At 41.5% G+C, this 231,300-nt stretch overlaps 2 protein-coding genes across 2 annotated transcripts; both read left to right on the top strand.

Moving 5' to 3' along the window:
* Nucleotides 1-213: 213 nt before the first annotated feature.
* On the top strand, nt 214-121,692 carry LAMB4 (laminin subunit beta 4). The gene is given in 36 exon segments (XM_088834345.1): nt 214-267; nt 10,006-10,069; nt 16,996-17,153; nt 19,878-20,013; nt 24,879-24,952; nt 26,535-26,723; nt 27,561-27,624; nt 27,802-27,881; nt 28,124-28,273; nt 29,038-29,158; nt 30,683-30,853; nt 36,793-36,972; nt 40,872-40,981; nt 43,537-43,614; nt 44,512-44,664; nt 57,652-57,837; nt 59,508-59,617; nt 60,404-60,524; nt 68,171-68,348; nt 70,692-70,835; nt 75,132-75,363; nt 76,290-76,447; nt 77,870-78,094; nt 78,957-79,177; nt 84,551-84,647; nt 90,435-90,810; nt 92,694-92,854; nt 95,752-95,957; nt 96,760-96,921; nt 99,577-99,721; nt 104,090-104,215; nt 104,218-104,296; nt 106,918-107,056; nt 109,901-110,077; nt 111,327-111,480; nt 120,862-121,692. Coding segments are annotated over 35 exon segments (5,235 nt in total). The 5' UTR covers nt 214-267; nt 10,006-10,035; the 3' UTR covers nt 121,002-121,692.
* Nucleotides 121,693-149,304: 27,612 nt separating this feature from the next.
* Nucleotides 149,305-227,929, top strand: LAMB1 (laminin subunit beta 1). The gene is made up of 34 exons (XM_055420783.2): nt 149,305-149,460; nt 149,592-149,694; nt 150,718-150,893; nt 153,776-153,911; nt 157,273-157,346; nt 166,004-166,192; nt 166,283-166,346; nt 171,121-171,323; nt 173,946-174,066; nt 175,861-176,049; nt 176,317-176,496; nt 176,633-176,745; nt 178,107-178,186; nt 187,751-187,886; nt 189,166-189,324; nt 190,589-190,716; nt 190,927-191,050; nt 191,483-191,687; nt 192,322-192,465; nt 192,661-192,892; nt 195,535-195,698; nt 196,916-197,140; nt 198,642-198,856; nt 199,562-199,658; nt 209,909-210,278; nt 213,102-213,286; nt 214,168-214,409; nt 216,922-217,125; nt 217,681-217,825; nt 221,433-221,640; nt 222,092-222,233; nt 225,053-225,229; nt 227,261-227,420; nt 227,625-227,929. Exons 2-34 carry the CDS (start codon nt 149,658-149,660, stop codon nt 227,759-227,761), a joined length of 5,361 nt encoding a protein of 1,786 aa, XP_055276758.2. The 5' UTR covers nt 149,305-149,460; nt 149,592-149,657; the 3' UTR covers nt 227,762-227,929.
* Nucleotides 227,930-231,300: the final 3,371 nt, after the last annotated feature.

Raw genomic sequence — 231,300 nt, 5'->3', positions numbered from 1 at the left:
GCACCTAAATCAGGGTGAAGAACATTTGCCCTGAAGTCAAGCTCTTTCCCTCTGTATTCAGGGTGTGTGAGAGAGAGAGAGAGAATCTAAGGCAAGTAACTCCACAGCCACCTTTTTTGGCAGGTTTCGGTATGCCTCTTGTCTGTTTTTCCTCCCTCTGGTGCCTCAGGGAAAGCATTTTCTACTTAAATTGACTCTCACTTTCAGGTATGCCTTTACACGCCCTGTTTGCTGCCTGCGCCTCTCAGCGCGAATTCTGAAATGCAGGTACGTCTCACTTTGGGTCTCACTGGCAAGTTGGCATTTTTTTGATTAAGTGAAGGCAGCTGCAAATTTAAAAGTTGTTGGGTAGGTGGGGGGCCAGCATAGAGAATAATCATTCCTTTTTCAGAACAATAACATTTATATATAGGGCTTCCCTGGTGGCTCAGCTTCCCAGGTGACTCTGCCTGCAGTGCATGAGACGCAGATTCTATCCTTGGGTCGGGAAAATCCGTTAGAGGAGGAAATGGCAACCCACTCCAGATTTCCTGGAGAATCCCATGGACAGAGGAGCCTGGCGGGCTATAGTCCATGGGGTTGCAAACAGTCAGACAGGGGTGAGCGACTAAGTAACAATAACAACAACAACAAATTATGCATAAGACCTGTATACATAATACAGTATCCAGTGGGATGGTCGATACATTGTTCAGAAAAGGGTGCAGCCAATGACCTGAGCTTTTCTGTTGCTTAAAGAAAGCTTCCAATGACACAGTGTTGAGCTGCACAATTTAAAGTTGTGTATTAGAGGAACACTTATTTTATCATGGTGATCTACCTTGTGACAGTTTAGAGAAAGCTCAAATTCTATCGAGCTGTCCATATCTTCAAAATATAAAATATTTTTGTTAATATCCTGCTGCTGCTGCTGAGTCGCTTCAGTTGTGTCCGACTCTGTGTGACCCATAGACAGCAGCCCACCAGGCTCCGCCATCCCTGGGATTCTCCAGGCAAGAACATGGAGTATATCCTAGGTGTATATAAATGATAACTTTTAAGGAAAACACGGTGTCTGCCATCATTGAAAGAAAAGTTCCCTTTAGAGCATTGCATTCCTCCTGCTTATGCCATTTAGGTGACACAGTTGAAATAGTTCATGATTCCTGATGAAATGTGAAAAATAAAACGTGTTAAATAAGTTAAGCATAAGATTTCTATGAGAATTGTGATTTTAAATGTATGCAATAACTCAGGTGAGTCAAAAAAGAAGTTTAGTAGTAGTATCAGTTGCTCGGTCATGTCCGATTCTGAGACCCCGTGGACTGTAGCCCGTCAGGCTCCTCTGTCCATGGGATTCTCCAGGCAAGAATCCTGGAGTGGGCATCCTTCTTCAGGGCATCTACCTGACCCTGGGATTGAATCCAGGTCTCCTGTATTGCATGTAGATTCTTTACTGTCTGAGCCACAAAGGAAGTATATAATGTTATAAATTTATTAAAATTATCCCCTGTGTTAGATATTACTGTACCATTTTCAAAAGAAAGGAACAGTAGTAGAAACAAGAGTGGCAGGCAGGACTATCTATGGAGAGGCTATTTACCGAATACAGTTTGCGCCCACACTGTGGTTGAGGGGCTGGGCACTTTGGCATGACATGCCCCTCGTGTTTTCATTTATTTTCATCCAAACTGGACACAAAAATGAGGAAACTCTTAGACAAGATGTAGGCCTGAGCACAATCTTCAAGTTGAAGGGAAATGAGGTAAAGTTAGTATACAATCAGTAATGAAAACCAGTTAGCAAGGCCAGAAAATTAGTTATTGTCAGTTTCATTTATTTTACTGTTTATCACAGCACTTCCTCATTTTAAGACCGGCATAATCTAGCAACTTTCGTGAAATAATTACCAAAATGCATCCAGTTCCTTTGTAACTATATTGACATGCTTTTCATCCCCAAAAGAAATAATATGACATTAATTCCTGCTGATTCAGTTCAGTCAGTTCAGTCGCTTAGTCATGTCTGACTCTTTGTGTCCCCATGGACTGCAGCATGCCAGGCTTCCCTATCCATCGCCATCTCCTGGAGCTTGCTCAATCTCATGTCCATCGAGTCAGTGATGCCATCCAACCGTCTCTGTTGTCCCCTTCTATGTGATTAATACATTGATCACTAAGCTTACCAATGAGTTTATCAAGAGAAAAAATTTCATGCAGCCCCACTGAGACTTTGCAAATGTCAATGTGGTAAACCAACCAGAAAAGCAGGACCAACTAAATGTGTAGCTTGATAAAGGAAGGAATGGATGAGATGACCACAATACCTGGAATTGGGCTTTATGTACACCGAGGGGTTTATCATGACTGGGTAAGTGACTGCAAATAACAGAGCTTCTAAAAAGCTAGTGGACTTACTATACCTGATTAGCCTCTCAGTTTTATCTGACTCTTTGGACTGTAGCCCATCCGGCTTCTCTGTCCTAGACTCTTCTGTTCGTGGGATTTCCCGCCATTTCCTACTCCAGGGGATCTTCCAGACCCAGGGGTTGAACCTGTGTTTCCTGTGTCTCCTGCATTGCAGGCGTATTCTTCACCCGCTGAACCATCAGGGAAACACAACTTACTATAACACTCTTCTAGTTTGAAGCCAATCACCTAAAATGGGAAACAGAACACTGGGAGTAAGACTAGGGCTGAATCACTTAGGGAAGGAAAGGTGGGGTGGTGGGCCCTCAGCTACAGGTACTGAAGCCACCTGCAAGGGTTCAGAACTCAGTATTCTTGATAGTTGAGGCTGATAGTTCTTTGCTAGGGGGACTGGGGCTGCCCTGTGCGCTCTCAGATATTCATTTAGCAGCATGTCTGGCCTCTACCCACTAGATGTCAGTAGCATCCCCCTCCCCTGCTGTGACCAGGGGAAACGTCTGCAGACACTTGAAAATGTGCTCTGCGGGGGAGTCTGGAACGGAAACCAATCCTATGAGAACCCCTGTGCAGGTGAGAAGAGGCAAGCTTCTATAGGCTTAAGCATTGCAGTGTTATTGCAGAAATCGGCCATCATCCATGTTCACTGAGAAGGAAGGAGACTCAATTCCAGGAGGTAGAATTGAGTGAGGGGGAAATAGGAGTTAATCAAATTGATAACAGGAAGTCCAGGGTCTACTTGCTGTGTAACACAGAGAAGTAAGAAAATCTGGGATAATTTCTGTCCCTTCATCATATTTTATTGGTTCATATCAGGGAGAATATTTTTAGTCACCTGAATTAACCAGAACTAACTCACCTTTGCCTCACAGATTTCAGAGAGCTGAAGGATTTTAAACCCCCATGTTGGCAGTCCTTTGGGGCCACTCCCATTATCTCAGTAGAGGAAAGGGAGCTGGGAACCCCAGCCCATTTTCCATCCATCATTCTACTGGGCCCTGGAGAAACCCACAGGGTGAATGCTTTGGGCCCCAGGCCAGTTCTTCTGACCTGAAAGCTGTAAATCTTTCACAGGATGTGGTTCAGGGTTGTTTCGCAAAGCGTAGTTCTAAGATCAGTTCTAAATGGAGACAAGGACTGTCTTCCAGCTGTGATATAAAAATACATAGCACTGTGTAGTCATCTCTAGCCCTCTATACCCTCCAAGTGCTTCCTATTACATTATTTAAATCCTCAGATTAAAAGACAGCCCCAGTTTCTTCGTGGGGCTCTGGAAAACAATATTTACATATATAAATGAGAAAATCAGGAACTTGAAGCCACAGAAAGAGACTGTGGGGGAAGAGGCAGGAAAAAGTTTAGCACCAGGGAACACCCAGGATTGACAATTTACACCAACATTTTGAAACCAAGACTAAGGGGCACCTCTAGGGCACAGCCAAGGCCTTCCAGTGAAGGCAGAGAAGCTGAAGTTAGTGGAATAGCCAGTAAATAAAAATCAAGCTAGAAATACCATATGTCACTTAGTGCTGAGGTCAGAGACTGACGTATTTTAAACCCCAAAATGCAAGCTGCCATGAATTCAAGTCAGCAAATATTTTTGCTATTTTTCTAGGTTCTTCCAGGGTCTAAAAGATGAATATTTGCCTTTAAGGGTTTACAATCTAATAGGAAGGTTTAGACAAGATCATATTAAAAAAAAACCAGAATGTTTTCACTCCTAGGTATCTACCCAAGAGAAATGAAAGCATGCATCCATACAAAATTGTAGATAAATGTTAATTGCAGCATTATTCATGATAGCCAAAGAATAAGAAAAACCCAACTGTCTACCCAATGATGAATAAATAGAATATGGCATATCCATATAATGGAATATTACTTAGCATAAAAAAATAGTGCATTATTGATTCATGCTATGACATGGATGAATCTTAGAAATATCATGCTAATTGAAAGAAGTCAGTCACAAAGGACCACAAATTGTCCACAAATGGTTTTATTTATTTGAAGTATGCAGACTAGGCCAATGTACGGAAAGAGTAGTAGTTCCCAGGGGCTGCAGGAAGAGGCAGATTGTTGGGGGGAAGGGGGTGGGGGTGGTGACTGCCCAAGGGTGTTGAACTTCTTGTTTGGGTCCTGCAATGTTATTTTTTAATTAATTTTTATTGGAGTATACTTGATTTACAATGTGTTAGTTTCAGCTGTATAGCAAAGTCAATCAGTTATACATATATCCACTCTTTTTTTTTTAGATTCTTTTCCCACCTAGGTCATTACAGAGTATTGAGTAGAGTTCCCTGTGCTGTACAGTACTCTAATTCGTTATGTATTTTATATATAGCAGTGAGCATAAGAGTCGGACACGACTGAGCGACTGAACTGAACTGAGTGAGCATATGTCAATCCTCCACCCCCCTTTTCCCCCTCAGTAACCCTAAGTTTGTTTTCTACACCTGTGACTTTTCTGTTTTGTAAGGAAGTTCATTTGTACCATTTTTTTAAGATTCTACCTACAAGCAATATCATATTTGTCTTTGACTTACTTCAATCAATATGACAGTCTCTAGGCCTATCCACGTCACTGCAAATGGCACCATTGTGCTCATTTTTATGATTGAGTAACATTTTCTCATACACATATATATATATATATATATAAGCACATCTGTATCCATTCGTCCGTCAATGGGCATTTAGATGGCTTCCATGTATTGCCTATTGTAAATAGTGCTGCAATGAACATTGGGGTGCATGTGTCTTTTCTAATTATGGTTTTCTCCAGATATATGCCCAGGCGTAAGATTGCTGGATCATATTGTAATTCAATTTTTAGTTTTTAAAGAAACCTCTATACAGTTCTCCATAATGGCTGCACCAATTGGCATTTCCACAGTGTAGAAGGGTTCCCTTTTCTCCATACCCTCTCCAACATTTATCCTTTGTAGACTTTTTAATTATGGCCATTCTGACGGGTGTGAGGTGATACCTCACTGTAGTTTTGATTTGCATTTCTCTAATAATCAGGTTGAACATATTTTCATGTGATTTTTGGCTATCTGTATGTCATCTATGGAGAAATGTCTGTTTAGATTTTTTGCCCATCTTTTGATTGGGTCATTTTGGTTTTTTGGATATACAGCTGCATGTGCTGTTTGTATATTGTGGAGGTTAATCCCTTGTTGGTGGCTTCCTTTGCAAATGTTTTCTCCCATTCCATGGGTTGTCTTTTTGTTTTGTTTATGGTTTCCTTCACTGTGCAGAAGTTTCTTAATTTGATTAGGTCATATTTGTTTATTTTTGTTTTTATTTTCATTACTCTAGGATGTGGATCAAAAAAGATCTTGCTGTAATTTATGTCAAAAAATGTTCTGCCTGTTTTCTTTTAAGAGTTTTACAGGTTCTGGCCTTACGTTTAGGTCTTTAAAACATTTTGAATTTATTTTTGTGTATGGTATTAGAGAATGTTCTAATTTCATTCTTTTACACGTAAGTGTCCAATTTTCCCAGCACCACTTAATGAAGATATTGTCTTTTCTCCATTGTATATTCTTGCTTCCTATGTCACAGATAAATTGACTGTAGGGGTCTGGGCTTATTTCTGGGCTTTATATCCTATTCCATTGATCTATATTTCTGTTTTTGTACCAATACAATACTATTTTGATGTCTGTAGCTTTGCAGTATAGTCTGAAGTCAGTCAGTCTGATTTCTCTAGCTCTGTTTTCGTTTCTCAGGAATGCTTTGGCTATTTGGGGTCTTTGTGTTTCCATACAGATTTAAAATGTTTTGTGAAAAATGCCATTGGTAATTTGATAGGGAGTATATTGAATCTGTAGATTTCCTTTGGCAGTATAGTCATTTTGACAATATTGATTCTTCCAAATCAAGAACATAATATATCTTCCATCTATTTGTGTCATCAGATATTCTGATTTAATTTGTATGGAATACTATATGGGCAGCAGGGTTTTTAAAGTTCCCCAGGCTTAACAGTTCTCTGAGAATGTAATTCAAGAGGCAAGCATGTATATGGGACAAACTAATGAGTTTTAGATGTTTTGGTTTTAGATGTTTAGATAGAGCTTATTTCCAGATAAGTATGCCACAGTGAGTGTGGGTACACTCCTCAGTGAGTGATTTCCATATGGCATTCAAGATGGCATTCATCACTGGCTACATATATAGAATCCTCTGGGGAGCATCATAAACACATTGATGCCTGTATCCCACCCCCAGCCATTCTGATCGAATTGGTCTGAGGTGAACCTGAGCCTTGACTGTTTTTAAAAAATCTCCCCAGGTACAAACAGTGAAATATCATTCAGCTTTAAGGAGGAAGGAGATTCTGACACCTGCTAGAACATGGATGCACCTTGAAGACATTATACTAAGTGAAATAAGAGTCACAAAGACAGCTATCACATGATTGTACTTACTTGAAATGCCTAGAGTAGCCAATTTCATAGAGTCAGAAAGTAGAATGGGGCTGGGGGATAAGGGAATGGCAGGTTGATAATGGGTACAGAGTTTCAGTTTTATAAGCTGAGAAGAGTTTTAGAAATGGGGTGTGTAACAATGTGAGTGTACTTAGGACTACTGAACTGTATACTTAAAAATAGTTAAAATGGTAAGTTTTATGTGTGTTTTATCATGAAATAAATATTTTTTAGAGAACTCATTAAAAAATAATCTCTCCAGGTGTTTCTAAGGTACAGCCAGGGCTATGACCTGCTACTCTAAGTGGAGGCATTCAACAGGCAGGAGATGATCAGACGTGTGTGTGTGTGTGTGCGCACGCACGTGCTCAGTCATGTCCCTGTGTGACCCCATGGACTGTGGCCCACCAGGCTCCTCTGTCCAAGAGACTTTCCAGGCAAGAATACTGGAGTGGGTTGCCATTTCCTTCTCCAGGGGAATCTTCCTGACCCAAGGACCAAACCCACATCTGTTGCATCTCCTCCATCGGCAGACAGATTCTTTACCACTACTACCAATAATCAGATAAGTTCTGTGATTCTGTCATTCACTCCCTCACTGAGAAACTGATGAAAATCCATAAGCAATTATTGATAAGAGAAGGGTATCTATTCTGATCCAGTCTGGATCTGCTTCTACTCCTCCTCCTCTTCTTTGCAGCAAGTCACTCTTGAACCAACTGATTTAAGCTGGGAAGTTCACTTCTTCCTATCATGGCTTTATTAATACTTAATAATAACTCTTCGACTGAGAAAATTCCCAGAGGTTCATTTACATCACAGAGGAAGCTCTGTTCCCTTCAGATGCTCTGCAAAAGGTATTTCATGTGTTCTTTTCCTCCTGCCATCAGCAATGCAGTTCTGCCTCCTTTCTCTCTAAATCTGAGTCCTTAGAGTTCTGCAGTCTGCATCCCTCCCATCTTTGCAGAGGGAAATTTTAGTCCATGGTGTGTAGTTGGAAGCAGTCTTTCAGCTTGGAATCTGCTCTGTGAATGGATTCCCACAGGGGAGAAACAGGTATGCCATTATATGTCCTATGCAGCACTTTAATTACCTTCATCCACTCAGCCTAGAATATTTCAAGCCCTGAATAGTAGGCACGAAAATTATTGTCTCACTGAATTTGATTTATTTGATTATAGAGAATAATATTTTCAAACTTTATTTATATTGCCCATTCCTATTGAAAGGATAATCACTCTTAATGTTTGTGCATATCTAGAATGAAAGAGTCAGGTAGGCTGGAGTCCTGAGTCCAGGAGGACATCAGATTTGGGAATTTCATGTTTTCAAAAGTATAGCTGGGTAACTGACCAGCCCTAAATGAGAAAAAAAAAAACAATAAGAAAGTACCACCTACAAAAAAAAAAACCAGATTCAGGTGGCCCGCAGCAATAAACCTTCCTAAGGCTCCATTCTGGATTCTCCTATAGAACTTTGCAAGGTCTTGTGTAAGATCATTAGTCCAAAATTGCAAACTTTTAAAGCAGATAGAGCTTATTTTCAAATAAGGATACAGCAGGGAGTTCACTTCTCAGTGAGTGATTATAGCATTCAAGATGCAAAATGAACCCCAAGCCGTGTAAAGAGCTTGGATGACAGAATGGGAAATTTGCCTACAGTAAGTCATTTCAAAACACCCTAAAAAAAACTTCATAAAGAGTTTGGCATTGAAGTTCAGGTGAGTGGCATTCAAAGCAAAGAAATCTGCATGAGAAAAGGGTTCAGGAAGTAGGAAATGCTGTATTGATGCTACAGGGTAGGGAGTGAAAGATTAGAGGGATTGAAATGTGGGACTAGCAGGAGAAACCAAAAACTCACCAGGAAAAGCCTTGAAGAAGAGAATGTCAAAAGAAAAAAAAAAAAATCTCATAGCACAGGGAAGCTATATTCAATATCATGTAATAAGCCATAATGGAAAAAATTCTCACCTGTAAGTACATGAAAAATATTTTATATTCACTGCTCTTCTAGCGAAAACATTAATAATGATGGGGTATAATTTTTTGGTTTTTAAATTGACAAGGTTTAAAAATCTATATTCAGGCCAGTGGTTGTTCCCATAGTCTGTTGGTGAGAGTATAAGTTGGGACAAACTTTCCATGTGGCTGTTGAAAGTAGCATCAACATTTCATTTACACACAAGCATAGGTACACTCTTTGATCCAGTGCTTCCACTTCATATCCTGAGGAATAGTTAAGGATATGAACAAAGACTTAGCAAAAATATTTGTAACAGGAAAATATAAGAAAGGAAGTACATGTCAACCTGTAGAGCATTTGTTAAACTCTGGTTCCTGCATTCAGGAGTATACCATCCAGTCATTTAAAATACTGGTACAGGGGAGCATTTCACTTCCTCTCTTCCCAACTCACAGAGGCGCATGGGTTCTTCCATCTGTGTCAGGGTCCCTTACAACAGTGACTTGTGGGGGCCCTCTGTCCAGAGGGGCATAGCTGAATCTACAAAGGGGGACACAGCTTGGGTTTGTGGAAGCCCCTCAGTGGTCCTGATATCCTTCCGTAAGTGGAAAATCCCTGATGTAAAAATGCTTTTCTTGGTACAGAAAGATGCCTGAGATGTATAGATTGAAGCAAGCATGCAGTATTGTATCACTTTTGGGAAATATTTATATGCAAGCAAAAAAGTATGGAAAAACCCAGAGCAAGATATTAATTACTTTTCTCTAGATGGTAGTTCAATGGGTAACAATTCAATTTTGCCTTCTGATTTTTCTATTTTTTCAACAGTAAGTACACATGTTCATTGTATAATTAAAGTTTTTTCTAAATAAAATGGACAAAATAGATTAATGATTACATTCTGTGACTTCAAAAACTAGAAAACAAATATTTGCAAAAAAGTGTATACACTTATTATTTAAGGAGTTGGGCACTGTGGGTATTTATGTGTCTCAAAGAACCATCAGATACACTTGAAACTAATGCAACATTGTAAATTAACTATTCACTTATGTTTTTAAAAGGAGAGAAAAAGAAGACTAAAGGATAAGTACCCAAAGAAAGACCATCAAACAAATTTTCAAGTCACTTAAAATTGATGACAATTTTTGATTCTATCAATTACTGACTTTCCTTTTTTTTTTCCCTAAACCTAGCAGAATTGAATATAATTTTTTCCTGACAAAAGAATGCAATTTCAACTGACCTTTCTTTTGCAACTTGGTGAGTAATGTCAAAATCCATTTTCTGTTTGAATTGTTCTAAAATATTTACTGGAAATAGGTTTTAAACATATCCACCCCTTTTTTATGTACTAACAGATATTCTCATGACTCTTCTGTTGTATAATTGTGTCAAGCAACCAGAAAGTTTCATTCAAACATGGCTGGTATCCACACATAGCTATTTCTGTCAGTCTTTAATGGAGTATTCACGTCAGCAGATAAAGACACTAAAAGAGCAAAATACTTTCAGATTCTTAATTTACAAATACAATGCATTTTAATTTTTAAAAATAGCTCTGCTTTGAATGTAGCACTTAACCCAGTGATGAAATCTCATAAAAAATTTATAGGCAAAATTCTCTCTTCTGAGTAAGTAGCAACTCTGAGTTAAAAGGCCAAATTCTCCATGACTGAGCAGTCTTTAATAAGCTGAGAATCATTTACATTAGTCATAGAGAAGAGGTTTCCAACAATTACTCTTTTTGATCCTGAACTTTTTGTGTCTGTAACAGCCCTGCTTTGGATGAGTACCATCTAAATTGCTTAGAATCTTCAAAGATTCATGCTGAATTTCTTCATAGCAGCAGACTCAAAGAATCTCTTTTAATTTTACAATTCCCAAGTGAGTGAATGACAGTCGCTCAATCTTGTCTGACTCTTTGCAACCCCATGGACTGTAACCTGCCAGTCTCCTCTGTCCATGGAATTCTCCTGGCAAGAACACTGGAGTGGGTTGCCATTTCCTTCTCCATACAATTCCCAAACGCTGAGACAAATTTTCAGTTGGCTTGACTGGTCATGAAGGAAAGAACAGCTGTAGATGGTAAATGTTCATTTGTTCTCTGTAGAAAGTTTTCTGCCTCAGAGATGAGCCACCAACCAGTGGAAGAGGAGGTTAACTGGTCTGCACCCCCTCAGGATTAAGAAGGTTACGTCTGGCCTCACAGAGGCCGAGAAGAGTTGGTTTCAGCTACATCTGTTTTATTGTTGTTCTGTTTTCTTTGTTGTTTGAGGTGGGTGGGGTTTTATTGGCCACTCCGTGGGCATGCAGGATTGTTAGTCTCCTGACCAGAGATTGAACCCACACCTTGGTCAGGAGACTAAGCACAGAGTCCCAACCACTGGACCACCAGGGAAGTCCCCATCTACATCTGCTTTGGTTGTTCTCTTAGGGATTAAACCAGTATTCAAAACCAGAAGCAACCAGTCACAGCATCTTCTCCCAGACCCTCCATAGGGTAACTTACACCTTGCCAAAGTTCTAAACCTCCCCACAGCATCTCAGAGAGGCTTCCTCTCCCCCAACCTCCACTCAGCCTTCCTCCAGGGGATCTTCCCAACCCAGGGACTGAACTCTTGTCTTGTGCATCTCCTGCGTTGGCCGGTGGATTCTTTACCACTGAGCCACCTGGGAAGCCCATAGTTCAACCACAGGCATTTATATAAATACCTAAGCCTATTTAAACCACCTGTCATGCATTCTGGCAAAAGAAGATAAAGAGAAAGAATCAGAAAATTGGTCCCAGGTTTGGGGAACTGTTTACAAAGTGAACATCTCCAGTCTGCATCCTTTGCAAGTTTTCTCACTCATAGTAATGTATGTGAGTACATGAACGAATGTGTATGTTTATAGCTTCTGAACTCTGAAATGAATTCTAAAGTAGATGAAAACATTGCATGTGTTTAAGAAAATTGTAACAATGTACAGAGTTACCAAGTTCATATAGTAATGGTTATATCTATAAAATGACCCTTGACTTTACAGAAAATTTACTGTATATTTACTTTAAATCACCAGCTTTCCTAAATTCATTTTTAATAAGATCCTGTCCTCAAGTTGTATGTAATTTTTGAGCAATACATTGCTTTTCTGAAGACTGAAACATTATTTTTCTCTGAATCATTTCCAACCTAATGCTCATGTAATAACTTGGCAGTTGAAAGCTTTAATCCAGGAAGGATATTTCTGAGTCTATCTATGTTCAGGCATGAAACTTTAACTACTTAATGTTTCTAGCCTCTTTCTGCCAAGTATTTTAGATCAAAAGTTCATATTTGACTGTAGAATATTACACGAATAATAGTTCCATTTCCCAAAGTCTTGGAATACTTTTTATTTCTGAAAAGTACATACCTGATTAAAACAAGTTTGGCCAAGTCAGGTTATAAAAACATGTTTAATCTCTCAGGTAACAACTCCAGTGAAATAATTCAGGATGAAACTTGTCTAAAAGAATAAATCCCTGGGAGGGAAATCTGAGCTAGTCCATGTGTAGCACTAGTGGAGATTTTATACCTGACCTTTCTGAAAAAGTCTCTGTCTGTTGAGTCTGAACTTCAGATTAGGTGTTTATCCTTGATGCCAATTCTAGGAAATAAAAGGAACTTTGGGTTTGGATTGTTGGGTGAATAAAAAGAGAAAATCCATGTTAACCAAGCTAGAATCATTCATTATACAATAAAATTTTTAAAGTATATGAGGGGAACTTACCATATCTCAAAGAGAAAGAAATGTCATGCTTTGTTGTAGTTTACAAGGAGATGGAAAATTCCCAAAAGTGACGTTTGGTAACCTATGGGGAAAGAGACATTATGGATCATATTCTTAGCTGTAGAACCATGATCTACATATGTTTAATGCCTGATAATAATCACAAAATCATCAGATGAACAGAATAGATGTGGGAAATGTGTACACAGGAGAAAGAGTGTTTTTCAATAGCCTGTAATTTTGGAGGGCAAGTTGAAGGAAAGTAATCCATTAAATGCAAAACAAGTCCATGAAGAAAAATTCTTATTTTTACCATCAAAAAAGCTGAGGAGAAAGCAAACTTATTCCACAATATAATGATTATTTTTCCCTTTAGGCTCATCCCTCCCACCTCTGTCTGCTTAAAACAGGATCTGGCATAAATTCTCTTGTCTCAAAGGAATAATATATAGGAACAGCTGGAACCCATTCTGTGTGTATCATTTTAGAGTGTGGGATTTACATGATTCACCATCCAGAGGCTGATGCGGATGATTTTTGAGAAGAGAGAGAATTGTTTGGTTTTTAAAAATTTTTTTGCATTGAGATAATTGCAGATTCTCATGCAGTTGTAAGAAATAATACAGAGAGATCCCATTTTACCCAGTTTCTACAAATGATAGCACTTTGAGTAACTATAGTACAATATACAACCAAGAAACTGACACTGAAATAGTCCATTAACCTTGTTTAGAGTCCCCCAGGTTTACATGTTCGCTTTCATGTATGTGTGATTGTGCCTGTATATTTATTTCTATGCAATTTTATCAAAAGTCTAGATTCATGAGCCCGTCACCACAGTTAAGATAGAGAACAGTTCTATCACTTCAGGGATTCCCCCAGTCAGTTCAGCCACTCAGTCGTGTCCGACTCTTTGTGACCCCATGGACTGCAGCATGCCAGCTTCCCTGTCCATCACCAACTCCCGGAGCTCTCTCAAACTCAAATATTCCCTAGTAATACCCTTTTACATCCACATGCCGCTGCCTTCCTCCCTGCCTCTGTCACCCCTGACCACCATGAATCTGTTACCCATCTCTATAATTTCGTCATGAAAGAAATGGAAATATGCAGTACATACCTTTTGAGAGGGGCGTTGTTTACTCACTGTAATTCCTTGGAGATTCATCCACAGTGTTGTATGAATCAATGATTCCTTCCTTTTTTACTGCCCAGCACCATCCCGTGGTATGGACAGACTGCACTTAGTGAGTGAGAGTCTCTCAGTCGTGTCCAACTCTTTGTGACCCCATAGACTGTAACCCACCAGGCTCCTCCGTCATGAGATTCTCCAGGCAAGAATACTGGAGTGGGTTTCCATTTCCTTCTCCAGCAGATCTTCCCAACTCAGGAATCGAACATGGGTCACCTGCATTGCAGGCAGATTCTTCACCATCTGAGCCATCAGGGAAGCCTTAACCATTTACCCATTGAAAGACATCTGGGTTCTTTCCAGTTTGGGGCTATTATAAAGATGCTGTACAGTTTTTTGTATGAATAGACGTTTTAATTTTTCTGGGATGATTACCTAAGAGTGTAAGTGCTGGATTGTATGATAAGCACATGCTTAGGTTTATAAGAAACTACCATACTTTTCCCCAGAGTGACTGTTCCATTTTATATTCCTACCAGCAGTGCATAAGTAATCCAGTTTTCCCACATCCTCTCTAGCAGCTGGAGTTACCAGTTTTTGTTTGTTTGTTTTTTTTAGCTATTCCGATGGATATGCAGTACTATTGTGATTTTGATTTGCATCTCCCTAGTGACTGATGATGCTGAACATCTTCTCAGGTGCTTATTTGCCATTATGTATTTCCTTCAGTGAAATGTCTATTCATGATGCTTGCCATTTTCCAATTGGATTGGTTTTTTTAATGTTGAGTTTTGAGAGCTCTTTATAGATTCTCTGGAGAAGGAAATGGCAACCCACTCCAGTATTCTTGCCTGGAAAATCCCATGGGCAGAGGAGCCTGACGAACTTGGCGGGCTACAGTCCATGGCGTTGCAAAGAGTTGGACATGACTGAGCAACTAACACTATATATTCTAGGTCAAGAGGTTTGTCAGATATGTGATTGGTAATTGTATTCTCCTTGCTTTTTTACCTCTTCATAAAGTTTTTAATTTTGATGAGGTTCCAGTTTACCAGTTTTCCTTTTATGAATCATGCTCTTATTGTCAATTCTAAAAATGCTTTGCCTAGCCCTAAATTGCCCAATCTTCTATGTGTTTGTAGGAGTTTTGTATTTTACTTTTTAAGTCCATGATCCATTTTTGTTAATATTTGTATACAGTGTGAGGTTTTGGTTATAGTTCATTTTTTTGCCTCTGGATGTCCAACTGCTTCAGCACTGCTTATTGAAAGACTGTCCTTCATCCACCTTTGAACCTCAAAAATCAGTTGATCGTATTTGTGTATGTCTATTTCCAAGGTCTCTATTCTATTAATCTATGGGTCTGTCTCTCCACCAATATTACATTTTCTTGCTTACTGTGGATACACAGTAAACCTTATAATATCAAGTAGAAATATTTTAAAAATTGTATTAGCTCTTCTGGGTCCTTTGTCTTTCAATCCAGAGGCTGTTTTATTTCTGCAAAATTATCATGTCTGCAGTTTGAGTTGCAAGCAAGAGAAAACTAGTTCCTAGATTTTGGCCTTAAGAAGCAAAAAAAGAATTCTAACCATTTAATTGAATTTTAAAAAAATACTGTCCTGTTCAAATATGCTTTTAAAAAAAGTATGAAAGTGAAAGTTTCTCAGTCATGTCTGACTCTTTGCGACCCCATGGACTCTACAGTTCATGGAATTCTCCAGGCCAGAATACTGGAGTGGGTAGCCTTTCCCCTCTCCAGGGGATCTTCCCAACCCAGGGATCGAACCCAGGTCCTCCACATTGCAGGAAGATTCTTTACCAGCTGAGCCACAAGGGAAGCCCAGAAAAGAAAATAAAAAAAGTGTAACTATTTCTATAAATGGGCTTCCCTGGTGGCTCAGAGGTTAATACGTCTGCCTCCAATGCAGGAGACCCGGGTTCGATCCCTGGGTCGGGAAGATCCCCTGGAGAAGGAAATGGTAACCCACTCCAGTATTCTTGCCTGGAGAATCCCATGGATGGAGAAGCCTGGTAGGCTACAGTCCACGGGGTCGCAAAGAGTCGGACACGACTGAGCGACAGAACAGAACAGAACAGATTTCTATAAATAGCTATCAATAAAATAGAGGACTCACATTATAGCTTTAGCACAATGTATTTAGCTTTAGTGTGTGTTCAGTTTAGACCTTATTCCCAGTAAGATTTTTGCTTTCTTTTATTCAGTCCAACAGTAAACAAAATCTACTAATATGTTATGGGTTATAAGTGTGTAACTTTAATGTTAAGGAATAAAGCAGACAAGCTGTGCAGGCAAGAAATAGTGTGGATTACCCACCCTGTGTTCACATATAGTGATTTAAGTTATATTAATTCAGAATTTAACATTTTAAGACAAACAGAACTTTAAAAATCATTTTTAAACCAACATTTAAGGATATTATCTCAGAGGTTTCTCATGAAAAGTAGAGAATTGTGACAATTAAGATAGAGCTGCCCTTTAATGCTCTGTGACTGAACCCTTCATGACAGATCTGTTGGATGGCAGGTACCAAGGGCTACGTGTACTATGCAGTCTGGAATTCCATCTGTGCCACCTTTTATCCCAAAGAAACATGATCTGTTCCATGGTGTGTCTGAATTCAGCACTCAACTGAATTTACATATTTTAAGAGAAAGTTATTTCCCAAGGATATCTTAATTTCTCCGGTTGATTTTCCTCCAGGTTGGAACGACAGATATAAGAGGCAGGATTAGGACTCTCCTTCCTCATGTCTGTGTGTTTGTCTTTGTTATTTGCCCTAAAATGACACATAGAGAATTTCCAGTGAATGGAGGTTGTTTAAGGTCAGGTTTCCTAGAAGCAGAGCCTGAGACAAGGATTTATGTGCAAGTAATTTATTGAGGAAGCTCTCCAAAGAGGGAGAGGGTGAGAACAGTGGAGCCAGAATGGGGTCCCAGCAGGAGTCCAGCTTCAACCTCCTCCTAGAAGAGACTTTGAGCATAAACTGCATCACAGAGTGGATCCCAGCCTGAGGCAATGGCTGAGAAACTTACATCCATAAGTCACTGGTTTCAGCTGGTCCAGGCGGGGACATGAGCACAGATGCCATAACCTCCTAGGCTAAGAGATTTCCATCAGGCTGCAAGTGCCAACAGTAGCCACCACTAGGGTCTTCATGATCACAGAACTAGTATTAAAAATAGGTGGACTGTTAACTCTCCCACGTAACCAGTCACTTCTTTAAGCCTTCTACCACCCTTAGACTGCCTAATGTGTCATTTCTATCATGTTTTCAAGGTTTGCTCAGTTACGTGGAAGCTCAAGATGAATGCAGCAGAGGTGCCTGTCACCCTCCCACCAGCGATCTCCTGGTGGGTCGCAGCGGGCAACTCGCAGCTTCTTCTACCTGTAGACTGGACAGAGCCCAGAAATACTGCATCCTCAGTTACCTCGAGGTGGGTTGGATCTTTGTTTACTTGCTGGGACATGATTTCGTCACTAACATAGATTTTTCCAAGTACCTCTAGGGCCGTCCAGACAACAGGAGAAAAAAGGAGACAGTCCACCTTCCCAAACATCAGAGACACAAGTGATTCAATTCAACATCTGGGAAACCTTCACTAATTGGGGAATAGGGAAGATGGGCTTCATCTATTTCTTATTACTTTTCGAATTAAACAAAAAAAGTTTTTGTTCAGTCTTTGAAGGAACTACTATACAACATATGTTCTAATTGACTCCAGTGGAGTGGACTTATTAAATAATTGATAAGTTGGATGAAGATGGAAGATCCCTCAGGGTTCAGGGCTATTATGCTGAACATGGGCTCTTACTGCCCTACTTTAGATGGAGATGGACAGAATGTAGACTTGGAGTTGATTGTCTGCCAACGTCTCACTTGGAAACTGTCTTGTTTAGAGACTATCATCAGGTCCCAATGTGAACATCTTTTTGTACCTTTTATTCTTGAAGACCAGTTTTATAAAAGGACCAGTTGCTTTTTTTCTTCCCTGGGTTCTGAAACAAGCATCCAAAGTCATCTGAGTATCACACCTGCTCAAAAGCCTGAGGCAATTATGTCAACCCCGTAACTGAGAGGATGTGCAGGAAGGAAGTTGGATGTAAGCCTAATGTTAGTGACCCAGGTTTTTCCATGTATTGTTTGTGTAAGGCAACTCCTGGGCCTCTGGGAAGGCTTTGTGTTCGCATTGGTTTTAGTAAAAGAGGATGATTATAAATAAGTGGAGACAATACTTGAATACTTAGCCCTGGTCTAAGTTTAGGAAATACTTGTATAAGAAAGCAAATTCTCTACGTGTGCAAGAAAGTGACACTGTAGAAGTTTTGCTCAATTTTAGGTCAGGTAGGATGGAAGGCCCTTTAAGTAGCTTTCCTAAGGCCAGGTCCCCTGGACAAAGCAGTGGTTCCCAACTCTAATATTAGAAACTTTGCAACACTGGCATCACCTATCTTTTCTCTCCACCATTGGCATCTGCTTACATTGTCATGAGCCTAATTATTTGAACTTGATGTTAAAATAATTAGAACTTGATATTCCTATATGGCAAAGCTACACCAAATAGAAGTAAAACAAACTCCAGAACTTCTTCAGTCTAGGGAATCAGAAATCTTAAAAATCTTAGAACTGGGGGGAAAAAAGTCCCAAAATATCTTCCAGCTAACAAAGCATTACAGGTGAAACTATAAGTATTAGTTATATAAAATTCATGTGGCATGGAGGATCATTTTTTTTTCATCCATCGACTAGCAAAGAGCTCTCAAGCAAAGATTCTCTTCCAAATGTTTAAGTCAGCATTGACTCTGAGTGGCACCCAAGTTGGGCCTCTCATATCTATTTGCCACAACGAAGCATCCTCTGTAGCCAGTTCCATCAAAGACTGTACTTCTAAAATGTTTACAGAAAAAAATAAATTGCCTGAAGTTAAACATTTTCCCCAATATTTTCCATAGTATTGGAAATATTTTCAAGTCTTGGCAAATTTTGGTGGAATCATTGGGCTCCTGTTGCTCTATTAGGACAGATCTGGGGCAAATCTCCCCATATGCAGAACTGATCTAACTTGTGCTGCTGCTGCTGCTAAGTCACTTCAGTCGTGTCCGACTCTGTGTAACCCCATAGATGGAAGCCCCCTGTCCCTGGGATTCTCCTACTGGTCCTTAATTTCTAAAGGGCATTTTGGTTTTCTTCAAGTATAAGGGCTTATGATTGCCAGTGATTATAGAAAGATTATAACACTCTTTTGAAAGTCTGGTTTACTGTGACAATCTGTAGCTGAAATAGTCATTAAAATCATCATGCATTTGTTTAACAAAAGAGGTGGGACTGGTCAGATTACCTAGGCCCTTACCAGCATATTTGCTGTTTTGGGCAATTTCCAATATGGAGGAAATCACTCCTGCTTCCTGGAAGCTTTGCAAAAATGCTCCTCCAGAGTCCCACAGATATTAGCCAGAACAACTGTGCAGGCCATTGACAGGCCTTTGGAAATCTTGGGAGAGTTCCTCAGGAGTTGTAAGTAAGTACAGCTACAAGTGGATGCAAACTCAAAGGCCAGTCTTGACTGTTAAAACCTTTTAAAATCCATCCCAAGCAAAATTAGTTCCAATTCCCAAAAACCTAGTCTGCAAGACAAGAGGGTGAGTCTCTCTGTAATGAGTTTAATGAAATTCTTACAAAATCCACATGTGCGTAGTAAAGGTTTTGGCTCTGGAAGCTTTTATGCCAAAAATTACATCTGAGAGAGAAAGGATGATGGTTGCAGATTAACTAATGGCCAATTGTTTCATTAATTTCTTACTAATTTTTTTTCACTAAAGGAAGTCATTCCAACTCAAGAGTATATCCTAGTTATTTTTCTATAGTTTAAAACAAACTCTAAACCCTCTGCTCTTTGTATGAGAAAAAAATTATTAGTTCTACAAATTTTCAATTTTGTCCCAAATGTTTACATTTATAAAATTTCTAAGTCATCTTAATTTTGTTTGTTTTGGTAGTCAAGCATCTATTGATGGAAAAATTTATGTCTTGTAATTTCCTCTGCTTTTTATTTTTAGCTAGATTGAATGACAAATATAGCACATCCAGCTTGTTTTTAAATTCAGGTCAACAATAAGTAATGACGATTATTTATTTTTAATTTTAATGATGTGTTTTCCAGGGGGAACAAAAATGCTTCATCTGTGATTCCAGATTTCCATATGATCCACACACCCAACCCAACAGCCACACCATCGAGAACGTAATCACAAGTTTTGAACCAGAGAGAGAAAAGAAGTGGTGGCAATCTGAAAATGGTATGACCAAGTTTCTGTCCAGTCTTTTATTTCTTCACATTTTTGTAAAGTATCTTTCTCTCTGTATGATTTGGCACTATCACACAAGGAGTTATATTGAAATGGAATAATATCCACTGAGAATGTAAAACCCTGTATAAAAGCAAAATTCAATTTTCATTTTAAGAAAGAATATTTCCTCTTGAGAAATAGAAGTATTTTTTAAGCACATAACTGAGAATGTTTTACTTTTTTCGTGTGGGGAACAGTTCTGCATGCTCTTGTTCTTTGGGAAAATAAAAAGGGGGATAGGAGTAGTTTATGAGGTATTGGTAGATTAAGCCTGATAAAAAACACACTGACATAAACAGAAATAATAATGCCAGGGGAAGTCTGAGAGTTAATATCATGTGCTTTTTCCTTCTTCAACACATGAAGGCAGAAAGAGAAAGGATATTTCTTTCTGCATTCAAAAATTTTAATGTAAAAATTTAATTGAAAGGGTAGTTGTCTACTGACTGCAGTTCTTTCCTTCCTGGTTTTTGCCCTTCCCTGTTCATGACATTGTGATCCTAGGCCTCACACTGGCCCTGTTTCCTAGGTGCCACTGTAAATTTGGACCTGATCAGGGATTTCCTATTTACCACCCCAGCTTTATGTGTTTAATGTAGCTCGTTCACTCATGATGGACCCTCTTCAACACTGGTCTGGAGCTCTTATCCCCCCAGAGATGGATTCCATTTGCCACATCCCTGCATCTCTCACCTTGGACTACAATTCCTCGATTCTGTTCGGACTCTAAACATATTTCCCTAAAGGGATCCCAGGCCGTAAGAGGGGAGTGTGGGAAAAATCATAATAAGTAAGATCATTCAGGGTGAGCATAGTATAAGGCTATTTTTCTATGTCATCCATTGGACACAGACATGATTGGTGTCTATTAAATGCTAGTTCAATTGGATCCTAATGATTGGCCTCTCGTTGGACTCTCCTTAGTCAATGTTGGTGGTTTTTACCATACTGACGAATGGGACCGTTTTTGCTTCACAGCTGCTTTGATCCACATGCCCAGCATTCATTCCATGTCTCCTTAAGAGGGAATGCCCTTCTGTCCAAGCTGACTGCACAGAAGATGTTCTCAACTGAGTGCTTGGTTGAGAACAAGAGGGAACAGGTGATCTCCTTTCCAGAAAGAGCTAGGAACCTTTGACACAGAGCCTGGAATGTAGCTGCCCTCTCAGCAACAAACCCTTCCCCAAGCCATTCACCCTAGAACATTAAGCTATATCCCAATTCACCACAGTGAAATCATTGTTCTCTGGAGCTAGACTTTCCAATATTGTGGCTCCACACATGGCAACTGAGCACATAAAACATGGCTAATCCACCTAACAGAAGCAGAAGATATTAAGAAGAGGTGGCAAGAATACACAGAAGAACTATACAAAAAAGATTTTCATGACCCAGATAACCACGATGGTGTGATCACTCACCTAGAGTCGCACATCCTGGAATGTGAAGTCAACTGGGTCTTAGGAAGCATCACTACGAACAAAGCTAGTGGAGGTAATGGAATTCCAGTTGAGCTATTTCAAATCCTAAAAGATGATGCTGTGAAAGTGCTGCACTCAATATGCCAGCAAATTTGGAAAACTCAGCAGCGGCCACAGGACTGGAAAACGTCAGTTTTCATTCCAATCCCAAAGGAAGGCAATGCCAAAGAATGTTCAAACTACTGCACAATTGCACTCATCTTACACGCTAGCAATGTAATGGTCGAAAGTCTCCAAGCCAGGCTTCCACAGTACATGAACTTAGAACTTCCAGATGTTCAAGCTGGATTTAGAAAAGACAGAGGAACCAGAGATCAAATTGCCAACATCTGCTGGATCATCAAAAAAACAAGAGCGTTCCAGAAAAACATCTACTTCTGTTTTATTGACCACGCCAAAGCCTTTGACTGTGTGGATCACAACAAACTGTGAAAAATTCTTCAAGAGATGAGAATACCAGACCACCTGACCTACCTCCTAAGAAATCTATATGCAGGTCAAGGAGCAACAGTTAGAATTGGACATGGAACAACAGACTGGTTCCAAATAGGGAAAGGAGTATGTCAAGGCTGTATATTGTCACCTTGCTTATATGAAGAGTGAAACTGAAAGTCACTCAGTCATGTCTGACTCTTTGCAACCCCATGGACTATACAGTCCATGGAATTCTCCAGGCCAGAATACTGGAATGGGTAGCCTTTCCCTTCTCCAGCAGATCTTCCCAACCCACGAATTGAACCGAGCTCTCCTGCATTGCAGGTGGATTCTTTACAAACTGAGCTATGAGGAAAGTCCATATGCAGATTACATCATGCGAAATGCCAGGCTGCATGAAGCACAAACTGGAATCAAGATTGCCAGTAGCAATAACAATAACCTCATATATTCAGATGACACCACCCTTATGGAAGAAAGTGAAGAAGAACTAAAGAGCCTCTTGATGAAAGTGAAAGAAGAGAGTGAAAAGTTGGCTTAAAACTCAACATTCAGAACACTAAGATCATGGCATCTGGTCCCATCACTTCATGGCAAATAGATGGGGAAACAATGGAAACAGTGAGAAACTATTTTGCAGGGCTCCAAAATCACTGAAGATGGTGACTGCAGCCATGAAATTAAAAGATGCTTGCTTCTTGGAAGGAAAGCTATGCTTTTTTCAGTAGTCATGTATGGATGTGAGAGTTGGACTATAAAGAAAGCTAAACATCGAAGAACTGATGCTTTTGAACTGTTATGTTGGAGAAGACTCTTGAGAGTCCCCTGACTGCAAGGAGATCCAATCAGTCCATCCTAAAGGAAATCATCCCTGAATATTCATTGGAAGGACTGATGCTAAAGCTGAAGCTCCAGTACTTTGGCCACCTGATGCAAAGAACTGACTCATTGGAAAAGATCCTGATGCTGGGAAAGATTGAAAGCAGGAGGAGAAGGGGACAACAAAGGATGAGATGGTTGGATGGCATCACTGACTCAATGGACATGAGTTTGAGCAAGTTCCGGGAGTTGGTGATGAACAGGGAAGCCTGGCGTGCTGCAGTCCATGGGGTCGCAAAGAGTCGGACACAACTGAGCAACTGAACTGAACGGAATCCTAACCAAGATGTGCTATGTATGTAAAAACATCCTGGGTTTCTAAGACTTAGTTTGGGGGAAGAAGTATGTATAAAAAAGCATCACTAATTTTTAAAATATTGATTACATGTTGAAATGAGAATATTTTTGATATACTGGATTAGGCATAGTATACATTTATATATAATATATTTAGGCAATGTATTATATATAATATTTATATCATACATGTGATTTAAATATATAAATAAATTACAGATAATGTATTGTCTATCTAGGGTTTCCTAGGTGGTACAGTGTTAAAGAATCCATCTGCCAATGCAGGAGATGCAAGAGATGTGGATTTGATCTTTGAGTTGAGAAGATCCTCTGGAGTAGGAAATGGCAACCCACCCCAGCATTTTTGCCTGGAGAATCCCATGGACAGAGGAACCTAGCAGGCTATAGTCCATGGGGTTGCAAAGAGTTCGACATGACTGAGCACAGCCCACAATCTATTATCTACAATATATATTTATTATCTGTAGTGTATATTATTTATAATATGTCATGTTATTTATAATATATGGATAAATATATTTTATAGATATATAGCCTATATATATATAATAAATTAATTTCTCCTGTTTCTTTTTACTTTTTAAAATGTGCCTGCTAGGAAATTTTAAATGACCCATGGGACTCATACATCCGTTGGACAGTTCCACTCTAGAGAGCAGCTTCCATCATGTCTGGATTGGAGCTGATGCTTCACATCCGTGCTATACCTGGATGGCCCCGAGCTGTCTCAGTGCAAAGTCCTGGCCAGGGTGTTTGGGCTATAGTCCCTCTATTGTCTTTGGATACCTAAATGTATTTCCTGTAGGGGACTCTAGACAATGACAAGGGAGTAAGGAAATCATCATCATCAGTATATAAGATGATTTAGAGCAAGCATAGTCGGAGAAGGCAATGGCACCCCACTCCAGTACTCTCGCCTGGAAAATCCCATGGACGGAGCCTGGTAGGCTGTAGTCTCTGGGGTCGCAAAGAGTCGGACACGACTGAGCGACTTCACTTTCACTTTTCACTTCCATGCATTGGAGAAGGAAATGGCAACCCACTCCAGTGTTCTTGCCTGGAGAATCCCAGGGACAGCGGAGCCTGGTGGGCTGCCATCTATGGGGTCACACAGAGTTGGACACAACTGAAGCAACTTAGCAGCAGCAGCAGCAGGGCAAGCATAGTATGAGGCTTTTTCAGTGTCATCCACTGGACAGGAACATGATTGGTCACCACAGAGGAGCCCACAGACCCTCAGTCCCAGGAGAAAAATCCAAGATGTGTTTTCTGCTGAGTGACAATACAACTAGGTCAGGTGCTTCCTTGTAGCTGTTGGAATGAGAGGGTGTGGGTGTTTGCCATGTGCAGGCTACTAGCTTATATGAAGTGAAGATCTGAGGTGAACACAATGAGCCCTCTCTTTCTACCTATAGGGACCATCCAGGAACTCCCTTGGTGGTTTGTCATACTGCCACACTGTGGCTGTGTGCGTTGTCACTAAAATATAAATGTGGGCACCATTGGGGAAAACTGACATTACCCTCACATAGACTTTATCCTGAGTGAATTGCATGGAAAGCCACTCCAACAGACCTGGCAAGAGTGTTAATCACCAGCCATAAAATTCCAAAGAGTTTCATTACAGACAGTAAGGAATTAGCAAGGTAAACAGTTGTCTCTCAAAATCAATAATTTTCTTCTTTCTGGATTTTCCTTTAGGTCTTGATCATGTCAGCATCAGACTGGACCTAGAGGCCTTATTTCAGCTCAGTCACCTTATTCTGACCTTCAAGGTACAGATGTGCAGAGTGCTGCCCCTTATCTACTTACCGGATGCTTCGCATACCTTAGATTTCACTTGCTTGCTCCCCTGCAGAGAACAAAAAGCTGTTCAAATCCAGACTGGAGCTTTGTTATCTTCGCTTTTTGCTCTTGAATGAAAAACAAAAGAACACCAGTGCTCATTAAATAATAACTTACATGGTTAACAAAAAAGAAAAGAGAGAGTCTTGGAAGATACAGGAAAAAGAAAACCTCCAAGCTCTGGGGTGCTAGAGATGATAAGAACTAGAAAGATAATTTCGAGGATAAAAGGAGAGGCACTGGAAATTATTTAAGGAAATAAAATTTTAAAAAATGTGCTCAAAAGAGGAAGAAAATTTAAAGGTTCTTTCCTGAGTTAGACGCCAGAGAAAATCTTTGCTGTCATCATTCTTTAATCATTCATCAGAACTCTAATTTTGTCAGGCCTGGTGCTAGGTTTTAGTCATCTTTTAGTCATAAAAGATCAACATAAAATTTAAAGTTTTAAAAATTTAAGAAGTAGTCTTTGATTTCAAAGAACTCACAGTCTAGTCATAGGTATAAACAGATATATAATTTTGAAATTACAATGCAGAGTGATAAGTACAGAAATAGATGTACGATTAGAATGCTGGGGGGTTATTTGACACTGTGAAGAAAGCTGATCGCCGAAGAATTGATGCTTTTGAACTGTGGTGTTGGAGAAGACTCTTGAGAGTCCCTTGGACTGCAAGGAGATCCAACCAGTCCATTCTAAAGGAGATCAATCCTGGGTGTTCATTGGAAGGACTGATGCTAAAGCTGAAACTGCAATGCTTTGGCCACCTCATGCAACGAGTTGACTCACTGGAAAAGACTCTGATGCTGGGAAAGGTTGGGGGCGGGAGGAGAAGGGGACGACAGAGAATGAGATGGCTGGATGGCATCACCAACTCTGTGGACGTGAGTTTGAGTGAACTCTGGGGGTTGGTGATGAATAGGGAGGCCTGGCATGCTGTGATTCATGGGGTTGCAGAGAGTCAGACACGACTGAGCGACTGAACTGAACTGAACTGAAGTCAACTCTGGAGAAACAGGGTAAACTTCATGGTAGATTTTGAAGGATATATAAGAGTTTGCCAGAGGTAAAGTATTCCAAATGAAGAAAACCACATGCAGACTGCTATAAAAATGTCAACTGCATTGGCTTTTAAAAAAAAGTACATGCCATTTTTCTTCAATTAATTTATACGGAAACAATTTTAAGATGGAGTTTGATTCTGGGACAAAGCATGTGCTCATAAATAGTTGCCCACTTGATAGAAAGAGATTTTGGTGTGTTCATGATAGAATAGATTTTTTTTTTCTTTTCCTTTTCTTGGCCTTGCTACATGGCATGTGAGATCTTAGTGGCCTGACCAGGGATCAAACCTGTGCCCTCTGCAGTGGAACCGCCAGAGAATTCCTTAGAATAGATTTGAAAAGATACAAATAAAGGTATTAAAAATGGAATTCAAAAATATTGTCAATCTGGAATGGGTTACAAATTCTACTTTTGGGAAGCATGACAAGTTTAACTGATTTTTCTTCTAGACTTTTCGGCCTGCTGCAATGTTAGTTGAACGCTCCACAGACTATGGACACACCTGGAGAGTGTTCAAATATTTTTCCAAAGATTGTGCTACTTCCTTCCCTAACATCACATCTGGCCAGGCCCAGGGAGTGGGAGACCTTGTTTTTGACTCCAAATATTCGGATATTGAACCCTCCACTGGTGGTGAGGTAGAATTTCCTTTCTTCAATTTCTTTCCTTGATATCTTTTTGTTGTTGTTTTTGTTATCATGGTTAATCAATATGAAAACAATTTAGGTAGTGTCTACTGAAACAGAACATGAGCTGCTGCTTGTTTAGGAATGGCAGTGTCTAAATTGAAATGAGTCCTGAATTCAGCTCATAGTCACATAAATTACAAACACCTTACAAGAAATGATCGTGTACAAGAGTGCCCCTGCTGAAGGTAAACAAGGGCTAAAATGCAAATTGGACACTCTGGCCAGGATGCCAGACATAGGAATATCTTTTTCTAGTCCTTTTAAAAGAACCATAAAGGCTAATGGCAGTCCTCCATGCTCTGCAAGCCCCCAGCCTGGGTGGAATCTACCCAGAACTTCCTCAGAGCAGAGCTGGTGATGGGCAGAAAGTCAGAGCATAGGAGTAGGCTTGAGAGGTAGAACCTTATCAGGTAGGGTAGTAGGAATGGTGACAGAAAGCAGAATCCCCCAGTGCCAGATTCACAATGATGAGGACTTGCTGAATCATGAACCCGTCACTCCACCCCAACCAAGCGTAGGAGCCCTTTCCACCAGTGGTATCAGCACTTCCATCTACATGGACCACTTGTGCATAAAAAGCTAGAATGACAGTTTAACAACCTTCCTTCATTTTCATTCTTGGTACTTTCATTCAAATGAGAACCCACATGATAATCTGCATTCTACACCAGGTGGAAAACAGTGGCTCAGCCTTCTTGTAAGGTCAGGATATCTTCTTTAAGAGTATATTGAACACTTACATTTTGGGGGTAAAACACTCTAAATTTACCTACCTTTGTTTTACAGGTTGTTTTAAAGGTGTTGAATCCCAGCTTTTAAATAGAAAACCCTTACAGCCCTTACATCCAGGGTATGAATTGCTTTATATTTTTCACACTGACTTCTTTTGTAAAACTTCATGTAAGGGAGATTCCTTGTCACTGGATGTCTATAGGATGGTAAGGGAGTATCAGTCAAGGAGAGTACTTTGAACCCATCCAACCTAATGCACTTTGATTTATTAATTTCATTATTTTCCTTTCTCTAGACCTTATGACATTAACAAACCTGAGGATAAACTTTACCAGGCTCCATACTCTTGGGATACTTTGCTTTCAGTTCAGTTCAGTTCAGTTGCTTAGTCGTGTCCGACTCTTTGCGACCCCATGAATCACAGCACGCCAGGCCTCCCTGTCTATCACCAACTCCCGGAGTTCACTCAAACTCATGTCCATCGAGTCGGTGATGCCATCCAGCCATCTCATTCTCTGCTGTCCCCGTCTCCTCCTACCCCCAATCCCTCCTAGCATCAGAGTCTTTTCCAGTGAGTCAACTCATCGCATGAGGTGGCCAAAGTATTGGAGTTTCAGCTTGGAAGAAGGCAAAATGATTCCCTTGATAAATACTACTATGCTCTGTATGAGATGGTGGTTCGAGGAAGCTGTTTATGCAATGGCCATGCTAGCGAATGTGGTTCAACACAGAAGACGCGCGGTGATGTTTTCAGCCCTCCCGGCATGGTGAGTTACAAATTCACCCGAGAGCAAGATTGATACTCCTATCTTCCCTTCACTGTCTTAGTGCTGAATGTATGTCAAACTCTGTATGTGGGGATCAACAAGCCTAGAGCCCTCTTTGTGCCAGGCATGTATCATTCAATCTGGCCCATCAGGCCATCTGGGGGCCTTTGGTTCTCTGGACAGAAGTTCTTGTGAATTCTGCCACATGTGGGCATCATTGAGCTAAAGGGCAGAATTTGTAATTTATGATTTCCAGATGGTCCTTCTTATTCTCTCTTGTTTATTGGTTTTTTAGGGAATGGAGATTTTATGGGGAGGAACCATGTCACATACATTGTCTCATAAAAATGTATTGAGGGTCTATTCATGTGAGAGCCTGGACTGTGCCAAAGTGTGTGAGTGACATCTGATGCTGTCGAAAGCCATCACCTCAAGTGACAGGCTATGAATGACTCGGTCCTAAGCAGTGCAGATCTTCTCCACTCCTGGGACTAATCTTAAAGGAATAATACAGTAGAAGAATTTAATTTTGTGCAGTCTTGGGAGTGTGTCTAACTAAAAATGGTTTTGAACTATTGGTCATAACAGGCAAGGCCGGAGGCTATAGATCTTTCCACTTAGACACCTCATATGTTTCACCAGAAATGGACCTTTTCCTGGGAATGTGGGCACTGAGGGCATTTTGTGAAAAATCAAGAGAATCCCACAACTTTTTCCAGTTTTAGTTTTCTAATTCACACCGTTCATGTTCCTCACGCATGCAGGTTCATGGTCGATGCATCTGTCAGCACAATGCAGATGGCCCGAACTGTGAGAGGTGCAAGGACTTCTTCCAGGATGTTCCTTGGAGGCCAGCTACGAGCCTCGTGGACAGTGCTTGCCGAGGTGGGTGGACCTCAGTTCTTAACATCGACTGAGTTTCCTTATATGAAACTCTGCTTTCCCTTTTCCCTTTTCCAGTCTCTGCTCTCCCTTCTTTTGGAGAACATTTAGCTGGTTTCTGTTGGGCTTCTGGCACCACAGGGGGTCAATTTGTGACATCCAGCTCCAACTGTGTGATATTCCTCATGTCTCCTGCACAGAAGAACACCAGCTTCTCCAACCCTCACACCAAAACTTAACATTAATTTGAAGAACTAGATTATATGTTGTGTGGCCCTTTCCATAGGAGGGGCACAGCCATGGGAGGGTAATATCAGTGGGGATGGTGTCACTCCAACAATCTGGTGACCACTAGAATTTGTACAGAGAGCCCCACTGTTTTCCTGAATAATATACACTCAGTGAATGTGACCTTAAACCCATATGTCAGCTAAGATATGAGAAATGAGGCCCAGGATGGAGTTTGACAGGTTATTGTTTTTTTTAATAAAATATTTAGACTTAAAAAGATAGGAGGGAGTTTTGCCATGTGTTTTCTGCCTCTGAATTTTGATGCATTTCTAAAGCTGTTATTCAGTTTCTTTTCCCAAATGTGGGAAAAACAGGATTTGACAAAGAGGTTATTAGGTGAGCGCTTATGAAAAATCCCCATCCATGGGTGTCACAGCGGACACGACCCAGCAAAATGTGGCCCAGGCTTATGCTGTTTACAGGGGAAAACCCAACCAGGCAAGTAGCACAGCTATTACCACAAAGATACACAGATCCCTTTAAACAGATTACCCTTCCTTCTGATGGTCTGGGTGAGCGCCTGTTGGGAGGAAAATGACATTTAGCCCCGCTTCCAGCAGGTCTGCCCTAGAGAAGGAGTGGCTAGCTGGACCCAGCTCTAGCATCTAATCTGGAGAATCCAGTACTACCATACTACCAAACATGTGATGTAAAACCTTCAGATTTACCAGTCTGAGTCAGTAAACATGTTCTTTGTGTGTGCTGTGTGCTCAGTCTAATATCTAATTCTTTGCCACCCCATGGACTGTAGCCCACCACATTCCTCTGTATTTGGGATTCTCCAGGCCAGAATACCGGAGGGGTTGCCATTTCTTCCTCTAGGGGATCTTCCCGACCCAGACAAACCCACATCTCCTGCATTGGCAGGCAGATTCTTTACCTCTGTGCCGCCTGGAAAGCCCTAAATATATTCTTTATTGAAAAACAGCAACAAAAAAATATTGCATCCTATGTCTTTTAGGTCACCCAAACGATTTGTATTTCTCTTCCTGATTAAAAAGAAAAAAACCTAAATAGTGAACATTTTGAGAACACATTTTATAGAGAGTATATGAGCAGAATTGGAGTGCTAAAAAGATCCTTGAAAGCAACTATTTTAAGCTTCTATGTACTTGATGTAAGGAGTCTGAAGAAAGTGGAGGAGAGGAAAATGGGTGATGGAGCAGGGAGCCACCATCCCTGGGATGTTCACCGTGGGGACCTTGGCGATCTCTCATAACTTTTCTGGGTTTTCAGCTTGTCACTGTAACGGCCACTCTAACCGCTGTCACTTCGACATGACTGCATACCTGGCGAGCGGGGGCTGCAGTGGGGGCGTGTGTGATGACGGCCAGCACTGTGACCGCTGCAGACCTCTCTTCTACAGGGACCCCCTTAAGGCCATCTCGGATCCTTATGTGTGCATTCGTGAGTCCCCAGCCTCTGACCCATCCTCGCCCCTCATCTGAGCAGGTGCTGATGGAACTGGTCCCCACTGGGCTCAGCAGCATCTCCACACTGCCCTCTTAGTGGTGGGAATTGCAAAATCACTTCGGTTCTGAGCTTTTCCCTCTCTGAACAAGTTGGGCCAGATAATCTAGGTCCCTCCCTGTGGTCTCACAGCCATGGCTGTGGTGGTTTAGTCGCTAAGTCGTGTCCTACTCTTGCAACCCATGGACTGTAGTCTGCCAGGCTCCTCCATCCATAGGATTTTCCAGGCAAGAATACTGGAGTGGGTTGCCATTTCCTTCCTGAGGGGATTTTCCTAACCCAGGGATTGAACCCGGGTCACCTACACTGCAGAGAGTTTCTTTACCCACCGAGCTCCCAGGGCTGATACTGATGAATTAGGAAACTGTTCTGGATTCAACCAGAAGGGGGCAATAGTTTCAGAAGCTGCCACAAGCACCTGCAGTGTCAACTCAGGGAAGTAATTAAGTACGCAGATTGGCTATAGCATTTGGCTGTAGATGATTCAGTTTTGCTAAGCTAATTTACCTTGTTTCACTTTTCCTTTAAAAAAAAAAATGTATCTTTATGGCTACACCAGGTCTTGGTTATGGTACGTGGGAGCTTCAATCTTTGTTGTGGTGGCACGTAAGATCTTAGTTGTGGCATGTGGGATCTAGTTCCCTGGCCAGGGATTGAACCCTGTCCCCATGAGTCTCAGCCACCAGACCACCAGGAAAGTCTCTCATTTTTCTTTTTTTAATGTTTAAAAGTTTTTCACTTTATTAGTCTCAACTTTTTAAAAGATAATATTTTAGGCATAGACAAAATAATAGAAAATAACATTTATATATATAATATAAATTATATACCCACCACTAGCTTTGTCAGAACATAGTGTCTTGCCCTCTCACCTTCAGGACATCACTGCAGCATGACAGCACGATGAATGGGGTAGTCTAGCCACTTCTCCTCTGTCTACCCTCCTTCCTATGGATAAGCTCTCATATGTTTAGCAATTATCATTACCTTGCTTCTTGTTATACTTTCACACATTTTGATTCAACAAATGATACATGTTGACATGTTTTCAAACTTGAGATAAATTATATTATGCTGTGTGCTTGCTCAGTCATGTCTGACTCTTTGCAACGCTATGGACTGCAGCCTGCCCTGCTCCTCTGTATGTGGGATTCTCTAGGCAAGATTACTGGTGTGGGTTGCCATTTCTTCCTCTTGGGGATCTTGTTGACCCAGAGATCGCACCCATGGCTCCTGCATTGGCAGGCAGATTCTTTACCACTGCGCTACCTGGGAAGTCTGAGGGACTTGCTATGAAACTCCAGTTTCAGACTTTACATAATCATAATACATAAATTGAAGTCTTATGCCAAAGTAAATCAGCAGCCACCCAAATACATACAGTGTCCTAGATTTTAAAGTTTAAATCATCATGATGTGGATGAAAATTTCATAAATGAAATTTTTTTGCTCAGATTACTCAGTAGGTAGCTGATTGTATAAAAGTTTACCTTAAAAAAAAAAGAAATTTACCTTACATGCCCTATTTAATATAAAGAATTGGGTCCTCAGAAAACACATTTCTTTAAATTGATGTGCTAAGTGCCCTACATTTTTTACCAGAATCCATAGTCCACTTATCTCTCCCTCCCTGTCCTTCTGCCCTATCTTTCTCTCTCTCTCTCTCACACACACACAGCTTTTATTAACGTTTATAAAGCTCTGTATTTGTAAATGAAGATGAAATTTCTTAGATGGAATCAGGAAAATACAGTGTTTAGGAACAGATAATCTGGGAATCTGAAAGGAGGTTGGAAATAACTAAACCAAATATTTCAAATAAAGTACATCAACCAGAGTCTTGCTCTTTAAGAGCACTTAGTATTAACTTAATGGTGTTTTTGGAGGAAAAGAAGGAAAGAAAATTAGTACCCTTGATTTGAAATTTAAAAACCATTCTTTGTGAATAAGGAATTTCTCGAGGAAAGGCAAATGAGGAGCTTGTAAAAAAAAAAAAACAATTTTGAGACTTCTTAGCTTCTCTAAGCACATGTTTATGTACTTGTAAGTGTGTGTACACATATGAGTGTATTTGACCAGCATTCTCATATAAATTTTCTCTAAGCTGTCCTAGTTTGACCCTAAATATTTACATGATCAGATTCCAGGCCTAAGAGTTGACCAGTTTTAAACCTTCTATGATTTAAGACACAGTTGAATGTGATACAGAGGAAACAAATATTTATTCGTCTCCACCAATAATATGTTTGCTGGAATTTAATTGTGTGACCCGAAAATACTTTATTGGACTTCTACTCTAAAGGCCATAATACAGGATTATTTCAAACTTATAGGCCATTCCCATTTCCCTTTCCCAAAGGATATTTCTGTGTATAATTAAATTATACTCTGGAACTCATTGCTGACCTTTTGGAGTGTCTCCCAAATAAAGATGAGTTTTTTTGTCTTTTGGCTACTTCTAAAATGAACCTAGTTTGTTCCTTCCTTCCTAGAAACAACTGGCTTTAATTAGAAGAAAATTGTGGGTTTTTTCCCCAAACTAAACAGAAACCAGTGCTGGTTTTCCATAGTAAGATTTTATCACCAGTCACAATCCAGTAATAAACAACTGAAAATCAAACAAAAGATTCTGTCAGACAACTGTTTGCTTCAGTGATTCCAAACTGACTGAATTTTTTCCCCTAAATACACTAACCTAAATGGTGGTTAGGTAAACATTGCTTTAGACTTGAGGGTTTTGTTTTATTACTCCAAAGTAAACATGTATAAATCTTAACATAGTTGCTTCTTAGAATCCAGATATTTTTTAAAAATCTTTATTGCTTTCCTTAAAAGTGGAATCTCTTGAAAACACAGGTCCACGAAGATACAAGATGACCTTGTTGGTCACCTAATGTCTATTAATGAATGCATTTGTCCTCTATACTGAAGTCACAACCAGACCTCCAATGATAAGAAGGCTGCTGCTATATTGGGCAGTCCCAACTGTTCTTTCTTATACTCGGTGAAGCGCTACATTTTCTAGCTTTTACCCACTGGAATTACTAATATTATCAGCATCCTTTTTCATATGACATTCCTTCTTTTAATTGTTTGAATTTTCTACTGAAAAAAAAAAAGGTGGAGGAGGTTACTACTTTTGTTACATATGACTGTTTCTCATTTTCCAGAATCTCTTCATGGAAGCTTTTGTCCACCAACAGATTTCCGAAATTAAAACAAAGATTTGAACATTTCTCATTCTCTCTTTTTCTTTCTTGAAGGTGCTCCTTTCCAAGAAGACTCAAAAAGAATGATAGTTCTTACCTTTGTAACATATTTTTTTGTAATGGGAAAGACAGATTTACTTTCTTAACAACCATATTTCAGAGACTTGGTAGACGTTTTATGTGATTTTTTTTCCTCTTTATCATGTCACTTGATGCCTTTATAGTGTATGAAATCAAATATATGATACATATTTCATTACACCATCCCACGCTTACTTATCTCCTGACCTTATTTTCACCTTTAGAGTCTTTTAAAAGTCTTTTTAAAAATTGAAGTGAAATTCATATAACATAAAATTAACCATTTAAAAGTGAACACAATTCACTGGCACAATGTTTTGCAACCACAGCCACTACTTAGCTCACAACATTTTCATCACCCCTAAAATAATCAATCTGATGTTTAAACTGAGATATAATTGATATATGACATTTTATCAGCTTCAGGTATACAGTGTGACTCATGTTTGTGTATCCTGCAAAATTATCACTGCAATAAGTCTAGCTGTCACCATTACCACACATAGTTACAATTTGAGGACTTTTAAAATCTACTCTCTTAGCAACTTTCAAATGTAGGATACACTATTAACCATGTTTACCATGCTGTACGTTACGGTAATGATTTATTTATTCTATAACTGGAAATTTGTGCCTCTTGACTACCTTCACCCATCTCTCTCATCCCCACCTCTGGAAACCACCAATTTATTATGACTGTGAGTTTGCTTTGGGTATTTTTTTGAGATTCTATATGTAAGTGAGATCATGTGGTACTGTCTTTATCTACCTTATTTCACTAAGCATAATGCCCTCAAAACCCACCCATTTTTCCACAAAAGGCAAGAATTCATTCTTTTGTGACTGTATAATATTCCATTGTGTAAATATACACAATGTGGTATATTTCTTTATTGACTGATTGCTTAAGTTGCTTCTGTGTCTTGCCTATTATAAAGAATGCTGCAATGAACATAGAGTTCATGTATCTTTTTAAATTAGTGTTTTCATTTTCTTCAGATAAGTACCTAGCAATGGAATTTCTGGGTATTTCATATTTTTCATTTGGGGGGAACCTCGATATTGCTTTCCATAGTGGCTGCACCAATTTACATTCCCATCAACAGTACAAAAAAGTTCCCTTTGCTTCACATCCTTGAAAACACTTGTTATTTCTTGTCCTTGCCAGTAGATTGCCTCTTCATTTTGTGGGTGGTTTCCTTTGCTGTGCAGAAGCTTTTTAGTTTGATATGGTACCACCTGTTTATTTTTCCTTTTGTTTGCCTTTGATTTTGATTTCCAGTGCAAGCAATCATTGCCAGGAACGATATCAAAAAGTTTGCTGCCTGTGTTTTCTTCCAGGAGTTTTCTGGTTTAAGATCTTACATTCTTCAGTCCACCTTGAATTAATTTTTGTGAATGGTGTAAGAGAGAGATCCAGTTTTTTCTTTTGTACATGGCTGTTCTGTCTTCCCAACATCTTTTATTGAAGAGACTGGCATTTCCCCGGCATATAGTCTTGTCATAAATTAGTTGACCATATATGTGTGCGTCTGTCACTGGGCCCTCTGTTCTGTTCCACTGGGTTATGTGTTTATTTTTATGCTGATACCATGCTCTTTTGATTACTATTCTTTTGTAATATAATTTGGAAGCATGGTGGCTCCAGCTTTCTTCTTTTCTTAAGATTGCTTTGGCTCTTCAGGGTTATTTGTGGTCCATATAAATTTTATAGTTTGTTGCTTTTTTTCATCAATCTATTCTTAACATCTGGCTTTCATAATAAACTTTCTCTAGTACTCTTCCTTTTGGAGAAGGCAATGGCACCCCACTCCAGTATTCTTGCCTGGGAAATCCCATGGACAGAGAAGCCTGGTAGGCTACAGTCCATGGGGTCGCTAAGAGTCGGACTGAGCAACTTCACTTTCACTTTTCACTTTCATGCATTGGAGAAGGAAATGGCAATCCACTCCAGTGTTCTTGCTTGGACAATCCTAGGGATGGGGAAGCCTGGTGGGCTGCCGTCTATGGGGTTGCACAGAGTTGGACACAACTGACGCTACTTAGCAGCAGCAGCAGTCCTCTTCCTTTAGAATTACTTAAAATTCTTTTAAAAATATATTTGTGTATTATTCAATATTTTTCTAGTCCTGAGATATGGGAGATATATCCGAGCAGCCTTTGCTCACTGGTTTAATTATTCAAACATATTTATTGTAGTTAAACAGCTAAAACAGTTATAGTGAAGGTAAAGCTGCTGCTGCTACAAGTCGCTTCAGTCGTGTCCGACTCTGTGCGACCCCATAGACGGCAGCCCACCAAGCTCCCCCGTCCCTGGGATTCTCCAGGCAAGAACACTGGAGTGGGTTGCCATTTCCTTCTCCAATGCATGAAAGTGAAAAGTGAAAGTGAAGTAGCTCAGTTGTGTCCGACTTTTAGCGACCCCATGGACTGCAGCCTACCAGGCTCCTCCGTCCTTGGGATTTTCCAGGCAAGAGTACTCTAGTGGGTTGCCATTGCCTTCTCCTGAAGGTAAAGCAGTATGTTTCTATTTCAGGGTTCTCACAATTTGCAGTTAATTAAGATAATGCACATCTGTGTCCCCAGCTTGTGACTGTGATCCTGATGGGACCATTTCGGGTGGGCTTTGTGTAAGCCACTCTGATCCTGACTTGGGGTCTGTGACCAACCGATGCCTGTGTAAGGAGAACGTAGAAGGAGCAAAATGTGACAGATGCAAGCCAAATCACTATGGACTGAGCGCCACGGACCCCCTCAGCTGTCAGTGTAAGTCAACAGTGGCTGGATCATCACCTTGAATGCATTTTGAGGCTTGGAGCTGCCCCTGTCAATGCTAACATTTGTTCATTGTAAATACTTGAGTCCCAGCATTCTCTGAATTTTTTTTTTTTTTTTAGTGATACAAATGGAGAAGGAAATGGCAACCCACTCCAGTGTTCCTGCCTGGAGAATCCCAGGGACGGGGGAGCCTGGTTGGCTGCTGTCTATGGGGTCGCACAGAGTCGGACACGACTGAAGTGACTTAGCAGCAGCAGCAGCAGCAGCAGTGATACAAAATCTCTCGCAAATTTTAGTGAGTTCAGTTTCAGTTCAGTTCAGTCGCTCAGTCGTGTCCGACTCTCCGCGACCCCATGAATCACAGAACGCCAGGCCTCCCTGTCCATCACCAACTCCCGGAGTTCACTCAAACTCATGTCCACAGAGTCGGTGATGCCATCCAGCCATCTCATTCTCTGTTGTCCCCGTCTCCTCCCGCCCCCAATCCATCCCAGCATCAGAGTCTTTTCCAGTGAGTCAACTCGTCACATGAGTTGGCCAAAGTATTGCAGTTTCAGCTTTAGCATCAGTCCTTCCAATGAACACCCAGGACCAATCTCCTTTAGAATGGACTGGTTGGATCTCCTTGCAGTCCAAGGGACTCTCAAGAGTCTTCTCCAACACCACAGTTCAAAAGCATCAATTCTTCAGCGATCAGCTTTCTTCACAGTCCAACTCTCACATCCATACATGACCACGGGAAAAACCATAGCCTTGACTAGATGGACCTTTGTTGGCAAAGTAATGTCTCTGCTTTTTGACATATTATCAAGGTTGGTCATAACTTTCCTTCCAAGGAGTAAGCGTCTTTTAATTTCATGGCTGCAATCAGCATCTGCAGTGATTTTGGAGCCCAAAAAATAAAGTCTGACACTGTTTCCACTGTTTTTCCATCTATTTTCCATGAAGCGATGGGACCAGATGCCATGATCTTTGTTTTCTGAATGTTGAGCTTCAAGCCAACCTTTTCACTCTCCTCTTTCACTTTAGTGAGTTAGTGGAGAACTATTTTAGGTGGTTTGCTGAGTTTATCATCAAGAACCAGCAGGGGGCGCTCACATTTTCACTGCTGGAGCAAACGCAGGATAACTGCCAAGAAATTTAATACATTTATGAAACCTTTAAATTAAGAAAATCCTCCACCAGGATTCCACTCTACAAATTTGTTAAATTACATTGTGCATTTTTGCATAGATTGATGACTTCTTAGGCAATTTTCAATTGGGGGAAAAAAGAAGCAAGGAAGGAGTCATGGGAAAATAGAAATAACTGCAGAGTTTTTGAGGGCTAAATGGGAAGCCCCTTGGCTCTAGGATCACAGAAATTTAAGGCTGCCTGGAGTCTCAGAGAGCTGCTGATTCCTCAGAGAGTCTGGGTTAATTATTTCCCTTTGATCACAGTGTCATGCTCTGTGTTATACCCATATAAGGAACTGTAGATTATTTGCATGTTTAGAAAGCAGCATGATGAATCATTCTGTTTTTTAAATGCTCTTCTTTTTGGATTTGATGTAAAATTTAATTTCAGGGTAATTAATCATATAGCTCAGTCAGTTTCCCAGTATACCTCTCGGTACTCCAGGCCCTTCCCCTGCTTCCCTGACTAACATTATGCCCTCCAAGAAATGGGCCAAACACTGGTTTTTGGTTTGATTTTCCTTTTGTCAAAGATTTAGTTACATATAATTCACATGCCATACAATTCACTTTTTAAAGTATACAATTCAGTGATTTGTAGTACATTCAGAATGTGTAACCATCACTACAATCAATTTTAGAACATTTTCATTACCTTAAAGAAACCCCATACTCTTATTTCTGGTTATATACCCTCAAAATTGAAAGCAGCATCTTAAAGATGATTTGCATGCCCATGTTAATAGAAGTACTATTCACAACAGTCAAAAGGTGGGAGCAACCCAGGCATCCATTGATGAATGATTGGATAAGCAAAATGTGGTATGTATGCATGATGGAATATTCAGTTCAGTCGCTCAGTCATGTCCGACTCTTTGTGACCCCATGAATCACAGCACGCCAGGCCTCCCTGTCCATCACCAACTCCCGGAGTTCACTCAAACTCACCTCCATCACGTTGGTGATGCCATCCAGCCATCTCATTCTCTGTCGTCCCCTTCTCCTCCTGCCCCCAATCCCTCCCAGCATCAGAGTCTTTTCCAATGAGTCAACTCTTCGCATGAGGCAGCCTTAAATAGAAGGGAAATCCTGATCCATCCTACAACATGGATGAACCTTGAAAACATTTTGTTAAGTGAAATCCATAGAAACAGAGCATAGACTGGTGGTTGCCAAGGACTTGGGGGAGGGAGGAGGAATAGAGAGATGGTATTTAATGATACAGCGTTTCAGTTTTGCAAGATGAAGAGTTCTGGAGATTGCTTGCCCAACAGTGTTAGTGTCCATAACATTATTGAACTGTATACTTTAAAATGGTGAAGATGGTAAAGTTTATGTTATACATATTTTACTATAAAGGAGAAAAGAAACACTCTAGCTACCACCTCCCATCCCACCAGCCCTCAGTTCAGTTCAGTTGCTCAGTCGTGTCCGACTCTTTGTGACCCCATGAATCACAGCACGCCAGGCCTCCCTGTCCATCACCAACTCCCGGAGTTCACTCAAACTCATGTCCATCGAGTCGGTGATGCCATCCAGCCATCTCATCCTCTGTCGTCCCCTTCTCCTCCCACCCCCAATCCTTCCCAGCATCAGAGTCTTTTTCCAGTGAGTCAACTCGTCGCATGAGGTGGCCAGAGTATTGGAGTTTCAGCTTTAGCATCAGTCCTTCCAATGAACACCCAGGATTTGATCTCCTTTAGAATGGACTGATTGGATCTCCTTGCAGTCCAAGGGACTCTCAAGAGTCTTCTCCAGCACCACAGTTCAGAAGCATCAGTTCTAGTCAGGCACTAATCTACTTTATGTTTCTATGTTGTTTGGTCACTAAGTCATGTCTGACTCTGACCCCATGGACTGTAGCATGCCAGTCTCCTCTGTCCTCCACTGTTTCCCAGAGTTTGCTCAAATTTACGTCCATTGAGTTAGTGATGCTTCTGTTTCTATAGATTTGCCTATTGTGGACTTTTCAGAAAGGGGAATCATATAATGTGTGGTGTTTTGTGTCTGGCTTTTCTTGCTTACCACAATGTTTTCAAGGTTTATCCATGTTGTAGCAACTTCATATCTTTTCGTTGCTAAATAATAATCCATCATTTGGATATACCACTATTTATCCACTCATCAGTTGAAGGACATTTGGGCTGTTTCTAAGCACATTAGCTTTTTCTGTGGCAGATTCAGCAGAGAAAACACCTATCTTGCTCTGGTTGCCCAATTTCTTAGCCTTCACAACATAAACAGAACTCAGCAACTCCTATGAGTGGAAGAGAAAGAGGAGAAAGAGAGAATAAAAAAGAGAAAAAGTAAAGAGGCGCTAAAAAAGAGGAGAGAAAGGATTATAATAGATGGCATCTGCCAGAGAGGGAGGCATTAGTAATAACCATGATGCTTAGAAACCCTTGCCCCTAGTCACTTGATCCAGCCAGGATCACTTAGGAGAACTGTGCTCCACTACCCAACATGCATGACCTCTTGTCTCCTCCTAATTGGCACCCAGTAGAACCACATGAGGGCTCTGAAAGTGTCTGGCATTGGTTTTCCTGGGGAAAGTTGAATGAAGTACAATAGTGATATGACCAGGCAGACAGTGAACATGGCTGGGCAGGCTGCTCAGGGTTCTCGGGGCCATGTTTTGCTCAGCGTAAGCTAATAAGGTTTACCAGTGTGAAGAAGTCAAAATGAGAATAACTATGTACGATGTGCTTTCAGCCTGCGACTGTCACCCCCTTGGGAGTCTGCCGCTCTTGACCTGTGATGTGGATACAGGCCAATGCTCGTGTCAGTCGTTTGCTACTGGACTACACTGTGAAGAATGCACTGTATTATTTGCCTCTGATTCCCCTTTTAGGGGGGCTTCCCTGGTGGCTCAGACGGCAAAAGAATCCACCTGCAATGTGGGAGGCCTGGGTTTGATCCCTGGGTTGGGAAGATCCCCTGGAGGAAGGCATGGCAATCCAGTCCAGTAATCTTGCCTGGAGAATCCCCAGGGACAGAGGAGCCTGACGGGGTTACAAAGAGTCGGACATGACTGAGCACAAAACCCCCCGCTTTCGGGAGTGACGTGGTCTTCTACTGCCATTGCCTAGAAGAGACTTGGTCTTGTTGACCACTTTCCTTGCCCTGTTGTATTTCAGTACTCCTGTGGTAAAAGTATTTACACTGCAGAAGTCAGCAAACACTGGAAATCAGCCCCTATCTTTCTGCAGAAAGCTAGCTGTTAAACATTTGCCAGCACAACATTTACCCAATGGATCTGAACCCACCCAGACAATAGTTTTATCTACTCTTCTCCTGAAAGTGCAAGCAATAGAGTGTAAGAGCACTTATTTGCTGTCGCCCCACCCCCCCCCACCCCTTAAGGCCACCAGATCATGGAGTCTTTTAATATACGGTCAGTTTCCCACCCTTACCACTCCTTGCCTGAAATTATTTTTGGATGAGGTAATTAAAAAAAAAAATCAAGTTTAAATGTATTGTAGATTCCTGTGGGAAATAAACCCTTGGATTTTTCACAGACTCTACTACACACATGAGCATGTATGTCACAAATTAGTAAAATAAAATGTGTTCCCGCTATAAGAAATGTGTCTTGCATTTAGAGAGTTAAAAACCGATCTCTTTCCTTTGTCTTCCAAGCTTGGCAGCCCACTGTGACATTTTAGAAAGAAAAAACAAACAAAAAAAAACTTAACCTAATAAAAGAACAGTGACCTTGATGTGTCTGAAGAAATGTAGCTGATAAATAAGAAACATATGTCTGTTACAACATAGTTTGTGCTAATATTGTAAATCGCTTTACTGAAAACACATGGGGATTAGGCAGAGGAGGAGGGAAAAGAAAGCGGGGAGAAAATTATGAAAAGGGAACTCTACCACAGGGCAGGTAATCTAGAAGTTTCATGTTGGAAGGTGAGCTGTGCCAAGTTCCATAACCATGAATGGGCAACACAAAATAAGTGTAGAGCTAATGAATAGGTCAACGGAGACACCACATCAGATCATTCCAGACAAACCTTAGACTCGGGCTGGCTGTTTTTCTTAGCTAGTTAACTGCCATTGTTCTTGCAAAAGGAAAATAACTGAGCAGGGGCCACTATTGGGGAATCTTACCCATCATGGCTGAGCCAAGGCATCTGCTTTGTACCCCATGCAGATCTATCGATGGTTCGCTGGGGGCAGCATTACAGGATATGCTGCCTCGCAGGGGTTCTCACAACCCCAGCCTCAGTAAAGCAGCTCAGTTCACATTGCTTTTGCCTAAACTGAAGTTTGGTTTGGGGGAAAAAAATTTCAAAAGCCCTTAGCTGTGTTATGTAACAAATTGTGTCAACTTTTAATGTTTAAAATAAATCTGTTTGAGTAAAACTGGGCATAAAATTGTACCAAGATAACAGGACTGAGCGACTGAACTGAACAAAAAATATGGATACCTAACAAACCCATTTCAAATGAGAATTGCATGCCAACCTAGATCTTAATTTCACCTAAGCTTAATAGATATTTGAGCAGGGGAGTCTTTTTCTGAGTCGTTTATAGTAAACGTCAGAATTGAGAGGTAGTTGTTTGTATCTCACCAGCTGTTTATATCGAATAAAGGTCAAGATGTTGCAATGATGAGAAAAGTCTGGAAGAGAGTTGGATCTCTCACATGGGGAGAGTTTGTTATGCCAAAACAATTATTTATAAGTAAGCGATTCTACTGAACGGTGATAATTCATACAAGATCTCACTATCAGCTAAATAATTTTTTTTTTTTTTAACTCACAAACATTGCTGTAGTGTGGAAGTAAAAATCCCTAGGGGTTTTATAGTAAGGGACTCCATTGGTTTTATGCAAACAGTTGCAAGTAGGCTAGTTGAAGAATTTCTCCTGACTGGCCTTAAACAACCCAGCTTGAAGCTAAAATTGGTGCTGTCAGAGGAACTGTGAGGTTTCTATTGCATTTCTTTTCTTTTTTTTTAATTGCAATATAGTTGATTTACAATGTTGTATTTTAGGTATACAGCAAAGTGATTCAGTTATACCTATATCTATTCTTTTTCAGATTGTTTTCTCATTTAGGTTTTTACAGAATATTGGATAGACTTCCCTGTGCTATGTAGTAGGTCCTTATTGAAAATCCATTGCAATTCCATTCGAAGCAATACATAGACAACCTACCTATCCTCTTCATTCGAGTCCTGGGAATAGGAGACATTTACCTTTAGAAGATCATTATCAAGGATATAGGCAAGCAAGCTGCTGTGTGATTGGTCAGGCCCCATGAGTGTTTACTGTTGACAATTGACTTGCAGTGCTTTTAATATTAATGCCATACTTCAGAGAAGCAGGTATCTTCACAACTGGAATCAACTGAGCATTTTCTGTTTGTAGGTTGGATACTGGGGACTAGAAAATCACCTCCATGGATGTTCTCCCTGCGACTGTGATATTGGAGGTGCTTATTCCAACATGTAAGTCAGTAAAATGAGTGCGTTTTGTGGCAGTATTCCTCAGTCCCATTTCCATAAAATAAGTAAAAGCACACTTGTTAGGACATGCTGATAGTCAGAAGTGAAGTCATTCCATGGCAGGCAAAGGGCATTGAAATGCAGCAATCTCGAGACAGTAAAGATAGCCCACTTGATTTCTTTCACTTCAGGTATTTCTGAGGCTGAAAAAATGGTTCTGTTCCTTGGGAATCCCAAGGTGATGGGAAATATCACTGCACATCTATGACTTGACCCACCTAAAACACCAACTTTTTGTCAGCGTGTAAAGAGAAGTCCAGCATTCTCCTTTGTGCAGTTTTTAGAGGAGAAGCAGAGAGCCACTGAGGACAGAAGTGGTGACCAGGGTCTCATGGATCTGGGTTGGTTTGTCGAGATCAGACCTGTAGAACTGAGAGAATGAACTTATGGTTACCATGAGGGGAGAATGGTTAGGGGAGGGATAGATGGGAAGTTTGGGATTGACAGGAACATACTGCTGTATTTAAAATGGATAAAGAGTAAGAATCTAGTGTATAGCACAGGGAACTATACTCAATATTATATAATAACCTAAACAGGAAAAGAATTTGAAAAAGAATAGATACTTGTATATGTATAGCTGAATCATTTTGCTGTACACTTGAAACTAGAACAGCATTGTTAATCAACTATACTCCAATACAAAATAAAAAGTTAATAAAAACACCGAACCTGTATATCCCATTGCCTCTCCACATCTTCCCCAGGATGACTAATTGATGGATTCAAAGAATGGACTCAAAGCCAGAGGGCACTTACCCCAGCACCTCTAGGCCCTTATCTTACACTTGCCACCCACCTCCACTTTTTTTTTCACGAGGTGGGTTTGTTTCCCCACCGGTGCTCACCCAAGAATGGGCAGTGTGATTGTCACCCCCACGTCGCAGGTCACAGCTGCACTGAGCCGGCGCCTGGCTATTTCTTCGCTCCTTTGAATTTCTGCCTCTACGAGGTGGAGGAAGCCACATCGCTTCAGGGACTGGCCCCTTTGGTTTGTATTTCACTGACTTTCCTTACAGACTTCATCTGGTGGTGTGTAGGTAAATACATAAAGCACACCCTTGAGATTGTGGGCAAGGTACCCGGAAGAGAGTGGTTTTGCCCAGACACAGAGCAGAGTTGATTCTATTACGGAATTGCAGATTCTATAAAGTCTTAAGGGCAGAGTTTGCATCCTTTTTTATTTTTATAGCCCCATTCCAACACAGAGGCTGGCACAGAAGTGTGAATTGGATTAAGCTGTGATGACACAGACTTGACTCTTGCTCTTTCAAGGTGCCCGTCAGACAGGGAATGTTTACTGAGCATTTCCTGGTCTGTCTGCCTGATGAACTATCAACCGTAAGAGGAAAGGGAGGGTGTGTATTATCCCATCACCACTGTTGCTCTAGTGCAGAGCACTGTGATTGGTGCATAATGGAAAGCCTGAATCTCGGCTACTGAATGAATGAATCTTCCACCAATCCAAGTGTAAGATGTGCTCACCAACCTCCTGAAGCTGATCTTGGATTAGCAGTCCTCAGTGCTGGTCGTAGGGGTGTGTGATTGAAAACGCCCCTTGGTCCCATTCATTACCTACAAGTCACAATCCTATGGGGGATGCTCCCTAAAAATATTTATCTCAAAGTCTTATGAGGGGGGCAAGCACAAGCATCCGAACCCAACAGAGAAAGTTAGACTCTGATAGCACTCACATGGCTGTGACTCCAGCCACAGGCAGGACTCTGACACAGGAAAAGGTAATGTGAGGTGAATGACTTCAAGGGGAGAAGGCATAGGAAAGCTGATTCTAGAAGCAGGATTTGGATGGAAAACTGGGAACTCATTCCAGGTTCCAGGGACTAAGTCATTTCCTGAGATCTCTTCCTAATTGGGACATGACTGGTGGGAGGGATGAAAATACTCCTGAAGAGGCTTGGAATTTGCTCTTTGACTGACTGAAATTGGGGCAGGAAGAGAAGGCTTGCACTGTCCTGACCTCAATTCAGCACTGTGGTGGGTAGAGTCAAGATAAAACAATCCTATGTCTGCATTCTTCTTCATGGTTTTTAGTGTTGCAGGTTTATGAGGGTAACTGAAAGGAAAAAAAAAAAATTGGGAAGGGAATATTGATATTTAGACGCCAACTATCATGAAATAATAGAAAAAATATACCTAATGATCTTGATCCCTGGTTCCCAGCCCAGAGCTCCTAGAACCTTTGAGCTTGTCTAAGGGATAAGAGCACTGCTGCTGTTAAATCACTTCAGTCATGTCCGACTCTATGTGACCCCATAGACGGCAGCCCACCATGCTCCACCATCCCTGGTATTCTCCAGGCAAGAACACTGCAGTGGGTTGCCATTTCCTTCTCCAATGCATGAAAGTGAAAAGTGAAAGTGAAGTTGCTCAGTCGTGTCCGACTCTATGTGACCCCATGGACTGCAGCCCACCAGGCTCCTCCATCCATGGGATTTTCCAGGCAAGCGTACTGGAGTGGCTTGCCATTGCCTTCTCTGATAAGAGCACTAGGAGCATCCTTTGTTCTAATGTTTGGTCTTTGACCCTAGCTGCTGACACAGAACTACTAAATCCTTTGGACTTTCCTGGGTGAGAGGAGTGTCATTTGTCCTGATGAGGTAACTCTGGATGGCTTCAGGTCAGTGGTTGGTCACCAGGAAGTATTAGACACTTGAAATTTTTAGCCCCACACCCCATCCTCCAGGAAGGGATGAGGTGAGGGAGATTGAGGTAACGATCCATCATGTCTGTGGGCTGAAGCCTCCATACAATTCCCGCAAGTATTGGTTTCAGAGAACATCCAGGTTGGTGGCCACATGGGTGTGCTGGGGGTGGTACAGCCCACCTCCAAGGGGACAGAAGCTCCTGTGTCTGGGTTTCTTCCAGTCCTCACCCTATGTACATGTTCATCTGACTGTTCATCTATATCCTTTCGTCATGTCCTTTATTATACAGAAAATCCAGTAAGCATAAATAAGTGATTCTCTGAGCTCTGTGAGTCATTCTAACAAATGATCAAACCCAAGGAAAGTGTCACAAGAACCCCAGTTTATAGCCAGGCGCATAATGCTGAGACCCAGGCTGATTGGCATAGAAAGGGATTAGTTAAGGTCTCTGCCCTCCAGAAGTTTTTACCACAGCTAATTCTTTTCACCCTTATGGCAGAAAGTGAAGAGGAACTCAAAGGCCTCTGGATGAAAGTGAAAGAAGAGAGTGAAAAGTTTGGCTTGAAGCTCAACACTCAGAAAACGAAGATCATAGCATCTGGTCCCATCACTTCATGGGAAATAGATGGGGAAACAGAGGAAACAGTGTCAGACTTTATTTTGGGGGGCTCCAAAATCACTGCAGATGCTGATTGCAGCCATGAAATTAAAAGATGCTTACTCCTTGGAAGGAAAGTTATGACCAACCTAGATAGTATATTAAAAAGCAGAGACATTACTTTGCCGACCAAGGTCCGTCTAGTCAAGGCTATGGTTTTTCCAGTGGTCATGTATGGATGTGAGAGTTGGACTGTGAAGAAAGCTGAGCAATGAAGAATTGATGCTTTTGAACCGTGGTGCTGGAGAAGACTCTTGAGAGTCCCTTGGACTGCAAGGAGATCCAACCAGTCCATTCTAAAGGAGATCAGTCCTGGGTGTTGATTGGAAGGACTGATGCTAAAGCTGAAACCCCAATACTTTGGCCACCTCATGTGAAGAATTAACTCACTGGAAAACACTCTGATGCTGGGAGGGGTTGGGGGCGGGAGGAGAAGGGGATGACAGAGAATGAGATGGCTGGATGGCATCACCGACTCTGTGGACATGAGTTTGAGTGAACTCCAGGAGTTGGTGATGGACAGGGAGGCCTGGCGTGCTGTGATTCATGGGGTCGCAAAGAGTCAGACACAACTGAGCAACTGAACTGAACTGAATTCTTTTCATAAATAGCTCAAGATAGGGACAGTGCCGTAAAACAAGAAGAGTCCATAAGTGCTTCAGGATTTTAGAGCCGTGACTGAACCTTTATGAGTGGACTTAACACACAGGTACAATCATCTGGACTGAGACTTGAAACTAATTGTTTCCACTGGTGGACTCTAGGGGAGAAGACAGTCCAGCCAGAAAAGTTCCAAGTAATAACTCAGAGGAGAAACAATGCAGGTATATTCACAGGTAGAACAGAAAGTTCACATAGAGAAGAAGTACTGGAAGATAAAAAAATTAGATCTTCCTATTAAAGAAGCTGGGCTTCCCTGGTGGCTCAGTAGTAAAGAGTCTGCCTTCAATGCAGAAGACTCGAGTTTGATCCCTGGGTCGGGATGATCCCCTGGAGAAGGAAATGACAACCCACTCCAGTATTCTTGACTGGAAAATCCCACAGACAGAGAAGCCTGGTGCACTACAGTCCATGGTGTTGCAAGAGTCGAACACAACTTAGCAGCTAAACCACCACCATTAAAGAGGCTAAATTTTGAATCTTCCTGAGCAAAGGAATGATGTGATGAAGACTGTTCTCTGTGTCCTCATAGACACCATCCAGCAGGAGCAGAGCCTAGTTTGGAACAGCACCATCTGCAGATGTCCAGACAGGGATGGAGAAGGGGCCAGGTTCAGGGAGAAGAGAGAGGATAGAAAATGGAGACACACAGGGACATGAATCCAAACCCATCTTACAAGTAATTGTTTTAATACTCAAATTGGAGAGCTAAGAAGAATGACAATTAACTTTCTTGATAGGTCTTCAAAAAGATACCTATATATCTACATCTGTCTATCCATCCATATCTACCTACCCGTCTATCTAATCTTTCTTAGTCTGTGCGGGCTGCTAAAAATACCATAGACCAGATGGCTTATAAACAACATGAACTTATTTCTCACAGTTCTGAAGGCTGGGAAGTCCAAGGTCTTGGTCCCTACCGATTCAATGTCTGAGGCCCACTTCCTGCTTCTTAGATGGCTGTCTTCTCACTAAGTCCTCACATAACAAGGGATTTCTCTCAGGCGTCTTTTTTAAGGGCACTAATCCCATTAATGAGGACTCTGCCTTCATGACCTAATCACCTCCCAGAACCCCACCTCCTAAGACCATCACAATGGGGATTTTATTTCAACATAGGAATTTAGCAGGGGGACACAAGCATTCAGTCCATGGAAACATCCTTGCTACTCAAAATATGGTGTGCGGACTAATAATAGTGGCATCATTTGTGGATTCATTAGACTTGGAGACTCTCAGCCCCTATCTAGACCTACTGAATCCAGTCTGCATGTTAGCAAGATCCCCAGGTGATTTGTACACAGTTTGGGAAGCACCTGACTTGTTTTCTTATAGAAATTAAATGTGGCCACAAAAGTTAATATTGATTGAATTTAACATAGTATGGCATTTAATATAGTATTCCATAATATGTTTTCTGTGTAAAATTAGTAAAATAGTTTATGATTTTGCGTTGTAAGATGAACATAATTAGTGAGGGGAAAAAATGAAGAGAACAAATAAACGTAATCCTGTGGGTCCTGTCCAAAGGAGCTGACTGAACAGCCTGGTCAAGAGTCTGAACAGTGAGCACTAAAATAGAGGGCTCAGGGCTTCCCACTCACAATGAACAACCAGAGCATCTGTGAAATTAAAAACTTTGTCTGTAAAACTAACAGTGAAACATCAAGCAAATATATAGGGGCTTCCCTGGTGGCTCAGACAGTAAAGAATCTGCCTGCAATGCAGGAGACCCAGGTTTGAGCCCTGGCTTGGGAAGATTCCTTGGAGAAGGGAATGGCTGCACTCTCCAGTATTTTTGCCTGGAGAATTCCATGGACAGAGGAGCCTGGCAGGCTACAGTCCTTGAAGTCAGAAAGAGTCGGATACAGCTGAGTGATTAATATCCAGGGTACAGTGAAAACTTGGAAATGAACAATTGGAGATTCTAACTGTGTAGACAACTGAATGACTAGGAGATAATATAAAAGTGAGTCCCACAAAACCCAGGATTTTAAGGAAACTGCAGTTGCATAGATACAATTCTGCTGTTTTAGTTTGGTTGGTGGAATTTTGCTGTCCTGATATAATCTCTTATGGAAACATTTAAAGCCAAATTTTACAGACCATGAGAACTGTCTGGAGGTGTCAAAATTACAACATCTAGTAAATCTTTGAATTGGTATATCATGCATATTGTTAATGTTCAAAACACCATAAAACCAATAGCAAAGAAGAAATGTTTTCAAAGTTTAGAATTACACTAGTATAATAGCCCTTGAAAAGAAAACACATAGCCTTATAGCCACCTAAAATTTCACATTTTCACAGAGAAACAAAAAATTTTAAGCTGCCTCCATGACTTCCTCCCGAGGCTATTAAGTGAGAATCATGATTCCCTTTTGAATTATGGTAGAATCTGAAACTCTTATACTATGGTAAAATTGAAACTGTTGTTCATTACTTAAACTACCATTTCTTTTCTTTTTAAGATATTAGCAACAGCTTTGCCTACATGCGATATGTATTTCCGGCAACAAGGATATGATTTCATAATTGACAAAGGAAATATAATACTGAGAAAAAATCAGCAAAGCATACAAGCAGATGAACAGAATGAAGTAAACCATTTCTTAAGGGTTATTGTCTATTCTGCTGGAAGCAAATAACCTGGGTAATGCACTTAGAACTATGCCAGCTAATGTAAGTGCTCAGTCACTCTAAGCTCTTATTATCCTCAAGAATAGAGTGAAGGAAAGGAAGAAGCACACTCAAAGTAACTAGAGCTTCTGGGGAAAACTTCGTTAGCTTTATTTCTCTACAGAGTGAAAACTTTGGGAAAGTAAGATTCTGGAGAATTGAAGAGTCAGACTGTGCATTCATATTTTCTTGTCTTTTTAAAAAGGAGAGGTACAGTGCTGAGAAATGGCTGTCTTCCTAGTTGAAGACAAATGACATGTTGGTGTCCCTGAGGATGCTGTGTGACTATGCTCTTGATTCTGAAATGGCTATAGTTGATCAGTGCTGGTATGAGTGTCAGGGTAATGCTGTCTCCTCAGGGCCCTGCCTCCAATAGTTTCTGCAGGCTAGAGGAGACCAGAAAACCTTGTTGCCATTCAACTACTATTTAATTGAAGGCGGGATAACTTTAGGTCTATTTGTTCATTCATTATTCCAGGGTCTTTACCGAGCATTCCTGTGTGTTTGCATGAAGGAACATGTTGGAAAAGCAAAAGAAAGCAGATGTTGGCTGTCCTGTTCGTACAACCAGCACTTTAAACAGTTCTTTATGCCTAAGAGACTTTCTTGATTGAAAGAATGAAAACAGAAATACCTAGACATAGAGCGTGCCCTTGAGATTTTTGTGGAAGAAATGAGGCGTGTACACAAATAATGAATGCATTTCAGGGTGGGATGTGTGAAGAGGTACACAAAACATGTTACGAATCTCCCTTAAGGAAAACCACCTCCAGCCGAGAGGATCAGAGAAGGCTTCAGGAGTGGCGGCCCTCCGTTCAGGCCCATGAAAACATCAAAGCAGTTTTGCTCTTCTGCTTGTCTCTGTCCCCTGCCACCTGTCCATAAAGCCCTCTCTGACTCCAGGCATCTCAATCTGAAGTCCACCTGAAAAAGAAGGGTTGGGAGTGCTCTTGTTCCCAGTGGTACATATCAGTGAACTTCCCGATTTTACTGCACAGATGTATCACCCAGGGAACTTGTTTAGAATGCAGATGCTAGGGCCTTCCACTTAAGATGCTGAATAGGAGGATCTGACTAGTGTCATGAAACCTGCATAGTTTTTCAAGTAACTCCACAGCCACATTGGACTGCTATACTGAATAGTGCAGATATGGAGCATTTTCATTATTGCAGGAAGTTCAATTAGACAGTGTTGCTCTAGAGCAGTGAGGCTCAATTTGGAACCTGCAGAGACTTAAGGAAAACATAGATACGTTTTGTGATCTTCAATCAGATTTAGATATTTGAGATGTTTGGCATAATGATTTTTTTAATAAATACTTTTTGGGGAAAAAAGAAACCTGCATGTTTGCCAAGCACCCCTAGTAATATGAGTGATCCCTGGAAGCACTTTGAGAAACACTGTTGGAAGCAGCCCCAGACTCCTCTCCTGACTCTCACCCGAAACAACTACTTCTGTATTACTCACTTGGAAAACTTGTAGTCATCCCTTAAGACCTAATTCAAATTTGTCTTTCTGTGACAGTCACTACCCTAACATCTGGACATAAGTAATTGTTTCCATCTCTCGGGTCCCATAGGTCAGTAATTTTCAAACTGCAGGTCATGCCTGTTGGTAAGTAGGTCATGAAATCAGTTGACTGGATCAACTTAGTACAATAAAAGGCTATAAAGCAAGGGCATATTTTTTGGTGAAACTTTTACATAACTGTGTGTGTGCATATGCGTACACCCTAAATCTCTGTCTTAGGTTGGGTTCCCTAGAAACAGAGCCTGCAACAGAGATCTGAATGCATGTGCTTTATTGAAGGGGTGCTCATCAGGAGAAACCTGTCAGGAAGGAGGGCAGGAGGCTGGGGAGGGGGACAGTGAGGCAAGGACGGCATCGAGGGTAGTCTGCTTTGCCTGCTTCCCTGGGGAAACTCCGAAGCACACATTGCACCACAGAGTCGTCCTCCACTGAGGCCTCAGGGCTGGCCTCTTGTATTCTCCTGTCAGGCAGTCATGGCTGCAAACTGCCAGGGCAGACCCAGATCACCTCCCAAGTGAGGCAGTTCCCTTCAGCCAAGGGCAGTTCTCAAAAGAAGGGAGCAGTGGAGAGACACAGCAGCTAACAGTCCCAGGAACTGGTGGCACGATAGAGTGGTCCAATAAAGGGAACCAGGCAGTACACCAACAGCATCAATTCCAGCTCACTCCTGGCAGGCTCAGACCCATGGGCAGGGCCAGGGAAAAATAGAAATTAAATGCAGAGCCGCCTAACTGAGAAATTAGGGGGACTCCCCTTGCAGTCCAGTAGTTAGGACTCCATCCTTCTACTGCAGGGTGTGTGGGTTTGATCCCTGACAGGGAAACTGAATGACAGATCCTGAATGATGCACAGCCAAAATAAAAAATAGGGAAAGGGCCCCTTGAAGACAGTGAAATATAAATTTACTTTCTTCCATAGTCTCTGTCTCTCAACTTGTCACAATATTTTATATGCTATTTAATGTCATTCTAAGTAAAGAAATATTTAAAATTTTAATTATTAGTGTGAATTATTCATCTCCATAGCATGCAATGCCAATTTTAATTGCAAACATAAGAGCACTTAATTCATACATATAATCATTGAAATTACACGATTTTTATTTTGGAGTCATATATGTATGTATGTATGTATGTGTATATATATAGGGGAAGGAAATGGCAACCCACTCCAGTAATCTTGCCTCGAAAATCCCATGGACAGAGGAGCCTAGCAGGCTATAGTCCATGGAGTCGCAAAGAGTCAGACACACTTTAGTGACTAAATCATCACCATGCATATATATTTTATTCTTCCTTGAACAATGGGAATGCTGCACAAAACTAACTCGGCTGTTATTTCATGTCTTAGTGTGTGTTTGACCAACAACACCTTCAGCTTATTGATGAGTAAGGAGGGACTGAAAGGAAAAGAAACTGAGTTGCCTATTGTCCTTTTTCCTTCTAGTTGTCATTTTCAGTGTAAGTAGTTGGCTGACACAAGGAAGTAACATGAATAATGTGTTTCTTAGGATGTCATTCCCTTCTTTCTGCTTTCAAAGAAATTTCTGGTTGGAACAGAAAACACAGCTTCTTGGAGCTGTTGGCACCCCTGCTTACTTAGTCACAGATGTAACAGACTTTGTACTACCTCTGAGTCTCACTGAATGCCTAAGCATAGTAGGTCCACTTGAATCCCATGCTCATGGGCATTGTGTGCCCTGCATGCAAATGAGGCAGCAAGAAGGCAGACGTACACTGTGTATATATCTTCTGTCCTTGTGAATGCTCCATTGTCCCAAACATTTCATTAGGAAACAACTTCTTTTTAGTATATGTGGTGCCGAAGCGAGCACAAGGAAACAACTTCTTAAATCTTAATTATTTCAAGATGATAAGAGCAGAGCATTAAACCAAGCATGGGGTCCTTCTCAGCATGGGGTCCCATGCAGCTACACAGGCTATATGCCCATGAAGCTGACTCTACCCGTTTGCTTCTTAAGCTCACTCTATGCAGGAGTGTGACCATCCAGCAGCTTTAAAGTAGTGGAATTCTTTGTCCCTACCCAAGAATGAAGACATCTAATCCCGTAGAGCCTGGAGTTGCCAGCACAAGAAATTCATGGTCACTGGAAATGACAGTGAATTTGGATACTTCCACTTCATTCCCAAACCTGTGTTTTCTCCCTCCTGGGAACATAGCATCACATAAAGACCATTGGTTTATGTACTCTTTAAACAGCCTCTAGAAGAAAACTTCCCCATCTCATAGCATGTCATTTCCAAGCCAGTGGAGCTGATGGATCTTTTAGGGACCCCATCCCACTGCCATCTCAAGTTAGCATCTTCTGGATGCCATGGTTTGTATAGGAACAGTGAATCCCACAGTCACATGACCACTGATAGACTTTTGCTGTAAAGTGGATCCTTTGGGCCGAGGAAGTTGTGTTTTCCCACACTGTGGGAAACAGACATTCTGTGAGCCATCAGAGAGTGGGGGCGCTGACCAGGGCCATAGAGTGTCTGATTCTCACCGGTGTTATGGGAGACCACATAACATTGCCATAGACCAAGGAATCCTCTTCACTGTCCTTCAAGATAGGGGATCGGTATGATATTTTATAGAATATCTGGTTGGTCCAGATTCTTTTGGATTATGCTGTTAAGCAAGCAAGAGAATTAACAACTTTGGGGCAAGACTAAATATATACAATATACACTGCTGCCCGTCCCAAGCAAATACAAATTGTTTCTGTTCCTTTTCATTTCAGCAGCTGCATATCACTGTACACTCTGGGGTTGATACACTCTGGTCATGATATTCCGTCCATCATCATGTCTGCAAGTGGGGCTGCTATTTGGTTACATTTGTATTAAATTTGTAATGTGGATGTGATAGGGGAACCACCAAATCTTGAGAGTGGTGCTTTGAGGACGCCTCTGATTTGCAATATTGGTTTTTATTGCAAATAAAAAACTGTCTTGGGTTGGTGTGTGGAGTGGGCAGTGGAGGGTGGGCATTTCTCAAGCTTTTACTCGACATTTCCTACCATAAGAGCACTAACCCTGCAGATCATAGAATCAGTGCCAACTGCTAAGCAGGTATATTCCAACAGTTCAGCTTTCTGTCAGTTCATACTTGATCACTTTTTTAAAAAGCTCTTCAATTGATTTTTTAAAACTTCATTTATTTATTTTTGGCTGCACTGGGTTTTCATTGCTGTGCACAGGCTTTCTCTAGCTGCAGCAAGCAGGGGCTACTCTCTAACTGTGGTGCACAGGATTCTCATTGCAGTGGCTTCTCTTGTTGCAGAGCACATGGTTCTCACGTGCATCACTCATATCTCAAGACCCCCCTGATTCCCTGCGAAGGGAGGCTCTTACTTTGGCATAGGTGACTTACCCAGGCTGAGAAGTGAGCCTTCCCTGAAGTTCCACAACTTTTCCAATTAAGTATCATGCCTAGTCTTGGATTTTTCCCACCCTCTCACTAAAAGAGATAAGAGTCTCTTTATTTTATTTTTGGTTGTGCTGCGCAGCATGTGGGACCTTAGTTCCCCAACCAGGGATCAAACCCACGCCCCCTGCATTGGAAGTGCAGGGTCTTAACCATGGTCCACCAGGGAAGTCCCAAGAGTCTCTTTAAATGCTGCCAAGAAGCCCTTCTGATTCTCACACTTGACTGTAAATTGCCCTCAGGCTTCCATCTTCATCAAATGTACCAGTGACAACCAATAGTAGCCATCCAGGCCCACAGTCCCTAAAACCCATATCTGTCGATGCCAGAAATATTGCTCATGTCAGTGCCTCCCCTTCCCTCTTTACCTGTCCCAGTTCACCCCAGATGACAGTTTTAGCAATGGCTCTGCTGCTCCACAAGGGTCATCAACACATGTTGCCACTGAACCGTAAATGATTCCCCTCCAGGAATGCATCTTGGAGTCTGCTTTTAGGTACACTGTCTGCTACCAACTATTTCAGGTCAGGGGCCCTAGAACAGAGCCTGAGACTGGAGTCATGTGCAAGTGATTTACAAAGGCAATCTTCTTTGGGAATATTCTTTAAGAGAATGAAGGAAATAAGGTGGAGGAGGAGAAAGAGTCAGAGGTGGTCTCAGGCAAAACAAACCTTGGATTGACCCATAGAGAAAGTCAGAAACATAAACTACAGATAAAGTTTTCCTACCTCTTAAGACCACAGGGCCAGCCTTTTATACCCTATCAGGCAGTCATTGGTGGCTTCCCCAGTGGCTCAGAGAGTAAAGAATCTGCCAGCAATGCAGGAGACCTGGGTTCGATTCCTTGGTTGGGAAGATCCCCTGGAGAAGGAAATGGCAACCCACTCCAGTATTCTTGCCTGGAAAATCCCATGGGCAGAAGAGCCTGGAGGGCTACAGTCCATGGGGTTGCAAAGAGTTGGACATGATTGAGCGACTAACACACAGGCAGTCATTGGCTGTGAGCTACCCTAGGCGTAGGGGTAGGGGTGTGAGAGAGCAATGCTCCAGAGAAGGGGCAAGTGAGAGTTGTTAGAAGTCACACTCATACAACGAATGGGGGATGGGTGTACCAACTAAGTAAAGGGGATCCCATGGGGCACCTACACTGTCTGCTGCAATTTCCAAGATGCTTTTTAAAATTTTATTATTTTACTTTTTTAAAAAAATATTTTTATTTATTTGACTGCTCCAGGTCTTAGAACAGGTTCTTTAGCTGCAGCATGTAGGATCTAATTCCCCCACCCAGGGATTGAACCCAGGCCCCCCCTGCATTGGAAGCATGGAGTCTTAGCCAGTGAACCACCAGTGATGTCCCCAGAGTACTTTTTTAAAGTATGAAAATGTTGCAGAGATGAGTTTACGCACACCTCCATCTGATTTCTTATTTACCTTAAACTCCTCTGTGGCAGGGATTCTAGTCTATTCATCTTTGCATCTGATTCAGAGGCTGAGATTGAATTGTTACTAAATAAACATTTGTCAAGTGAAGAGCAGTTTGTGGTAGATCACAGAGCAACTTGAACTTCAGGCTAAGTAATTTGGGCGTGAGGTTGTTGGCAGTGAGAATGCGTTTGAAATGCTCGTTGGCAGCAGTGTGTGGTATGTCTTGGACTAGAGGGATCACAGAGAGAACAGCCAAGAGACTGTTGCAGCAACACAAGCAAAAAGTAAGAAAGAGGCAGAATTCCAGTGGAGGCTGGAAGTGTTGAGAGGCAGATGCAAAAGTCATCAAGGAAGTATTATCTACAGGGTCCAGATGGTCCCAGGCTGACATCCAGCATCGAGACCAGCAGGACTGCTAATCAGCCAAGCGTGTGAGCAGTTTTGTACTCATGTGCCCCCAAGCAGATGGGAGAAGATCATTTCTCACATTTGCATGAAAGAAATATCTAGAAAAAACAAATACATGTGGTTTTATCATTGTCATGCACAATTAGGCAAAATCCACAAAGTAGGCATGGGAATATTTTCTTTCCCTTCATGTTTTGGCCAGAACGCCGTAGTCATATCTGAGAAAAGTCCAGGTCACCAATGTGGAATCACTCAGTTTGTGACACATGGGGTACTTCACGTGCTGGCCAGTGATCTTGCTTTCCAAGTTATCATTCTATACAGTAACATGTGTTCCACAGCTGCAGAATCAGCACTTTATTCTCTGTGGTATTCTGGAATGTGTCCTGGTTGGAATAATTTATCTGGGACTCAGATGGATCATATACACATCAAGAAATACATGAGGTTTTTAATTTTCTCTTCCAACCCTTCACTCTAGGCAAAGTTGTGTTCATTCCTCTCCTATTTTAGGGCTCGGTGACTTCTGACCAGCTGCCTGCTGTTTCCTTCTTTCTCAGAGAGCCAGTTCCTGGGATGCCTGTTACATGGACGGGACCTGGATTTGCCAGGGTTCTCCCTGCGGCTGGTTTGAGATTTGCTGTGGGGAACATCCCTGTTCCCATGGATTTCACAGTTGCCATTTGCTATGAAACTCAGGTATCCTTCAACCCCCTTTCTATGATGGTGGTTCTAAGCTGAATGAAATACATTCTCAAGCTAAGCGTTTCCATTCCAGTCTTGCCTAAGTTCATCATAACAGGATTTGCAGAAATTTGAACATCTGGAGAGCATTGTAAACCGAAGGGCTTCCTGAAGATATTAAAGCGACACAGGGAGCCATATGTACACACACATTATTCCGTGGAGAGAAACTAAAGCCGGAGCTACAGATTTAAGATACTAGGTCTAGGGAAGTGGTGATGGAATGTTTGTATAAGAATAATAAATAACTAAAATAATTCAAATCCTTCCCTTCTAGAACATTTTTCCCCCTAAAAGTGTAATAAGCAACATATGTGCAGAGATTTAGACTCATGGGGATGCAGAAGAGGCATTTATTTACACTTGGATTTTACCAGGAGACAAAAGAAAAACTCAAACCAACCTGATCCTCTTGTCTCCTCCCTTTCGAGCCCTTCCCCTGCCTTTTGAGAAATATCTAAGAAAGAAGAGAAACCAAATTAGAAAAACACTTGACCTAGAGTTTTCTTTGCATAATCTTTTCTTTGGTGGTCTAAAATTCCATAGACTATCTCCCCTGAAAAATATTTAATGTGGCTGGGGGTGGTCTCAGAGCCCCCAGAGTCCCTCTGGGGACCACATTCTGAAAGGGCTTGTTGTCTGTTGTATGGCCAGAGTGGATGATCTACTTTGAAACTCTTAATATGACATACTTCTTAATTTCTCACCTAACAAATTAAAAGCAAGTGACTGAAGGCACTTTGACCTGGTGAGTATGACAAGAACGTCATTTTTTAAAAAGATACGTATATATAAATGTGTATGTATAAATATACATAAATTTTTGTATAGACAGAACATATCTCTGACAGCTTTAAAAAGCTTTTCCAGATTGTGAGACTTCTAGAGTTTAGGTAATTCGCATATATGCACACTCTCTCTATATATATGTGTGTGTGTGTGTTTATACACATGTAAATATATCTGGTAATATAATATTAAATAATATAAATTTATATAAGAATATTTGTGCAATAGTATGAAAGAAATATATATCCTTTTGTGAAAGATCCCTCTTTTTCCCTTTGTGCTGTGATCCAAGAACGTGATGAATTAATTGACTCTTTGGGAGACAGATGTTAAAAATTGGACCTTCAGGGGATGTTTAGGGAGTTTGAGATGGACATGTGCACACAGCTGTATTTAAAACGGATGACCAACAGGGAACTCTGCTCAATGTTATGTGGCAGCCTGGATGGGAGGGGAGTTTGGGGGAGACTGGATACATGTGTAGGTATGACTGAGTCCCTTCACTATTCACCTGAAACTATCACAACATTGTTAATTGGCTATATACCATTACAAAATAAAAAGTTAAAAAAAAAATAAAAGATTAGACCTTCAGGAGTCCCAGGGATTTTCTAGACCCAGGAATTACATCTATGGCCATAAACAATATTCTTTCTACCTGGATCATAATTCAAATACCAGAAAGTTAGGCCTGAGGGTGACTTTCTTCTCACAAATGCAAAACTCCATTTTCCAAGCAGACTTTGGGTTGCAAATTTATCCCATGTACTATCCATTAGAAATATGTTGGTGCATGCATCCTCGCAGGAACATGCCCTTATGTGATGCCTGTCTATTCTGCAGATGACTGGACCATCCAGATGGTGATTAACCCCATTGGAGCAAGTAAGCACTGCACACGGGAGACCCTACAGCCAAAGCCTCAAGTTTTACCAGCAGCTTCCAGGTATGCATGGGGACCTGGCCTCAAATGCTGAAGCTTTCTTAGAATGTTCTTTGTCTATCAGTAATTTGTAACCAGGAACTATGTGGGAGAATAGGTGTATCAAAGGAGACTGCAATGTTTATTAAGTGGTTACTATATGCTACACTATGATTTACATTTAACATCACATTGGGTTTTCCCAACAACTCAGTGAGGTAGATCTTGTCTTCATCAGATGAGGAAGAAATTGAGAACATTTCGATGACTTGCTCGAGTTTTATAGCTGATGTATAGCAGAACCGGGGCTCCAGCCCAGACAGCCTGACTCTGATCCTGAATGTTTGTTTTCTGTTCCCCCAGATGCCTGGAGATGGGAACAAACAAAATGCTACAAAAATTAGAGTACAGTGTTCAGTTTGAGTTATCTCAGCAGCCTAAAGTCTAGTTTTCAGGCCAGTAATTTTGCATTGGAGATTTGTGGCTGAATAAAGCAGAAACCTTGTTAATATTAGCCTGATAGATGGGAGGGAGGACATTTGCTCCATCCTCTCCCCAGAGCAGTCGTGACACCCCTTGGCCAGTTCCCAAGGTTTTGCTATTTGGCACAATCCTGTAGTAGAGCCGCAGAGAATCTGAGTGTGAACCGACCACCCAACCCACCTGAGCTGGTCTAGATCTAAACCAAGCCTCCATCCGGCAGTGGAACCCGCTTCACAGCACACATGGAACACACGGAATGCAATGGCTGCTTAGCTTATATAACTCTACTTTTAACACTGAATTTTTGCTTTATTTTTTTTAATACAGAATCATGCTGCTTCCCACACCCATCTGTTTAGAACCAGATGTACAATATTCCCTTGATGTCTATTTTCCCCAGCCTTTGGAAGGAAGGTTCAAGGCTCATTCACATATCCTGGTTGATTCTGTAAGTACCACAGAGCCTTGTGGGTGCTTCCTGCTGAACTGAGTTCCATTCTAATTGGACATGTAGGTTTGTACTTTGCAGTGTTTCATGAGAAATAGAAATCTGTTTGTTTATTATGAAAGTCACCTACTGTTTATGAAGGCCATCGAATAACAATGGCAAATCTTCAAGAACAGCACTTGTCATCCCCGGTTTGAAGTGTTTTCCATATTCTATTGTTGAGACTTCATGACAACTCTGTGAGGAAGTCTGTGTTTGTTCCCATTTTACAGACAGAATTGAAGCAAAGGGTCACAGAGCTAGTGAGGGAGGAGTGAGAATTCAGAGCCAGAAGGCCTGATTCCAGCATCTCTGCCTGGAGCCACAATTGTGTACTTGCATTATAGAAAGTTTGGGGAGATAGTCCACCAATAATTAATTACTTATTGTCATCTTGTAACTTCCCATTTTCTACCTATTATGCTTTTCTATCATTGAATTCAGAGTGCTCGGACAAGATTTTTTTTCATGGGGTTTTTTTTTTGGCACTTTATATTACATCATAAGCATTTTCTTTTGGTGCTTTTGTATGCTTACCATTTTTAGGAACCAGGCATAGTGTTTCCTTGAGTAACTTCTTTCATTGTTTCCTCCCCCAAATTTGGACCACAGGTATTCATTCCAAACCTTTCGTTCTGTCCACAACTTTAGGCTCAGTCCTGTCACTGGGCGGAGTTTAGACACTGAATAAATTTACTTAATCTACTTACCTATTCCCCTACTTGTGGTCATTTAAGTTGCTTCTATTTTTATAACTCTGCATAGTTGGTATATTTTAAAAATATTTTAAAATGCAGTCCTACTTTACCAAAATGTCATAGCTCTTGAAATATGTCAAATTAATTTTCTGGTAGGTATTCATCAATTAATTTTCAGGATCATCAGTAATGCATGAAAGTGCCCGTTTCATCCCACCATTAGCAGAATTGTACAGAATTGTGTGAGATTTTTTAAAATTTTGTGGATAAAAATCAAATTGCTTTGTTAAAGTTTATTTTTAAATACCTGTGAGAATCTCCTAATATTGTGATTTAATTGGCATACTACAACCCTACCAAGTTTTACTGGATCACAGACGTGTCTGTTTGTTTACATATTATCCATGCTGCTTTCAAGCCCCAAAGGCACCATTGAGTATTTGCAAGAGATCTTATGATCATAAAGCCAAAATATCAGGGATGCCTGGGTTTTTAAAAAAATTTTTAATTGGCAGAAAATTGCTTTACAATGTTTTATTGGTTTCCGCTGTGCAACAACTCGAATCAGTCATTCATATATATACACATACATATATATATATGAATATATATCCCCTTCTCTTGAGCCTTCCTCTGTCCTCTACTCTCTGATCTTTTATAGGAAGATGGTCAACCCCTGATTTAATTAGCTATATATAAGTATATACATATGTATATATCTCTCTCCATATTTTGTGTATTGTCTTTAAACTTCAGTTTATAACTATCGAACATTTTTAATTTATAAGCTGCTGCTGCTGCTGCTGCTGCTAAATCACTTCAGTCGTGTCCGACTCTGTGTGACCCCATGATGGAAGCCCACCAGGCTCCCCCATCCCTGGGATTCTCCAGGCAAGAACACTGGAGTGGGTTGCCATTTCCTTCTCCAATGTGTGAAAGTGAAAAGTGAGAGTGAAGTCGCTCAGTCGTGTCCCACCCTTAGCGACCCCACGGACTGCAGCCTACCAGGCTCCTCCATCCATGGGATTTTCTAGGCAAGAGTACTGGAGTGGCTTGCCATTGCCTTCTCCGAATTTATAAGCTAGAACTTCTTAATTTCATGATCTGTTAGAGAATTTAGTATGGGGCAGGTATATCTTAGATTTTTGTTCAGTAAGTACAGCTACTGTAACATTTTTATAAAAGGCCATTATTTAAGATTATTTTATCAAAATGGGATTGCAAGATTTAGGAAAGAAAGGAAGGAAGGAAAGAGGGAGAGATGGAGGGAGGAAAGACACAGGGCACCCAGTTAAGTTTGAATATGACATGAACATGTGCCAAATATTGCCCTCAAATATTACCTGAGACATATTAAAAAATTATGCATTGTTTCTCTGAAATTCAATATAATTGAAATGGAAAGTAGAAACCAACTCCTGAATGGCAAATGTAAACTGTCATGATTTCCCTAACCCATATAATTCATATTCTGATGAGGAACTTTAAATAGAACTGGGCTCATGAACCAACATGTGAGTTACAAAGAAATAGAATCAAATCCAACAGGTTTAATTAAGGGGAGAAAACCTGACAGATGGGAACCCAGGCAGAGAAAAGAAAGGGAAAGGAAGAAAATAAGGATTCCTAGTAACAAAGGGATATTATTATTGTAATCATAACAGTCATGAAACTTAAACTTATGAGAGTCAAGTTACTTCTCATTTTAAATCCATGTCCTAAATATCTCTAAAGTTTATAAATTCCAAAGTAATCACTGGATGCTGTGTGAAATGCATCCATCCAAATTGTCCATTTATCACCCATTCTCTGAGGGTACAGCCAGGCCCTGTGCTGATTCCTGAGGGGAAAAAAATCTGGTTCTTGCCCTCAACACAAGAGGCTATATCCTTAGCCTGAAATAGAAGACAGGCGTGTAAACAAAACCTCTGCAATGAAGTTTGATAGATGTAGAATATACATGGACAATTTGAAATTAACTAAAAATATGTCCATTTGGTCAATTATCAAGTGATCATTCTCTTACATATAGCCATGAAAAATCCTAAAACCAAAATAAAAATTAAGAGAGCCACCAGATCTTGGCAAACTGTCCAAAACCCCAGAAGAGGCCTTTAATCATCATTTTAGAGTGAGATTCCTTATAAGCAGAGATTCAGGTGCTCCTGATTTGAGGTGCTCTTTGGGAAAGAGGAGTGAGGAGACAGCAGAAGGAACTCAGAAAGGATGGGCTCAGGGGGCTCTGGGGCATGAATTGCCCCATGGGTTGGTTCCACGTGGAGGTGAAGGGGTAGGGCTTCGTGTGCCCATGTCATCATCAGCTACAGGCTCCCCACCCCACCCCCCACACCCCCAGGGAGCACCCTCACTCCTGGACACAGTGATTGAGTCCAATTCTCTGGAGAAGGGAACAGCTGTGAGCTTTTAGCATCCAATGCCACAGCAGCTGGTGGGTGGGGAGATCAGAGCAGGGCACCTGCAATGTCCCCGAGAGTCCCTGACCCAGGATGACGGTAGGAGAAAATCTTTGCACATGATGATTACAGACTAAAGCAGTTCTGCTGTTCTGGGAAATACTCGATTGCTTGGAACTTGACCTCCTCTAAGTTCATTCTCCTCTGTAGCCTGATTAACTGAGATGCATTACCAAGAAAACCAGAGGAAAGCTGTGTTCAACCCTTCTGCACAAATATCTTTTGTTTGGCAAGCATAGTGAGTCAGTTCATTTTTTTTTTTTTCAGTCGCCCTAATTACATGATAGGTGTGTCCATAAAAATGTGCTGAGACTCAAATGTAGATAACATGTTCTAGAATATAAAACTGCCATTCTTTTAAACCATGGGATGGACTGTAGTTGGTAACATAAAGTCCTTAGAAGTTTCTCGGAGAAGTGAGTTGGCATTATAAACCTCTGTAGCTAACAGGAACTCTTGTCATCTGTTCCATCGGCTTGGTGCCAAGAATGGCCAACTCTTAAACCAACTCTGACCAAGAACTGTAAACAGTAGTCCTGGATTGGCTGCCCTCACTCCTAAGCCTAACCCATCTGGCTTCCTTCTGAGTGTCACCCTGCTTGGTTTGTGTTTGGAGAATGCAGAGTCATTTTAGTATCAACTTAAAGATACAATACTAAGAATGCATGTATAGTTTTTTGCTGCAGAATTTTTAGTAAGCATTTACTGAAAATTAGTCACTGGGGTAGGCATTGGTGTAAACAAGACTAGAACCTTCCCTGCCCTCACCAGGGCTGACGCTCTGAGGAGGAGATGTAGGCAGTTACGCAGGAAGTGATAGCACAGTCATGACAGATACTGGGAGTTGTGACGGGTCATTTGGTGTGGCTGAGGCAGTGGCTCTAAATGTCATCTGACACAACCTTCCCTTCTTATTATAAATATTTTGTAACACTCTTTTCTATCCTGCAGTGAAATTCACAGGAATTATAGCCTACCTGAACACACAGCTTCTAAATACTATCAGTGATATATGCAAACACAAAGGAGAAATGAAAGGGAAGTAATTTATGGAGATATAGTATGTACTTCAATATGGACACGAACACAGTGGGAAACAGTGAAGTGTGGAGATGCTCGTACATGTAGAATCACTACATATGAGACAGCTATGCAAGCAGGTGTGTTGTAAACATGTTTAACATGTTTTAAAAACACAGGGTAAAGCCTTCAACTCATAACTATAAACAGAATCCTCCGTCATGAATCTTCAGTGAAACATTCAAAAGCTGTCAGAGACGTGAGATGATTTTCCTTTTGGTAAGAATGTCTAGCATTTCTGATCTCCACCCACTAAAAGCCAGTCACACACCTCACCCAATTACCTTGACAACCAAAATTACCCCTTGGAATTTGTAAAATGCCCCATGCGGGTGGGTACCTCCCACATGGAGAACCAGTGAGCTGAGAGATCAAGGAGCAACAGAATGAAAAGGGATGCGACTTAGATATCCTGAGGCGATGGGAAGTCACTGAAGCTTTGAAGAAGGAATGCTATCTGAATAGACTGCCTTTTAAAAGGTCGCTGTGGCAATAGGGTAGAAAATTGATGACAGGGGAGACAAAAGTGGAAGATGGGACATCTTTGGGGCTGTCACCATGGTCATCTGGGTGGCCTAGATTAGGGAAGTGTTGGGAAATGAAGGGCAATAAACACATCCTAGACATATCAGTCGGTCAGATTGACCAGGCTTGTGAAGAACTTGATGTTGGGGGTGGGAGCAAGTGGGATGAATTGGGCGTGTTGATGATGAAGAGGCAGGTATCAAAGATGGCCTTCAGTTTTCTACGCCAAGCAGCTTGGCAGATGGCGGCACTATTTCCTGGCAATAGGCACTGAAAGGAAAGCAGGTTGTGGGTGTGTTTGATTGGCCGTACCTGTGGGACAGCCGATAGGCTTGTCTGTGCAGAGCTGGAACCCATGATTGAGATGTGGCAGCAGACATAAATGCAGATGAAAACCAGACACAGCTGCATTACAGTTACTTAGGAAATGGATGTGGGGTAAGAAGAGAGCCCGTGAGACAACCCCAAGGAACCCCAACATTTAGGGGAGTGCTGTTGCATTGGCGTGAAGAGTAAATGGGAGAGGAGGTAGTGAAGATGGCAAGGAAACAATTGTTAAAGAAATCTGACTGCCAAGGAATCAAGAGACAAGGCAGTCGCAGGAGAAATATTTGAGATCAAGGAGGTGACTTTACAGATGGGAGAGAATTAAGCACATACATATGTCGACTGAAATGAAAAGACTGCAGAAGGAAGGCATTGTTGTTCAGTCACTAAGCCGTGTCCAACTCTTTGAGACCCCATGGACTGGAGCAAGCCAGGCTTCCCTGTCCATATTCCACAGCTGCCGGGACATCTCTTCCCCTGGGATACCTCTCCTTCTTCAGCTCGCAGAGGTGAGGACAGGTGTCAGTACCTGTGAGACAGGAGTTTGGGAAACAGGAAGTAGGAGACTCCAGTCCCTTTGCTGTTATCTGTTTTCTCTATGAAATTTGAGGAGTGAGAGGCAGTGACATGCTGGGTGGATGAGGTTAGAAATTTGAGGAGTAGAAATAGTCTGGATTACTGAAATCGTCATCCAAGTTTGAGATTGCGCCCCACGGTGTGGGTGTGTCAGAGGACAGAAAGGAAAAGACTGAAGAGGGCTGAAGTAAAACCCATGGAAACTAACGTCAGTGTTGACAAAGCAAAAAGATCAGGGGAGATTCATCTGAGCTATCAGGTTCACCTCCCAACTTGTCCTGTTGAATTCAAACTTATTTTCAGGGCTGTTTTTTCCACTAGTTGTTCAAAATGACAAACTTGGTGATCAGTCTGCTATACCATTCTTCACTATTTCAACCAAGTCATTAGTAAACCTTTTGAATAGTATTAGGTTATAATTTAGATAAAATCTCAAGAAACCTAAATAGATAGTTATTCTTCATGTAACTATCAAACTATAGATCATTCCTCCTTGAGAATAAGCTTGAAATGATGTCCTTGTCCCCGTAATTGCTGTGTGGTTTTAGCCAGCAATTCCCAAAATGCATCCGTGAAACACTAAGCATACAGCATGTTAATAACTATTATTTGGATATAGGACCAAAGTGGTAAAATAAGTGTGAAAACACTGAGTTTGGAAGTATTTTTCTATAAATGAACTTATTTACAAAACAGAAAACAAGCTTATAGTTATCAAAGGGGAAAAGGATGGGGAGGGATGAATTAGGAGATTGGGATGAGCAGATATAAACTACATGAAATAGGTAAACAACAAGGACCTGTTGTATAGCACAGGGAACGAAAGTCAATATTTTATAATAACCTATAAGGCAAATGAATCTGAAGAAGAATACATATGTGTGTATATATATTCTTGTGTATGCGTGTGTGCACTCAGTCATATCTGACTCTCTATGACCCCATGAACTGTTGCCTGCCAGGCTCCTCTGTCCGTGGGATTTTCCAGGCAAGAATACTGGAGTGGGTTGCCATTTCCTACTCCAATATATATTCTTATATATATACAACTGAACTACTGTACTGTACACCTGAAACAGAGCATTATAAATCAACTATAATTCAAAAAAACAAAGGTAACTTTCTTGCAGTACTTCTCAGAGGTTTAATATGTTAATCTGTACTGCAAGTCACCGGAGAGGCAGATTGTTTGATGTAGAACAGCACTGTTCATGTGTAACTGAAAAAGACAAAACTTTTTTTAATGTGTTTATTTTTAATTGAAGGATAATTGCTTTAGAGTATTGTGTTAGTTTCTGCCAAACATCAACATGAATCAGCCATAGAAAAGGACAAAACTTTCTAAAGGAGAGTTTTGTGGAATTAGAGTTCCACAGTAATACTACAGAGTGCATCATCTAAGTCATAATATTTTTAATTTTTTATTCTGCGGCATGTGGGCTCAGTACTCGCACTTCTTGGTGTCCAGAGCACAGGCTCAGTAGTTGTGGTACACCAGCTTAGTTGCTCTGTGACATATGGGATTTTTCCGGAACGAGGATCAGACCTGTGTCCCCTGCTTTGGCAGGTGGATTCTTATCCGCTCTACCACCAGGAAAGTCCCCAAGCTGTCATTTCTTAATCCATCACAAGTAGTCTAGTTAGCAATCTTTCAAATCTAAGACAAATTGATTAGCAAGTAAAAAATATGATAATAAAAAGATAAAGGCTTATTTTCTTTGCAATAAGTCAACAAATGTAAATATTTAGTTCAAGATTTCTGAAATAAATTGAAAATCTTAAAATCTTCAGTTGCATGCAATTAAAAGGATGAAATTGAGTCTCTTTTCAACCATGACTCTCATAGATCTAATTATTTTAATAATTGGAATCTTGAACAGGGTCCTAGTATGAATAGAAATCTTTTCTTTTTTCATTATTTTATTAGCTTGGTCTTATTCCCCAAATCAACTCACTGAAGAATTTCTGCAGCAAGCAGGATTTAGATGAATATCAGCTGCACAACTGTGGTGAAATTGCCTCAGCATCAAGACCTCAGGTGCTCCCTGGAGCATGTGAAAGGCTTATAGCCAGTTTGTCTGCCAGGCTGCACAACGGGGCCATGGGTGAGTATCTGTTCAATGGGCTCCGCTGAAGCTCTGTTGTCTATACAAAGGAACATGAGTGAAATGGTTTAATATGTTTTAACTCAACAGCCAATGTAAATACCAATTGCTCAATGATTAGATACACAATGCATTCTCTCCATGTGTTGAAATCACAACTTACAGTACAGAAAAAGTATATAAAAGAAGGGCCTGGCAGTCACTTGGGAAATGCCAGATTTCTGGAACAATGGTCCTAAAATATTTCTTTGGAATCCTGGAATGTTAGGGCTAGAATGAACTATAAACAACCTCTTTCATCCCTCAACCTTCATTTAATAAATGAGACTGAGTCCAAAACTTGAGGTGACTTGCCCATTTCACTAAGCTGTCGAACAGGGTTTCAGCACTTCTGCAATCTAGGTCTGGGTAACACTTTGCTGGGAAGGGGGCACTATCCTGTGCATTGTAAGATGTTTAACAGCAACCCTACCCTCTGCCCACCTGATTTCAGTAGCACCCTCCCCCTAGGTGTGACATCCAAAAATGCCCCCTGACTTTTTCGTATGTCCTCTGGGGAGCAAGACCTCCCCCCTAGCTGAGAATCAGTGCTGTAGAGTGACAGCCACAATGAGAGTCTGGGTTTCCTGAGTTCCAGTCAGATGCTTCTTCCATGCAGGACTCTGGCTTCAGAATGCCCACAACTTCATGAAAGATGGAATAAGGAAAATGAAAGGCATAATCCAGCATCAACATGGATCATCAGGAACTGAAGAAATAATAGCATCAATAAGAATTACATTGGAACAACTAATGATTGGAGTGATCTATTCCAAGCCTTTCAGTAACTTGTTAAGTAATGTTTACTGCTAATTGATGTGTATTAAGTAGTGTTTATTGAGTACTTACTTTGTGCCAAACACTATGCTAAGTACTTCACGGCATGATTGTCTTTAATCCTTATAATCCAAGGAGGTAGAGTGCCGGGAGCCAGCGAGGGAAATCCTACCCATGGCAAAGGTCAATTGGGGAAGAGGCCTGACGGGCAAAGGCTAATCAGGGCTCGAGGAACCCCCTGGACTTACCTGAGCATCTACCCCAAAGAAAACTGGAGTCTGACTGCTTTACTATCTTACGCCTCTTACCAAGTCCTCTAATACTTACAGGGGCTTCCCTCCAACCACCTTTCTCTGAAAACATTAATTCAGAGCTGTAGTTTAAAAGTTCTCCTCGGCTTAATAGGAGTGTTCCAATCCAAGCCCCTCTGATAGCTTTCTAACTTGCATGACAAGTTTGTCCGGGCTCTTACAACTATGAGTGTGACTGTTTATAGCCTCCCAGCCATGCAAGGACAGAAAGCCTAATATTCTAAAATACAGGAATCTGTTGAAGAAGTTAAAATCATTAGAATAGTACTAGAAAAGATTTCATTGTTGAATCAATGCTTGCTGCAGTTTCCTCTATCTATTGTATTCTTGGAAATATATTAATCCTTTGATTTAACCACATCAGATCTTAAGTTAATAAATTCCTTTCTTGCAGCTCACTACACCAGTGCCTTATAGGAATGTAACTTTGTTATGTGTCTACCACCTAACTTTAGGAAAGTCACCTTAAAAGAAAAGTCTTTTACTTGCTAACTAACCTATTGTCAGGAGAGAGGGCCATAAAACTGTTAGCAGGCCCCCTGGCCAGAAGATGATGTAAATCACCTAAAACTTTTATCACACAAAAATAAGCCCTGATCCTGATAAGGGTCAAGACTGCTGACCCCACGTGATTTTGCTGTGACTCCATACCTCCCTTTCTCTGTTTCTTATGCGCATAACTTAGGGTATAAAAGCAGCACTGGAAAATAAAGTTTTGAGCCTTGCTCACTGAAGCTTGGTCTCCCCGTGTCGTTCTTTCTCTTTTTCCATCCTTTTCTCTATTCTCCTTTTTCTGGTTGAGATCCTTGGAGCGCTGGGCCCTCTGAGTTTACTTATCTGCCTGGGCTGCTAAGACCCACTCGAGGGGGTGCCCTGGTGGGGTGCCTCCAGTGATTCGAGAGGGCGCCTGCGGCCTACGTAAACAGAGCAAGCCCCGTGCTGGGGTTTTATTGGTTTCCAGCGTAAACCAAGGAATCATCAGCCCCTGTCTCTCTCTCTCTCTCTCTCTCTCTCTTTCTCTCTCTCTCTCTCTCTCTTTCTCTCTCTCTCTCTGACGCCGACGCCGTTCATCCCGAGGATACCCTGGGTCATATCGGGGCTGGACCCCGATAGTAGAGGTATCCAGTGAGAAAGACAGATCAAAACTAGAGCTACTAACAGGCCGAGGTGCTTTGCCGTCACTTCCTTTCCCTCTAACTTCCTTTGTTCCCTGCAGCTTGCAAGTGTCATCCACAGGGCTCAAAGGGACCCAACTGCAGCCGACTGGGAGGCCAGTGCCAATGTAAGCCTGGTGTGACTGGCCGCTGCTGTGACACGTGCTCAACAGGAAGCTATGGTCTGGGGCAACATGGCTGTCACTGTACATAGCAACACCCAGATGGGGAAAACACACGTGTTCTCAACCTTGGAGTTTTGAAGACGGGAAAGTCAATGTGGGGAGTTTAAAAGGGGTGGAATTGGGAATTTGACTACATTGTTCAGACTATCAATGTAGGTAAAACACTGAAAATTTTTCTGCCACACTTTATCCTTTCATGCAGTGGGCACTGACTGTGTGCAGAGCTCTCTTAGGTACCATGCGTGATGATAGGAACGTAGTAGCCCAGGGAGGATGTGAGAACCCCATGGAGTTGTCTTTGTAACCCCAGCTTTATCACCTGGTGCATAAACCCAGTGGTTGGAAAGGCTAAAACCATGAGATTGGGAAGTTGAAAAGTGGGATGACCCTGTCGCTAAAATGTCACCCTTTCTGCTGCTGGGGTCACAACTAACCTTGGAACTCATTTCATAAGCCACCCACTAATAAAGGCTTAGGTGAGGCTTCATCTGCTGCTGCTGCTGCCAAGTCACTTTAGTCATGTCCGACTCTGTGCGACCCCATAGACGGCAGCCCACCAGGCTCCCCTGTCCCTGGGATTCTCCAGGCAAGAACACTGGAGTGGGTTGCCATTTCCTTCTTCAGAGGCTTCATCTAGCATTGCTAATTCCTTACCGAGACCATCATGTTCAGGGTAAACAGTTCCCTGTTTACAATGTAAACCATTAGTGAAAACACTGCTCCCCACTGAGAAATCTTCCTTGGGAACCATGAAAACACCCAGGTAGGTTAATTCTCCTTCCAAATCAGGGAACATGTCTTTTCAGTTATGATTCAGAGAGAAGTACACCTTCCTGATCATCACCTGGGCATGGTTGTCTACCCAGCAAACAGTGCTTTGGTCCATCATTTCTTTTCCTTTTCTTTAAAAAATTTATGAAATGCTGACACACACAGGAGAAAATATTTCTTCCTTGTACCACCCTGTCAAACAAACAAGCATCACATTTTTGTATAGGGAAGACTGGCTCAAAGAATTCTGCAATTTACCAGAAAAAGATTGAATCTCTATTATCTCACATAGGGAAAAGAAAAATCTAACCATTTAAGTATGGTTCTTCTTATTTTTATAATTGGAAAGTTTGAATCCTAAGTTTCATGGAAGTTTGAATCATTAAAAACATTACTTATTCAGATGCTCTGTATGAACAGCATTTATGACACTTGTTTGAAATGAACAGAGGATAGAATGTCTGAATAAACATTTTTCTGAAGAAGATACACATATGGCCAATAGCTACATAAAAAGATGCTCAGGATCGCTGGCCATCAGAGAAATGCAAATCAAAACCACAATGAGATATCACCTCATGTCTACTAGAAATTCTATTACCAAAAAAGACAAGAAATAATGAGTGTTGGCAAGGATGTGTAGAAAAGGGAACCCTGTACACTAGGAATGTAAATTGGTGCAGCTACTATGAAAAACAGTATGGTGGTTCCTCAAAAACTTAAAAAGAACTACCATATGATCCAGCAGTTCTACTTCTGGGTATTTATGCAAAGAAAATGAAAATACTAACTTGGAAAGATACTTGCACCCTCTTGTCCACTGCAGCATTATTTACAGTAGCCAAGGTATGGAAACAACCGAAGTTTCCACCAACAGATGAATAAATAAAATGTGATGTATATATAGATATGTATTTCCATGATATAGTATATGATATATAGATCCTAATAGATGATGCTGTGAAAGTGCTGCACTCAATATGCCAGCAAATTTGGAAAACTCAGCAGTGGCCACAGGACTGGAAAAGGTCAGTTTTCATTCCAATCCCAAAGAAAAGCAATGCCAACGAATGCTCAAACTACCACACAATTGCACTCATCTCACATGTTAGTAAAGTAATGCTCAAAATTCTCCAAGCCAGGCTTCAACAATACATGAACCGTGAACTTCCAGATATTCAATCTGGATTTAGAAAAGGCAGAGGAACCAGAAATCAAATTGCCAACATCTGCTGGATCATTGAAAAAGCAAGAGAGTTTCAGAAAAGCATCTATTTCTGCTTCATTGACTATGCCAAAGCCTTTGACTGTGTGGATCACAACAAACTGTGGAAAATTCTGAAAGAGATGGGAATACCAGACCAGCTGACCTGCCACTTGAGAAACCTGTATTCAGGTCAGGAAGCAACAGTTAGAACTGGTCATGGATAACAGACTGGTTCCAAATAGGAAAAGGAGTACGTCAAGGCTGTATATTGTCACCCTGCTTATTTAACTTATATGCAGAGTATATCATGAGAAACGCTGGGCTGGATGAAGCACAAGTTGGAATCAAGACTGCTGGGGAAAATATCAATAACTTCATATGTGCAGATGACACCACCCTTATGGCAGAAAGTGAAGAAGAACTAAAGAGCCTCTTGATGAAAGTGAAAGAGGAGAGTGGAAAAGTTGGTTTAAGACTCAACATTCAGAAAACTAAGATCATGGCATCTGGTCCCATCACTTCATGGGAAATAGATGGGGAAACAGTGTCAGACTTTAATTTTTTGGGCTCCAAAATCACTACAGATGGTGACTGCAGCCATGAAATTAAAAGATGCTTGCTCCTTGGAAGAAAAGCTATGACCAACCCAGACAGCATATTAAAAAGCAGAGGCATGACTTTGCCAACAAAGGTCTGTTTAGTCAAAGCTATGGTTTTTCTAGTAATCATATATGAATGTGAGAGTTGGACTATAAAGAAAGTGAATGCCAAAGATCTGATGCTTTTGAACTGTGGTGTTGGAGAAGACTTTTGAGAGTCCCTTGGAATACAAGGAGATCCAACCAGTGCATCCTAAAGAAAATCAGTCCTGAATATTCATTGGTAGGTCTGATGCTGAAGCTGAAACTTCAATGCGTTGGCCACCCTATATGAAGAACTGACTCATTTGAAAAGATCCTGATGCTGGGGAAGATTGAAGGTAGGAGGAAAGGGGGACAACAGAGGATGAGATGATTGGATGAGATGGTGTCACTGACTCAATGGACATGAATTTGAGTAAACTCCGGGAGTTGGTGATGGACAGGGAGGCCTAGTGTGCTATAGTCCATGGAAAGAGTGTGCTATAGTCTGTGCAAAGAGTCAGACACTACTGAGTGACTGAACTAAGCTGAACTGATACATACATCCATAATATAATAATGGAATATTATTCAGTCATTTTTAAAAAGAGGAATCTTGACATTTGCGGCAACTTGAATGTACCTAGAGGGTTCATGCTGAGTGAAATAAGTCAGATAGGAGACGACAAATCCTGTGTGATTGAGTTTTCTTTATTTTTATTTTTTTATTTTATATGAGAAGATAGTCGATTAACAATATCGTGTTAGGTTCAGGTGTACAGCAAAGTGATTCAGTTATGTATGTACATGTATCGTAGTAGTATGTACCTGTCAATTCCAAACTCCCAATCTATCCCTCCTGTCTACCCTTTACCCTTGGTAATCATAAGTTTGCTCTCTAAGAGTATGATCTCATTTATATGTGAATCTAAAACAAACAAAAATCAAGTTCATGGATATAGAACACCAATAGATTAGTGGTTGCCAGAGGTGAGGTGGGCAAAATGAGGGAACAAAGTCAAAAGGTACAAACTTCCAACTATATAATAAGTAAGTCATGGGAATGTAATGTAGTGCATGGTGACTTTAGTTAATAATACTGTATTCTATATTTGAAAGTTATAAGAGAACAAATCCTAAAAGATCTCATCACAAGACAAATATTGTAACTGTGTGTCATGACAGATATTAATTAGACTTAATGATGATGATCATTTTGCAATATAAACAAATATGGAATCATTATGTAGTACACTTGAAACTAACATAATCCTTTCACAATTAAAAAAAAAAAACAACACTGCAGTTGTCCACAACATACTGTTGATCACATGAAATCAGTGAATTCTTATTAACAAATCATATGTAACTGGGTGCAGGAGACACAAGAGACACAAGACTGATCCCTCTGTTGGGAAGATACCCTGGAGTAGGAAATGGCAACCCACTCCAGTATTCTTCCTGGAAAATTCCATGGACAGAGGAGCCAGGTGGGCTACGGTCCATGGGGTTGCACAGAGCCAGATATAACTTGCCAACTGAGCACGTATAACTGGACCCTCTACATGCAAGGCTCGATTCTAAGCACGGTATGGACTCAAATTTATTTACCTAGATCGGGTTGATACAGTAAGTTAGAAATTAGATCAGAACTGTGACTCTCTCACTGACCCACCACTAGCCCCTTGACCCTGACAGGTTTCTCTTTGTTTTGCTCAGCTTGTCACTGCCACCCGCAAGGCTCAAAGAGCGCCATATGTGACCAAATAACAGGACAGTGCCCCTGCCACGGAGAGGTGGCCGGCCACCATTGTGATGGGTGCCTGGCAGGCTACTTCGGATTTCCCCACTGCTGCCCCTGCCTTTGTAATGGGTTCACTGAACTTTGTGATCCAGAAACCGGGTCATGCTTCAACTGTGGCGGATTTACAACTGGGAGAAACTGTGAAAGGTATGGAATTCATATGCACTTTTTTTTTCTTTTTGCTCTTTCACAACATTCTCTAAAGGACCACTGAGTAGAGAATCAATTGTATTGAAGTGTAGAGTGATGGCAACGGGCGGGGGAAGATAGAGTGTCATTTCATCATCCTTCAAAATCTTGTTATGAACTGGACTTTGATAAATCAGTAACATGCATTTGCCTGGCACCTTGCTTTTTATATCCCTAAAATATGCATGTAAATTAGATTCTGTGATATCCAGTTTAACGACTAAGCTGTGGGACTTTCAATATGAAGCAGAAAACCTTTCTACAGAGCAAATGAGCATCTTCTAAAATGTTGAGTGTTAAGAGTTGCATTGTCCTCAGTTCAGTTCAGTTCAGTCTCTCAGTCGTGTCCAACTCCTTGTGACTCCATGGACTGCAGCGCACCAGGCCTCCCTGTCCATCACCAGCTCCTGGAGTTTACCCAAACTCATGTCCATTGAGTCGGTGATGCCATCCAACCATCTCATCCTCTGTCATCCCCTTCTCCTCCCACCTTCAATCTTTCCCAGCATCAGGGTCTTTTCTAATGAGTCAGTTCTTCGCATCAGGTGGCCAAAGTATTGGAGTTTCAGCTTCAACATCAGTCCTTCCAATGAACACCTAGGACTGATCTCCTTTAGGATGGACTGGTAGGATCTCCTTGCAGTCCAAGGGACTCTCAAGAGTCTTCTCCAATACCACACTTCAAAAGCATCAATTCTTCGGTGCTCAGCTTTCTTTATAGTCCAACTCTCACATCCATACACGACCACTGGAAAAACCATAGCCTTGACTAGACGGACCTTTGTTAGCAAAGTAATGTCACTGTCCTAAAGCACAGCAAATCTACGTTGGCTAACATGAGCTTTTGCTGGGAACATCTTAGTAAAAAGAATTTGCCTTGACAGATGCATCGATGGTTACTATGGAAATCCTTCTTCAGGACAGTCCTGCAGTCCTTGCCCGTGTCCAGATGTTCCCTCCAGCAATCGGTATTTTGCCCATTCCTGTTATCAGAATCTTTGGAACTCTGATGTAATCTGCAATTGTCTTCAAGGTTATGCAGGTATGCGGTATACTTCATGATGTTGTTTTTCCTTCTCATCCTACATTGCTATCTAAAAAATGATCACATATTCATAATTTATCTGCCTTGGAAAAATCAGTGATACAGGATATAATAGGATAATGGTAAGAAGACACAATTTGGTAAATTACTACTTTTCAGAACAAAGAATTTGAATGGTTCAAAAACCAGTGATAAAAACTCTTATCACAGAGCTTATATTTTTAAATGATGGTCTGGAAAACTGACCAAATGAGTTCAAATCAAAATAATTTATTTAAAATCATGATGTGTTCTGTAATATAAATATGTGATTAAGTGTTATATATTGATATATATATATATAAAACACAAAAATTTTTAATAAAAATCATTCAAATTCTTTCTTTATATAATTTCAAGTAATCAATTTGATTGATATTTCACAGATATAACTGATTTTTTTCAGATGTCTTAAAGCACCAATTTGGGTAATGTACAGATACTGCAAAAATTAATTCAATATCTGTGTCTGTCCCACAATCAAAAATTTTATTTAAGGGGTTTAAGCACAAGTACAAATATACAATACAAACAAGCAAAAAAATCATGAAGTCTGTATGATTTAATGATATAAAAGTATGGCATTATTTTCTTTATTATAATTACCATTGTGATAAATCACATGGCCATTGCTTTTCTTATTTATTGCCTCAGGTTACATATGTCTCTAGTTAATCTTACAGCCTCTTCTCCATGTACACTCTGGGTTGGTTGGTCAGCTCTTAAGAGCTGAGACCATGGTTGAGCTATGAGACCACTTCTAAATGGAATAAACCAAAAAATGGAAGGTGGACCCAGGGTTTGGGCACCTAAACATTGGCAGTTGCCTTCGTAATTGAAAGAATAGAGTGTAGGAGAGATGGGATCGTTTTTCCACTATCTTTCATGGAAATACCCTCAAAGTGTCCTATAAAGGTTATTTTAAAAACCCTCAGAGGTTCAGATGTCAGGAAAACTACTCACCCCTCTGCACCTCCAGGCGTGTTATCTTGGGCTGCTGCTGTTTCGCCTCTAAGACTGGGTGAGGGTTGGAGAGCCACATGGAGAACGCGGGCTGAGGCTAGTGTTGGATCCAGAGGCATATTTGAGTGGTTTTGGTTATTTGAGGACCCAGGAATCCTGAACTCACAACTCTGTGTTTTTTTAAGAAAGACTAAAGTCTGTTATTCACCAAGAACTTTCTATATCCAAATAACCTTTTTATTCTCTGAATGGATAGTAAATGAAAACGGTTTTAATTTAGAACACTTTCTCTTATTCATCTCAAATATGCGACCTTTCATAATCCCCAGAGGAGTCCAATTATCCACATCACTCTCCTCACATATGCGCGCACACACACTTCTTATCTCATTCTCTTTTCTTCTCCCCTTCTTTCAGGTGTGCAGTGTGGAGCATGCTCTGCTGGTTTCTATGGAAATCCAAGAATTTCCGGAGCACCCTGCCGGCCATGTGCCTGTAACAACAACATTGATGTAACTGATCCAGGGTCCTGCAGCCCAGTCACAGGGGAGTGCCTTAAATGTCTGTACAACACTCAGGGCCCCAGCTGCCAGCTCTGCAAACCAGGTTACTTTGGATCGGCCCTCAATCAGACCTGCACGAGTAAGTCTGCAAAGCTCTTGGCAGGAAATGTGGCAGCTTGAACTGTGGTAGCAACTCCTGTACTCATTTCAGTTAGGTCCGTAGTGCCAGCACCCACAGAGAATGGGCTGATGTCCTGAACTCAGCAACAGAAATGGGTGCAGTGCACATGAAGCTCAGTGTGTCATTACAGTAATAACTCACTGGTGGTGTAAGTTTGCCTTTTGTAACTGCACACTTCAGCACATGCCCTGGAGGATTTGAAGTCTTCTTTCTCAGAGTACCCTGTGCACTCTGCCAGAATCACCTAGGGATGGAGGTTGAGAATCATTATGCAGATTGCTGGACTGTGCCTCAGACCTCAGAGAATTGGATCTCTGGGGGGTGGAGCCCAGGAATCTGCATTGTAACCATCTCATCAACCAGACTTTAATGTATAAAGAGGAGAATCTCTGATGTAGAAGAGGACAAGGGTTTAATTCCATGATAAAGAAAGACAAGGAATATGCTATTCATCTTTAGGAAATATTTTAATTATTTCAGTTCACCCAAGTCAATTTAGTAAACCATTTGTTTTTAGATCATTGGCTTAAGTGGAACTTTGGTGACTGATGTGAGGAAACAGTGAGACTTTCATTCATCCTAATTATGAGCTCTTGGAACATAGTTGGCTGAACCATAGGAAATTATAGTTGGGGGAGATCAAAAACAGTTGAATGAATTCAACCTACTTAGATTCTTTGATAAATTGTGTTCTTGTAAAATGCTTCTTCCTTGGGCGTTTTAAAGAAATGATGCCTTCATTCTAAAAAGCTATTTGTATGGGTTGTTGACTGCCAGTGTTATCATGGATTCACCCCCAGTGATGGCTCCATGCTTCTAGGGTGCTCTTGTCATCCTTCTGGTGTGAGTCCCACTGAGTGTCCCCCCAGTGGGGAAGCTTGTTTCTGTGACCCTGACACTGGCACGTGCCCATGTCTGCCCAGCGTCACAGGCCAGACCTGTGACCATTGTGCTGATGGATACTGGAATCTGGTCCCTGGCAGAGGATGTCAGCCATGCGATTGTGATCCGCGGACCTCGCTCAGCAGCCGCTGTGACCAGGCAAGAAACGTTCAACTCCCTGTGGTGTCAGAATGAGACACAGCGGGGAGACATGCTTTCTAAACATGTAAAGAGTGTTTTCTTTATGTATTGCTGTTAATCAGGGTTTTTAGAGAGGTTTGGCCTTTTATGGGCACAGAGTCTGCATTTATCAAGGAATGAAAAGCACCAAAGAAGAGAGTAAGGGTCTGAAAGTTAAGGTCTGCCCCGTTCAGCTTTCTCCAGTCCTCAGTGTGACTGGGCAAGTCAAGATTCAAACACAGCAAATCACAATCTTTTCTTTCACTGTTTCGTACATAGAAGCATAGGGAAGCCCCAAGAAATCCATTATTAATCAGAATTGATTACTAACCAGAATGAAAATTGGGTGTCTTCAGAATCCATGATTCCATCTTTAAAAATCAAGCTGTCATTCCCATGGTTCACCAGTTGCTTTCAGTTCAGTTCAGTCGCTCAGTCGTGTCCGACTCTCCGTGACCCCATGAATCACAGCACGCCCCTGCCTGTCCATCACCAACTCCCGGAGTTCACTCAAACTCATGTCCACAGAGTCGGTGATGCCATCCAGCCATCTCATTCTCTGTCGTCCCCTTCTCCTCCTGCCCCCAACTATTCCCAGCATCAGAGTCTTCTCCAGTGAGTCAGCTCGTCGCATGAGGTGGCCAAAGTATTGTAGTTTCAGCTTTAGCATCAGTCCCTCCAATGAACACCCAGGATTGATCTCCTTTAGGATGGACTGGTTGGATCTCCTTGCAGTATAAGGGACTCTCAAGAGTCTTCTCCAGCACCACAGTTCAAAAGCATCAATTCTTCGGCGATCAACTTTCTTCACAGTCCAACTCGCACATCCATACATGACCACAGGAAAAACCATAGCCTTGACTAGACGGACCTTGGTTGGCAAAGTAATGTCTTTGCTTTTTAATATACTATGAAGGTTGGTCATAACTTTCCTTCCAAGGAGTGTCTTTTAATTTCCTGGCTGCAGTCAGCATCTGCAGTGATTTTGGAGCCCAAAAAAATAAAGTCTGACACTGTTTCCACTGTTTTTCCATCTATTTCCCATGAAGTGATGGGACCAGATGCCATGATCTTTGTTTTCTGAATGTTGAGCTTCAAGCCAACCTTTTCACTCTCCTCTTTCACTTTCATCAAGAGGCTTTTGAGTTCCTCTTCACTTCCTGCCATAAGGGTGGTGTCATCTGCGTATCTGAGGTTATTGATATTTCTCCCAGCAATCTTGATTCCAGCTTGTGCTTCTTCCAGCCCAGTGTTCCTCATGATGTACTCTGCATATAAGTTAAATAAGCAAGGTGACAATATACAGCCTTGACGTACTCCTTTTCCTATTTGGAACCAGTCTGTTGTTCCATGTACAGTTCTGACTGTTTCTTCCTGACCTGCATACAGGTTTCTCAAGAGGCAGGTCAGGTGGTCTGGTATTCCCATCTCTTTCAGAATTTTCCACAGTTTATTGTGATCCACACAATCAAAGGCTTTGGCATAGTCAATGAAGCAGAAATAAATGTTTTTCTGGAACTCTCTTGCTTTCTCCATGATGCAGCGGATGTTGGCAATTTGATCTCTGGTGCCTCTGCCTTTTCTAAAACCTGCTTGAACATCTGGGAGTTCACGGTTCACATATTGCTGAAGCCTGGCTTGGAGAATTTTGAGCATGACTTTACTAGCGTGTGAGATGAGTGCAATTGTGAAGTAGTTTGAGCATTCTTTGGCATTGCTTCTCTTTGGGATTGGAATGAAGACTGACCTTTTCCAGTCCTGTGGCCTTACATATGGTTAAAAAAGATTTCCTCTTATTTTATTTATCTCCAAGCTACCAGACCAGCAGCAATTGTTTCTAGAGAATGCAGTCTAGGAGCAAATCTTTATTTTTTCACGTACAATTAACTCTACACTTAACTGCACATATGGTTTTCAGTCAACAAAACAAAGAGAATGAAAAGTTTTTAAAGAATATTAACATTATTTATGTAAAAAAAATTTCATGATAAGGTTTTTTGCTTAGTAAATATATTCTTTGAAACACTTTTCACATTAATAGAGATGTGAAAAGAGGGTAAAGCAATGATAAGTTTTAGAGTCAAATCCACAGTATAGGGATTAGGGCTTAATTAAAATCAAAATGCTCATTTCAGAAGCTAGAATATTCCCAATTAATAAGTATGTCTCACCTCCAATTTCAACTCCACTGTTCAACTTATTAAAGGTCAAATTTTGTAGAAGTAAAGTTTTAAAGTAGTTCTTATAGATAGAATGGGTTTTCCCTTCTCTTTTTCTTTATCCGACCTTCCTTCCTCCAACCCATATCCACACAAATGCACACCATGGCCTTTTTTTCCTTAATAACTTTTTATATTAAGATAGACTTAGGTTTTTACAGAAATGTTATGAAGGTAGAGAAGATGTACCCCACGGGGACCAAGTTTTCTCTATCATTAAATTTATTATATATTAGTATGGTGTATTTCTCATAATTACTGAATTAGTGTTGATACATTATCATTAACTAGTGTTCATAAGTTATTCATATTTGATTAGTTTTTTATCTGATGCCCTTTTTCTGTTCCAAGACTTCAGACCCCACATGACATTTAGTCATCGTATCTCCTTAGGTTGCTCTTTGTTGTGATGGTTTTTTAGACTTTCCTTATTTTTGATACCATAACAGTTTTGAGTATTTTGTAAAATGTCCTTCAGTTCACATTTATTTGTATGTCTCTCTCATGGTAAGACTTGGATTATGGATTCTGAGAAAAAGATGACCCGTGGAGGTAAAGTGCTGTTCTCATCACATCACATCAAAGCCATACACTGATTACATAACTTATCACTGCTGACCTGAATCTTGACCACCTGGCTGAAGCACTGCGTGTCAGGTTTCTCTACTGTAAAGTGATCCCTTTGCTCTTTTCCATACTGCACTCCTTGGGAAGAAATCACTAAGCACAGTACCACACTTAAGGAATAGGGAGTTATGCTGTGTCTCCTTGAGGGCAGAGTATCTCCATAAATTATTCTATTCTTCTGCACCGGAATTTTGTCTGTAGTTTCCCATTTCTTCATTTATGTAGTCATTTTTTATATCAGCGAACTCAAGGATATTTGTACTATACTTTGAGTTATAAATCAACACTACTTAATTTTGTTTTTCAAGTTGTTTCAGCTTTGGTCATGGGAAACTTTTTCAGTTGGTTTCTTTAGGCCTTTGACATACCTCAGTATTGTTGGTGTGTGTGTGTGTGTGTGTTTTAAGTACCTCCCTAGTTTTTGCACTGCAAGATGCTCTAAGCCCCTTTTGTGTATTTCCTGCCTCTGCCCTAGAATCAGCCATCTCTTTAAGGAGCACTGGTTCCTTCTATTGGAGAATGATGTTGGAAACCAAGATCTGGGCACTTTAGGACCATGACTGTTTCATATGCTCCTCTCCACTCACCACACCTGCAGCCACCAACCACAGATTAGCAGATTTCCACACGCTGCTTGGCTCCTTAATTCACGAGGAAGTTCTCATGCTCATGACATCACTGTCTGGTATGCTTCTCAGACTTTTTGGGAAGCATATTTGTAGGAGCACTTGGCAATGACCACAGTTCAGCCATGGAGGCTAAGGGAAGCCTACAAAGCTGGAAATCAGATAGTGTTGGTTTAACCAAAGACCTGCTTATGACGAGGGTAATTGGGGTAATCTGGTCCACAGGGGATTCCTTGGGGAAGTTTGCTCTTTAAACACTTTCATTGGAGTATAGAAGAGCCACACGATCACTGAGATTTCCAGCTGTTTAAACAACTACTGATAAATGTCTTTGTGTTGGCCAGTAGGTGGTCCTTAGTGCATTCTTAGAGAAGCAAATGTGCTATGCAATATTTTCATCACCAGTTTTGATGGAGAAACATACCTATCAAATTTGCAGATACTACAAAATCGTAAGTTAATATGATCAAGACAGAACAAGAGACAAGATATTTTACAACTGTCTTATTGACTGGAAACAAGATGACATGTCAGTGGAGTAAAAATAAAGTTTTGCAATTGGGTTTTTTAAATCCATTGCATAAATACAGAGAGGGAGTAATAACTTGGCACCAGTTTGTGTGAAAAACATCTGGGAGATTTTCATTGTGTTCTGCAAGTGAGCCAGTGGTGCGACTTGGCTGCCAAAGAGGGGATACCCATTCAGGCAGGAGTGGGAGTGCCACACCCAGCTCCAGGGCAGCCTCTCTTGTCCCATTTGTCCTCTGTACTGGTCAGAAGACTCCCAGGAACATTGTTGTTATTTCTGAGTACCACATTTTAAGCACTGTATTGACAAACTAGTACTTGTGGATAGTGGAGAACCTTGTTATTTTTTGATGAAGTCTTACGGGTGATTGATTTAAAACAACGAAGCATATACAAGTTGAGAACGGCCACCTCTAGTTGGGAGATGGACTGTACAAAGGAAGAGGGAAGCTATATGTTTTGTGCAATTTCCTTAAGACTGGGCTTAGAACAATGGGAACAAGTTACAAGGAGCAGATTCTGCATCAACATACGGAAAGCATTGCCCACCCAACAGTCAAAGACAATGTGGCAACATGACAACTCTTGGGACTACAGGTTCCTGCAGCTCCCTATATTTGAGCAAAAGCCAGTGATGGGTAGAAGCTTTAGTAGTCCAGTCAGTTTAAGAATTCAGCTACTTCTGGCGTCGTTAGCAGATTTGGTCACGTATAATGTAGGACCACAACAATAGTGATTTGCTTTGTGTTTTTTCCCATTAATTTTCTAATCTCCTCAGTGTTCAGAAAATCTGGCCAAGAATCCAGTTGGGAGGATACAGAGTTCAGCCCTCCCTCCAAAATACAGTTAAATAATTGTCACTAAATGATTAAACTTCATTTACAAAAAAAAAAAAGTTTGTGAAGGAAAAACACTAGCCCAATTGGGAGAGGCTCCAATTTACATTTCATAATGGAAACATTTACCAAACTTATAGATGGATGTTAAAACCAGGTCTTTGGTCTCTCTCTCTTAGGGGAGAACTCCCAGAACCGTAGAGGAGAAGAATGTGGCCCATTTCCTAATATGTGTTTTGTTTTCATTTACATCTGTGGCTGTTTCCCAGTTTGAGGCCACCTGTCCCTGAACAGCTGGAAACAGGCGGTATATTCAAGAGCCCTCAGCCAAAACACATTAACTCTTGATCCTTGGTGTTGTCGGGGGTGGTTGCTGGCCATGGGAATCCTCCTCCTGCCTCTGCACAGCTGTATGTCCTAAATCACTGGAGGGAAAAGTTGTTTTGTATTAATTTGCTTTTTTCTTTTTTTAGATCATAAAGCTTGTCAATTTCTTACCCATGACCATTCTCACAGCTTACAGGCCAATGTCCGTGTAGATTAGGCTATGATGGGAAACGCTGCTCTGAGTGTGAGGAAAATCATTATGAGGATCCCCTAGGGCGATGCATTTGTAAGTATTGGTTCTAAAAATGTGAGTACGGTCAACCTGGTCCTACCACAGGCTTGCTGTGAACCAACTGAATTTTAAATTCCTTTATTTGGTAGAAAATTCACAAACTTTTAAAACAATTTTCTATGAGATATTAATAAAATGAAAGCTGTATAAGCCAATTAGATTTCTCTTTTTTCTTTTCCATTATGGTTTTCCACAACATATTAAATACAGCTCCCTGGGCTATATAGTGTGGGCTTCCCAGGTGGCACTAGTGGTAAAGAATTCACCTGCCAATGCAGGAGACATCAAGAGACTCCAGTTCCATCCCTGGGTTGGGAAAATCCCCTGGAGGAGGGCGTGGCAATCCACTCCAGTAGTCTTGCCTGGAGAATCCCATGGACAGAGGAGCCTGGCAGGCTATAGTCCATAGAGTCGCACACAGTCGGACACAACTGAAGTGACTTAGCACACACACACACACGTGCTATATAGTAGGATCTTGTTGTTTATCCATCCTATATATAATAGTTTGCGTTTGCTAATCCCAAACTCCCAATCCGTCCCCTCCCCCTTGGCCACCAAAGTCTGTTCTCTGAGTCTATTTCTGTTTTGTAAAATAAATTCGTGTCACGTTTTAGATTCCACATGTAAGTAACACCATATGGTATTTGTCTCCCTCTTTCTCACTTATTTCACTTAGTATGATTATCTCTAGGTCCATCCACATTGCTGCAAATAGCATTACTTCATTCTCTTTATGGCTATGTAGTGTTCCATTATGTATATGTACCATGTCTCTTTATGCCATCCATTTAGGTACATTTAGGTTGTTACCATGTCTTGACTATTGTGAATAGTGCTGCTATGATCATAGGGGTGTATGTATCTTTTTTGAATTATAGTTTTGTCCAGCCATATGCCCAGGAGTAGAATTGCTAGACCATATGACAACTCTATTTTTAGTTTTTTGAGTAACCTCCGTGAGGTTCTCCATAGTGGCTGTACCAATTTACATTCCCACCAACAGTGTAGAAGGGTTCCCTTTTCTCCACACTTCTCCAGCATTTGTTGTTTGTAGGTTTTTTTATACATAATTGTATTTATTATTTTTGGCTGTGCTGAGTCTTCCTCGCTGTGCAGGCTTTCCCGAGTTGTGCAGAGTGGGAGTACTTTCTAGTTGCGTTGCCCTGGCTTCTCATTGCGGTGCTTCTCTTGTTGTGAAGCACAGGCTCTAGGGTGCGAGGGCTTCAGTTGCCGTGCTGGCTCAGTAGTTCCAGTTCCTGGGCTCTAGTGTACAGCTCAATAGTTGTGGCTTATTTGCTCTGTGGTATGTGGGATCTTCCGGGATCAGGGATCGAATCCATGTCTCCTGCAGTGGCAGGCAGATTCTTTACCACTGAGCCACCATGGAAACCCTAGACATTTTCATGATGATCATGTGACCAAAATAAGGTGATACCTCATTGTAGTTTTGATTTGCATTTCTCGACTCTTGAGAGTCCCTTGTACTGCAAGGAGATCCAACCAGTCCATTCTAAAGGAAATCAATCCTGGGTGTTCATTGGAAGGACTGATGCTAAAGCTGAAACTCCAATACTTTGGCCACCTCATGCGATGAGTTGACTCACTGGAAAAGACTGATGCTGGAAAAGGTTGGGGGCGGGAGGAGAAGAGGACGACAGAGAATGAGATGGCTGGATGGCATCACCGACTCTGTGGACATGAGTTTGGGTGAACTCCGGGAGTTGGTGATGGACAGGGAGGCCTGGCGTGCTGTGATTCATGGGGTCGCGGAGAGTCGGACACGACTGAGCCACTGAACTGAACTGAACTGAATAATTAGCAATGTTAAGCGTCTTTTCATGTGCCTGTTGGCCATCTGTATGTCTTCTTTAGAAAAATGTTTGTTTAGGTCTTCTGCCCTTATTTCAATTGGGTTGTTTGGTTTTCTTTGTTTTGTTTTGTTATTGAGTTGTGTGAGCTGCTTGTATATTTTGGAAATTAAGCCATTGTTGATCATGTCATTTGCAAATATTCTCTCCCAGTCCACAGATTGTCTTTTCATTTTGTTTATGGCTTCCTTTGCTGTGCAAAAGCTTATAAGTTTGATTAGGTCCCATCTGTTTATTTTCATTTTTATTTCCATTGCCTTGGGAGACTGACCTAAGAAAACACTAGTATGATTTATGTCAGAGAATATTTTGCCTAAGTTCTCATCTAGGAATTTTATGGTATCATGCTTTATATTTGAAAATTCACAAATTTTAATCTTAGTTTTGAAAAAAAAAAGTATTTTTAGCCCTTAAAATTTTTTTCTCTTATATTAAAACTTTGCACTATATTGAATGTTAGGTTATATTAAAATTCCTCAAAGTTGTTAATATGGAACAGATTTTTGAGGTTATAACTTGTAGCCAATTTTCTGCTATCTGGAAGCATGCTGACAAAAACAGCTAATTTGGATCAAGGTAGAGGCTGGGAAATGGATCATAAGAAGCCAGCAGAGCAGATGTTTCCTTAACATGGCTTTTATAACTTGGGGTCTGTCACAGATTCATTCATTTATTTATTTAAAAATATTCACAGAGCGTCTACTGGGTACTCAGGGTAGTGAACAAAGAAGGCAAGGCCTCCAAACCTGAGGAGTTTGTTTCCTAGTGCCTTTCATTCCATTAGCACTAGTTATAGGATTTAAAGCAGGGCTGTTTATTTTTATTTATTTATTCTTAATACACAGCTAGTGCTCCTGGCATCTTTAAAAAATGAGATTGTCTTTTTATTTCTTTTTTGGCTGCGCCTCACAGTATGTGGGTTCTCAGTTCCTGGACAAGGGATTGAACCCATGTCCCCACAGTGGAAAAGTGGAGCTTTAACCTCTGGACTGCCAGAGAATTCCCAGGGCAAGGCTATTTCATACTACTTTCTGCAAACGTGGAACCATTTTACATCTGAACTATCCAGTGCAGGGAACACTAGTTGTATTGAGCACTTGCACTGTGGCTAGTGCAAGTGAGAAAAACAATTGTTTATTTCATTTAATCCATTCGTATTTAAATAGCACATGTGGTTAGTAGCTACCATATTGGACACTGCAAATGTAGGGTCTGGGTTGGTTCTAGGAGGAGGGATTTTTGAATCTCTCTTTGAAATCCACTTCCAAAAGAAGTCAAACTAAAGAAATATCAGGTGTGATGGACTTATCATTGCGGTCACTTCTATTCTATGTAGCCACATATGGGAACTCTTTCTTCCTGTCCATTCCTTTATAAATGTGCTTTTGTGGTTTAAAAAAAAAAGTCTTTGGTTTTATGCCACATTCAAAGATGCAGTTTTCCAAGTGGAACTGCTACTTTAAAAACCAGGAAGGAATGTTGGCTCTTAGAAAATCTTTCTTAGAGAGCCTGTATTCCTGTGTCCCGCTAATATTTTAATAATCTTATTTTATAAAAATGCTTTCATAGAGGAAACTTTGCAAATGGTCAGCTCAGGCTACAGACCCCACTAGTGCTCCTGAAGAAGAACAGATTATAAGGGGGAGCCTTGGCCTCCAGGTGGTGAAATGCACAGAGTCCCCCCAAGGGGTTCCTGCAGAGGCCTCTGGACCAAAACAAATGGGCCAGACAGATGATGTGTATTGAAGGAGCCTAGTGTGTTAATCCAGAGAAGTCAATGGCAAGCCACTCCAGTACTCTTGCCTAGAAAATCGCATGGACAGAGGAGCCTGGTGGGCTGCAGTCCATGGGGTCGCTACGAGTAGGACTCGACTGAGCGACTTCACTTTCACTTTTCACTTTCACACATTGGAGAAGGAAATGGCAACCCACTCCAGTGTTCTTGCCTGGAGAATCCCAGGGACAGTGAAGCCTGGTGGGCTGCCATCTATGAGGTCGCACAGAGTCGGACACAACTGAAGCGACGCAGCAGCAGCAGCAGTGTGTTAATCAGTTTTTATTTGTAATTGGCATTATTCCCACTCAGGCTGCCAAATGGATTTTTAAATCACTTGTTCCTTGCAGTTAAGCCTGTGGCATAGGCTAGTGATTCCGTGACCTTTTGGAAATTGCTTCAATAATAATAATAATTGCTTCAAATAACTTCAGTAGCTCTCTTCATCCTCCATCCTTAGTTGTAATCAACAACCTACTCATCTGAAGTGCATGTAGTATCAGGTTTGGTTCAGTTCAGTCGCTCAGTCGTGTCCGACTCTCTGCGACCCCATGAATCACAGCACACCAGGCCTCCCTGTCCATCACCAACTCCCGGAGTTCACTCAAACTCAGGTTAGGGGAGAGTTTTTGTTTATTTTTTGGCTACACTGCATGGTTATGGATCTGCTCCTAGACCAGTGACTGAACCCAAGCCCTCGGCAGTGAAAACATGCAGTCCTAACCACTGGACCACCAGGGTGTCCTAACTATTGGACCACCACCTAACATCCAAGGTGTTTTTCTGTTTGTTTTTCTTTTAATTAAGATGGTAAATTTAATGTTCCCCATTTTTTGAAAAGACTTTTTTTAGAGCAGTTTTAGGTTCACAGGAAAATTGAGAGGAAGGCAGAGATTTCCCATATGTACTCCCAGACCCTACATATACATGACCTCCCTCATTATCAACCTCCCCACAAGAGTGGTACATTTGTTACAATTGATGAACCTATACTGATACATTGTAATCATCAAAGCTCATAGTTTATATTAGGGTTGACTTGGTATTGGGTGACACTCACAGGTGACAAACGAGGTATATCTATCAGCATAGTGTCATACAGAGTATTTCCACTGCCTTAAAAATCCTCTGTGCTTTGCCTTCTGTCCATCCTTACACACCCCTTAACCTCTGGCAACAACTGATCTGTTTACTGTCTCTATAGTTTTGCCTTTTCAGAATATCCTATAGGTTGGAATCATATAACAATATGTAATTTTTCAAAGTGACTTCTTTCATTTAGTACTAAGCCCCTAAGGTTTCTCCATGCTTTTTTATGGCTAAACATTCATTTATTTTTAATGCTGAATAATATTTAATTGTCTGGATGTATCACAGTTTCTTTATCCATTCACCTAGACATCTTGGTTATATCTAAGTTGGCAATTATGCATAAAGTTGCTATAAACATCCATTTGTCGGTTTTTATGTGGACGTGTTTTTAATTCCTTTGGGTAAATACCAAAGGGAGATTCCACACACACTTTTTTGAGACAGAACATTCTTTCTTATGTAAGGAAGACAGCACATCCAGCCAGGCTGGGTTTCACTAAGAAAAAGTGTGATCATGGGCCTTCTTAGAGAGTCTGTGACATGCCTGAACCACCCTGAAGGAATAGTTGCAGCCATCCACAAGTGCGTCATTAGATCCATACTCTTCACTCACATGCGTGAAGAACCCACATGCAAACAACTCACACGCTTGCAGTAAAAATGACATCTAATAATGCCCATGTAAGAACCAAGACCTGGGACTTCCCTGGCAGTCCAGTGGTTAGGACTCCACACTTGCACTGCAGGGGGCACAGTTTTGATCCCTGGTCAGAGAACTAATCCTGCAAGCCAAGTGGCGTGGCCAAAACAAAAGCAAAAAACAGAACAATAACCCCGGAGCTGACTTGTCTGGAGTGAAAAGAGGGCTGCTGTGTTTTAATGGCCATTACAAAGATCTCTGAAATTATCCTACTTTAAATGTTCACCTTAGAAATGGGATTTAGGAAGTTTCTCAGGGAAGATGAAGGGACTTTATTCTTGAGCTGGTAATGAGCCAAAGGCCAGGTGACTGACATTCTCTGCTCCTTCTCCCATCTTTTTCAGCATGTGACTGCAACAGAGAAGGTTCCCAGAAGCCTGTCTGTGACCAGGACACAGGCACATGTCGATGCCAGGAGGGCATTAGCAGCCCTCGATGTGATCGCTGTGCCCGGGGTCATGACCAGGAATTCCCCACTTGTCTTCGGTGTCACTTGTGCTTTGATCAGTGGGACCACACTATTTCTTCCCTCTCCACACTGGTGCAAGGGTTAATTAGGCTGGCTGCTAACATGGAAGATAAAAGAGAGACCCTGCCTGTCTGTGAGGCCGACTTCAAAGGCCTCAGAGAAAACATGTCTGAAATAGAAAGGATTTGGAGACATCCTGTTTTCTCATCTGAGGAATTCTCAAAAGTCAAGGATTATCAGGACTCTGTTTGGTAAGGTTTTTGCAAAAGTAATAGGTCGCCAAGTTCCTGATTTACCTTAACTCCTGGGAGCCTTAACAGCCTTCCACTTAGAAATGTACCTTTGTTAACATTAGGAGAATGATCATTGTTCAGTTAGTAACCAGGCTGTGGATCATATCTGTCTGTCTCTTTCCTACCTAGTTAGGATTGCATATGATTTTTCAAGATGTCATATAACAAAAAGGCAACCACAAGGTTAATTGGGAAGCCCAAACTCAGCAGAGCTGAAGGACACAAAATTGGAAGTAAGATGGTTTCTAATACACAATTTTTTTTAACCACGTACTCAGGGAAATTTGCTTAATGTTCCCAAATTTCTCAGTTGTTTACATGCCCATACATTACTGTGAAGTTGTATAATGAGTACAATAGTTCTTTCAAAATGCAATATCATTTTTATCATTTTTTCATTCATCAAATAGTTCTAGAGATGATGTTGATTGCTGTGAGCCAGGAGTCAGCAAGACATAATTCACATGCAACATCCAACCCATCACATTTTTTTTTTTCTAAATAAAGTTTTATTGGAACACAGCCATACCCATCATTTACATCCTCTGTGGCTGCTGTACCTCTGCAGTGACAGAACTGAGCAGTTGTGACAGGGATGCTATGGCCCCCAAGGCCTGAAATATTTACTTTCTCACCCTTTACAGAAAGTTTGCTGACCTGATCTGGGCAAATGAGGATGAGTTGGGATAGTTTCCACCCATCTAGGAGCACACAGTCTAAAAAGAAACCAAGAAGATTACGGTTCTATAAAAAATATTCCTCCTCCCCAGAAAAGCTCATGGATTAAAGAATAGTTGAAGCTACAAAGTTTCATGTTATATAAAACACGAGTGTAAATATAAGGCCATTCATTTTGTTAATTTCGTCACCAGACAAATTCCAGAAGTATATAGTAATTGCTTAAAAGTTACTCAGGGAGGATGATGCAACTCACCTGGTTAGTTCAGAGGAAGGGCCACTGGCATCATAAACACAGCTCTAGGGCCCAGGGTGGTAACATGTTCAGGTCAAACTGGCAGGTGAGAACAAGCACTTCTATACCCTAGTAAAGACTGTGGGTTCCTAGACCTCCCCACTTTTTACGTGATGTCAGATATCCAGATTTCTATGGAAATGTCCCCACTTTAAAATATAGGCAGCTAATTCAATAGCACTTTTTAAAAGCACTGAATAGGCCAAAGAAACATGTCTGAGAATGAGCTTGTCCCATGGACCACTAGTTTGTGGTTGTCAGACCTAGCAGATAAAATGGAACTGAGAAAGCAGCAGGAGCCAGTCCATAGTGGATGGTTCAAACAAAGAGACTGCAAAAGCCCAGAGCAGAGCCAGAGAAAAGAAAGGAAAAGGAACAGGAGTCCCAGTGCCAGGTCTGAAATGGTAAGGGACACCTGCCCCTTCCTGGTCCACCTGTTGAACTCCTGTTCCTCTGTGACAACCACCCAAATACTGCCCCCTCTCTGAAGCCTTTCCTGATGACCTCAGAGAAAGGATGTGTTTCCTTCTCCATCTTTCCCTGTCTTTGTAGTTCATTTGCCACTACCTCGCTGAGGACCTCCTTTGGGCAAAGCTGTTTTCTCTATGATTGCATTCTCCAGGCCTGGTTTAGTTAAATAATAAATGTTTGCTGGGTAAATTACAAATCAAAATGGCAGTAGGGGAAGGACAGAGCACTTAGGATGTCCATAAGCATTGATTCAGAAGTCAGACTACTGCAGTTGAAATCCATCCGAAGTATGAGGATACTTAATAATGAGGGCAATTTCTTTGTGTGTGTGTGTTTTCCACCAATCTGTCAAATGTAATACAGGCTTTACTACATTTACTTCCATTTTCCCCTATAGGAAACAAATCATGCAACTAAGTGAGCAGCTGAAAACAGTGGATGAATTTGAAGACCTGAAAGAAGCAATAGTCAGAATGAGGAATGAAACAAACCTCTTACTTGAAGATCTTCAGGAAGGAAATGATTTGTACTACAGTGCCTGGAATGCACGCCTCATGGGTAAGAGAGAAAATGTACCTTAACTGTTTCTGGACAGAAGTTAATAAAATCCATAGTGCATTCCATTAGTGAATCACCCCGTGCTTATTGCCACAGCGCCCAAGCACTTTAAAACATGAAAACATACCCATTAAAGGTATTATTTGTGCACGAATATTTCAACTTCTTAAAACATTGCAGAGACTGGATAACATTTGCACAAAAAAAATGCTAACAATTATGCAATACTAAAATATACTAAAACCCAGAGTATTCAGATGCCAAGCTACACAAGGATCTTGTGTAATCATCAGCTTGGAAATTCTAATGTGGCCATAAGAAAACGAGAGAGATATGTTTGATACCTTCCTGAAGATAAGCCACTCAGTTTCCAGCAATCATAAACACAAAAGAATATGAATCAAAAAAACATGCATATTTCTTGTAAGAACTTTGCAAGAATTTGGAGACATGTAACACACTAGAAGGCTGTAGTACATATTGCATAGTTTTTAAAAATGAATGGGAGCCATGCCAAAGCCAAGATCAACTTGGAGGAGAAATGGAACTCTGAAACAAAACTTGAATTAAGTCATATCCTCTTTTCCCATGAGATCCTTGTTATGTTTGGAAATGGACAGACATCTTGTTAACTACCAGGAGAGGCAGCACTGATCTTATTCATACAAAACCCATCTAGTTGAGAGGTGAAACCTATCTCAAGGCAAAAGCATCATCTACTTTTCCTTATCCTATGTCTATGCTCCCATTTGTCATCTGATCTTGAGCTAAAAGAGAAAAAAAAATGGCAATTATGACACTAAAGGAATTTAATAAAATCACTATTGATGATGCCTAATAAACTCTATATAAAGAGTAAGGAATTTGCTCTGATTCCTAATCTGGAAGAAGGTGCCCAGTGAAAGAATTGAAAATCCCTCAGCAGTCACCCAAGCCAGGTAGAAGAAAGTGAAACTGACCCATGCTGATCCTCTCAAACTTGCATTCCAACAGCAGTTACTGGGCTTTTTCTCAATGCCTGACACTGTACTGGGCATCAGAGACAGGCAGTAAATTCAGCCAGTCCTCACCCTGAAGTCATCCCAATCTCATGTGGCAAAGCCAGGCATATAAACAACCCCAAACAATGAACAGACTCTGTTAGAGCATCTTCAAACTGCTTCAGGAACAAAGTAGAGAGAATGGTATTATTCCTGGGTATTTTAGAAAAGGCTTCATAGAATAAAGATAAATTTACCAGATAAATCAAGGCAGAAAATCATCACAAGCAATAGAATGATGATTTTTGTTTGTTTAGGGAAGTGGTTCATGGTAAATAAAAATCATGATATATTAAGAGTTCAGTTCAGTCACTCAGTCGTGTCCAACTCTTTGCCACCCCATGAACTGCAGCAAATCAGGCCTCCCTGTCCATCACCAACTCCCAGAGTTTCCTCATACTCATATCCATTGAGTTGGTGATGCCATCCAAGTACGTTAGTATAAAAACCAGGAATGTTTAGAAGATAAAAAGTGGTTGACATGCCTGGACTCTGGTTATGTTTGGAGTAAGGATCAAAATCATGGGCCTTTGGTTCCTAAAATAGTCTAAAACCCTAATATGCTATCATTTACATTAAAACATCACATTATGCTTTCAGGAATTTGTATTTCTATCAAAATATAGAGAAGTGTTTAAGAACACAGTCTCTAGAGTCAAACTACCTGGCTTCAAATCCTCGCTGCATCTCTTACTATCAGTGAGAATTTACTGTCATCAGAGCCTCGTTTTTCCTCCTGTAAAATGGTGGTTGGGCTAATTCTCACAGTGTTTTGTAAAATTAAGGATGAAAATTGATCAGAAGTACAGGTATATAGAAAGCACTTAGCACCGTTTGGTGGCTCAGGCAGTAAAGAATCTGTCTGCAATGCAGGAGATGTGGGTTCATTCCCTGGGTTGGGAAGATTCCCTGGAGAAGGGAACGGCTACCCATTCTTGCCTGGAGAATTCCATGGACAGAGGAGCCTGGCAGGCTACAATCCATGGGGACACAAAGAGTCTGACACAACTGAGTGATTTTCACTTTAGCACAGTAGCTGTTGTCATCAGCTTCAACATCACAGGTCAGCAAACTACAGTCTGCCTGTAGATCCTACCCACAGCCTGTGGTAGGTTTTTCTTTTCCTTTTTTAAAAAATTTATTTACTTTTAATTGGAGGATAATTGCTTTACAATACTGTGTTAGTTTCTGCCATGTATAAATATGAGTCAACCATAGGTATGCATATTTCCCCTCCCAGTCTATTTTTATAAATAAAGTTTCATTAGGAGACAATCTCACCTATTTATTTACATGCTTACTGTTACTCTACAGTGGCAGAGTTGAGCAGTTGTGACAGCAATGGTAGGTAAAAGCCTAAAACATTCGTACTCTGGCCTTTGTAGAATGAGTTTGTCAACTTCTGTGCTATATAGTGGGATAAACTTGGTTCATCATCTTAGAGTTCATATAGGTAGTCAAAATTAATACCTTACATATGTGGGGCATTTCACAGGGTATTTTTATATTATTTCACTTAATCTTCACAAATTATTATCACTAATTCACAGGAAACACAATCTAAGAGACTAACAGGCTTGCTCAAGGACATCCCCACACAGTAAAGGGAGAAGCCAGTGTTCAAATCTATGTCTGTAGACTTAAACCTCAGTGCTCTGTAGGCATTACATCTGTATCTATGACAGAACTGCTAACTTTTCCCCATGAAGTGCAAACTCAAGGGAAAGGATGTTGAATTTTTGTATTGATCATTGAGACCAAAACAGTCTAGTCAAGTTGGAGAATATTTATGTTGATAGCCCATGTATAATTTCAGTTTCCACAAAATTTATCTTACCTCAATTGGTGTTGATGTAGATTTTTCAAAGAACATCAAGAAGTATTATCAGAGTTCTTTATCTACTGAAAAGAAAACTAATGAAACTACATCCATCATAAACAACTCCAAAAATACCAGGAATGACTTACTTAACATCTTAGATACACTAACCTCAAAAGAAGACGTGTCATTGGAGAAACTAAAGCAGATCAAGATACCAAATATTCAAATATTGCAAGAAAAGGTAAATATTCATGACAGTATAGTAAAAGTATCTGTGGTTTTTACTTGATATGTGTGTGCTTGATCACTCAGTCGTGTCTGGCTCTTTGGGACACCATGGACTGTAGCCAGGCTTCTCTGTCCATGGAATTTTCCAGGCAAGAGTACTGGAGTGGGTTGCCATTTTCTTTTCCAGAGGATCTTCCCAACCCGGAAATCGAACCCACATCTCGTGCCTTGGCAGGTGGGTTCTTTACCACTGTGCTACCTGGGAAGCCCGACTTGATATACGAATCTTTTCTATTTCCCTGTCTAGTGTTTTATTTCATTTTTAATTTAGATTTTATAAGTATAGGAATAATATATAAATAATATAAATATATTTAATCTAAAAATAATATAATTTGTTTTATTTAAGTCCAAGTTTGAGAAAAATCAAAAAGTAAAGATTGTGGCTTGATTTTATTATTTTATACTATTTCTCAAATGGTACAGACTGTGGACATTTACTCCTCCTGCTTTATAAGTGAAAGGTAGTTTTTATTTTTAAAAAGATGAAATTAACATTGAAATGCTCAATATTTTCCGAAGAAACTATAAGTATGAAAGTGTTATTGTTTGACACCAGTGCTAAAACAAGTAAGATAGATACTTATTCAGTTAACTAGGAAATATTTAACGGGTCATATCCACATATTAAGCATGAACAACTGTTGAAGAAACACACGTGAAAAGAGCAGTGTCTTGCCTCAGTGAGCCTGGATGATGTTAGAACAACATTCTACCAGCAAGTTACTTTTTAACATAGATCCCTTTCCTCTCAGGTGTGTGGAGAAGGAGAGGACATGGCCTGTGTGCTCTCACCCTGTGGTGGCCCGAGCTGTTACGGCTCCCCAACCCTCTCAAGGAATGCCCTGCAGAAAGCTCAGGAATCAGATTCTGCGATTCACAATTTGAACAACCAAGTTCACAGGTTGAAGAAATAGGTAAATGATGTCTTCTCATGCTTTATTTGCAAAGCTATAGCAATTTAAAAAAAGCAAACTGCTTGAAATTTTTTAAATTTCCATTTGTCTTCTAAGTGAAAGAATAGATTCTAGATGTTAGGTGTTCTTTTGCCTGAAAATACAGAGTAAAAATAAAGAAAAATTATGAAAGTGTTAGTTGCTCAGTCATGTCCGACTCTTTGTAAACCTGTGGACTGTAGCCCGCCAGGGTCCTCTATCCATAGAATTCTCCAGGCAAGTATACTGGAGTGGGTTCCCATGCCCTTCTCCAGGGGATCTTCCAAACCCAGGGATCGAACCTGGATCCCTCTTGTTTACAAGTGGCAGAAACCAGCTCCTGAACAGAAAGGAAATGTACGTGCAGACATCTGGGCCTCAGAATTAAAAGAAGGATACAGAGCCAGACTTGAAAATGGGGTGAGAACCATAGCTAAGATATATACTCCTGCACATATACACTGCAGAGCAACAATTTGTTCCATGAGCCTCGTCTCCATGGGTCTGAGCCCCAGCTGGTCCTATATCCTTGCTCCACAGGCTCCAGAATCCAAGTTCTGGAGCAGGTCTCTGATTGTAGTCAGGTTGAAGAACATCCCTACACATCCTAAATGTTGACATTTTTTGTTTACATAGTCATCTGTGGCGCTAATGGTAAAGAACCTGCTTGCCACTGCAGGAGACATAAGAGACGCAGGTTCAGTCCCTGGGTCAGGAAGATCTCCTGGAGGAGGGCATGGCAACCACTCCAGTATTCTTACCTGGAGAGTCCATGGACAGAAGAGCCTGGCAGGCTAGAGTCCATAGGATCACAAAGAGTCGGACATGACTGAAGCGACTTAGCATTCAAATTTGTATTGCCACCTAGTTTTTTCACTTATATATTATCCTTCAATGCTTTAACAAATATTTGTTGAGTGCCTATTGCATGCTGAGCATTTATCTACATGCTGGGAATTCAACAGTGAACAAATACGAACCCTGGTCTTGCATCTCTGTGCTTAAATCAACCCTTAATCATTTCATGTAATGTTAAACTACTACTATTGTGTCCCTCCTCAAAAACCAGAAATCTCACACCATTTAAATAAGTCCCATGTTAAGTGATTACTTTTAAAAGATAACCCCTGAAGTATATAATAGCAGAATCTTGCTTTATCAACATATAAATGGAGAACTAGAAAAGGATGAACGTTGTCATGTTGATAAAATGGTGTGCTATTTTCTTCTTGATTAGAAGGGGGAAGCATGCCAGAAGAGATTACGAGAGAATTCTCAGGAGTTGTGACAGAGGATGGATTGCAGAGAGATGTTTTAAGAGTGAAGTAATTTAGCAATCTTGTTCTTTCTGAATATGGCATCAACTAATCTACATTGAGATTTCATCTGTGTAACTTGGTGCTTCCTGACCAGAGTATTTATTTCTGAAATTCTCATCTTACTTCTATGTATTCTTACTCATAATTTCTCTACTTTATTTTATATTGAAATATAATTGACATAGCAAATTTGTATTAGTTTTAGGTGCACAACATAGTGATTCGATATATGTGTATATTGTGAAATGATTAGTACAATAAATTTAGTTAACATCCGTCCATCACCACATGTAGTTACATTTTCTTTCCTGTGATAAGAACTTTTAAAATCTCTCTTAGCAACTGGTATCCATTTTAAAGTTTAAAAAGTTCTAGAGAATTAAGGAACAACTCCAAAAAATTAAGGTACATATTTTTCATCATGTAAATATTTCTGTTTTGTTTCATCATTTGCCAGTGACTACCATTAAATCCTTTTCCACAGAATCTGTATGGCTTAAATTAAGCTGGCTTTTTTATAGGGAAATAAAGGGAGATTTTACCCCCCCCAACTGTGTTTGATCCTAATTAGCCCTGCTTCTGTCACAATTAATTTATTCAGTGCAGCTCAACTTGTGGGTGATATTGTTCTATTGCTCTCCATTTTTTCCTCTTTCTCTCATTTGTTGGAATCCTAAGAAAAAGTCCATGACCTTTTTCAAATCATACAGTTAAGAATTTGCACTTCTAAGTTGCCAGCGTTTTAGTCCTTATCGTTTCTCCACCAAGTGTACACAGTATTTATAATTTATTTTTGTAGCTTGCTCTGAGTTCAAACTCATTTATTAAAAGAAAGAATGCTTCCTTTATATGCTCAAAGAGCGTATATTATTTGAAGAATGTTTAAAAGAGTAAAGATTTTAAGTTATGTTAAACTTATTAAAGTTAATATTTTAACTTATATTAAAGAAAATGTTCTCAGCTTCCTAAATATGATGATCACTGTAATTCTGTGAAATTTTTTGATACCCTAAAATACTAACATCTCCTAAAAAGAAAATTTGTATTTTCAATTTATATCAGGAAAAGTCATTGTTTTCAAATAGCAATTTTGATCACTAATAATGTTTTAAGAGAGAAGTTTACATTATTAAGAAAACAGGATGATGAAAACAATCAATATCACCTTTTAAAAGAGTCCTTTAACATGAATCTATTGTTTAGTTATCTAGACTTCTGTTTTAGTTTTAGTGAGTTCTATTTGGTCAGCTAAGTAACGAGACATCACAGAACATGCCTGATTGTTATGTTTGCCTCGTTTTTGTTTTTTCTATTCCAGATCAGAAATATAAGTAAACTGGCAGAAGTTTGCAAAAAGAGTGCATTACAACTAAGAAAGAAACTGAGGAATATGAAAAACCAAAGTGAATCTGAAGAAGAAAAAATGAATCTTCTAATAAAAAAACTGAAAATATTTTTGTTAGGTAATTTTTTTAATATTAGGACTAATTTTTATTCCTCCTTCTTTTCCCCCATCTTCCCCATCTCTTCCTTTTTCTTCCTTTTCAATGTATACTGAAGCATCAACCAATTCCAAGTTACATTAATTGGAAATCACACGCCTAAATCCGAAACAAGACATACTCGTTGATCTTAAATTTCTTAATGAAAACAATTGTAAAATATTAACTCTGTATCAAAAAATATGGTTCTCTATATAAGGTTAATTTAGTAATAAATCCTAGAATTCAGTTAAATTCCAAACAAGTGAACTTAGCATTTAAAATTATATTATTTTTTTAAAAGGAAAATCTAACATGAAGACTCTGTCAGATTCCACAGTCTGACAGAGTGAGATCAAGATGTGCCAATTGTTGGTTAGTATATCAAATACTGTAGTGAACTGACATCTAAAATACTGATTATTTTGGATAACTGTTATTGACTGTTTTCCAAGACTCATGTTGGTTTTCTCTGACTGCCAGAGGGAACTATTTGATTCATTATTATTATGATTATAAACTTAATATCCCTCATAGTGCCTTATTTTAGGAGAGGTTTGTTGTTTTCTTTGTTTTTGATCACCCCACGCATACAGGATCTTAGTTTCCTGACCGTGGATTGAACCCATGCCCCCTGCAGTGGAAGTGCATAGCTTTAACCAATGGACTACCAGGGAAGTTCCTGGGAAAGATTTGTTTTAAACTCCAGAGAATTACCAGTTAAAGATAAAAATCAAATAGTACAGCTGGAAATTGACCTGAAACCTCACTTTCTGCAAATAATGTCATTTGGGTACAATACTACATGGAATTGATCTGAGAAAGCTTTCTTTCCCACAGCCATCTTCCAAATTCAGTAATTTAATATCTCCACATGAATTAATCGACAGTTAGGATGTCGGTTACAATCTTTGCAGTCACTTTTTAAAATCTCTTTGCTATTGATTTTTATAAGAGACCCCTGTGGCCAAGTTCTATTTCATTGTTTCTAGAAATTGTATTAGCAGCTCTAATACTGATTTTCAAAATAAGAAAAGATTAGGGAGTAAAAATAATCAGTAAAAATGACCAAAATAATCAGTGAAAATGACTGGGTATGAAATCAGTCAGCTGGACATTTGTTTGTTCAAAAGCAAATTTTCAATGAGAAGCTAGATGATTGATATTTATCCTAGTAGATCTGTGATTTAATCTAGTAGATTTAATCTCATAATCAGTGCCAATTAGTGTGAGGAACACATTAGCTATTTCTGCAGATACAAGTTAATTCAGACACCAAAACTAAGTATCAGAACTACCACCGCTGTTGTGTGAAAATGGTAAAATACAGTCTTGAGTTCAAGCAACAAATCGCAAAGCAGGTTCTACCTGTTTTCCTCCTAGTTCACTGGATCATAGAGGCTATTGCTATACTGGTCCTGGTTCTCATTGCTACTAGAATGTTGAAATAGAGTCACAATAAAAATGTCACTTTAATTAGCCTAAGGATTTGGGGGCGGGGGGGGGAACTGTGTTCAGTTTATTATAACAAAAATTAGGCTGCTGCTGCTGCTAAGTCACTTCAGTTGGGTCCGACTCTGTGTGACCCCATAGACGGAAGCCCACCAGGCTCCCCCTTCCCTGGGATTCTCCAGGCAAGAACACTGGAGTGGGTTGCCATTTCCTTCTCCAATGTGTGAAAGTGAAAAGTGAAAGTAAAGTCGCTCAGTCGTGTCTGACCCTTAGCGACCCCACGGACTGCAGCCTACCAGGCTCCTCCATCCATGGGATTTTCTAGGCAAGAGTACTGGAGTGGCTTGCCATTGCCTTCTAGGCATCAAGAAAAATCCTACTCCATAAAAGGAACTTCCCTGGTCAGGGTCCCAAGATTCTTGGTCACCAGGAAGTGGTGCCTTTTGCCCACCCAGTTTCTTCAATTTTCTTGGCTGTAAAGCCCAAATAAAAGTATTACATTTATGGTGGCCACACTAGGCAGCTCTTCTTTGACCATCTTAATATTTTCCTTGTGATCTGAATTCCTTATTAACAGAGTTTTGTGTCACTTTTCCTGAAAGTGAATTTATAATCATTTAAATTTTAATTTTTAATATAATAATCAATGCCAATAAATGTTTCATGACTGAATGTGGAATTAAGTTCAATTCACTTTTTATTAGAACTTTTCTTTTTAACAAAACAGTAACCATTTCTATAAAGAGCCAGATCCATGGTTCTGTTTAAAATATGGCTTTAATTTATTCATGAAAAATTCTTGTTGCATTTTTCAAGAGCATTATAGGAAGTAAAACATTCACTTTGGGAATTTGCTGGCAGTCCAGTGGTTAGAATTTGGCACATTCACTGCCAAGGGCCCAGATTCAATCCCTAGTTGGGGAACTAAAACCTCACCAGCCACGTGGCACAGCTAGAAAAAAACAAAACTAAGTAAAATAGTCCTTTTATATTAAAACTAGCTAAGGCAAAATGACTGCAAAGAAGATATATTCTTAGGTCGTGTCACTCAAATACTGAAAGCCATGGATGGCTCCCATTGTCTCTTGAATGAAATCCAGTTTCCTTAGCCCCACATTTAAGGGCTTGTGTGATCCACTCCCAGCCTTCCTGAACTTCACCTCCTTTTAAAAAACTTTTTAAGACACTTTTTAACTTTTTCACACACTTTTTAAACACCCCCTCCACTGGCCAGCCAAACACACTATTTACCTGTTCCACCCTGAGCTTTTGCCTGAGCTGACAATGCCCTTACCCATCCCTTCAACACACAGCTCCACAGATTTAATCTGTGTGGGCTTCTAAAGACTGGATTTGAATGTCTTCTTAAAGTTCTTCCTGAAATATTTTCTCTTCCCTCTGAACACCACATCATTTTGTCTTACGTTTATCACTTCTCCTCTTATGAAATATCAGTAATCATCTGGAATGACTTATAATTTCCTGACTTGATGGTAAATCCCTTGGAGATCAGATCTGTATCTAATTCATCTCTAACTTCCCCCATGGGACTCGGGATCTGTGCCTCAATAAGGAGTCAGAAAGAGACAAAGAGTTATTACCCCAAACACCAACAGTACCTCTTCCACTTCAGTTCTCAAAGGAGGCCAATTCTATTTTCTGAAAAGCAGGGCATAGATGTATTTAGAAGTTTCTTGATAATATGTTGCTCATACTATATTTTGTCATATCCCTTTTCAAAATAGGCCTTTGAGAAGTAGTATCAGATATAATTACCGTTATGCAGATAAGCAAAAATTGTTAGCCTTTTTATTATTTTAAATTAATTAATTTATTTTAATTGGAGGATAACTACAGTATTGCGGTGGTTTTTGCCATATATCAACATGAATCAGCCATGGGTGTACATGTGTCCCACGATCCAGAACCCTCCTTCCATCTCCCTTCCCACCCATCCCTCTGGGTTGTCCCAGAGCACAATTTGGAGTGCCCTGCTTCATGCATTGAACTTGTACTGGTCATCTGTTTTACATATGGTAATATACATGTTTCAGTGCTATTCTCTCAAATCATCCCACCCCTGCCTTCCCCCACAGAGTCCAAAAGTCTGTTCTTTACATCTGTGTCTCTTTTGCTGCCTCGTATATAGGATCATTGTTACCATCTTTCTAAATTCCATATGTATGTGTTAATATACAGTGTTTGTGTTTCTCTTTCTGACTTAATTCACTTTATATAATAGGCAATTGTGAGCCTTTTGAATGTCATGGGAGATTAGAGTGGAGTTTTGTTGAGTCCAAACCCAGGGCTTCCCTATTGTCTCATTCATGGTGTTTGAATCTTTTTTTTTAATTGAACTATAGATGATTTATATTGTTGTTAATATCTGCTACATAGTAAAGTGATTGTTATACATATATTTACATTCTTTTTTATATTCCTTTCCATGATGGCTTATCACAGGATATTGAATATAATTCCCTGTGCTATACAGTAGGATCTTGTTGCTGATCCATTCTATGCATAATAGTTTTCCATGGTTTTGAATCTTAATGACAGGCATCTAAACATTTAAATTGCTTTAGAATCTGTACTTACAATAAGCAATTATTGTGAAGACATTTTGTAGGTCACAAAATATCCCAAATCTGTTACTTTTCATTTTTCCAACAAACATTTGTACAGGTTGTGTTCATCGTTACACAAACAGTGTTTCTTTCACAGAGAAGGGAAAATTGAGGATGCAGAAAAGTCTATGGGACACTTAACAGTCTAGTTCCTATATTCTAGGGACACTAATCAAATACAAATAGATTTAGCTTAGAATTCATTGTGATGCTATTGACAAGATAGAGTATAAGGAGACACAGTTATCTAAAACGCATCTTCTTATTGAAGAGAAAAATGGGCCTCCAGAGGACGTAGAGAAGGTGGCAAATGGTGTACTTGACATCCATCTACCAATAACATTGCAAAATCTAACCCATGAACTTGACAAAATACAGAAACTTATGCAACTCTGTGAGGTCTAAGGACAGAAGAGGAGAGGCTAAGCAAAGCGGCAGATGGAGCCCAGGAGGTTTTGGTGAAGGCAGAAGCAGCTGAGTAAGTACAATTAATATTAATATTCTCCTCCTGCTCTAACAGGCAATCTGCTGAAAGACCATCAGAAAAATATTTGCCTAAGGAGCTATAGCATTCAAATGAAATTACCCTCTGATAGTTCATTTCCCAAAATGAAGGCTAAGCCATCTGTGGAGGTGCCCCAGAAAACTGGGAAGCTGAGAGGCAGTGCATAAAGATTCTGGTTTCCCATTCTCCTTAAACTGAGCACCCTCCCTGTGGTCTGTTACCTCTTTATACCAATATATGACAGTAAATGCCATGTATTGCTGCTGCTGCTGCTGCTAAGTCGCTTCAGTCGTGTCTGACTCTGTGCGACCCCATAGACGGCAGCCCACCAGGCTCCTCCATCCCTGGGATTCTCCAGGCAAGAACACTGGAGTAGGTTGCCATTTCCTTCTCCAATGCATGAAAGTGAAAAGTGAAAGAGAAGTCGCTCAGTCGCATCCGACTCATCGTGACCCCATGGACTGCAGCCTACCAGGCTCCTCATGTATTAATTATACGCCAATATCTTAACAAGTGGTGGGAATATCTGTGTATTTCCCCCTTCTTTTACACTGATTTTTGGTTCTTTCTATATTTATGGCAATAAGCAGTACTTTGAAAATCTAAACTTAAAAAATATATATATCACGTTACAAAGATACGATGGTAAGGAAGAGAAGGAAAGGATTCTAGTGCCCCAAGAGCAGTACTGGGGTAGAATGATACACTCAGCACACAAAGCAACTAATTCTTGCTTCCTTTTGCCCTTGTCGACGTCATTAACCAAAGATGAGAAGCCACCTCGATATGTTTATGATCATGGGGTACTGTGAGTCAAGGTCGTAGTATCAGTGGATGATGGTACCATCATCGACATCCACCATCATTTTTGGAGGTCCTGAAGCAGAGCTGAGACCTGAACTATCTCACCATCCACTTAAACAAATAAAGTCCCTCAGACTCCACTGAAAGCCCAGCCCCTTCCAGTTTTACTGTTTACAACTAGGAAGATTAAGTAACGACAGCACGATCATACTGTTGTTAAAAATGATGCTGATGAAGTAACATGCAGAGATTCTTACAGTGTAATGTTAATACTTTTAAAAAGAAGATAACACATTATACACAGAAGAGGCTCTCAGTCATGAAAACAAAAATCTTATAAGGACAAAAATGTTGGAATATGCCAACATCTTACAAGGTGGTAGAATTATTGGTACATTTTCTCTCCGATATTTTTTTCTTCTTTCTTCTTTTTTGGGGAGTGCTCTCTAAATGTACTGTAATGAGCAATACATTGAAAATGTACAGGAAAAAAGAATATAGTAAAAAGATACGGGGATAGGGCGAATTATGAGAAGGCAAGACTCTGGAACCCCCTTCTGTAACTGTAGAGAAAGAAGTGTAGAAAAAGAAAGCCACATAGTATATGATTCTTACTCTAAGACCTTCTGGAAATAGTACAACTATGGGGACAGTGAAAAAAAAAAAGATTAGTGGTTGCAGGGATTGAGGAGAGGGATGAATAGGCAAACACAGAGGAATTTTAGGACAGTGAAAATACTCAGTTTGATACTATAGTGATAAATGCATGTCATTATACATTTGTCCAAACCCACAGAATGGACAACACAAAGAGTGAGCCCTAATGTAAACTGTGGACTTTGGGTGATTATGATGTGTCAGTGTAGATTCATCAGTAACAAATGGACCCTCTGGTGTGGGGTGTCAATAACTGGGGAGGTTATAAGTGTATGGGAAATCTCTGTACCTCCGTCTCAATTTTGCTGTGACCCTAAAACTGCTCTTAAAAATATAGTATTTTTCTTTAAACAGAAAAAAAATTACCACTGGGAGGAGAGGATGGGTTGATTGGAGACGGGGATGTTTTGCCATTTAGCTATTTTTGCTCCTACACAAGCATTTCTAACGATGCCTCTAATAAGGTCAGTCGGCTATCTCCCTGACTTCGTACATTCTTCCAAAGGTTCTTCTGAGCCTGTAGATCTAAGTATCTGGTGAATGTTGTCTTAAGGTGAGCTCATTTCTGTAAAATAGACTATCACTTGGAATGCTTGTGATTTTAACCTCTGACTGGGCCTCTGGGCGGCTGGAATGTCAGTGAAGCTTAAATAAACCTGAATAAACACAGCCTGTAAATGCAAAGCCTTTCACTCTCTTTGCTCTCTGTGGAGCCTCTTGACTTGCCCCCCCCGCCCCCCCCCCCAAATAAGAATTTCAAGAGCATTGCTTAAGTTTGAGGAGTCAGGAAAGAACTGGCTGAAGATAGTTTTTTGTTGTTGTTCCAAGCTTGGTACTTTTATTACCCAAACAGCTCTGCTTATGACAAGTTAAGAAATGATATCTATATCTTTGATTTCCATACCTGGCAAAATCTGTACCTATGTAGGCATATATAATATAAGTGTTTTTATTGGCATTTAAATATACCTGTTTCTCAAAATGAAGACTTCAGTGCTTTGCCTTGCTTGAGAGTTAAACAGACTTTATGAATAATTCAGGAAAGTATTTGGTTGAATCGAATGAACTCTCAAGGTGAAATAAATGAATAATTGTATATTTATCTAATCTGATATGTTAATATCTTACCTCAGAAAAGCAGAAAATGTTCTATCAAATCTCAGCAAAACGTTGAAAAAGTTGCAGCAAGTTCAAATCACTCAAGGACGGGCAGATTCTACCATCACACAGCTGACTGCCGAGATAACAAAATTCAAAAAGAACGAACTTCAGGTATTTCTTTATCTTCTTTGAAACTAACCTGAAATAAACTTCAACTGTGGAGACAGCACAGGTTTTATGTCTGCCAATGTCATGCTTGTCTTACCTGTTCAATAGGATTATTATGATGATAAATAAGACTATGATAGTATTATGTGTAATTAATGTTCTATAGAGCTCTCCCAGCATTATCTCTTTTCACTGTTGGCCAAGCCTGGGGGACAAAGCAGGTGCTACCACCAACTTGTAAATGAAAAAACTAAGACCTGGGGAGCCCAAGTCACTTGCCTAAGGTCACACAGCTAATTGGTGATAGATTTAAGGACCGTTTATCCCTTCTTTTTTTTAAATTTTTTAATTGGAGTATAGTTGATTTACAGTGTTGTGCCAGTGTCTGCTGTTCAGCAAAGTAATTCAGTTTTACACATGTATACATTCTTCTTAAAATAGTCTTTTCCATTATGGTTTATCCCAAGAGATTGGATATAGCTCCCTGTCCTATAGAGTAGGACCTTGTTGTTTATCCATTCTAAATGTAATATTTAACATCCACCACCCCCAAATTCCTAGTCCATCCCTCCCAGTCCTCCGCCCCCACCCCCCATGCTGGCAATCAGAAATCTGATTTCTAGGTCTGTGAGTCTGTTTCTGTTTGGTAAATAGGTTTATTTGTGTTGTATCTTAAATTCCACCTATGAGTGATGTCATATTATCCCTTCTTATACCAGGGAAAGTCATAGAGCTTTGAAAGCTCACCAACCAAAGAAATTAAGTTAATTGTTGCCAGACTTGTATAATGAAGTTTACATAAAATCTCACCAGCATATCCTAAAACTGAGAGAAAACCCAAAAAAAAAAGGGTTCCATCCAGAGTTTGGCAGGAATAAAGCCATGCTTTAACCCACTTGATGGGTCTGGAAGAGGAAGCCTGGCAGTTAAAGGACAAAACAGGTCCTAGTCTGAGAGTCCATGACATCTCTCCTCCAAGGCTCATCCCCTTCCCAGCAGACTGCAAGCTCCTCAGTCTCTCTTCTTCAGCTCATTTTAGATATCTAAACACAGGCATCCTGAAAAGAAAAGCAGAAAGCACCAGAACAGGATTAGTACACCAGGAAATTTAAAAAAAGGTTAGATATGAAGAAGTTGCACATATATAGGAGCAAAAAATAAAGAATCCCTCCCGGTTTTCTCCTTCTGTGCATCTGCTCTAGAAAAGGGGTTGGCAAAATACAGCCCAGGGGCCACATGCACCCACCAACTGTTGTAGTGTCCAAAGTCACACAGTTCAATTGAAATTCAGCCACATGTTGTCCATAGATCATTTATGCAGCCACGGTACCGAATTGAATAGTTGCAATAGAGATATTCTGGACCACAATGTATAAAATGTTTACTGTCAGGTCCTTTACAGAAAAAGCTTGGAGATTCCTACTCTAGAAAAACTCCCACATCTACCTGAGGGCACAGGAAGGGGCTTCTCTGTTTCTAGCAGCATGATGGACCAGTACACAAAGGAACCCGCCTAGCAAAAAAAAAAACCTGAAAATGTTATTTTAAAACATTTTTAAATGCATTGCTGAATTGGTAAAAAATGGAGGACATCTTCAGAGGCCAAAAATGACGGGAAAGCATGATCCAGAGAAGTAATTGAGCAGGAAGCTGACAGCAGGCAGAGGGCAGCTGCCAATCCCTGGGGTATCAGCACTGCTGGTTTTCATAGCTGCCATAAGTAATAGAAAAACCCATGCAAGGAGGCGATGAGGCCCCTGCAGAGAGTAGGGACCTTAAAAGGCACACCCTCAAGGAAATGTTAGAGCATTACACAGAGAGAGATGGTAAAGACACTAGCCTCTGTGTGGAGGGGGATGATCCAAGAAACAAATGCCTTAAGCAAGAACCATCAGAAATAGCAAACAAGAGAATCAGAATGTAGAAGAATTCGAATATAACCATTGCTGGATATCCGATACAAAATAAGAGTGTTTATTATGCTTAAGAAAAATCAAAGAAGGTATGAAACTTTGACCAAAGAACAAAAGAGATAACAAATGACGAATCAGACTTTTAGACATGACAAGCATAGTCACCAAATAAGGAATAAGGGTAGTTCAGTTCAGTTCAGTTCAGTCGCTCAGTCATGTCTGACTCTTTGCGACCCCATGAACCGCAGCACGCCAGGCCTCCCTGTCCAAATAAGGGTAAGGGGTTTGTTATTATTTATAAGGGAGAAAAAAATTAGAAGCCACCCCTGCATCGCCAGAGAAGAGAAGAGTCAACTTTTGTACAGTCAAACTGTGAAACACTTTAAATTGGTAAAAGTGAATACACAAGAGCTATGCACATTGGCTTAAATGACATGTACAAGCATTATTTTGAGTTTAAAAATTTAAGCTGCAGAAAAACACAGGATGCTATATGTATAAAGTTTAAAAGTAAAATACTGTATTTTGTTCAAAATAACCAAAAAGACAGCTAATATATACATATATATATACACACACACGGAATGAAATGGAAGTATGTGGAATGAAAAGATTTAGATTCAGGGTAGTGGTAACCTTTGATGGGGTGGAGGGAGGTATGGAGAGGAGGGTGGTACACCCAAGGCCGTGGCTCACGGCAATACTTACTCTTAAACCAGAGGGTGACTACATTCACATGTGCCGTATTTTCCCTTAGACCCTATTATCTGAAGCATCTTATTATAGCATTGTTTTAATAGAACAGAAAAAGCAAAGGAACAGTTTTCTTTCCCTTTACACCTAGATTATTTGTGGAGGGATCATTACATCATTTATTTTCTTGTTTGTTTATTACATAAGGAGACTTTTTCTTTTCTGGTGTTTCAATCAACAGCAGGCTGAAAATCAGGCCCAGGAGACGAAGAATAAGCTGGACGTGGCAAAGCACCGGTCAGCATTGGAGGGTGGACTTGCCCAGCTGCAGACCACATTGCAGAGGAATCGAGGCGAGGCTGTCCATGCACGAGCTCAGGCTGAAGCGGCCCGGCACCAGGCTGGGGGCCTTGAGGAGGTCATTGATCCTACCTCTGCCACCAAGAGCAGACGAACAGCGCTTCTTTGAAAGATAATCCCTTAACCCCCGATTTTTGTGCCATTTGTCAGCATTTCCTTCATTGCTGGTCCATGTTCCATAGTGTGTGTGTAGGGACCCCGCTGGGCATGGAGATGCTTCTGTACATGGAGGGCTGTCTCCTACAGGAGAGTTTTGTGACTAGATTATGTTAGACTGTTTACCCCCATCTAGTCAAATTTTTTCCTAAACTTCCAAACAGTCACAATTTATGTCACGGGTCTAACTGTACGTATTTGCCCTTTGCTCTAATTAAATCACATAGCAGATAAGGAAGTACAAGTCACCTGCCAAAGAGAATAGATTGAGTTACAAAAATCAGAGTGAGTTCATGCACCAGTGGTGGAAAATGGCCTATTCATTTCGGTTGCTGAAAGAGGCTATCAAATCATTTTCTTGGCAGGAAATCTTTGGTTAGTCTCATTCATATAGCAGCTTAAGCAAAAGAAAAAGGTTGAAGTGTTTTTTATAATTGGTGTATTTTCTTGTTCTTAATTCCTAACGTGCTGGGTACATTTTTCGCTGACTTGAGAGCTGAGGGTGTTTTCTATGAAACAGAGGTTGAGAAAGGTGCTTGCTGCCCACCTTCTACGGCTTCCATAGTCCATTCCTGGGCCGGGCCTGTATTCATCTATCTAATGTTCTAGGTTGTCAGCCACTCAGGCTGACCCTGAAGATTTCCCTTCTAATATTGAGGGAGCACTTCATAACCTCCTGCCTCCCTTCCTACCACCTTCCTATCTCGCCTTTGTACCAAGCAAATCCTGTGTCCTTGCTGCTTCTGAATATTCACCACTCTCTCTGACCTTCACCTTGCACTTGTGAATGCTCAACCCAACTGAACTGAGACCTTTGTCAAGGGCAGCACTGAGTCAGTTCTGTCCTGTGTAACTCTGACCTTGTACTTCAGGACAAACTGGGACCTCATAAATAGTTGCCATCACATAAAACAATGTCTGATATTTTATAACAGGAAATTTTCATTTTTAATACACCAAAGCTGGGAATTTTTTCAACCTGTAAACAAACAATGCACATGAAAGCCCTGTTGGACATCTCAGAGTGACTCAAGCATATTGAGTGGATGAGGCTTGCCTCTTACTCCTTTTATGAACAGTATCTGGCAGACATTACATGTGTGTATGCTTTACAAGTATCTTCTGATAATGAGAATGTTACTCTGGTGTAGGAGTTTGTTGAGCTAGAGAATCAATATGCTGTTCTTCAGCATAAGATGAGCGTATCAGGACTGACAAAGGAAACGTTAAGAAAAGTGAAACAGCTAAAAGACGCATCCGTGAAACTGGCTGGAGACACAGAGGACAAGATGAGAAGAATAGCAGGTACCTACTCTTTATATGTTCTCAGCTTTTTTGAGGTATAATTGACAAATAGAATTGTATGTATTTAAAGTGTACAATGCCTTCGGAGAAGGCAATGGCAAGCCACTCCAGTACTTTTGGCTAGAAAATCCCATGGATGGAGGAGCCTGGTAGGCTGCAGTCCGTGGGGTCGCTAAGGATCGGACACGACTGAGCGACTTCACTTTCACTTTTTCACTTTCACACATTGGAGAAGGAAATGGCAACCCACTCCAGTGTTCTTGCCTGGAGAATCCCAGGGACAGAGGAGCCTGGTGGGCTTCCGTCTAGGGAGTCACACAGAGTCGGACACAACTAAAGTGACTTAGCAGCAGCAAAGTGTACAATGTGATGATTTGATTAATATGTATGTTGTGAAATGACAATTAAGTTAACCTTTTTGTAGTGGTGGTTTAGTCACTAAGTTGTGTCCAACTCTCACAACCCCATGGACTGTTCCAGCCAGGCTTTCTGTCCATGGGATTTTCCAGGCAAGAATATTGGAGTGGGTTGCCATTTCCTTCTCCAGGGGATCTTCCCAACCCAGGGATTGAACCTAGGTCTCCTGCACTGCAGGCAGATTCTTTACCGACTGAGCCATCAGGGAAGCCTGTGACGTTGCTCAGTCATGTGCGACTCTTTGCGATCCCATGAAATGAAGCCTACCAGGCACCTCCATCCATGGAATTTTCCAGGCAAGAGTACTGGAGTGGGCTGCCATTTTCTTCTCCAGGGGATCGACCTCACCTGGGGATTGAACCCAGGTCTCCCTCATTGCAGGCAGACTCTTTACCCTCTGAGCCACCAGGGAAGCCCAGCCTTTTTGTATATGTGGTAATAATGCTTCTGATCTACTGATGTGTACAATACAATCTGGTTGATCCACAGGACCATTCATCTTACAACTGGAAGTTTGTATTCTTTGACCAACATCTCTCCAATGTCCTCTACTCCCCCAGCCCATGGCAGCCACAATTCTCCTCATTCTGTGTGTTTAGTTTCCACATGTGAGTGAGATCATATAGTGTTTGTCTTTCTCTGTCTGGTTTATTTTCACTTAGGATGATGTCCTCTAGGTTCGTCCATTGTCGCATGTGGGCAAGATTTCCTTGTTTTTTTATGGCTGAACTATATTTATACATATATATGTGTATATGTGATAAGTGTATATACGCCTCTCACATTGTTTTTATCCAGTCATCCATGGACAGACACAGGTTGTTTCCATGTCTCGGCTATTGTGAATAGTGCTGTAGTGAGCACAGAAGAGCAGTATCTCTTTGAGATACAGATTTTGTTTCTTTCAGATGAATACACACACTGAGGATTCCCAGATCATGTAATAGTTCTATCTATCCTTTTATGCACTCCCCCAGTTTGACAGTAACATCATATGAATAATATTCCACCTTCCTAGTAGAACAGACACTGGTTTCAATTCATTGTTGACACAGTTTAACCACTTATGAGTCCACTGAGTTGAGACAGAAGTAGGAGCTGGGTTTGTGACTGTAACAGAACATGCCTTGTGCCTGGTCTTACTTCAAAGAGTATTGATGAACTCTGACCTGTATTAATTGGAGCACACTGAAATTGCCTTTAGTCACCTTAAAACGCCCTTGTCCTAATTTGCTGCTGCTTTTATTTCTTTGGCTGTGCTAGGTCTTGTGCTGGGTTAGTTGTGGCATGCAGAATCTTCAGTTGTAGCCTGTGGACTCTAGTTCCCTAACAAGGATTGAACCCAGGCCCCCTGCATTGCAAGCACAGAGTCTTAGCTACTAGACCACCAAGAAAGTTCTCTAATTTGGTGCTTCTTAATCAGGGGTGATTTTCTCCCCTCCCCCAGGGATAAAAATGTTTGAAGACATTCCTGTTTGTCACAACTAGTGGTTCAACTAACGTTCTAGTGGACGGAGGTTAGGGATATTGCTAAATGTTCTATAATAATGTCTCCCCGACAACGAACAGTTATTCTGCCCAAAATATCACTAGTGCCAAGGTGGGGAACCCTGTCCTAACCTATGCTGCTCATTTTCTCTTCTCCATCAAATTACTTTTTTGGAGTTAGTCTGATCTAGACTCTAGAGTGCTGCATCATTTAGCACAGGTCTGTGGGTAGCAACTCGGAAGGAAACACTCTGAACAAAATGGAAATTTTGATGCACAAGAAATGTAGTAAATATTGATACTATATGTAATATAGATAACTAATGAGAACCTACTGTATAGCTCAGGGACCTCTCCTCAGAGCTCTATGGTGAACTAAATGGGAGGGAAATCAAAAACAAAGAAGGGATATATGTATATATATAGCTGATTCACTTTGGTGTACAGAAGAAACTAACACTGCAGCAGAAACTAACACAACATTGTAAAGCAACTATGTGCATGTGTGCTCAGTCATGACTGATTGTTTGCAACCCCATGGACTATAGCCTGCCAGGCTTCCCTGTCCATGGAATTTTCCAGGCAAGAATACTGGAGTGGGTTGCCGTTTCCTACTCCAGAGGATCTTTCCAACCAGGGATAGAACTGGTGTCTCCTGCATTACAGGCACTTTACCACTTGCACCACCTGGGAAATCCAAAGTAACTACACTCCAATAAAAATTAACTTAAATAAAAGACAAAGAACTGTGAAGAACATAGACCAATTTGGCTAAAGAATTAGTTTCCATCAGACATCAGAGGTTAAGTAAATAAATAGTTATGTAAACACAGAACACATATAATTTAAAAGTTAATCAGTCTACTTTTCCCACAGCTGATACTTATTATTGTTCTGGGCAGTCATCATGTCCTGAACCACCTCTAAGTCATCAAGAAATATCAAATGATGAGTGGTCTAGTTTTACTTCTAGTTGTATTTATTGTTTCCCAAAAACCCTGATGCTGGGAAACATTGAAGGCAAGAAGAGAAGGGGATGACAGAGGAAGAGATGGTTAGATGGCATCATCTAATCAATGGACATGAGTTTAAGCAAGCTCCAGGAGACAGTAAAGGACAAGGAAGCCTGGAGTGCTCCAGTCCATAAGATCACAAAGAGTCAGACACCACTTCGCAACTGAACAACAACAAATGCTTTCAAGTTAACCAGATTGATTTAGACTATAAGTAACTCTCAAAATATTAAAATAACTGAAACTCCTCACTTATAAGGTCTTCTTTATTATAAAATGGATTGCAGGGAAAAATATCACTAACCTCAGATATGCAGATGACACCACCCTTATGGCAGAAAGCAAAGAAGAACTAAAGAGCCTCTTGATGAAAGTGAAAGAGGAGAGTGAAAAAGTTGGCTTAAAACTCAACATTTGAAAAACTAAGATCATGGCAACTGGTCCCATCACGTCATGACAAATAGATGGGGAAACAATGGAAACAGTGAAAGACTTTATTTTTGGGGCTCCAAAATCACTGCAGATGGTGACTGCAGCCATGAAATTAAAAGACACTTGCTCCTTGGAAGAAAAGTTATGACCAACCTAGACAGCATATTAAAAAGCAGAGACTTTATTTTGATGACAAAGGTCCATCTAGTCAAAGCTGTGGTTTTTCCAGTAGTCATGTATATGGATGTGTGTGTGTGTGTGTTAATCAGTCAGTCGTGTCTGACTCTTTGTGACCCCATGGATTGTAACCCACCAGGCTCCTCTGTCTAAAGGATTTTCTAGGCAAGGATACTGGAGTTGGACTATAAAGAAAGCTGAGCGCTGAAGATCTGATGCTTTTGAACTGGGGTATTGTAGAAGACTCTTGAGAGTCCCTTGGACTGCAAGATCAAGCCACTGAATTTGAAAGGAAATCAGTCCTGAATATTCATTGGAAGGACTGATGCTGAAACTGAAACTCCAGTACTTTGGCCACCTGATGCAAAGAACTGACTCATTGGAAAAGACCCTGATGCTGGGAAAGATTGAAGGCAGGAGGAAAAGGGGATGACAGAGGATGAGATGGTTGGATGGCATCACTGACTCAATGTACATGAGTTTGAGCAAGCTCTAGGAGTTGGTGAAGGACAGGGAAGCCTGGCGTGCTGCAGTCTGTGGGGTTGCAGAGTCGGACACAACTGAGCAACTAAACTAATTATAAAATGAGTCTTTGGCCCTATAACCATTTATATCACTGCTATGACATGAAAAAATTGAAAATGTGACATCAGTGTGGGCCAAAGTCAGGAAAAGTAACACCATACTCTTACTGCTGGATATCTCTGGGGAAGGGGTAGGTGAAGAGGAAAATACTACTTTTTACATTTGTAGAATTGTTTTAAAAGTAGTGAGCTTCTTTTCATTTTCAGTATTTTCCGTATAATTTTAAAAATAAATATTAAGATTCAAAAGGAGAAGGGGATGACAGAGAATGAGATGGCTGGATGGCATCACTGACTCAATGGACATGAGTTTGAGTGAACTCCGGGAGTTGGTGATGGACAGGGAGGCCTGGCGTGCTATGATTCATGGGGTCGCAAAGAGTCGGACACAACTGAGTGACTGAACTGAACTGAACTAAAGATTCAAAAGGACAAATGTTTTTTTACCTTGAACTCCAAGGGCAATACCATAAAGAATCAGTTTCTATTATTCCCAGACCTTGGTCCCTGTTATGGGAACAAAAACACAGGAAGAATCCTTTCTGTCTTATATTTTATGTCAGGGTCCACATTGTTTCCACTTTCCCATTAAATTTTTCATAGTTCTTGAAATTAAGTTGGAAGAGAAGTTTAAGTCAGGGGACGTCTACTCAGACTGAAAATAATGCCTTCTACTTCTTTCTCTCTTCTCACTTTAAGGCTGTTTTCACAACTCATTAAGATAGGAAAATAAGATGGTGGTTTGGCCATCTTCCCAACTCTGCCACTTGGGAACAGGCTGAACCACAAGGGTTGTATTCTATTCCATCTGTTAGGAAGAGAGGCCCATGGGATTTCGGAAAGGAGCCCTGACTTAATTTGATGAGTTCAAAGTGAAGAAAGTGGAGAGTGGGCCCTCATCTACAGCCAAGATCCCCCTGCAGAACTTTGTGTCAGTCAGGATCCTAGCAAGAAATGAAAACACACTTGGATACAATTCTGGATCATGTGTTTATAAGCAGAGCTGTCTCAGTTATCTATTCAACACATCACAAACTGTTCCCCAAATTTAACATCTTAGAACAACAAGCATGCACTGTTTTTCTGTCTCTCTTGGGGTGTTACTCGAGCAGCTGCATTGGCTGATGGGTCAACTGGTAGGTCTGCCAGGGCCCAGGATTGGCTGCGGTACTGCGCCTCTCTCCACCGGGTCTTTCAGCTCAGGTTGCTTGACAGCCTGGTGGTTACAGGGTTCCATTAGAGTGAGTAGAAGGCCCAAGGCTCTTGAGGTCCAGCAACACCATTTCTTCCACTTTCTGTTGGTCCAAACATCTGGCAAAGAAAGCTAGACCGGGTTTGAGGGGAGAGGGTAAATAGGCTGTATTTCTTGCTGGAAGGAATTAGAATAGAAGCACAGGAATTAAGGGCATTAACCAAGGGCGTGGAGGTCCTGGATGACCAGCAGAGAAGCCATTAGCATCCCTGAAGGAGCCACGAGAAGCAGGAGTGTGAGTGCTGGAAAGCAGCCCTGGGAACACCGGGGCAGAAGGGAGGAGGCCGCATTGCAGGAGCTGGACTCAAAAGATGGCAGAACTGCCAGAACCCTGCTGCTCCCCAGGGAGGCAATCTGCTCACTCCCCTCCCCCACACCCATCACTTCTCAGAACCGCCTGGCCGCCAAGTGTGAATGAAAGCCAGAGGTCAAGGGAGCCAGGTGATGTCATCCAGGGAGGCTGGCTTTCCAGGACAGGCAGGATGGGGAATGGATCTGGTGGGGCAAATGAAGAGTATCCAGCATGCTCTTATTAAATTACTTGGTAGAAACACCAGAATCTATTAATATTTTTCTCTTAGTACAAATAGTCTTCTAATGCTAAAACCCCTCTTCAATCCCACATGGCCTGTATGTGAAAGTTTCTAGTGATTGATAGAATGCTGATCACCTACCATAGCAACTTCTTAGTCTTTGAACTGCTGTGAACTACTAGAAAGTTGTTTGTTGTGTTTTTTTTTTGGTTGTGCCTTGCAACATGTTTGATTCTAACCAGGGATCAGACCCATGCTCCCTGTGTTGAGAGTATGGAGTCTTAACCACTGGACCACCAGGGAAAGTTCTTTATATTCAGACAGAATCTTCCTTCATGGAGCTTTCATGTGCTGGTTTTATACTACGTCCTCGGGATGACCAAACGTGTACACTCTGCTTTTCTGCCCACAAGCACTTGAAAATAGCTATAGTACATATCCTGAATCTTCTTTCTCCATTTGAAGCATAACCAGTTAATTCAGCTTTTGTTCACAAGATGGTTTCATATTTCTTCAGCATTCTAGCTTGTTATTCTAAACACATGCTACATGCTAGTTTGATGGTAACCCCAAACCGAGTATCCACATGTGATACAACCAAGTGAAGTGAAACACTTACTTCTTTCTTTTGGAAGTTCCACTAAAGAAGGTCAGTTTCTTTTCTAAAGGCCACCTCACACTGCTCACACTGTTAACTGTAGCTCTCTCTAACTCTTTCATCCACTATTGTGTGAGCTCCTGGTTAGGGTTTACTATAATTCCCAAGTATTTGTTGGATAAAGAACAGATAAGTAAATGCTTGGATGGATGCAGGCATGGATGAATTCATGGATGGGTGTGTGGATGGATTTATGCAATCATAGATAAGATGAAAGGATGGATAAGAGTGAAAGGCATTACTTTGCTTTTACTGTTCAGGAACTTCAGTATCAGAAAAGAATGAAGAAATGTACATGTCTTTAAAAATGTCTTCAGGCTTTTTTACTGAAAAATTGGGACGCCCTAAAGTCATGCGACAAGTTGACTCACTGGAAAAGACTCTGATGCTGGGAGGGATTGGGGGCGGGAGGAGACAGGGACAACAGAGAATGAGATGGCTGGATGGCATCATCGACTCGATGGACATGAGTTTGAGTGAACTTCTGGAGTTGGTGATGGACAGGGAGGCCTGGTGTGCTGTGATTCATGGGGTCTCAAAGAGTCGGACACGACTGAGCGACTGAACTGAACTGAGCTGAAAGTGATGGGAACTTGTTTAAAAAGTGAAGTTAAAATAGCAAAAATAATAAACCTTTGGAAATACAATAAGTCACCATATCCAACCAAAGCTCATCATCTCTCTTCATTTCTAATGAAATCTATTTCTCTTTAGACAAAAATACCAATTTATCTGCTGATTTGAGTGAAAACCTTGAGAAATCTGGTGAAAATAAGTGATTTATGCATTGTATCAAACCACAAAACTAAATATGCCCTTCAGTCAGTTCAGTTCAGTTCAGTCGCTCAGTCGTGTCCAACTCTCTGCAACCCCATGAATCACAGCATGCCAGGCCTCCCTGTCCATCACCAACTCCCGGAGTTCACCCAAACTCATGTCCATAGAATCAGTGATGCCATCCAGCCATCTCATTCTCTGTCATCCCCTTCTCCTCCCGCCCCCAACCTTTCCCAGCAACAGAGTCTTTTAAATCCCTGTGTTTTGTATGATGGGGTATCTAGGAGTAATCTATCAAATAGAAAGATATCATTTAATACATTTTCTTTTTAAATTAATTTTTATTGGAGTATAGTTGATTTACAATGTTGTGCTTCTGCAGTAGAAAAAAGTGAATCAGTTATACATAAATACGTATCCACTCTTGCAGATTCTTCCCCCAAATAGGTCATTACAGAGTATTGAGTAGAGTTCCCTGTGCTATGTGGTAGTTCTTATTAGTTTTCCATTTTATATATAGCAGTGCATTTACGTCAATCCCAATCTCCCAGTTTTCCTTCCCCCACTTTCATCCTTGGTAGCCATGTTGGTTTTACATCTGTGACTGTTTCTATTTTGTGATTCCACATATAAGTGATATCATGATATTTGTCTTTTTCTGACTTCATTCATTATGACAATCTCTAGGTTCATCCATGTTGCTGCTGCTACTGCTAAGTCGCTTCAGTCGTGTCCGACTCTGTGCGACCCCACAGACGGAAGACCACCAGGCTCCCCCGTCCCTGGGATTCTCCAGGCAAGAACAGTGGAGTGGGTTGCCATTTCCTTCTCCAATCCATGTTGCTGCAAATGGCATTATTTTGTTCTTTTTTATGGCTAAGAAACATTCCCTTGTGGATTTCCCTGGTGGCTTAGTGATAAAGAATCTGCCTGCTAATGCAGGAGACATAAGAGATGCAGGTCCGATCCCTGGGTTGGGAATATCTCCTGGAGGAGGGCATGGCAACCCACTCCCATATTCATGTCTGGAGAATCCCATGGACAGAGGAGAATGGCAGGCTACAGTTCATAGAGTTTCATAGAGTGGCACAGAGTCAGACATGACTGAAGCAACTTAGCACACACACATGCCAATGCATAAGACATAGTTTTGATCCCTGGCTCAGGAAGATCCCCTGGAGAAGGAAATGGCAACCCATTCCAATATTCTTGCCTGGAAAATAATATGGACAGAGGAGCCTGGGTGGGCTACAATCCATGGGGTCACAAAAGTTGGACAACACTTAGTGACTAAACACAACAACAACACCCCCTTGTATATATGTACCGCATCTTCTTTACCCATTTGTCTATTGATAGACTTTTAGGTTACTTTCATGTCCTGGCTATTGTAAATAGTGCTGCAATGAACACTGGGATGCATGCATTTTTTTCAAATTATGGTTTCTTCCAAATATATGCCCGAGGATATATTTTTATATATATTTAGGATTGCTAAATCAAACAGTAGCTCTATATTTAATTTGAAAGGAAGCACAAAAGACCTCAAATAGACAAAGTAATCTTGAGAAAGAAAAATGGAGCTGGAGGAATCAGGCATCCCGAGTTCAGACTATACTACAAAGCTACAATAATCAAAACAATGTGGTACTGGCACAAAAACAGAATATAGACCAATGGAACAGGGTAGAAAGACCAGATAAATCCATGCACCTATGGTCACCTAATCTATGACAAAGGAGGCAAGAATATACAATGGAGGAAAAAAACAATCTCTTCAATAAGTGGTGCTGGGAAAACTGGACAGCTACATGTAAAAGAATGAAATTAGAACATTGTCCAACACCATACACAGAAACTCAGAATGGATTAAAGACCAAAACGTAAGACTGGATACTATAAAAATTCTTGAAAGAAAACAGGCAGAACACTCTCTGACATAAATTGCAGCAAGATCTTTTATGATCCACCTTTTAGAGTAATGGAAATAAAAGCAAAAATAAAAAAAAATGGGACCTAATTAAACATTTCCTCCATTTTCTTCTTTAAGATTTGGAAAAGAAGATCCATGCTTTGAATCTTAGTAAACAAGAAAAAGCTGATCAGCTGGAACAGTTGGAAGATCGAGTCATTGCCATTAAAAATGAAATTGTTGACCAAGAAAACAACTATGCTATCTGCTACAGTTAGGTGGAGTTAAAGTGCAAAATCATGTGTGCCTTCATTTCTGGCTTCTGATGAGCAAACCTGAGGAGCTGAAGCTAGAAGAAGCTGAGAAGCACAAATGACCAGCATTTTCTGCCTCCTCCTCTGAACCCTCTCCTTGCCCAGCATGGTTGGGGAGTGAAGTCTGGCCAAGGAAATGCCACTTCATATGGAATAGAAATGGAGTAGTAAAGAGATCATCTCTAGTTTCAGAAAACTTTGCTTTTGCCTTCCTTTCCTTTCATAGCTTAAAAATAATGACTTGCATGTTACAAGGGTAAATCTATAAATAAGTATGTATTTATACTCATTTCAATCCAAAGGCCTAAGTGTTAAATAACTTGCCAGCACTTGGGGTTGGGGGAATGGGGAGTTCTAATCAACAGTCAAGATGTTTCAATTAAGCAAGATGAGTACATTGTAAAGATCTACTGCATATTATACATACAGTGAGTGATAACATATTATACACTTAAAAAGCAATGAGTGTAAATCTCATATTAAATGTTAACACAATAAGATAAAAATAAATAAATTTAAGCAAATTAAACCAATATCTCTAATACTGCTGCTGCTGCTGCTAAGTCGCTTCAGTCGTGTCCGACTCTGTACGACCCCATAGACGGCAGCCCACCAGGCTCCTCCATCCCTGGGATTCTCCAGGCAAGATACTAGAATGGCATAAATATGGATAGCATATACTAGATTGTCCTATATTTTATTTGGGTATGCTTTGTCTGTAAAACTCTTATTCTATTCTGAATAAAAAACATACAGTTCAAAATCTAACTTGTTTTTACACCCACTTTCCTATGTATTCATTCTCTCAACCAAAGGATTTTGTTTTCCCTAAATGACACTAAAACAACATTCTAGTGTTGGAATATTGAGGAAGGAAGATAAATATTGAGCTACTTTTCATAAGTTATCTGCAAGCATGTTTGCTGTAAAAATCTGCTTATTTTTAAAAGACTAGTGATCATGTCATTGTTTAGTATAAAAGATCAGATTGTTTCATTTCAAAATGGATCTGTTATTTCATATTAACCGGTTTTGCATGTGTGTTATATAATAGAGCACATTGTGAAAGCTATCCTTCAGAGGGATTATTTTAAGGGGATTTGGCCCCACATTTGTGACTAAGAAATAATATACATCAGTATGAAAGAGAAAAAGCAGCTGGGACCATTTCCATTAAGGGCTTACTCTTAACAGATGGATTTAAACACTCAACAAAGGGGCTTTATGATTACATATAAATATGAAATTTCTTTAGATGTAGGTTACCAAGGAAAATCAGTTTCCCTGGTGATTCTGAAGAATGGGATGAAACTTTTCTAGAGAAACAACCATCCCAGAAATCTCTCTTGAAATATATGATTATAATCCTTCACACATTTAGCACTTGGACATTTGGAAATTTCCACCAACAGCACACAGAATGAGCCAGAGTCGAAGAACACGGCTATCACAAAATATCTCTATCCAATATAGAGAGTGGAACATGCTCCAGCTTTCCCACTGGGGTACTGACTTTCAACTTGGTACAAACGATAGACTTAATTTTGCAAGCGTGGTGATCTGTTTGCAATAACCATGTCAATTGCTCTACCTTTTCAGTGGGCAGACTGTACGAGTAATAGGTCACAGAGCAAAGAAAGGATTAAAGAAGGAAGAGTTTCTATCCTCTGACTGGGGAGGCTGTTGAGTTCTGGAAAGAGTGAAAATTCCCCAGTCATGACAAAAGCACTGTGATCTGGGGAACCAAGTGTGAGTACAAAGGCAAAGATGAACCCATCCTCTCTGTGCGCCTCCAGGGATTGCAGCTTGATGAGGTTAGGAGTTATGTGATGGACTTTGGACAGATTGTGATTAAAAAGTGGTTATGCTTTCAAAACTTTGGTGTTGAAAATAATAAGTTTGGTCATCTTTTTTTAAATGTACATTGGTGGAAAATCTCATTCCTCAGTAATGTCAGATAAATCATCTTCACTTCTATTATTTGCTGTATCCATTGTTCAAGATGTGACCAAGGCAAAGATTCAGTGAAAACAATATCATTGCAAATATACATTGCAAAGTAATTTGACAATGCATAGCAAGATCTAACCTAAGACCAGTTAAACTTGTACATTAAGAAAAAAATCTTAAACACAAGGGTGGGAGGGGGAGTTTTGTGGATAATACACTGCAGCACTACTTATGGTAAAACGAAAGAAATCCAATAATTAACAGCAAAAAAAACCCAAATGCTGTGATATTTTCCAGTCTGAGTTGCCTTGACTGCAAATGCTGAAAACCAGTGATAGTTTATCAAGTAGGAACGGAACTTTACCAAAAAGATATAGCACAGAAAAATGAAGAAACAACTGGAGAAAAGGTACCCAAGGACAGTTATGCATCTGGACGTATATTCAAGATCATACCTCAGGTGACACTCAGATAAGAGTGCTCAGGCTGGCCATGATAGACACTCTCCACCATCCTGTTCATTTCCAACTGTCTCTGCACCCTGAGTCACTTTCTCATGACTCAGCATCCCTGGTGGAAGTGTCCAATTGACTGAGCTTTTTCATGTGCCCTGGCTGCCAGGGAGTGAGAAGAGAAAAATGTCTGCCCCCTTGGGCTTTGGTAGTAGAAAAGGAATTTGGCCTCCATCTATCTTTGAACTCTTCTAGAGTAAGAAGAGTTTTGCTGCCAGGCAACAAAGAATCACAAGTTTCCATTCTAGCTTACCTCTTTGGCTTTCTAATACCATAACACATTCTTCATCCCATCTTTTCTTCCAAAACACAAGCATTTCCACCAAACACAATGTTGCATTCACTCAGCCATCAGAAAGTATATCCCATGTCTTCAGAGAAACCAACCCAAGGTCCCCCATCAGGCATTCAGTGCATCCAGCTTTCAAGTTGGGTCTCCAGCTGAACTCCATTTCTTTTCCACTTCTGTTATAAGTCTGTCTTGATGTACTGCACTCATAATCAAAATAACAAATTTCACCACTAACATATGCTAAGTACAGAATAGCAGGGGCGGGGGAATAGATTTAAAAGTTAAATATATTTTGTATTTTAAAATATAAGTATCTATAAAACATCACATATTGAGAAACACAGATTGAGGTCACAATCTTCATTTTTATAACTACTCAAGAATTTGTAGTTGGGATTTCTGATTTTTCTTTATGTTCTGTCTTCAGCAAACATCTCTTTGCCAGGTAGAATCACCCAAACCTTCTTTCCTGAGGATTCTGAGTCCTGGAAGGTCCTGCATGAATGGGGGAGAATGCTCTTATGTTTTTCCATGGGACAAGGCAGGACTGGACTGTCCAGATTCTAGCCACTGTGTCCCAACAGCTCTATTTCCCTTTAAAAAATCAAGATCCAATTGAAATTATTATATAATCCACCTCCCCATTTTTTGCAACCTGTTTATCATTTAGCATGAGGAGCCTGAAAAACTGGAAATTGATATGCATTCCAATTCAACAGAACAACTATTATGTCATTAAGTGAAAACACACTTCCCTAGAGACAAGAGCCTAATGTCATGGGTACAGAAAGTAAAATTTTGCCTTTGAGTCATTTAGGCATAATTGTGAGGAGCATTACGTATATTTCCACTCTTGATTTTAGATCCATGGATTCTGCCTAAGCAATGCTTCATCAACTTTCTTGGTAAAAGGCATGGCTTAGCCTCCTATCTAAGAAAGATAATTCGATGCAAGTAGCCAAAAAAGAATTAGAGTATGTAAAGCACCCCTAGGTGATAGTCGACTGAAAATATGATTAGAAGAAGATACATTTTAATTCTTCCTATAAAATGCTTACAGGCATCAATATGTATCAATTTCCTTTGCCTCTATTATAATTTTTTCTAATACTTTCCAAAATCATCCACCCAGCACTTGGAGGTCTGTTGATGTATGAAGGACCAACATAGAGAAAGCTAGGCTGAATTCTGACATCAAGAGGAGGGGTTGGGGGAAGGGCAGGAGCCGGGAGCCAAAGTTACTGGGAGTAGTGACCAGATCAGTAGAGACAGACTGGAAGATTCAACAGCAGGGGCAGGCAGATAGGATCTAAGACGCAGGATTCCGGAGGTAAGGCAAGATGCTGAACCACGGGCTAGGTGGGTCACATGGGCTGTGGGTGGGCCAGTAAGTGTGAGGAAACCCTGTTACCAAAGACCAGTTAAACACGTTTACAGCTCATCTATGAGTTCATTATGAAGATCACGAAAATCATTATGGCAATCAGGAGATAACTGGCGATGAGGTATCCGATATGGTCCGTTTAGGAAATAGTTCCGTCTCTTCTCCTAAATTAGAAACTACAATTCCAGGTAAAGGCTGGCTCAGGGCCTGTAGGTGAGTGCAACTAGCCAAAGCACCAGGGGGCAAGATGAAGTGACGGGAAATGGAAAGTAGAACCTGGCAAGAACAAAGGAGCCTGATACAGGGCGCTGGCTAGAAAGTGCTGTTCAGTTACTCCCCTTCTTTCTTTTGGTAATAGAACTCTCCATGGTTTAACCAGACCCAGGGCTGCCTACTTAGACTGTATTTCTCAACCTCCCTTGGAGTTCATTGTGACCTTTGGACTAAATTCTGTCCAACAGGATGTTGGTCAGATGAGTGTGATTTCAAGGATACAACCGTAAGAGGAAGCTGTTTAGAAATAGACTCACAGACATAGAAAACAAATTTATGGTTTCCAAAGGGGAAAGGGAGGGGAGGATGAGATAAATTAGGAGTTTGGATTAATAGATATAAACTACTATGTATAAAATTGATAAACAGCAAGAACCTACTGTATCACACAGGGAACTATATTCATTATCTAGTAATAACCTACAATGCAAAAGAATCTGAAAAAGAATGATGTATACATCTATGTATAACTGAATCACCCTGCTATATACCTGAAACTAACACAACATTGCAAATCAACTATAATTCAATTTTAAAAAAGGAAGCTCTTTGTCCACTGATGGGCAGAATAGGTTAGGTTAGTTAGTGAAGTCGCTCAGTTGTGTCCAACTCTTTGGGACCCCATGGACTGTAGCCTACCAGGCTCCTCCGTCCATGGGATTTTCCAGGCAAGAGTACTGGAATGGGTTGCCATTTCTTTCTCCAGGGGATAGGCAGAATAATGACCCCCAAATGATGTCCACATCCTCATCTCTGTAACCTGTAATCCATATTTGGCAAAGAGAAATTAGGAGTACAGTTAGATTTGAAGTGCTAGTCTGCTAATCAGCTAATCTTGACATGGGACAAGCAGCCTAGATTACCCAGGTGGGCTCAATGAAATCATAAAGACTCTTGAGCGAGACGCCAACCAGGGAAGGTCTTGGCTGACGCTGATGATTTTGAAGCTGGAGGGAAGGCACCCTAGAACCTGGAAACAACCAGGAAGGGAATTCTCCTCCACTGGTTGCAGAAAAGAACACAATCATGTGATACCTTGACTTTAGCCCAGGGAGACCTGTCTTGGACTTTGAACCCACAGAACTGCAAGTAAAGTCATGTTTTAAGCCCTATGTTTGTGGTGATTGGTTACTGCAACCATAGGAAATGAATACAGCGTCTGTTTATTTTTTCATTTGGGCCAGAATATGGTGAGTCAGAAGTAACCATGTAGATGAGGATAACACTGGTGAAACACGGTAGAAGCGGTGCGGGTTCCTGGACGGTTGTGCTGGTCAGGGTCCCAGCAGGAGACAAGGGCATGAGCCAGACAGTTTAATAAGAAACTGCTGACAAAGATGTGGACAGGGAGGAGGAAAACCGTAGAGGATAGCATCCCACATCCAACACCAGTCAGGGGGCTATAGCCAGCTTTGGACAGGGCTGAGGGACAGAGGGTGAAAACTATAGACTAGAATGGAGTATGTAGAAGGAGCACTCAACATGATCTATAGGGACTTTCCTGGTGGTCCAGTGGTTAGGAATTAGCACTTTCACTGCCCTGGCCCAGGTTCAGTCCCTGGCTGCAGAACTAAGATCCTGCGAGCTTGAAGGCATGCACCACCACCACCACCCCCACACACAAAAAATCAAAAAACAAAAAAGGACCTGTAATCTTTGATTAAAGGACGCAGCCAGCTGTGACAACCTGTAGAGGGTCTTGGGGCACAAACACACTGCAGTCACACTCCCCTCATCCCAAGTCTAATCTGTTGCTAGTGCTTCCCATTAGCTGAACCAACCAAGAGACCAGGTTGATGTGTCCAGATAGTCCAGCCTCCTGGGGCACAGAGAGGGCCAATGACCTTGTGGATTACAGCTGCTTGTACCTGACTCACCTGGACTACTTTCCAGCTTGAACTTGTATGCAATAGAAAAGCAAACTCCTATTTATGGCACTGGGGTTTTGAACTTCATTAAAGCAGCTGAACCAACATCCTTATTAGTATCTTGAGGGTCCTAAGTGTAAGTGAGATCACTCAGTCATGTCCGACTCTTTGTGACCCCCATGGACTGTATAGTCCATGGAATTCTCCAGGCCAGAATACTGGAGTGGGTAGCCTTTCCCTCCTGCAGGGGATCTTCCCAACCCAGGGATCAAACCCAGGTCTCCCGCTTTGCGGGCAGATTCTTTACCAACTGAGCCACAAGGGAAGCCCTAGGTAAATTCTTTACCAGCTGAGCCACAAGGGAAGCTGTAAGTGTCCTAAGGGGACTTTAAATTCTGTCCAAACTGCTACAACTGCCCCCTCTCTACCCTGCATTATTGGGACAGGGGACCAAGGGTCAAATGATAGATGCAAATCCTGATATGTCCCCTACATGACCCTAGGGATTCATAGTCTCTGGAATCTCAAGTCCTCATTTCTTTCATATTTAAAAAGTCAATAAATAAACCTGGCCTACCCCACCCCAACCCTGCCCAGGGTCACAGAGCTAATTCATATGAAAGGGCTTTGAGAAGAGTGAGATGTGACTGAAATCCTCTAAGGCTGCCGTCCCAAGTCTTTGGGGCATCAGGGACCAGTTTTGTAGATGACAATTTTTCCGTGGACCAGGGGTGGAGGATGGTTTCGGGATGAATCAAGTACATTACATTTATTGTGCACTATCAGCTCAGATTCTGAGGCATTGGATCCCAGAGGTTGGGGAACCTCTGCCATGTTATACGTGCTGCATTTCCTTTTCCCTTCCATCATTACTCCTGTAGTATTGCCCGCCTTGAAACCTCAATTGTTCTCTCTCCTCCAAACCTGACATTGCCTTAAGGGAAGCTCACTTTGCCCTGAAGTTCTGTCTCTAGTCTGGTTCAAAGCCCTTTTTCTGAAGCGTTCTCTTATTTTGCAGATTGGCTGGTAAATTCTACCTGTCTAGCCAGACAGTAAGTTCCATAAGAACACAGAGTATATCTTCAGTCACTTCTATGTCCCTTACAGAACTTGGCATAATGCGGAACACACTAATTTGTCCACTTACATGTTAGTTCCTTAAACTGACTCCAAAGCGCTGAAAGTCAGGCGTTCTGTAGACCACTGCTGAATTAGAAATTTTTCAACCGTAATATGAAACCAGCTCACCATATAGTTCAACTCTCTAAACACGGATTGGGTTGGCCAAAACGTTCGTTCAGTTTTTCCATACTGTCTTATAGAGTATAACTCAAATCTTTGCTTCCATATTTGGAGGGGAAAATGTCACATGGGAATAGAACATATAAGACAAAAGAAATCTTTTCTGCATCTCCACTCTCATTAGGTAACCCAACTCCAGAGCAGCTATTGAAAATGCTCTGCAAACTCCTCCCCCACGCCAAGCTCACACGCTCTCTTATGTCCCCTTCTCTTGCCTCTCAAAATCTGGTCTCTTCAGTTTGCAGTTGGTCACGCTCCTTTTCCCCCTACCACGTACGTGTGTTTACAAGACTGTTGCCATTTTCCAAGTCACAGGGCCTGAAATGAGGGTGAGCCACTCCCAAATGAAGGTCACGGCCTCGCAGACAGGCAGCAGCGCACTTCCCAAGCAGAGCCCACTGAGCCAGGGAGAAGAACAGCCTCCCCTTTTCACATGTTCAGGCTTTTCCCAGAAAAATTGATTGCATTAAGTGACTAAGCATGAAACACTAAAAGACACATTTGAAAACATGATTTTATAAATATCAATTACTTAAACGTTTATACATTTATATATGCTTAAGACATATACAAAACCTATCTATTAATAAATACAACTAGAATTGTTAAGTTTCTGAGTAATCCTAATCTAACTCTCCTGCATACGAACCCTTCCCCCTGCCCCCATGACTCTCTGACTCCCTTATCCCCACTACTCCCTGACACCCCCACCCCCACATACACATGCAAGCCCATGCTTCTCTCCCCCTTGCCACACTCCTCCCCAAACAAGCTTGAATAGAACTTTTTAAAAATTCACTATGTTTCTAACTAAAAGTTCTTTCCCAGCCTTGATTCTGGTGCTTCAGAAAGTGAGCAGTTAATTTCTTGCAGGCATTTCCCATTATAAGCTTCAAGGTTTTCAGTAGGGAGCTGCCAGCTTACAGTTTATCAGAAAAAGGTCCCCTGTTTCTTCTTTCATGTTCCCTGCCCTCAGCCCTCGGCTCTCTTGTGAGAGTAAAAGAAGGAGCACTTTATTTTTTCCTCTCCAACATAAAGCAGCCAAAGCAGAACTTCTCTTAATACCTGCTCATCTGCCGGCACCTAGCTTTTTCTTCTCTGGGGAATAACTTGAACCTATTTATAATCTTTTTTAAAATATGAAGTATAGTTGATTTTACAGTATTTCAGGTTTACAGCAAGTAAGTTACACACATATATGTGTGTATATAGATATTCTTTTTCAGATTCTTTTCCATTATAGATTATTACAAGATACTGAATATAGTTCCCTGTGCTATACAGTAGGTCCTGGTTGGTCATCTATCTTATTTATAATAGTAGTGTGTATCTGTTAATCCCAAGCTCCAAATTTATCCCTCCTTCCTCCGCATTTCCCCTTTGGTAACCATAAGTTTTTTTTTCTCTGTGAGTCCATGTTTTGTAAGTAAGTTCATTCAAGCCTACATATAATCTTTAACCTTATTCATCAAATTCTATGAGTGCCATGCTAGAAGCTTTCTACTGCTCTACCAACATGCTTCTGAGTCAGCCTGATAACTGAACAAACTCTGTTACATGAAGCCACTTTCCACAATCTATATTAAACACCTTAATCAGAAAGTATAGAAATGTAACGTGTTTTCCTCATGGTCATAGAATTTGTGATTTTTTTTAACAGCCAAGCTGATTTGCAATGATATCTCACTTAGTTCCATGCCCAGCCGTCATAGTTCTGTTGATGACAGTTGGTTGCATTTTATCTTATGTTTACTATGTAGTAATAGATTAAGGATAATGCATTTCAAATCTCTCTCTATTTATCCCAACGTGACACTAAGAATTAATATCTAATCTTTAGGACTGGTACTTTCTTGCAATGAAGACTTTGAAATATTTAGCCCACAAAACATTCACAGTAGTGTTAAAAAAGGAACCAAACCAACAGCAGCAAAAAAACCCAGATGTTCGAACAATAAAATCTACCAGTGGAAGAGATTACCTCTTATGGGGAAAGATGTAAAATGAGTGTCAGGGGACTTCCCTAGTGGTCCAGTGGTTAAGACTCCATGCTTCCACTGCAGGGGGAATGGGTTCAATCCCTGATCAGGGAATTAAGATCTTACATGCAAAAAATGAAAAAAAAATTACTGTGATATATATTTTAAGAATTCATTTAATTATGTAGGAAAATAAAGTAAATCTAACTACTGAAAGAACTACTTTTTTGGGAGCACTAGTTCTATGTGATATAAAATTTTCTAGAATTGTATAGTAATCAAATAGCCATCCAGATTATTACCTCTGTCAAAGTGACTATCTAAATTAGTCCATGTTTTTTCTTTTTTAAATTGATTTATAATGTGTTAATTATTGCTGTATAGCAAAGTGATTCTGTTATACATATCTGTACATTTTTCTTTTTTATATTATTATCCATTATGATTTATCATAGGGTATTGGATATAGCTCTCTGTGCTAAACAGTAGGACCGTGTTTTTGTCCATTCTATATATAATAGCTTACATCTGCTAACCCCAAGCTCTCACTCCATCCCTCCCCAAACTCCTCCCACTTGGCAACCACCAGTCCATTCTCTGTGTTTGTGATTCTGTTTCTATTTCATAAACAGGTTCATTTGTGTCATATTTTAGATCCCACATATAAGTGATATCATGGTATTTGTCTTTCTCTTTCTGACTTCACTTACTATGATCATCTCTAGTTTTATCCATGTTGCTGCAAATGGCATTATTTCATTCTTTTTATGACTGAGTAGTATTCCATTGTATACATATGCCACATTTTTATCCACTCATCTGTCAGCGGACATTTAGGTTGTTCCCATGTTTTGGCTATTATGAATAGTGCTGCTGTGAATATAGGGGTGCATATATCTTATATAGTTATAGTTTTGTCTGGATATATACGCAGGAGTGGGATTGCTGGATCATATGATAATTCTATTTTTAGTTTCCTGAGGAACTTTCATACTATTTTCCATAGTGGCTGTACCAACAGTGTAGGAGGGTACCTTTTTCTCCACATCATCAGAATTTCCTTAAAGGCTTCTTAATGATGGCCATTAGAACTGATGTGAAATGATACCTCATTGTAGTTTTGATTTGTATTTCTCTAACAATTAGAGCGGAGAAGGCAATGGCAAGCCACTCTAGTACTCTTGCCTAGAAAATCCCATGGATGGAGGAGCCTGGTAGGTTGCAGTCCATGGGGTCACTAAGGGTCGGACACAACTGAGCGACTTCACTTTCACTTTTCACTTTCACACATTGGAGAAGGAAACGGCAACCCACTCCAGTGTGCTTGCCTGGAGAATCCCAGGGACGGGGGACCCTGGTGGGCTTCTGTCTATGGGGTCACACAGAGTCAGACACGACTGAAGTGATGCAGCAGCAGCAACAATTAGAGATGTTGAGCAACGTTTCATGTGCTTACTGGTTGTCTGTAGGTCTTCTTTAGAGAAACATCTATTTAGGTCTGCCCGTTTTGGAATCCAAAAGCATGGGATATCTTTCCATTTCTTTTTAAATTTTCATTTGTTCATTTTTGGCCGTGCTAGGTTTTTGTTGCTACATCTGGGCTTCCTCTTGTTGCAGAGAGTGAGGGCTACTCTTTGTTGGGTTGCTCGGGTTTCTCACTGCAGTGGCTTCTCTTGATGCAGAGCACGGGCTCTAGGCACGCAGGCTTCAGTAGTCGCAGCACGAGGGCTCAGTAGTTGTGGTGCACAAGCTTAGTTGCTCCACGACATGTGTAATCTTCCCAGAGCAGAGATCAAACCTGTTTCCCCTGCATTGGCAGGCAGATTCTTAACCACTGGACCACCAGGGTCCATTTCTTTGAATCATCTTTAATTCTTTCACCTCCTTGGCCAAGTTTATTCCTAAGTATTTTATTGGGAGGGCTGTGATTTTTTATTATTATTATTATTTTAGAATGTTTATTTGGCTGCACCAGGTCTTAGTTGTGATATGAGAGATCTTCGCTGAGGCGTGCAGGATCCAGTTCCCCAACCAGGGACCAATCCCAAGGCCCTTGCGTTAGAAGGTAGATTCTTAGCCATTGGACCACCAAGGAAGTCCCGGGAAGGCAGGGTGCAATTTTTAAAACAGATCGTTTTTTATATTCCCTTTCTGATACTTTATTGTTGGTGTTAAAGATGCAACAGATTTCTATATGTTAATCGTATATCCCACTACCTTGCTAAATTCATTTATCAGTTTTAGTGGTTTTGGTGTGGAGTCTTTATGGTTTCTATATGTCATCTGCACATTGTGACAATGTTGCCTCTTCCCTTCCAATCTGGATACCTTCTATGTCTTGTCTGATGGCTGTGGCTAAGACTTCCGATGTTATGTTGAATATAAGAGATGAGAGTGGGCCTCCTGGTCTTGTTCCAGATTTTAGCAGGAGGGTTTTCAGCTTTTCTTTTTCTTCTTTTTAATATTTATTTATTTCACTGAGTTGAGTCCTAGTTGTGGCATGCAGGATCTTCATTCCATTACATACGTGCTGAATTGCTTCAGCTGTGTCTGATTCTTTGTGACCCTGTCTGTGGACTGTATCTCACCAGGCTCCTCTGTCCATCGGATTCTCCTGGCAAGAATACTAGAGTGGGTTGCCATGCCCACCTCCAGTGGATCTTCCTGACCCAGGGATCGAACCCACATCTCTTATGTCCTTTGCATTGGCAGGAAGGTTCTTTCCCACTAGTGCCACCTGGGAAGCCATGCAGGATCTTTTGTGGTGGCACGTGGACTCTCTAGTTGTGGCGCACGGTCTCTGAAATGTGTGGGCTCAGTAGTTGGTGGTGCATGGGCTTAGCTGCTCCGTGGCATATGGGATCTTAGTTCCCCAACCAGGGATCAAACCTGTGTCCCCTGCATTACAAGGTGATTCTTAACAACTGGACCACCAGGGAAGTCCATTTTCAGCTTTTCAACACTGAGTATTATGTTGGCTGTGAAAGAAAGTGAAAGTTTAGTCGCTCAGTCGTGTCCGACTCTTTGAGACCCCATGGACTGTAGCCTACCAGACTCTTCCATCCATGGGATTTTCCAGGCAAGAGTACTGGAGTGGGTTGCCATTTCCTTCTCCAGAGGATCTTCCCAACCCAGGGATCGAACCTAGGATGCCCACATTGTAGGCAGACGCTTTACTGTCTGAGCCACCAGGGAAATCTTGTTGGCTGTGAGTTTGTCATAAATAGCTTTTATTATCTTGAGATATGTTCTCTTCTATACCCACTTTGAGAAGAGCTTTTATCCTGAATGAAGGTTGAATTTTATCAAATTCTTTTTCTGCATGTACTGATAATTATGTGGGTTTTGTCTTTTCTTTTGTTGATGTGGAATATATGTTGATTTTGGCATATGTTGAACCATCCTTGTAAACGTTGGGTGAGTCTCACTTTGTCGTCGTGCATAATTGTTTTTATGCTTTGTTGGATTCAGTTTGTTAATATTTTGTTGAGAATTTTTGCATCTATTTTCATTAAAGATAATGGCCTATGATTTTCTTTTTTAGTTATATCTTTGCTTTTGGTATCAGGGTGATAGTGGCTTCATCAGTCTTTGGGAGTGTTTCTTCCTCTTCAAGTTTTGGAAGAGTTTGAAAAGAATTGATATGAGTTTTTTGTATGTTTGGTAGAATTCACCTCTGAAGCTATCTGCCCCTGGACTTTTGTTCGTAGGCAGTTTTTTTAATTACAGATTCTATTTTGCTTTTAGTGATTGGTCTGTTCAAATGATCCATTTCTTCTTGATTCAGTTTTGGTGGGTATATATTTCTAGAAATTCCTGTATTTCTTTTAGATTGTCAAATCTGTTGACATTTAATTGTTCATAGTATTTCCTTACAAGTTTTTTGTATTTCTGTGGTATCAACAATGTCTTTTTTGTGTCATTTCTTATTTTATTTATTTGGGTTTTCTCTCTTTTCTTCTCAGTGAGCCTGGACAGAGATTGTCCATTTTGTTTACCCTTTCAGAGAACCCGCTCTTGATTCGTTTTTGTTGCTTTTTTAAACTATGGTTTTTATGTGTGCATGTGCGTATGTATTTATTCTTGGTTGCACTGGGTCTTCGTTGCTGTGTGCCCGCTTTCTCTGGTTGTGGCAAGCAAGGGCTACTCTTTGTTGCCGTGCGTGGGCTTCTCATTGTGGTGGCTTCTAATGTTGCAGAGCATAGGCTCTAGGCACACAGGCTTCAGTAGTTGCAGCATGTGGGCTCAGTAGTTGGTGGTGCATGGGCTTAGCTGTTCCGAGGCATGTGGGATCTTCCCAGATCAGGGATCAAACCTGTGTCTCCTGCGTTGGCAAGCAGATTCTTTGCCACTAAGTCACCAGGGCAACCTCTATAGTGTCCTTCTTTATCTTTCTTTATGGCCTTTCTTTAAAGTCTATTTTGTCTGATATGAATATTACGACCCTCACTTTCTTATCTTTTCCATATTTGCATGTAATATCTTTTTCCATCCTTTTATTTTCATTCTACATGTGTCCATTGCCCTAAAGTGGATCTCTTGTGGGCAGCATATTGTAGGCTCTTGTTTTTCAATCCAGTCTGCCACTCTGCGTCTTTTGATGGGACCATTTAGTCCATTGACATTTAAGGTAATTACTGATAGGTATTTATTGTCCATTTAAACCTCATTGTCCTATTGATTTTATATTCTTCTTTGTCCATTTCTTTTTCCTTCTGTGGTTTGATGATTTTCTTTTGTTTTATACTTATGTTCTCTGCTTTGGGGTTTTTCCCCTCTGCCTTTTTATTTTTGTGACTCTATTGTATGTTTCTGATTTGTGGTTACCCTCTCTTTCAAGTATGTTAACCCCTTCCTATCTCTAATTGCCTTCAACTAGTAGTTTTATAGGCTCCAACTGGTAGTTTTATATTTTTCACATTCTGGGGGAAAAAAGTCTGCATTTTCTTACTCTCTTCCCCCACATTTTATGATTTTGATGTCCTCTTTTACTTCTTCATTTCATCCTTTTACTGTTCAATATTTTTTTCTTGATCCTCAGTTAACTGAGTCTTTTAAAGTTATCACCATTCTGTGAAAATTCTAAAGAGAGCACAATTGGAAGTTAAATGGAGCCTGAAAAATCTAGCAAGCAAACTCGTGTTTGAGAATTCCAGGGATTCGTACCATGGGAAGAAGCTCAGATCTTGGAGAAGCTATATAAACATTGCATATCTAAAGATAAATACTTAGTATCTTACAACCTTCAGGTTTAGGTTTGTGTTGGCCATTACTGCATTATGACTCATCTAGGGAAGGCAAAATATGAATGGGAAAAAACAGATATTCAAGATTAAGGGAATAATTGCTTTCATTTGAAAAGATGATGTGTAACATTTTATATGTATTCATATAAATGTAAAAAAGCCAATCTATATTGATATGATTGATAAGTTACAAGTTTTTCTTTTAAAATCCCGGTTTGGGGAACTTCTCTGACAGTGCCAGTGGTTAAGACTCTGCACTTCCACTGCAGTGGGCCAGGTTCCATCCCTGGTCAGAAAATTAAGATCCTGTATGCTATACAGCGTGGCCAAAAACATTGATTTAAAAAAATGCCATGTTCTGTTCTTCAATCTGATACAGAAAAATGTGTGTCTAAATTTTCTTCTTATACTCAGTTTCTTTAAACCTACTTTGGGAGGCATATTTACTATACAGACAATTTTAAAGATTTAAACGTTGATGTAAACAAAGTTCTGATTTTTCTCTAAGAAAAATCAGCTTATAACTGGGAATACAGTTTACCATACTTTGATTAGAACGTAGAAGCAAAGGAGTGGTTAAAAAAGTCATCCTGGCTGCTGTAACATTGCATTCAAACCCAGACAGACCATGACACTTCCTACGGAACTCAAACTCAAGTTTCTATCAAGTTCCTGCATATTTTAGAGGATATCCACAAGGTTGATTTGTTTTTCTTCAGTCTGGGCTGATCAGAAGACAGGCCCTTTTCTTCTATGTGAGCATTGTCCAGTGTCTCCATCTAGGTTGGAAAGTCTTTTAACAAGAACTTATATCTAAACATAGAGTCACTCTTTCTTGCAACCACAGGAATGCAACTACTGTAAACTATTTTAAAAACTGAATTTTTAGAACAAAGGCTATGCATATTAAAATGGAAAAAAAAGAGGACGCTATCATCTAATATTTGAGGCTGTATACACAGAGAATTCCTGAATGATAGCTCTTCTTAATCTCAAGAAATAAAGCATATGTATACTTTTTTCATAATTGGAGCCTAGTTTTTCCTTCAGGTATAAAAACAGGTCCCATCTTTTTAGGCAACTGAGCATTCCATTACAGGGGTCTATCATGATTATTTAACTAATCCCCTAGTGAGGAACATTAAAGTTATTTCCAGTTTTTCTTTTGTTACAAATGGTGTAAACATCTTTATATGCTTAATTTGAAATATTTTTCCAGAGTCAATTTGAAATATATATATATAATTTTAATATGCATTTCAAATATTTATTTATTTGGCCCCACTGGGTCTTAGCTGCAGCATGCAAGATTTATTTCCCTGACCAGGGATCAAACCCAGGGCCACCTGCAGTGAAAGTTCAGTCTTAGCCATCAGACTACCAGGGAAGTCCCTAATACATGTATACTAGCGCTTCAGAAAGGCACAATTTTACCTTCACAATAATCACTTATACTAGTGCCCTTATGAGCTTGATGATAGATAAGACGTGGGGACATTAATTCAACCATGTATATAATCACCACTTTGCAGCTTCTTGTGAAAGTCGCTCAGTCGTGTCAACTGTTTGCGACCCCATGGACTATACAGTCCATGGAATTCTCCAAGCCAAAATACTGGAGTGGGTAGCTTTTCCCTTTTCCAGGGGATCTTCCAAACCCAGGGATCGAACCCAGGTCTCTCCACATTGCAGGTGGATTCTTTACCAACTGAGCCACAGTGCAGCTTCTTACATGATTGTGAAAGTGCAGTCACTTCTTGGTCATCCTTGTGTAGGTTTCCACTCTCCACATAATGGTACAGAGCAAGTTAATATTGAGTTAATACTGTACATTGATTAATCCTTCATGTATCTAGTATCACAAACCACTCACTTTTGTACATTTCCCATGGAAATGAAGCATACTACATGCTCTTTTAAGTACAAATGTGTATTGGTTATGATTCATTTTGCTAAAGAACTACCTGTGAATGATTTGTCACCCCCCTACCAAAACACCATGGGCATAATGCCAGGTGTTTACTGAATAAATACATGCAGCAAACACCTGATGGGGTCTGTGCCCAGTGCTAGGGAAATTAAGATGCTCTGAGGGCACTTGGAATTCAGTCTACGCAGACTATTCGTGCACTAACCAGTTACTTCCTTGGGTGCTCTCTATGCACCCACTGTGTGCTCTGTGCAGTGCTGGTATTGGGGGTTCAGTAGTGAGTGGGAGAGAGGGTCGCATGACCTCAGGTATGGCACAGCTATTCTAAAAATCTAGAAAGACCCCTCCATCCACTAGGCGTATGTCTAAATATCATACCTAGAGAACAGAATTGAGAAACTTCCACAGGTGGCTATCACCACGTAAACTTCGAGCATAAGTAAAAGCTGGCTTGGCAGAGGAGAGGGAGAGGCATTCCAGGCAAAAGGAATGGGATGAGTCATAAATTAGGATCTGGGTTTGAGGAATGGTGTATCTATGGAGGCTTAGTAGGGGTGGGAGACTGATATGCTGAGAATGCAGAAATGGGAGAGATTGTATAGGAGCCAGATTACAAAGAGCCTGAATAGTGTGCTAAAGCATCTGGACTTCTTTTTGTTTTTTTCAGTCTATTTGTTTGGCTGTACCAAGCCCTAGTTGCACATGCAAGATCTTTCAGTTGTGACCTGTGGGATCTACTTCCCTGACCAGAGACTGAACCCAGGCTCCCTGCATTGGGAGCATGCAGTCTCAGCCACTGGACCACTAGGGAAGTCCTGGCACCCAGACTGTTTCAAAAATGTTTTTAAACTGAAGTGTTTTTGATTTATAATGTGTTAATTTCTGCTGTACAAGAAAGTAATTCAGTCGTATATAGATTCTTCTTCATATTCTTTCCATTATGCCTGACTACAGGATATTGAATATAGTTCTTTTTCCCTGTGCTATGCAGTCAGGCCTTGTTATTTACCAATTCTATACATACTAGTTTGCATCTGCTAACCCCAAACCCCCAGTTAAGTACCTGAACTTTGTACTCCTTTTACAGATAAGGAAATTGAGGCACACAGAAATGTGATTTATATGGTCCCAATTTAAGAGACTTGTAATGTCATTTGGTAAACCCATTTGTGAGAAACAATTTTAATTCTATAGGTCTTTGAATTTATATTTCAAGATAAGAACTCTGACTTATTTGAAATTTATAGCATACTTTATTCAAAATAATAACACTTTGTATGTCAAAAAAGACTTTTGGTTAGGTCTGTTTTTTAATTATGCTATTAGTAGTTGTAGACAAATAGTCTCCTTATTTTAAAAAAGAGTTAAAATATTACAGATAATGCAGAAATTCTCTTTAACTCCCAAACCAAGTACTTGCCATCAAATTACTCACTATTATCTGTTTGCTCTGCCTCCATCTTTAACTTCATCACTGTCTATTCATATGTATATATTTATAGAAATAGATAACTATAATGGTCTTCCTTCATCTTAGACTTTATCCCTTGCTGATCTTTACCAATAGTGTATACAATTTAGACAACCCTGACCTCAGAATGTAGAATATGTACCATTAGTGCATAGCAGTGCTTGGCTCATAGTAAATGCTCAAGAAATCTTAAAGAATAAGAGAGATATGTTGCTGCTAAGGCTTAAGGTACTAATTAGGCAGATGGGGGAGTTGGCAAAGTCAGAGGTCAGCCAATTAGTGGGGATTATCACCACCTGGATTAAAAAGTCCTATGAGTTGGTAACTCTATTGTCAGCTCCATATTCCACAATTTCCAAATAGGATCACTGAGAAATTCATGCAGTCCTAGAGGTTAATAGCAGTATTTTATTAGCAATCTTGGAAAGGGTAGATGCATGCTGCAACTTCTTTGTCTGGCGAAAAGCCCAATTCGTGAGACAGCACCTAATCCTGGAGTGAAACCTAGTGCTAACTTGTCTCTGCCACTGCGCTCTGGGTGGGCTGGCCTTCATAAATCTGATTAGCTGCTTTGGTGGCAACAGCACAACAGCCATGATGAGATAAATGCTCTCTTTCCAGAAGAGCAGGCTTATTCCTTTAGAGGAACTGCAGTCGTGTTAATGCTTCTAGAAAGCCAAGGGCACTGGGTTTGGAGAGATGAGGCAAGACTGCGTCTCTTAGAAAGTACAGATGTCTTTTACTAGCATTTCCATCACTTCTAAAATGTGCTCAGAGCAAAGACCCCATTTTCCCAGGGTGAAAATACTGAATTGAGAACTCGGAACCTTTCCTAGTACAAGCCATGAATATTAGTGGCACATTTAACTAGCTAATTAAATCCAGTTTCTTAGATTATTCTGTGTAATAATTAACAACCCAGAACTATGAGATAGGTGTGCACCCAGGGAGTAGGTCAGGCTATTGGTTCAAACCTCTGGTTTGCCTGAACCTGCTAGGTTCAAAATATAGGTTAAATAAGAAGGGCTTTTTCTCATATTGATGTTTGGCGGAAACTAACACAATTCTGTAAGGCAATTATCCTTCAATTAAAAAATAATTTTAAAAAAATTTTAAAAAGCACTTTTTCATTCCATAAGCATTTCCGTAAGGACCCACAAAATGCCAAGTATAGGAATTCATGGGGAGATGTAGCAAGGACTTAGGCCCACTAGCAGCTGAACTTGACCTTTCTTTCTTTTTTAAAAAAATTATTTATTCATTTGGCTGCACTCAGGATCTTTGGCTGTGGCACACGGATTCTTCAGCTCTGGAGTACGGGCTCTGTGCAAGCACAGTAGTTGTGGTGCTCCAGCTTAGTTGCTCCACAGCATGTGGGATCTTAGTTCCCTGACCAGGGATTGAACTCCTGGCCCCTGCATAGCAAGGATGATTCTTAACCACTGGACCACCAGGGATGTCCCTGAACTTGACCTTTCAAATGGAGAAAGAATCTGAATTTTTTTTTTCTGGCTACTCTTGATTCAATATTTATATAAAATGGATATGGTTTTGGATTTCTGACTCATCAGATACAATTGAAAATATGGAAGCAATTCAGCCTCTCAAAGATCCAACCATGAAGTCTGAAATATCAGCGTTCTCAGGGCATCAGGATTAGCAGCCTCTACCTTCTTAATGAACTGATATGCTGTACTTTCTCTGGGATAAGTTCTTTTCTTAAGATAATATGATTTTGCCTCTTTGAAACACAAAGCCGTGGTTGTATTCTATTTCAGGATATGACACTGGTGCATGCTTAGTCGCTCAGTCATGTCTGACTCTTTACGATCCCATGGACTATAGCTGGTCAGGCTCCTCTGTCCTTGGGATTCTCCAGGCAAGAATACTGCAGTGGGTTGCCATTTCCTTCTCCAGGGAGAACCTGAATTTTTTTTTTAAAGAGTAAAGGCGAATTTAAAAATTAAAATATTGTAATACAGAAAGTCCTTTTATCCTCCTCTGGCTACTGATGAATTTCAGCATCTTTAAAAGGCTGAGGAAGTAATACCACCAGCTGAAATAAAAGTTTCAAAATAATCTTTAAATACGATTTTAGGTAGATTGCTAGAAGAGATGAACTTTCAGTTCAGTTGCTCAGTTGTGTCCAACTCTTTGAGACCCCATGGACTGCAGCATGCCAGGCCTCCCTGTCCATCACCAACTCCCAGACTTTACTCAAACTCATGTCCATGGAGTCGGTGATGCCATTCAACCATTTCATACTCTGTCATCCCCTTCTCCTCCCACCTTCAATCTTTCCCAGCATCAGGGTCTTTTCAAATGAGTCAGTCCTTTACATCAAGTGGCCAAAGTATTGGAGCTTCAGCTTCAGCATCAGTCCTTCCAATGAATATTCAGGGCTGATTTCCTTTAGGATGGACTGATTGGATCTCCTTGCAGTCCAAGGGACTCTCAAGAGTCTTCTCCAACACCACACTTCAAAAGCATCAATTCTTCAGCACTCAGCTTTCTTTGTAGTCCAACTCTCACATCCATACATGACTACTGGAAAAACCATAGCTTTGACTAGACGAACCTTTGTTGGCAAAGTAATGTCTCTGCTTTTTAATATACTGTCTAGATTGGTCATAACTTAACTTTAAGGAGCGTTTTTCTGAAACTTAGTAACAATCAGCCACTGAGTGTTAGTTGCCTTCTTAATTTGACATTGATGACTTTCAATACAAATTTATTTTAGAGCACATTTTTATTGGTGTGCTGGGTCATTGCTGCTGTGTGTGGGCTTTCTCTAGTCATGGCAAGAGGGGGCTTCTCTTCCTTGCGGTGCATGGGCTTCCCATTGCGGTGGCATCTCCTGTTGCAGAACACAGGCTCTAGGGCTCCTGGGCTTCAGTTGTTGCAGCGCACAGGCCCTGCAGTTGTGGTATGCAGGCTCTAGGGTGTGAGGGCTTTAGTAGTTGTGGTGCATGGGCTCAGCTGCTCTGAGGCATGTGGACTCTTCCCAGACCAAGTATCGAACCCATGTCTCCTGCATTGGCAGGTGGATTGCTGTCCACCATACCACCAGGGAAGTCCAAAAGCACATTTTAGATGGCAGTGTATTTTTGTCTAAGTATCTAATATATAGTAAGTATTTCTATAGTAAATTGTTGTTGTTCAGTTGCTAAGTCATGACCCCATGACTCTTTGTGACCCCATGAACTGCAACATACCAGGTTTCTCTGTCCATCACTGTCTCCTGGAGTTTCCTCAAACTCATGTCCATTGAGTCAGTGATGCCATCCAACCATCTCATCCTCTGTCACCCACTTCTCCTCTTGCCCTCAGTTTTTCCCAGCATTAGGATCTATTCCAATGAGTCAGCTCTTTGTGTCAGGTGGACAAAGGATTGGCTCTTCAGCATAAGTCCTTCCAATCAATAGTCATGGTTAATTTCCTTTAGGATTGAGTGGTTTGATCTCCTTGCTGACCAAGGGACTGTCAAGAGTCTTCTACAGCATCACAGTTCAAAAGCCTCAGTTCTTCTGTGCTCAACCTTCTTTATGGTCCAACTCTTAGATCCATACATAACTACTGGAAAAACCATAGCTTTGACTATACGGACCTTTGTCGACAAAGTGATGTCTGCTTTTTAGAACACTGTCTAGGTTTGACATAGCTATTCTTTGAAGGTGAAGCGTCTTTTAATTTCGTGGCTACAGTCAAAGTTGTAGTCATTTCTTAAACTTCCGCTTATACAAACAAAGATGTTTGAATGTAACTATTACAGGTGACAAAAGCTGACCAAAGAAATAAAAGCCTTTACTTTTGATAGCCTTAAATCTTATCTGTGAATTGGCAAATATTTATTTGCATTTTTTAAATTCTTACCACCCTTCTTTTTTTAATTAATTTTTTGGAGTATAGTTGCATTATGATGTTGTGTTAGTTTTTGCTGTATGGCAAACTGAATCAGCTATATGTTTACATATATCCCCTCTTTTTTGGATTTCCTTCCCATTTCGGCCACCACAGAGCACTGATTGCTCTGCTGAGTAGTTCTCCTTAGTTATCCATTTTATACATGGTATCAATAGTGTATATAGTCAATCTCACTCTCCCAGTTCACCCTCTTGATCCCCCTTGGTATCCATATGTTAGTTCTCTATGTCTGTGCCTCTATTTCTGATTTGCAAATAAGATCATCTATACCAGTTGTTCTAGATTCCACATATTTTACTGCTCTTCTTTAGCTCGGGCACTCGTAAATGAAGGTAAAGATAAGATACACCAGAAAAATGAAACTTGAACTCATGACTGGTATTCAAGTCTTAAGGTGAACTACACTGAAGTTAATCCTGCTATAAATCTGATTTTTAAAAAAATTAAGAGCTTTCTTGAGGCTCTGTAGCTTTCCTCCAGACATTAATCTCTCCTACTCATTTTTAAATGAGGTTAGCATCCAAACATTAAAATCCACAAACAAAAAACACACAGTGAACTGAATCATCTTGCTCTGTATTAGGAGGTAAAATGCAATATGTATGCAGCTTTGCAGAAAACCTGTGATGAGCATGGTTGAGACCTTCATACACCTGTTTTAGTGACTATCTTAAAATACTCAAATATTGACTTGGGTCCTTTCTCACTTGTGACATTTCTTTTGCTATATTTGAGAATAGATGACTATTTTTAAGACCATATTGATAAAGACCTGCCTGAACCAGTCAAGATAAACTAAACTATGTTACAGTCAAAACAAAAAGACAAAGACCTCCCAACTCTCAGGCTGAAAACAACAAAGGTTTATACCTCCTCTTCTACTACAGATCCAGGAAGAATTATTGACTAAGGTAATATCCGCTGGCTTCAGGCACAGCTGGATCAAGGAGGCTTTTTTCTTTTGTTTGGTTTTTATTTTTGGCCACATCAGGTGTCAGTTGCGGCACACAAGATCTGTGTTGCGGCATGCAGGGTCTTTGGCTGTGGTGCGTGGGTTTCTCTCTAGTTCTGGTGCACAGGCTCCAGAGGGCAAGGGCTCTCTAGTTGTGGCACATGGATTTCAGAGCTCCAGGGCTCTATAGTTTTTAGCATGCGGGTTTAGTTGCCCCACAGTTTGTGGGATCCTAGGTACCTGACCAGGGATCGAACCCGGGTTCCCCTGCATTGGAAGGCAGATTTTCAACCACTAAGCCACCATGGCAGTCCCTCTAAGATGGTCCTTAAGGATTTGCCCTACAACTTCCCTTAGTTTTGCTTTCCTCTGTGTTGGCTCCAGTTTCAAGCAGCCTTTACTAGTTCTGGACAGATGTCTAGAACTCCAAGTCTGGAAGGGGTATTCTTCTCTTCCAGGAAAATCCCAGTAATTCCCACAGAAATCCCCAAAGTCACCCTAACTGGAAAACTTAAGTTCCATACCCATCCCTAAACCCATTAGTGGGAAAAGGGAAATGGGAACTTACTGAAATCCATGAAGGGATGATCCCCATTCAGTGATGTCAGCTGAAAATATGGACAGACTAGTCACCTCAGATCTAGGAGCTGTTTTCTGATAAAGAGATGTTAATGTAAGCCTAAGCAACAGTTTCTGTTGTTTGGGTCCCAGACTGAAAATACCTGACTCAGGCCCTGATGTTTTTCGGTTTACATTACTGGTGACAGTGATAACTCCTTTGTGCTCTCTTAATGGTTATTCAATTTTAGTTACTTATCCAAATTCCACTAAAATACAGTCTTTACCCTCCAGTAGCTGGTGGGGGATGGGGATGGAGTACGCTTAAAACTATTGATACAAATTACTATCCTGTATATTATAAAACTATGTAGAAAATACTGTGACTTTTGTCCTAAAGTTTACTGGTCATTGAACTTGCTTTTCTAGATGAATTCTGAAGCTTACATTTCAATACAGCGAAAACCTAGTAATTTTCATGAGAATAAGTGTTAAATAAATAGCCAGGTTTAGGACTTAACGATGAAAGTCTAGAATGTGTCATCCTTCTTATATCACTGTCAACTCAAGGATTTAAAATGAAACACATAGGTGGCATTCTAAGATGATAAAGGTGATCTTGAAAGCATGTCTTGGATTTTTTTAAACAAAAATAATGCCTCAGGGAGACAACTGCCACACATTCTTTTGAGATGGAACAGCCAACAATTGGCAATCCCATCTGTCATTCAGAATGCTGTAGAACTCTCCAGAGAAGCCTGCCTTGGGCTGAAGCAGGTAGTGCCAGGTACATACAGGTACAGGACAAGTGGCTTCTGTCAGCAGGAGTAAAGCATCGACGGGCTTCATTAGCAAAAGGGATTCATTTGTCCTAAACTTATAAGATCTTCAGAAATCAGAGGAAGTTGTAAGAAATATAACAGAGAGGAAAATTTTGTTCAGGAGTGAGATTGGGAAACATTCAAGTCTGGTCGTGATTATTCTTTTTGTCTTGGACTGGAAATTTGTTAGGCAAAAGTAGACATTTAAGATTTAAGAAGGTTTTTAAAACATGGAGACAAGTCTTGATTTACTTTGATTCAAGAAACATTTATTGAGCACCAAAGACGTCACATGAGACAATGTTTATGCACAAAGGAATGTTACATAACACTGGCATTTGTCTCCATGTCTATTGGGGGAGATAAGGGGGTAAACAAATAGTCTCAGGATTATGTCATGTATGTTGTAACAGGCTTTTACAAGGTGCCGGTAGACAGACTTGGGTTTGCAGAAGATGGAAGGGAGGAAGTCGGAAGTCATGTTTAACTAGAGGCGTCAAAGATGTGTGACAGGTCACTAAGTTGAAGTCAAGGAGGGCAGAGAAATGAAGGTATAAGTAGCATGTCATATCTAGGGCTTCCCTTGTAGCTCAGCTGTAAAGAATGCACCTGCCAATGCAAGAGACATGGGTTTGATCCCTGGATCAGGAAGGTCCCCTGGAGAAGGAAATGGCAACCGGCTCCAGTGTTCTTGTCTGGGAAATCCCATGAACTGAGGAACCTAGCAGCTTACAAAGAGTTGGACATGACTTAGTAACTAAACAACGACATATCTAGGGAACCTCAGGAGGCTAACATGGGCAGAGGGAAACCATCGAAAGCTTTTGAACAAAGGAGTGATGTAATCAAAGCTATGCTTCTGGAAAATCCTTCCAGCCATGTTATGGGGGGTTAGACTGGAGTAGGGTAGAGTTTGGCAGTTGGAACACCAGCCAAGTGGGTTTTCAGGTCATACTAGAAGAAAGACGACTAAGGCAGGATGATGAGGTTGGAGCCATGGGGCCATGACGGTTAGTTGCTAGTAAGTAGAAATAATGGCCCAAGTGATGGTAAGAGATGAAGACAGAAATGTCCAGTGTGATTCCCAGGCTGAGCTGGCTTCAAGGGTATTTATGATCTGTGTAGCCTCACAAGGCCTTCCCCTCAGAAAGATCCCATGATTGGTTCAATGCTCTATTGGCATCATCGTGAAATCACTGAATTTGTAAACAAGGGGCCCAACATGCTCATTTTCATTTTGTATTGGGTCTGCGAATCATACAGATTCTGTATGACTCTGTATGAGCTAAGGGGGGAAATCAAGGTACAAGTAACTGCAACGGGAAACAGAAGAGATGGGTAGAGCGATGAGTTCAGTCTTGTAGCCCACGTGTCTGTGGCCATCAAAGTAGTATTATTCAATAGGCTGTTAGAAACTGGGTGTAAACTCCAAGCAAGGTATATGTTACAGTTATCGATGTGGGGAATAGCAAGTCCAAGATGGTAGAGCCCAGGGATGTGGATTATAATGCTCCTGCTGCATCACTTCAGTCGTGTCCGACTCTGTGCGACCCCATAGACGGCAGCCAACCAGGCTTCCCCATCCCTGGGATTCTCCAGGCAAGAACACTGGAGTGGGTTGCCATTATAATGGGTAGAGAGGAAATCAGCTGGAAAAGAAACTTAATGCGTAAGGGATCAGAGAAGGCAGAGAGAAATGGAAGAGTGGGGAACTGAAGTCCTGTGGGACTTTTTAAGAGAGAATGGTGTCCTGGAAGCCAAGGAAAGGTCTCAAGAAGGGAGGAATCATGAGGATCACATGCCACAGAGTAATCAAACACAGAGAACATCCATTGCATTTGGCAATTAGAGGGTGGAGATGGGAGCTGCTTTCCAATGGGATAGAGGAGAAGCCAGGAGAAAACAAAGTGAGACTGTCCTTTCAAGAACGTGGGCTATGAAGTCAAAGGGAGGAATGGAGTAGAGGGTGTGCAGAATAAAGCTTCTTGGTTTTGTTTTTGTTTGCCTTTAAAATGGGGGACTTGAGCAGGTTTGTGTGTGAAAGAGCATTGCTCTCAGGAAGTGAGAGGAGGACACACTTTCCAAGGCAGAAGCACAAAAGATAAAGGTGAGAATGAAGACAGACACATTCATAGATCGAGTGGTCAGAATATTTGCATGCAAAAACAAACAAAACCCAACAAATCTATTTTTTTGAGTAAAGGTAAGTTTCCTACTGAAAGTGAAGTAGTAAGGAGCATGGGGGGCTTTAGAGGAGTGTTGGAGGTGTCTGCCCTCTAGCAGAGGACACTGGCTAGCAACAGACAGAACCACCAAGTAACAAGGAGGGCTCCGAGAAGAGGCAGAACCAGAGATGCCTGCAGTTTCTACGGATGAAAAACTAATAAGCAACTTTGGCCCAGGGTATCCAAAGTTCTACAAAGGGAGAAGGCATTTACCTGTGAGTCTTTTTAAGTTCTGAAGACCCTCCATCACAATATTAGACCCTCACAAGAGCACTAGCTTTCTGGGTGCTTGGGGCTGCTCAGAAAGCACCAGGGATCCTGAGCATCAGGTAGAGGCAGAAATCTCCAGAGGCTACAAGCAGGGCAAAGTGCTGATTTGGTGAATAATTAATATATCACCACAAGCTAAGTTCCCCCCCCCCCCCCCAGTGGAAAAGGATGTAGATAAACTCACAAAGTAACTTACTCTATGGTCTAATGATTAAACTTTCCAGGGCCCTATTTCATTTCAACCAAGTTAAAAGCTGACCAACTGGCCACTTAAACCCTTCTGCCAGGGTGATTAATTAGAAAGTTAAATCTCCTGACTGGACTAACAACTAACATACTCCCCTCATTTCAGGGGGCACTTTTGCCCAGAGGACTAAAGAAAGCTCACGCTTTGATTCCAGCCATTGCTAAGGCAGCAGAACTGGGCTAGTTTACCGAAAGGGGGGCACAAAATGACACCACCGGCTTCTGTTCCCTCCCCAACTCCCAGGAGCTGGGTGAGCGCGTATTTACGGCTTATTTAACCAGACAGGTCGCACTCAGGGCTGCTAGAGACCCGACATCAGAGGCCCTCTCTGCCACCCCACCATTTGTACGCCATGTTATTCCTTCCGAGAATTTGCGAAGTTGTGCTTTTGTGGAGATTGTTAAGTGCGTCTCTTGAGAGACTTCCTTTCACGGTGAGATGGAGAAAAGTGTCAATAAACTAACCTATATGGTTGTTCGAGAAGTTACCTGAATTCGCAACTTACTTCTGAATTTGGATTTAAAAGTTGATTTAAAAAAATAATTAGATGGGTAATTCAATGCTGTGGCCACCTGGGTGGCAGGCCCCCCAGGCAGGTCCCGAGTTGGTGCGCAAAGGCGGCGGAGCGAAGAGCGCTTTGCTTCCTTGGAATGAAGACATCCGAGGTCGCGCGCAGTCCGGGTTCAGCAGTACAGGGGGCTTCCCTGCTTTCTCGGAAACAACCTGCCAGGTGACCCTCTTTCTAAAGGGTTAACCAGCCCTCGCCTAGCGCTAGAGTTTACAGCCTCGGGCATCTCGTCGTGACTCACTCCTTATAAATGTAAATGCAGGAGCAAGCGGTAGGTCCTGACCAGCCCCTCGCCCGCCAGGCGATCTGAACACCCACCTCCCAGACCCGCCCGAACGCCTCCCGCACCCCAGCGCACCGCTCAGGACGCGCCCCCGGCGGTCGCCCCGCAGCGCCGCACGGAACTGGAAGAGCTACTAGCCCGTCGCATCCGCAGATGCAGCCTTAAAACAAAGGCGGCGCGGAGGGAGGGTGGGACCTGAACCTCACCCCCTCCCCGCCAAGCAGGGGCCGCCCGGCCCCCTCCGCCCTGACTCCCCGTGTGCGCATGAGCAGAGGCGCCTCCCTGGGTTCCTTCCAGGGCGAAACTTTCTAATTCCCTTCTTTGGGCTCGGGGGCTGCCAGGCGCCGAGAGAGCGCTCGTCCCGCCGGGTGAGCAGGACACAGTGGCGGCGCGATTTTTCCCTCCCCACCCTCCCACCCTTCGCTTCCGTGGGAGCGGCAGGAAATGCGAGGGCTCCCTCTTCTCTGAATATTTGCCTTTTTTCTCTCCACCTCTCTAGAAAAGAAGACTGGGAAAAACAGCCGGCGGCTCGGTGGCCGTGTCCCCTGGGCTGCAGGGACTGGACATGGGGCGGCTCCAGGTGTTCGCGTTCAGTTTCTTAGGTAATTCGGAGGAAAAGGGACCGGGGCGGGGTGCGTGTGAAGGGGTGGGCTTGGACTTTCAGGAAGAATAAACCAAACCGTTGGACTCAGCTTTGGGGGAAGCCTGTGGGGAGAGGGACTTGATCGAAATCTGCGTTGGGATTAATCGCCAGCGCCCTCGGTGGTGGCCGGGGACCGCATCCTGGGGTGTTTGTGCCCAGAGCTCCGGGTGCTCCCGCAGCTCCCGCTCTGGGCTTTGCATCTCCGGCCCTTTTTCGGTGGATCTCTCCATCTCTGGGGTCAGGCTTCATGAGGTAATGGGCTAGCCGCGAGGGCTCCTCAGAAGCCCATCCGGGAGAGTGCCTGAGCTGAGTTCTCAGGCTTCATCCTGAGAACAAATTGGGGCCATGTGGCTTTAATTAACCATCGCTGTTTGCCCCCGGATGGCGCCAGAAACAGCTAGATTGGGAGCTTCCCTGGAATGACGAATCGCTGAAGCCAGTCCAAAGCCTCAGGGATTGACCACTCGTCCCTTGTTCGGGACAGTGGTGTTCCGCGCGAACCCCATGATCCCCCGTCCCCGGCGAAGCGTAGGCGACCTCCGAGTGTGTGGACACACTCACGCGTCCCCACGCTTACAAATTTCCACGCAAACACTTGCACTGTCACCCAAGGATGCACAGGCTACCGTGTGCCTGCGAGTTCACATGCAAGCGGGTGTGCGGCGTTTGGCCGCCTGCCTCCCTGCGCCCGAGTCCAGGAACCTCGAAGTGACCGGATCTGCTTCCCAGGGTTGATCAGGGTGGGCGCGAGGGCAGGTGGGCTTCGGCGGAGTGATGCTCTCAGTTACTGGACAAACCTGCTGTATCTGTTTCTGAATCCTCCTCTCCACGTTCTGCCTTCCCGGCCTCACTCCATTGTGTCTCTTTGCTATGTATCTTGCTTTTTTCCCCGAATCTACTCTGTCCCCGCCCCCTGTTTATTCTCTTTGCCTGGGCCCACTCCCTGCTTGTGCCCTACGCTGTCCGCCTGCCCCTTCCACAGCCGTGTGCGGAGTCGGAGTGAGCGCTCAAGAACCCGATTTCAGCTACGGCTGCGCGGAGGGCAGCTGCTACCCGGCCACCGGCGACCTTCTCATCGGCCGAGCGCAGAAGCTCTCGGTGACCTCGACCTGCGGGCTGCACAAACCCGAGCCTTACTGTATCGTCAGCCACCTCCAGGTGAGGGCAGAGAGATGGCTCCGCGCACATCTCTTCCAGTCCCCACTGGAGGGGAAGGCCTAGGGGACCCCGTATCCTGCCAGCTATCCAGATAGGAAGGTCGGCAGCCAGGGAGTCCCGGGATTAGGCTGGTAGCTCACCCTTTTGCCTCATCTCAGTTTGCACAGTTGCATCCGCCAAACATTTCCTGCCGCCACTGTATAGAAAGGCAAAGCTGCAGACAGATCTTGGGGCCCGTGCCCCAAGCCCTGACCCATGGTCTCCAAAAGCCCATGTTTTTGTTTTTTGTTTTTAATTTTTTCAGTCTTTCCCTTTTGGAAAATGTGTGTTAAAGGTGGTTTATCCTCTTCCTTTTTTATATACTGAGTGATGATCTTGGGTTTTCCCCAAGTCTTTCACTTGGATAAAGGGTATTCCAGCCCTAACAAATACCTTGCAAGGTCACTCCAATCATGGAGAAAAGCACGCCACTGTTTTTCTCTCATTTGGTGCTGTTCCCATCCACCTCCATTAGATATCAAGATCAGATGCTTGCTTTTTCAAAATGCCCTGGTTGCCATGGTACCCTGATAGAGGAGGACCAAAATGAAATTTCAGAGTGTTTTCTGTTTCTAAAAGTGGATCCAGACTGTAGATTTCAAAGGTCACGTTTTTAATAAGACTAATTTTGAAAGAAGGTACAAAGCATAAATTACCCAGAATCAGAATCCATTTCCTTGATTTTTTTTTAGGAGACTGATATCTCTGGCCTCTAAAGCAAACATAAGAGTATAGTCTCCTGTACAGGACAAGTTCCAAGTCAATTGCTCTAAATTTGGTCACTCCCCCTACATGTAGATCTGCCCTTCAAGAGTGGGACAGAATATTGTGTGGTTTGCATGCAGATGCCTTCAAATGGAGTCACTTTCAAAAAACAGAAAGAGAGCCCATTCTGAAAACCTGATAAATTAAACCAAAGGAATGTGGTAAAGTGGATTCCACTTATTTGCTTCCAGGTTTATACAGAGATGTCTAGACTGCTTCCTCCTGATTAGAAGGGAGGCTATAATTACAGTTTTTTAAAGTTCTGGTAATTGTTCTCTGGTATTAGTTTCCTTGACTACAAGTCACCAAAGGCAGTTGATGTTACCTTTTCTAACATTAGCATGTAAATTTCACCTAAAATATTATGCTAACATTTACCTCCAAGGCCAGGACATCCTGTAAATGAATCACCAGATCCTGAAAACGGCTTTGACCAGAATGAGAATTGGACTGTTTGTCTAAAAGCAAGTAGAGCCAGACTCTCTAGTTTATATAATTAGCCATGAAATTGTGGGGCACTCTTCAGATATCAGGGCTTCCCAGTGGCTCAGTGGTAAAGAATCCTTCTTCAGTGCAGGAGACATGAATTTGATCCCTGGGTCGGGAAGATCCCCTAGAAGAGGAAATAGCAACTCACTCCAGTATTCTTGCCTGGAAAATCCCATGGACAGAGAAACCTGGCAGACTATAGTCCATGGGGTTGGAAAGAGTCAGACACGACTGAGCACACGTGGAGGCATGCTATGCTTCAGATACAGAGCCCAAAGAAAGGAACTGGGCATGTAGTTCTCTCAAACATTGAACAGGTGTAAAACCTGAGGCAGGAATCAGAAGTATTGCGTCCAGGGTTCCCCTGCATTCCTGACTTCTGGTTTCTGTTTTCTGGTTAGTATATCTTGCCAGTCTTAAAATCCCTTTGGGAGGAAGGTGATAACTAATAGCTAGCTAAATACATACAACTGTAGTATCGTCGGTTGATACTGTCGTTACAAGGATATCACCTTTGCTTAACGACTTGCTGACCGGAGGACCAGAGACATATTAATCCATCCTTCATTATCCAAACATTATTGACCAGAGTGTTTCACTATTCACTTACATAGCAAATTGCCAACCACAGGCATTACTTTCTGCAATAATCCATAGGTGGATAATGTGTTAAATGTTGTCTGTAAGATGTGTGTGGGGTCTCAATAGATTTCTGCCTCGGCTTCCTTTTCAGACTTAATAAGCAGTTCAGAAAAACTTGGATAGAGAGCCCAGCCTCATGTGGAAAAGGGAACCATTAAGTGATGCTGCTATTTACAATTCACCATGATGGAGTGCAAAGAAGGCTCTTTTGGCCGCGACTCACATTTTAGGTAGAAGGAAAATGTTAAGCCAAAAGTTCAAAACCACTCTAAAACTGAAAGTAGTGGTAGATTTTTCAGTTCAGGTCCTTGGCATTCTTTGACTTGGTCCCAGTTTTCATTGCTCCCAACTTGACAGGACAGCCTGGTGTCCCCTTCCTGGATATTCCGAGCAGTTTGTGAGCTAGCCTGCACGCTGCTACCATGAATTCACTGTCAGCACAGGGGAGAAGCTAGAAAGTCTTGATCTGTAGTTCCCAAAGCTTCTTAAATATATCTGACTAATACTTGGTTTCTGCCTTATATAGGTTTTGGAAAATCAGGCCAGTTGAATTGTTCTCTTTTTCTTTTCGTTTGCTTTATGTCAGCAAAAATTCTCTAAAACCTCCTCTGCATTTTGCCTCAAGAGTAAGCTTTTCCAGCTATTCATTGAGATTAAGGCTTAAGCCTAGAAATTTCATTTTGATTAAATTAATAGCTTATGGAAACAATGCCTTCTTTTACTTTTGACCTTGAATTTGCAAGAGAAGAGGAAAATTTCAGGATATATATCATACTCTGTTAAGTTAAAAAGTGAAAGACATGTGCTAGGTCATTTAAGTTATTTTGGCACATTCTTTTTTTTTTTAGAAGAAAGTAGGTTTGATTTTTGTATTGTGGGCTTGATTTTTGGTGTGCATGTGAGTGTGTGATTGCTTCCCAGACTTGTGAAACTATCTTTGCTTTCAGGAGGACAAAAAATGCTTCATATGCAATTCACAAGATCCTTATCATGAAACCCTCAACCCTGACAGTCATCTCATTGAAAATGTGGTCACAACATTTGCTCCAAACCGCCTTAAGATCTGGTGGCAATCCGAAAATGGTATGTGTGGTGTGGGAATAACTTCCATATAGTGTGATTGATTACCTGCAAAGTGTTTACAGGTGCCTGGGTGTTTGTAATTACGATTGGTTTCTCTATTCTGGAATTATGGCCTTCGACAGATTTACTGCCCAGAGCACTGACTTCTCTTGGTAAAATCTGATCCTTCTTCTTGAAGTATGCACTTCCTATAAGAAAGAAGTCTTTCATGCAAAACCAAAGGAGGATTTCGTAGTCTTCATCCTGAGGGCCCCTTGGGGAGTGTAGCAATGTGCTGGGGCAGTCTTGGGAGGGCATGGGAAGGCCTTGCCCCACTCAAACCCTTATCCTTCCACAAAACAGCCATCTTTCATTTTGATCAATCCCAAAAGAAAGAGCAAAATCAGCGCTCACCACCTTCCTTCCATCTAGAGAACATCTAGTAATAGTACTATGAATACACACTAGACATAATTTCTCAGACACTCAACATGGATAATGACCCTAAGTCAATTTTTCTAGTGAGTGTGTGAATCCAACCCTTTTTCCTTTCTTTGCCATTTGGGTTGGGATTTAATAAATTCATCCAATATGATGTTACTATTGTGATGCTGCTAAGCTCAACTTAGTTTTACATTTGTTTCCAAGTCAAATGCTGAAATTTGGGGACAAATAGTAGAGTTAATGTGTTGTTAATAATGAGTTAACTTTATATCTTTTTTTAAAAAGCTTTTATTAGAAAGGACTCTCAAAGAAGTGAATCTAAGCTTGGCCAGCAGAAGCCTGGGCACTACTAGATCCCTTTATTATGTGCTCTGTGCCCAGGAAGCTTTGGGGTGCTTTGCAGTTATTTATCAGCCTGTAAAGAGGAAGCGTTTTTTGCACCACAAAGCTTTCAAGATCCTAGTTCTTGACCAGGGATCAAACCTGGGCCCCCCTGCAGCAGAAGCATGGAGTGCTAACCCCTGAACCGCCAGGGAATTCCCAGGAGGAAGTCTGTTCATAGACTTTATTTCTAATTGATTATGAAATTATACATGCTTTGTAAAAGACTATTGATTTCTAGGGAGGGTTGATTATTCATTGGTAAGCTTTGGGACTCCATTGGTTATCAGCTTGATTGAGATAGACTAGATGTCAGAAAGCAATTTATCAGTTAGAGCCTTGTTCTGAGTTGAGAGTTCAGGGTGAAAGAAAGAGAAGTTTCTGTAAATCTGCACTTGAGTCACAGAGGACTTGTGAAATAGCATAGATCTGATTACAAATGTGGGACCTATCTCACTGTCCATGTTTTTCCAGTGAGACCGAAAGACAATTAGAAGGATGTCTTGGGAATTCCCCGGCAGTCCAGTGGTTAGGACTCCATGGTTTCACTGCTGATGGCATGGGATTCAGTTCCTAGTCAGGGAACTAACATCCCTGCTAACTAGGTGCAGTGTGGTGCGGCCAAAAAAAGACAGAAGGGTGCCTCAACATCAGTATCAAGTTGATAGACAGTAAAATGGTTGATCAAATTCTGTAGTTCTCGAGGAGAGTTTTTCTTGGTTACATCAGGTGTTAATCAGTTTCTACAACTCTGAGTTTGTGGGATAAGAGAGGACAAAGGTCCGAAAGAAGGGATTTTCAAACCAAGGGGCTTGAGGGCTCTGTCACTGTTATAAGAGATTAGATAGGATTAGATGATGGAACTTAGTCTTTAGAAAGTCAGAAGGATTGTTACTGTCGCCTATCATCTCTCTGCTGTCTGATAGTTCACAATTGAAGAATTTCTTGATGAATGTGATTTTTATCAATTTTCTGTGTATTTTATCCAAGTTTAGCTTTACATGATGCATTAAATTATCAGTGCTCAGATCCAGAAACGGGCTTGGAATGTGCAGCTGCTTTTAACTTAGCTCTCATGATGCTTTATTCCCAGGTCTGACAGAAATCGAATACACCATAGAAGAATGATCTTGGTTCTTTTCTCCATGAATTTTTCTTCCCATATTTAAAAAAAAAACTGTAGCATTTTATCAGGTTAGGAATCTAAAATGGAATGTGCTTTTTAAGTCCACATCGGCAGATACATTCTTATGTTACAGAACTGGTCCTAGTCTTGCTCTGACTTTACATTATTTCGTTATCTCTTCATTTTAAACAAATAGTTGAGATACTTAAAAGCCTGGGAAGGGAGAGATGGACAGTTGCTTAGCTAACATGTTGCTCAGAAAGAAACCTTTAGAGTCGGTTTGTAATACGGCTCTTTTTCAGAAGTTAGATATGGTTTGTAATATGGTTCTTTTTCAGAAGTTAGATAAGGTTAGTTAGCATGACGATACTGTTTTTCTTTAACATTCCAACTAACTCATATCCGTTCCAGTGACTACTTTCCCTCCCTCCCCCACCCCTACCCCCAATTGACTTGGCAGTTTTCCAGTGGGAGAGTTTATTTCAAAAGTCTTACTGATTTCCTGAAAATACACCAGACTGTGACATGATTCATTTTGACACATTCCTGTCTTTCTGCATTTAAGACTTCTCTTGCTCCGGAAGCTGAACCCCCAGAAGCTCTCTGGAGCAGAGGAAACATGGAAAGGTCTCCTTCACCAAACAGGCAGGCTCGAGGGCCCAGTGGATTGTGGAGGAGGTGCTGTCCATCCCTGGAATTCCAGTGGCCTTTTTAGCCTTTTAACGTGGGATGACTTGACCCCCAGGGCATAGTGCAAAGGCTCATTTGTTTGTTCAGGCTTTCCCCTGAAAGGGAAGATGTTAGTATTTGTTCTGGGGCAGTTTATTTATTTGACGCATTCTTTGTCTCTAGCATCGTTTCTCCATTGTGGCAATGCACCCAAAGGCTTCTCCATCAGGGACAGGTTTTTCAAAATTGGAGCGTAACTCGCATTCGTGGTGGACTCCTGTTTTCTTTGCTGCTGCATAGAAACAAAAAGGAATATTTGTGTTTCGACCGGATTGTGTCCCTGTGCTTCAGACTGCAGAGCTGAACCCCTACTGTGCACAGGAAATGCCCTCTCTAGTTTCCCCTTTGAGAGTCCCTTGGCTTAGAGAGTTGGAAAGACTTTTCAGCTTTTACTAAGCAAAGGATGTCTTTCTTGACAGCAACTAAAGGCATTCTGCCAGATGTCTTGTTCCAGGGAGCACATTCAATACGTTGAACTCCAGCATGATTTGTGACCAACTGAAGAGTCATTCTGAGATGTGCTTTATCACCTCAATCAAGTCAGGGGGTTATTGTTATTATCTTATCTTCAGATTAAGGTGGACTGCAGAGAGAATTTCTATGAGGAGCATAAAGATAGTTGAAGAGAATAGACTCAATTCTTCACAGATGTTCTTGTTTACCTTGCTATTTCCTTTTGTCTTTTTAAAAAATATCCTATAGGCGTGGAGAATGTCACTATCCAACTGGATTTGGAAGCAGAATTTCATTTTACTCATCTCATCATGACCTTCAAGGTAAGGAATCCCTCTCTTTCTCACAAATGAGAGCATTGTGTAATTCCCCCTTTCAGAATGGGGGTTGTGAGTTGTGAGTTGTGTTGTGAGTTGGCCTAAGTGGGAACCTAAACATTATTGTTGCTAAAAATTAGGATAATTGAGCAGATTTTAAACATGGGCATGGACAACTACACTTAACAGATACTCTATCTTTGTGGCAATAAGTAGAGAGAGCCACTGTTCTATAATTCGACTGTAAACTTTTAATTATATATCTGTTAATTTCCCCATGGAGAGAGATAGCTTTGACTCACTTCCAAACCACAGTAAAACATCTGGAGAGTAAATCCCTGCTCCCTTGGGTTGATGTTTTAATGCTGACTTTGGTAACTGGAAAGGAAGTGTGTTATCTTTAGTTTTCAAGGTTTTGCAAAATTTGTGGGAACGGTTCCACAGTTCTTTAAGAAATGTGCCTGCTTTCTTCAGTGTGGATTTTTTTTCCATCCTTTTTCTTTGAGAGATGTAAAATGACTCCAGGACTAAGGAATGGCTCTGTACAAAGTCTCTTTGTTTCCTCTTAAGCAGCTGCCTGGGAATGACAGGCTTCATATGGCTTAAAGTACATGTTGGTTCACACAAAACCCATAATTTACTTATTGCTTCTCAGATTAAAATCACTTTTGAATCGTTTTCTGTTGGGCATGGGGGCCTTATCTCTACCCTTGCAGGTTTTGGAAAAGGTGCCCAGGGTAGATTTGATTTACAATGTGGGCAGGTAACCACTAAAGTCTTACTTGTGTCCTCTGCGTGAGCCTGGGAGGCCTAGGGTCAGGGGTGGGCATTGAGGTCAAATGTGACTAGGAGAGATGCTGGGATACCTGTCCCCAGGCCTGGGTTCATCCCCTTGCTTCTCCCCAAGGACCCACTCTTGCTGCTTGGAGAAAGGGTAGGGTGAAGGTTTACACTGTGACACCTGCTCCTATGAGGCGGGGGAGGACTTCCGCTAAGCCACTTTGTCCCTTCATTGGCCATGAGCTCAACCTGGCAGTTAGAATTAAGACTCAACCTCACACGCTGCCTGCATGTTGTTGTTCAGTTGCTCAGTTGTGTCCAACTGTTTGCGACCCCAGGGACTGTAGCCCACCAGGCTCCTCTGTCCATGGAATTTTCCAGTCAAAAATACTGGAGTAGGTTGCTCTGCCCTCCTTCAGGGGAATCTTCCCAACCCAGGGATTGAACCCGTTTTTCCTGAATTGGCAGGTGGGTTCTTTACCACTAGTGCCACCTGGGAAGCCCAAGGGAAGGTGTACTTGCAAATAACTTGATACAAGGCAAGAGAAGCAAGGGGATGAACCCAGGCCTGGGGACAGGTATCCCAGCATCTCTCCTAGTCACATTTGACCTCAATGCCCACCCCTGACCCTAGGCCTCCCAGGCTCACGCAGAGGACACAAGTAAGACTTGTGTTGCTCACTGCTGTAGCAGAAGTTCAGACAATGTACATCTGCATGGAGGATGGGGAGATTCATTTTAGCCTGGAATAAAGGTGAAAGCTTTACAAGGAGAGGACTGTGATTGCACTTGACCTGGGTCAGGAAGAGTGAGCAGGATTTTAGGAGGAGGAGGTAGAAGAAGAGGCCTTCTTGACAGAGGAAAGAGTATGAGAGCAAATCCCCAGCAGTGGGACAGTTTGGACAGAGTTTGTTCAGCACGTACTGTATAGACATGCCTTGAATGTCTACACTTGGGCTAGTGAGAGGAGCAACAGGAAGTAAGACTATAGCCAGAAGGACCTTGCTTCCTTCCTGAGGAGTGTGAACTTTATAGGAGATGGGGAACCATGGACAGGAAACAAGACCTGTGTTTCAGGAAATGAGGGAGCCAAGAGGAAAAGCAAAGGAAGGCCTGGGGCATGGAGAAGAGAAGGCATAGAGGCAGGAGGCTCTCAGGGTCCGCGGTAAGGGGGAGCTGACTTAGGCAGGGCTGTGGTTCCCAACTAGGAGGGAGCCACCTCCTGCAACCGGCGTCCTGTCAGTCTGACGTGGAGAGCTTTTTCTAATCACACATCATCACTCCTTGCTGCCACACACTGCTACCCCCTGCGACTGCTAACTTTGAGAGTCATTGCCCAGAGAAGGAGCCTCTGTTTGCTAAGGGAATCAAAGGTTGAACCATGAACTGGAGAAAGATTAGAAGCAGCACAGCGGAAGGGAGGGTTAGGAAAGGGATGAATCAAGGATTCCTGAGATGTCCGAGCCGGGGAGCCTGGAGGCTGCGGATCCCATTCGAGTGGTGAGCACAGGAGGCGGTGAGGATGAAGAGTGCGTTTATTGCCTTTTAAAATTTATTTTATTCAGCTATAGTTGATTTACAGTGTTCTGCTATACAACAGGGAGAAGGCAATGGCACCCCTCTCCAGTACTCTTGCCTGGAAAATCCCATGGATGGAGGAGCCTGGTGGGCTGCAGTCCGTGGGGTCGCACAGAGTCGGACACAACTGAGCGACTTCACTGTAACTTTTCACTTTCACACATTGGAGAAGGAAATGGCAACCCACTCCAGTATTCTTGCCTGGAGAATCCCAGGGATGGGGAAGCCTGGTGGGCTGCTGTCTGTGGGGTCGCACAGAGTCGGACATGACTGAAGCGACTTAGCAGCAGCAGCAGCTATACAATAAATGACTCAGGTATATATATATATGTATATACATTCTTTTTCATATTCTTTTCCATTATGGTTTATTGCAGAATATTAAATATAGTTCCTAGTGCTATATAGTAGAACCTTATTTATTTGGGTAGCATTTCCCCTTTCCACTGGCACCTTCCAGACCCAGGGATTGAACCTGGGTCTTCTGCACTGCAGGCAGATTCTTTACATGCTGAGTCACCAGGAAGTGTGACAGTGAAAGTGTTAGTCATTCAGTTGTGTCTGACTCTTTGTGACCTCATGGACTATAGACTGCCAGGCTTCTCTATCCATGGAATTCTCAAGGCAAGAATACTGGAGTGGGTTGCCATTCCCTTCTCCAGGGGATCTTCCCAACCCAGCGATCGAACCTGAGTCTCCTACATTGCAGGCAGATTCTTTACTGTCTGAGCTACCAGGGAAACTGAGCCACCAGGGAAGCCCATATAATAGCTACATCTGCTAATCCCAAACTCTCAATTTATCCCTCCCGTATTTACTCTTCCCCTTGGCATCCAAAAGTCTGTTCTCTATATCTGTGAGTCTGTTTCATAGATAAGTTCATTTGTGTCATATTTTAAATTCCATACAGTAAGTCACCTATGTACCAACAAGTCCAACAAGTTCTGTTTTGAGAGTTCATAGGTCCAGTTTATTCGTAAGGCCAACAAAGTTAGCCTAGGTACCTAACTAAAACAATCAGCTGTATAGTACTGTGCTATAATTCGTTTATCATACTTTTCACACAAATGATACCTAAAAAACAAGCCAACACAAAAAATAAAACATTTTTAATCTTACAGTACTTTGGAAAGTACAGTAGTACAGTACAACAGTTGACATCTAGGGGCTGGCATCAAGTGAACAGCGAGAAGAGTTACCAACTGGAGGAGGGAAACGAGGTGGGAGACGGTAGAGCTAAAGGATCATCAACAAGGAAGACGGAGGGCAAGCTGGAATTCCACCCACGCCTGATGTTGATGGCACAGGTTCTGGTTCCTTGCTGGATCCAATTCTGTCTACTCTCTTGAAGAAAAAAGATCCAGTGATGCCTGGGTAGTAACATGTTCACATCTTTGAAAGTTCAGAACTTGAAGGTTCATATGTAGGGGACTTACTGTGTGAGTGATATATGGTATCTGTCTTTCTCTGTTTCACTTAGTATGATCATCCCTAGGTCCATCTGTGTTGCTGCAAATGGCATTATTTCATTCTTTTTATGGCTAAGTAGTATTCCATTGTATATATGTACCACATTTTCTTTATCCATTCATCTGTAGACTGACATTTAGGTTGTCTCCATGTCTTGGTTATTATAAATAGTGCTGATGTGAACATCTTTTCGAATTAGAGTCTGGATACATGCCCAGGCTTGGGACTGCTGGATTATATGAGAATGTTTGCAGGGAGATAGATGCTTACTAACTGGATTGGATTTTTTTAGGCTTGCATAATCTAGTTAGCATATTGACAGTCTGTTTTTGTATGTAGCCAGACGTTTCCAAGCTCACAGCTTTTTTATTTAGTATAAATTCAGAGGCAGCTATGCGGCAGTGGGAGGCCTGAGAAGGTCAATGACTCAGCAAACAGCACAGAAAGACTTCCCTTCTGTAGGTAAAATGCATTGTCCTGGTTTCCAGCAGCTTCCTAACCTCACAGGAAATTGGCCTTTTGGGATTTGGAAGGTTCCAGAAGGGAGGAGTGAGGAAGCACAGCCAGGACGGCTGTAAGGTTCCCTTGCGACATAGAGACATCAGGCTAGTCTCTCTCCAGGTGTCACCACCCAGGAGATTTGTCCCGTGGGAGGGTTTGCCGTGGTTCAGTTAGTTATTGGGGTTTTTTCCCCCTTATTTTAAAATTCTTAGCCTAATACTCTTGGGTTTAATATAAAGTATCATTTCCTCATATTTCTGAATAGGTAAAAAATAAATTAAGCCTGAACAACTAGTAAATGTCTTAAGTCAAAGAATCTATCAAAATAAGACTCCATTTCCTTATCCTTGTCTCCTTTTATCAGTGAGAAAGACCGTCAAGATTATTAAGGAAGGTGCGAGGAGATCTGGGCATGTACTGCTTTTCACTTTAGCTGTCACCCAGATTTTATTTTTATTTATTTATTTTTTATGATCCTGTTCAAGTTCTTGGTCATCTTGGCCTGCAACATTTGATCTCTCTGAAAAACATTTTCATTTTTATATAATTGTTAAAGGTCACTCTCCAGTAACAGTTATTAAAGATTGGCTATATTTCCTGTGTTGTACAATACATCCTCAAACCTAGCTAGCACCCAATAGCTTGTGCCTCCTGGTCCCCAGCCGCTACATTACCTTCCCCTGCCCCCCGCTGGTAACCACGCGTTTGTTCCCTGTGAGTCAAGCACTGGTTGGAATTCAGAAGTGCCTTTGTTCAGACTCTTTGCTGCGTCAGCTCACCTTTCATGCCTCACTGTTGAAGTGTTTGCTTCTGTTTAGTGTTCACTTTGCTTCATCTCACATTTCCAGTTGTCCCTGTTCACCACAGCCTCCTAAATCTCCGTCCTGCTTGTTTCCGGGATCCTTGTCCTTTTCCTGCTTCTGACATCCAGTTTTCAGGCTGCTATTACACCAGGAACCAGAGAGGCAGACAAGTTCTTCATTCAGCCTGGATTTGATAGGTCTTCACTCAGCCTCAATTGAAGTCTTTCTGCCAGCAGCTGGCGGGCAAGTTAGGTGATCTCTCTGAGCCTTCATTTCCTCATCTGTCAGACAAGTGTGTTGTGAAGGTGTGTTAGTGTGTTAGGACTGCCATAGCAAACTACGCAGACTGGGTGACTTAGACAACAGAAATGTGTTTTCTCAGGGTTCTGGAGGCATGTAGTCTGAGATGAAGGTGTCAGTAGAGTTGGTTTCTTCTGTGGCCTCTTTCTCTCCGTGGCTTTGTACGTGACTGTCTTCTCCCCGTGTATACCTCTGTGCCTGTCTGTGTCCTAATATCTTCTTCTTTAAAGACATCAGTCATATGGGATTAGGGCCCACTCCAATGACCTCATTTTACTTTCAGTTCAGTTCAGTTGCTCAGTCATGTCCGACTCTTTGTGACCCCATGGACTGCAGCATGCCAGGCCTCCCTGTCTGTTGCCAGCTCCTGGAGTTTACTCAAATTCATGTCCATTGAGTCGGTGATGCCATCCAACCATCTCATCCTCTGTCATCCCCTTCTCCTCCTGCCTTCAATCTTTCCCAGCATCAGGGTCTTTTCAAATGAGTCAGTTCTTCGCATCAGGTGGCCAAAGTATTGGAGTTTCAGCTTCAGCATCAGTCCTTCCAATGAATATTCAGGACTGATTTCCTTTAGGATGGACTGGTTGGATCTCCTTGCAGTCCAAGGGACTCTCCAGAGTCTTCTCCAGCACCACAGTTCAAAAGCATCAATTCTTTGGTGCTCAGCTTCTTTATAGTCCAACTCTCACATCCATACATGACCACTTTGACTAGATGAACCTTTGTTGGCAAAGTAATGTCTCTGCTTTTTAATATGCTGTCTAGGTTGGTCATAGCTTCTCTTCCAAGAAACAAGTGTCTTTTAATTTCATGGTTGCAATCACCATCTGCAGTGATTTTGGAGCCCAAGAAATTAGTCTGTCACTGTTTCCACTGTTTCCCCATCTATTTGCCATGATTACCCTTTTAAAGACCCTTGTTATTGTTCAACAGCTATGTCCAACTTTTTGCGACTCCATGGACTGCAGCACACCAGGCTTCCCTGTCCTCCACTATTTCCCAGAGTTTGCTCAAACTCATGTCCTTTGAGTTGGTGATGCCGTCCAGCCATCTATCCTCTGTTGCCCCCTTCTCCTCTTGCCATCAATCTTTCCCAACATTAGGGTCTTTTCCAATGAGTTGGCTGTTCATATCAGGTGGCCAAAGTACTGGTGCTTCAGCATCAGTGCTTCCAGTGAATATGCAAGGTCGATTTCCTTTAGGATGGACTGGTTTGATCTCCTACTGTCTAAGGGACTCTCAAGAGTCTTCTCCAGTACGACAGTTTGAAAGCACCAATTCTTTGGTGCTTAGCCTTTTTTACAGTCCAACTCTCACATCCATACGTGACCACTGGAAAAAACATAGCCTTGACTAGACGGACCTTTGTTGGCAAAGTGATGTTTCTGCTTTTCAATATGCTGTCTAGGTTTATCATAGCTTTTCTTCCAAGGAGCAAACATCTTTTAATTTGTGGCTGCACATACCATCTGCAGTGATTTTTAGAACCAAAGCAAATAAAATCAGTCACGGTTTCCACTTTTTCCCCACTTTTTTGCCATGAAGTGATGGGACCAGATGCCATGATCTTAGTTTTTTGAATATTGAGTTTTAAGCCAGCTTTTTACTCTCCTCTTTCACCCCCATCAAGAAGCTCTTTAGTTCCTCTTCACTTTCTGCCATTAGAGTGGTACAATCTGCATATCTGAGGTTGTTGATATTTCTCCCAGAAATTTTAATTCCAACTTGTGAGTCATTCAGCCTGGCGTTTAGCATGACAAGCTCTGCATATAAGTTAAATAAGCAGGGTGACAATATACAGCCTTGACGTACTCCTTTTCTAATTTTTAACTAGTCCATTTTACCATGTCCAGTTCTAACTGTTGCTTCTTGATCTGCATACAGATGTCTCAGGAGACAGATAAGGTGGTCTGGTATTCCCATCTTTTGAAGAATTTTCCACAGTTTGTTGTGATCTACAAAATCAAAGGCTTTAACATAGTTAATAAAGCAGAAGTAGATGTTTTTCTGGAATTCCCTTGCTTTCTCTATGATCAGATATTGGCAGTTTGATCTCTGGTTCCTATACCTTTTCTAAATCTAGGTTGTACATCTGGAATTTCTCTGTTCACATACTGCTACAGCCTAGCTTGAAGGATTTTGAGCATTATGTTGCTAACATGTGAAATGAACACAGTTGTACAGTAATTTGAACTTTCTTTGGCATTGCCTTTCTTTGGTATTGGAATGAAAACTGACCTTTTCCAGTCCTATTGCTGAGATTTCCAAATTTGCTGGCATATTGCATGCATCACTTTAACAGCATCACCTTTTAAGATTTTAAATAGCTTAGCTGGAATTCCCTCACCTCCACTAGCTTTGTTTGGAGTAATGTTTCCTAAGACCCACATGACTTCCCATTCCAGGATGTCTAGCTCTAGGTGAGTGACCGCACCTAGTAATGTTTCTAAAGTCATCCATGTCATAGTATGTATCTGAATTTCAATTCTATTTATTGCTGAATAATAATAGTCCATTGCTTATGTGTATCACCTTTTGTATATCCATTATCCATTGACGGACACTTGAGTGATTTCCACTTGGTGATTATGAATAATGCTGTTCTGAGTGTTTATGTATGAGAGTCATCTTAGTCCCTGCTTTCAGTTACTTTGGGGTGTGTAGCTGGAATTTCGGGGTTCTCCAGCTTCTTGCATTAGTAATTCCTTCCCCTTGTTTTTCCAAAGCACACTGCATGTGACTCTACTATAGAGCATGATGGATATTTTTGCGAATGATTTCTAACCATTCCTGGATCTTGTTGGATGAGTTGCAGCTCTTAGACCACTGTCTGGTACTGAGTAGCTGTCATTACACATCTACTGAATGATTAAATGATGGCAGGAAGGAACAAGCACTCAGCCTCAGCTGTCACGGCATGGGCATGGTGGCTCAATGCGCCAAAACTTGTCTGCACTAAGGCCTGTTTATAATCAGCTTCTAAAGAGAAACAGCTTACTAGTCTCTAGTCGGGTGGGAGAAAGTGCAATATTTAGAGGCGAGACACTTTCCTGCAAGAAGAGGCTCCGTGGAACAGCTTGAAGTATTTGAAATCCATCCACAGTGAAATACCAACCACGTGCAGTCAGGGTTTGCGGCACACAGTTGAGTGATATTTTCCTCTGGGATTTAAAAAAATATAGATAACCAATTAAAGCATGCAGTGAATCTCTTCCACCCTGCCTTTAGACATTCCGTCCAGCTGCTATGCTAATAGAACGGTCGTCCGACTTTGGAAAAACCTGGGGTGTATACAGATACTTTGCCTATGACTGTGAGAGCTCATTTCCCGGCATTTCCACCGGCCCCATGAAGAAAGTCGACGATATAATTTGTGATTCCCGATATTCTGACATTGAGCCCTCAACAGAAGGAGAGGTTTGTTTATACTTTTTATTTTCCATGCTATTTACAAATCCAGTTTTTGATCGTAGCAAAAATATCAATTACTCTTATGTCTATTTTTAGGTGATATTTCGTGCTTTAGATCCTGCTTTCAGAATAGAAGATCCTTACAGTCCAAGGATACAAAGTAAGCCTGTTTTCAAATAAAAGCTTGGATGGGAAACAGCAATCATGGGAGAAAGTTTACCCAGACCACTGCTACCCAGAATCTAAATACTCAGTGCTAAATCCACCCTCTTCATTTCCTTCTTTCTCTGCAGTGCTCTACCAGAAGCTCTTCAAATTGTCAATAATCAAAGTCCTCACTGACAGGAACATATTTTGATAAGAGTAAAAGGTTGATGTCATAAGTCCTCAAACCATTATGCTGGTCATATAATACCTTATTTACTATTTTGTTATATATATATGTATGTATATAAAAATAATAATGTATGTGTGCTAAGTTTCTTCAGTCATGTCCAACTCCTGGGAACCCTGTGGACTGTAACCCACCAGGCTTCTCTGTCCATGGGATTCTCCAGACAAGAATACTGGAGTGGATTGCCATGCCCTCTTCCAGGGAACCTTCCTGACTCAGGGATCAAACCCAAAGGTCTTAAGTTCTCCTGAACTGGCAGGCACGTTCTTTACCACTAGTATCGACTGGAAAGTCATATATGATATGTGTGTGTGTGATACATTAATATATATCCTATATATTATGTGTATACATATATAATTATGTATATGTGTAATTAAGGCTTCCCTGGTGACTCACCTGGTAAACAGTCTGCCTACTAATGCAGGGACACAAGAGACGTGGGTTCAATCCCTGGGTTGGGAAGAGACCCTGGAGAAGGAAATGGCAACCTGCTCCAGTATTCTTGCATAGAAAATTCCATGGACAGAGGAGCCCATGGGTTTGTAAAGAGTCAGACATGACTGAGCTCACATGCATAATTAAGGTACAGGTTAGCTTCCCTGGAAGCTCAGTTGGTAAAGAGTCTGCCTGCAACGCAGGAGACCTGGGTTCAAACCCTGGGTTGGGAAGATCCCCTGGAGAAGGGAATGGCAACCCACTCCAGTGTTCTTGCCTGGAGAATCCCGTAGACAGAGGACCCTGGTGGGCTATAGTCCATAGGGTTGCAAAGAGTCGGACATGACTGAGTGATTTTTCACTTTCACTTTTAGGGTGTTGCTAACAAAGTGTCCCCCAAAATGCAGCGTCTCAAACAAAAAAGTTTATTTCCCTCTTACAGAATCACCCAGAGGGATTTCCAGATAAAGTACTGTTCACCTGCTATAATCAAGCAGTCTTACCAGATAAAATACAGGCTGAAACCCTATTCAATATGAATTTTCAGACAAATTATAAATTATTTTTTAGCATAACTATATCCCATGTAATATTTGTGACTAGTATGAACATATTTCACGCAATATTTGTGGGTGAGGATAACCATGTCTCATGTGGTATTTGGGACATATTTGTACCAAAATGATTAGTTGTTTATCTGAAATTCAAATGTTAACTGAGCACCTTGTATTTTTATTGCTAAATCTGGCACTTCTAACCATTAGATCACCCAGGTTCCCAAGTTCCTTCTGGCTTATAGTCTGTGTCCACATGGTCAGACCTGGAAAAACCCCACCTTGTCCTCCCAAACTGCAAGAGGGAGCAAGTAAAAGGCAAGTGGCTTAGAAGCCATACATCACATCCATTCACACGCCATTGGCCAAAGTAGTCCCCTGGCTACACTGCAGGAGATGCTGGGAAACCTCTCTAGCCAGTGGCTGTGTGCATTCTCAAACTCTTGGCCAGGGCTCTTATTGTCAGAGGAAGAAGAAAAGAAAGAATCCTGGGGGAAATCATAGGTCTCGACCTTGCTCAATATGCTCAATGAGGGTTGTAGTTCCATTTTCCAGATGAGTCGACTGAGGCTTAGAGGGTTGGACTAACATGTAAAAGTGACATGGCTATTTAATGTCAGTTCCTAAACATTCTTGTTATGACTCTCAGTTCAGAGGGCCTTCCGTCGTTCAGTAACCATGCTTATGTCTTCACAAAAATATATTTTGATCTTCTTGGGAGGCAGATTGTGCACTAATTAAAAGAATGGGCTTTGAGTCCAACAGAGCTGGGTTTAAGTTCTAGCTCCAGTGTATTCTGTGATCTTAGGCAAGGGATTTATTTAAAACTTTTCTTAGTCTTTATTTTTTCATCTGTAAATGGAGATAGTCATATTGACCTTATGGTTGTTTTGGAAGGAAAATGAGTTAATGTATATAAATGACTCACCAAAGCGCCCGACACATAGAAAGTGCTGGGTCCGTGAAGCTGTTGCCACTCTTGTTGCTGCCTTCAGCCGTCACTCAGACCTTGTCTAGACTGGGTCCCACACCTCAGAGCGAAGGTGAGGCTGACTCTTTCCAGCTGCTGAGGTGCAGTCAGTTGAGCAGAGGTGGGGCAGGGTCCTGCTGGTCTTCCCCTAATTTGAACCAAGCCCCCATGGCACACACACACATACCCTTACCCACCAGCTCACAGCATGAAAGAGTAGAATTGAAGGACTCCAGGAAAGATTGCCAAAAAAGTACTGTTTCCCCACTTGAATTAATTTTACAAGTGGCCCAGATCATCTCTGGTCCAGAATTTATTCATCCTATTGTCAAACACATTTTTTACATTTTTAAATTTTATTTAAAAAAATTTTTATTGCAGTACAGTTGGTTTACCATGTTGTTTGTTTCAGGCATACAGCAAAGTGTTTCAATTATACATATATTCATTATTTTACAGATTGTTTTCTCATATAGGTTATCCCAGAATATTGAGTCGAGTTCCTTCTGCTATATACAATAAGTCCTTCTTGGTTATCTGTCTTATATACAGTAGTGTGTGTACGTTAATCCCAAGCTCCAGATTTATCTCTCCTTCCCCTCACCCCTACCCCGCCATGTTTCCCTTTGGTAACCATAAGTTTGTTTTCAAAATCTGTAAATCTTTCTGTTTTGTAAATAAGTTCATTTGTATCATTTTTTAAAATTAGGTTCCACATATAAGCGATATCCTATGATATTTGTCCTTCTCTGACTTCAGTTAGTATAATATCAAATATTTAATGGCATGTTCAGCCTTGTGCCATTTCTAAGTGTGCTCTGGGAGACCTGTGCTCCCTGCTCTCAAAATCCAGTTGCGAGAAGTGTCTGCACAAGTTCCTTGACCAACACCTCCTGGGTCTCTCAAAGGACTCTAAGTTTGTTCCTTTTGGGTGGTACTTGTTTTACTTGGGGAATGTGCTGCCATTAGAGTTCTATTGTGTTTGGCTGTTCAATGGCATCAGAAAACCTATTTCTATATTAAACAAGCATCCATTGTAACAGATCACGCTTTGGATTTACTTTGTGATCAAGGGAACAATATCTCTTTAGCTGTCCCTATTGTTTGAGTCCTCTGAGACTCACTTCAAAAGTGATTGTGCCTCTTAAAACAGCAGTCAATTTGAGGCTTAGATGTCATTAAATATGGCAGGAGAGCTCTAAGGGAGCACAGTTGCTCTTCTGAGGACTTCCACAGAGATCAGCTCAAGGGTTTCTAAATACTCCAGCTGCTCTTCAAGTTTGTTTTTTGGCCTCTTGTCAATAGGCACTTGTGCTCATTCTGTGCAGGAGAAAATGCTGGCATTCAGAAATTCCATTCAGCGAAGTAGTACCACAATTTCTCTGTTTAGTTTTTGCTTTTACAAAGAGCCTAAGTTGAATGCATGGCCTCATAGACTTTCTCTTTCAACCCACAGCTATTTCTATAGTCTTCATTGTACGCTGTGCATATGTTATAAGTATTTAAAATTGTATCTAGGCTTTGAAAGTATCTGATGTATTGGGCTAATGCCCCATTGTCCTGTGTTGTAAATTGTAAGAATCCATCAACAGAAATGAAAGGAAAGCTTAGAAGCAGTTTCAGGCTATGGAGCTAAAAGGGGAGGGCAGGTAGACTGTTTAGTAATTCATGTTTAGCAACTTAGTGATTAATGAAAATACTGATGGAGAAGGCTATATGACTGTTGGTTTATCAAGTTACTAGAGAATGTAATTGACAGCCCCACTTCTGTAATAAGCATTGGTCTATAAACCCAGGAAAAGAAAGGAAAGTTCAAATAAGAGACATTTCTCTGCAGGAACCTCTATTTAGTAAAACAGTCTGCCCCAACATCCCAATACTAAACTCCTTTATCTTCATGCTACTGTATTATATTGGTAAATTGTATTGTAAAACAAGAACCAAAAAAGTTGTAGATTTTAATGGTGCTTCAAAACTTGTTTGAGATAGTCAGTCCCTTGATTATGGTTATCCTATCATGTCAAATCGATTTTAGTAACTTATATTTCATCTGATTGGTGGGAAATTTCAGGCAACATTTTTTCCTCCAGAAATAAACACAAACATGTTTTCTAACTATCTTACAATAATAATGACAATTAGGGTGCTTTCATAAATTCTTTCCCACCTAAATGGAATTTTCTGATTTTGAGACTACCACTAATTGCTGTGGGAACCAGATGGTATTGCAGTAGTTTAGATTACTGTGTGCCAGTGGCTTCTGGCAAGCATGCAACTGCATTCTTAAATTTCTCTACTTTCACACTTCTTTCTACAACATCAGTCTGCCAACAAATCCATCACAGAATAGATGTTCTTGTTAAATGGTGATGAGAAGGGAGTAACCTTTCTTCCAGAGACTGTCACTTTAGGCTAAACTTTATTATTACATGCATCTAGATGATGAAAGGGAAGTCAACTTTACATAAGCTATTTTTATTTGTCATGTGTTTCTGTAAAGAAGAAAGGTGTTGTCTTAATTGCAAACAAAGTCTTGCTTCTTTGATCAAACTTTTCATCTTCTTGGTGACCTTCGTAGACCTCTTAAAAATTACCAACTTGAGGATCAAGTTTGTGAAACTACATACTTTGGGAGATAACCTTTTGGATTCCAGAATGGAAATCAGAGAAAAGTATTATTACGCGGTTTATGATATGGTGGTTCGAGGAAACTGCTTCTGCTATGGCCATGCCAGCGAGTGTGCCCCAGTGGATGGAGTCAGTGAAGAAGTAGAAGGAATGGTAAGTACATGCTCCAGGCAGCCTTCTTCTTTGTACCGGTGATTCTTAAAAGCAAACTGAAACTAGTCTTAGCGTAAGCCTTTTCATTTTGAGTTTTATTTGTCCAGACTTCCCTTTAAATTTAATAGCCTTTTGTACCATTCCAGTGGTTGATTTTTTTTCATTTTCTGTTTGCTGATTTTCTTGGACTGCAAGAATGTGAGGACTACTCATTTCACAAACACTGAATTAGTTTTTGAAAATTGTGGCTGCAGGCTGCCTCTATGGTAGACATTTTATACAACAAGGATTAAAAACTTTTCTCAACTGACAGTCCCATCTTGAGGGAAGAGGAAAAACCACAAGCATTCCAGCCTTCATGCCAGAAAGCATAAACTGACACCAGCCCAGAGAAACTGGAAATTTGAACCTAGAACCACGGGATACCATTTAGGAGTCAGATGGACTTTGTATCTTGATCTTCAAGTTTCATTCTTTTCCCGCTTTTATGTTGTGTTTTCAAATTTTTAAAGTTAGTTTTAATCAGAGTTTACTTGCCTTTCAATGTTCTACTGTGCAGCAAAGTGCATCAACTATATGTATATATATACACGTGCGTGTGTGCTAAGGTGTTTCATTTGTGTCAGGTTCTTTGTGACCCCGTGTGATCCTCTATCTGTGAACTTCTCTAGGCAAGAATACTAGAGTGGGTTGGTATGCCCACCATATGTGTATGTGTGTGTGTGTGTGTGTGTGTGTGTGTCTCCCCTCTTTTTTGGATTTCCTTCCCATTTTGGTCACCACAGAGCCCTGAGTAGAGTTCCCTGTGCTATCCAGTAGGTTCTCCTTAGTTATCTGTTGTCTACATCGTATCAACAGTGTATATACATCAATCCCAAACTCCCAATTCACCCTCCCACTCCTCCTCGGTGTCCTTAATTTTGTTCTCTGCCTCTACTTCTGTTTTGCAAATAAGATTATCTATACTATTTTTCTGGATTCCACCTATATACATTAATATATGACAGTTGTTTTTCTCTGTGTTTTCAAATTATGTAATTTTAAAAAGGGGGACTTGGATACTTGCCAGATGGATAAAGTTAGGGTGCTTTTCCAGTTTCTAAATGGACTGATGATTCCTGTTAGAAGAGACCAGAGTTTCAGTCTTCTGCCAAAGGGCCTTGAGTAAGTGCATGGCAAATGGAAATTCACATCTCGCTCTCCTGACTGCATCAGGGCCTCCACTGGACCATGGGCCTCACTTCTGGATGAAAGGTGTGCCTTGCTTAGTTGCTGCTGACCTTTTCAAAGAGTGTCAGTCCTCACCTAAGAAGGTGAAGATGCAGGATTGAGTGTGTTCTATTGTCCAAAACTTCTGCCTTTCCTTTCCTCCAGTTGGAACCTTTATTGCACAGAGAAAGTTAAATTTTTAACAGAACCTAAAGGGAGACTAGGTCCTTCTGATCTTACTTTTCCATCTTACAGAGAACGCCAGGTAGACGATAATTACTTCTCAGTGTAACAGATCCTGTGTATAGCTCTCGTAGTCCTGTCACTACCATGAGTCTAATGGTACATTGTACTCTTGGTTCAGATGCTATAGAGTCCTGTGGTATGGGCTTTGGGACTGTTTTTCAGTCTATGCGAAACCACCTTGTAATCAGAGGATTTTAGTCTTCTGCTAATTGCACTCCTATCAAGGTGGGTTCAAGGTGGACCTGTCTGTCCTGTTTCTGAATTCCATTCTGTAAAAACTAGTGTTGGGTGAGGGATGGGTGTACGTGCATATTTGCTGGGTGAGAAGAATTGATTTATCATTGTGCCTCAGGGGCTCGAGTGTGACAGGTGGTGTGTCCAAAAGAGCACATTGTGGACCCTTCCTCAAGCAAAACAATCTGCTTCTTTTTCTGATGTTTTATGTTTTTTTCCTTGAAAGTGTATATATGGCAACTGATTAATTCTTAAAATCTCATTTTGGGTTGAAAAAATGTTTTTTGAGTGCTAAGCCAGAAGTCAAAAACCAAGCAAAGCACGCAGAGAAAACCTGTCTTTCGTATGGTGTGGGGTAAAGGTTGCAGGAAATTGAATTGGTCCCCGGTGATGTATACACATTTAGTCCTCCATTATAACTTTTGTTGATTTCTATTATAATAATTTTTTTAAACTTAAAAAAATTCTTAAATGGCTAATTTTGCTCTTCTGTGTTTTTTTAGATCAACACTTCAATAAAAATATTTATTGAGTACCTATTATACAGTAGAAATTGTTACTGGAGATGGGAATTAAAGCCATCAAGACAGGACTCACAGTGGGAAGGGACAAAATAAAAACAAAGCAGGACTTTCCCTGATTGTTCAGTGGTTATGACGCCATTCTTTCGCTGCAGGGGACATGGGTTTGGTCCCTGGTCTGGAAACTAAGATTCTGCATGCCTCATGCAGCCAAAAAATAAGGGGAAAAAAAATTAAAACTAAAAAAGAAAATTAGAAAATAAAAACAAAGAAACCCTCATGGTAGTGAGGTAGAAATAGGTATGAAAAAGGTATGATATTTATGAGTATGATGTTTTCCACTGCTTGTGGGGAAGGTCTGGCCATTAGTATATCTCTTACTTGGCTCTTTCTTATTTTTGTAACTTTCAAGGTTCACGGACACTGCATGTGCAGGCATAACACCAAGGGCTTAAACTGTGAACAGTGCATGGATTTCTACCATGATTTACCTTGGAGACCAGCTGAAGGTCGAAACAGCAATGCCTGTAAAAGTAAGTCTCAGGCAGGGAATTCCCTGGTGGTCCAGTGGTTAGAACTCCAAGCTTTCACTGCCAAGGGTGCTGAAACTCCCTGGTTGGGAAACTAAAGTCCTGCAAGATATGCAGCGGTACCAAAACAACAAGAAAAAAAGAAGTAAGTCTTAAGCAAAGGGATGTTTTGAATCAATTCAGACCTCAGGATCCATTTTCTGAGTGGATGTGCTATAATAGTAAACTATTTTGCAAAAGGAAGAAAAGTTACTACCCTTTTCTCAGCCTCACCCTAATACTCCTAGGAAGCCATTATCCATTCAAATTAATCAATTAGCATTTATTAAGCAGCACCCATGTGTTTGGCAGACGTTGTGTGCCACCTGTAACATTGCATTTTTTTTAAAGCCAGATGACTGTGAGAGAAAAATAAATGAAAACAATGGTGTGGTGGATCCATAAGGTCTAAGAGAGATGGAGTACTTGTCAGCCTTGTTCTGTGCCAACCCAGGTGCAGCCTGTGGCCTCCTTCCATCCATCCATCCACCATCCCTTCTGGTGCTATTCTCTGGGCAGAGGGGAAGTTTGAAAACCACCACCCTCCCCACCTCACACAGTGATGCTAATAGATGATCATCCCTGGAAGCATACCTGCCTCTGACCCCACTGAGGGCAGTTCTAGGAGCTCAAAAACCAGTGAGGGCTGGAGTGGTTAAGGTTTTTGTTAGTAAGGACAACCAGCTGGGCCCTAGCAAATAATTAGGATTGTTTAGGTAAAGAGAAGAAAGCAGGGGGAAGGTGGAAGGGAGTTCAGATAAGGAGAATACAAAACACAAGGCTCCAAGGACAGTCTCATGATATTGTGGTTTAATTCATGATTCCATGATTCCAGGGTTTAATTAAACCCATGCATCCAAGGCAGAATGACACAGTCCCTCCCCTTAGGATGGATAAGACCAGTTGTAAGAGGCCCTTGAGGACCCAACTGGGTTAATCTTCCTTGTGAGAAGACAGGAGTTGATGAGAATAGTTGAGCATGAGAGGGAGATGGTTAAAGCTGGGTTGGACCAAGAGGACTCTGCCAAACAGGCTAGAGGAGAAACAGACTGGCCCAAGAAGACTGGCCTGATGGCTGTTAAGGGTCTGATTCATAGAGCCTGGCCTAGGGTGGTGGTAGGAATGGGGAAGAAGAGAACCCAGCCTTCATACCATGTTCCTCAAAGCCAAGAGCCCAGACAGGCTTCCCAGGAACATGTCACCTGGAAAACCCTCTGGAGTGATGTATTCCTGTCCCACTCTGCGCATGACCCAAACGTTTCCTCCGTGCAGTGCAGCCTTCCTGTGGGTGAGCCTGCAAGGGGACTTCCCTCAGAGCTTTTACACTTTTTATAGCCCATTCTCTTCCAAAGAGGGCAAATGAGGTTATTTCATAAAGGTCACACTTGGAAGGTTTCCAGCATGATTTAGGATTTAAACTGATGTCATAAGCAGATGTGATTTTTTCACCGCCAGTGCCTTCTTGTTAATTGCCCTTTTGCCTGAAGTTCATCCCCAATTTCCAAAATGAGCTTCCTCCCCACCAATCCCATCCTCCACTGGTTTTTCTTGTTCAGTCCCTTAATTGTATCTGACTCTTGGCGACCCCATGAATTACAGCACACGGGGCTTCCCTGTCCTTCACTGTCTCCTGGAGTTTGCTCAGACTCATGTCCATTGAGTCGGTGATGCCATCCAGCCATCTCATCCTCTGTTGTCCCCTTCTCCTCCACTGGTAAGTAGATTAAGATTTTTCCTGACATAGGTCTTGTTTTGCAGAGTGTAACTGCAATGAACATTCCAGCTCATGCCACTTTGACATGGCAGTCTACTTGGCCACTGGCAACGTCAGCGGAGGGGTGTGTGATGACTGTCAGCACAACACGATGGGGCGCAGCTGTGAGCAGTGCAAGCCGTTTTACTACCGGCACCCGGAGAGAGACATCCGAGATCCTAGTCTCTGCGAACGTACGTGGGAGAAGGTCATGATGGGGCGGGGAGAGCGGGGAGCTGTTTGGGCCGCCTTTCAGCTTGAATAGTCCAGTAGGAACCATCCTCCTCTCAGGACTCAGACCTAGCCTTATTTTAGCCACTATATAGGATGCTGGGAGTGGAACCTAGTTGGTAATCCAGCCTTCTCTAGTCCATTTTTGTGACATTTGGAGGGACGAAGGGAACATAGGTATTTCTGCAGACACACACATTGTGTTACCTGGTGCTTCTCATCATTCTTAGAATGTACATGTGACCCAGCTGGTTCTCAGAATGGCGGAATCTGTGACAGCTACACGGACTTTTCTGCCGGTCTCATTGCTGGTCAGTGTCGGTGTAAATTATACGTGGAAGGAGAACATTGTGATATCTGCAAAGAAGGCTTCTATGATTTAAGCGCTGAAGATCCATTTGGTTGTAAATGTAAGCACTTGTGTTAAAAAGTTTGGGAGTTCTCATCTGCACATAATTTCCATTTTACCTGGCAGTTCTTTACCATGTTGATGACTGCAGACTCACTTGGCTTGTGTTTCTTTGCTTCATTTTCTCTTTAACGAAGCTTGTGCTTGCAATCCTTTGGGAACGATTCCTGGCGGGAATCCTTGTGATTCTGAGACTGGTTACTGCTACTGTAAGCGTCTGGTGACAGGACAGCATTGTGACCAGTGTCTGGTAGGTAAATCCTAATTACATGGGTTGGGTGGTTTGTGAATATGGTGTTCCAATAGAGAATGATTTTCACAGTTGTTTTGTAGGTTCTGTCATCACACTTTTATGTAAATCATAAAAGCCAATAGTAGACAATTTACAAAAGAGAAATTACTAATGAATAATTTTGTCAAGATATTCACCATTACTGTTAGAACTGTAAAATAAAACCAGAGTGAAGTACTGTTTTTACAGACAAAACTAACAAGTTTTTTTTTTTAATGATAATGTCAACTAATATAGTGCAGTCATGGTGAGAGGCTGGTACTTGGGTGCTGCTGATGGAAATACAGATTGGCTCATACTTTGCAAAAAGCATTTTGGAGATGTGTATCCATTGCCTGTAGAAATGTGCATACCCTCTGACCCAGTAATCCACATCTGGGGATCTATCCTAATGAAATAATCAGAAAATTGGTCAAAGATGAATTCACTAGAAGACTCATAGCATCTTTTATTAATAGCAAAAAACACTTGGAAGCAACAGTAGGGAAAATAGTTAAATAAATTTGGGGGTTTCTATACAGTGTGATGGTTTCCCTGCTGGCACAGCAGTAAAAAAATTTACCTGCCAATGCAGGAGACACCAGTTTGATCCCTGGGTTGGTAAGATCCCTTGGAGGAAGAAATGGCAACCCACTCCAGTATTCTTGCCTGGGAAATCCCATGGACAGAGAATCCTGGTGGACTACAGTCCATGGGGAAGCAAAGAGCTGGACAGGACTTAACAACTAAGCAACAACAAAACAGTATGATATTTTGTTGCTATTGAAAATGACCGTAACACAAGGGGGAAATGCTTATGCTGGTGTGAAAAAAAGCCACAGGATGTGAGTAGTATCTTGATTATGTAGGAAAAAAGTTCATCAAGAGAAACAAAATCTGGAAGGAAGTAGACCAAAAGTTCACTATGGTGATCTGGAGAATATTTATGAAGGTAATTTTTAAAATTATTTTATGTCTTTTAAAACATTCTTGTGATTGCTTTCGTAATTACTGACTTACTGCCAGAGTAATTCTAATGAAGAAAATTGGCATATTTGCTGCCAGCTCATGTAATTTTTGGATGAAGGTTATTTGCAGGGCAAAGGAACTGCTCTGACCTGGGGTTTCCATGTGGCTATGTGCAACCTTCTCTGAGCCCAGTGACCTGCAGCTTGAGCTTCTTTATTCTAGAATGCTCATGCCTTGTGTAGGCTTTCTGCTTTCACAGTGCAAATGAACGTTTGGTGGAACATCCAAAACACGCCATAACTTGTCTCTTGCTGGGCCTATTGTGTAATTACAGGAACCCCTCTTTAGATGTTTAATCTTTTGTTCTGCAGCCAGAGCACTGGGGCTTAAGCAACGACTTGGATGGATGTCGACCTTGTGACTGTGACATTGGGGGAGCCTTAAACAATAGGTGAGTGGAACTGCTCGGGCACTCTTGTGCTCAGTCACCCCCAGGGTCCTCATGACCTCTAGGACAAAGGTGACGCTCAGTGTTTTCCTGAGAGGCAGAGTGTGTTTACCTTTGCTTTGAATGCCTGATAATCACTTTTACCTGTGTTCTAAAGGTTTTTAAAGATTGATTCATCCCAAGAGTTAGCTTTGAAGCCTTCTCTAGTCTGTTTATGTTTCCTGGGTTTTAATAATGTTACTTGTTTTGTATTTTACTTTCCTGGTTTTTTTTTTTTTTTTCATTTTTATTTTTGGTCACATAGCTTATGGGATCTTAGTTCCCTGATCTGGGATTGAACCCTGGCCATAGCAGTGAAGGTATTGAGTCCTAACCACTGGATCGCCAGGGAACTCCCTTATTATTTTTAAATTATAAACACAGTACATGCCGTGGCTTAAAAAAATTATGACAGCTCATACAGGTATCCTGCCTTTTTTCTCTACTGAGTTCCATTGCCTTAAAGTGCCACTGTTAGCAATCCCTTGTGTGTCTCTAGAAAATAAAAATGGTGTTCAGAATACCTCTTAAAACTGACAATTTCTTTTCTCTCATTTCTTTTGAAATAACATGTTAGGTGTTATTTTTTAAATAGACAGTACAAAGAAATAAAAATTGTCCAGGATTTCCTACTTAGTTGTACAAACTTTTTTTATAAATCAAAGTAAATGTGTGTGTGTGTGTACATTACTCTGCAACTTGCTTTTTTAATCTAGAGATCTGTTTTTCATATCAGCATCAATTTATCTCCCTTTTTTTGTATTCTGTCATGTGATAGTGCTATGATTTATTGATTTTAATATTATTATTATTTTAAATGTTGTAGAGACGTCCCTTGTGGTTCAGTGATTAAGACTCTGCGCTTCCACGATAGAGTATGTGGGTTTGACCTCTGGTCAGGAATTAAGATCCCACATGCCACATGGTGCATACCAAACAGAAATGTTGCGGTTAATATCCTTATGGATAATCTTGATGAATGTTTGTAGACACGTCTATAGATTGGATTCCCAGTGATGGAACAGCTAAGTCAAAGTATATGTGTATTTTCTATTTTACTGGAGATGTCAGGTTGTTCTCCAGACAAATGGTGCTAATATGCTTTCTTCTCAGCTGGTTACAAAGTACTGTTTTCTCCCATCTCCACCAGCGGCTGGTATCATCAAATCTTTTATTTTTCACCAATCTAAAAGACAAAAAGTAGAGTCCCATTTTGATTTGTGTAAGGACTCTTTTCATTTTCTTCTTCACTATTTCATTTTTTTTTTACAACTTGCAAGTACATTAATGAAAATTACATACAATCATTTTAGGGATTTAAATATGTTGGCATTCCTTGAATCAATGAGATATGATACTCTCCCTAAAATGATCAAATCAAAATACACATTTTGGCAAGATGTTAAATTTGTGGGAGTTGGATTTCTTACCTTTGTTTGAGTCAGAATTCTGGTCTCTGTGTGTTACTGGATCAGATTCAGAACATCTGGTAAAAATAGTGTAAGTGACTGTTGGGAGGATAGACAGATGTTTCCTTCTGGCCTTGAATCTTGCCTGGGAGAATGTGCTGAGTTCATTGAGTAAGCCTCATGGATTCAAAAATTGACTCTCTAACAAGAAGTTTTCCCAACACTGTAGTAGTCTGCTTGGGAAGGAATGAGACTTTAGGCAGCAAGAACATGTTCTGTTTGGCCTCTGTAGTTGATTTGTTCTGTTCCAGATCATGCAGTAAACTCAGGACTGCATGTAGCCTCCAGAACTCAGGGTGAATGTCCATTCTTAGAAAACCTCCAGAGGGGAGGAAGTGAGGATAATTCCATAAAAAGCGGAAAGAGACCAACTGCTCCCTCTGTTAATGAAATCACTTCTGACTTTCCTTGGTGATTCCCAGAACACATGCTGATAAATCATTCCTTTAGTAACCAGTTCCTCAATTCAAAGCTGTCATCACTACGAAAAAATTAGAGGACAGCGGCATACTTACTTCTCCAAATTATGTCCTAAGCTCAGGAATGTCCTGTGTTCCTTTATGTCCTGTTCCCAATGTCCTCTCTGTCTCTTCCACACCATGCTTCCTGTCTCTAAATCCACCCACACACAGCCCCTGGCCTACCCTTCCAGTCTCCTGCAAAACTGTATAAAAACCAGAATGTGCTAGCCAAGAGTTTGTGAAGCAACACATTTCAGTCAGGTTTTCTTTTTGTCTTTTTTATTGCAGTATAGTTGCTTCACAGTGTTGTGTTAGTTTCTGCTGTACAGTAAAGTGACTCAGTTATATATCCTTTAGTGAAGCTTTTAAAGGGGGTAATTTGATCTTTCTAGGGTGATGGATGAGATAGCTACCTTATCTTTTGGCATCATTGGTGGGGAAAAAAGAAACCTTAAAAAAGCCTCTAGTCTTGTGATTCTTCAGTGTTTTGTAGTGATCCTGTTTGTTTTTTAAATTTATTTATTTGGCTGCGCCAGGTCATAATTGCGGCATGTGGGATCTAGTTCCCTGACCCAGGGATTGAACCCAGGCCCCCTGCATTGGGAGTGAGGAGTCTTAGCCACCAGACCACCAGGAAAGTCCCTGTAGTGATCCTTTTCAAGGCTGTTTTTCCCCACGAGGACTTTAAGAATCTCACAGGGGTGATAGAGGCGTTGCCTTCTGAAGCACTTATTCTACTAGAATACTCAGTACATAGCGGATACTCATAGTTACACTTTCTGAATTGTTTTGTTACAAGCACTCAAATATCTTTCATCTGACAATATTACTTTGCTCTGCCTCAGACCTATGTTGAATAAATATTGATCGAGTCAAAGAATTTGAGAAACAAAAGATTTTTATGATATAAAAATTAAACGCGCTCTCCTTGGGAGAGGCAGTCTCTAAATCAATCCCAAACATTCCTTAGTTACTTTGGCCAGGGCCAGAGTAAGTGTAAAGTCATGAAGTGGAAAAAGTTTTTAAATGTTTTTGTTTAATGAGCCGAATGACTTTTGGTAGAACAATAGAAGTGTAGCAATCCATGTCTATTATGTTGACAGCTAGTCTCAACTTTTGAATATTTTGAAGTAAGATCTGATTCGTTTAAATAATGTGACTCAAGCCAGGTTAATGACATTTTGCCTAGTAGATAACCCACTTTAATGAATAAACAAGAGTGCATGCTAAGTAAATGCTACTTGCAAATGTTTAAAAACACTGAAAAATATAAATATCTTGGCAGCATCCTTTGTAATTATTTCATCAGTGTAGTTTAGGACGTTGGTATCTGGCTTGAAGCCCACCACTTTTTTGAAGTCCTCTACTTTCTAGGCTTAAGTCCCCCAACCTTCCTCTGATGTGAAAACACGTTGCTTCTGCATCTGTATTGGCATTGAATCTGCTTTGCTATAGCTGCTTGTATTTAAAGATCTCTTTGAACAGGGATTGTGTCTTACCTGTTTTTGCATCTCCTTTTGTCCCCAGCATAGTGATACATGCTCAGTAAATGAAGAACTGAAATTTATTGTACTCTGAAACCAGAGCAGAAGTCAGTAGATATTTTCATCAGTGTATTGAATGATCCTGATGTATTAATTAACCCTTTGTTAATTGCTATGGCAGCTGGGCATAGAGAGGTTATAGAACACAGCTCCTACTCTTTAAGAAAGTATCCTGTTGGGGGCAGGGATGGGTTGAGGTGGTGGGAAAGCTACTCTGGATGAAATATATGATGCTGACTGCTCATCACTGTGGAACCAATTCTTATTTGTAATCTGAATTTTGGAGGAGATTTCAGTGTTGAACAGAGGAGTGGTCGTTATGAATGATGCTTTTTGTCCTTTAATGTTTTTCTTTTGCTTAACTTCTTAGTAGTAAGGTTGAGATTGCACAGTATTTTCCCTGCTCATCACTGTTTAAATGAGTTTTCCTTCTACTAGTCCTTAATTTCTACATTTATGAGAAATGTTTTTGAAAAATGATCTTTTAAGAATTTTTTTATTTTATTTAAGTATAGTTGATTTACAATGTTGCATTAATTTCTGCTGTACAATAAAGTGATTCCGTTATTTTTCATTTTCTTTTATGCGATATTATGATGTATCCCAGGATACTGAATATAGTTACCTGGGATACGGTACAACCTTGTTTATCCATTTTATATGTAAAAGTTTGCATCTGCTAATCTCAAACTTTCAAAGCATCCCTCCCCTACTACCCTCTCCCTTGGCAACCACAAGTCTGTTCTCTATATCTGAGAATCTGTTTCTGTTTCATAGATAGGTTCATTTGTGTCATATTTTAGAGTCCACAAGTGATATCATATGATATTTGTCTTTCTGTCTGACTTACTTCACTTGGTACGGCAATCTCTAGGTCCATTCATGTTGCTGCAAATGGTGTTATTTCATTCTTTTTATGGCTGAGCAGTATTCTATTGTGTGTGTGTGTGTGTGTGGATGTGTACACCACATGTTTATTCATTCATCTGTCAGTAGATATTCAGGTTATTTCCATGTCTTGGCTATTATGAATAGTGCTGTTCTGAACATAGAGGTGCATATATCTTTTTGAATTATAGTTTGTCCAAGTATATTCCTAGGAGTAGAATTGCTGGATCATATGGCAACTCTATTATAATTTCCTGAGGAATCTCCATATGGTTGTCCATACTGGATGCACCAATTTCCATTCCTACCAACAGTGTAGGAAGGTTGCCTTTTGAGAAATAATCTTGGCTTTTATCCTTTGAGGAAAAAATAGGGCTTTATTAGGTTTTTGTTGGTGCCATAACAAATTACCACCACCACTTAGTGGCCTAAAGCAACATAAATGTATTACCTTACAGTCTGTGTTTCCACCTGAAGGCTCTCCTGCTCACTTGCACTATTGGCAGAATTCAGTTCCTTTTTTATTGCAGGCTGCACTCCCCATTTTCCTGCTGGCTGTCGGCTGAGGGCCATTCCCACCTGCTTGAGGCTGCCCACATTCCTTGACTCATGACCCCTTTCTTTCACCTTCACGACCAGTGACGATGGGTCAGATTATCCTCGTGGGCCAGCTCTGACCTTCTCCTCTACTTTCAAGGATTCATGTGATTTGCTTGGGCCCACCTGGGTAACCTAGGATAATCTCCCATCTCAAGGCCCTTAAGCTTGGTCCCATCAGGAAAGTCTTTTGCACCACATGAGGTAACATACCCATAGAATCCAGGGGTGAGGACTTGGAGGACATGGACATCTTTGGGAGCCATTATTCTGGCTGCCACAGGTCCTGATTTATTCTGTTTTATGTCATTATTCTGCCTACCTGGCCCGATGAATTGCATCTGTATCTAGTTGCAGAAAAATTGGTGAAGGGGACTTGTATAATTATCAAGTGTATATTTCTATCTGAAATGATTTTTGCTTGAACACAGGAAAGAACAATGACATATAATAAATCTTTGTCTCCACTCTGGAGGAGGTGATATTTGAGCTTCCAGTGAAGGTGCAGATGGGATGAGTGTGGCGTGGTCAAGACCTGGTCTGACCTTGACCATGTCTGCTCCCGTTCCTCCACTACCCCTTTGGCTCCCGACCTCCTGTCTTCTCTGGACCACCTCTGTCCTGGTATCCCCTCAGCTCCTCACTCACATGAGCATTGTCTTTGCTCTTAGCTCTGGGTGGGCACTTCCTGAATTTCATTTTGCTGTATTGGTCAGTTGCTCATTTTTGTTTATACCACCAATTAGATTGGAAGTTCTTTAGGACAGGGACAATTTTTTCTCCCCTTTTTCTCTCTCCGTTTCATTTTGAGGGAAATAATGGACTTAACAAGGAAGGAAGGATTGGTTCAGAAGAGAATTGACAGGGGCTTTCCCGGTGGTCCAGTGGTTAAGACTCCATGCTTCCATAGCAGGGGGCTCCGGTTCGATCCCTCTTCGGGGAACTAAATCCCGCATGCTGCACAGTGAGCCAAAAAGAGAGAGAACTGACAATGAGCTGAAAGAGGAGAGTATCAACACCAGGAAGCACAGCTGCCAGGGCTAATATTTGCTCAGTAAATATTTATAAAAGAGTATGAGGAGTGTGACTCGGCTAAAGCCAAGGACAGGCAGCGGGAAGAAAAGCAGTTGCTTTCAGAGGAGAGGTCGTAGAGGCTGCTGGAAGCCAGGCAGAGATACCATGACTTGGTAGAAGAAACCATGGTAGGGTTTTGTGTTGTGGGCTCCTGTGAAGTGATGAAGGTGGGGCTCTGGGAAGACTGGTTTGGCCGCATAAAAGGATGGACTGGGTCGGGGGAGAGGAGCTGGAGAGCTCGCCTTGGGAGGTGAATAGAGTGACAGGTGTGGGACGATGACATCGGGCACTAGGGTAGCCACAGTGACGAGACGAAACGGCCGAGTCGAGAACCATCTTGAAATAACATGTGTTGGATTAAGGATAAAGGAAGGGGAAGATTATGTCTCACCTACATCAGAATTTTTTTAAATTGACATATAGTTGACTTACAGTATTGTGTTAATTTGTGCTGTATAGCAAAGTGATTGTTATACATACATACCTACATAGTCTTTTTCATTATGGTTTATCACGGGATATTGAATCTAGTTCCCTTTTCTATACAGTAAGACCTTGTTGTTTATCCATTCATGTAACGGTTTGCATCTACTACCTGCAAATTCCCAATCCATCCCACCCCACCCAACCTCCCCTTGGTAACCATAAGTCTGTTCAACAACAGAGAAATTTTAAATCTGCTGATAGAAATAGTAGAGCTGAAGGTAGATCAGTGTGTGAGGCGACAAATAGTTTGGGACAATATGGATTAGAGGTGACAGCTGGACAAATCATGGAAATGCCCCATGCTTGACTGAAGGTGTACAACCAGAGCAAAGTTCGGAGGAGGTGAGGGCCACCTGCATGGGGGCAGGTAAAACCTTTGGTGAGTGAGCTCACCAAAGGAATAGGTGCTGAACGGGAGCCACACCTACTGGTGCCAAGAGTTCAAATGTACAGACACGGCCGTGTGTACCTGAGGGGCTGACATGAGGGGAATTCCCTTCACAAGGTCAGGTTCTCATGAGCTGTTTCTTCTTTAGAATTGTGCTGCGGATAAAAGCACTTCAGGACCGTGCCCACCTCTCTATCCTTACCTTCATTTGCTTGTTCTCTAGTGGTGGATAGCATAGAAAGGATTTCTGTGTTTTCTTCTTGGGTGGTTCATGTTTGAAACATTTGTTCCCTCAGTAAACATCTGCTGGGAGGAAGGGATTTTCTTTTGTCCACATGATGTCATGTCTGATGCCTGAATTTTGGAAAATGGGTGTTGTTGGTTGGATTGTGTTGAAAGCGGGTTAGATCCTAATTGGAGCAAGCTTTCTTCCTCTCTGGGAATAGATTTAAAGTAACAATTCCAAATCACATCTTGATTTTAATGAAGTGAAGCTGGATCCATGTAGTTCAGGGTTGTTGTTTTTTTTCCTTTTGTTTTTTTATTGAAGTATATTTGAGTTACAATGTTTTAGGTGTACTGCAAAATGATCCATATGTATATATATATATATATATTCTGTTTCAGATTCCTTTCCATTATAGGTTATTTCAAGATAGTGAATATAGTTCCCTGTGCTGTAGGTTCCTGTTGTTTACCTATTTTATATATAGTAATGTATATCTTTTGATCCCAGACTCCTAATTTATCCCTTCCTCTCCTCTTTCCCCTTTGGTGACCATAAGTTTGCTTTCTGTGTAATTCAGTTTTATCTTGTATACAAAATCCTGTTACCAGGGAAAAGACAGACAAACATAGGCTGAGGACAAAATGAGTATGTTACAGTTGAGGCCTTTATTACCTAAATAATGACCAATAACACAAAAGCACTGAATTCCATTAAATAGTATTTTTCTTTTTTAAATTCAGAACACCTGTCTTTCATGCATTTATTTTTTGAACCAATGTTTGGGTGTGTCTGTGTGCTGAGCACTGGGCCAGTCGGGGGGTCGGGCAGGGTAACTGAAGTGAGTCAGGCACAGTCCAGGCCTTCAAGGAATTTCCTGTCAACTCAGGGGTTAGGTAGGCCTATCAATAATTGTATAACAAGAGAGAAAGTAATAAATGTCTTACTACAGGGCACAGACAATTGAGGCCTTAGAAAGCACCATTGGAGAACAGTAGAGGGAGGGAACCAAACAAGCCTTTAGGAAAGGATGGTGGTTGAAAAATTAGGAGAATTTGAAGACACAGTGCCTAAGTGTAATGAACCCTACTTCATGACCAGCTTAGTTGTTGAAGTGGCGATTATATGGTTTCTCCTGCAAGGAGGTGATGGCATGAAGGAGAAGGTGGTTCCTTCTATGGGATGCGGAGTGATAGTCAGGAAGCATGATGCGTGAGCTGAACCTTGAGAGAAGAATGGGTGGATCTTTGCCAGGTAAATGAGGGAGCAGGACATCCCAGGCGGCAGGAGCAGTAGAAACAAAGGGAAAGGGTCATGCGTCCCCCAGAGCACTGGAGAAACTCAGTCGCTCAGTGTGGTGGGAGAGGTGAGGAGAAGCCAGAAAGGTAGAGAGGGGCCAAGCTGGGGGCAGGGGACAGCAGGGCCTGGTGCACTGCCCCAAGGCCATCGTGCCTGGAAGTGTTATGGTTAAGCCATCTCAGAAAGGTCATTTGGGCAGCTCTGGGGAAGGTGGAAGTTCTAGTTGAAAGTTGGAAGACTGGCAATAAGGATACCAGTTAGAAGACTTTAACTGCTTTTACCGTGAATGAGAGAGGGAAGAAAGGCATAGCCTAGTCAGTGGGAAGTAGGGAGAGACACCCAAGATGCTAGGAGGGGCTATCACAGAATTTGGCCCTTGACTGGCTACAAAGAGGGAATCTAGAGGATACCTTCTGATTTCTGACATGGCTGACGCAATGGTGGGTGGTGTCTTCTCCCAAGGCAGGGATCGGTGCTGCCCTCTTGGATCCGTGATTGGCCTCTGGGACCACTAAGTTGGAGCTGTCCTTCTGAGAGTTGGATATTTAGATGTCAGGCCCAGGAAAGGGGTTGTATTTGCCAAAGACATATGTTCTTGCCAATGCAAGAACATACGTGATAGCTACCGAAGCACCGCCATGGCACATATGGAGCAGGGTAGAGAACAGGGGAGATAAACTGAAAGGCCAGTTACTGAGACCTTTCAGCCTCAGGTGCTGTGCTTGGTTACTCAGTTGTGTCCAACTCTTTGTGACCCCTATGGACTGCCAGGCTCCTCTGTCCATGGGGATTCTCCAGGCAAGAATACTGGAGTGGGTTGCTATGTCCTCCCCCAGGGGATCTTCCTAACCCAGGGATCAAACCCAGGTCTCCCACGTTGTAGGCAGATTCTTTACCATCTGAGCCACCAGGGAAGCTCAGGAGTTTGGGATTAATTTGTAGGCAGTGTTTTTTCCATGTACTTTCAGAATGGAGTAAGAATACCCTCCTGAGCATTTCACCCCATTTACCATTTAACGGCAGACGTGGATCTGCTTCCAGTGGGTTCACTGATGGATGTGGTGAGCGCCGCTGACCCTCTCTGCTTCCTTGCCAGTTGCTCTGCAGAGTCGGGCCAGTGCCTGTGCCGACCCCACATGATCGGCCGTCAGTGCAGCGAAGTGGAATCTGGCTACTACTTCACCACCTTGGATCACTACATCTACGAAGCAGAAGAAGCCAACTTCGGGCCTGTAAGTAGGGGTGTGCTAGCCAGGTGGGTAAAGCAGAGTGGGGTGTGGGGGGGCAGTAATGTGATAATACACGTTTTATAAAGAGACTAGGTAAGAAGCATCTTATCAGTGAGCATGAAGCAAGGATCAGGACCAGGCCTTCTTGAGAACAGTCCTATTTAAAACTAGGTAAATCCATCACCCAGAAAGACTTCAAAACATTCAGTAATAAGGCTGTTGGTGTTTTTAAGGGAGTTGGTTGTTTTTTTGGTTTTTTTTCTATTCTCTTCTCTACTGACACTCCAAAGTTATTGAGCTAGTATAGTTAACATTCAGAGAATATTGTTTCAGTCTTCTTTTGGTGTACAACAGCTATCCCAAAAGTTAGTGGCTTAGAATACATGTCTGGCACTTCAGCTGGGGTGGCAGAAACAGCTGAAGGCTGGCTGAGCACCATTCTCCAAACAGCTGTCTTGAGCTTCTTCACAGCATGAAGAGTAGTGAGACTTCTTCCATGGCATCTGGCTTCCAAGAAGGAGGAAACAGAAACTGCCAGGTCTCTTACGGTCTGGGCTAAGAAGACCCAAAAGTTCACTTTTTCACATTTTGCTGGTCACAAGTCACAAGGCCAGACCAGATTCGACGGCAGGGGAACACAGTTTTCACCTCCAGATGGTGAAGCCACACACACGTTCGTTATAGGTGAGGACAGACTTCATCTTTGGAGGTGACTAATCACAGGTATTATATGTAATCCTGTGAACACACTCAAGGTCACCCTTGAGTTCAGCAACTCACAATGATCCATTCTCAGTCTCATTGACCATCAGAATTCACTCATCAGTAGTGAACATTCATGACTGTATCACATTTCCTCATTTGTACCTGGAGCTTGAAAGAAATGCCAGTGAGGATGACAGAAATACACCCAAAGATACTGGGCTACTCTTGTAGAAATGTGGAACATACCTGGCCACTCCTAGGCTTGCCCATAACAGCATTTGGGATGTTCTCTTTCCTTCCTTCATGCTCATTCCCATGGTTGTATCATAGAAGGTATATCCTAAGCCTTAACCCCATCTCCAATGTCTCAAGACTACCTCAACGTAAAAACTAAAAAGAAACCAATTACCTGTTTATATTCCAAAACATTATAGAATCTACTGGAAAAATGTGGCTGCAAAAAAAACATAGGTTTCATATCTACAGTTTTAGACCTTTGGGTGCCTTCAGATTTCTTCGACTGTTAACATCAAATTCCATTTCAAGTAAAGCATCACTCCTGTCCCCTTGTCCTTAGGGGGTCAGCATAGTGGAACGGCAGTATATCCAGGACCGGATTCCTTCCTGGACTGGAGCGGGCTTTGTCCGAGTGCCTGAAGGGGCTTACTTGGAGTTCTTCATTGACAACATACCATATTCTATGGAGTATGACATCCTAATTCGCTATGAGCCACAGGTAACCCCTCAGTAGACTAATGGGGGTTGGGGGATATTGGTAAAAGTTTTTCTTCTAATGGACACTATGTCTTTGTGAAATGTGCAGGCTGCCTTGGAATAGAAGAAACTCTCTGACTTTCTATCTTCCTCGAAAGTAAAATTATACATTTTTCTTAAATTCAGTTTCACAAACATTTAGTGATCTCTTTGTTAAGCACTTAGTCTTGCTGAGAACTGAGGTGGTGATGAGAACGTGCCGGGTCCTCTTCTTGCCCTCATGGCCTGCCCTGCCCAGGAATGGACACATGTCCCTAACTGGCATCAAAGGTGTAAAGTGTAAGAGCAGAGACACAAGCCGTGCTGCAAGATGAGAGGTTCATACCAGCCAGACTGCCCAGGGGCTGCCAGGATGTTTCCTAAGAGTCAGTTGTAGGTCTTAAGATGGAGACAGAATTTTGACACAAGCGGAAGTGAGGGATAGCATGAGCAGCAGACAGAGGGGTGGTTGGAGAGGCTGTTAGGAGAAATGCTGGCATCAGTAAATGAACTCGGAGTCTATATTAACAGGAAACTTTTGAAGGGTTTAGGGCAGGGGATTGTCATTATGTAAGCTGTGGGTTTGGGGTTGGTTTTTTTTAATCTTCTTATTTTTTGCTTTTAAGTCAGAGAAAGATAATCATATGATACCATTTATACGTGGAATCTAAAATATGGCACAAATGAACTTATTTACACAACAGAAATAGACTCACAGACAGAGAAAACAAATTTATGATTACCAAAGGGGAAAGGGAGGAGGGATAAATTAGGAGTTTTGGATTAACAGAGGAACACTGCTATATATGGAACACTGAAGCAATAAGGACCTACCATGTAGCACAAGGAACTATATTCAACATCTTGTAATAACCTGCAACAGAAAAGAATCTGAAAAAATAGCTATGTGTGTATGTATAACTGAATCTCTTTGTTGTATCCCTGAAACTAACACAACATTGTAAATCAACTATACTTTAATAAAAATAATAATAAGGTATGTTTTAAGGTGGATGGAAGGGGATATTGGGAGAGTCAAGGAGAGTTGTAGGAGGCTGTTTCAGTGTCCAGGTGAGAAGAGATTTGGGCTGAAACTGGGGTAACAGCAAAGAGCATGGTAAGAGGGAAGGGAAATGCAAGCGAGTGTTTCCCATTTAAACTTGGCAAAAGATAGGTGCATGGAGACTTCCAAACAGGCAGCATCAGGCCAGCAAATCGTCCTTCTGATCCTCTGCTTCTTTCTCTAGCTCCCCGACCACTGGGAGAAAGCTGTCATCATGGTGCAGCGGCCCGGCAAGATTCCAACCAGCAGCCGGTGTGGAAACACTGTTCCCGATGATGACAACCAGGTGGTGTCCCTGTCACCTGGCTCCAGGTCAGTGTGGCAGTGGTTTGCAGCTCAGTAGAACCAAATGCAAATTAACTATTTTGATGGCGTCTCACCTTATGAGTTGTACAGTAACCATTTCAGAGCCCAAACCAGACACAGACTATTCCTTCCTTTGGGATCTACGGGGAGCTTTGATAGATGGGATGCGTAAAGGTTGACCTTTGGTTGTTATTTTTCTTTTCTGTTTTGGGGCAGATACGTGGTCCTCCCCCGCCCCGTGTGCTTCGAGAAGGGTGTCAACTACACGGTGCGGTTAGAACTGCCCCAGTACACCTCCTCGGACAGCGGTGTGGACAGCCCCTACACCCTGATTGATTCCGTAAGTGGAGGTCATTTCCAATGCGAGCAGGGAGGATGGGTAGACAACATGCATCTGCTTCCCTAAGAGGGCTTTGTGGAGGATAATGCTGAGAGGTGAGGCAGAATCTTTCCTGCCTCCGAGGTTACTTTGCTTGTTTACTTTAATAAAACTCCACCCTCTGGAAGAATCTACTCAAGCTGATCCTTCCTGAAAATAGGAAGTGTCTGAACAATGACCTTTCAAAACTATGTAAGGGATATCTATACTTTTTCTGGCAAGAATGTTTTAAGAATGAGAAGATTTCCACTTGACGCCATGAGTCTGGGTTTTTAATTTCTTTTTCTTTTCAAGAGTCAAAGAAGCACTTGGGGGTTTTATGTGTTGATTTGTGTTAATTGGTGACCCCAGACAGCCACCTAAGTACAATGTGTTCTTCCGGTTTCTTCCTAGCTTGTTCTCATGCCATTCTGTAAGTCACTGGACATCTTCACCGTGGGAGGCTCGGGAGACGGGGTGGTCACCAACAGCGCCTGGGAAACCTTTCAGAGATATCGATGTCTGGAGAACAGCAGGAGCGTTGTGAAGACGCCGATGACCGATGTTTGTAGAAACATCATCTTTAGCATTTCTGCCCTGTTGCACCAGACAGGCCTGGGTAGGTGTCACTGCTGCTGCTTCTGCCCCTTCTTTCTCAAAAGCTCCGAGGACACTTGGCGTCATGAGATATATTGGCAGGCATGTCCGATAGTTCTGTGTTAGGCATACAGCACAAAGGAAAGAGTGTCTCAACTGCAGTTTATGCTTGTTTTTTTAAGAGTGTGTTAGTGATAAAGCACCTCTGACAATGGACTCAGTCATCGAGAAATACACAAAGAATAGGGACGAGGGAAAGGTCCCTGAGACTTGCCATATGCAGGGCAGGAAGTTGGAATGAAATCAGAGGAGCATCCCATAACTGAAATTGATGTTTTGCTCTTTGAAAGGTCACTGGCCTTTTGTTGAAGGTCCTATGATATTTGAGCTTTGAAGGCAAAGAGAGAAAACATTAGTGACCTCCTTCCTAGAAAAACTGCTTTTATCTGTCAGCTTGCTCCTGCTGCTTCCCTCACACCCCTCTGAGGGAAGATAAATGCTTTAAATGGGAATTCTGAATTAGCCGAGATACCCACGAGGAGTCAGGGAAGAATCCAAGCAAAAGGACGGGCAGAAATTGGTGGGATGTGCTGGGCTTATCACCATGGCAGGTGTGGCTGCCCTGGGTCATGAGCTCTTGCCTGTCTTCCCTGCAGCTTGTGAGTGCGACCCTCAGGGCTCCTTAAGTTCCGTCTGCGACCCCAATGGAGGCCAGTGTCAGTGCCGGCCAAACGTGGTGGGAAGAAGGTGTGACAGATGTGCTCCTGGCACCTTTGGCTTTGGGCCCAGTGGATGCAAACGTAAGTTGATGAGAACTGTAATGTATTCATTCACATCATAACTCATGCAGCTTCAGAAGACGTGCTGCGCTCCAGAAATTGATCACAGAGGCCCATGAGCATTCTGCACTGAAAGGAGGGGGCCAGCCTGTATAAGAGATGTATTTGCATTTAACCAGTTTCTCAACGTGGTCCCTTGGTTGCCTATTTCTTCAGCTTGTGAGTGCCATCTGCAAGGAGCTGTCAATGCTTTCTGCGACCCCATCACTGGCCAGTGCCACTGTTTCCAGGGGGTGTACACGAGGCAGTGTGACCGGTGCTTACCCGGGTTCTGGGGCTTCCCAAGTTGCCAGCCCTGCCAGTGCAATGGCCATGCCGATGACTGCGACTCAGTGACGGGGGAGTGCTTGAGCTGCCAGGACTACACCACAGGGCATAACTGTGAGAGGTATGTGCTGCCTCTTGAAGAAAAGAGAACAAGGTTGTTTTTGACTGAGCAAACAGCGTCTTAGACAAACCACAGAATGGATCTCTACCAGGCTCCAGGTTGCTCATTCATTTCTAATCACCTTGGTATTTTCTAGGAACTCATTCATTTATCTAGTACAGATTTAGTTTACACCTTCTGTGTGCCAGGCATTTTTGGAAGGCAGGGGGAGATACAACAGAGAACAAAAGTGGCAGGAATCTGCCCTTTTGAAGAGTCCTTCTAGGCTGTACAGCAATCATCTCTCTGGCTCGGCCGATTCTGGCCTAGGGTGAGTTGTGAAATGTTAATTCCTAATTTGGGTCAAAGTAGAAACCAAATCCAAACGGGGATTAGCCACTTTAATGGCTTTGTTGATCGCAACGTTTTATACAGCTAGCGTTTCCAGGAGCCCATGTAAAATGTGTACAGGTAGATCTGTTCTCCAGCTAGCAGATGTTAATTGAACAATTATTATGGATGTAGTGCAAGGCATCAGGCATAGGAAGAATGGGACATAGAATATGCCTCTAATCACATTACAGCCCAGCTCAGTATGTAAGAAACAGTCTGTATGAAAAAATTACATCCTGACTTACATCATTATTACTAATTTAAAAAGGCAGACATGCTCTTAGAATCTGCTGTTTTGGGAATACTAGTCTCCACCTTTCAAGTCACTAAACCTCTGCTGATATCCACACTCTATGGGACTTATGTTTTAAAAAAATATTCAGCAAATGCTTCAGTCAGTGCAAAAGTTGCTCATCAGATGAAAGGAGTTTTTAGTGAAAATTGAATATGTGGTTACAGCATGAGGATGTGCCAGGCAGCAAATACATGGCTCTTGGTTGTATGCTGGATGGTATTCAAGAATCTGGAGAGTTCAGTGGCTACTCCTTAGAGTAAAAGCCAAGCGTTTCCGACCACAAGATTGTGCTGTAGAAAGATAGGAGGCAGTTATACAAGACTGAAAGGAACAAATTAATGTATTGGTGTCATTTTTTGTTTTCTGCATTTGATTTTTCATTACCATTGTGTCAGTGGACATGGAGAATAAATTCAAGACAGGCAGATGAGAAAATCAGACGAAAAGGGTGAAGAAGGTGGAGAACACTGTTCAGCAGAGGTGGTTGCCCACAAGGGCGATGTGAAATCGTATTTCTAAAGTGTTCTGATTGCTTGCAGGAGAACTCAAAAGGATGTAGGAGAAGGAAGGGTTTTCAGCCCTAGTTTGGATGACAGGATTTCATTGAAGTATTTCAGATGCCGCTATTTCGTTTGAGCTGGTTTCCCATTCTCTTCCTCTTCTCGAGATGATCAACTCCAGTCCTGTGATTTTAAGAAGAAGCTCTAGACTCAGATTACTGCCAAGGGGGTTAGAGGAGGAGGAGGCAGGAAGTGAACACTCAGTTTCCATTATGATGTGTTTGGATGTATTGCACCTAGAAAAGCCTCATAGGAAATTTTCTCAAACTGTTGCACAGAATTGCTTCATTCCTGTTGACTTTCCAGCATGTAATTGGGACATGTGTTCTTGTATTGTGTCTGTGTCCAATTAAATAGAAGGTTAATGCCCTCTGGACAACTTTCCCCTTCTATTTCTTCATCCTTCCCCACTCCCCATTTAAAATAATCCTCTGCCTCAAAAAGAGAAAAAAGGAAAACAAACTGATTTAGAAGTTCCAGGCCCAATTCTGCTCCTGACCTGCTCTGTCTTGGGTGATTTATCTCACCTTTCTGACCTGATAGTAGGATAGTATGGATAGTAGGATAACTAAGTTGGATTAGATGATATCCAAACTTCCTTCAAGCTCTTATGCTATAGAAATTTTAAAACGTAACCTAATTATCAGTCATGTTGAAAAGCACCTTGGCATACTAAAAGAATTCCTTGCTGAAAGTTGGGAGGCTGAATCCAAATTGTGGCTTATTACTAACTGTTCATTTGAGCTTTGCAAATCATTTCAGCTCCATGGCTGCCTTATCTGTAAGGCAAGGAGGTAGAACCTATTGGGTTTGGGAACTGATACAAACCAATCTCTCATCCCTTAGAGACAGACACAAGGGGCATGCATCTGGAGAGCATCTTTATCTACTTGTCACTGGTAAAGGCTGGATTGTAGAACAAGCCACCATAGGCTTACTGACACATCGCCCCTCCCAGGCATGGGTAGAGACCAACAACCACAAGCTCTCTTTCCCCCAAACTCCTTAATGCACAGAAGGAGCTGACCAGAATGCCCAGGACAGGCAGCTGTTAGGATGATAGCATGCACTTGGGGAGAGGTACCTCTTTAGGGAGGAATGAATGAGAGTCCAGGTGAGGCCAGGGGTGTAACTCTAATGCAGTGGTCCTGCTGTGGGATCCCCAGACCAGAGACAGCAACGTCACCTCCTAAATTAGGAGAGGTAACCCAGTGATCTGTGTTTAAAAGCCCTCCAGGGAATTCTGATTGAAAGTAGTGTTTAAGCCACTGCTCTACTGGAAAGTCCTTCATGTGGAAACATGAGGAATCAAGAGTGATGTTCCTAAACAGAAAACGTGGTTTCTTAGACTTTTTCTTGTAACATATTTCTTATCACTGTGGTTCATGACCTTCTCTCTCCTGCAACTGATACAGGTGCTTGGCTGGTTACTACGGAGACCCCATCATTGGGTCAGGAGACCACTGCCGCCCTTGTCCTTGCCCAGATGGTCCCGAGAGCGGACGCCAGTTTGCCAGTAGCTGCTATCAAGACCCTGTTTCTTTACAGCTTGCCTGTGTCTGTAATCCTGGATACATTGGTAAGTGATGTGCAGATTCTCAGAGGAAAAGATGTGTCTTCGTGAGGTTAGTGGTTAAGAAAGAAGAAAAGCTGAAGAGTGAGCAAATTTAGTTGCTTTTTAAAAAACATCTTTATTTAAAAGTAAAGGGAGTCTGAAATATAGAAGGTGTTCTTTTCCTGTTTGGTACGTGGGACAGTCTTGAGTCTCATGTTTCTGATAAAAATGTTATAATACAGAGCACAATAACAAGTTCATTTAAAGTCCCTATGAAGCCTAATGTTCTTAACCAGTTCTGTTCCTAACCAGTAGAAAGATTAATTAATATTTCACTTCTTCCTTCCCTTATCCAATGTCTAGTAGGAGAGTCTCAAAAAGTAAAGTAGCCAAATAGTGGGCAGAATGAAGAAAAGAATACCATCTACGAGTCCCAGACAATAGAATCGATCAAAGCTGGAAGTAATCTTCATTATTTGCTGTACTCACATTATCTGCCAGCATTCATGGAGTGTAGCAAGCTGTACATGCAGACTCCCTTTATTTTATCCTTGATGCCACTGTTCCAGATACTCCTTATGCTTATACACAGCTCAGCCAGTTTGCACTTTTTAGGATTTCCTTAAATTTATTGAAGTATAGTTGATCTACAGTGTTGTTTATTTCCTTTGTGCAACAGAGTGACTCAGTTATACATATATTTATCCGTTTTCCTGTTCTTTTCCATGTGGTTTATCCCGGGCTATTGAATATAGTTCCCTGTGCTATGCAGTAGGAACTTGTTTACTCTTTGAAATCTCTTAAGAAGGGAAATCAGTCATCACAAAGGGCCCCATTTTTCAGGTTGCTCAGGGAGGAGCCAGAGTTTTTCAATGAATATAATCCTTGGGTTAAGATTTAACATCAAGCTGAGCTTTTTGCTGTGAAAGCATTATTTCACTCCTGATCTGTCCGTCCCTGTGTAATGAGGAGCTGAGTCCATGGGTTGGAACTCTCCTAACTGTCCCTCCCCGACCATGACCACAGAGGGCCAAGGCTGAAGCATCATCACTGCAAACAGTCTGCTGCCTTTCACGACTGACAGCCCGTTCCCTGAAAGCGTGGCCAGCCTTGGCCCAGTAACTAGTGCCCTGGGGATCAAGGCACCACCTGGGTGGGCTCTCTGGTTGGCAGGAATGTTGGGGGACCAGATCTTGCAGTCAGCAAGCCAAAGGCCCCATGCTGGTTTTATTGGACAACAGGCTCCAGATGTGACGAGTGTGCCTCAGGCTTCTTTGGCAATCCTTCAGATGTGGGGGGGACATGTCAGCCTTGCCAGTGTCACCACAACATCGACACAGCGGACCCGGAAGCCTGCGACAAGGAGAACGGGAGGTGCCTCAAGTGCCTGTACCACACGGAGGGGGAGCACTGCCAGCTCTGCCGCTTTGGATACTATGGCGACGCGCTCCGCCAGGACTGTCGCAGTAAGATGCACGCTTCCTCTGCCCTGGCCTTAGAATGACTTCCACTCTCCTGCTCCTCCTCCCCTGCCTCCTTCTTGGGGGATTTTATTCTTAGGGGATTTATCTCATCTGTGTTAGTCGTTCAATTCATGTCTGACTCTTTGTGACCCCTTGGACTGTAGCCCACCAGGCTCCTCTGTCCATGGAATTCTCCAGGCAAGAATACTGGAGTGGGTTTGGCATTCCCTTCTCCAGGGGATCTTCCCAACCTAGGGATCGAACCCATGTCTCCTGCATTGCAGGCAGATTCTTTACTGACTGAGCTACCAGGGAAGCCCATTATCTCATCAGGTAAAACACTTCTCAGAAAGAGAAAATGTCACTAGCCACAAGAGAAAGATAAGGATGATATATATTTTTTAACAGCCTCGTTCCTGGCACTGAAGTGTTGATGTGGCTCAGCACTTGAGAAGGAACCAAAAGCTGTGCCACTGTCCCCATGATAATTGCTATCGATAGAGTGGATTGATTTTTTTTAAATTGGAAACAGTTTTTTTTTCAGTTGCATTGCATAAACATCTGACATATGCAGGTTGATTTTCTTAGGTGACTAAGCAGCTCAGCTATCTGAGGCTGGATATGCCTTTGTGCTCACCATCAGCCGGCGCCACATGCCTCAGACCAGGGTGGCCAGGCAACCTCTGGACTGGCTCCACAGCAGGCACAGAGCTCCTCACTGCCCCAGACCTGCACTGCCCTCCACACCAGGCCCGAGGGAGGAAGCAGCAGACACACTGTCTCCATAAGTCTAGAGTGGATTGATTTTATGTTCTGCCCATGGACTTGTTGATGCGCTGAGACTTCTGCATCCTAAATACACACTTTGGTCTACCCTTTTGTCAGTGATGGATAGAGCTTTCCAGCTTAAGGAAAAGAAAGAAGTAACATCTCTGAAGTATCTCTTTCAGAACTCATTATTTCTCTCTTATCGCGCGATCAGCCAGCATTTCCTGCTGCGGCTGCATGGCCTCCAGGCCCCTGTCTTTGTTGATACAAACTCGAGCGGAATGTTGAGGACCAGCAGGACTGGATTCCTTCAAGCCTTCCTAGTTTAAAGGGCTCTACCTGCCATGGCTCACACAGCCCTGTCTGCTGTTTCCTGCCAAGAGTTTGAAATCATTAGGTATCTCTGCTCCCACAGCCTGGTTTTTATTTCCAGTTAAATCCTCAATCTTACAATGATTCACCAGCCACTTATTAAATCAAGTATTTTTGAAAATACATGCCAGCCATTTTGCATGTCTGCCTGGGAAATGTCAGCTGTGTGGAACATCATAAGATGAAGAACCACAGTTTTAGAGTTTTTTTATTTTAATCCCCTCCATTCCTTTCTCTTCTTGTTTGCATTTCCACATTGAAATCTAGAGAGAGAAAGTGGTTGTTGTTTGATGTAGCTGAATTTCTCACTGTCTTTTCTGAGTGGGCCTCTGTTAGTACATCTGACCAGGTTGTTCTTTTTCAGAGTGTGTCTGCAATTACCTGGGCACAGTGCAAGAGCACTGTAACGGCTCTGACTGCCAGTGTGACAAAACCACCGGGCAGTGCCTCTGCCTCCCTAACGTGATCGGCCAGAACTGTGACCGCTGTGCGCCCAACACCTGGCAACTGGCCAGCGGGACAGGGTGTGACCCCTGCAACTGCGATGCTGCTCACTCCTTCGGGCCGTCCTGCAATGAGGTGAGGCACCGTCACCCAGGGCAGCCATCAGAGCATAAGGAAAGAGGACTCTGAGTCCACATGACAGCTCTTTGGTGGCTGGGCCCCAGTTAGAGAAAGGCACCCCTCCTTGTGGTTACAGCCTTGCACCAGGACACACAGCTTGGCACGCACAGCACAGACTGGATATCCGCCCTCACTTGCCCCCGTGGGCTGGGACAATGTAAAGTAACGTGCACAGAGTCCCCACTGGATACCACCGGGGCACAGCAGCCTAGGACCCCAGCAGCAGGGGGGCCAGCTTGCTTTAGAATGGACCGGGGCGGGGGGCATTTTTTCCAATACCTGGCTGCTGAATCAGACTTTTTTTTCTTAGCCACACAGCCTGAACTGGGCCACATAGCAATAGCCAACATTGTAGAAACTTCTCCTATTCCCTGACACACACAGAACGGTGTGTCACACACAGTCACAGGTGGTCCAGGCTTGTGAGTGATGTATGAGGATACGAGTGAGGAAGCATCTCAACTAAAGGGAGCATGCTCTGCGCTTCCCAGCCCCAATTGCAGAGGAGCGGTTAGGAGATGCCAGCCTGGGGCCCTCAGCACTCACGATCGGGGTGAGGGTCCCTGTTCTCGGTCAGGTCAGGTATGAGGTCTTCTCGGGCAGGCCATTAGGTCTCCCAGCCTTGCAGCTGATCTGACACGGGTCTGTCTTTGGCCTCAGTTCACAGGGCAGTGCCACTGCATGCCTGGCTTCGGAGGCCGCACCTGCAGCGAGTGCCAGGAGCTCTTCTGGGGGGACCCCAGCGTGGAGTGCCGAGGTGAGCATGGGCGCCGGACTTGCGAGTGGATGGGCCGAGTGTCTGTGGGAGCTTTCTGTCTGGTACAGCACAAATGAACTTGTCTATAAGAACTAGGCTGAATTACAAAAGAAATTCATGCTCATTGTTTAACAGCAACAAAACCTGGAACCTGTCTAGCCCTGGCGACATGTAGGTGGTAAAAGTGGACCTGCTGACTGCTGGCTTCGCTCCCCAGGGCTGAGGTTTGTCTGCAGCACAGACAAGCATACATACACACCCCAGATCACACAGAATGGCTTTATTTTTTTACTATTTTTTAAATTGAAGCATAGTTGATTTCCTTGGTAACTCAGACAGTAAAGCGTCTGCCTGCAATGCAGGAGACCCGGGTTCAATCCCTGGGTCAGAAAGATCCCCTGGAGCAGGGCATGGCAACCTACTCCGGTATACTTGCCTAGAGAATCCCTTGGACAAAGGAGCATAGTAGCTGTTTAATGTAGCTGACTTTCGCAACCATGGGGTTGCAAAGAGTCGGACACAAAGCAACGAACACATGGTTGATTTACAATATTTCAGATGTACATCACAGTGATTCAGTTATATATATATTTTCAGATTCTTTTCCCTTATATGTTATTACAAGATACTGAATATAGTTCTGCGCTGTACATAGGTCTTTGTGTTTTCCTGTTTTACATATAGCAGTGTGAATGTGTTAATCCCACTCATAGTTTATCCCTGCCCCACCACCTTTCCCTTTCATAACCGTAAGTTTATTTTCTGTGTCTGTAGGTCTTTGTCTGTTCGGTAAATAAGTTCATTTGTACTGTTTTTTTAGATTCCACATGTAAGTGATTCATACCTTTGTTTTTCTCTGACTCACTTAGTATGATCATCTTAGGTCTGTCCGTGTTGCTGCAAATGGCATTATTTCATTCTGTTTTATGGCTGAGTAATAAGAATGGCTTTTTAAAATGCTTTTAAGCAAAATGAGCTCATATGTAGCTTCAAGTTCTGCACATTGATTCCCCCCGAACAGTATTTTGGGGTAAGCTTCCTTGTTGGCACAAGCAGAGCTAAACGTTCTAGTAAGATGGTTTGATCCCAGTGAAACAAGCAGATGGTGCTGACAGTTAAAGCCCTCAACTGTCACTCCCCACCAGTGGGAACTCAGAGGGTAACATCCTAGAACCCTCGTGTGCAACAAAGGAGCAGGTGACAGGACCACCACATGTGTTAAATGTGACAAAAACCCAGATCCTCCCTTAGGCTTGTGACTAACTAGGACTTTGAGGGAAAGCTTGATGTTTTCTTAAGAATAAGATATTGCTACAGTCATGTGAATCAGAAGGATTGCTTAATTTTCAGGCTGTTGCAATATTTTACCTGCCAGGTTATTTTTCAGATCTTAAACTAAAAGCATTCTTGGAGATTTTAGTAGACTGTTCCTATACTGTTTTCATCTTCTTTCTTTCCTACTTGGGTTTTCTTCCTTATGTTTTAAGTTTATTACTATGGATAAATATCTTCTGTACTTTCTTATTTGCTCTTTGATATATTTTCTTCATTATACGTATGAAATTCTGGGTCCCTGTTAGACACTTCAGTTCAGTTCAGTCACTCAGTCATGTCCTACTCTTTGCAATCACATGAATCACAGCACGCCAGGCCTCCCTGTCCATCACCAACTCCCGGAGTTCACTCAAACTCATGTCCATCGAGTCGGTGATGCCATCTAGCCATCTCATTCTCTATCGTCCCCTTCTCCCGCCCCCAATCCCTCCCAGCATCACAGTCTTTTCCAATGAGTCAGCTCGTCGCATGAGGTGGCCAGAGTATTGCAGTTTCAGCTTTAGCATCAGTCCTTCCAATGAACACCCAGGATTGATCTCCTTTAGAATGGACTGGTTGGATCTCCTTGCAGTCCAAGGGACTCTCGAGAGTCTTCTCCAGCACCACAGTTCAAAAGCATCAATTCTTCGGCGATCAGCTTCTTTCACAGTCCAGCTCTCACATCCATACATTTTTTTAAAAAATCTCTTTTTTAGACTGAACTGTAGTGAGAAATAATATAGATTTTCAGGTTAGCAGTTCATTCAGAATCTTCTGTTGAAAGTCACAAATCTAGAAACTGCGCGTTGTTTCAGAGTCAGCTCATATGTTCCTTAACAGTCCAAAGACTCAAGCAGCAGACATGACCAGAACCAATGGCCTGTGATTTGTTTCTTTCATTCGCCGTGTAGCCAGAAGGGTCTGCACCAGCATCCTAGATGAGACGAATGTTTGCTCCACGGAGGAGGTGACGAGGGTTGTGCATATACACAGATGCACGTCTCATTCTTCAGTCCCCAACATTGGTTCTTAATGGAGTCTGATTTTCTCACTTCCTTTAGAAGGTCCATAACGTTCAGTGGACCACTTGCTCTAGGAGGTCCCTTGCAAGTAAAATCCTGCTTAAAATCTGGTTTCTTCAGGACTCTCACCACTATTTTGTTAAATTTCTCAATCTTATACTGCCCCAGGGGCTTGATTTTCTCCAGATAATGGTTCTATCATGCTTATAGCCTGATTCTGTCAGCATGTGTCATTGGCAAAATAGCTTTGACTGCCAAAGCTTTCTGACCTTTTGCTCCATCTAAGCTTTGTTAGCATGAAAATCCTGTTTCCCAGAGTCAGAGTCAATCAGAGAATTGTTCACTTAACACTCAGAACTTTACCCCTTACCCTTTTATCTTTAAACCTTCACCTCTAAATCTGCCAGAGAAATTGTGGCTTATAAGCATAGTATCAATGTGTTTAGGTCAAAAGTGAGATCATATTTTAGAAACTCTGCAAGAGAAATCCATGGCATTGATGTTCGCCAACTTCTTTTGTTTGTTTTACGCAGAGGAAAGGTCAGCCTGTTACATAAGAAACTGTGGAGACCCAAATGCTTTTGACACCCCATGAAGGAAGTTCATAACTGACAAGGCACCTAGAAAGGGCAGGAATTGACTGTAGCCAGCAGTGGGGGAGTACTGGCCAGCCACGGGCCCTGTGCACACAGGATAGCCATCGGAGCAATACCAGAATAATCTGATGAGGGCAGGGACAAGAATGCAGGAGCAGATAGAGTTTAGGAACACAGTCACCAGTGGAAATGGGAGGGCAAGAGATTGAAGGGACAGGGTCCAGCAACCAGCGGGAACACAAGTAGGTGTTATCTGAAATTAGATTGAACTATGGGGAATGAAAATGTGAACAGTCTTCTCAAATTAAGTCACTCACTGTCCAGGAGTGAATTTCAAATCTTTCAGTTGAACAAGGCACAAGTTCAGACTTTCTGGAGCCACCTCGCTAACAATATGCTTATAGAAAGACTTAAGTCATAGCTAAGTATTCTCCTTATGGAAAAAAATGGAGTTATGTCAAAGACAAACGAGCTGAGCCTCCAGCTCGTGAATTGTTGAATGTTCCCATTGTCCAGGCGGGTTGGGGTTCTTGGCCGACAGTGCTGAGTCTGAACAAGCCCATCACTGTGCTGGATGGAGAGGAGCTCGCCCACCCAGTCCTGAACGTGCCCGAGAAAAACCTCATCCCAGAGCTCTGCCCCATGCCCTGAGGAGTCAAAGGGTCACAGGAGGAATCTTCTGTTGACTGGCAGACTGCAGAGGCAAGGCCTCTGGCTCTTGGGAAAGGCCAGGCTGATTGGAAATATGGGCCATAGGTGAGAGGCACTGGCTGTTTTTTTCATCTTGCTTGTTTCTCATTTCTAGTAGTTTTTGGTAGAAAATCGAAGTACATTTTTGCTCAGACATAATTTGTTTTTTTTTAATGCTTGTCATCTTTTCTCAGGCTGGGATTCCTTTATAATCACCCACCTTTTTGCTTTATTTCCAGGGTGGCTCAGGAAGTCAGATTTAATTTGACTATTTAGAGAATTGCAGATATTTTTGTTAGTAGAGGGAAGGCTTGTCCATAGCCATGTACCAGATTCAGCTCAAAGCCCCCTTCAGTAAAGTTTGACTGGAGTACAGCCATGCCCCAGTGTGTCCATATTGTCTGGGCTCCCTTTCTGCTGCAGTGCCAGTGTTGAGGAGTTGCAATGGAGCCTTTTATAGAAAACATTTACCAACTCCTGGGCCAGACAGCCAGCTCATTTCTGCAGGTGAATCCTATTCATTCTCCAACTACTGTTTCAAAACTTCCGTTTAAAATCATACTGCTGTGGCCAAAAAAAAAAAAAAAACCACCATGTGGGACTGGAGGAGGTTAGAGAATTTATAGAAAAAGAAAATCACATTTCAGAGATTAGAAAGTACTGAAATTCCCTTAGAGTAAAATAGAAATGCCGAAGTAAAGTAAGAATTAACCTTTGGCATGAGAGCACATCCCTGGAGATCTGTTGAGGCAGGTCCATGACAAAAATGAGTAAACCCTGTCCCCTGATGTAAGGAGAGCACTCTCTTGGTCCCCAGGCAGCTTCAAGTTTCAAAAGGAAAGGTATGGGGACCAACACAAGCCTGAGTGACTGCCCAGTGTGCCTGGTGGGGCGTGGACACTGTGGAGGACAGCCGCTCCCTGATCAGGGCCCCTTGCAGGCTCTGGGGGGAAGCAGCACGTGAAGCAGCAGGATGGCAGGAAACGAGAGGTGCTGAACTCTGCAGGCATCAGAGGGGGGAAGCCAGGTCGGGACTGGAGTCCCTCGGCAGGTGTCATGGGAACTGTCTTCATGGAGAGACAGAGGAGACTCTGTCATCAGATGGTGGAAAGCCCTTGAGGATGGACTTTCTTCAGTGGGCAGAGGAGGTCTGCAGACAAGAAGGGAAGGATACAAAGAAAGCAGAAAGGGACACCTGCTAAGAAAGACGCACGTAGGCTATTTCCCACTCTGCTGTTTCCTTGCTGACATTTTCCTCCAGATCTCAGAGTCTGTAAAATGGGTACACTATTTTTCATCTACCTACCTCTTAGAGATCATGTTTTATTAATTTTTTAGTTGAAGTATCATTGCTGTACAATAGTCTATAACTTACAGGTGTCCAATATAGTGATTAACAATTTTTAAAGGTTATACTCCACTTATATATGTATATTTTTTAATAGTGGCTATATTCCCTGTGTTGTACAATATATCCTTGTAGCTTATTTTATGTACTTACTTGTTTGGCTGCGTTAGGTCACAGTGGTGGCAGTCTTCTTCGTTGTCACGTGGGTTCTTTTGTTGTGGCATGTGGGCCCTCCAGCTGTGTTATGGTCTCTGGTTGCTCGGGCTCTAGTTGTGGCACGTCGGTTCCAGAGTGCTCCAGCTCAGTGGGTGTAACACACAGGCTCAGTTGCCCTGCAGCATATGGAATCTTAGTTCCCCAACCAGGGATTGAACCCGTGTCCCCTGCATTGCAAGGTAGATTCTTAACCACTGGACCACCAGGGAATCCCTCCTTGTAGCTTATTTTATACTTAATAGTTTGTACCTCTTGTTTTAAATGAGGAGAAAACTTAGTAAAAATAAAGATAACCCACTGCCCACATAACCAAGAATATATTTATATATGAAGGTGGAATTCTCATGGCTCATTAAAATGATGACAGTTTCATTTTTAGAATGCTGTTCTTCATCTTCATGATTTGTTCATCTTAAAAATCAGGCAACAGCTTTTACTATATGTATATTCCTTTCCAAGAGAAAGTTTTTGGTCCTTTACCTAATAATGCCATTCTTTAAAGCCACGCTGAGTTGCAGGTCCCCTGGACTCCTATCCCTTCCTCTAAAGAGAGGAGAAAACACATTGGCCCTGTCAGAGACAACCAGTACCGTAACTTGATAAATTTTCCCAGTCCCAGTGAATGTGAGGTTGGAGAGTCTCCCTCACAGCTTTTCTGTCTGTAAAGTTTTAAACTGTCAGGTAAGAACCAACCTTTCTGCTTCAGGAGAAAGGAAAATACTCTTAGGGGGTATTTTTTACAAGGTCATAAGTTTGCGCCTTTTAGTACTTGCCTCCAAGGTGACCCCATCAGAGAAGAAGTTCTGGAAGCTTAATAAAAGAAGGAAGCACATGTCCACTGGCGCTTTAACAGTTTACCAGCTTCAGTTTGAAATGAAAACCTGATGCGTTTTTAGGGAGTCAGACTTTTTCAGTGATGAAACTGCAATCCAGCCATCTATGAAATTTGACTCTGCTTTTCAAATGGAGGAAAGGAATGTGGTCGGCAAACGGGTCCTGGTCTCTGGAGGTGCCAGAGCTCTGCCCACCCTCTGGAACACTGGTCTTGAGGGGCAGTGTCCAGAGATCAGCTGGGATAAGAATTAGGTAGATTTTGGGAAAAGAACGTGACCACTTTTTTCACATTATGTAATTATTTGCCAAATATGCCTTCCATTGCTAACCTTTCTGTTGAAGTGACTTGTTGGAGGGCACAGTTTTAAGACTTTCTGCTATTGTCTCATAAGCAATATGCTTCTGGAAAGACTTAAGTCATAGCTAAGTATTCTCCTTGTGAGAAAACACGTAGCTGTGTGAAAGACAAGGAAAGTCTTAATGAGAGGCCACTTGCCTTTTAAATCCCACAGTTTGGGACCAATATTTTCCCCCTCAAAGAGGCCATGACAGAATGAGAGCAAGACATGCCTATTCCAATGACATAAATTAACAATTGTTAGAGAAATTAAAAATAAACTCAATATATGTACACATCTCTGCCCCCAGCATGAATTCAGTGAAAACCTCTTTAGGACTGTACCTTTGCATTATCTCCAGGAAAGATTTTCTAAGCAAACTAAAAGCATACGCACCATCTGGCACTGTTGTCCCAGCCTAAGCATAACAGTAAAGCAGGACAGATCTGGGGCTTCCCTGGTGGTCCAGTGGTTAAGATGCCCTGCTTCCAATGCAGGAGGCATGGGTTCGATCCCTGGTCAGGAAACTAAGATCCTACATCCTATAGTGCGGCCAAAAAAAAAAAGTAGGACAGATCTGCTGGGCCACGTGAGGCCCCACACAGGGCTATCCACTGGAGCCTGCAGGACAGTAGCAACTGACAGTCTCATTCATTTCAAATGGCATCACAAAGGCCCTCTACTTACACAAGTCCTTAGGTCCATTCATCAGCTTACATTGGTGAACTTGAAGGTCATGATTGCTCCACTCCCACCCCCACACACACACTTAACATGCAAAAGGAAGGTGAACAGCTGGGAAGATAACATGGTCAGTACTTCTCAAAATGGGATGTAGTGACCCTCAATATCAGCATCTCCTGGCAACTACTAGAAATATAAATTCTCAGGCCCCACTGATTCCAGATCTATGGGGAGAGATGGGGGGATGTGTTAAATGAGCCCTGTACGTGATTCTGATGCCTGCTGGAGTTTGAGAGGCTAGGACTTAGATGACCTAGGTAACTTACAGCTTTTTGGAGGATGATTAAATTCTATGAGATGATATGGAAATCCATCCCTGAAGGCTAAACACAGACCTTCAGATACAGGCATTAACTGAGTTCTTCCCAGTCTCTTTGATTGTAGAAACTGATGGAGGCAGGGGTTTTCCCGTCTTTCCCTTTCTTTTCTTTGGCGGGGGTGGGGGGGTTGGGGGGATGGGAGGGTAGGGGGAGGTGGAGGGTGTCATTAGGTATTCCACTAGAAAAAGATCCCACAGGATAATGAGTTTGGGATATGATTGGGTAAAAAAAAAAAATGTGGAACAAGGTTTTTAGTGCAGAACTCTTCTGAGTCTTTAACATACTGTTTGTTTTGAATTTTCAAAAAGAGAATGTAGAATTTCCCAGACCTACTTGATCACAGAACTCTCATTTCATCCTGAAAGCAACCCTAAGAGTGGCTAGGTACAATCATTATCCCTTATAGACATGGAAAGCATGACTCAGTTTTGGTCCCACCTTGACCGCCGAGGAATCGATGCTTTTGAACTGTGGTGCTGGAGAAGACTCTTGAGAGTCCCTTATACTGCAAGGAGATCCAACCAGTCCATTCTAGAGGAGATCAATCCTGGATGTTCACTGGAGGGACTGATGCTAAAGCTGAAACTGCAATACTTTGGCCACCTCATGCGACGAGTTGACTCACTGGAAAAGACTCTGATGCTGGGAAAGGTTGGGGGCGGGAGGAGAAGGGGACAACAGAGAATGAGATGGCTGGATGGCATCACCGACTCTGTGGACATGAGTTTGAGTGAACTCCGGGAGTTGGTGATGGATAGGGAGGCCTGGCGTGCTGTGATTCATGGGGTCGCGGAGAGTCGGACACGACTGAGCGACTGAACTGAACTGAACTGAGGGTCGAGTAGTTTGGTGTGGGGAAGGCAGGATTCACCAGCAGACAGCCTGAGTTTTTATTACAACACTGTTCTACTCAAACTTGGTGCTTGAGATCATGGACGGTAGTTGGCAAACAGAGGCCAGGAAAAGCTAAAGCAACAATACAAAGCAGGGTGTGAGGAGAGTCAGGTGAATGGTCCAGGCTACAAACACACATCTTTCTGGCTTTGGCAGGTGGAGTATTTTGTTTCCCAGGACTATCCATGAAACTGGTTCTAGAAAATGTTTTATTAGGAAGTCTTTTGGAGACAATACTATTGACTCAGGAAGGGTTTTTTGGTTCTTAATAGAAATGTAGTTGATTTTCCAATGATGTCTTGGTTTCAGGTGTGCAGCACAGTGATTCAGTCATATGTGTATTTTCAGTTATATGTATATTTCCTACTATGCGTTATTACAAAATATGGTAGAGTCCCCTGTGATACACAGTAGGTCCTTGTTGGTTATCTATTTTATATATAGGAGTGCTGCAGCGAACATCATTGTGCTTTGCCACAATTAACATGGAGTCCAAGGAAGAATATTTTCTTTTCTAGGGGTGTGTTGATGTCTCTTGTGTGCCTGTATCAAAAGTGAAGGTAGAGCCTCGTTTGGCAAAGACAGTTGAACTCCAGTTTGAGAGTTAACCCTGTGCACAGAGCTGAGAATGGAAAGATGGTTAAAGGTGTACCCCTGCCCTTGGAGTCCACAATCTGCTTAGGGAAACGGGATCTTTGTTTTTATTTGTATCCCCCCCTTTTCCCAGAAGGGGTTTAAGGCCAGGGATAAGGGGTGTGTGTGTGTGCATGCTCAGTTGTGTCCAACTCTTTGCAATCCATAGACTGAGGTCCTCCAGGCTCATCTGTCCATGGTATTTTCCAGGCAAGAATACTGGAGCAGGTTGCCATTTCCTTCTCCAGGGGATCTTCACGACCCATGGATCAAACCCGAGTCTGTTAGTTTCCTGCATTAGCAGACAGGTTCTTTACCCTTAGTGCCACCTGCAGGCCTTTTGTTATTCAAACACTGAACAAATACAAATGTCAAGTGTTGATAGGAAACCAAGTTAGTCACTCAAGCTTTGGGACTCTGAGCCGGGGTTCAATGGCACAGGCATCTTGTACCATTTGGTTCTGCCTCAGATGCCAACCCTCCTGGGCCAGTGAGAGGTTGGGACTGAATGGCTCCCAAGGCCTTTGCACCTCAGATGTTTTACGAGCCTGTGCACTTAGTGCTGGGGTGGTTATTGCAATGGCAGGCACCCACAAGTTAGATGATACTTAATTGAAAGCCTTTTAACAAGACACTTAGAATTCCTGAGACTTCTTTAGTTTTCTCTTTATCAGCATTGCCTTTCATCAACCATTCACTATTCTGTGACCAGGTAGAGGGATGTTGGGATGTTGCTCACTCATTACTGCTCTCTCTTAGGCCAGAGGCCTCACATCTTCAGGGTATCACCTGACAGACGCTGTCCTGTCCTGACAGGATCTACAGACAGGTCAAAAGGGATCAGAGGCAAGACAGCTTAAAAGCACAGACTCTGGAGCTGCAAAGTGCTGAGTTAGACTCCTGGCTTGGCCGCTTCTTGCTGCAAGACTTGGCAGTCACGTAATCTCTCTAGACTTCAGTTTTCACATCTGTAAAGCTGATGATTGTAACACTTGGATCCCTTAGAGTTATGGTGAGGATTAAGTGAGACGATGCATGTAAACCATTTGTACAGAGGCAGGTACCATGATGCACAATGGTGTTCACTTAAAGAAAAATGTATTATAATTGTTAAGCAGCAGTTAGCCAGGGTCGAGGTACCGCGTGTTGTGGGGGGAGCGGCTACAGTCTCTGTGAGGGTCATTGGTAAACTGTCGTAGGCCATTTACAGACCTTCCTGTTGTAACAGTGGCTGAGGGTTCTAACTGCCAGTGGCTGTTTGGACTCTAGTGGCTCAGCCAGCATTGCTGTCTCCCTTCTAGCCTGTGACTGTGACCCCAGGGGCATCGAGACACCGCAGTGTGACCAGTCCACGGGCCAGTGTGTGTGTGTGGAGGGTGTGGAGGGTCCACGCTGTGACAAGTGCACTCGGGGCTACTCGGGCGTCTTCCCCGACTGCACACCCTGCCACCAGTGCTTTGCTCTTTGGGACGTGATCATCGCTGAGTTGACCAACAGGACCCAGAAGTTCCTGGAGAAAGCCAAGGCCTTGAAGATCAGTGGTGTGATTGGGCCTTACCGGGAGACTGTGGATTCGGTGGAGAAGAAAGTCAGCGAGATCAGAGACATCCTGGCCCAGAGCCCAGCTGCCGAGCCACTGAAGAACATCGGGAATCTCTTTGAGGAAGCAGAGTAAGTAGTTGATAAGCTGGAGTAACAGCTCACGGTGTTGTTTCAACTTGGTGAACCAACAGCACGGTGCTTCCATCAGGAGGGGTTGTTGGTGCTGTGAGTGAAAATAGATGCTGGGCATTCATTTTCTGGCAGTCACTGCTCTGGGCTTGGGGGCAAGTGGACGCTGGCGCATCACTGGGCCCAGAGTTGCAGAGACTGCAGTGCAGAATGTGTGCATGTTATATTCAGCACTTTTCTCTGCAAACAATAACTCTTGGGCAGTAGAATGTCTCTGGATCCAGAGACAAAGGATCCATAACAGTCACAACTGGGTTACTTGCTAGGCTTGTGAACTAAAATGACTCACTCACTTCCAAGCCTCCCTTCTCACCTATAGCGGAGGGGAGGATACTCTTTACTTTTCCCTTACAGAGTAACAAAAGGATTGATCTATGAAATAGTAATGTAATTGCAGAAAACACTATAAGTTGTTGTCATATGTTTTGCTACTTTCAGGTAAATTCCATTACCACAAGTAAGACTCCTATTTCTAGGTTATTTCTACTGCTCAGCTATTGATCTGCTAGAGCCACTCTTCATTCATCCAGTTTTAACAGATTCTCTACGATGAAAATTCCTCTTCTTAGTCCTTCTCTGGGTAATCATATCTCTGGAGAGTGTGTATTTTGCCAGTGAAAGCAGAGAGAATTGAGCTGAGTGATGCTGAACTTTTATGAAGAGATTATTTTTCTCCCATTTCTCCCAGTTATCTTTTCTGTTCTCAAACATTCCAACTCCCTTTGACAGAAAGGACCCCTAAAACAGCAAAATAAGACCTAGGCTAAAGGACAAAACAGGAAGGGATATGGAGCATTTGTGCCTCTCCAAATGCTATGAGTTTTTATTATAGACTCCCCATTTGGCAGGAGCAGGGGGGTTGTTTCAGAGCTAAATCCTATACGTTCAGGCAATAGTACATTATGCCAGAACTACAGGAGCATTTTTGTGTGATGGGACTTTAATCAGCATCTCCAGGAAGTCAAGACAGACTTTTCATTCATCTCCACACTGTGTATGAGAAGCAGGAAGCTAACAGCTGACATTAGCTCAAGTACCTTGTAGGAGGTCCTTCCTACAACTTTTAAAGTAACTGGTCCCTTGACTTCAAGCCTCAGATCTTGTGCCCAAGATCATGTGGCTGATCAGGGTGTTAGGAGATGTCTGATGTGAGGCGATAATGCATTTAATGAGGAATTTTACCTCATTAAAAAAAGACCACAGTACAGCTCAGCCTTCTTACATGTAACGATAACAAGTCTTCAAAGGCCCTCATCTGAGTGCAACCTCACTTAAGAAATGATTTCTTGGCCTTGGTGTCATGCACCTTAAGGGAGAACAAAAAACTCTGGTATCCTTCGGGAGCCTGCCAGAAGAGCGATTACATTCACCAACAGCTCTGGTTCTACCTTCACTCTTCATCTAATCACACAGATTGTAATCATCGCAGGAAAACTAATTTCATTAATCTTTTTTCAACACAGTATCCAAGGATGCATGTTTTAGGATCCCTAGTGGCCTTATTTAAAAATTTACAATGTAAGGTTTGATTTTTTTAATTGTAACATTGTACGAGACCTGAGAAGAAATGAAAGCCTTCTGGGAATCAACAGATTAATAAAAGCTAAGCACTGGAAAAAAAGAAACTAGCCCCAGGTCAGGAAAAAAAGCCATCAGGTTTACAAAATGTAATTTAACCCACAAATGCTTTTAAGCACTTTTCCTTTGAGTTGGGTCATGGTATTATCTCAGCCTTAAATATCATTTTTCGAATGGCCCCCAACCTTTCAGCATCTCTCCATTTCCCCAGTTTTTTATATGATTATATCCCTGAGAAGACAAGTACACTCCATTAGATGATGCCCAGAGCTGAGATCTTCTTGATTCGTACTTTCTTTGTGATATGTGCAGACATGTAAACTGTATCGGGGAAGGCAATGGCACCCGACTCATGTTCTTGCCTGGAGAATCCCAGGGACGGGGGAGCCTGGCGGGCTGCCATCCGTGGGGTCGCACAGAGTCAGACACGACTGACATGACTTAGCATGCACGCATGCACACTGTATATGCAAGTAATTTACAAATAGATGCCTAAAGTTTTGGAGACAGAAGATACAGAACAAAGGCAGTTGGCTTTGAATTCCAAATGAAATATTGTGCAAACTAAATGGTTATCATATTCCATCCTCAGTGATGCTTTCTCAGGAAAAATGAAAGGGTTGCTTTGTTGGTGGAAGGTGCTCCTTTGGTGGTACTTTGAAGGGGGGTGTGTATGAAAAGCTTCTTTGCCTTGTTTCCACTGTCTTCCTGGTGGCCATGGGGCTTTCTTTCTGCATGTCTCATCTTGAAGGAGATGCCTGAGGTTCAGATAGGAGCATTTTTGGCAGGTGGCTGGGAGCCATAATTCTACACGGGAGTCACTTATGTCTTTTGAGTTTGTGGAATTGTATGGGCTTGCAACTGCTTATGTTACAGCGCTCTGGATCTGTGCTCATGTTACATCAGATATTCAGAATCCCTTAAATAGCCCATCTGTCACAACACAGCTGAGTGGAACTGCTGTATTTTCCTTCAAAGCATTGAAGAAAAAAAAATCATTAGATTTAACATACTCTCTTAATGATAAGATTAAAACCAGTACTTGAAGATGAACTATTACAAACTACTGAATCAATTTGAAATTACAGAGTAATGGATACAGTATTAGTGGAAAATGTAAAAATGAGACATCACGTTTTCCCTTTAGTTTCTTGCCTTTAAGTTCATTTACCCTTCTCTTTACAGGAAACTAACTAAAGATGTCACAGAAAAGATGGCACAAGTAGAAGTGGATTTATCTGACACAGCTATGCAAAATAACAGCACAGCCAGACAACTAGATGCTCTACAGGCAGAAACAGAAAGTCTAGATAATACAGTGAAAGAGCTTGCTGAACAGTTGGAATTTATAAAAAATTCAGATATTCGGGGTGAGCATTTTTTTAATGCAAATACTTAATCCTGGACTATTGATTTTACTATCTAACCTTTTAATGGGGACTTTCAGAAGAAAAGTAAGTGCTTTGTAATAATTTTAAAGCTTTTCCTCATTGAGTCTCTGGCACAAAGGAGGATTAAAGTTTTCATTTTATCAGTGTGGGATGCGGGGCACAGAAGGGATTGCATGGAGTGGGCAGTGGCCTTTGCATTAGAATGGCATCCGTTTCCATTTAGTGGATTATCTCCTTCATATGACTTCATATGACTCCAAAAGGGGCTCTTATATAAAGTTAAGAAATCAAGTTGATACTTATGCAAATCGTTTTATATTCAAGAATGTTACTTGACCAGGAAACCACATTTGGAAATCATTTATTGATATTGTAGGCCATGTTATATAGGACCCTCTCCCCTCAAAGCAAAAGAAAGTAAAATATGTCAGATCACTGCATCCTGTTTTATGCATGATTGCTTTGTAAGCTAGTTGCTTTAAAGCCAAAACATGTCAGGCTGTTTTATGTATATAACATTAGCCATTTGAGTGGATATAAACAGTTAAATGAGAAAAGGGGAAACTCATCTGGACGTAATCTACAAGTTGTCTCACACCAGCTATTTAGAAAAAACTAGATGGTTGCCTGTGTAGGAACAAAATCTTCATGATTGACTTAATTTTTTAATCCAGATGTTTGGCATCCTCCAGAGCCACAGTTAGGTGCCAATGGAACAAAGTATATTCATTGATCATGAGAAGAAAGTTGTATTTCTTTAAGGTTTTTATTCTTTGAATTTTAAAACAAAACCATATGGTCAATTTAGGGAGATTGGGTACAAGGGGATTAACTGTGGGCAATTTCATCTCATGCTCTAGGAGCCTTGGACAGCATTACCAAGTATTTCCAGATGTCTCTAGAGGCCGAGGAGCGTGTGAATGCCTCCACCACAAATTCCAACAGCACGGTGGAGCAGTCGGCCCTCACTAGAGACAGAGTGGAAGATTTGATGTTGGAGCGAGAGTCACAGTTCAGAGAGAAACAGGAGGAGCAGGCCCGCCTTCTGGATGAACTGGCAGGCAAACTACAAAGTCTTGACCTTTCAGCTGCTGCCGAAATGGTAAGGTTTGGGAGTTTGGCCCCCAGGCTGCCATGCAACAAGAGAAAAGATACCCTGCTTTGTCTTTAACACTGTCCACTTTGCAGATGAGTCAGCAGGAGGGAAACTGGTCTCTGGCCCAGTCTGGGGTATCTGTGACCAAGCCAGATTAAAAACAGCAGCATGTGAGTTTCCGCCTTCCTCTCTCGCAGCAATCTCTCTGTGGTACAACCAAAGAATCAGAGCTACTCTCCCATGCTGCTGAATTGACTCACTTCTTATCTAAATGGGATTCTTTTTATACTGTGGACATTTTTTTTTAAAAACTTTGTTCTGACTTGAAGTGCAAACTGCATCCCAGTGAAGCAATTCAGATTCATTCTTGGAGAGACTTTCTAAAAAAAATAAAGGGAGCTAAAGAATGTTTTTCATGGATAGGTATTAAAATGTTCCTTTGTCCTAGTAACTTTACCTAGTTAAGATTAACCTGAGACTAGCCTAGAAAGTAAATTTATTTCCCAGCTTTTAAAAAATAACTCAGGAGTAAAATGAAATTGAGTAGTGAGTTTAATGGAAATCAGGCAGAAAGCCAAAAAAAAAAGAATCCAAACTAAGTTTTTCTTCCTCTTGCTCCCTTACTGTTTTTCATAGAAGAATACTTATCTGAGAGAAGCTGCAGGGTGTTGTTTATATACTTTTATAAAGCTTCTGCTCTATTGGCTTTAGAAATAGAGGATCAGTACAAAAGGGGTAAAGTGGATTCATGGGAGGCTGGGAGTTCAGACTTCATTACAATTTTGTCTTGGTGACAGTCCTCCCTTCCTGAAACAGACAAAAACATTGTGCTGTATTATGACAAACTTAATTGATGCCTACAAGATTATGTTTTCATTACCTTAGGAAACTTGATATCATCTAATGGAAAGTTAGATCTCTTACCATTTAATGCAGAAACAGAGGCCTAGAGCAATAGGTACTTGCACCTAACATGAGACAAAACTGCCATACGTAGGCATGAAACGCCAATTCTCAGTCTTTCTTCAATATTGACTCCTTCCTTATAAAATCTAATTAAAATTAGTCATCACAAATTTCTCCAACCTAAAATGAAAAGCAGCTAAGGATGCTAGAGTATGTCTGCTTTGCAGCAGGGGGCATCTTGGGAATAGGTGGCCTGCGGGCAGGTTCCTCTGGCTATTAAGAACGGGAGCCCTGCCCTGTGCCTGCTTTCCATCAGGTGAGTAGCCTAGAAACTTGCCACCTTCTTCCCATCTCATTGTATGTGCTTGTTAATAATCTTGTGAGAATTCCCTTTTTAGGTTCCACACCACCACTTTTTGTGTACAAAGATTTTTGCTCCTTTGTGTTTTTCCAGGACCTTCGGTTCTGTCTTTGTGTATATTTAGTTAGACTGATGATGTTTTTTCCCAGGCCTGCCAGGCTGATGAAATAAAACAGATCTTCTAGGGTGTTAAAATGTTTTTAGAAAGTATCCCTGAGGTCTTAAGCCTTCCTGATTAAGGCTGTGTTCTTGTATAGCATACAGAATACACTTTATTTTCTGAAGATTTTTATGTGCTATAAACTAGATACATGAAAGTATTAAGAGATAATAGGATAATTATCACAGACTATTAAGTTAGAGAGTAGACTGTATTTTGAAAAAACTACTCTTCTTAAAAGAAGTACTTGCTTTGTTTGGGAGTATTCTGTTAACTATTTTTCACTGTAGTATAGCTTTTTTCAACATGAGCATTTTCCACAAAATAGCTCTAAACACAGTTTGTCTTCCTGCTCAGCCTTTTCCGTCATATAGCAAACCTATAATTTATCATTTGCCATATATATTCTACAACCAAGCTTTTGGAAGTTCCTGGCAGGTGAGAAAAGAGTCTGGCAGGGGCTTTGTGGGTTATTTGGAAAAGTTATACCTACCTTTATTTTCTCTCTTCCTCTGCCATGTGGAATGTTCCCCACTTGTGCTAAAAATCCCACCAACCCACTGTCCTTCCCCAGCTACAATCCTCAGTAATCTCCATCTGCTTTCCTCCTTACTTGATCTGACCTATTTTTGGCTGTTTTCCCTAGAGTTATCTTGTCTTCCTAACTAGACATAAAGTTACTAAAAGGTCTGATTATGGGTCTTTTATATCACCCTTTTTACCAGAACAGTTAACAGGCTGCTAGGTCTAAAGAAGGTTCTCGATACCATTTTTTCTTTCAGTAAATTCAACCAGTTAGGAAAAAGGGGACACATTCTTTGGCTTTCGTATCAGCAGACTTCAGCTTGATGGAGCAGAGCCCCCACGTATGGTACTGAAAGCATTGATGCCGGGTTAAATCACTCTCTCCTTGGAAGGAAGCAAGCTGGCTTATCCCTAAGCTCTTTGCTCCTCCTCTATCCTAAACACTTTTCCAAGCACCCTTGCCGAGGACCACCTACACACTCTCTTGGGCCACCCAGGCCCTGCAGAGCTGTTGGCTACCTCGGACTCACTCTGCACCCCGTGCTTGTTCCTTGGCTTTATTGCAGACGTGTGGAACGCCTCCAGGGGCCTCCTGTTCCGAGACTGAATGTGGCGGCCCAAACTGCAGAACTGACGAAGGAGAAAAGCAGTGTGGCGGGCCTGGCTGTGGCGGGCTGGTCACTGCAGCACACAGCGCCTGGCAGAAAGCCATGGACTTTGACCGAGATGTCCTGAGCGCCCTAGCTGAGGTGGAACAGCTCTCCAAGATGGTAATTCAGTGGATGGCCTATTTTTGTTTGCTTTCAGTTATAGAGAACCTGAAAGGGAGAAATCAATATCAAATGCTGAATAAGAAAATGTGAAAGTTTTTGTGAGATCAGGGAGATGAGGTTTTATTCATAGGTGGGCTAAGAATTTGCTTATTTCTCATTATGATAATTTGAAATATCCATGTTAATAACCATGGGTCCAGGGTTATGAATACATCCAGCTTTTATTTCAATTGAGCTTTTATTCTTCTGAAGTGACATGAAGTATTAACTTCATGTTAACTGAAGTATGTATGTTGGAACCCGAGAAAAAGACTAAAGAACATCTTACAGGTCAAAAAACTGGGGGAAAAAATTGTATATGCTAGCCCTAGCTATGTAAGGAATTGATACACTGATTACTTTGTCTACACAGTAGTATGGTTGAATGGGAGATGTTTCTAAAACCCATGATTCCAAATACTTAGTTTTTCGTCATCATCTTCTGGACCATTTGTAGTATTCTCGTCTGTTTGAGTGACATTGTTCCATGGGTATTTCATTCCCCATATATAGGTCTCTGAAGCAAAACTGAGGGCTGATGAGGCAAAACAAAATGCTCAAGATGTTCTGTTGAAAACCAATGCTACCAAAGAAAAAGTGGACAGGAGCAATGAGGATCTGAGAAATCTGATCAAGCAAATCAGGAACTTTTTGACCCGTAAGGAATTTTTTCGTTTTACTTTTAGACATTCCTTACTATCTTGGAATATAAAACAATTTTTTAAGAGTGCTGGAGAGGCCATAATTCAAATCTGCAACTTTGATAAAATCAACTTCTTGCAGGGGATAAAATACTTCCAAATTTTAAAGTATTTCCATATTAAGAAACATTTTCATTTCTTAACATTTATGTACCTGTATATAAATAATCTCATTTATGCAGACATAAGACATACTTGATGTGATACCCAAGTAGTAAGTCAAGAAGTCAAACATGTACTATGAGAATTGAATTTGGAACTTCTGTTAGAGAATACATGTCATTAGAACCTTAATTATAAGGATTTTTTTTGCCATTGTCCCCAAAGCTTTGTAATCCTATTGTTTTCAGGATATTTTATTTATGGTTAGATAGCTCTGTACCTTAAGCATTCTGTACAGAAACAGAAAATCTCCAGGATTTGTGGTCCAGCTCTTAAGTGTTGCTGGTCACAGTTTGAGTTCCATCAATCAGTGAGGATGGTTGTGGTCACAAGTTAAAACTCTCAACTGAAATGAACGTAATCAAAACAGAGAATTATTTTATAATACATAATAAGTTCAGTAGTAGCTCCATTATTCTGGAATCCATGCCTTTCTCATCTTTCTGCTCTGTCATTTTAATTAAGCATATCAACTCTTCTCAGGTTCGCTCCTCCTCATTACAAGGTGGCTGCCAAAGCTCCACAAAGACACAATAATAGCTTATGGAAAAAGAGAACACCTATTTCTTTATTGTATCACTTTTAAATAGAGAAAGTCTTTTCCATAAATCCCATATAGTAATGGGATTCAGTTCAGTTCAGTTCAGTCGCTCAGTCGTGTCCAACTCTTTGCAACCCCATGAATCACAGCACGCCAGTCCTCCCTGTCCATCACCAACTCCCAGAGTTCACTCAAACTCATGTCCACAGAGTCGGTGATGCCATCCAGCCATCTCATTCTCTGTCGTCCCCTTCTCCTCCCGCCCCCAATCCTTCCCAGCATGAGTCTTTTCCAGTGACTCAACTCATCACATGAGGTGGCCAAAGTATTGCAGTTTCAGCTTTAGCATCCGTCCTTCCAATGAACACCCAGGATTGATCTCCTTTAGAGTGGACTGGTTGGATCTCCTTGCAGTCCAAGGGACTCTCAAGAGTCTTCTCCAGCACCACAGTTCAAAAGCATCAATTCTTCGGCGATCAGCCTTCTTCACAGTCCAACTCACATCCATACACGACCACTGGAAAAACCATAGCCTTGACTAGATGGACCTTGGTTGGCAAAGTAATGTCTCTGCTTTTTAATATACTATCAAGGTTGGTCATAACTTTCCTTCCAAGGAGTAAGCGTCTTTTAATTTCATGGCTGCAATCAGCATCCGCAGTGATTTTGTAGCCCAAAAAAACAAAAGTCTGACACTGTTTCTACTGTTTCTCCATCTATTTCCCATGAAGTGATGGGACCAGATGCCATGATCTTTGTTTTCTGAATGTTGAGCTTCAAGCCAACCTTTTCACTCTCCTCTTTCACTTTCATCAAGAGGCTTTTGAGTTCCTCTTCACTTTCTGCCATAAGGGTGGTGTCATCTGCTATCTGAGGTTCTTTCTTGATATTTCTCCCAGCAATCCTGATTCCAGCTTGTGCTTCATCCAGCCCAGTGTTCCTCATGATGTACTCTGCATATAAGTTAAATAAGCAGGGTGACAATATACAACCTTGATGTACTCCTTTTTCTATTTGGAACCAGTCTGTTGTTCCATGTCCACTTCTAACTGTTGCTTCCTGACCTGCACACAGGTTTCTCAAGAGGCAGGTCAGGTGGTCTGGTATTCCCATCTCTCTCAGAATGTTCCACAGTTGATTGTGATCCACACAGTCAAAGGCTTTGGCATAGTCGATGAAGCAGAAATAGATGTCTTTCTGGAACTCTCTTGCTTTCTCCATGATCCAGCGGATGTTGGTGATTTGATCTCTGGTTCCTCTGCCTTTTCTAAAACCTGCTGAACATCTGGGAGTTCACGGTTTACATATTGCTGAAGCCTGGCTTGGAGAATTTTGAGCATGAGTTTACTAGCATGTGAGATAAGTGCAATTGTGCGGTAGTTTGAGCATTCTTTGGCATTGGAATGAAGACTGACCTTTTCCAGTCCTGTGGCCACGTCTGAGTTTTCCAAATTTGCTGGCATATTGAGTGCAGCACTTTCACAGCATCATCTTTCAGGATTTGAAATAGCTCAACTGGAATTCCATCACCTCCACTAGCTTTGTTTGTAGTGATGCTTTCTAAGGCCCCCTTGACTTCACATTCCAAGATGTCTGGCTCTAGGTCATTGATCACACCATCGTGATTATCTTGGTCATGAAGATCTTTTTTGTATAGTTCTTCTGTGTATTCTTGCCACCTCTTCTTAATATCTTCTGCTTGTTAGGTCCATACCATTTTTGTCCTTTATCGTGCCCATCTTTGCATGAAATGTACCCTTGGCAACTCTGGGATTACTGCAGGCTAATCAGTATTTAACTCTGAGCTGATAAGCTTACCTTAACTTACTGGTTGGTACCTGAACAAAATCAGTATTCTGTTAGTAAGGAAAAAGGAAGAATAAGTAAGTAAGGAGCCAACAGTATTTGTTAAGAATATCTTATGGAATATTCTGTGATGGTCATCATTCAATCATGTATTTCCCTGGGCTTTATAGTTTTAATATTCTATCAGTTTAAAAAAAAAAGCTTAAAAATCAGTGACATACTTAGAATTTAAACTCCAGTATTTTTTCATCTCTTTTCACACTTAACATTTGAAACTCCCTGAAGACAACTATATTGACTCTCTTCCTTCTCTGACTGGATTCTCTAATTTCCTGAATCCAGATAATTTATTAGGGATTTCAACACTTACATCTGCATATACAGCAGTAGTAGTCTTTCAACTGAAAGTTTTCATTGCCTTTTAGGATCAAGTTCCAGCTTTTTACCTTTGCCTGTAGAGTTTTCTGGAGAAGGCACTGGCGCCCCACTCCAGTACTCTTGCCTGGAAAATCCCATGGACGGAGAGGCCTGGTAGGCTGCAGTCCATGGGGTCGCTAAGAGTCAGACACGACTGAGCAACTTGACTTTCACTTTTCACTTTCAAGCATTGGAGAAGGAAATGGCAACCCACTCCAGTGTTCTCGCCTGGAGAATCCCAGGGATGGGGTCGCAGAGTCGGACATGACTGAAGCGACTTAGCAGCAGCAGCAGTAGAGTTTTCTACAATCTGAACCATTCACTTCACTCAGCTTCCACGTAACATGCTCTGCCCTTCCTGTCTCTCCATCCAGAGATGTTCTTTCTTCTCTCAAACCCTCTCATCCTTCAACACCCTCCAGAGTCTTCCCTGACAACCCCAGCTTGTCACCAACTCCAGTAGTATGCACTGTCTGCATTACTTTTCCTGTGTGTAGGTCTCATCTCCCCAACTCAAATTAAAAACCCTTAAATAGGAAGTACCTTTGCTTGGTATAATCCCACCAGGCTGAACATACTGTAGCAGATGACCAATATGGTTGAAAGAGTGAACCATCTTTGCTTTTTACTTTTAACAGAAGATAGTGCTGATCTAGACAGCATTGAAGCAGTTGCTAACGAAGTCTTGAAAATGGAAATGCCTAGCACTCCACAGCAATTACAGAACTTGACAGAAGATATTCGTCAACGGGTTGAAAGCCTTTCTCAAGTAGAGGTTATTCTACAGCAAAGTGCGGCTGACATTGCCAGAGCTGAGATGTTGTTAGAAGAAGCCCAAAAAGCCAGGTATCTGAGCACAGTATTATATGCCATTTAGCGGAGCTCATTTTGTGTATCTAGCATGGAGTAACCAGTACTCTTGCCTGGAAAATCCCATGGACGGAGGAGCCTGGCAGGCTGCAGTCCACGGGATCGCTAAGAGTCGGACACGACTGAGCGACTTCACTTTCACTTTCATGTATTGGAAAAGGAAATGGCAACCCACTCCAGTGTTCTTGCCTGGAGAATCTCAGGGATGGGGGAACCTGGTGGCCTGCCATCTATGGGGTCGCACAGAGTCGGACATGACTGAAGTGACTTAGCAGCAGCAGCATGGAGTAAAGTCTTTTCTTTCATTAGTGACATTTCTCACTGAGTGACCAGTGGGAGTCTGTGTCACTTCAGGAAAGCTGGTCTCTAAAAGAAGACCAAGGACTTTTTTCTTGTTCACATGTATCACTCTGTTCTTTTTACTCAGCAAAAGTGCAACAGATGTTAAAGTCACTGCAGACATGGTAAGGGAAGCTCTGGAAGAAGCAGAAAAGGCCCAGATTGCAGCAGAGAAGGCAATTAAACAAGCAGACGAAGACATCCAGGGAACCCAGAACCTGCTCACTTCGGTAGGAGACTGCAGTCATTGTTGTGTATGGCAGAAAACATACTAATACATACATTTGTCAGAAAAGAAGCACATCTGACAGTTACCTATGAAAATTCTTACAGCTGAACATCAAAGGAGTCCTTTAATAAATCTGAACTACTCCCTTAGCACAGATGCTAAAAGTCTTGTTTTCTAGGGGAAAAAAGGAGCCTGCAAACAAATATCAAACCCCCTTTCATTTGCATCCCCACAAAAAGCCTTAAGATAATAAGAGTTTCCAGTTCCTTCAAGGAATAAGATTCTATTTAGTATGAAACATACTATTAATATTCAGTTTTAGAACATCTCTAGATGGAGACACAGGATGGGCAGAGTAAGCTTTTGCAGCCCAAAAGCAACTACATAGTTAAGACTAGATTTATGAGGTGATCATTCACAAAAAACTTTACTATAGTTTTGAAAACCACTGGAAAGCAATGAATTAAATTGTCTGCTTCTAATACCTAATTTTAGATGAACCTGATAGAGCTCTTACTTCCCAGATGGCTCAGTGGTAAAGAATCCACCTACCAATGCAGGAAACATGGGTTCAATTCCTGGGTCAGGAATATCCTCTGGAGAATGAAATGGCAACACCCTCCAGTATTCTTGCCTAGAAAATCCCATGGACAGAAGAGCCTGGCAGGCTACAGTCCATGGGGTTGCAAGTGAGTCAGACATGACTTAACAACTAAATAACAACAGAGCTCTTACAGCTAGACAGTTTGTTTTATGCAGAATGCATGGGAAACTTACACGCAAGATACCCTTGCTGTTGTTGCTGCTGCTAAGTCGCTTCAGTTGTGTCCAACTCTGTGCGACCCCATAGACGGCAGCCCACCAGGCTCCCCCATCCCTGGGATTCTCCAGGCAGGAACACCTATGGACGGAGGAGCCTGGTGGGCTGCAGTCCATGGGGTCGCTAAGAGTCGGACACAACTGAGGAAAAGACCTGTAGAGTCTACCAAATATTAAAGACATTCACTAAAAAAAGAATTATTCACATGGATTTAGTGCTGTAGTCTAAAAACTTAAAACTCTGAAATTAGATGCTTATCTTACTTGCTTCCAATCCCCCTTCTCAAGACAACAACCCATCATATTTGAAACCTGGGAGATGGTTTTTCAATCTGCTTTCCCTACCATTAGTTAATATAAGCCCATTACTCTCAGTAAAATGAAGCCAGACAGTTCCTCAGCCACTTTAAGTTTTGAGTATTATATATAAGGCCCTTTCTTCAGGCTACTTAATCAAATTTAGAAACATCATATTTCCCCAGCAATCTGTGCTCTAACCCTCTGCTTTATCTCTAGGTGTTTCAATCTTGTCAGTGTGCTGTTAACATGTAAATGAACTTTAAGTGACTTTCAGAAAATGACTATTTTGAAAAGCAAAATGGAAACTATTAATCAAACTGTAGATGAGATATTTGGCTTGATGATGCAATTTATTTAAAGATGAAACCTTGGAGGGTAGGAAGTGTTTCAGGTAAACAGTAAGAAAGAGAAGCTCTAAACCATACTAATGAAAGCTTGACACAAACTATTCACTTACTGAAGTGTTATCTTCTAAGAATACTCCCTAAGAATTGTTTCCTAATTAATAGGTGAACTCTCAGATGAAGAATCATTTGGTTTGAAATAGTCACAACTTTGAGCACATGTGTATACTGATCCACTAGTTACGACATTATTCTTCAGAACAGAACCATCCTTGAAGATCATTTTTAAGAAAAATTAGGTGCTCAATGAAACTGGTTCTTCTGTCTTGGGTCAGGTTTACTTTGGCTATCTTTAAAAAAAAATCAGTATTTATTGATTATACTTTGAAAAGAGATCAAACATGGACCCTCCCCAGTTGCCCAGATGAGATACTTTTTCCCTAAATAATTCTTGAGTACTTACAGCTTCCAGTTGTAACTTTCCCAGGTCTATGCCACGTCACAATCCTATAGTAACTTTTCATAGTTTTAACATTCCTGGTTTCCAGGTCTTTCTTCATTAATTAGCTGAAAACACTCAAATTAACCTTGCAGATAGCTCCCAAAGTGGTTTAATCTCCACTAGTAGAGCTTAACATTTACAGCTGATAGAAAAAAAACTAAAATTGACTGGAAGTTACAGTTTCCCCACCCACATTAATTTAGAAAGTTATGTGGCTATCCCTTTGCTCACATCAGCTTCCTTGTGAATACCATTTTGCCAGAGTGTCCTTGGCTAAACACACCTTGCTGCTGCTAAGTCACTTCAGTCGTGTCTGACTCTGTGTGACCCCATAGACAGCAGCCCACCAGGCTCCCCCATCCCTGGGATTCTCCAGGCAAGAACACTGGAGTGGGTTGCCATTTCCTTCTCCAATGTGTGAAAGTGAAGTCGCTCAGTCGTGTCAGACTCTTTGCGACCCCATGGACTGCAGCCTATCAGGCTCCTCCGTCCATGGGATTTTCTAGACAAGAGTACTGGAGCGGCTTGCCATTGCCTTCTCCGAAAGACACCTTGCAGGTGTCCTTAAAATGCTTTCTTGACACATCAAACTGCCTGGGAGTGGTTCAGTAAGAAAAAATTTACATAAATTTCAGCCTAGACAGTCAGAGTACTGAAAGAATAAAATATATGAGATGTAGCAGAGACTATTTTGAAGTGGGGCACTTTATATCAGCTTTCTTGAATTTTTTAGTATTACTTCTAGAGCAATGGCACAGCAGCCTTTTAAATCTTCCTCTACACTTGAATTCATAGCACTTAATACCACTTCCTAAATTAATGGTTTGCTGAATTTAATCCATTATATACTTTCAGATAGAGTCTGAAACAGCAGCTTCTGAGGAAACTTTGTTCAATGCCTCCCAGCGCATCAGCGAGCTAGAAAGGAATGTGGAAGAACTTAAGCGGAAAGCTGCCCAGAATTCTGGGGAGGCAGAATATATTGAAAAAGTAGTATACACTGTGAAACAAAGTGCAGAAGATGTTAAGAAGGTAAGTAAAGCTTTGTTACTGCACAGCTGTGTGGACAAGGGAGCAACTGCTCTCCTCCAGGCCTTCCTTGGAATGGACTTAACATGGTTATTCATCAGAAACATCTTGGGTGACCTGTTTTGAAACAGCAATCTTTAAAGACAAAGATGGAAAAGAATGGGAGTGGATAGAAAATATCCATACACGAGATGTAGGCCCTCAAATCCAAACTTGGGTAAGGGTTTAGAAAAATGAAATTAATTTAACAAGCATATTGAACTTGTATTTCAATTAGGAAGAGCTTTATGTCAAACATAAAGCTGGCCATTTGAGAAATCTTTACAAGCAGGGTAGAAAATGCTTAAAGAATCCGTAACAGACAACAGTTAGTAGGGAACCATATCTCACCTCTTCTGTGCTCATTTGGAATTAACCACCTCTTCCTTCTCACTGGAAAGTACTATATTTTGCAGAGAAAAGTCTCAAGCCCCAATTTTTCACTAGAAGCCAAGTAATCACTGAAACACATTTAATTTTTAAATTTGTGTCAGTAAATATTTATCACTAAAGAAACCTTTTTAAACTTTTCAGGGGAGTGCTGAAACTCTTAAATGAATAGTAGGAAGCTATAAACTGAATGAAATCAAGACCTTTCCTAGAAGCTGCTATAGTTTTTAGGCATTACATACAGGTAACTTCCCTATAGCTTGAGTTTGGGAAAGAGAACATTAAGTTCACTGCCACATCTTTTTCATTGTGGGCTAGTTTCCTGCAGGTCTAAGAACATAAATCAGCCAAGGAGTCATATTACAGGACATTCTGCATAAATATGAAACTTGATTACAAATAAACAGTAAAATCTTGACAGTGAAATTCTTCTATAAATAGCTATTTTTTGAACAGTGTTCCTAAAAAGAATGACTAAAATCTTGCCCTTCTTTTTGTTGAATCTGCCTTTTCCCTCTGGTTTCCTGGTATCAAGTCACTATCAACCCTAGTCAACTTTCCTCCCACTTTTTTCTGATGTCTAAATATTTGGATCTTGGCACACCTACCTTTGAGAAAATCTATTTCTCTAACTCTCCTTCCATGAATTTCTCCTACAGCACCTCCAATAAAACAAAAAACCAGTCCCCCAGGGACTTACAGCAACTCCACCATGTCTTTGACATCTTTTCATTTTAAAAAATCATGTCAGAAACAAAACTCGGTCATTTGTGGAGATATGGACGGACCCAGAGAGTAAAGTCAGAAAGAGGAAAAAGAACATTGTACATTAACACATAGACGTAGAATCTGGAAAAACTGATATAGACAATCTTATTTACAAAGCAGAGAGACACAGATATAGAGAACAAACATGGATACCAAGGGGGAATGGGGAGATTGGGGGTGACCTGACATATATATACTATTGATACTATGTGTAAAATAGATAAGTAATGAGAACCTGGGCTTTCCTGGTGGCTCAGAGGTTAAAGCGTCTGCCTCCAATGTGGGAGACCCGGGTTCGATCCCTGGGTCGGGAAGATCCCCTGGAGAAGGAGATGGTAACCCACTCCAGTATTCTTGCCTGGAGGATCCCATGGATGGAGAAGCCTGGTAGGCTACAGTCCACGGGGTCGCAAAGAGTCAGACACAACTGAGCGACGGAACAGAACGGAATGAGAACCTGCTGTATAGCAAAGGGAACTCTACTCAGTGCTCTGTGATGACATAAATGGAAAAGAAATCCAAAAACGGGATATATACATGCATATAGATAATTCACTTTGTTGTACAATAAAAACACAACACTGTAAAGCAACTATACTCCAATAATAACCAAAAAATATATAAAATAATAATAAAAAATTATGTCAATGTTATATCTAATTATACCATTTCAAATTAATGTTTTCAGTTACTTACTATTGTGTAGCTTGAAACCTGAGTACCCTTTAATTCAGAATGCTAGCTATGCAAGTTAGCATCTACATGATCTAAGACTGCCACAATTATATTACTGACACTAACATTATTACCTTTTTCTACCAAAATGTCGATCTGCAGACTCTGGACAATGAACTTGATGAAAAGTACAAGAAAGTAGAAAATTTAATTGCCAAGAAAACCGAAGAGTCAGCAGATGCCAGAAGGAAAGCAGAAATGTTACAAAATGAAGCAAAAACACTTTTGGCTCAAGCAAACAGCAAACTGCAACTTCTGAAAGGTAGATTTTTTTAACTTATTTTCTTAGAGTTTATTTAAAAGGTAAAGTACCATTCACTCTGTCTCAAGTACTTCAGTTCAGTTCAGTCGCTCAGTCGTGTCCGACTCTCCGTGACCCCATGAATCACTATAAAAGAGGATCAGTCTTTGATTTTGAGATCACCATAGTATAACTGCTCAGACCTTTTATTTTTATCTCCCACAGATTTAGAAAGAAAATATGAGGACAATCAAAAATATTTAGAAGATAAAGCTCAAGAATTAGTAAGACTGGAAGGAGAAGTTCGTTCACTCCTAAAGGATATAAGCCAGAAAGTTGCTGTTTATAGCACCTGCTTGTAACAAAGGAAGGGGAGCTGTAAGTAAAAGATGGCTAAGGTGACCAAAGCAAAATCATTACCTTTTAAAAACTGACTTAATGATCTTCAAAATAAAACTCAACCTATTTAATGTTTTTAATCACCACATTTTGTATGGAGTTAAATAAAGTACAAAGCTTTTTTATAAATATATATTGAGTATATTTTTCCTGATTTAGTATTCATGAATTCCTTTAACAAAAAAGGCTATTTTCGCTGTAAAGATGCATTTATAAGCTCACTGATTGTCTCCATGGAGATGCTAATTTCTGTTATGTCTGTAGGCCAGTATCACTCATCTGTTTGGGTCAATATCCTCCACAAATCCACCCCCAAAATCACCTCCCAGTTGGATTCCCAGATAGAAATCAGAAAGGAAGGAAGTTCCCTGAGCTACCCTCACTATTTCAGGGGCTGCTCAGTTGATCCAAATCAACTGTAAGTATTCCTTACTCTAGAAAAGAGAACAAAAAAGCAGCAACTTTTAGGGAAGTTTTGAAACTAGAAAGGCATGAAAGTAGAAATCAAGCACAGAAAAAGCATCAAGAAAAAAACAACTGCATGCAGACTAAACAACATGCTACTAAAAAACCAACAGGTCAAAGAGGAAATCCAAAAGGAAATTTAGAAATACCTCAAGACAAATGACAACCAAAAAAAAACCTTAAAAATCTATGGGATGCAATAAATGCAGTTCTAGAAGTTCTCAGTGATACAGGCCTTCTTTAAGAAACAAGAAAAATCACAAAAAAAACTTAACCCACAACCTAAAAGAATTAGAACAAACAAAACCTAGTCAGCAGAAGGAAGGAGACAGTATAAAGAAATCACCTCTAATACCACAGATTTACATGCTGAGAACTATGAAATATTAATAAAGGAAATTAAAGATGATTCAAAACATGGAAAAATATCCCAAGCTCTTGGACTGGGAGAATTAATGTTAAAATGGCAATAGTATCCAAAGCAATTTCAGATTTAATGTGATCTCTATCAAGATTTCCAAAGAATAGCAAGGAGAGATAAGAAAGCCTTCCTCGGTGATCAATGCAAAGAAATAGAGGAAAACAATGGAATGGGAAAGACTATAGAGATCTCTTCAAGAAAATTAGAGACACCAACACCAAGGGAACATTTCATGCACAGATGGGCACAATAAAGGACAGAAATGGTATGGGCCTAACAGAAGCAGAAAGTGGCAAGAATACACAGAAGACCTATAAAAAAAAAAAAACTTCATGACCCAGATAAACACGATGGTGTTATTCCTCATCTACAGTCAGACATCCTGGAATGCAAAGTCAAGTGGGCCTTAGGAAGCATCACTACAAACAAAGCTAGTGGAGGTGATGGAATTCCAGTTAAGCTATTTCAAATCTTAAAAGATGATGCTGTGAAAATGCTGCACCCAATATGCCAGCAAATCTGGAAAACTCAGCAGTGGCCAAGGGACTGGAAAAGGTCAGTTTTCATTCCAATCCCAAAGAAAGGCAATGTCAACGAATGCTCAAACTACCACACAATTGCATTCATTTCACACGCTAGCAAAGATGCTCAAAATTCTCCAAGCCAGACTTGAATAGTACATGAACCATGAACTTCCAGATGTTCAAGCTGGATTTAGAAAGGGCAGAGGAACCACAGATCAAATTGCAATATCCACTGGATCACAGAAAAAGCAGGAGAGTTCCAGAAAAACATCTACTTCTGCTTTACTGACTACACCCAAGCCTCTGACTGTGTCTATCACAACAAACTGTGGAAAATTCTTCAAGAGATGGGAATTCTGGACCACCTGACATGCTTCCTGAGAAATCTGCATGCAGGTCAAGAAGCAACAGTTAGAACTGGACATGGAACAACAGACTAGTTCCAAAACGGGAAAGGAGTACGTCAAGGCTGTATACTGTCACCCTGCTTATTTAACTTATATGCAGAGTACATCATGAGAAATGCTGGACTGGGTGAAGCACAAGCTGGAATCAAGATTGCCGGGAGAAATATCAATAACCTCAGATATGCAGACAACACCACCCTTATGGCAGAAAGTGAAGAAGAACTAAAGAGCCTCTTGATGAAAGAGGAGAGTGAAAAAGTTGGCTTAAAACTCAACATGCAGAAAACTAAGATCATGGCATCCGGTCCCATCACTTCAAGGCAAATAGCTGGGGAAACAGTGGAAACAGTGACAGATTTTATCGGGGGGGGGGGCTCCAAATCACTGCAGATGTTGACTGCAACCATGAAATGAAAAGACACTTGCTCCTTGGAAGAAAAGTTATGACCAACCCAGACAGCATATTAAAAAGCAGAGACATTACTTTGCCAACAAAGATCCATCTAGTCAAGGCTATGGTTTTTCCAGTGGTCATGAATGGATGTGACAGTTGGACTATAAGAGTGCCAAAGAATTGATGCTTTTGAACTGTGCTGCTGGAGAAAACAAGATCTTGAGAGTCCCTTGGACTGCAAGGAGATCCAACCAGTCCATCCTAAAGGAAATCAGTCCTGAACATTCACTGGAAGGACTGATGCTGAAACTCCAATACTTTGGCCACCTGATGCGAAGAACTGACTTATTTGAAAAGACTCTGATGCTGGGTGAAGGCAGGAGGAGAAGGCGACGATAGGATGAGATGGTTGGATGGCATCACCGACTCAACGGACATGAGTCTGAGTAAAATCTGGGAGTTGGTGATGGACAGGGAGGCCTGGTGTGCTGCAGTCCATGGGGTTGCAAAGAGTTGGACACAACTGAGTGACTGAACTGAACTATCAGGTTACCCATGACATTTTTCACAGAACTAGAACAAATCCTAAAATTTATATGGAACCATAAAAGACCCAGAATTGCCAAAGCAATCCTGAGAAAAAGGAAAAAATCTGGAGCTATAACCCTCCCAGACTTAAGACAATGCTACAAAGACAATACTGCAGTAGTCAAAAAGGTATGGTATTGGTACAAAAAGACATATGGATCAATGCAACAGAATAGAGTCCAGAAATACACCCACACACCTACCATCAACTTTCGACAAAGGAGGCAAGGATATACAACGAGAAAAAGACCGTCTCTTCAGCAAGTGATGTTGGGATAGCCACATATAAATCAATGAAGTTAGAACAGAGCCTCACACCATACACAGAAATAAAATGGCTAAAATGAAATAATGCCATTTGCAGTAATACGGATGGATCTAGAGATTATCATACTAAGTGAAGTAAGTTAGAAACAAATACCATATGATTATCATTTACATAGGATGAGATGGTTACAGAGAAAGAGATGGTTAGATAGCATCACAGACCCACTGGACATGAATCTGAGCAAACTCCAAGACAGTGGAAGATAGTGGAGCCTGGGGTGCTGCAATGTATGGTATAGCAGAGTCAGACATGACTTAGCAGCTCAACAACCACCACCACTTATATGTGGAATGTAAAATAGGATACAAATCAGCATATATATGAAACAGAGATAAAGAAGAGACTTACGTTGCCACAGCAGAGGGGGCACAGGGA

This window comes from Moschus berezovskii, chromosome 3, assembly GCF_049115385.1.
Source record: "Moschus berezovskii isolate FMDL1 chromosome 3, NW_MosBer_1.0, whole genome shotgun sequence".
In the NCBI taxonomy this organism is placed as follows: Eukaryota; Metazoa; Chordata; class Mammalia; order Artiodactyla; family Moschidae; genus Moschus; species Moschus berezovskii.
Note: the sequence above shows the minus strand (reverse complement) of the source record. Positions and strands in the feature narration are given on the sequence as shown.

Coding starts and splice junctions, on each gene's coding strand:
- LAMB1 (XM_055420783.2), top strand. CDS start 149,658: ATGGGGCGGCTCCAGGTGTTCGCGTTCAGTTTCTTAG. Junction 153,912..157,272: donor CTGGTGGCAATCCGAAAATG/GTATGTGTGGTG, acceptor AATATCCTATAG/GCGTGGAGAATGTCACTATC. Junction 176,746..178,106: donor AGCATTGTGACCAGTGTCTG/GTAGGTAAATCC, acceptor TTTGTTCTGCAG/CCAGAGCACTGGGGCTTAAG.